Source organism: Elgaria multicarinata, chromosome 12 (assembly GCF_023053635.1).
Source record: "Elgaria multicarinata webbii isolate HBS135686 ecotype San Diego chromosome 12, rElgMul1.1.pri, whole genome shotgun sequence".
In the NCBI taxonomy this organism is placed as follows: domain Eukaryota; kingdom Metazoa; phylum Chordata; class Lepidosauria; order Squamata; family Anguidae; genus Elgaria; species Elgaria multicarinata.
In genome coordinates this window covers 3,263,353-3,507,145 of record NC_086182.1, presented here as the reverse complement: position 1 = coordinate 3,507,145, position 243,793 = coordinate 3,263,353, and the positions used below count along the sequence as shown (strand labels likewise).

At 44.5% G+C, this 243,793-nt stretch overlaps 4 protein-coding genes and 2 pseudogenes across 6 annotated transcripts in view; 5 read left to right on the top strand and 1 right to left on the bottom strand.

Moving 5' to 3' along the window:
* Positions 1–8,457: 8,457 nt before the first annotated feature.
* Positions 8,458–44,107, top strand: ANXA4 (annexin A4). Of its 2 annotated transcripts, none has more exons than XM_063139528.1 (13): positions 8,458–8,600; positions 24,363–24,419; positions 25,486–25,564; positions 30,498–30,592; positions 32,367–32,480; positions 34,207–34,297; positions 34,894–34,973; positions 35,927–35,983; positions 36,521–36,614; positions 37,572–37,667; positions 38,688–38,746; positions 42,002–42,124; positions 42,436–44,107. In XM_063139528.1, exons 2-13 carry the CDS (start codon positions 24,417–24,419, stop codon positions 42,493–42,495), a joined length of 951 nt encoding a protein of 316 aa, XP_062995598.1. In that variant the 5' UTR covers positions 8,458–8,600; positions 24,363–24,416; the 3' UTR covers positions 42,496–44,107. The 2 variants fall into 2 exon arrangements, with proteins under 2 accessions (XP_062995598.1, XP_062995597.1); XM_063139527.1 differs by having other exon boundaries at positions 8,458–8,604.
* A 1,141-nt stretch (positions 44,108–45,248) lies between these two features.
* On the bottom strand, positions 45,249–61,237 carry TSR1 (TSR1 ribosome maturation factor). Its single transcript, XM_063139526.1, has 15 exons — positions 61,098–61,237; positions 56,531–56,634; positions 56,215–56,431; positions 54,904–55,038; positions 53,805–54,226; positions 53,515–53,674; positions 52,605–52,756; positions 51,339–51,538; positions 50,878–51,040; positions 49,727–49,840; positions 49,322–49,454; positions 48,526–48,642; positions 47,054–47,194; positions 46,168–46,242; positions 45,249–45,511 (listed from the first exon to the last, which is right to left on the bottom strand). Exons 1-15 carry the CDS (start codon positions 61,201–61,203, stop codon positions 45,336–45,338), a joined length of 2,415 nt encoding a protein of 804 aa, XP_062995596.1. The 5' UTR covers positions 61,204–61,237; the 3' UTR covers positions 45,249–45,335.
* Positions 61,238–61,773: 536 nt separating this feature from the next.
* GMCL1 (germ cell-less 1, spermatogenesis associated) lies at positions 61,774–89,850 on the top strand. Of its 2 annotated transcripts, XM_063138972.1 has the most exons (14): positions 61,774–61,885; positions 64,149–64,272; positions 71,251–71,347; positions 73,939–74,036; positions 74,580–74,692; positions 76,010–76,075; positions 76,185–76,269; positions 76,474–76,564; positions 76,997–77,137; positions 79,414–79,483; positions 83,639–83,714; positions 83,968–84,113; positions 85,456–85,543; positions 88,155–89,850. In XM_063138972.1, exons 3-14 carry the CDS (start codon positions 71,269–71,271, stop codon positions 88,269–88,271), a joined length of 1,170 nt encoding a protein of 389 aa, XP_062995042.1. In that variant the 5' UTR covers positions 61,774–61,885; positions 64,149–64,272; positions 71,251–71,268; the 3' UTR covers positions 88,272–89,850. The 2 variants fall into 2 exon arrangements, with proteins under 2 accessions (XP_062995042.1, XP_062995041.1); XM_063138971.1 differs by lacking the exon at positions 64,149–64,272 and having other exon boundaries at positions 61,832–61,885.
* Positions 89,851–91,210: 1,360 nt separating this feature from the next.
* Positions 91,211–99,211, top strand: LOC134407579 (pituitary homeobox 3-like; annotated as a pseudogene).
* Positions 99,212–105,726: 6,515 nt separating this feature from the next.
* Positions 105,727–141,082, top strand: LOC134407578 (pituitary homeobox 3-like; annotated as a pseudogene).
* A 102,465-nt stretch (positions 141,083–243,547) lies between these two features.
* C12H2orf78 (chromosome 12 C2orf78 homolog) overlaps positions 243,548–243,793 on the top strand; it is a 6,857-nt gene continuing 6,611 nt past the window's right edge. The window contains exon 1 of the mRNA XM_063139450.1: positions 243,548–243,585. Coding sequence (XP_062995520.1) covers positions 243,548–243,585 — 38 coding nt within the window. The remainder of the gene's footprint in view (positions 243,586–243,793) is intronic.

The window sequence follows — 243,793 nt, the reverse complement described above, 5'->3', positions numbered from 1 at the left end:
GAAAGAATCCTCTGTAAGAGTTTTGTCCAAATTATTCTACGAACAGCTGGTGAAATGCCAATCCTGGAATTTAAGAAATCATAATTTGCTTCAATCCTATTTTACTTCCCACTTTGAATTCAAAAGAGAAGCTTTGTGAAAGTATTTTTGGTCGCAGTGTTTCACTGAACAGACAAGCAACTAACAATTCAAAGTTTTCAAAATGGTACAAAGGCTCTACAAATATGATCACAAAAAACTATTTTACAATTTACATCACCAAAACTCAGGCAAGTGTTCGCAGCACTTCGTTTTCAAACTATGCCAACAGCTGTGATTGATGGGAGATATTCCAAAACTCTTTAATTCAACACTTAGGTATTTGTGGTGTGCCACAAACTTGCCACATTATTTGCTCCTTATATTCTGAACCGAGTTCTAAATTGCTGAGTTCCATAATTTCTTACCTGCGTGGTACTACTGTCCCAGAGAATTTATTTTTATCTTTTATTTGATTTAGATTTTACTGTAATTCATAAGGTCTCTCTTTTTACTTTGGCAGCATCAAGAATTTGGACAAAATTTATCTCTGACAATGCAGTTGATTGTTCTGGGATGTTTTGACTTAATGGTCTCCCTAGCTGTTTTAATTTTCAGACTGTAATTATCCATTTTCAACAATGGGTGTAGTTTAATTTAAATTAATTTTATAGAATGTATTGTGAATCTATTTTAGCTTAAGCATTTTAGATTTTGTTTTATATTGTATTTGTCTTATTTTGTCTTAGCTGTTTTGTATGTGAATGGCCTTTGGCCCAAGCAAGAAATAAAATTACAACTAGTATCCTGTCTGACAAAGCAGCACTCAGTTTTATTGGCAAATCAATGGCATTTCTATGGGTTCTCCAATGGCACCTGAGTTGGCTTGTCTATATATGGGAAAATACGAAGAGGAATATGTATACTCCTCAAATAATCCATTTTGTGATAAGATCAAGTTTTGGTGTTACATTGATGATGTGTTACTTATATGGCAAGGGAACAGAGAAGAGTTGATCCTATTTTGGAAATGGTTAAATAACAGAACAGACAATATTAAATTTGAAATGAACAGTAATGTACAACAAGTTAAATTTTCTAGACATATCTGTAGAAAAAGAAGGTGAGAAATTATGTACCAAACTATATAGAAAACCCACAGATAAAAACAAGCTCTTAAGATATGACAGCTCACACCCCAAACATATTAGGGATAACATTGCATATGGCCAATTGATTAGGTTTAGAAGAAACTGCACTAGCGAATCTGATTATGAAAAGGAATCTTGGACTTTACAACAGCAGTGTTTACAGAGAGGTTACTCAGAAAAGTGCATATCAAGAGCAAAGGAAAAAGTAGACAATATAGATAGAAGCACCCTCTTGAGGTCTAAACCAAAAAAGATTAATAACAGATTGATATGCAGTTTATCATTCAACAATATTAGTATGTCTTTAAGACACTTATAAATTATTTATTTATAAATACTGGTTTTTAGTGAAGGATGTCATGGGTTGTCATGAGAAACCCTATACTGCATACAAAAGAACACAAAGCATAGGGAACCGTATAATTAGAAGTAACACAACTAAAACAATTACAACCTTGAGTACGCAGTCCCTCCTACCAGGATCAGGTCCACCTGCAGGACATTTTCCGTGTGGACATTGTAAATATTGCAGTCATTCTCTCAAATTAAAACACTTTGTTAATCCGACAGATAACATTCTTTGAAAGATTTTACCACGTGCAACGCAGGATTTGTAGTATATGGCATAATCTGTCCCTATAATAAACTATATATTGGCAAAACTACAAGAAGTGTTAAAACCAGGATAGGTGAACATATTAGCAAGATCAAATGTGGAATAGAAGGAGCACCATTAGTTCACCACTGGAAAGAGAAATCACATCGATTAAAAGATTTATCATTCTGGGTTATATTTATCAAGAATAAACCTGATAGGATCCTTTTAGAGAGAGAGGCCAGCTGGATCATCAGGCTTAATAGATCAGCCCCTCTGGCCTCAATGAAACTTTGGAACTATCGGCATTGTTATAAGAAACAGCTGTTTCCAATTAGTTGTCAAGGTCTCTTTTCCCTATATATCTCACTTCTTCCTGTATCATGGTAGCTTAGCAGCTTCTGCAGACAATTGCACTAACGTTGTAAGTAAATACTGGTGTTTATTATTGTAACATAGACGATTTGTTCCTGGTTGTTATACTTTGCATAGATACTCCAGTTGGCTGAATGATGATGTATTACATCTTTTTTGTTTGCAATTTGTATGTCTCGTTATACATATTGTTTTAAATTTTTTCTAACTAGATATTATAAATTTTTAAGGTACAGATACTTGGAAAATGCCTCTAATTATGAATATTATGATACAAAGGATTTCTTTGTTTTTTAGATAAAGCCCTGAGGAAGAATGCAACCGTGTTCGAAATGCGTAGGCACCTGGCATTTTAATAAAACTTTTACTAATAATATTATTGTAGAAGATTACTTGGTTCCACCCTTGCCTTTGGCTATTTTTTACTCCCCTACTGGGTTTTCCTTCCTTTCGCACAAGGGGTGTGCCTTGGTCCACCCCAATGTCTCAAGCAATAATAAAGCCCTATGAAGAGAGACTGAAAGAACTGGGCATGTTTAGCCTGGAGAAGAGAAGATTGAGGGGAGACATGATAGCACTCTTCAAAGACTTCAAAGGTTGCCACACAGAGGAGGGCCAGGATCTCTTCTCGATCCTCCCAGAGTGCAGGACACGGAATAATGGGCTCAAGTTAAAGGAAGCCTGATTCCAGCTGGACATCAGGAAAAACTTCCTGACAGTTAGAGCAGTGCGACGGTGGAATCAGTTACCTAGGGAGGTTGTGGGCTCTCCCACACTAGAGGCCTTCAAGAGGCAGCTGGACAAGCATCTGTCGGAGATGCTTTAGGGTGGATTCCTGCACTTAGCAGGGGGTTGGACTCGATGGCCTTGTAGGCCCCTTCCAACTCTGCTATTCTATGATTCTATGATATGATTCTATGTCTCTCTGCCAGAAGCCATGCTTCAAAGAGGCCAGGAGGAGGGCCCCCCTGAAGGCTAATATTGCCTCGTAAGCCCCTCCTCCAGCCAGTGTCCCTACCAATGCTGGGGCTTGAGGAGGGTCTCCTCATTCCCCCATCCCTCACCTGCAATGGCCCTTCTCTGGTCTGGCAAGCTAAACACTAGGGCAGTAGCCCTTTCTACACCTAAGGCTCCTCCCAGGAAAATGGAGGGATCGTCCCTGCTTGCTCCCGGGATCTCCTGTGTGTCATTTGGATGCACAGGGATGATCCCAGGGGAAAAGGCAGGTGTAGAAATGCCCAGTGTTTACAGTGTTCAATAAATAAATGAATAAATGAATAAAAATAATGTTCTTTATGACATTATAAACGTTCAATATAAACGTTCACTTTTAATAAAGATTTTTTTAAAAAAATCCCTGGATGCACATCCTAATGAAATATGCTGCGCACGCTTATGAGTCCAGCTCATGGAGAGCAATGGCCTTTAGAAAGTCCAACTCCTCCTAGGATAGGGCTACTGGGGGCAAAACACTGCATTCCCACCTTTGAGGATCAGGGCACCACCAGCTTCATACAAAACTGGCTTCTGCTTCCTTTTTCATTAAACTTTCCAGATAGTTCAGCATTTTGTACATGAAAACATGGCAGGTTTGGAGAAGCCTTGTGAACGCCAGGCCAAGACTGTTCAGAAGCGATGATCGATTCTACCTGTGGAGCACTACTGGCCTCTTGTGAGCGATGCCATGAAAACCAAGGCCAGGCACTTCCTCCTTTGGATTGTGGGCTGACACTGCTCTTTGGTGGAAGAAATGGTTGGGCCTGTACAAAACAGCAGGGCCGTTACAGTATGACTTTTCTTTTCCACACACCCACATCGTAGCCTCTCGGGCTTTGCTTATGAACTTTAAAATGTATATCATCCAAATTTTGAAAACTAAGGGGAAGATTAAGGCAGAGAATATATTTTAAAACCCAGCAGTATTCATCTGAGCATACTGCCTCAGATAAGTTGGATTTCCAAAAGGCTTTTTACGAAGTCCCTCACCAAAGACTCCTCCTGAGCAAAACTAGCAGTCGTGGAATGAGACAGTTATGGACTGGTCACTGCTTAAAGGACAGGAAGCAGAGAGCAGGAATAGATGGTCAGTTCTCACAGTGGAGGAATGTAAACAGCAGGGTCCCACAAGGATCTTTATCGGGTGTGCTTTTTCACTTGATCATAGTGATACAGAGTTGGGGTGAGCCGTGAGGTGGTCAGTTTTGCTAATATTGTTTGTTTATTTATTTATTTATTTATTACATTTTTATACCACCCAATAGCCGAAGCTCTCTGGGCGGTTCACAAAAATTAAAACCATGAAGAACATAATAAAACAACCAACAATCTAAAACCACAAATACAAAATACAGTATAAAAAGCACAACCAGGATAAAACCACGCAGCAGAAGTTGATATACGATTAAAATACAGAATTAAAACAGTAAAATTTAAATGTAAGTTGAAATTAGTTGTTAAAATACTGAGAGAATAAAAAGGTGAAAGGAATACAGTGTTGGCATCAGGCGGACCTCTCTGGGGAGCTCATTCCACAGCCAGGGTGCCACAGCGGAGAAAGCCCTCCTCCTGGTAGCCACCTGCCTCACTTCCTTTGGCAGGGGCTCATGGAGAAGGGCTCCTGTGGATGATCTTAAGGTCCGGGCAGGTACATATGGGAGGAGGCGTTCCTTCAAATAATCTGGCCCCAAACCGTTTAGGGCTTTAAATGTTATTATCAGCACTTTGAATCTGGCCCGGACCTGGACTGGCAGCCAATGAAGTTGTAAAAGGACTGGCGTGATGTGGTGTCACCAGCCAGTGATATCAAAATATGGTTAAAGCAAAATGGGATTGTGAAGAACTCCAGAAGGATACTTCCAAATTGGTAGAATGGGCATTAAATGGCAAATGCAGTTCTGTGTCAAGAAGTGCAAAAGTGATGCATGTTGGGGCAAAAAAAAAAATCACATATATGTTGCTGGGATCTGAACAGCACATGACTGACCAGGAAATGGATTTTGGGGTTGGAGTTGATGAAAACATTTACCAGAAAATTCCATGTTGGGTATTGTTAAGAAAGGAATTGAAAATAAAATTGCCCATGCCTTTATAAAAAATCGATGGTGTAACCATTCTTGAAATATTGTGTATAGTTCTGGTCAGCCTACCTCAAAAAGGTTATTGTAGAGCTGGAAAAGGTACAGAAAAGGCCAACAAGCCTACAATATCCTAGTTCCCTTTTTAATAATTTGCTTTACATTAGCCACTTTCTAGTCACCTGGTACAGAGGCCAGTTTTAGGGATATATATGTAAGAAGGTTAGTAACTTCACATTTGGGTGCTTTAAAAATTCTCAGGTGAATGCCATCTGGACCTGGTGATTTGTTTGTTTTTAGTTTATCAATAAGGTCACAACTACATATTTGCCTCAGTTCATCAGACTATAAAAATATCAGTTCAGGCACAGATATCTGACCTACATCTTCTACAGTAAAGACAGATGTAAAGAATGCATTTAGCTTTGCTTCAATCTCCTAATTATTTTTATTTTTATTTTTTTAGAACTCCCTTTAACTTCCTTGTCATCCAATAGTTTAGCCACCTCCATAGCCAGTTTCCTGCTCTGGATGTATTTAGGGTGAAATCTTATGCATTTTTAGATAGTGATAGTCTCCTCAAAATCTTCTTTTATTTCATTTATTTATTACATTTTTATACTGCACAATATCTGAGGCTGTCTAGGCAGTTCACGATTAAAACCATAAAATACAACAGATCAAAACATATAAAGTTTAAAAAAGATTTAAAAATACCATGTAAAACTAAAATGAACCCAGCAGCAATTACAGCACAGGGAAAGACCTGTGTGAAAAGCTGTCTTTTCAGGAGGCGTTTAAAGGATGTTACATTTTGTCCCTTTATTGTCTGCTTGCATTTCTTTTGTGCAAATTTGTGCTAGTATTCATTTGTGTTTGAGCAACATTTCCATTTCTTTGAAGGAAGACTTCTTTTCTCTAATAGGTTCCTTGGTGTTGCTTGCTGATGATCTCTGTGGAGTTTCTTTACCTTTGGTAGACATTCCAGCTGAGCTTGTATTATTTGGGTTTGAGTAATCTTCGAACATTCTGGAGAAATTTGACCCTCCTGACTTTTAAGTTTCTTTTTACCAGTCCATTTTGAAAAAAGCTTCCTCTTTTAAAAACAAATGTGACCGGGTGGAACTTCCTTGGCAATTTCCCACTTAAACATGAATTAAGTATTACATAATCTTTCATCAAGGCTTCCCAGTCTGTTTCAGGCACAGTTCGAAGTACTGCTCTTGACTTTTATTGCCCCTTTTTACAGCTTGAGCCCAGGAGAGCTGAAGGGCAGCCTGTCTTCACATGTACCTGCCCATACTTTGAGGTCTTCATCTGACACCCTTCTCTGTGTTGCCTTGGCATCTGAGGAGTGGCGAATGACTACCGGGGAGAGGGCCTTCTTAGTGGTGGTGCCACAGCTTTGGAATGTAGAGGCTCAGTGAATGACCCCTCTAATGTCTTTGCAGTGCCAGGCATATACCAGGCCTTTTAACCATGTTGATCTGTTTTATTCTGCCTCATATATAATGTTTATGTTTCTTTTATAGATTTGTTGTTTTTATTGTTATGTATGTTATTTAATACTGAAAGGTGTGGTATAAATCTTAGTAATCAGTTAAGTGCATAATCTTATTTGAAATTATACTTTGGCTAAAAGGCTAAAGGATTCGGCAGAAGCCACTGTGATGACAGGAACACTGATGGAACACTTCAGATACACCTGGGCCTGCAGAACACGCCTCTGGTGAAAGTTCATCAACAGAATGGCTGAAATGAGGCAGAGTTTTGGGCAGCAAACAAGAGGATACACATGTTTTCCAACCTGGTGCCCCCCAGATGTTTTGGACTTCGATTCCCATCAGTCTCTGCCTGGCCAACAGTCAGGAATGCTGGATGGTGTAATCCAAAACATCCAAAAGACACCAGGTTGTTGAAGGCTGGCTTAAATCCCCTTCCTATATCCCTTTCTGCTGGTATAGCTGTGGCATATCGCCCACCTCCACCAGTGTAATTCTTTATTTATTTCATACTCTATTCACACAATGGCCAACAGGACCCCAAAAGCAGGACATGGGTACAACAGCACCCTCTCACCCACGTTCCCTAACACCTAGTGCACACAGGCTTACTGCCTCTGATACTGGAGGTAGCACATAGCCATCAGGACCAGTAGTAATTGATAGCCTTCTCCTCCAGGACTTTATCCAACCCCCTTTTAAAGACATCCACATTGGTGGCCATCAATACATCTTGTGGTAGTGAGCTCCATAATTTAACTCTGTGCTGTGTGAAGAAGTCCTTCCTTTTATCTGTCCTGAAGCACCCACCCATCAGCTTCCACTGGGTTCTAGTATTTTGAGAGAGGGGGGAAAGGTCTCCCTCTCCACCACAGGCCAGCACCCAGGGCCGGATTAAGGCTAGCTGATGGCCTAAGCACAGCCCCATAGTGGTGCCCCCTTGGCCCTTCCATTGCTTAGCTGGCAAGACGTTAAGCCTCAATAAGTGCTGAAGGTGAAATAAGACATTAAAAACTCAGTTTTCTTCAAGGCCGCCCCCCATGCCAGAACACACAACTATATTAAAGGATAGGAAGCGAGGCAGGTGGCTACCAGGAGGAGGGCCTTCTCTGCTGTGGCACCCCGGCTGTGGAATGAGCTCCCTAAGGAGGTTCGCTTGGCACCTACATTATATGCTTTTAGACGCCAGGTGAAGACCTTTTTATTCTGCCAGCATTTTAACAGTCTATAAATCAATTTTAACTTGGTGTTTTAAATTTGTAATTTTGCATTGCTGCTGTTTTTATCTGGTTGAACTTTTATATTGTATTTTGTACTATGGTTTTATACTGTTGTTTTATACATTGAATGGTTTTAATTTTTGTGAACCGCCCAGAGAGCTCCGGCTATTGGGCGGTATAGAAATGTAATAAATAAATAAATAAATAAAATATAAACTTTTTTTTGGTTATATTTATTTAACACTACATAGCAGCAAGCATATGTTGAGACAAAGCTTGTGAGAAAGTTATCTCAGATGTCAGATGACGTCAGGTGTAATAAAATAAAGCAGAAATAATAATAATAAATTGTGGCTCTTAGAATACGCCGCAAGGCCCTTTCTGTGACCCTGGAATGCCTCAAATCGAGATGGCTGCGGCTGTGGCGCTCTGTGGGGCCCGCTTGCTGAAAGGCGAATCCCGTGCTGCCCGCCGCCTGTTCCCCAGGCCAGTTTCGCTCCTGCGTTCAAGCCGCCGCCGCCTGCTTCCTGGCAGCTCCGCGCTCGCCGCGCCGCCTCCTGCGTGGGCCGCCCCTTCCAGGGCGGTCTCGGCGCGCCGAAGAGAGAGAGGGGCAGCGGGCGGCGCGCGGCTCATCCTCGGCTTCGTCGGCGGCGCGGACGCAGCAGGCAGGTGAGGGCGCGCGGGCGGACGGGCGCGCGGGCGGCGCTGCCGTTCCCGGAGGTAGAGGCGCACGGTGCGCCCGCCCGGGGCTCCGCGGGAGAGCTTCCCTCCTCGGGGCGCTCCGAGTCAAGGCTCGCCAAAGCTGCTAGGGGGCCCGCCGGGCGGCTCCCGGTGCCCTCGGCTCTTCCGCCGGGCTGCTGGCCTGGCTGCCTCCGCGGGGAGGGCCGGGGGCGGGCTGCAGCCCCGTCGGACGCGCGTACTCGGAGCCACAGCTGGCGCTGCTGCTGCGTCGTCGTCGCCCAGGCGCGTTGGCGCCAGCCCGGGGCTTCCGTGCCGGCGTGGGCAGAGCACGGCAGGGCCCGAGCCTCGCAGGAGCTGCGGGAAGGCTCGCCCTTCTCCCCCAACGCCGAGCGCTTCTGCCCCACCCGAGCCGGGGCTCAGTCACTTGGGAGGGCTGCTTGACTCGACCCCAGCGGGAGACAGCCAAGCGCGCTCCCCAGTGGTTCTGCTGGGCTACAAAACTCCCCTCATCTCCATGCTGATGGGAGCTTTGAGAGTTGTAGCCCCAAACGTTTGGCAGGCACCAGGCCGCCTCCAGTTGCCTTATGTTGCCCCCAGAACTTTAAGCAGTGGTCTTGGCCAGGAGTGCATTTGCACGATTACAAGGGTCCCGGAACTTGAGCTGGTGCAAAATCCAGCACCTAGGCTGCTAAACCTGTGCGTGGTATCAGGACCACGGTACACCCGACTTAAAAGACCTGCACTGGTTGCCAGTTGCTTCCCCGGGCTCAATCCAAAGTGTTGCTTTCGACTTTTAAAGGCCTAAATGGCCTAGGAAGAGGCTGCCTAAGGGGCCGCCTGCCTTGCTATGAACCTGCAGAACTGAGTATTCAGTTCTGCAGGAGGGGCTTTTTTGTGGGCACCTGTACCTGCAGAGGCCCGTTTGCCAGGCACACGTGAATCTGCTCCCTCACGAACTACCGTTGGCCCCATCCTCTTGTTTTTAGAAAGGGTGTGAAGACACCTTTATAATTTAGCCTTTTAAATTACATAGTTGTTTAAAAGCTTTACTGCTTTTAATCTTATTTTATTGTTTTAAATTGTGCACCACTTTGATGGTTGTTTTTGCAAAGAAAGTAGTATATAAATGTTAATAAAAATAAAATGAATAAGTTTCCCTCACTACCAAGAACTTCACTCTTCATATATGGCACCGCGGCAGGAATGGATCCTGGCTCTTTTCAGTGGTGGTGCCCAAATGTCAGCACAGTCTCTAAGAGGACTTTTAGAAGGGCAGTTAAGAAAATATCATTTCAGAAAGCTTGTTAGGTCTGTATTGTTAAAGAGGTTTTTTTAAAATGTTGCTGTGATTTTGAACTTGGTACGCTTTATTGCGCTGTTGTAGTTTGTTTAGTATTGTATTTCTTGTAAAATATGCTTATTCATCTAATCATGTTTATCATGCTATGCTTTTAAAAACTTCATTGTAAGCTGCCTGAAATAGTTTGCAGAAAGCTGGGATATAAATCGATTCATAACAGACATAATAAGTAGGAATTGTGCTTCTTGCCCACCTTCTCCCTGATATGGTTCCCATGGGGACGTGTTCTGTTTGGCATAGAAGCGTATTCTAGGTGAATCGCCCAGAGAGCTTCGGCTATTGGGTGGTATAGAAATGCAATAAATAATAAAAATAGTAATATTCTCCACTGGTCCCATTTAGCTGGGACAGACCACTTTGTCTGGGATCGATATCTGATTGGGTTTTGAGGTGCAAACAGGGATGCCCTATTTAAAAAACGTTGTGAACGTTTTAGCTTCCTTACCCGGTCTCTAGAAACTAAGGCCATAGCTAGACCTAAGGTTTATCCCAGGATTGTCCTGGGGTCAAACCTGTTCATCTAAGTGCCACACAGGGCATCCAGTACTCAGGCAGGGGTGAACCCTGGATGATCCCAGGATAAACCTTAGGTCTAGCTGTGGCCTAAATCTGATTAGGAGGTAGATGTATCGGGACTGTTGTGGTCATGGACACACAATGGCTCTGTGTTTTTTCTAAACCCTTCCTATTGAACTAGCCACCGGATGTGTTGGCTTGAATCTATTCTATAGTGTACAAGCAGTTCCATTGTGAGATTCTGCATTTTATTAAACAACCTTCAGCTCATTAAAAAAGGGAACACTTTTAAGATCCGCTGACTGGTACACCCTGCTTCACAAGCACGTGAGTTTGTTGCAGAGCAAAAGAATCCAGCGTGTGGAGAAGGGTAAGGGTCTTCAGCGACAAATCAGAGTCGAGAAAGTAGCCATCAAGCAGCCAGGCTCAGGCCACTGGGGAGAGACAAAAGGTTAAACTGTGTTATTCACACTTCTTTTTCTAAAGGTCTACTTCCCTCCTCCAATCAGGCGGGGTTACAAAGTTTCCCCAAATGCACTTTATATTGCAGAATTTAAACCGAAATAGACCTACAACGTAGTCCTCCCATGACGTTGTTGGGAACTGTCACATGTACAATGTCCCCAATTTTCAGTCTCTTACCATTTACTGTTTTCTTTCTGGAAACAAAAACATAGCTGGGGCATAAAATATCCCAAGGATCTATTGATTTTGCCATTGGCAACTAATGTACTAGGGTATAAAAATGCCCCAGGGTTTTTCCAAAGTACTGTGGAAAAACCCATGTTTAAGTACTCTGGGCGTCAGTAGGTTGGTACAGGCTCTGGGATTTCTGCAGGGGAACATTTACCTCATGAGAGATAAATTTCTTATGGGGTTAGAAAAACACACCACATGACTACAAACATTAGATTTTAGTAATAATTACATTGTGCCTAAATTTTTATCTTGACAGTTTATTTGTTTTATTTATTTTATTTATTACATTTCTATACCGCCCAATAGCTGGAGCTCTCTGGGCGGTTCACAAAAATTAAAAACATTCAAAGTATAAAACAACAGTATAAAACCATAATATAACATACAATATAAAAGCTCAACCAGATAAAAACAGCAGCAATGCAAAATTACAAATTTAAAACACCAAGTTAAAATTGATTTATAGACTGTTAAAATGCTGGGAGAATGTAAAGGTCTTCACCTGGCGTCTAAAAGCATATAACGTAGGTGCCAAGCGAACCTCCTTAGGGAGCTCATTCCACAGCCGGGGTGCCACAGCAGAGAAGGCCCTCCTCCTGGTAGCCACCTGCCTCACTTCCTTTGGCAGGGGCTCACAGAGAAGGACCCCTGAGGATGACCTTAGGGTCCGGGCAAGTACATATGGGAGGAGGCGGTCCTTCAGATAACCTGGCCCCAAGCCGTTTAGGGCTTTAAATGTTAATACCAGCACTTTGAATCAGGCCCGGACCTGGACTGGCAGCCAACGAAGCTGGAAAAGGACTGGCGTAATGTGGTCTCATCGGCCGGTCCCTGTTAGTAAGCGTGCTGCCCTGTTTTGTACCACTTGAAGCTTCCGGACCGTTTTCAAAGGCAGCCCCACGTATAACGCATTGCAGTAATCCAAACGAGAGGTTATCAGAGCATGGATAACTGTAGCTAGGCTATCTCTGTCCAGATAAGGGCATAGTTGGTATATCAACCTAAGCTGATAAAAGGTGCTCTTTGCCACTGAGTTCACCTGTGCCTCAAGTGACAGTTCTGGATCCAAGAGCACCCCCAAACTACGGACCCGATCCTTCAGGGGGAGTGCAACCCCGTCCAGGACAGGGCAAACATCACCTCGCCGGACAGATGAACCACCCGCTAACAGTACCTCCGTCTTGTCTGGATTGAGTTTCAGTTTATTAGCCCTCATCCAGTCCATTACCGTTCCCATGCACTGGTTCAGAACAGTTTATGATACTTTTCTAATATTTCTAATATTTTGAGTATAAAACACACTTCCTCTGACACGACAGACACATTTGAGGTTGTGGGGCATTTTACCACACCAGGATATATGGGGAAATGGCCTGGGGAAGTAGATTGACCCCTAAACACATTTGTATTTATTTTTTAGGGTTGTTAGAGGAGGGTGGTCACTTTTGTTTTGGGTGTGGGGGAAGGAGCCAAAGAACCATGATCCAAATTGGGCTCTTGTAACAGTTTTGTATGGAAAGCTAGCCCTTCTCTGGTGGCTGCCTGCCCTGAAGGTGGTGCTTACAGCAAACAGAATTTTTTGGGTGGCAAATAACAGCTAGGTTAAAACCAGTGTGGGGCTGGTACATTGGGGATTTGGGGCTGGGTTGGAGCTCTGTAGCTGATTTTTCTTCAAAAGAATAGTGGCCTGTTTAAGTACAATTTAATTTTTTTTTTAAAGTGTGAATAGCATAATGTGCAGTTGGGCCTTACGTCTCACTGTTCTCGCTTGTGAAATGCTGGAGGAGACGTAGATGCCAGCCCTTCCCATATGTGGGAAGTTTGGCCAAAGGTTTGATCTGCTGCACCTCAACGTTTCCCTTGCGTAACCCTACTGATTTTTGGCCTGGATTGGTGCCAAACGTATCAAACCTGGTAAAGTTAATACTGAAACAGTGCCAAAAATATTCATGACAGTTTTCAGGGTAATAAAGTAGTGATATAAAGCAAAACAAATGGAGCTTACAATTGAAATGTTGACAATACAGTGAGGGAGAGATAAGTGTACCAATGGACAACAGCAGACAAATGTGTCGCACAGACACAAGATATAGGATAATGATAACAACAGTGCAATCCTAAACACGCTTACTCAGAAGAAAGTCCCACTGAGTTAAATGGAATCTAGTCCCATTAAAGGTGCAATCCTGTACATGCTCAGACAGGGAAAAAAGCCTACAACTCCCAACATGCCCCATGCTGGCAGCCATGCTGGCTGGGGCAGGCTTGGAGTTGTAGGCCTTTTTTCTGCCTGAACTTGCATAAGGTTTCGCCCAAAGTATGTTTCGATTTGTACCCTTAACAAGTGTATCACTATCAGTGTCTCTATGCTCTAGCTTTGCTTCCCGTTTTAGTTTATGCTGTCCTTTGTCAGACTTGTGCTTCCTGAACTTGTCCTTTCGTTCTACTTCCTTCTCATAAAGGACCAAGCTGGATGTTTAGTAATCATGCGCATCTGTGTGCATGCGTTTGGCTATAGCTAGGGTGTAGGCGTGGTTGGGGTGGGGATTGAACTAAAAAGACAGCAGCAAAACCTGGCACATCTTCTGCTACGCCTCTCTGCGCTCCAGTTTTCGATGTGATTTTTCTCTAGCCTCGATCCGCTATCAGAAGTGAGCTGAGCTTGGGAAAACCAGTTCAAACAGTGGGGAGGTAAGGGGGTATGCTTTGTCCTTGACTCTCCCCTCCCCTGGTCCTTTTAGTCTAGGAAGTAATCCCCCCTCCGCCCTCGATGTATAGCCAGATTGACACACGGTTAATAACAGGTACATGTCTAGTTTTGCCCCAAGAGTTCTGTCCCTTCCAGCATGTGGTTGTCTCCTGGGCGCCCTGAATTTGTAGGGGTTTGTTTAATTTGTTTTGAGTGGTAAGGTGTCTCATGTGTTATGTTATAAAATGTATTGTTTCAGAGCTAGTTTTATGTGTACAGGGGAACAAAGCTTAATAAATATTCCAACTGATGCTGCAAACAAAAACCAGATGCGCCATCCTGACAGCTCCTGCTCCTGGTGTAAGATCCAGGAGCAGAGCATGGTTTTTCCTAAGCTGTTCTAGCCTGTACTTTGCAAATTGCCTGGGCTAAGTGGCCTGTTTCTCTCTGGCTTTTTTCGTATGTCTTCCTTAGCCAGAGTTGTGCGGATTCAGTGCTAAAAACTCAGTGACAAGACAAGCTGCTTTCTCTGATCTATGTAAACTATACAAATTAAGCAAATGTGCATGTTTCCTCAGGGTAGCAGTTCTTATTATTTTGCATAATTCATTTTGTGTCTGGAAATTATAGGAGGGGGTCAGACAGGATATTGTTCCCTCACTAGAAATCTTATTAAGCAGCAACTGGGGCTTCGGAGATTTCACCAGGCAATCATAAGGGCTAAAGAGAGAGGCTCAGTTCAGACATCACGTTTCTCAGCGGTGTTTTTAGAACTCCACGGTGGAGTTTTTACACCACCGTTGAGAAACGTGTTGTGTGGCAGGAAAACTCCACGCAACAGTGGAGTTTGTTTGGAAAACACTCCATGTTTTTTCTATTATTATTATTATTATTATTATTTATATCCCGCCTTTTCCCCAGTACTGGGACTCAAGGTGGTTTACAAGATTAAAACATGTACAATTAAAATATATAACTATAATTACAAAAGTTAAAATGGAATTAAACCTACAGTAAAATTAAAAACGTGTTAATTTTTTTAAAGTGTAACATTAAAAAAGGGGGGGGGAATCCAATACATTAACACAGGTCCAGTATAGTTCCAAAAGTCTGCTGAAACAAAAAAAGGTTTTGCCTGCCTCCAAAATTGTAGCACAGAGGGAGCCAGCCTAGTCTCTCTGGGAAGGGAAATCCAGAGCCTTGGAGCAGCCACCAAGAAGGCCCTCACCCGCGTACCCATCAGGTGTGCCTGGGATGTTGGTGGGACTGAGAGAAAGGCCTCCCCAGAAGATCTCAGAGCATGGGCAGGCTCATATGGGAGAATACGGTCTTTCAGATAACTTGGACCCAAGCTGTAGAGGGCTTTATGGGTGATAACCAGCACTTTGATTTGTGCCTGCTATGCAGAGGAGGGTTGTGTGGTGGGTTGTGTGGTGGGGCTCTGTGGAGTTTTCCGCTGAGTTGACCTTTCCCACTGGCTACAGAGTTTTCCCTGGCAAGAGTGGCAAAAGCAGTGAGCGCTGCTCTAGGAGAGCTACTGGGATTGTTTTTTTGCAGCAGTGGCTGATGGGATACCATCAGGGGGACTGGGGGAGGAGAGATGGTGGAGGAACTGTCAATTTTACTCAATTTTACTCAACTTCATGGTAGCACACAGTCACACAATGGTGGAGTTAGAACATATTGTGTGGGGAGGACCCCCTAGAAAGTCAACCGTTGAGTGGAGTTTTCACACTGCATTGACTAATGTGTTGTCTAAACTGAACCAGAGAGAAAGAATTCTGCAACTAGTGGCTTTTCTGTGGCTTTTCTCCATAGCGTGCATGCTATGGTCCCGATCTTTAAGACCTTTTACAGATAATTTTTTACAATTGTGCTCAGTTGTGGGTTGGTTATTGCTGAGGATCTTTGCTCTAGTTAGTGTCCTTGTTGAGCATTTGTCACATACACAGCATGAGTTAAGAAGAATCACTGCACCAGAATGATCACAGAGATTAGCTCAAGCACTTTAGTCAAGCATGTGCTGCTGTAGAAAGTAAAAAGCTTTCGGTTTACTTAGGATTTGGAAATATTTTTTCCAGCCCTTTGCCAGCACTGGTAGCCAGTATCTTTCCATTTGGCCAAATATGGGGCGAGGCAATGCAAACCAGGTTTTGCTCCACTCATGACTGTAGTTTTGAAATGGAAAGTCATCCGAAGTGCAGAGGGTCTGCATGATTGCATGGCTTCACAAGCACGTCCAGAGCTGGGATACAAAATACGGAGACCTTCACTAAGGAGAGTATAATTGAGAAGGCTTAAAGGATGGAATCGCTGTGATTAACTGGGCATTCTTCTGGTTGTGTTTTGAGCCTTTCAGCTTGTGGAGAACAGGGAACCCCACGTACTGCCATTTTCACAAGGAAGTGACTTGCTGGGAGCTAGGTGTGAGGGGAAGTTCGCTTTCTGATTCACTACAAACTGCTTCATTGAAAGGAAAGATTCCCAGATGTGTCCTGGGCCATTAGTGTAAGGGCAGGTGCCAGACTATTTTGCGCCCTAGGCAAGGTGAGCTACTTTCACACCCACCCACCCAAAACGCCAACTTTGATTTTTAAGAACATATGTTTCCTGGAAAAAATAAGAAGCATAAAACTTGAAACTGCTAAATTTATTTTAAAGTGCAAGAAATACGTCATGCCAATTATAGCAAACAAATTGGAAAGGAACGTCTATGGTTCTAAAATGCATTATTTAATAAGAATATCACCTCCAAATCATCCCCCCCAACTCTCATGCGCGCACACACACACACACTCAGCATCACTCACTCCAAACACACGCATGAACACATGCATTCACTCAAAGACCCCATTCACCCCATTCATCCATACATTCTCTCTCTCTCTCTCTCTCTTCTGGGCGCGTTCCGGAAGTCTGAACATGGAGCCACCCCACCCCCACCCCAGCGTCCCTGGCTTTGCTTTGGCTGGGCGGGCGCCATCTGAATCCTCGGGCCGGGCCAGTTCAGAGTCAACGCGTGTGAGTGCTTGGCGCTCTAGGCGGCCGCCTGAGTGGCCTCTATGGTAGCACCAGCCCTGACTAGTGTGCCTTAAAGAAAATAAGGTGCCATGCATGGCTGGATGCCTCAGAGCTGTGAGGAGGGCATGTAATGCGGATCCCTTCTCTGGATGCCTGCCAGTATATGGGCAATAATATTGATCCAAGGAAATAAGGGATCCTCCATGAAACACCCATTTTAGCTGAAAATCCCAGAAGCGCCACCTTCCCCCAGGAAGCAGTCGCCTGACTGGCTGGGCCAAGAGGGGAATCACATTACCTGGACTTCCCTGCTATTGTGCAGAGGATACCTGCCTATTATTCGTGGAGCTGCTGGAGCAAGAAAACAGGGTGTAAAATGTGCCTCCAAATTTAATCCAGAAAAACAATGTGACCTGGATAATAACATTTGGAAGATCTCTGAAGTAAAAGGGAGAACTCATCACTTGTGGTAACATATAAATGCCATGCAAAGCGCCTGTAAGTGAGGTTCCTAAATGCTTGCTAGAGTTGTGAGCCTGTATCTACTTGTCATTCTGGATTATTTGTGAGGCCTTCCCTCCTACTGCCTTGCTAACAGACCATTTTCTTACTGTCTCTGTTGGAAGAGGTTGTCTTGGATGGGTTCTGAACTGGCTTGGGTGTGTGTGTGAGAGAGAGAAAGACAGAGGGAGAGGGAGAGGGAGAGGGAGAGAGAGTTCACTGGGAAAATCAGCTCCATGTGCAATGGCATGAAATGACCATGTCAGGAGTTTTAGCGAAGGGGATGAATATAAAGTGAAAAGTGTAATAATGCTTTGATATACCTCTTTGGTGTGCACATGGGGAATGCTGTGTACAGTTCTGGAGTAGGGGCAAGAGTGGCTGCATGGCTGCATTCTTAAGCATGCCTAGTTAGGAGGAAGCGGCGGTGGCCCTGGTGGTGGGGTGCATCCCTCCCGCCCCCAGGAATGGGATTGGGTGGCACTACGGAGTCTTCAGTTGAGACACGATGGAGCAGGTGTCTGGAACAGGTCGTCTGCCATTTATGGGTGGGTTGCATGTTCCCTCAGCATTAGCCAGTATATTCAGCAGGTGGTGGGAAAAGCGTCTGCAGGGCTGTAAGTTTCCCATGCGTGTGGTGGTTTATGAAAGTAAAATTGTGAATAGTGAGGGGAGATTCCCCCCTCCCCTCTTCTCGTTACTAGAACATTGCTTTTATCTCTGTTTTTGAATATACCCTGCCTTTATGCCAAAAATGTAATTTAAAAGTTGGAGTAACCCAGTGAAGTTAGTTGAAAGTCCAGGAAGACAGCCAGAAGGAAGGACTTCTTCACCCAACATATATTATGCAACTCACTGCTGCATGGGGCCTTGCCGATTCCTTAGGCAGCTTCCATGGCTAAGCCTTTAATAGCAACTCGATGTGCAAAGGGTTCTTCTGCTGACTTCTGCAGATCAGACTGATGTTAAATGGTTATGACCTATTGTATGGCCTACATAAACCTCATGGCTACCCAGAGGTCTATGAGTGAATGGCTGCTTCTGCTTTTAAGCTAGCAAACTGTTTTTCTGCACTAGTCTGCAACATTCCTTTGGCCATGGGAAAGATGGGTCAAAGAACTGTTACAGTGATCTCACGGAAGTACCAGGTGCCTTATCTACAAGCCTGGTACCGCATCTGGAGGCTGTAACAAGCTGACATTCCAGCGGTGCCCTATCAAGGGGTCATGTCAGAACACCCCATCAGTAAGTGCACCTGTGCAAAAGAGATGTGCTTACATGTGCCAAGGAAATGCCAAGAAGTGCCTTGTTTATCTCTCAGTGGCCCCGTTCAGAAGATACCTTAAACCACGGCTTTAACCACGGTGGTTAAGCCAGAAAGCTGGGCAGTGTTCAGAAGACACCTTAAACCAGGGCTTTAACCATGGTGAAAAAGGCAAAAAGCCTTATTCACCATGGTCAAAGCAATGGTTTAAAGTGTCTTCTGAACAGGGTCCTGCTTTCTGACTTAACCGTCGTGGTTAAAGCCATGGTTTAAGGCAGCCTTCCTCAACCTGGGGTGCTCCAGATGTGTTGGACTACAACTCCCAGAATGCCCAAGCCAGCTCGGCTTGCTGGGGCATTCTGGGAGGTGCAGTCCAACACATCTGGAGCGCCCCAGGTTGAGGAAGGCTGGTTTAAGGTATCTTCTGAACAGTGCCATTATCAACTTATGCTATGAGAAGAACTGCTTTGCTATTAATCCCAGTAATCAATCACTGCTTATCTTGGCAGTGGTGCCAAGTCTAGTTATGCTATAAATTGCTCTTGCGCTCAGGGGTGGGTGTCCCAGACTAGTCGAGCTGTTCTGTGCGGGGCTTTTTCGCAGTCTGGTCCACCTTTATTGGGGTATGCCTGATGTGCTGTAAATTATGCCAAATAAATATAGGCCTTCGCTAGACCTACCGTTTAATCCAGGACGGAGGAGGGAAGATCATAGAATCATAGAATCATAGAATAGCAGAGTTGGAAGGGGCCTACAAGGCCATCGAGTCCAACCCCCTGCTCATGCAGGAATCCACCCTAAAGCATCCCTGACAGATGGTTGTCCAGCTGCCTCTTGGAAGGCCTCTAGGGTGGGAGAGCCCACAACCTCTCTAGGTAACTGATCTCGCGTTGTGTTTAATGTGAGATCCCCCCTCTGTTTACATGTGAAGCACGACAACCTCAGGAAGAGAGGCATCGTGCCCGCCATTTTTTTTTACTTTTAAAGGAGATGGAGCGCACGAACACTCGTGCACTGAAGGTAAGATTTTAATTTTTAAAAACTATTTTCCCCGCTCCCACCCACTCTAGCCCCGATGGGTGCAGCGCTCCTGAGCAGTGCCACGCCCTGTGCACGGCTCCCAGCTCTGCGCAAGTAATTGCACGGAATCGGGTCAAACCGTGGAAACGGGGCCATGCATTCACAGTCTTGGGCTCAGCCCGTGACCACGGAAAAAGCGGGCCCAAAGGGCAGGGCTCTATCCCGGGGCAAGGAAGGGATGATCCCTCCCTGATCCCGGGATCCCCTGTGCGTCATCTGGATGCACAGGGATGATCCCTGGGTTTGCTCTGGGATAAAGCCTGGTCTAGCTAAGGCCATATTCTCCTTGTATGCAAACCTTGAGTCTGGCTGATTTATTCCCTTCGTAACCCTGAAAAACCTGAAAGCTCATGGCCGGAGCAAACACCTATAAAGCCCTATACGGTTTGGGTCCAGGTTATCTGAAAGATCGTGTTCTCCCTTATGAGCTTGCCTGTGCTTTGAGATCTTCTGAGGAAGCTCTTCTTTCAGTCGCACCATCCTCACAGGCGCGCCTTGTGGGAACACGGGAGAGGGCCATCTTGGTGGTTGCTCCAAGGTTCTGGAACTTTCTTCCCAGGGAAGCTAGACTGGCTCCCTCCTTGATGTGCTTTCGGAGGCAGGCAAAAACGTTTTTGTTTCAGGAGGCCTTTGGTGATTAATCTGGGCCTCTGTCTGTGCTAAGGACTTTTAAAATTGTCATGTATTTTGAATGTTTAAATGTTTTAATATTGGAATTTATTTTTAACTTTTGTATATTTTTATTCATGGGTTTTAAAATGTATATGTTTTAAATTTTGTAAGGCTGCCTTGAGGCCCAGTATTGGGCAAAAGGCGGGATACAAATATAATAATAATAATAATAATAATAATAATAATAATAATAATAATAATAGCAGCAGCAGCAGCAGCAGCCACGGAAAGAGATCAGGTCAGGTAACCCTGCTGACATTCTGATGTGGTGGGGGTGGCCTCCAGCTTATATGGTTTTTAAAAGGATTAGGTAAGTCTGTCAAAGGCATCTAGCTATGCTAGTTGAACGGAACCTCCACATCGGCGTCTCTTGTCAACCTGAAAAAGTGGGAAGTAGAGATTTGAATAAATAAAAGCTTGTTATTCTTGCAGCCGGCCAGTGGAAACCAACCAAGGAAATCACTGGTCTTGTTTTTCCAAGGGAGCAGGAGAGAGGAAATAGGGACAGAACAGCAAACAGGAGCTCAGTGTTGTGTTTCTCATCGCTCTGCGTGGTGCTGTTTTAAAGCCCATGCAAAATAGATGGAAAGGATACCAAATGGTGACGGTATTGTAGCTGGAATGGATTTGGATTATTTGAATAAACTGCAAGGCTGAGAAACCAAATTATTACATTTACATCTGAACATAAGAAGAGCTGAGCAGGATCACACCAAAGGCTTAGGTAGTCCAGCATGCTGTTTGCAACATGGCTGGCTAGATGCCTCCAAGCAGGGCATGAGCTAATAGCCCCTTCCCCCTAATGTTCCTCAGCAACTGGTATCCAGAGGCAGCCGATACTGGAGGTAAGATATAGCCATTAGCCATTGATAGCTTTATTGTCCATGAAGTTCTCTGACCCCCTTTTAAAGCCATCCAAATTGCTGTCCCTCACGACCACTTGGTAGCTTTTCCTCATGGGAGAGTTGCTCCAGTCCCTTGATCAATTTTGGTTGCCCTTTTCTTCACCTTTTCTAGTTCTACAGTGGAAAAACACTCACAGGTGAGGAGAAGATTGAATCTCTCCTCCCCACCTTTGCTATGTTCTGTTGCCTTTTGCTCTTTTCTCTAAGGCCAGCTCTGGCGCCCAAAGGAGAGGAATAAAAGTATATGAACTGACGGAGCTGAGGGCAATGGGGTTCAATTCCTCTCACTTATGTGTACAGTGTTTTAGCAAAACTTTTAGACATGAAGCGAGTTCTCTCTTGTAAATTTTCTGTAAATCCTGGTTGTAAATTTAGCTCAAGAATCTCTAAGAGGAAAGAAGGTGTGATGCAATAAATGGAATCACTTGACTTCTTAATTTGTTTATACAATGTTTATACAGCAACCAATAGTGGAAATTCTCTTGGCAATTTAAAGTAAAAAATGAAAAACCATAAGCAGCAATAAGGCACAAATATAAAGTCGAAAACGGAATAAAACCACCAGCAGCACAAAACCAGAGTAAAACCAGCAACAGCAAATAACATTAGTACAAAAGATCTAAAAAGCACTAAAAGTTTTTAAGATTGAAAGGCCTGGAAAAATAGAGAAGTGCTGATGTGATGCTGAAAAGGCCACAGTGTAGGTGCCTGGCAAACCTCTTTTGGGAGGGACTTCCACACCTGGGGTGCCACCACTGAAAAAGGTAGGGTGACCCTATGAAAAGGAGGACAGGGCTCCTGTATCATTAACAGTTGTATTGAAAAAGGATTTTCAGCGGGTGTCATTTTTATATATGGAGAACCTGGTGAAATTTCCTCTTCATCACACCCGTTAAAGCTGCCCTCTTTTAAATCTAGTCACTCTAGTATAGCTCCTGCCCTTTAACTGTTGTGATGAAGAGGAAATTCCACCAGGTTCCCCATATATACAAATGACACCTGCTGAAATTCCCTTTTCTATGCAACTGTTAAAAATACAGGAGCCCTGTCCTCCTTTTCATAGAGTCACCCTAGAAAAAGGCCCTCTTTCTAGTAGCCATCTGCTGCACCTCCTTTAGCGGGTGCAGCTGGAGGAAGGCCTCAGAAGATGTTACTATTAGATGTACCAATAACAAAAGAGGCTGGTCAGTTGAGGAATGGTTCCTGGAAAAGAGCTATTTTCAGGAGGTGCTGGAAGAAGCACAGTGTTGGCGTCTGCCTGACCTCCAGGGACAGGAAGTTCCAAAGAGAAGGGGCTGCTACCACACTAAAGGCTCTTTTCCTGGTGGACTCCAGTTCGGCTGTAAGTCCACCAGGAGCATGCCCTCTGATGACCTTAAGATATTCTTAAGGTCTAGGTAGGTATACATGGGAGGAGGTGGTCCTAAAGGTAACATGGCTCCCATCTGTTTGTAAAGGTTGCAAAGGTAAATACCAGAACTTTGAATTAGGTATGGAAACAGACTAGAAGCCAGTGCAAGTACTGGTGTACTACGAACTGATGATTCTCAGAATTCTACAGCCCTGTTTACGTGTTACTCATGTGAAGGGCCTTACCGAGTGGGACCGTGTTTTTAGCTCCGCCCACGAAGTCATGCGTGCATCCACATCTTGAGTGTGGTTTTCTATAAAGGAGCTTCAAAACGTGCTGCTCATGTGTAGGGACTTCTCAGAATTGGGATTCCCCTGCAATGAGGACTCTCACTCATGCGACGTCCCTACGCATCAGCAACAACTCCTATGTTTAGGCTCCATTGCAAATAACGACCCTCAGTGTGGGGATGAATGTATGAAGTCAGGGCTTAAGGTGTGGCTTCACTCCTCCTTCAGCATGGTAAAGGCCTGCACATGAATTTTTTTCATGTGCTGTTTTGTGAGGATCTATTATCTATGAACAATGCAGGTCAACTACTAAGGAAGAGTTCTAGTGCTGTAGTAAAATCAGTACAGTCTAGCTTTGAAATGTATCTACAGGCTTTAGTGGCTTCTACCATTTCTCATGCCCTTGACTTTGAGGAACAATGGATAATATAGTACTTCCTATGTACATGCTACCATTGGTGTACATGACACTTCAGTATACTAACATAAGCATGAAAAAAACCCACCTCCCTCCAGGAGTTTAGCGTTTAAGCTTCACCAAAGCGAAGAGAGAAATATACAAGAAATTATTGTGAGACAATGCAGTTAGGTAGTACTTGATTTTGGTTTTGACTGGGGATGAAGACAAATGGGTTAGGGGCTTCGCTTAATGAGGTAGGTTTTGAAGCCGACTTTATCTGGGCCCTGTAAGACAGAAAGGTCAGCTCTTTGTCTCTTGGCATCTTGACTTGCTGAAGAAGCAAACAGATGGTCACCTTTTACATAAGGAAAAATTCATATTTTCTTTCATTTGTGAAAAGTGCACTGGGATAGTTGAAATGTAGATACATAGATGGATATTTGCATTTTCAGTTTTGCTGTGTTTTTGTTAAGTGTGTTTGACCTAAGCCTGTTTGACATTGTTCTCATGACACTATGTGGGTGGCGCTGACTCCTCTGGAGAACCCACATGTACACCTGGACAGGAGAAGGATGTGGGATATGGTCCGTGTGTGCGTGCGTGTATCCTTTGGACATACTCCAGGTTCAAGGCAGCTTTTCTTTTCATCTGCAAAATCTCTGGTCCTTGTAAATTACATTCAGTGGTTAGCAGGCTGTACCAAATTGCCCCATGTAGTCTTTAAAATCCTAGAATTGTGTTTTGCTGTTCTTAGTTGTCTGGGGCGGGTGGGGGCTGCAGCTCAATTCATTAGGGCATGTGCTCTGTGGGAGACCGTAACTCCCTGCGGTAAGGGTGTTCATAGATGTTTACTTGTCTTAAAGCATCCAAGATTGTTCAATATTTGGGCAGTATCATGGGAGTTGACTTAACCATTTCTTACTTTTACTAGGTGCACAGTGTCTGTAGTTTGTTAAATATTATCTCAAGTAATTCCCTTCTTCTTTGTTTTATTGCAGAGAACCATTTGCTTGAGGGCTTTGATATCAGAACTTTGGAGAGATACTATTGTCATGGTGAGTGGTTTGCTTGCTGAGCAGGTACCATGTTGTGCCAGGTACAGCCGCAGCCTAATAAACGGGCTCGGTGTTCTGTGATGTTGACTCAGGGGGAAATAAAATAGCAGGAAGAGTTCCTCATACGGGGCAAGTCTTATCTGATATTGCTAGGGGAGGGCTTGATCTTCCAACAGATTGGCACTTGCCGGCAGAAAGATCATGATAAGAGCAAAGAAAGAAACTGTTCCGGGTGCTCGTTTGCCCTCTAAGGCGTAGCATAATGTACGGGCTTTAGTATGAAAAATGGAGCCTAACTTCCTTTGCTCCTGTCAGTACTTTGTTCCCCTGGTGTTGCTATTGCAAGATAGAAATCCCTTGGTGTAACCTCCCCCCCCCCCCGAGTACTTTTGAAGCTCCCTTATCCCAAATTAGGCGATGGGTCCCTAGAGGTGTTCTTTAACCAACAGTGCCTTTCTTAGGATCATTCCCAGCTCTGCTACCTGTGGGCTGAGCTAGAACTTTCTGCATGGAGAGTGTGTGCTCTAGCACTGAGCTATGGGTGACCCCAAATCTAGTGGAACTGGGATGCTCAAAGGGAGTGAACATCACAGCCACCATAGCAGATATTTGGCAAAAATCTAGCTTGCTTGGCAGCAACAAAACTGGCTGATAGTTGAGTCTTTTGGACAAAGAAGTTTCACAAGATAGCCGTTGTTTGGGGACTTACATGGATAATTGTTTGCAAACTGGTGATCAGGTGGGAGGACTTCCTCAGAGTCTAAGTAAGTTTAAACCTGTGCCTGTATCCATGCTTTTTTGCTTTTATGCAATTCCTTGCTTGCAAGCCCCGTTAAATACCCCTGGGGTTCCGGGACTATACATCTTGCTTATGCGCTAGAACAGGATTCCCCAACCTAATGCCCTCCATAGATGTTGGTCTACAATTTCCAGCATGTGGCTGGGGGATGCTGGGAGTTGTAGTCAAACACATCCAGAGGGCACCAGGTTGGGGAAGGCTGCACTAGAAGCGCTGATGTCATTATGTTTGTTACAACATTTGACAGCTGATATTCTATGGCTTTAGGCGGGGACCATTAAGGGAGCTTCCAACTTCAGTGCTGAGGCAGATGCCCAGAAACTCCGCAAGGCCATGAAGGGGCTGGGTAAGTCACCTCTCTCCCCCACCTCACACCCGTTCTGCCTCCGTGCTCCTGCATGCTCTCTGCTAATGACTATGGGATTTTAATACTTCTGCTGTAAGCTGTTGGCGCTGTGGGCAGGGCAGGCCGCTCGTTCCGCATCAAAGGGCCGTTGGAACATTGTGAGCCAGAGGGCCTTGCTTATTTTGCATGTATTTATATGTGAAAGAAGTTAACCACGTGCTTGGACAACATAGATGCCACATACTGAACATAGGAAACTGCCTTATTCTCAGTGGAGGCTGGAGAATCTGCTCCAAGTTTCAGACAGAACCAATCAGAACGCTAAAGGAACTACCTAAGGTGCTTGGCCAGAGCGGATTCGCCACCCCACTGACATAGGAACCACCAGCCTCCACTGCTCATTCTGAGTCAGATCAATGGTCCACTGAACCTGATACTGTCTCCTCTGTCTGGCAGGGGTGGTCCAGGGTTTTAGGCAGCCGTTTTTCCCATTGCATGTTACCCAAATCTTTTAGCTGTTGATGCCTGCATTTCTGCATGCAAAGCGTGCCCTCTACCGCTGAGCTAGGATCCCTCCCACTCACCTCTGTGAATAAGAATTGTAGTGGCAAGACAGAATTTTCCTTCCCATCAGCTTCACGTATTTTGCACAACAGTGTGCTTAAAGCAGAGCTTAGGAGCACTCAAGACACACCACACAAAACTAGGCAACCTACAATAAGTGAGCCATGCTGCACCCTATAGAGGACGGTCTCACTACTTAGATTTGCTAAATTGAAGGTGTCTTTTAAAATAAAACTGCACTCCAGCTTGTGCCTGTGTTTAATGAGGACTCGGAACATGCTTATGCATAGCTCAATAAAAGCAAAATGAGATTTAATTACTATCATTATCCTATCAGGAAATACTCAACAGTGTTAGACTGAATGTAGGATGGCACACAAGAGCAGATGTTGAAAATGAGGAATTCAAAAGAACCAAATGCTATAATGTATGTTTCCAAGCCCGATTCAAGGTGCTGGTTCTAACCTATAAAGCCTTACATAGCTTGAGACCACAATACCTGACGAAACGCCTCTCCTGACACAAACCTCTTAATTTTTGTGAACCGCCCAGAGAGCACCGGCTATTGGGCAGTATAGAAATCCAATAAATAAATAAATAATTGCATAAAATATCCATGCACTATGCTCAACATATTATTAAATAAATAAATTAAATAAATATTATTAAATAAATAAATAATTGCATAAAATATCCACACACTATGCTCAACATCTAAGTTCCTTCTCTGGGTGCCTACTCCAAAGGAAGCTTGGAAGACAGCAATAAGGGAGAGGGCCTTCTCAGTGGTGGCCACCCCATTACGGAATGATCTCCCCAACGATGCCTGCCTGGGTCAAGACTTTCCTCTTTTCGCAGGCATTTAGCAGTATATGTTGAGTTTTCAATCAATCCCAAATCTATTTTTTAGATTTGGCTGGCAGCTCAGAGTTGTTTTTAGATGTATGTTGTCTTTGTGTTTGCTGTTTGTTTTATATTTTTTTAATTTTGTATATCAATTTTTAATGTTTAAATCTTTTGTGAACCACCCAGAGAGCTTCAGCTATGGGCAGTATAGAAATGTTCATCATCACCATCTCTGATCTGTTTTCCCACTTTATTTCCCAATTTATTTATTTATTTATTTCAGCACTTTCATCCTGCCCTTTAGCCATAAAAGGCTCTCAAGGTGTCTTACAAAAATAACAAGAATTTTATTCTTATTATTATTTTTGTAAGACACCTTGAGAGCCTTTTGTGGCTAAAGGGCAGGATGAAAGTGCTGAAATAAATAAATAAATAAACCATGCCCTTAGGAGTCCAGTTCTGGTCTCTTACAATCTAAAAAACATAACATAAAAGGAAAGGGGATTGGGAGGGAGGAGGAAAAAAAAGAAGCAAATTTGGGCACTAGATTCTTAGTTGCAAAGTTCAGCAGGTCAGGGACACAGTGGAAGAGCTCCCACTCCCCCCCCCCCCCTCTCTCTCTCTCTCTCTCTCTCTAATAGCCTCATACGGATCCAGGCACTTTACCTCTGTTGGCCTCAGCTGCGACAGTTGGTAGCAGGAGGGAAGGGGAGCTCTCAGCTGGAGCTAGCTAAAAAAAATACCCACAACTCCCTGCATTCCCCAGCTAGCCATGCTGGATGGGGAATGCGGGGAGTTTTGAGACTTTTTTAAAAAAAATTTTTATTGCTTTTCCACATTACTTAAACATACATCATACAATCAAACAACAACAACAACAACATACTACATACATGTTGAATAAATGTTGATTACAGAATATCATATCATAACATAATCAATCTTAACATATAAGTGCACCCCCCATCTCGAGATCTCATTCCTGATTCCAAAATCTCATACTTTCTTCTGCTGGCGGTTTCCCACTTCCCTTAGAAAACACAAATATTAGGAACTGTTTCCAAATTCCTTCAAAATCATTTGTTTTAGCTATACCTCTTCTCCACTTAATATTACAAGTCAATTTATCATTAATAGCTATATCCCATACTTCTTTATACCATTCTTCAATAGAATATTCCTCTTGAATCTTCCAGTTCCTAGCTACCATCAATCGTGCTGCAGTCAGCAAACTCGATATCAATTCTTTAATTTCTTTTCCACATTTTAAATCTTCAAATAGTGACAGTAATGCAGCTTTTGGTGTTTGTTCTATCTTCATTCCCACTATTTTTTCAATCTCCAAAAATACCATCTTCCACAATCTTTGTACATATTTGCATTCCCACCACGTATGTAAATACGTTCCTTTTTTCCCACAACCTCTCCAACAGTTTGCTGAATGCTGATTATTTATCTTATTCAATCTAATCGGGGTTAGGTACCACCTCCATATAATTTTGAAATAATTCTCTTTTATTCTCACTGACATATTTCTCAACACTCTTTGTTTCCAAAGTCCCTCCCAGCTCTGTTGTCCTATTTGTACATTCAAATCTGTCTCCCATACCATTTTTCCTGAACTATCCATCGACCCTTTCTCCAGCAATATTTTATATATTTCACTCATTAACCCTTTTAACGCTGAACTTTCTCCCTTACATTTTTCTCTTTTAACTATTAGTTCCTCAAACTTCGTCATTTCTCTACAATCTCTATTTTCTCTTACCCACTTTTTAGTCCACTGTTCCAATTGCCTATAATCTAACCAGGTTAATTTTTTATCTTTTAGAACCTCTTCCATATCTTCTCTTGTATTCATACCAATCCTTTAATTTCATTTTATTTTTTTCTATTAATAATTTACTTAATCTGCCCTTCAGTTCCTCTGGGAAATTCTTTAACATTATTACCGGTGACAAAGGGGAGCTGCTCGGAAGCAGCTCCCCTTTTAATTTACTCCAAATTTCCCAGTGAGACCTCAGGAGTGGATTACCTATACTTTCAGCCCATTTTCTCCCTCCTTCCCTAAAAAAAACATTTTCCAACCTCGTCTCTATATTGCTTGTAGTTTTATCCTCCATCCAATCTAAATCTCCTACTCCTATAATTGCTTCTACAATATGTCTTAACCTGTTTGCTACATAATATAGGTTTATATTTGGGAGACCCATTCCTCCCTTCTTTTGACTTAAATACCATTTATTCTTATTTACCCTTGCTTTCTTATCCCCATTACAGTAATTATTTATAATATTCTGCCAACTTTTTATCTCTAATTCTGAAATTTTTATTGGTAACATCCTGAACACAAAATTAATTTTAGCTAAAATCTTCATTTTTATTAATGCTATTCTTCCAAACCAGGATAAATTCAATCTTTTATATTTTTCCAGTTTTACTAAAACCTCTTTTTTTAACCTATTTAAATTCTCCTCTAAATTGTCTACGTTTTTTATAATTTTAATTCCCAAATATCTAATCTGTTCCTTAACTCTCATTTCTATTCCCTTTCGTTCCCATTCCTTTTCTTCCTTTTTAGTATAATTAAATAAAATCATCTCTGATTTGGACCAATTTATTCTTGAGACTTTTTTCTGTTTAAACACACATAAGATTGTGCTCTAAATGGCTTTTACAACGACACATGGTCTACTGGTAGGTCATGCACATCCTTGTATATTTATTCATTTAATTTATTTTTATCTACAATATTTATATACCACTCCATATCAAAAATAGATTCCGGAGTGATGAATACGAGAACTAAAACAGTAAAAAGATTAAAGCAGCATATTAAAATTGTTTATTTTAAAACCGAATACCAATAAAAACTGTGGCTGGTCAGTCAAGGAATGCTACATCAGCTAGCTACCCTATATATGAACCCAGACTTCATCCGCTTCTTTCACTTCTGTCTTATTAGACTACACACTGGGCTGTTCGCACAGTCAAACAGCCCACTGTGGGCTGCAGCGCATGCAGGCGGCCATTTTAGATATTCAGGCCATGACCACAGGTTGTTGTGTCATCCTAACTTGGCGGGGTGGGTTGTATGAAGGTTAAACTTCCCTCACATATCCCATGGCTTGTCCTAGGGTTATGCGAGGCTTGTTTAACCCTCACACAAGCCACCCTTGCCATGTTTGTGCAACACAACCAGCTGCACTCATGGCTTAAATATTCAAAAGCCTCCTAACATGCACTGCGACACGCGGTGGCTGCTGTGTTCATGTGAACCAGGGCAGTGGCAGGGGGATCCTGGGAGCTATGGTGAAATACATCTGGAGAACACCAGGTTGGGAAAAGTTGGCATCTGCAAACTTTTGAAGGACAACATTTAGGCAAATATTAGCCAAAGTGCCTTTTTCGCTTGTCCATGGGTTGTTCTCAAACACGATATATGGATGTTCTTCCTCCCTGCACCTTGTATCCTGCTACTTTAATTTCAAACAACCTCGTCGCTTTTGTTCTCTTGTACCAGGCACAGATGAAGACATCATCATTGAGGTCTTGTGCAACAGGTCTTTGGCCCAACGGCAGGAGATTAAGATGATATACAAAGCCACGATTGGCCGGGTAGGTGGAACTGAATGCTGTTTTCTTGAAGAGGCCAGTGTAGGGTTGATTTCTTCCCCCTCCCCCTCCCCCTCCCCCTCCCTGTTTGGATTCTCCAATCTAAAAGCAGCCTTGGCAAGTAGTTTTTGTTGCCTATCAGCCTACAACATTTCAGCTGTCCAGAAAACATCTCTGTGTCAAGGTCTGAAGAGCAGCTTGCCCAGGAGGAATAGCTACACTAGCTATTGGCTAGAGTTCAGCAGCAGGGCTTCCAGCACCACAGGCTGGCTTTAGCACGATGCACACCTTGCACCTTCCCCCGTAACAGACAGGCAAGGAGAGGGAAGGGGAATATTTAGTCAGGAGAGGCTGCAAGGGAGTAACTCACCCAAAGCCACCCTGGGGCACTCCATGGCCCTAGGAGGACGGGCCGTAGCTCAGTGGTAGAGCACATGCTTTGCATCAAGAAGCGCCCAGGTTCAGCCCCTGGCCATTGCAGATATGGCTGGGAAAGACCCCTGTCTGGGACCCTGCAGAGTTGCTGCCAGTCAGGGCAGACCTGGGGTCCCCAGATCTGTCCCCACGGCAGCAATATACCTGCAGACATGCACCTACAAGCCTCCTGCCCCTACTGATTTTCCATTTTATTTTTGTTAGAATTAAGAAGAAAATGCTACTTTTAGTTGGGAGGCTGGGCATGTTGCAAAGCAAAGTATTGGCTTCCCACCCCATCTTTATTTCCAAGAATGCCTCTGGGTGCCCCGTGGAACTCTTAAGGAGCAAGTATGCTTGTATGGCCACATGACTAGCACAGGTGTATGTGGGCAAGCAGGCTAGTAAAAATGTGTGTGGCCTAGTAGTACTGGGGGAATTATTTGTAAGGGTGGGTCTCATGTTGAATAGCAGAGCGTCTCATTGGCTGTCTCCGGCCCATCTCTGGCGCGTCACTCAACTGCAGATTCAGTTGCCCATTTGGGAAAGGTTGTTGTGAGGCCAAATGGACTGGAGAATTATAAAGCCCATCGCAAGCTGTGGGTGCAGCAGGCCAGGGCTAATATCTGTGGGGACTCATGGCCCCAAGAGCTTTCAAGATAATAAAGAACTACTCCCTTGAACAAGGCTTGTACCTGCGCCGATCCAGCACCAGCAGTCCAATGGATGTCCTGTGATGATAATTTGCTCGTTTGAATTATCCAGAAAAAGTAAGATGTATTGGCCCTCGGAATGGAGAGCTTAGTTAGTGATTGCCAGGAGCGTGAATGTTTACCTCTACGTGAATCTTCTTTGTTTGTAAAGCCAGATTTCCTACATCTATAAAATTCTCTGGAGTAGAATAGAATTCTCTTTTGCCTTGTTTGGGTAATGACAAGCTATGCTTTGAAAGAATTAATAGGTAGCGTGTCTGGGTATTTTTTCTTCCCCTTTCAGTATTTCTTTAAAGCCAAGTACAGGGGTCTCAAACTCTCTCTTGCTGCCTTTGCTTTCTTAGGGTTTATCTTGGTGTGTCTGTGACTAAGAGCCCATTCTCTGAATCACTTCTGTGACCCTGTTCAGATGATATGCTAAGCCACGGTGCTTAAGCATTTTGAGCTAAATGTTATAGCTTAGTAGTGTGTTGTGTGAACCATTCCTGACCATGGTGACTTTATAACCACAGTTTAAAAACCCTCATTAACCATTTTCTGCAAAAGGGTTAAGCAGCCTAATCATGGCCCAGCATGTTGTCTGAACAGGCCCTGTGTATGATAGTTAGCGTGATTTGATCTTCTTATTTAAAGTGTGTCTTTCCCAACAGGATTTGATTAATGATTTGAAATCTGAGTTGAGTGGGAAATTTGAGAAGGTGATCGTTGGACTGATGACCCCCATCACGCTCTATGATGTGGAGGAGCTGAAAAGAGCCCTAAAGGTTTGCAAAAGCTTTAACAGAACCCCACAGAGAACCAGAAAACTCTGTATAGTAAACTTTCATCTTGCAGAATTCTCACAGGGAGTGGTATGGCATGTAAGCAGATTATGCAGCCAGAATACAGAATGTGCACATCCTGCTGGTCAGTTTCAGGTTTCCAAAGTAAATTTGATTAGGACGGCATAGGGTACCTGTGGCGTTACACCCCACAAGTCAATTCCAAATGTATGTCTGCAGTTTGTAAGTCTGTGGTTTTTAGAATGTTGGCCTGAGTGGGCGGAGTTAGAATGTCTTGGGATGGGGGAGGAGTGACATATAAGGGAAGGACGGAGGGGATTGGGAGATCTTTTCAGGAAAACTTTTCAGGGGGACTTGTTAGGTACTCTTCGAGTCTGTAGTGCTCTCTGTGTTTAGGGTACTTAAGTTCTGGGTAATTTGAGGGTCAGTGTAAAGAGTAGTGTCTTTAGAGTGTGGTGTGCACGTAGTGGATGTATATCAATCAATACTGAGAATAAAGAAAGTTCAAGAGTGATTGTGTGAGAAAAAGGAAAGTGCGTATGTGAATGAGTGACAGGATTGTATGAAAGGTTTCAAAAAGGTTTTTAAATGTTGTTAGTTGAAACAAAGCTTGTGAACTTTTAAAAATAAATTTTGATTGTTTTGTTTTTAAACTACCACAAAAATCCCACGTGTCTGTTTGGCATTTATCATCTTAAGTTTACACATTTAACACCCACTCTGACAATCATTCACCTCAGCAGATATAACACAGCACATTATTTTATATATTAAAATCCTTCTCCAATTGTAACCCCTTTCTCCACATAGTTTGGAGGAAGGTGGTTTTTATCCCTTGCCTCAGACGTATCAAGCGGTGGTGCTTGGCTTGAGCAGGGAGCAGCCGCGGCCGGGTCTGGTGTTCAGAGCCTGTGTCGCCCCAGTACCCTCCAGATGTTTTTGGTTTTCAACTCCCATCAGCCCCTACCAGGATGGCCAGTGGTTAGAATGCTAGTAATAGACCTGCAGAACATCTGGAGGCCACCAGGTTTGGGAAGTCTGCCATGGGCAGGGGGAGGGCGAATGACAGAAAGGGGATAGAACTTCTGGGAGCAGGATGGGTGGGGTGGCTGCGTTTGTCTCTTTTGCAGCAAACACAAGCAGTCTTGCAGCGCCTTAAAGACTAACCAACGCACTGTGACATAAGCTTTCATGGAGTAGAGTCCACTTCAGCAGATGCGGAGTTTGGGATTGCATGGTCCGTGGAGCTTGGGAGTTGAGCTGGGAAATGGACATATTACAAGAAGTACATAGTGCTCTCATAGTGCTGCATCGCCCACGATGCCCCTTTCTCAGTCCTCCTCCTGGCGTCAGTCTGCCTGATTTCAAGTTCTTCTCTGCATCCATGAGGACAAGAGACATGCTCAGTTTTGTACAATAAAACTGACGTCTGCATTTGTATATGCAGATCCACCACACACAACTCTTGCTCTGCCTTAAAGGATGTAAATGTGCTGAGAATAGCAAGCACAGAATATTTATTCTGAGCAGAATGAGTCCCAGCGCGTTCTCAACTATTTTGCCGTCCGTAGGCGGCTTTTCTCCATCTTGCTGTTTACGTTAGTTTTCTAAACAAAGAAGGTCAGGGAAGTTCCCTGCAAGCCCCTGTGTTTTGGGATCAGACCGCTTGCTCTCTTTTTGGTAATGCTGCCCTCTCCTTCTTACTTAGGGGGTTGGCACAGATGAGGGCTGCCTGATAGAAATCTTGGCTTCTCGTACCAATGACGAAATCCGAAGGATTAACGAAACCTACAGGCACCGTGAGTATTGAGAGAGGCTTCTGGGCTGGCTTATTTTTTAATTTGGCCGTTTGTCTGAGTTCTGATACCTCTTCTGTATCCCCCTGATTTTGACCCTCCCCCCATCCACTTCAGTGGGTTTTGGGCAGAAAAACTTTGCAGCGGATCATGCCCAGATCTATCTGCCTTTTCTCTAACACAGCCTTCCTCAACCTGGGGCGCTCCAGATGTGTTGGACTACAACTCCCAGAATGGAGAGATTCTGGGAGATGCAGTCCAACACATCTGGAGCGCCCCAGGTTGAGGAAGGCTGCTCTAACGACATCCAGAATTAGCTGCCTGAGGTAGTTCCCTTGTGGTTGGGCTAGGGATATATGGATTTCGTTAAATTTGCTCCATCTATCTTTCACAGATTGTCAGTTGTCTTGCATTCATTGACTGAATTGGTTTTTTTAAGCCAGAATTTTGTTCTACTTGCGCTAATTTGCATTAGATCCACCTTTGGTTCAGTTGTGTCTGTGTGTAATTTCCCAAAGTGTTACCCCCAGCTAATTGGTAAAGCACTTCAGTACACTTCTTAAAAAAGAAAAAGCTGTATGTCTGGGCTCTCTTGACAGAGTATGGAACTAACCTTGAAGAAGACATTGCCTCGGACACCTCCTCCATGTTTCGGAGAATCCTGGTGTCCCTATCAACTGTAAGTAATTGGGATATTTGCCCTGCCTCACACAGCCCTCCATATAATGTCTGTTTCCTCCAGGACCTCTTCCAACTTAACCGATACACACAAACCTACTGGACTCCCTTCCTCCAGTTCTTCTACTTCTGTAATGGTGCTAGACTTTTAAAACCTAGGATTTTCAGAACACTAGAGCCAAAGCACACATTAATTTCAAGTTTAATAGCATATTAAATATATAGTAAACGTTATATATATTTTTCTCTGGAGTAAATGCAGGGGCCCTGATCCACATCAGAACCTTAATGTGGTCCTAATCTTTAAAGGCTGCTGATTTTAAAGGGTTCTGAGCAAGGCTGCTTATAGGCTGGGTGTGAGCTCCCTTGTCTTACATAATATCCACAACCTCAGTGTAAGACTGAAGAAACTTAGGTGCTTGATTCCAATGGCCTTTGTCTCTCTTTTTTCACACACACACCCCTCTCACTCCGCCCTGCAAGGGTATGGGTGGGTGGAATTTCAGGACAAAAACGAAGGGAACTTAAATCCCCAGAATGCCAAGGTCTCAGTCTGAACCAGGGCTTCACCCACATATGGTGAAGTAAATAAGTCAAGTTTGGCTCTGAGTGTCCAATAAATACAAAATAAGAGATCTCTTTGGACTGAGCGACCACAGTGTCAGGTTGGTATTTCAGTATGTCCTGGGGGGGCGGGGGAATCAATTTTCACTGCAAATGGATTTGTCCTTCAAAAATGTTTATTTTTCTGCAATCCCCAATTGATAGGCCCATATTCCTAACAAGATGGCGGTAGGTAGCCAAGTTCCCCCACATGTGTGGGGCCTGCCTTTTCTTACCTACTTCCCTCCTTTTCAGTCCCTATGCTGCTATAATGACTCAACTATAATGTTTGTTGATCTTATTGATATGAATTAGGCCGAATCTAACACATGCCTCCCTCCCCATTACCAGGGCAACAGAGATGAGAGCCACCATGTTGATGAGGGCCTGGTCAAGCAAGATGCCCAGGTTTGTAGCTCTTCGTGCTGCATAAACGGATGCTGCTCTGTGCTCCAGAAAGAGAGCGGCAGCTTGTATCAGTCACCTCTTGTAGAAGAGTTGGTTTACTGGGCCAAGGCTGTTTCTCCACCTGCTGTGATTTAAATGATGTGTGGCTGAACTGTAGCTCCCTGTCTACTGGATCCTACATATATTAGCTTGGAAGTAAGCTCCATTCTGGGCTGGCTTGGATTCAACAGCTAGAGATGTGAGAGCCCGTGCAGTGTATTGGTGGAAGTCCTCACTTGGCCATGAAGCTCAGTGGGTGACTTTGGGCCAGTCAGCATAACCTACCTCACAGGGCTGTAGCGAGGATAAAATGGAGAGGAGGGTCATGTACAGTCTGTCCTTCCCGAACAACAGCCAAGCTCGTTTTGGGTGCTCAGGTCTGAGCTTTGGGCTCACATGCTCCTTCCTCCCCTTGCATGCTCCACTTCCTGCCCCAACTTGCCCTTCTGTCCTGATCTTTTCCAACCGATGCCTCATTATCTGTACCCTTTATTTTAGTGCCTATATGAAGCAGGGGAGAAAAGGTGGGGGACAGATGAGGCCCAGTTCATGACTATCCTGTGTACAAGAAGCAGAAACCACCTATTAAGGGGTAAGATGTGGAACATTGTGGATGATTCTTGTAAAAAGATGCTCTTTGGGGAATCTGGGGTGCTTTAAGAGTGAAAACAAAGGTAGGGTCCTTTCTCCAAATTCATACATACACTGAGACGCCCAATTTCAGGTTAATCTTTACCATGTTGACACGGAGGGCATTTCCTCCTTAAATGTGCGGATTTAACATCCCAAACAGGAATTACAGTGTCAGGATGTTTCTAGCCCCACCCAGGGCAAGCTGGCATGATTCCCAAGGGATCGACCTGCCCTGAGACGGATGCATTTCCAGTTTCCTGTGGGGACCAGTTCCAACCAGTTCTTTCTCCCATGGAGGAAAACACATAAAAATTCATTGTTTGTATTCTGCCATATCCTCATCCTTTCATGCCTGTGGAGTGAGAGAAAGACTTGCACTGAACTAAGACCTCTGAACCACCAGGGAGGAGAACTTGCATGCGCCTAGTCACCTTTTCCCCCCCGGCCACCAGTTCTTACAATGCTAGCTGGATTTCATGTTGTGCGATCACATGAACCCATTGGTACTCGTCCTCCTTTCTGTCCTCTTTTTAACAGCTTCCCAGATGCACGGAAATTGCCGTCCCCTCCCATGTTTGCATGCTGCGAAACTGCGAGTGGTGTCTTTTCTCAGATCATACATTTGAAAATCCTTAGAGCTTTAAAGAACTTCCAGCCTGCACGTATCCTCAAATATAGCAAGCCTACTTACTAGGGCATACGTTGACAACCTTGCATCTGTTCAAGCTTGCTAAATCACTGTGCTGAAATCTGCACTTTTCTAATTGAAAAACAGATCCAAATGTTAGGAGTATGGAAATTGTCCCAGTGGTCTCAGCAGCATCTCTTGCCTGAGTAACAAAAGGCATCGGAGCTTCCAGACATGGCAAACTGTGGCAGCGTTGTTTGCTAGTATAACCTTTCTTCTCCTTTGCAGTGTTTGATGAATACAAGAATATTAGTAACAAGGACATTACAGAGAGCATTAAATCTGAGATGTCTGGAGATCTTGAGGATGCTTTATTAGCAATAGGTGAGTCTGAGTGGTATTAGAAATGCACCCTCTGTCACTGATCTTGTGTGGCAAACTTCAGAGGTGCAGAAGTGCGCTGTAATTGTTGTCTTGGCTCTGCACAACTTTATCCCTCCCTTCTTTCAAGGGCTTCAGCAAAGTGCATATGGGGATTATGTGGTTTTAATGTCCCAATAGCCCTATGAGGTAGGTTAGGCTGAGAATTTGGTCAGGGTCATGGTTCGTGCCCAGGATATTTGAAGCACGGTCTCCCTCCATGTGAGCAGGCCGCACTCCTTAAGATCTGCATGGAAGGGTCTTGCTTGCATCCTGATGGCCGAGGCCTGGGTGGTTGGGACATAGGACACTGCTTCTTGTTTGGCCACACACAATTAGTGGAACCCCCTGCTGTGGGACGCTCATTGTGGGGGGGCTCTCTCTTGACCGCCTGTTGTCCATTTATTCTGTCAGACTCTAGGTCTGGTTGAAGTGTTTAGGGACAAATTGGTGTAAGGTAACCTCCTGCTGTGGGACGCTCATTGTGGGGGGGCTCTCTCTTGACCGCCTGTTGTCCATTTATTCTGTCAGACTCTAGGTCTGGTTGAAGTGTTTAGGGACTAATTGGTGTAAGGTGGCTTTTCATCTGTCTGTGTGTTCTTTTATCCTCCTGTTTTATTGATTTTATCCATTTCTTTTGTAATTTTTTATAAGATGCCTTAAGTATTATAATTGCAATAGGAAGGTGGGATATAAAACATAATAATAAATTCATGGTTGAGCAGGGATTTGAACCCAGGTCCTCCCAGACCAGGTCTGACCTTCTAGCCTTCTGGGTAAGGACTGCGATTGATGTGTGGAGGTAATGGACCTATGCTAGACGCTTCCTCATGGCCATGTGCCGCCTACACTGTATACTTTGTCTTGAACAGTGCACATTCTCGGTGTTGTTTGCACGAGAGATTATATCCTTTGACTGAATTGAAGGAGTCATAGCTGCTAGCTCTGGCTTTGCTAACTCTGCCTCCGGTTTTCTCCTCACAGTAAAATGCATGAGAAGTAAGACTGGCTACTTCGCAGAAAGGCTGTACAAATCCATGAAGGTAAAAAAAGAGAAAGAAATGCAAATGTGTCTGCAGTCTTCTTACATAAAAATGCAAAACCAGATTTTTATGTATCAATCAGTCTATTTCAAGAGCATTCTGTTCTTGAAATTCTTAAATTATGCCTAAATTCTCTTGGAATGACACATTTCATGTATTCCCCTTAGAATGTATTATTCAACTGAAATGTTCATATTTACAATAGAATCTGGGAAACTTAGAAGCACAGTCACAACACTGGCTCATGCAGAACCAGGGTGATTGTAGCTTGCACTGGGAGATGGTAGGTGTATAGAGACAGAAGGTCCAGAACACGGGAAAGGGTGTTTCTTTCTGCAAGGCCTGGCAAGCATCACTTCGGGTGTCTAAGAACTGAACCAAAATTATTTTATGTTTCAAATGTCTTCTGGCTTCATGAGGACTAAAAACTAGGTCTGTGCACCGTCTCGGATCCGAACCCTGAATCTGAAGTGGATCAGGGTGGTTCAGACCCTTCCGAACCGGATCCAAGGTTCGGGCAAAGGCTGAGGTGCTCTGAAGCCAATTGGCTGGCACCAGGTAAGTGGGGAGAGTTTTCTGGGTGCTGGCTGTGCAGCCGGCACCCATAAAACTCCCGAGTCGCCTTGGAGGGTCCGAATTTCACCTCGGCTTCAGTGCTGAGGCGGATTGGGGCTGCTTCAGGGGCTCCGGATCTGGGGTCCGTGCACAGCCCTACTAAAAACTTGCTGCACTCCTTCTTTAGAAAAAAAGAGAGAACCGAAGATTTCATGAGAAGTCAGCCACCAAATCCTGAAAACAGAAAAGAAGACAATTGCACAAGTGTGTAAGTTCCTGACACGTTTTTGGGAACTTCTCTTTATCAAGGGAATTCCTTGCAATTCCAAACTGCTTTGGACGACTTCTCTTTCAGCTCACTCGAGCGCAAGAATATTGAGAACTTACACACTTGTGCAGCTGTTGTACTTCGCTGTTGTTGTTTCGGGTCTTTTCTACCGCTGTTTCCTCTCTAAGCCCTATACTAGAAGATGGACAGCCTTTAGAGTCTGGTGAGCAACCCACGTGGCCCCCACAGAATTTGCTGCCCTGGCAGGGGCAGCAGCAGCAAAGCAATGAAAAGGATTCGATTTAATTTAAAGCCTTGGTTTAAAAGCTAAAGATGGACTTTTTAGGCCACCATCAGAGTTTATCACTGTCGTCCCAGGGGAAAACTGGACGGCAGCGTGTGGCTGCTTTAGGTCTGTCATTTCAAACTCTTTTCTGTCTTGATTAACTGACTCCTCCTTTGTTGCTTCAAAACCAGCTTTAAGCAAACACCCAAAGGGGCAAAAGTCTTCCTTGGATATGCTGGTAATTCTATACCAGCATTCTATACTTCTTTTGCACTCTAAACTCAACATATGATGAGTGAATTTAAAGATGCTAATTTTAGGCCCCAACATGTGGGTGCCTGCCCAGTGCACAGACAGACTCTCCCACAGCACTTTATCACGGAGGCCATGTCTGCCCCTCTTTGTTTTATGGCACACTTAATCTAATCATCACTAGCGCAGCTGCCGTTCTGGAAATCATGAACATGACCTTAGAAAGTTTGCACGGCAAACAAAGAAGCTATTTGGGAGGAAATTGGACTCGCTGCTGTTTCATCCCTGTGAATTTTGTGCCAAAGATACCAAGTTGCACCACTCTAAAACTAATGGCTAACCTTTAATAACTTACATGGATCGGACCTCCCCTTCTACCCCACCCACTTTGTCCACAAACATGCATTTGAAATCCTGTATTAAATAAAAATCCAACCACAGGCCACTCTTTTATCACCCTGCAAAACACATGAAGCTCCCTTATTTTGTGAACCGCCCAGAGAGCTCCAGCTATTGGGCGGTATAGAAATGTAATAAATAAATAAAATAAATTATTCCCAGTCAGAGTGTCTTAGCATTGTCTGCACTAACTTCCAGAAAGAGGTTTTCCCCAGCCTTGGGACTTCCTGTGTGAGTGTGGCCCTGAGCTGTGGCCCTTCCCCAAACTGCATGGTTGAAACACATTCAAGGGTGAACTTGAAATGTGACCTTAAACTTTCATCTATGCTACAACCCTTACATTAAGAACATAAGAGAGCTTCGGCTATGGGGCGGTATATAAATGTAATAAAGAAGAAGAGCAGCAGCCATGCAGGATCAGACCAAGGGTCCATCTAGTCCAGCACTCTGATCACAGTGGCCAACCAGCTGTCGACCAGGGACCCACAAGCAGGACATGAGTACCACAGCACCTTCCCACCCATGTTCCCCAGCAACTGGTGTACACAGGCTTACTGCCTTGGATACCAAAGGTAGTACTTAGCCATCATGGCTAGTAGCCGTTGAGAGCCTTCTCCTCCAGGAATTTATCCAACCCCCTTTCAAAGGCATCCAAATTGGTGGCCATCACTACATCTTGTGGTAGTGAGTTCCATAATTTAACTCTGCGCTGTGTGAAGAAGTCCTTCCTTTGATCTGTCCTGGATCTCCCACCAATCAGCTTCATGGGATGACCCCAGGTTCTAGTATTTTGAGAGAAGGGAGAAAGGTCTCCCTCTCCACATTCTCCATACCATACATAATTTTGTGCACCTCTATCAGGTCTCCCATTGGCCTTCTTTTTTCAAAGCTAAACAATCCCAGTTGATGTGACCTTCCCTAGTAGGGGAGATGCTCCAGCCCTTTCATCATTTTAGTTGCCCTTTTCCCAGCTCTGGAGAAAATGCAGAAAACATTTGGTTTCCTGCCAACTTAGTTCTCACAGTTGTCCCTCCACATTATTCTAGGAATCGTCATTTGGTAGGTACCGAGACTTCTCTTAGTATGAATCTTCACCCGCCCCACTCCCATAACAAAAATTCGCAGGAGTTCCGGACAGGGGCCATAGCTGAATGTCAGAACACATGTCTGCCATCTCCCATTAAAAACACCGTAGAAGAAGTGATGGGAAAGAGCTTCTGGGGAACCCCGGAGAGCGGCTTCCAGTCAGTGTAGAGTCCTGGGCTGGATGGACCTAGGGCCTGACTCAGTATATAAAGCAGCTTCTTCCTATGTTCTTAATGATTGTTAAACTGGTTTTAAGTCTGTTGTATGATATTATTTATTGTTTTGTATTGGTTGTATGGTTTTATCTGCACACCACCCTGAGATCCTTGTGATATAGAGCGGAATACAAATGACTTAATAAATAATATTACCCCAATCTTTCATTTTCTCCCCACCTTCACCACCCCAGGGTTTAGGGACAGATGATGACATCCTCATTCGAGTTGTGGTGTCCCGCTGTGAGATTGACATGATAGACATTAAGGCGGAGTTCAAGCGGATGTATGGAAAATCCCTCTATTCCTTCATTAAGGTGAGCTGGCATTCTTTTATTTTGGCTTTCCTGTGGGACTGCACACGCGGCCGCAGGCCTAAGTGCATTGAACAAGCTGGTTCTGCTGCAACTCCTGTTCATGACCTGTGTGTGTGTGTGCGTGCTGGAGCCTTCCCTGCAGGAGCGTGCCCAAAGAATCCAGTTTTCCAAACTGATGTCGGCAGCCTTAAGTGGTGCTCTAGCAGTAAAAATGTAGGAGATATATATATATATATATACATACACACATATAGTATCTCTTACTAAATAAAATGGGATGTCTAACAATGTTTTTTCTTTCTTTCTTTCAGGATGACACCTCGGGAGACTACAGAAAAGTTCTGCTCCAGCTGTGTGGTGGGGAAGACTAACAGCCGCACAGCTTCCTGCCTTGCTCTACATCCGGGCAGCATTTCTGGCACTACCTGGAGTGGAGGTCCATGCTTTAATTGATGTGCTGGTTTTGCATCATGCTAACAATGAATTTGCCTGCTAGAATAGATATTCAAATAGGATTGGAAAGGAGTTCTCCCCTGCTTGGTAGGTGGTAAAATAGGGCGAATGGTAGATATATATTATATAGGCATCCTTGTACAAAGGCCACAAACGCTATGTCTTGAAGGATATGCTAAGTGCTTTATCATTTTGCATTAAGCAGCCTTTAGAATACTAAAACTTTATGGATGAGCGGTGATCGATTTAACCCTGGGACCTTAGTGCAGCTGGTTTGAATGCCCCATATGTATTTGCTACACCCCAATTCCCACATGAAGAAAACTAGCCCTATGGAGAGGAGAACTATACGCTTAACTGAGGCTGCAATCCTGTGTTGCTGACACAGCTGCGAAGAAATCCCAAGGATGACAGGGGCCGCTTACTTCAGACTTGACATGTTTGGGCTGCTGCATGCATAAATCTTGGGGGAAAGGCTAATTTAGTAAATCCAGATACACCCAGTTCCAACCTGTTTTCAGTTCCAAGAGTGGGTTGGTGCTAGTACTCATTTAGGTATCATAGTTCATAGTGAGTTCAGTAATTCTGCCCTTGCTAAAATGAGCAAGGCCAGTTCCTACCTACTGGACCCTTAGAAACGTAAAGATAATTGTGGCACTTTAAATTTATTCTGGCAAAAGCTTTCATGAACTACATAGCCCACTTCATCCGTTTGAGATGGGCTTTTAGAAAGGGGACTCATTCATCCTAGATGCCTTATCTTCACGGTAGATTCTCTCCTTTAGACATTCTGCGAATTCCAAGCTTTCTTTCAGTCATTTACAAATTGGGAGGGGGATTACACAGAACTACATGTATGTCTAGCATTAAGCATGCAGTTTGAAATATCCTATGAAAAATTGTAGGCTGTGAGAACTTCCTCCACGTGGTGCGGGTAATTCACAAGTTGTAAACAGCTTCATTTGTATATCTGGAGTTGCAAACTGACACCATTTTGTGCCTTTCCTATAACTTGCCAGAAGTTAGTATACTAACAAGTGACCTGGGTGACCTGTGACTGGGTGTCCTTTTTAAAACCATTGATCTAAATCGCCCTTTAATGGTGCCTTGGCTGTCATGGGGGAAACAGTGCAGGTACAAAAGCTGTCCCTGGTGTCAATAACATGAAAGACGGAGATAGCTCCTCTTTTTCTTTGTTTTTAAAGAAAGGTCAGGTAACCTTAGTGCAGATTTGCCATCTCAGGTTGTTTAGACTTAAGTTTCATAATTTATGAGCTCAGGAGGATCAAAACCAGCACACCTTCAGTTGGCCACCGAAACTTCTGTTGAAATAGGACACTTTTTCATCAGCATGAATGTTCAGGAGTTAAATCACTGTAAAGCCGTTACAAATATCTGGTATGTAACAGGAGAACAGTCCTCTGGTACAGCTGGTAAACAAATGCTCTATTCCCCACGGACGTTTAAAATGACACTATGCAGCTTGCTTTGCACTTCAATAAACCAAAGGTCTACTACTTTGTGTTTAAATGGTACAAACAGCCTCCTTCTTTAACTGATGAGTAAAAGGATGACAGACTGGGGCAGAGGGCCAGGCTTGGCTAACTGCTTTACTCTGAAGGCGGGGCCTACCAGTGGTAAGAGAAGGCACATACGCATGTGTGTACGCGCACACACACACACACAATCCCCCAAGCTATCTCAGCCCCTGCAGGCTCCCAGCACGGCTGACCATGTGGAGCAGTTTAATTCTCCACCCAGATAAGACCTCAGCCAGGTTCCCATTCTGTGATGAGATTTTGATCCTCTCGCAAGGATACTATAATGGCAAAGAGGAGTAAAGGAAAGATGAAATTGCCAAAAAGCATTCCTAGATCTGTCCAGCTACTGCTGGTGCTTTGGAGAAAACTCGCCTTTTGGTGTTGGTGTTCCCGCGGCATAATCAACACCCATGTTCTCCGGAAAGCCTCCTTGTAGGTGGGGCTCATCAAGCCCCTGGCCTCAGCCTCCCCTGCTCCTTCCTGTTAGCCCTTGAGCCCCAAGAACTTGAGAGTTCACCCCCTCAAGGCAGGGGTGGGTCCCAGTCTAGCCCTCCTGGGGTCCCCGGATGGCCACAGACTTCCTGGCTTTTGCGCAATCCCCACCCCAGTCCCAATCTAAAAATCCGAAAGCCCCCCCCCCCCCCCCCAGGCTTAGCGACTGGCACTCAGAGCCCTAAACTGGGATATGCTGGCATTTTTGGCCTCGCCCCCTTTGCCTTCAGTCCCGCCCATCACTGCAATGGGGCTCTGGAATTGAACTTCGTCCTAACGCTGAAAAAGTCCCCCCACTTCTGCTCTGAAGATGACGGGAGACTAACCGTTGCCCCCACAACTCTGAACCACCAAGGTGAGTGTGAATTGGGAGCCTCAAGGCAGGAAGCACAACCCTCTTCCAGGATCGAAGGGGAGGTGGGGGAACACACCCACCCAGGGACTTGCATCCAGGCTGGCAAGGCGCTAGGGCCTGACATGTGCGGTGTGCCAAGGCTGACGCGAAGCCCAGGCAACGCCAACGGACTGCCGGCTGCCCCTCTGAAAGGGATCGCCCCCAAGCAGCCCCCCAGCACAGGATGCCCCAGGCTGTTGGGCCATCAAGAAGTAAATAAACAAATCACCCAGAGGGCAAGATCTTTCCTGGAAAGAATATTTCTCTCTGCAATAAATAGATACAAAGGAACGGGGCCATAGGCAATGCTGTAGGCAGCGCTGGGCGGCTGCTAGTCCATGTCTTCCTCCTCCTGGCCAAGCAGGCTGCTTTCGCTCGTCCCACGTGGTTCTGGCACGTGGGGGTCGTACGTCCACTTGGGAAAGACCCGCTTGTAGAGGGTCATCAGCACCGTGTCCTGGGACTTCAGCTGCCCGTCAAACTGGCATTTCATGTGGCCGTGGGTCCCTGGCAGCAGAGAAGGGAAGGGGAGGGGAGTTAAGCCATTTAAACACAAAGAGAGGCCTGCCGGTTCACACATGCCCTCAAGGGCTGGCCCCACCGTAGAGAGTTTGTTGGTGAGCAATAAGGTGGACTTCACAGCATTCCTTTATGCTGTTGGTAGTCACCTAGAGACCTGTGAAGTTTGGCCTAGCCGGCAGTGCTGTAGTTAACTAAGGAGCCTTTTCACATGGTAGTAATTCACGGCTGGAGCCGTTTAAACCAGCTGGATGATGTCAGGTCCTAAAAGATGGAATAAGTTTGGCTTTCCATGGGAAAGAAGCCTCTTCTCTTCCTGTGAGCTCCTGAGCCGAGAGGGAGAAGGGAGCCTATAAAAGCAAGCAGGACCGTTTGGTCTCTGGTCTCGCTCCAAGGGGGAATACGCGCGCCACCAGCCTGCAGGGACTTTGGCCTTGGGAACAACTTCTTGGCTATCTTGGGGGCCCAGATCACGGCTGAAGAAAGCTGTGAGCTTCCTTTGCGTATTTATTCTGCATCTGTTTTCTATCCATGAACGGTCATCCTTTTGCACAAGTGGCTTAGTTTCACCTTGGTAATCAAAAGAATCTAATCTGACTGGGACCTGACAGAGCCAGGACCCCAGATCAAAGACCCCCACTTACCCAGAGGCTCCTTTATGTGCCCTCGCCGGCCCCACTTGCTCCGCAGCTCCACTGGTCTGAACCACAGCACATCCTCTGCAAGGCAAGAACAAGGCGTGAGGGGCTGCCCGGCACCTGCCGCAAGGACGCTTCCCAGCCTGGCGTGCTCATAGGGCTGCTTTGGCAACAGCAACGGCGGCCTGTTTCAACCGTCTACAGGGCTTAACCTCCTTTTCCTCACCCCCACCCCCCACTAGCAGAGTAGAGCTTTAGAACCGTGCTCTGGGAAACGGGAATTCTCAAAACGAGAAGATCCGCGGCAGAATCGCTTCCCCACCGCTATGCACCTCTCCCTGCTTTTTGTGCGCTGCCACAGGCCCAGCCCAAGGCCAAGGACAGCATGTGCATTTCCTCCAGAGTCCTTGGCAAAGGTTCCAATAGGGGAGCACGTTTCAACAGGATCCCACTTCCTGAACCTCCGTCTGGCTTAACTCAGACATCGTGGAGTTTTTGCACGACAGAACAGCCCTCCGTGGGTTAACCCACGCCAAGTCTGTGGAGTGTGTGGTCGCCATTTTGATTATGCAACCCCTACACTGGGGTGGTTGTGCGGTGAACATGGGTCATGTGAGGATTGTTTAACCCTTCCATAACCGATATTCACCAGTTCACTGGATACCCGTGCAAAGGCTGCATATTCAAGTCCAAACCAGGTCATGCATTGGTTTCTGGGAAAGGGATAGGCGGGTGGGGGGGCGTCTGCATTCTGCGCTCTGTCCTCGAGCGGCCAGCTCGCCAGCCCACAGGCAACCCTATCAGAGCAGCGTATGGGCAGGCGCTAGGCATTCCTGCTCCCTGCCCCCGCCAGAAACCGCTCTCCCAGAGACTCTCCCATCAGGCCCCGTACCTCTGTTGAAGAACATGTAGCGCACGACAGCCTGCTTGCTGAGGATCTTGAAAGGGTGGCCGCTCAGCACCACTCGCTTGATGACCAGCCTATTAGGGTTTACGCTGAGTAAGGAGCCTGTGGCCACGAGGCTGTGAGCTCCTGTCGGGAAACACAACGGGGTCAAACGTATTGGGCAGCAGGGCTCAGCTCCCCTCCCCAGGATGTGGGCAGCAACTCGGCGCCTGGCAAACGCAGGGCTCAGGCCGCTGCCCCTGCTTCTATGAGCCACCTTTCAATGGAATTATCCAAAGGGAAAAAGACCATAAAAGTGATACATTGCAAGCTGCAGCAGATGGCTGAAAAAGTAGGGGTGTGCACGGACCCCCCCGATCCGCCCCGCGGGCCGATCCAAAAATTTCAGATCAGGCCCGCTCCACTCCACGCCGCTCCGCCCATAGTCCGCTCCTCTTCGCCGCGGAGCTCCGCTCCAAATCGGAGCTCCACAGCGGAGGGGAGTGGCGCCAGGTAAGGCCCCCCTCCCTCCTTTCCCTTACCTGCAGAGCCCAGTAAGGGACCAAGAGGGAGGGGGGCCTTACCTGCGTCCGTCCGCGGTCCCTCAGCTTCTTCAATTGAGGCCGTGGCTCAACCAGGAAGTCTGGGCCGCAAGTGTGGCCCAGACTTCCTGGTTGTGCCGCGGGCTCAATTGAAGAAGCCGAGGGATCGCGGACGGATGCAGGTAAGGGAGAGGAGGGAGGGGGGGTTACTGGGCCCTGCCGCTGTCGCCGCATGGGCGACAGCGACAGGGCCCGGTAAACCCCACTTACCTTTCTTGCGGAGCTCCGGATCGAGGCGAAGGATCCGCCTTCACCTCAATCCTCTTCGCAACACTCCGCTGGCCCCCCGATCCTCTTCGCCTCCGCTTTAAGGGGAGGCGAAGCACCCCGCTCCGCTTCTAATTCGCCGGTCCGATTAGAAGCGGAGCACATCCCTATGAAAAAGCCCATTCAAGCCCACCTCTACTCTATTTTCAGTTACTCTTGACAAAAACATATCCACATGGCAACCGTGCAGTACCAACACACGCCTGTAAAGGCTTCAGCGTTGCCATCAATAAATGATGTTTTTGCCAAGAGGTGGCAGGCAGGCTATGAAGCCCCCTGGCAGGCGCTCTGGGGAGGCTGCCGCACAAGACCTGCCGCCACGGAAAAGGTTCCGCCTCTGTGCACAGAGACAGGAAGCAGAGCGTGCCGGATGAGCCAATGGGACAGGGCGGCTCAAGCAGGAAAGGTGCTCCCAGCTGCCCACTCCTTCCCCACGTGCAAGAGGCTGGTTTTTCAATCTGCTGTAGAGGAAGGGGAAGGAGGGTCAATGCTACTGGGCAGCAGATGGAAACACCAGCAGAGGGTGCAGCAGGAGCAGCGCATAGCAGGGGGAGGCCAAGCTGGGGCGACCTGCACTCCCTGGAGGGCCCGGCCCACTCCCGGACTCACCGTTGCTCTTCTGCTTGAACAGCAACACGGAAGCAGGCGGGAAAGTGATGGGGGCGTAGATGGTGGCCACCACGGCGGTGTCAGCATGCAAGAACTGCTCCAGCTTGTGCTTGTCCGCTGAAGGAGGGAAGATGCATGTTTAACCTACCCGTCTATCCTGCTCTGTTTTAAAAAAACCAGAACAGGCTATTTATTTAAAGCATTTTTATCTCGCTTTTCAGCCAAACAGGGCTCCCAGGGCGGCTGCCAAAGATCAGAAATATGACAGTCTCTGTCCTCAGGTGTCCCATTCTAAATGACATGAAAGGAAAGGGCATTCAGAGGGAGGAAGAAAAATGCAAACTCAGACACTAGCTCTTAACAGTTTAAACTATTTGTTGCTAAGCTCAAGGGACCTTCCAAAGCAGGGAGGGTGCAGAGGCTTCTCTTCCAGAGATCCTGCGCCTTGAAGGAGCCGCAGGGTTCCTTCAAGGAAAGCTCCGGTCCAAAACTGGCCACCTAAGAGGAAAAGGAGAGTCGGACTGGGAAGGGCCACCTCGTACTGTCCCCGATTTCTGGAGGCATCTGCCAGGAGCTGCCTTGTCCCACGCTCCGTCCGACCATTGGGTCCGCCTGGCTCAGGGCAGCCAACTGGTGGAGGTTCAGGCACGGGCCCTTCTGAGGCCTGCCACACCGAGCGATGCCTGCCAGAATCACACCTGGGAGCGCCGATGGGGTTCAGCACCGAGCCGTTCTCTCCCAGGCAACTGCAGGGGCCCAAGCTCGCGCCTTGGGGCACAGGACAAAACGTGCCCACCTGAACTGTGCTGAGAGTAGAGTGGGGAGGCCCGGAAGCGGCGGAATCCACAATGGACGACCACCTCCTCCTTGGACCGGATGGGCTCGCTGCTCCCCGGGTGGCGTCTCACCAGAAGGTTCAGCACAGACATCTGCAGAGCGGGAGGAAAGAGAACAAGAAGGGAGCCTGAGGCCGAGGCCTTTGCCAGCAGCACAGGCAGGCAGGCAGCACCGGGGGCCCAAACTCATGCCCAGCAAGAGGCACTCCAGAGGGCGCCATAAAGGGTCAGGCGTGGTGGTGCAATGTTGGGGGACAGCCTTTCCACGGGTCCCAAATGGCTCAGCTCCCCGAAATGCTCTTCAGACAGAAAGTAAGCGGCAGCGAGTCCCCTCCGCCCCACTCCTCCGCCCTGCCCCAATTCACCTTCTGTTCGTAGGGAAGCAACGTGAAGAGCACCAGAGGCATCCGCTGCTGCTGGAAACTCTCTATGACAGAGATGGGGACGCTGCAAACGTGAAGAGTAACGTACCATCCGACCTGTGGAAAGGGCGGATCTCGGGGTTACGGGGTGGGTGGGTGGGGGGGATGGCGACACCCCTGGAGGCACCAGCTGCCCTCGGCCGAGAGAGGCGGGGGAGAGAAACACGGCCCATCCGCCTATTTAGATGTGAGGCAAGAAAAGGGCCGCAAACCAACGGAGGAAGAGAACCCTGAAGCCCGTCTCCCACAACGCCAAGCGCAAGCTGGCTTGCTGGATCGAAGGCCCCGAGCAACCCATCACCAGAGTTTGCAGAGTTCTGTTCTGAACACAGACCGCTGCCTTAGAGCAAGCCAGGCCACCGGCCGATCTAGCTCAGCCTTCCTCACGTTGGGGCTCCTCCCAGACTTTTGGGACTTCAACTCCCGTCAGTCCAAAGTATGTGGGAGACACCAGGTTGGGAAAGGCCAGGCTAAAACGGCTGGCCTCAGGTCTTCAGCCAGATTTCCCCCAGCTCTACCGCCCAAGGTGTGTGTAAACAGCCATGGGGAGGAACCCAGAGCAATACTGCCACTGCCGCTCCTCCACCCCTGCCCCCGGCAGGCCTTGCTCTTGCAATTTCAAGCATGTCTTTGAAGCCGTGTGGACTCCTACGCTTAAATCAAAGCTTGATTTTCCAACCAGCTGAAATCTGTGCCCAAATTCTGTGTGTTCCACACACCTAGTATTGTGAAATACACTCACCCCTTCCCAGAGACCCGTGTTAAGCATGGGAAGGAATCTGCTTCTAACTAACCCACTGATGAGGTGGCACACCTAGCACACCACATGGAACCACACAGAGCTCACTCTCTGTCTCTCTCCAGCGCAATGGGCCTTGCTCCCAGCTGTTTGCCCCCAGCTGTATGCTTAGGAGAGGCTGGGGGGCAGGCAATTCCATCTCAATGGGTGGGGGCTGAGCCCCAAATCGCTTCCAAGTCCCTTTGCTGCTGCCCTGCAACTCCACAATCATTTCGCAGAACTCCTGAGAAAGAGCAGCGTTCGGAGCGAACGGCGGCGCTCAACTGACAAATCGAGCCTGGAGGCAAAGACCCACCTCGGCTCCATCGCTCTCCTCTCGCTCCAGCTGCCGGAAGATGTGTTTCCTTGTCCGGGAAAAGTCCTGGAACTGGAAGATCCGGGCATAGTCCCTGGGCAGGTTTTCTTTGGGGTCCCACGGAGATGTCCGAAAGCTTTTCAGGCCTCTGTACTTCTGGAACCTGAAGGCCACAGGGAGTCAGCTCTCCCACCTGCGTTCCAGCAGCGTTGGCCTCCTGCCTTCACCCACACCGCACCCAGCTAAGGAGGCTCTCGCCTGCCAGGCCAGTGAACTAACGGTAGCAGCAGCAGGCGCAGGTGGAAGGAGTCTCCCTTGCCACAGCCCAGCCAAACAGGCTCGCCTGAGCAGCATCAAGACCTGGCCCCACACTGGCAGCTCTAAACGTGGCAAGAAGGGGCAAACTCTGAACCCTCTCACAGCTGTCTATCTTCCTAGGCTACAAGTGGGGAGATGCTTACCGAATCCGGGCTGGCACATCCCGGGGGGTGTCAACCTCATCCGGAAACATCTCCTCCTGGCGCTCCTGCCTGTACTTCTCCAGCATCGCCTCCTCTTCCTCCATCTTCTCATCGTCCTGCTCCGCTTCCAGCAGTGCCATGGTCTCGCACTCGTCCTCCTCCCCCTCTGTGGCCAGTTCCTCCTCGCTGCTGCTCCCATCCTAGTACACAAAAAGCAGCCCAAGTGGGTCTCTAAGTGACAGAGAGCAAGGGAGCTACTGAAAAGCACCGCGCCTACGTACTCTGTTCCATAAGCCAACTTGAAGACCCATTGTTGGGTCTTTGAAGTCAAGCAAAATTCAATTAAAACCCCAAATATAGGGCAACCTAGACTGGCAGACTGAACTGCCAAGCTGGACTGAGGAAAGACAAAGCCTTCCCATCTCTCTGGATCGCAGCCTTGGCCTTTCTAACAGTGGTCATCCGTTTTGCCCTCCTCCAATGCTGCTCTCCATCAACTGGCAGCCAGAAACCCACCTCACCAGCAAAAAGCATCCCTGGTTAATGAAGATGCCAGCAGAACACGCCCCCTCCTGTGCTCTGTGAAGGTAAGAAAACACCAGGTGTCTCTTAAGGTCTCCAAGCCACAAAGTAAGAGAAACCCGACTCAGGACATGCCGGAAGACTTGGAGGGACTGGTGGCAAGCAGAAAGTCTGGCTAGTGAACCGAGCTGATGGATGTGGGCACCAATACTTCAAGCCGCCTCCCCACCCCATCACTTCCTCCACCCACCATTCCATGGACTGCTACACTTCACTTCTGCCATACCTGCACCTTATTCCTTCCCCACCTGCTCATCAGATGTCTGGCTTCTCTTTAATAACATAAGAAATGCCCTGCTGGATCAGACCCAGGGTCCATCCAGTCCAGCACCCTGTTCACACAGTGGCCAACCAGCCATTGGCCAGGGAATAACAAGGCAGGACATGGTGCAACAGCACCCTCCCGCCCATGTTCCCCAGCAACTGGTGCACACAGGCTGACTGCCTCGGATACTGGAAGTAGCACAGTTCCAGCTGCAGAGCCCTTTGGACAGCAATGGTGGCACTTTAACATCCTATACAGCAGCCTTCCCCCAACCTGGTGCCCTCCAGGTGCTTTAGACTACAACTGGGCACGCCGGCGGAGGCGGATGGGAGCTGAAGTCCCAAACACCTGGAGGTTGAGGGAAGACTGCCGTACAGCCTGTAGCCTGGCAACTTCGAAAAGGGCGCCGATTCCCTTACCTGGGAGACGGCCTCGTCCAAAAAATTCTCCTCTTCATCCTCCTCCTCGCTGCCAGTTTCCAAATCTTCCTCGTGCAGGATCCAGGCAGCCTGGTAGGCAGAGGTGCCTTTGGGGACCCTCTTGGACATCTTTCTGCTTTGCTCGAGGGATTCTGTGGGTGGGGGAAGGGATAGTGAATGCCCAGCAGAGAACCCCTCGTCCCCAAAAAGCATCCCCTTGCTCAGGCGGCTGTGGTCATGTCTTCTCTACAGCCCCAAGGAAGTGGAGCCGACCTACTTCGAGCACAGAGTTGGTGCCCACTGGAGTTGGGCTTTTTATGCCCTATTCTTAAAAGATGAGCATTCTAGACCCAAGAAGTTTGACAACTAAGAATGGTTTTATTTTGCAAAATTCATGAGAAACACAAAGTATCTGTTATTTATTTATTTATTTAAATAAATAAATGACAGATACCTACCTATTATAAAATAACAAGAAGCAGGACTGACTAGTTTAAAATGCCCGGGCAAACAAATAGGCAACTAGTGCAGATTCCTTAGGCTTGCTGTAACATGATATGCATCAGGCAACTGTTAAGATCCTAGCAGCTGCATTCTGCACAAGTTGAAGCTTCCAGGGCATCTTTTAAGGGAAGCCCCACCTGTAACGCCTCACAGTAGACCAACTGCGGCGTTACTCGAGCGTGAGCCATGGCAAAGCCAGACTACCCCTTTTGGGAACGATCGTAGCTGGTGAACCACCGCAGAGCGCTGAAGCTCGACTCAGACGATCAAAGTCAGCCCTGGGAGAAAAGCTGAAACAGAAGGCACGGCCTCAGCTTCCCTCCCTGAAAGGGACGTCATTAAAGGTGGCTGGTCCACGTCTGGACGGACCGGACCGGGCTCCTCCTCGCAGCTGTTTTGGACTGACCTTCTGCTTCCCTCAGCTCCTCTTCGGTGGGCCAGGTCTGCTCTCCATCCATGGGATCAGGGACCACTTCTGACTGCAAGGACTGCTGCTTGCTGGGATCAGCTTTGCTTAGCACCCTCGCGCCTGCCTCCATCTCATCCACTCTGCTGACCAGGGCATCCTAGGACCCAGGAGAGAGAGAAGCTGAAATACTGCCCCCTTGGGGCCAGGACAGACTCTTTCTTCCTCCAGCATTCACTGCCCTCCTCCTGCTAGCTTTCAGCCACACCCCACCAGGCAACAGAGCTCACCTGTTCCTCCATGCGCCGCGGCTGCCCTTTTGCGACTCTGGGTTTCAGTGCAAAGGGCTCTCGGGGGGCATCCACCTGACTGATCTGGAAGTCCCCGTGTCCCACAATATGCACCAAGCTGTTCACGTCCAGCCTCCGGCCCCTTACGTAGCCAGACACCTTCAGGGTCCCCACTAAGGCACCGCCTGAACTAGGCACAAATTCGGCAGCATCAGCCAGCAGGTGGGCCCGCCGGTCCCGGAACGCCAGGTGCCGCCGCTTCTGGCTGGCGAGGTGGTGCAGCAACAGTGCAGACTCCTGCGCTGTGTGGAGGGGGAAAAGCTTGGCCTCGGGAAACCGCTTTGCAACGGTTTTGCTCAGCCTTTTCCGGCAGTCAATGTGCTTCTTCAGCGGCTGGTCAGCGAGACCATGAACAGCGAGGCCTGGAGGTGGCAAAGACACGAGAAGGCTCAACAGCTGGCTGGGGCTCGGCGGGGCAGCGGAACGGCCAAGGGGGACCCGGGTGGGCTGGAGACACAAGGCCCCGGCAAGAACACAAGGGCCCTCGTAACACTGACGGCAGGCTCGCTGCCTTCCCTTCGGCCACTCCGCATCCCCTACACGAGATGGTACAAAAGCATAAGGCCACAGGGAGAGCCACGGTGTGTGTTGGGGAATTGGACCCCATGTTCATTGCATCCAGTATCCCATTTCCAAGGAAGGCCACCTACATATCTTTGAGAAGCATGCTGGGAGGGCATGAAGGCAACAGCTCAGTCCCGTTTACCCGTAAGGAACATCTGTTCTTCAGAGGTAGAAAGCCTTTGAACACACAGCACTCATGGGTATGAGCTGATGATAGTCCTCCTTCATAAATGTGTCTAATCTCCCTTTAATAAAAACATGAAGCCATCCGGCTTGTGCTTTTCTCTGTGCAATAACCGGGCTTGCTACTGGCCATCAAAAGCGGTTTATTCTCCGGTGCTTTGTCCTGGTTACGGAGACTGGCCCACCCAGCCCTGTTCCTGCCTTCCGAGTATGGGGCTATTCTGCTATAAGGGATTCAACAAAGCACACACTTTCTGGCTAGCACAGCTGCTGCTCTCTATGGCACACTCACCATAGCTGGGGAGCCCCTGTGCAAAGATGCAGGAGAGGCAGTCATCGCCCGCAGCATCCCAGCCTTCAACAGGATCCAGCACAAACAGGAGGGTGTCCGCAACCTTGGCAAGGTCCAACGCGGTGTGGAGGTTCCCTGGATGGCGAGAATCACGTGGCTGAGCTTGGGGCTGAGCCTTCTGCGAGAGTGGAGCCCGTGCGCAAAGGCATTGCTATGGTTATATTTATTTGTTTGTTCGTATCCCGCCTTTTGCCCAATACTGGGCCTCAAGGCGGCCTTATAAAATTTAAAACATACATATTTTAAAACCTATGAAAAATATATATTCAAAAGTTAAATATATTACGATTTTAAAACACTAAACATTTAAAATACATGACAATTTTAAAGCCCTTAGAACAGATGGAGGCCCAGATTATCTGCCAAAGGCTTGCCAGAACAAAGAAGTTTTTGCCTGCTTCCAAAAGCCCATCAAGGAGGGAGCCTTTATATATATATATATTAACACAAATTAAAATACATCAACATAAACAATCAATCAAAGAAAGAAACAAAACAAAACAAAGCTCAACTGTTAACATTTGTAATTTGTCAATATTCATAATCAAACAATACAATACAGTTGCTCCCCTTCACCCTTTGAGATCTATTCCTGCTTCCAAAATCTCATTACTTCTTCTGGTGGTGATTTTCCACTTCCCTTAGAGAACACATATACCAGGAACTGTTTCCAAGTTCCCTCAAATTCATTCGTATTTGTTATGCCTCTTCTTACTTTAATATTACATGTCAATTTATCATTAATGGCAATATCCCAGATTTCTTTATACCATTCTTCAATACGATAATCTCCCTGAACCTTCCAGTTCCTAAATATGATTAATCTCGCTGCTGTCAGCAAATTTGTTATCAATTCTTTAGTTTCTTTATTACACTTTAAATCTCCATATAGTGATAGTAATGCCACACTGGGTGTCTCATCAATCTTCATTCCAATAATTTCTTTTATCTCATTAAACACCATTTCCCACAATTTTTGTACATATTTGCATTCCCACCACATATGTAAATACATTCCTTTCCCCCCACAACCTCTCCAACAATTTGCTGAATACAGCTTATTTATTTTATTTAATCCCACTGGGGTTAGATACCACCTCCATATAATTTTATAATAATTTTCTTTAATTCTCACCGACATGTTTCTCAACACTCTTTGTCTCCATATTCCCTCCCAACTCTGTTGCCCTATCTGTACCATCAAATCTGTTTCCCAAACCATCTTTCCCATATTCAAGGAGGGAGCCTTACCCGTATCAGCCACGACAAAACGCCACTGCAGTTTGGACCGGGGGCAGAGCAAGGCAAAACCCGGTGGGCCCATCTCAGTTTGGCACACGGTGGAGGCCTCGGCACTCTGAAACAGGCTCAAGGCGCTCTGTACAACGACATTAGCGTGCAGCGGCACGATCGCCACCAGGTGCGGCGGCCCATCCTTGCGCCCCAAGTTCCTCTTCTCTTCCAGCACCTGTGACCACAAAGAGCAAAAATGGCTCCGTGTTTTCCTTGCCTTGCAGCAGCAGCAGGTAGCATAAGCCTCTCCCCACCCAGCTTCACGTGGACTCACCACGTCCTTGTGCTGCCTGCGGAGCTGCAAGGCTCGGTGTTTGCGGTCCAACTTGGCCAAGTTGCGGTGCTTCTGTTGGCTGAGGGTCTTGACAGAGATCCGGCCTGGAGAAAGAAAACGGCCCTTGATGCACGCTGTACCTTATATATGCAGCACGATGCAGGGAACTCCCTTTCAAAGTCATCCTCAGAGTACACACACACATATACAGCATAACCCATCGTTACTATATTCCCATCAACTCAGATAACTAATGCAAGTGTCAATGGATACAGTAACAATGGCTATATATTACTCCCAGTTACACCAGTTGCTGGGGGTCATCAACCAGAGAGTGCTACAGCACTTGTAGGCTTCTCATAAGCATCTGGTTGGCCGCTGTGGGAACAGAACACTGGGCTGGATAGGACTTTGGATAGAACCCTAAATGGCTTTGGGACAGGTTATCTGAAGGATCACCACCTCCCATATGTACCTGCATGAAACCTGGGATCATCTTCAGGGATCCTTCTCCATGAGCCTAGAGATGAGAAGGCCCGGCAAAAATGGAAAAAAAACACCCAGGTTTTTCCTGAAGCCTTTTTTTGTTTGTTTCCCCCCCCAAAAATTGAAAAAATGGATTATGGGATGTTTTACTTTAGCAAGATAAATACAATGTTTAAGACAAGGTGTTCGGATATTTACTTCTCCAAATGATTTCTAAAAACTATGTAAACTATCAGATTATTACATTTCTGTGCACCGAGGACAAGCAAGTCCTAGGTTGCAACCCGAGACTAATGCAAGAGCAAGATGCATTTTTGCCTCTAGGGGGCAGCACTGCCATTGAAGCAGAGACTGGAGGTGACAGGAAATAAGTCTGATTAAATTCCATGCATATTCATTGAGTCTTGGTTTCCCCCTTTTCTCAGTTCTTTTTATGGGAATGGGGGCTTTATGTCCGCTTGACACTGTGGAGGACTAGCAGAGACATAAATAATTTCCTTTGTTACTAACATTGGTGATTTCTTCTGTTGTTGTTTTTAAATTGTTCTTTGCCTGCTCCTCATAAACTGGCAAAACCAAAGAGGTTTCTTACAGTTCAGGTGTTCCTAACAGTTCAGGAGCTTGTAGCTCTATTTGTTACCACATTTTTAAATTTTTTTTTTTAAAAGATTAAATTAAATTTGTAATAATTGTTTGAATACACTGTACTTTTAATATACCAAATGTAATATTTTTATGCCAAACCAACTTGGAAATAATTACATTTTATGTTCCTAAAGTAACAAAGTGACTTTCGATCTGTAAAAAGTGCTAATATTGCATAATTTCTATTTTTCTGAAAAATTCTGTTTTTTTCTGGGAAAAAACATTCCCCCCATGCCCCTGTGGCTTCAAAATTTCCAGACATTTTACATCTCTACATGAGCCCCTGCCAAAGAAAGTATGTCTACCAGGAAGAGGGCCTTTTCTGCTGTGGCACCCTGCCTGTGGATGAACTCCCTACAGAATTATTATTTTATTATTATTTATTGCATTTATTATGTACATTGATGGTGCTATATAAATAATAATAATTTATTATACCACCCCATAGCCAATGCTCTCTGGGCAGTTTACAAAGATTAAAAGATTGGACATTAAAAATAAATATTCAAAGTTCAAAACCATAAAAATATAAAAACAGCTAACATTTAAAACAATTTTAAAACTCTCAGCCAGGCTAAAGACAGTTAACATATATTGTTAAATGCCTGGGAGAAGAGAAAAGTCTTGACCTGGTGCCGAAAAGATAACAACCTTGGCGCCAGGTGAGCCTCGTCGGGGAGATCATTCCATAATTGGGCGGGGGCACCACCGAGAAGGCCCTCTCCCTTGTTGCCATCCTCCGAGCTTCCCTCGGAGTAGGCACCCAGAGGAAGACCTTAGATGCTGAACGTAGCGTTCGGGTAGGTTCGTGTCAGGAGAGGCATTCCATCAGGTGTTACGTTCCCAAGCCATGTAAGGTTTTATAGGTTAAAACCAGCACCTTGAATTGGGCTCTGAAATGTACAGGCAGCCAGTGCAATCAGGCCAGAGTCAGTCTTATATGTTAAAACCTTCTGGTCCTTGTTATCAATCTGGCCTCTGCATTTTGCATCAGCTGCAGCTTCTGAACTGTCTTCAAAGGCAGCCCCATGTAGAGTGCTTTGCAGTAATCTAACTTGGAGGTTACCAGAGCATAGACAACTGAAGCCAGATTATCCCTATCCAGGTTGGGGCGTAGGTGGGCCACCAACTGAAGTTGGTAGAAGGCACTCGGTGTCACCGAGGCCACCTGAGCCTCAAGTGACAGAGATGGTTCTAGCAGAACCCCCAAGTTACGAACTTGCTACTTCATGGGGAGTGTAACCCCATCCAGAACAGGTTGAACGCCCACTATCCGGTCAGCAGAACCACCCACTAACAGCATCTCAGTCTTATCTGAATTGAGTTTCAGTTTATTAGCCCTCATCCAGTCCATTGTCGCAGCCAGGCACAGGTTCAGCCCATCCACAGCCTCACCAGGTGAAGATGGGAAGAAGTAGAGCTGTGTATCATCACCATACTGATGACAGTGCACTCCGGATGACCGCACTCAACGGTTTCATGTAGATGTTGAACAGCATGGGGAACAAGACAGACCTCTGTGGAACCCCATACTGGAGAATCCATGGGGCTGAGCAATGTCCCCTGAGCACCACCTTCTGGGAGCACCAAGTAGGAGCAGAACCACTGCAATGCAATGCCTCCCACTCCCAACTCAGTTGGTCGTCTCAGAAGGATACCATGGTCGATGGTAGTGAAAGCCACTGAGAGATCAAGGAGAATCAACAGAGTCACACTCCCCGTCTTTCTCCCGACATAGGTCATCACGCAGGGCGACCCAGGCTGTTTCCGTACCAAACCCAGGCCTGAAGTTTGCCTGGCACCTACACTGTACTTTTTTCGTTGCCAGGTGAAGACCTTTCTTATTTTCCCAGTATTTTACATCTTTATTCCAACAAGCCTTTCTTTAACATCAGCCTTGGATTTCTGGTTTGTTTGTTTTTGCTTCTTTTTAAATTTTGTTTTAACTGTTTTATTCTGTTTTTATTTTCATTTTACCTTGTACACCGCTCCGAAATTTTTCAATGGGGAGCGGTATATAAATATTCTAAATAAAATAAATAAATAAATATTATCTCGGCTGTTTTAAATCTCTGCATTGCTGCTCAGTTTTATTCTCGTTGTACTTTTATATTGTGGTTTTACGCTTCCGTATTTTATATTTTATTTATTTATTGCATTTTTATACTGCCCAATAGCCAAAGCTCCCTGGGCGGTTCACAAAATTTAAAACCATATTTTATGTTGCACCTTATATGGCTTTAAGTTTTGTGAACCACCAGAGAGCTTCAGCTATTGGGCAGTGTAAAAATGAAATAAATATTTTCTTCTTAAGGTGCCTTCTCCTATCGGAGAAAAAAGCTATGACTCTTGCATTCTTAACTAACAAGAAAAAGGCTTCTCTTTCTCTCTAAAGTAGATTACTGAAACCAGAGGCCTTGTGGGGGGGGGGAGAGACTGGGAGTGGATGAGACAAGGAGGTTAAGGCCAGGGCCGGTGCTACCATAGAGGCCACTCAGGCCTCTAAGAGGGGCGCTGGGCACAGCACTCAGGCGCGTTGGCTGTGAGCAGGGCCAGCCCGAGGATTCAGCTGGGCCTGGGCAGGCGAGATGGCGCCCCGCGCCCGCCCAGCTGAAGTGAAGCCAGGGACACTAGGGTGGGGCGGCTCCACGTTCGGACTTTCAGAACGCGCCTGGATGAGACAGAGAGAGAGAGAGAGAATGTATGGGTGAATGGGGTGCATGGGGTCTTTGAGTGAGTGAATGCATGTGTTCATGCGTGTGTTTGTTTTGAGTCAGTGATGCTGAGTGTGTGCATGTGAGTTGGGTGGGGGGATGATTTGGAGGTGATATTCCTATTAAATAATGCATTTTAGACCCATAGACGTTCTTTTCCAATTTGTTTGCTATAATTGGCATGACGTATTTCTTGCACTTAAAATAATAAATTTAGCAGTTTCAAGTTTTGTGCTTATTTTTTCCAGGAAACATGTTCTTGAAAATCAAAGTTGGCATTTTTTGGGGGGTGGGGGGGTGGCGTGAAAGTAGCTCACCTTGCCTAGGGCGCAAAATAGTCTGGCACCGGCCTTGGTTAAGGCTACTGGTGGCTACTAGTCAAGACGGAGTGTGATTAGCCCCAGATTCAGACGCGGTTTGGCTCTGCAAATCCAGCTGCTGGGGAACACGCGTGCGGCGGCTGCTGCACACGTGTCCTACTTGTGGGCTGAGTTCCGACGACACGCTAATGCTCGGGAAGGGGGGCAATAGGAACAGAACGGGGAACAACCGTTTTTTAGCGTGCCGTCCGACCCCGAGGGCGCGAGGCTGGGGAAGGCCGCCCTGCGCCTTCCTGAAACGGCGAGGAAGGGATCATTCCGGGCGGGGGGATGGGAGGACCAGGGCTCTCCCCATTTGCATGGATCTGCATACGACGCCCCAACATGCCCCGCGGGTCTCACCGCCCTGCCTCCGCTTGCTGTTCCCGCCGTGCCTCCCGGCCTTATGCGGCTTGTTCTGCTGCTTCAGGGCCCCGGGCCGGTGGGCGCCTCCCGCTTCCTTCGCCATGGCCACGCGCGCAGATGCTCCCTACGAGTGCCCGTACGCCTGCTTCCGGGGCGGAAGTGACGCTTCTGCGCTTCCGGGGTATAAGAGAAGGCTAGACGTTCTTGTTTTCCGGGCGGCGTAGGCCACTCTATACCTTCCATCTCTATGGCCAGTCCCTCCGTCTTCCAGCCCGGCACGGCGGCGGCGCATGCGTGTTGAGTCGCTCACCTGCGGCCGGGGGCGGAGGGCAACGGATTATGGCGTGTGTTGCTGCGGCGCATGCGCTTTAGCTGTCTCGCTGGCGGCGGCGATCATGGCGGCGGCCGTTATACGCCGTTGACTGACTGACTGCAGGGTGGCTCCTTCTCTTGGCGTCTGCCGGGCTTTGCAACCCGGCTGAGGCCCCATGAAGAGGACGCGCCGCCACCTCCGCCGCCGCAGGGGACAGCAGCCGAGCGGCCATGGGCCTGTTGAGCAGCCGGGCGTGGGGAGCTCGGGGGGCGGCGGCGGCGGCGGCGGCGGCCTCGGGCAGAGAAGGGCAGGCGGCGGCAGGGGCGGCCGGAGGGCCGAGGGGCGGCCGCGGCGGGGCTGCCAAGAGGAAGCGGGACGGCCTGGGCGAGAGCCCGAGCGACAGCGACACTGAGGAGGAGGAGGAGGAGGAGGAGAGCGAGCGCGAGGAGCGGCTGCTCAACACCCCCAGGAGGTACGGAGCGCGCCGCGCAGCAACTCCCCCCGCCTGGCGCCCGTCAGGCTCGTCGGACGACAACTCCCATCACCCCCAACCCACGCTGAGGGCGCCCGGTGGAGAAAGGCGTTGTTGGCAGGCAGGGAGCGATAAGCCCGAGTTTCCCTAAACGACCCGATTTGGGGCTTAACGGGGTTCACGTCTCCGGCTTGGCCGGGCTGTTCCCTGGCTGACTTCGGGGCACCGCCTGGGCCGGTTTGCAGGACCCTGCTGGCTCATCATGGGTGGCTTGTTTAACCCAGGGTGTGAGCAGCCGCTGCTATGCATCCCCGGAATGTGGCGCTTGGAGGAGGGTGCACTGTGTCCGGCGAACCTGGCCAACGTGTGATTCGAGGATTAGGAAACCTTCGCATCACCCAGCTACTACTTGAGGGTTGTTTAACCCTCGAATAGCCCACCCTAACTGGGTTCGCATGACATAGCCCAAATCCCAATCCAGGATTGCTTATTCAAATTGGCCCGAAGCGGGTGGCTCAGCAGAACCCACAGTTAGGGCTACAATTGAGTGTGTGGGAGATGCTCTTTGGTTTCCTCCCTGATCTCCTCTGCCCTCCATTGTGCTTGGGCTTTTCGGTGTTTCCGCTGCTCTTAAAGCCTTGTCTCAAATTCAGATGACACGTGAAGCAACAGTTGATTACAATGTATCTCCTATTACCTCCACACACACACCCTGTTGATTAGTGTGTCGTCCGAACTCAGCCACATTTTCTCCATGGGTGAAGGGACTTTGATGGGGCTAGATCCTTTTTCGTACAGAGGAGCATTACCCATGTACATATGTATACAGAGCCCTTTCTCACCCTGTCCACATGCACAGATGGCAAGGTGGGGAATCAGTTACCTAGGGAGGTTGTGGGCTCTCCCACACTAGAGGCATTCAAGAGGCAGCTGGACAAGCATCTGTCGGGGATGCTTTAGGGTGGATTCCTGCATTGAGCAGGGGGTTGGACTAGATGGCCTTGTAGGCCCCTTCCAACTCTGCTATTCTATGATTCTATGATTGCACGGCTGGCCCATACAACCCCACAAGCCCCCTCACTCTCACAGTCTCTCAATGTGTGTGCAGCTTTTAAAGGATTACGCATAATTCAGTAGGTGTGGCTGGTCTACAGAATGTCACTTTTGAAAACAGAGTGAGTAATATTTGGCCAGATTTGTTTGGGAGTAGTGGCTACTCCTTGGAGGATTATCATAAGGATAACTCTGATAATGGATGGAAAGTGCTCTGAACTTCAAAAACATTGTGCAAGTGCCTGTTACGGATGGTGTTACAGACTGCTGGAGGGCAGCATGTATGAAGCTCATGGCAAGCAGGGCTGTAAATTTATTTTATTTATTTATTTATTACATTTATATACCGCCCCACAGCCGAAGCTCTCTGGGCGGTTTACCCGCTGTCTCAGGGTAAAAATGAACTTTACCCTGAGACAGCGGAGAGCCGTGCCTCTTAAAGCAGACGCTGACGGTTTAGATGCCTTCCCCAAACTGGTGCCCTCCGGATGTTTTGGATTTCAACTTCCATCAGCTCTAGCCAGCATGGCTTGTGGTCAAAATTGTTGGGAGTTGTAGTCCATAAATGTTTGCATGGCACTGACTGTGCCAGATGTCACTTTTCTGGGGTTTTTTTAGAGGGTCACAAACAGTTTTAGGATTGTTTAAGCCAGGCATGGGGAACTTTTGGCCCGTGGGCTGAATACAACTTGTGGGGGTTCCTGATCTGATCTGCCAAGCTTCTTTCCCAGGCAACTACCCCTTTTCCTTAGGCCCAGCTCTGAGAATGGGAAAGGGCTTATCTACAACATATATCAGGCCGGGGAAGAGCTTATATGCAGTCTGCTGTAGATTGGAGGTCAGCCCTTCTTTTCCCCTGCTCCACGCAAAGAGAAGTTCTCCTCTCAGTCCTGGGACAGAGCTGATTCCCCCTTCAGCTGATCTCCATGGGGTGTGTGTGTGTGTGAAAATGTGTGGCTCCACCCATTGTTGGCATTTGGCATCAGAGCCTAGCGCGAATTTGACCCTCAAGCTGAAAATGGTTCCCAACCCCAGATTTAAACCCATAACGAAGCATGTGGCTGGGACAATTGTGAAATTTGAAAACCAAGTTTGGAACTGTTGAGGTCTAGCAAGAATAGAGGAAAAAGCTGTCAAAGATTTCAGCGAGATGCTTGTCCAACAAACTTTCAAAAGGTTACATTTTTATTTGCTTTTTTTCTTAATCCAGGAAAAAGCTAAAAAGTACTTCCAAATATATTTATCAGACTCTGTTTCTGAATGGTGAAAATAGTGATATTAAGATTTGTGCCCTGGGAGAAGAATGGAACTTGCACAAGATATACTTATGCCAGGTAAGAATAAATTATTTTTTCCAGAGAAATCTTCGGCAACAATTCTAAGCATAAGGGCAGAGTTGGGCAGACTTCATGCTTGCTTGCGCAGTCTCGTTTTTTACTAGAATCCTGAACCTGAGCCTGGTGCAAAATAATAATAATACTTAGAATTAAGTCATTTTGAGCCCAGAATTTTGTTTTGAGTACCAGAACTGAATAAAAGTTATAATCCTTCCACACAGAAATCCTCATCTCATTACTCCAGTCTTTCTTCTTTTCAGCAGTATAAATTAGAAGTCAGAAATCCTTACCAATATACTACAAATCACTAGTAGCTGCAGATTTAACTTTTGCCCATTCCTGTTCTTGGGGGTAGAATCATAGAATCATAGAATAGCAGAGTTGGAAGGGGCCTACAAGGCCATCGAGTCCAACCCCCTGCTCAATGCAGGAATCCACCCTAAAGCATCCCTGACAGATGGTTGTCCAGCTGCCTCTTGAATGCCTCTAGTGTGGGAGAGCCCACAACCTCCCTAGGTAGCTGATTCCACTGTCGCACTGCTCTAACAGTCAGGAAGTTTTTCCTGATGTCCAGCCGGAATCTGGCTTCCTTTAACTTGAGCCCGTTATTCCGTGTCCTGCACTCTGGGAGAATCGAGAAGAGATCCTGGCCCTCCTCTGTGTGACAACCTTTTAAGTATTTGAAGAGTGCTATCATGTCTCCCCTCAATCTTCTCTTCTCCAGGCTAAACATGCCCAGTTCTTTCAGTCTCTCTTCATAGGGCTTTGTTTCTAGACCTCTGATCATCCTGGTTGCCCTCTTCTGAACACGCTCCAGCTTGTCTGCGTCCTTCTTGAATTGTGGAGCCCAGAACTGGACGCAATACTCTAGATGAGGCCTAACCAGGGCCGAATAGAGAGGAACCAGTACCTCACGTGATTTGGAAGCTATACTTCTATTAATGCAGCCCAAAATAGCATTTGCCTTTCTTGCAGCCATATCGCACTGTTGGCTCATATTCAGCTTGTGATCTACAACAATTCCAAGATCTTTCTCATTTGTAGTATTGCTGAGCCAAGTGTCCCCCATCTTGTAACTGTGCATTTGGTTTCTATTCCCTAAATGTAGAACTTGGCATTTATCCCTATTAAATTTCATTCTGTTGTTTTCAGCCCAGCACTCCAGCCTATCAAGATCACTTTGAAGTTTGTTTCTGTCTTCCAGGGTATTAGCTATCCCACCCAATTTGGTGTCATCTGCAAATTTGATCAGCGTTCCCTGCACCTCCTCGTCCAAATCATTAATAAAAATGTTGAAGAGCACTGGGCCCAGGACTGAGCCCTGCGGCACCCCACTCGTTGCCTCTCCCCAGTTTGAGAAGGTTCCATTGATAAGTACTCTTTGAGTCCGATTCTGTAGCCAACTGTGGATCCACCTAATAGTTGTTCCATCTAGCCCACTTTTAGCTAGTTTGTTAATCAGAATGTCATGTGGTACTTTGTCAAAAGCTTTGCTGAAGTCAAGATATATGACATCCACAGCATTCCCACAGTCCACAAGGGAGGTTATCCTATCAAAAAATGAGATCAAATTAGTCTGACAGGATTTGTTCCTGACAAATCCATGTTGGCTTCTAGTAATCACTGCATTGATTTCAAGGTGTTTACAGATTGACTTCTTTATAATCTGCTCCAGAATTTTCCCAGGGATGGATGTCAGGCTGACTGGTCTGTAGTTCCCAGGTTCCTCCTTTTTGCCCTTTTTGAAGATAGGGACAACGTTAGCCCTCCTCCAGTCGTCCGGCACCTCACCTGTCTTCCATGATTTTGCAAAGATAATAGACAAAGGTTCTGAGAGTTCTTCCGCTAGCTCCTTCATTACTCTTGGATGCAGTTCATCGGGCCCTGGGGATTTGAACTCATTCAAGGAAATTAGGTGTTCTTTGACCATTTGTTTATCAATCTCAAACTGCAATCCTGCCCCCTCAACTTCTGCTTCACTTTTTCCAGGGGGGTCATAGATCCGCTTTTGGGAGAAGACAGAGGCAAAGTAGGAATTGAGCACTTCAGCCTTTTGTTTGTCGTCTGTTATCAATTTGCCATCCTCATTAAGCAATAGGGTAAATCCTATTGCACTCTTATGGAACTTATTTCTGAGTGAGCATGCATTGGATTGTGCTGTCAGACAGTTCCTCTTTATTTTTTTGCTTCTAACCGTTTTCAAAATGTTAACACCACTTTTCTTTAAAGAGCAGCAATAAAGAATATACGTACTGCTTTTGATTTAGCATTTAAACTAATTTAAATCATTTGGCATATAAATATGTGAAAAACCCTGCAGTGGTGCCGTTGGAAGATGCGTACACCTAAACAGTATTAATCATAGATGCTTGCACATGATGCACACACAAATGTATGTACATGGCCAAAGACGTGTCTGTAGTTGTCATACTTACCCCAGCCATATGTACCCCAACCTACGAAATGCCCACAAGTCTGTTTCTGTATGATTAAAAGTTGCAAACATCATGTCTCCGGTATGTGCATCTTCTGGTTTGGTACTTAGATGTCTGATTGGCTATCATGTTTTATCATATGCTTGTGGTTGATTTCCTCCCCTTCTACATTTGGGGAATTGGAAACATTTTCATCTTCATCCCCTAGGGATGATTCAGCCCAAGCCACATGATTTCCAGCTTCTGTCAGCATTCACTCATGGTTCAGTTTAAAAGCTTGCTGTGCCGCCAGCAGTCTGGTTCCATTTTGGTTTGTGGACCCATCTCTCTTGTACAGACCTGGCTTTGTCCAAAAATGTTCCCCTGTGCTTTACAAACTCATCCTCCCTAGACTGGTGTTCCCTAGTGCCTAACAAACCCATCCTCCCTAGACAAAGCTGAAGACTGAGACTCTTCAGCTTTGCCTGTCTAGCGGGCCCTGCTTATGGAACAAGTAGCATTCCAGAGAAAGCCACCTTGGTAGTTCTGAATTTCAACTTCCTATTTAGCAACCTAAATTTGGCTTCCAGGACTTCACAACTACATTTCTCAAAAATGATATCGACATGGACTACAACCACTGACTCTACCCCAGCACTATCCACAAAGCTATCTAGACAGTGTGTGATATCCACAACCTTTGTACCAGGCAGGCAACTTACCATGTGGTCTACATGCACATCACAAACCCAGCTACTGATTGAAACTCCCATTACCACAACACATACACCCCTCCTGCCGGAGGCACATCCTTGACGCAAGAGGATATTTGCTCATCTTCCAAGGGATGGGTACCTTCTAAGGGATAATTTCCCTCTTCTTCAGAATGATGCCCTCCTTCCCCAAGACACCCATTCTCTGTGACAGCAGAGAAGCTGTCACCCAAGGAGTGGGACACTTATTGGGTCCCTGTAGGTCTCATCCACAAGCATCTCTTAGCTTCTCCAGGTCAGCAACTTTGGCTTCAAGGGGAAGAATTTGTTCCTTGATAGCCAGGAGCTAATTACACTGAGCACCACCCACGATTTCTATCCAGCTGGTGGACAGTCATAGATCTGGAACTCAGTGCAATACACTGGATAGCTTCCCACCTGCTGGCTTTCTACCTTCATAACTGTGTTTTGTTATTATTGGGTTTGTTTACCTGGAAAACTAAGTTTTCACCGAAACTACGGGAGAAATGTATTGTTATTCATTTATATTTATAGTTAGTTACTATTTATAGTTCGTTACTATGATTGCGTCCAGTTCTGGGCTCTACAATTCAAGAAGGACGCAGACAAGCAGGAGCGTGTTCAGAGGAGGGCCACGAGGATGGTCAGGGGGTCTGGAAACAAAGCCCTATGAAGAGAGACTGAAAGAACTGGGCAGGTTTAGCCTGGAGAAGAGAAGATTGTGGGGAGACATGAAAGCACTCTTCAAATACTTAAAAGGTTGTCACACAGAGGAGGGCCAGGATCTCTTCTCGATCCTCCCAGAGTGCAGGACATGGAATAACGGGCTCAAGTTACAGGAAGCCAGATTCCAGCTGGACACCAGGAAAAACTTCCTGACTGTTAGAGCAGTACGACAATGAAATCAGTTATCTAGAGAGGTTGTAGGCTCTCCCACACTAGAGGCATTCAAGAGGCAGCTGGACAGCCATCTGTCAGGGATGCTTTAGGGTGGATTCCTGCATTGAGCAGGGGGTTGGACTCGATGGCCTTGTAGGCCCCTTCCAACTCTGCTATTCTATGATTCTATGAAAAGGGAGGAAAGAGCCCTGGCTTCTTCACCCTCTTGCTATACTTACATCGGTGCGTTACCAGCTTGTGTGCTGACACTTTTTCACTGGGACATTTTGCCAGTGGGCTCCTCACATTCAAAGAGCTGGCTCCCTCGCAAGCCTCTCTCCTTATATTACTCTTGCTAGCTTGGCCCCACAGCTGCTGCAGTCAATTTGATTGGACGGCCTTGCTTGGAAGGAAAGGGAGGCTGTGCCTGAACTACTGGTCTGTTCTAGTGTACAATGAGTGGAAATATAGGTCAGTGGAGTCCCCTTGGGGGTGGGGCTTTTCTCTTTTGGTGAGAGGACAATAGTTAGTGGGTCATTGGAGGGGACAGAAAACAAAGGGCAGATGATTTGGGATGTGGTTCAGGCTTCCCTGGGGATGCAAGGGGCTGACACTGGGTATCTGATTTAGGAAAGGATGTGGTTTACAAGGGCTGAGACCCTTTTAGTGTGTATTTATTTTAAAACTAAATGATAAGCTGAATTCTCAAACTTGGGATGAGTCTATTTTTGAGTGATAGTTTATGAGACGCTATATAAAGCCTAAAGCCTGAGCCGAAACTGAAGCTAGCCTACCCATTTTTGGTTTATAAGCAGACTCTTCCACTAGCTAGGCCTGCACAGTGGCTTTTGTCAATATAAAGCTATGTATTGTTTTTATTGCTCCTTTCCAAGCTTTTAGTTTAAGTATGTGGTTGAGTTTACACATGTGGATATGAGTTCTTTGGCTCAAATCAGGAGCTCACCATTGCATTATATGGGAATAATAATGGGCTGACATAGTATTGAGAGAACATGTGGGACAACCAAAGAATTCCAAAAATTATCTAATGTATATTTATTTCTCCTGCCAGGCAAGGCCTTGATATCAGATAGGTGGATAGTTAAACCAGACCTTGTTGTGCAAATTAGTAAACTGCAGTGTTATATTGGTCTGTCTTGTGGTTAATCATAGAATAGCAGAGTTGGAAGGGGCCTACAAGGCCATCGAGTCCAACCCCCTACCAGGAGGAAATGTTTTGTGGCTGTTAGAAAATGTTTTGTGGTTGATAGAAAAGGGGAGATCAAGAGGTTAATTTGTATTTTTATCATGGTTAATAGTTCTTCAGAACAGCCATCTTGAACCTTAGTTAAACTTCTTTTTTCATGCTGAACAGTTGGTGTTCTTCACGAGTAATAGCTTGCTCACTAAGTAGTAGTGAAGAAACATGCCATAGGCAAAGAATAAATCTGAAGGTTGTGAATTAAAGTATTGGTTATTCATTAAATAATGAGCCTCGTGTGGCGCAGAGCAGTAAAGCAGCAGTTTCTGCAGCTGAAACTCCCCATGGCCTGAGTTCGATCCCAGCGGAAGCTGGTTTCAGGCAGCCAGCTCGGGTCGACTCAGCCTTCCATCCTCTCGAGGTCGATAAAATGAGTACCCAGTTAGCTGGAGGAAAGATAATAACGGCCGGGGAAGGCAACGGCAAAAACCACCCCGCTATAAGGCCTGCCAAGAAAACGCCCAAGAGTCAGTAATGACTTAGTGCTTGCACGAGAGGTTCCTTTCCTTTCCTATTCATTAAACACAGCCAGACTATGGTGTGGTATAAAAATTACCATTTGTCTGTAATCAGGATACATTCTCATTACAGATTCCACAGCTGCTTCGGTTTAGTTGAATAAATTAGAATTTTTAAATAATAATTTGCCTTTGGGGAAAATTCATTTGGTTAATGGTGCAGGGAATATACTGCTGTACAAATAGACTTTATTTTTTTAATCTCTCAGGTAAACTTCAGTGAGTGATAGTGTCTCATAATGGGGTCACCTGCTGTGATGGAAAGTTCTAGTAAAGCAGTATTTTTCACCTCATTGGATGGAAAACTAGCTTATTCTAGTTTTATATGAATTGCACTTTAATAAAAAGGTATACTTAAATGGTGTATGTGTATGTGTACATTAATTTACGTACACTTAACTGTACGTGTGCATATAGCAATGTATCTGTAGTACAGGACCACGCTTGTAAATTTGTATGTCTTGCATGCAGTTACTTCTCCAGTTCCACTACACATTCATTCCTGCAGGCTTTTTCAGCCATGTTTCAGACAGCATTATATATTCTGGACGCTCGTTAACTTTTCTTTCTTTTTTGTTTTGATTAGTACTGTTTGGATTGGTTCAGACTGTCATCCCAGTTTCATAAACGATGGTTTAAGAAGCCAGGAACAAGCACCAGGCCCATACACACTTCCCTCGCTCTTCCTTTCATGTGCTGACTTTGTCACTTAATTCCTGGTTTAAGTAAACCACAGCATGTCCATAATAGGAAACTGTGGAGTAATGTTGGTTTAGGAACTAGGATCTGAAACCACAGTTTGAATTTGTTTTCTTGAAACAGCACAGTTTCCCATTTCATATGCAAAGTGAAACTGGGGTTTATTTTAACCAGAATTGGAGCCCTGAAGCCAGGGTGCTGCGGAGGAGGGAGGGAACATTGTTCTCAACTTCATAAAGTATAGGTTAAACAAAAATGTGCTTGACATTTTAGTTAAATATTTCCACACCAAGAGTAACTGTGAGAGAAGATCTCTTCCATATATAAGTGGCAATATTTCCTACTATCGGCACTCCTGATCTTGAAATATGGCAAAATTACATTATGCAAAATTAGAATATTGTATAATGTAGTTGCTTTTATCATTAAAAAACAACAACAAAGTAAATGCATGGCCTTTCTTTTTGTAGTCTGGCTACTTTTCGAGTATGTTCAGCGGTTCCTGGAGGGAATCAGGAATGGATACAATAGAATTGGAAATCCCTGATCAGAATATTGATATTGAAGGTAAGCAAAGGATCATTATTGGTATTTTTTTCCAGCAAGTAGTGGGTTGGATTCAGACTTAACCATACTTTGAGTAGGACAATTTAAATCAATGGGACATAAGTTAATCTTAGTTAACTTAGGTCCCGTTGATTTGAGTGGGTCTACGCTGACTATGGATCCAACTCATTGACTCAGTTCTCACATAACATGATTTTGTGAATTAATTAACCCACAATTTGGCTGGCAGGGGCAAGCAAGTGAACGATGTGTGACCACCGCATTCATAGATTGTGAGAACGATATTCAAATCCAGACACTTTGGGTTGTGTAACCCTTAACCTACAGTTTGTTTGGGGGTTAATTGTGGGTTGTTTAATCCCTAAACAGCCCAACATGTCCATGTTTGGACATCACACTCACAACCTTTCCTCTCTTATCTCTCCTCTCTCATCTCACACTATTGCCCCGCTCGTGCTCTTCGCTCCTCTGATGCCATGTTTCTCGCCTGCCCAAGGGTCTCTACTTCCCTTGCTCGGCTTCGTCCCTTCTCTCCTGCTGCCCCTTACGCCTGGAACGCTCTTCCAGAACATTTGAGATCTACAAGCTCAACCGCAACTTTAAAGCTCAGCTAAAAACTTTTCTCTTTCCTAAAGCTTTTAAACTTGATGTTGTTTGGACTTTATACTGTTAGTTTTACCCTACCCAGTGCCTGTTTACCCTACCCTGTGCCTGTTTGCATTCTCTTCCCCTCTTTATTGCTTTACTATGATTTTAGTAGAATGTAAGCCTATGCGGCACGGTCTTGCTATTTACTGTTTTACGCTGTACAACACCATGTACATTGATGGTGCTATATAAATAAATAAATAATAATAATAATAATAATCCATGAAGGAGGTGATTATAGGTTGTTTACAGAAAGCAGGAGTGCGCTCACTCGGTCCTGCTTGTGCCAGGAAATGAGGGCTGAGTAATTGTGTACTAAGTCATCTAAGAATTTTTTTTGTTAAAAAAAATCACCAGTAGAAGTTGCAAATTAAAACATTATTTGGATCATCATAATAGTTGGTCATCTTGGGAGAGGCATTCCAGTGTTTTATCTTATTCCAAAAATGTTACTCTTTAGCAAAACTGATATTTTTAGGAAATTCATTGGAAAATTGATTACTCCATTTAGGGGCAGTATTAAACAAGCTAGGCAGGCACAATTGGAACTCTTCTAGCCTTTAGAAATGGTCAGTGAAGAATAGAAATGTAAAAAGTCTGGAAATTTTGAGGCCATCAGTGGAAAAAACTGTTTTGAGGTCATAGGGGTAAAAACCCTTCCATCCTTGATGGTAGATAAGATCATCCTTATAATTAAGTTGCTGTACTGTTTAAAACATTCAGAAGTAAAATCTCCAGGAGCAGTGTGCAGTGTTTGTGTAAAGTGAAAACTAAGTGTGTCAGTGTGTTTATATTAACTTCACCTAAGGTAGAACAGCGGGATGAAGCCTCATTATTGTTGAATATTTGTATATAACCTTTTCAATTCATTTTGAGACAACCATGATGACAAACATAAATAGCTAAGCAGCTCAAGTTATCAAACTGTTAAAATAAACAGCGGTGGCAAATGATTTTGCTGATTTTAACAGCATAAAAAACCCCAAAATCCTGACTCAAACAATGGACAGGACAAGGGCCTGCAAGAATGAACCTATCTTGAGCTGATGATGAACTATCAGTGGGGGGTGGGGCCAGACAAATATCCAGGAATGTAGAATTTCAAAGACGAGGGGCTGCAGCAGAGGAGGCCCTTTCCCATCGGCTGTGCTTCAGATTGGTTGAATCAAGCAAGGAGACTTCCCAGCTTGCCTTGAGTGGACAGGCAGGATCATTTTGAAGGAGGCGGTCCTTTAAGTACCTTGGGCCCAGGCTACTGACAGCTTGAAAGTTATCAGCTCTTTGAATTGTGTTCATAAGTGGACAAGCAGGCAATATCGTCGGTTTTGGTGATAGACAGTATATCAGTGTTCTAAATAAAAATGTAAGAGTAGGTATGTGCTTAAAAAAACTGGCTTCATTTAAAGCTGTTACATTTTATAGTTGGTGGTTAGACATTAGGATGCACATCTGCCTGGAACTGTGAAAATATTGTGTATAGAAAAAATGGATCCCACCAATTTTCATGGGGCATGTGCCTTCATTTCTAATGCTGTTGCCATGAATAGTGATCTTCACTACATGCTTAAATTTCTGACTTAAACTTCAGTGTTTTTAAGGTAAAGATACAAAATTATAAGAACCAAGAATTGATTGTGCTTTTTTAATATCTGTGGGAGTGTCTGGTTTTTGCTGCTTTATAAGCAAAATCTTTACATTTTTTCCTAATCAGAGCTTGCATTCTATTTTAAACGGTCTCTAGCTGCTGTTTGTATGACTTTTGGTATTCTGCTATGTTTAAACTTGTCTGTCTTAGAGGTTTCTTTATTTTAACATGTTCATATGTCACATTAAGCACCTGTGTAACTCATTAAGACTCATTAAGTTACAAAGCATGCGTTGTCTGTATGCAGTCAACCTTCCTTTTGGTTTTGGCTGCTATGATGGGTTGTTTTTTTCCTTAGCTTTACAGGTAGCATTTGGCTCACTGTATCGAGATGAAGTATTAATAAATCCTAGCCGAGTCATTGCCCTCCTGGCAGCAGCCAGTATGCTGCAGTTGGTAAGTGGAAATGGCTACTGTTATTTTGCAATCCCCCTTCAGTTTGTCAATTCCAGGGCATTCATAAAATATTCAGCTTTGCAGCTATAAAAGGAATCCCGTTTTATAAATGCCATATAGCTCTCCTTTTAAATATCCCCACAATATTCTGCCACTTCTCCGGGCGGATATACAATCCCTTCTAAGGGTTCTTGGGAAAGAGACTCTCTTTATACGTTTGATTGCTGCTGCCAGCCGGAGCACACATCGCTGCTCCTTGTGTGACATTTGGAAATATGTTCCAAAATATGAGGGCAACTGTGACCCTCAAAAGTAAACTCTAGGATTCCAAACCTTTTCCATTTCTTCCTCTAATATGAAAATATTGTCTAACAGTGCAAAGTCTTGCCTTGAAAGTAATTAGTTTGGAGGTATATCTAATCTCACCCAAACAAGCAACTATCTGTAGGTAATTGTCAACTTCTTGCTAGCCTAATTTTGGGGAGTGGATCGCATACAGCATTTAGGCTTCACATTTAAGATTTCTTCAATGTGCATTTACAGGATGGCTTAATACAGCAATGTGGTGAGACAATGAAAGAAACCATTAATGTGAAAACTGTGTGCAGTTACTATAATTCTGCTGGGACATATGGGTTAGATTCTTTGAAGAAAAAGTAAGTATCAGCATTTAGCATATGCCTTGAAATAACCTTTACTGAGGAGACATTTTTAAAATTAGTGAGATTTTTCCTGGGCCTTTACCTAAGGAAGCATCTAACATGGTTTCTTCATAGGCATGTTTACATTTTATTCCTCCATTTCTACTTCACTTTTAAAAGCATCTTATTCAGGATATGTATGTAAATGTAAAAAAACCAAAAACAATTAGCTTTAGAAAAGTAAAGTATTAGAATTGTAGAGTTGAAAAAAGTATTTGAAAGGATAATAGTCTTGAGCTATGGTCATTTCTGCCTGAGGCAGTTGGGATGTTTGATTATTGTGGACATTGGGAATAAAAGAATGGTGGAAGGATGTGGGTTTTCTGGGGGGGGGGAGTCCTGTGCAAATTAGGATGCAATTTCCAACGCAAATGAAATTGCATTGGGTCGTTTGTATGAGAACTTTTTTCAGTTTGCGTCAGAAAATCACTAGAGCATAAATCACTAATTTAGTATGTTTACTAAGTAAACTAAACAAAGCTAAAAAAGTACCCCGTGTTAAAAAAAATTATCTTGAAAAACCACAACTATGTGGCTTGAAATATTTGATGGAAAAAATTAAAGCACATTAATTCACCCTTCTGCATCCTGGTTCCCTCCAGATACATTGGACTATAGCTATCAGTGTCCTTCAGTCAGCATGGAGGGCACCAGGTTGGGGGAAGCTGCAGTAATTTTCACAACCCATGATACACTGAGAACCATTCATCTGTTTCAACAGAATTCAACTTGCTTCCACTATGATGGTTGGGGCACCTTCAGTTTCACTGCCACTACTTATTGGTTCCATTTCTTACTGAAACATATACATAATTCACTCACAAAGCTGCTAGGAATAATCACCTGAGAAACAATTGCATCTTTGAAACTGCCAGATTTGTCTGATATTGTATTTGCAATGCCATCCATTCATTATTACTAATGAACTTACAAAACAGAACATTTTCTCCAGAAAAATAAAGCACTGGAATTTTTTTCCAGCTTGGAACATTTTCTGCCCCACATCACTAGAAGGATGACACAGGAAGCATAAATAATCTCAAAGTGACACTTTATAATGTGGGAATGCAATCCATTATGGGAATGAAGGGTGTCGTAGCAGAGCCGGTAGGCTTTGGCATGTGGGGAGCTGCATAGTATATGGTGATGGCTTAGAGTAATTGGGAGTTAAAAATGGGCTCTACAAGTTGTTTAAAATATCCATTCTTGGATAAAATACAATTACTGCATATTTCTGTGCACTCTGAAAGGACTGATTTGTTTTAAATCAAGGTCCCTTGAATGGCTCTTGAACAACCTGATGACTCACCAGAGTGTGGAACTCTTCAAAGAACTCAGGTATAGAGATTTCAGCTACCGTGCACTACCATGAGATAGTGTAACAGAATACAATGCAAACAATCCCAATGGCTTAAACTCAGTTCATGTACCATTTTTTTTGTTGCAGTATAAACCTCATGAAACAGCTGATCAGTTCCTCTAACCTGTTTGTCATGCAAGTGGAGATGGATGTATATACTGCTCTCAAGAAGGTAATGACTAAGGTGCCCAAAGGGTTGACTTGCACCAAACCAGGTTTAATCAGCTGTTATTATGATGCCTTTATACCCAAATGCATACCAATAGTCTATCTAGTTTCTTCTATTTCTAGTTAAAACAGAATGTGTGTGTTTGCAGTAAAATCCAGCTTTCCCACTGAATAGTTTCAGCTTACAGCAGTTTGTTTTTTTGTCTAGTGGATGTTCCTTCAGCTGGTGCCTTCTTGGAATGGATCACTAAAACAGCTTTTAAGTGAAGCAGATGTCTGGTTTTCCAAGCACAAAAATGGTATTTCTGCAGTTCTTGGGTTTGGGAACAAGTGGCATGTTGAAAATCTAAAGTTCTCTTTTTGTGCAAGCTGGCACTTCATAAATAGATTGTTCCACATAGGCTAAGACGCTTCCATATTTTACTTGTTGTCTTGGTCCATAATTCTATTCTTCCCATACTCCCATTTCTGCTTTCCATTAGTTTGTATCAGAGTAGGTATGACCATGAACACTTAAAAACAAAAAACAAATCAGGACCTAATTGAATTAAAGCACGTTGGTTGAAAATATATCTTCCTTCAAATTGAAACAATTTTGAGATTAGTCAGCTTTGCTTGCAGAATGCAAAGCCCACCACTTACTGAACAACTGATTAACAATATATAGTTTGTCTAATAGATGCATTACCAAAATGTTTATGAACTAGTAATGATTTACTGTGACATTGCAGGTTTTGAAGATGGCATCTCATTCTTGGAATCCGAACAAGGAAGTCCATTTTTGACAGTGTTCAGACATCTCAGGCTGCAGTATATAGTCAGCGATCTGGCATCAGCAAGAATTGTTGAGCGAGATGGTCTGATACCTGCAGGTAGGAATGAAGTAGTTCTCTCCCCCCCCCCCTTGACCTCTCCTCCCCAGTACCAGACACAGAGTGCTGCCAGACTTCACTATAGTGAGGGAACTACTCATGTATTCAGAACCAGTTTGCTAATGTGGAGAGTGTTTGAAGAGCAAGTAGAATTTGGGGTTGGACTGCAGTTGAAAGTCTTGGTGTTACTGCAGGATCTTTGGAACCTCTACTAGATGGATTTGGGAATTTAGTTCCCTCTGTATTGCACCCAGTTAAATGCAGGGACAGGTAATTAAGTAGATAGAGTTCTGGACTTGGGGTCTGAGAGGTTTGGGTTCAGATTTCACATGTATTGACTGTCATAACTGAAATATGTCTTTTTTCACAGTACATTCAATGTATTTTATGTGCATTTGGAATACAGGAATATGTTTGGCACCATAGAGCTCATGGTTCCATTGTGTAAAACTGGCCAATCAGTAGTTTGAAACTAGTTAGTCCAGTTTCAGTTAAAGACCAAACACTCGTTTGTGGTTAGATTGTGTTTGTCCTCTAATGGTTTCTATTTAATTTTATGCTCTGAAAACCAAATTTATCTCTCCCAGCCTTTTCCAATCTGGTGCCCTCCAGATGTTTTGGACTACAACTCCTATCAGCCCCTACCAGCATGCTCAATGGCCAGGGACAGTGAGTTATAGTCCAAAACTTCTGGAGGGCATGAGGCTGGGGAAGGCTAATCTGTCCCTCTTATCACTATTTGAGTCATCCTTGAATCCCAGTTAGAATGGGCTCAAGCTGTAAATCATCACCTTCTCCTTAAACTGAATGTCAGCACCTGCCAGTTCATCCTGTTCTCATCTCTTCATTCAGCCTTCTTCAGTTTGTTGTTGTTTGTTAGTAGAAAGCCTGGCTTGGGAATTGGGATCCACCCTGTTCTGGAAGGGGTAGCACTCCCCAAAAGGATCCGGTCCATAGCTTGGACGTGCTGCTTGTTCTTTAGGTGGCAGCAGTGGCAATGAGTGTGTTTGCATAATTGTGCTTGCTGAATCATCTGCAACCTTTCCTGAGTCTAACTTGGCAACAATTATGCATGCCTTTATTACATCATGCTTTGGCTATTGCAATGTGCTCTACGTGGAGCTAACCTTGAAGAGTATCCCAAAGCTTCAATTGGTGAAAAATGCAGGAGCTAAGCTGCTAACCAATGCATGGCATCAGGATCATATTACATCTGCCTTTAAAGACCTGTACTGATTGCCATCTACTTTCTTGGCTCAATTCAAGGTGTTCATTTTAACTTTTAAAGCCCTAAATGGCTTAGAATCTGCCTCAAGGGTTGAGTGTGGGTTGTCATTGAATCGTGGGTGGTTTTTGAAAAGTGGGTTATCATGTTGTCTGAATCCAGTCACAATAACAAACCATGGGTTCTCTTCATGGGTTGTTCATGGGTAATATACCATGGTTTGTTAGCATGGTTGGGTTCAGGCAACATGATAACCCAGGTTTCATCAAGAATCCATACTCATCAGTATGGGTTGTCGTATTGTCTGAACCCAGCCCCTGTCTCATATGACAGGTCTTAATAACCCTGTTTGGTTATTAAGACCTGCAGAAGAGGCCTTTTTGAGGGCATCATTACCTGCAGAGGCCATTTGGTCAGGCATGTGTCAAAGGACTTTCTCCTGCGTCACTCCCAAACAGTGAAATACACTCCCTCAAGAACTGCAATTGACCCCCATAAAGGGCGTGAGAATGTATCTTTTTAATTTAGCCTTTTGCATTTTGTAGTTTAACTGGTTTAATTTTTTACTGGTTTTAATATTATTGTTTTAGGTTTTATTATTTAACATTGTCAGGCACTGCCTTGATGGTGCTTTAGAAAAAAGGAGGTATATAAATGTTAATAAATAACAAATAATTCTCCGTCAATTTAATTGCATAATTTTCTGTTAAAACGTCTTGCCACACTAAAACACAACACAACTTTCTTTCCCCACAACTTCCTCAAAGTGTCAAACAGTTCACTCAGTTTAAACCACAGTTATTTTGTGTGTGTGTGTGTGTGTGTGTGTGTGTCCTTTAACTGTGACCTCTCAAACAGTGGAACCCTTTCCTTCATTTCACTTTGATACCAGCTGAGTGGTTTAAGATAGAATAGGGTGGTATTAGATTAGATGGTCTGTGATCTAGTCATTACTAATGATGAATATGTATAAATTTGAAGTTAAAGGTTTTAAGTGCTGCTCAACATGCCCCATCCGTAAAAGACCCACTTTGATCTTTTTAAATTTTAGAATGGCTGTCCTCTGTTTACAAACAGCAGTGGTTTGCCATGCTCAGAGCAGAACAAGACAATGATATTGGGTATGTATAGTGCACCCCTTTCCCTATAATGTGTTAGTGCGTCCCCTTTTCTGATACAAGCACTTGGAAGGCAAAAGTAGGAATGAAAGAGGGAAAGTAAGTGTGACTAAATAGCTCTTTACATTCAAGCGTTCCAGCCTTTGGGGGTGTTTGCATGCAGAGGTCCCGAAACTTTGGCTTGGTGCATTAACCACTTTGTGGTCCTCACCATCCTCCTGACTTGTCTGTGCCTATGCGTGGTGGTGTTGGAGAAGGGAGTGGTGAGAGGGGGCTCGGCTGCTTGGTCACTTCTCCAAAAGTTCCAGTGCAAACAATAAGAAAAGACTCTTCCCCTCTCCTTGTGTCTCTGCACGTGCCAGAGACTCAGGAGAAGGGGAGTTTTTTTCAGCATCTCTTGAGCTGCACCTGCCTTCTGCAAAGCCAGAACAGAGTGAAAAAATTAACCCTCCTGCAGGTCATAGAGAACTTAGGTGAGATGGGGCTGACAATTGGCATTGTGGGCGTCAGATTTGTGGAGGGAGCCTTGGTTCTGTGAGTGAATACTTCAGTTGGATATTCATTTAGCAAAACAGGGAAAGGCATTGGAATTGGCTTTTTCAGTGTGATATATATGAACACTTTTTCACTTCCTTAAGATACATGCAGTGGTGAGCATTGCTAAAGACGTTACATAAGTGAAAGCGGAGAACTTTTATTTTTGATACCGATGTGTACACCAGAGATTTTGTTGTAATGTTAAGGACGTTGGGAGCACTTTGTGCTATGCAGGCTACTCTCTACAGCACAGGCTGTAAACTATCAGAGCCTGTTTGGCTACTCAAGTTCATTTTGTGCATTGAGATCTCTCCATCTGTGGGAAAATATGTCATCATTTACAGGGCTGTGCTCCGTTACGGATCCCCGGATCCAAAGTGTAGCGGGCCGATCTGGACCTCCAAAGCCCGATTCTGGAGTGGATCGGGGAAGGTCCAGATTGGCGCGGAGCGGAATGATCCGAAGCGATTTGGACCGTTCCGAAGCTCCGGACCCAGGTAAGGGGAGGGGGAGGGGGGCTTACCTGGCACCACTGCCGCCACAGTCTGTGTGGAGATGGCGGCGGAGCCAGGTAAGGGGGGAGGGGGGCTTCCCTGGCTCCATCGCAGTCTGGGTGGCAGCGTCAACTGAGGCCCAGGCCTGCTTCTGGCTTGAGGCCTGGGCCTCCCTCCCCCCCACTTACCTGGCTCTGTCGCAGTCCGGGCGGCGGCTTCAACTGAGGCCCAGGGTTAGGGTTAGGAGCCAGGTAAGGGGGAGGGGGGCTTCCCTGGCTCCATCGCGGTCTGGGCAGCAGCTTCAACTGAGGCCCAGGCCTGCTTCTGGCTTGAGGCCTGGGCCCCCCTCCCCCCCACTTACCTGGCTCCGTTGGGGTTCAGGCGGCGGCTTCAACTGAGGGTTGTGTATTTTTCCTATTGTGTAGGAAAATCTCTGCCTGAGACTTGAGAGAGCTGTTGGATTTGATGAACCCATGGCCTGACTGAACAAAGATGTTCAATACTGATGCACATGGCATTCCTGAAGTCCAAGCAGATGATTATACTGATTTTAAGTCTTTCAGTTTGGGGAAAAAATCAGGGTAAATGTTTGCCTGCTGGTGCAGATGATATCCCAGAATTCTAACACTTCAGTAGTAAATTTAGAAAGTCCCCAAAAGTAATTTAGTACAGCAGGGCATACTGTTGCTCCCTTGATCCTGTGAGAAAAATCAGGGAGGCAGACAAAGGAAAAAAATGGATGCAATGTGTGACTTCAACTCCTTTGCATGCACTAGATTAATTTATGTGTAGGTCATAATAAAGATAAATTATCGTGGCTTAGAATTGTTAATCATAGCTACAGGACTTAATTCTGAGTGGTGCTGAGGGTAGTGCAACGTGTAAGTTCTGTTGAACTGCTTGGGAGCGGTGACCGAGCACAGGGCCATCAAATTCAACAAATATACAAATTAACATTTGAACTTGAAGCCAAGCATGGTCACATTTAATTTCAGAATTTGAGAATCACCTCAAAAATTAGTGGATATATTAAAAGGAAGGGAAAGAGGGTCAAATAACTTGGAAGTTATTTAAAACTGCACTATCAGATGCTTGGTTATACCAAGATGAGCAAAGGTTCAGATAAGTCCAAGAGAATGTGAGCATGATTAACAAGCAGAACCAAGTAAGCTTAAAAGGCAAGAAAAGTTCCTTTTACAATGTCTTGCCCAAATGAGAACAAAAGATGTGCAAACACTCTGCAAAAGAAATATTAAGTTGTCAAGAAAGCAGAGAGAGGGAGAGAGGAGGGAATTGCGAAGAATTTCGATCAACCCTCAAATAACCTGTCAGGAATCCAGTGAGGGAAGCAGACCATTAGATGACACAGGCATGAACAGGGAGATTGTTGAGAAGCTGAAGGAATTCTTTGCGTCAGTGTTTTCATTTCTGAACCACTTCCGGGAAAGCATCCGAAGGCAATGAGATGAAGTTCATCTCATGAAGTTCATCTCATGAAGTTCATCTCAATCAGCTTTCTTGTGAAAGGTAGTCGATATACCCATGGTTTTTAAAAAGGGATCTAGGGGGTAACCAGGAAGCTAAGCTACAGACCCGTGAAACTACTGTCTGTTCTGGGTAAACTGGTGGAAAAAATAAAAACTAGGTTTGTTAAACTGAAAAAATAAGTGTAACAGATGAAATATACCCAAGGATTCTTTCAGAATTTAAATGTGAATTTGTTGACCTTCCAACACAACTATACAATATGGGAGCAATCCTATGGCTCCTAGACAGTGTCTGAGGGACCATAGGACATTTCAAATGCCCCAGTCCAAGGTTGGAGGCAGCACTTCAACCTCAGAAGGAGGAATTGGAGCTCCACTCCCTTTCTCCGGCTGCCGGTGCAGAAAGGAATACGCCGGCCACTCTCTGAGTTCGGTAAGTTGACCTCAAAGAAGGGGGCGTTTCAGTTACTCTTCATTGCCAAAGAGCCCCCAGCTAAATGGGTGAAAAAGCCCATCTTGGGAGGACAGGGAGGTGAAGGTCTTCCCGCCCTACATAGAATGATTATATAACCTTTGAGTTCAGGGGCTTCCAATCATTGAGGGTACAACCCATAGGACTGCGCCCTTAGTCATTAAAATCAGCTTTCTTGTGAAAGGTAGTTGATATACCCATGGTTTTTAAAAAGGGATCTAGGGGGTAACCAGGAAGCTAAGCTACAGACCCGTGAAACTACTGTCTGTTCTGGGTGAACTGGTGGAAAACATAAAAACTAGGTTTGTTAAACATCTAGATCGGGGTAGGCAAGCTGATGTCCTCCAGATGTTTTGGACTACAACTCCCATTGCCCCAGTCAGCATGGTTTGAGATTAGAGTGATGCAGCTCCCTGGTATGTGTTTCCCCCTGTTGCGTTGGTCTTTGTTTTAATCTGCAAACTCCAGTTCTATTCGCTTTATTTATATTTACAGCCTCAGATTTTCAGTGTATTGGTTGCGTAACATGTAATTTAATTCTAAGTCATCTTGGGGGCGGGCTTGTTAGCCCCCAAAAGTGGGATAATTAAATATGTGTGAACTGGGTTTTCTTGATCAGGTGCTTATACTCCTAGCTCTGTTCTGTGATTGACTACTTACTTAGTTGGACTCTTGTGGCTGGCGGGGCCGGGGAGCATGGGGGAATCAGCATTATGGCTCGGAGTTCTCTGGGGCGCTCCATTGACCACCAGGAGTAGTTTTGCTTTGTGTTTCATTTGTATAATGTTACGCCAGCGTACGAGCCAGAAACGAGCCCTGAGGAAGAGTAGGATGCTGACAAACCCAGCTTTTCAACCGCTGCCCTAACATCGCCTCCACCTCTCCTTTGCAGTAATGGTGTCCTGCAAGAGGCTGCTACGCTGAGTGCATTGTTCGCTCTACACCAGCGCAAGAGCAGCTTGCATAACTCAAGGGTCGGCTCAGACGGATAGTTGAGCAAGGGCTTGTGATGCCACTAGCGAGCAGAAGCCGTCACCCTGTTGGAAACACCTTTATTTTATTTGCAGTTTGGCTTGGGTGTTTTATACACCACATTGAACAAGCTGCTTTGTTTGCTGTTTCTTTTGATAGAATGCCATTTTATAAAAGGTTGTTTTGTATGTTCAAGGCCTCAAGAAATGAACAAGGAGGAACTTGAAGGAAGTAGTATGCGATGTGGCAGAAAACTTGCCAAGGATGGCGATGTAAGCACAAATATTTTTCTAAGTTCTTTTAAAATTGTATAACTAGTTAACAAATGCCAGCACGCCACTGCATTGATAACCCATGTAACTTTTTTAAAGCAATAAAATTAAACTGAAGCTATTAGAATATTACAGGCTTCCTAGGCTGAGCTCACACATTAAAGTGTCAAAATAGGCCCGTGGCAAACTATTCAAGTCCAGAATGAAAAATCCTAAATGTACTTCAGTCAATTGTCACTTTTATTTCTTCAAGTATTGTTGGCGATGGACAGGCTTCAACTTTGGCTTCGACCTGCTGGTCACGTACACCAACCGTTACATCGTCTTCAAGCGCAACACCCTGAACCAGCCGTGCAGTGGCTCAGTCAGTCTGCAACCCCGGAGGAACATTGCTTTCAGGTGTGTGTGGCTGGGCTTTGAAGGCGGCCTAAACATAATTCTAAATAAATGAAAATAAAAGAGCCCTGCCCTGGGTTCTGTTCCTTGGTCATGCCATGCCACGCCACAGTGCAGAACTTCGACAGCTACGCGTATATTTTTTGTAGACCTCATTGCCCACAGACAGCGAAGAAATCACACTGGAGGGGTCTGCAGGGCAGGGGAGCTTCTCTTATCTACTTATGTATTTATTTATTATTGCATTTACAGCCTGCCTTTTTTCCCTCCAAGGAACCCAAGGGAGCATACATAATCCTTCTCTCCATTTTAGCCTCACACATCAACCCTGTGAGGTAGGTTGGGCTGAGAGTCTGCAACTGGCCCAAAGTCACCCAGTGGTTTTCCACGGCTGAGTGGGGACTAGAACCCGGATCTCCCGACTCCCAGTCCGACACTTTAGCCACTACACCACACTGGCTCTCACACCACACTCCTGATGGTAGAGACCAACTACCCTTGCAGAAAAAAAGGAGGGGAGTGTTGAGCTGCCCCCTTCCACTCCTCCTCCAGGCAGGCTTCCCTGGTGCCACAGGAATATTCTTGGGGTGGAGGGACGTGTGCAGGTCCCAGCTGTTGGCTGGGAATTGGCCTCAAAGTCTACTCTTTGGTGCGATTTTGCAGAGTCTCCTTCCTCTTCCCTGAGCAGGGTTAGGTTCTCTCCATTGCAAAACAATTGCTGGAGAATGGGGGAGCTGAACCCACGTACCACTCAAGAAACACCTGGCGAGAGGCGAAGCTGGGCTCAAGGAAACTGTTTCCAAGGCTCCCATCCCAAAAGGATTGGGGAAGGAACAAGAAGAGCAAAGGGTTTGTGCTCCCCACCTTGCCCAGTTCCTTCAGCATTTCAGCTTGTATATAGATGCTGGCAAACTTGCTAAATGATTTGTAGACACAATATTAAGGCTCTTGCCAAAGTCATACAGGCTGAATTCCAGTGTCTGGATGTGCAGAGAACTATGTTTAGAGGCAAAATATATGCCAACAAGTTACCATTAAACATGAAAAGCCAAACAATGTCTTCCAACCACAAATAACGGCCACAGTGTTTACCTGCGTGCAATCTACTTGGGCCCTTTAGAGGGCAATTCAAGTTTTTCATAGCAGCTTTACAGGTTCTGTCACTTTTCCTCCTTTCCCTTCACCCCCAGGCTACTGGGAGAAGCTGTACAGGTTCTGGCAATGGTAGTGGGGGCTACAAAAAATGCCTCTCTATTCCCCCACCACCACCACCACCACCATTTTCCTTCCCAGAAACCCCCTTTTTTTTACAGCTTGCTGAGTGTAACTTCTCTTCTGGTCTTAGATTGCGTCTGGCATCTTTTGACAGCAACGGAAAACTTATTTGTAGTAGAACTGCAGGATATCAGATATTAACCCTGGAAAAAGACCAGGTATGTGTTTTGAAGTGCTTTTGTTCATTTCAAACGCTATTGCATGAAAAGTGAATGTTCTTGCTTTGAAAATTCAGTTTCATTTGTAAGTAGCTGCAAGAATAAAAGCAGGGAAAGGGATTGACTTCCAGCATTGGCTATCCTAAAACTATTTCTTAGGATGCTAAACTGTGTTTCCCATATTTTGCGATGTGCCTATGTGGTAAATCGTGCATGATGCTTCAGTAGTTGGTCTTTCTGGTCCACAGAACTACTCTGAGAACTAGGCCTGGATTTCATTTTAAGAGTGCTCAGGCTTCCCAAGGCAGAGTTCAAGCAGCGTGGTGGAACATTCTTTTTATAAAGGGGAACCGGCAGCTGTTGAATGCTTGTCTCTAAACCTATGTCTGCTGAGGTTGGGAATAGTTGGGTGGGTGGGAGACGTTTGGTGTTTTATGGGCTGAGGAGGAAGAATGACTGCAGAAGGGAAGGACCGAAAGAGCAGGAGCTGGGTGAGCAGCAGAGCAAGGACAAAAGAAGGGGGGGTCTGTAGTGGGGAGACGTAGCTTTCGGCAGCTTTATTCCTGCAAGCATCCCTCTCTCTGTGCATGCTTTTTAAGCATGAGGAACATGGGAGCATTCAGCTTAAGACAGTCTCCAGGTCACTCAGTGTGGATGACACCTGGTGGAGAGGAACTTTTTTTCTTCTTCAAAAAAGACCCCCCCTTGAGTGGGGAGACACGACCCATTCTAGCTGGAAGCCTCCACAGTGATCTCGGCTTCTGTCTTCTGCTATAAGGTAAGCTCATGCAAAGGCCAGCACTCTGCCGCGATTTGTGCTACAGCAGGTGCACTTGCATGTTTCCAGCAGAACATATTGTTTGGACAAACCTAATCCCATAATTACTAGCTAACTTTGTCCTGGAGAAAAAACACCTTTCTGAGCCCAAATAAGGCAGTTGGTCAGCCCCTGTGTATGAACCCCACCCATCAAGGTTAGATTGGTTTAAATCATGGTTTAAATCATGACGTTTCTCATTGATGCTTCATACATTTCCCAAAGAATGGTGCAAATGTTTATACAACTAAATATGGTGGTATTTACACTATGTAGTAGGGCTTTATTTATTTATTTAAAGTATTTCTTGGCCATCTTTCAGAACAGGAGCCCTCCCAAGGCAGAGTACAATAATGAAACATATAATAAAAACTGATGCAGTATTAAAACTGATAAAAACAGCAACGACAGTAAGCACTTCAAGGGAAGACCAGAGTAAAATAGTATGTTTTTAGGGCCTTTTTAAAAGCTCACAATGACAGGGCCTGGCAGATCCCCAGTGGCAAGTTATTCCAGAGTTATGGGGCCACTGCGGAAAAGGCCCATTCGTGCGGTTGCCCACCTAACTGCTTTTACAGGTGGGCCCATGAGAAGGGCCTCTCTTGCTGAACTTAAAGTGCAGTCAGGCTGACGTGGGTAAAGGGGATGCTTCTAGTATTTTCGTTCCAGACCATTTAAGTCTTTAAAGGTCAATATCAGCACTTTGAATTGGGCTCAGAAACACACTGGTACCCAGTGCAGCTGGTACACTATAGATATTATGATCAAATCACCTCTCCCCTATCAACTTTCTGGCAGCTGCATTCTGCACGTGCTGAAGTTTCTGAACCATCTTCAAAGGCAGCAGTATTGCAGTTGGAGGGCAACCAGTATGATCAGGGGTCTGGAAACAAAGCCCTATGAGGAGAGACTGAAAGAACTGGGCATGTTTAGCCTGGAGAAGAGAAGACTGAGGGGAGACATGATAGCACTCTTCCAGTACTTGAAAGGTTGTCACACAGAGGAGGGCCAGGATCTCTTCTCGATCCTCCCAGAGTGCAGGACACGGATGAATGGGCTCAAGTTACAGGAAGCCAGATTCTGGGTGGACATCAGGAAAAACTTCCTGACTGTCAGAGCAGTACAACAATGGAATCAGTTACCTAGGGAGGTGGTGGGCTCTCCCACACTAGAGGCCTTCAAGAGGCAGCTGGACAGCTATCTGTCAGGGATGCTTTAAGGTGGATTCCTGCATTGAGCAGGGGGTTGGACTCAATGTCCTTAGAGGCTCCTTCCAAGTCTACAATTCTATAATTCTATGACTAAGAGCAAAGTTTTGCTGGATATAGTTGCAATAGGCTGCCCAATGCTAAAGCCCTTAAACCAGTTAAAAAATTTCCCATTTGAAGACTAATTGTTGCTATGATTGCAACTGAAATCTGGCAGAGTAATCTTACAAATTCAGTATTTCTTGCTTCATTCCATGTGAGATGTTTGGAAGATCAGTTAAAGATAATTGTCCTTGACAGCATGAAAAGTACAGGTTGCAGTGCAAAGTAGGTGGAGCTTAGAGGAGCAATAACTCTGATTTAAATCTGTTATTTCCCCCTCTACAAATACTTGGAACACAACACTAAAATTCGGAGCAATGCCTTGCTAAGCAGCATCTCCCAAGCTGCACAATGTTGGGCAAAATTAATTGCTTTCAGTATTTCTTGTTTTGTTTCTTCTAGAACTTTAGTAGCCATTCTCAGTTATAAGGGGGAAAGCATTTTTCTCCTCAGCCAAAAATATTTAATTATGTTTCCTTTTCAGGAACAGGTAGTGATGAATTTGGACAGCCGCCTGTTGGTCTTCCCTCTGTATATCTGTTGCAACTTCTTGTATACTTCCCCAGAAAAGAGAAGAGAAAATTATGGACAGCCGGATTAACTGAGAAAACTGAGAGTTTCCTTTTGGAACTTCTTATGATGACTGCTTTAATTCAAATGGTCTTGAGGCACAGAGAGAAAAATAATTAAAAAAAGCCTTATATACCTTTGCAGAGAAAATGCAAATTCCACCCCTTATCTGTACATTCCTATGCATAGCTTAAAAGGTTTCAATCAACTAGTGGCAAACTTGTATTTTTCTGTGGATCTTCAAAGAGCCACAGGGGATGCTAAATCTGAGGATTGTTACCAATTGCCTGCCTGTTACAGACATAATTTAAATACAACTAGCCAAACTTGGACCTTTCAGTTAAATGTGAAGAGCACAAATCTGTAAAATGTTCGGTAATTGTTAACCTAAATGTAACATGTCATTTCTACTTGATGACCTCTAGGTTTTGTTCTTCTGGCTGAACTCCAAAATGTTAAGGGTCAGTTACTGCCTTGACTAAATCCCACTGTCTTCAGTGGTTGTGCACCAGGGTTCAACTTTTTTATTCATGTTTTTTGGTTTTTTTTTTAATTCATTCAGCATTTGGGGCTTGTAACATTTTCCTGATGAGTTGAATCCTTTATATAATGTATCCTATTTTGTTTTCAAGAAATATATTTTTAAACATTGCATGTATTTTTAATTCATTTTGTGGAATACAGAAGTAGAGGTGGGTTGGGTTGCTCTAGTGCAGCAGTTTCCAGTCCACCCACAGGTCACTGTACAAGTAGCCTCAGTATTAGACGATGCATTTGTGTGTGTGTGCATGTCATTAAGTACGGGAACGTTCCCCAGCATTGAGGCGAATGGACAGATATGCTTGTTGGGTTGTCATGTTCAGATCCAAAGAGGGTTCTTGTCTAAGAAGTGAATTGAACAGTTGAATTCTGCAAAACATGGCAGCTTGGATCACTTCAGAGCTGGCGTAGAAAGAGCCATACTTGCTTTTAAAGCAACAGGGTACTTCTCAGGATCTGGGCCTTCACATTCAGTTGGGAGAACTATGTATGTGCTGGAGCTAAAACTGTGTCATGGCCAAAATGCTTGAGAATTCATTCAGAAAAGCTTTGATTATTGAAGCCTGCATGTTGTCCTTGTCTGCAGGTTTCAGCTAGTATTTTCTTGGAGCCAAATATGTCCTAATTACAAGGTTTTAAAAGTATTTTTAGTTTCATTAGCCCATACATATATTTGGGAGTATACATCCTGACTATGCTCAGGAACCTGTGGCCTTTTGAGTGCCTTTTGAGTTGCATGTGTGTTTGAATACTTCTCTCTCACACTTTTTTTTTTTTGACGTAAGATGGTTTGCAGATTCCAAAAGTAGGAACTGAAATCAAAAGATTCATGTCTTGAATCGCTGTTTAAAAAAATTAAAAGTAATCCATTAAAAGTGAGATGTAAACTAAACTATGAATTAGTTTGTACATATCTTTGGGGGTTTTGCTGTTGAATTTCTATCTTTACATTTTGTTGGTAGCTTCTTTTGTAATATTAAAAACATGCCCTTTGTATGCTATAAAGAGAAAATAACCTATTCAGCAAACAAACAACGGCAAACTGTGAATAAATCACCTACAGTTCGGAATTCATAGTCCTGTCTCCTCTTTGGATCCTGTCTTTAGGAATTGTGTTTGAAGAAAGAATTCTCCCAGCCTTGATTTCTTTTATTGCCACAGATCTGTTGAGGGGTGAAAACAACACTTCTCTGAAAGTTTGAAAACACTTTGTCTTTGGGGAGTTATGTCATTTGCAGGGCTGCATATTAGCTCTGATTCTGTGGAAGCAGAGAAAAATGACACAGCATGGTACTGGATATCAAAGTCCATGCTCTAAACTTTTAAAAATGAAATTTCTAGCCAGTATGGCTGCAATTACATGCATTACATTTTTGTAGTGTCAGTTGAAATCCTCAGAGTCAGAGAGTGGACTGAAAAGGTTGTCAAATTCAGTGTCATTTTAATGCAGGCTTCTAAATTTCCATCTTGGGTGTCACAGTCTTGGGCCAATTTTGTTACACTAAATCTGCACATTCTGACATTCTGCTGAATATACCATAAATGCAGACATTCATTCTCACACTAGAGGCCTTCAAGAGGCAGCTGGACAGTCATCTGTCAGGTATGCTTTAAGGTAGATTCCTGCAATGAACAGGGGGTTGGACTCGATGGTCTCATAGCCCCTTCCAACTCTACTATTCTGTAACTCTATGATACAATTCTATGAACTAGAGCCATGATCATGGATGTTGCACACAATTGACTCAGGTGAAGTTCATCTGAGAAATGCTATGAAATTGGAAGCAATATCTATGTGGTGTTCTGTAAGCATTAAAGAGAATTTTGAGAAGGACCAGGTTGCTATTAAATTTTGACAAGTGGGACCTACAACAAACCACAGAACCATAGTTTCAGATTCTCTGTGCTTAGTTAGTGATGTGCACTTCCCTATCTCAGTGCCAAGGTGCTTGGTTCTGTAACTACATTCTAGCACAGTCAGTCCATCTAGAGGGAGAGACCTGAGTCATACATGTCCTAGGGCTCTTGTTAAGGGTGCGATGGCAGGAAGCTACACCAGAGTCCTCAGACTTGTGCTCACAAATAGAAATGGATTGTGGTGTGAGAAATGCCTGATGTGTTTTGACTGGTTGTCGACTCCAGGGGCATTTGAGGAAACACCACCAAGTTAACCATTGAAGAGAACATGAACAAACCCCAAACGGATGGTTAAACAATTCATCAAAATAAAGCATTCTGAAGATACTTAATTTATTTTTTAGCTTTGCTCCTCCTTATTCTTTGGGGGAGGGATTGCTCCTCTTTTCCTTCTGCATTCGAAACATAGTCTTTAAGTAAAAACACATGAGAATTAATAGCTCACATCCCACTGCCATTGGAACCGGGCGCAATCCACCCAACACCTAGTAGAAATGCTTGTGAGCAGTCAGCATGGTGCAGGTTTGCACCACTCCCAAGTTATTTCTAGGAGGGTCCATTAGGAAAAGTTCCTACAGAATTAAGGACAGTACACTGTATGGAATTCAGCTAGATACCAATGCAAGCCTAATACGGTAATATTTTGATTAAGTTATAAGTTATAACTTATAAGTTATAACAAAGTTATAAGAATTTAAACTGGAGGATTTCAAATTATTGAATGGAATAGAAATATCTAACTCAAGACTTAAGGAAAATATGCTGCAGGAGTGTGAAGGGATGGGAATTCAGAAGAAAGTTACCAGCAGTTTGTTGCAAGGCAAGGGAGAGATAAAAATATTGGTCACAGTCCTAATGGCTTTTCCATAATATAGACCAGACCGTTTCCACGAAGGTCCAACAGAAATATGTAGAGCTTGAGTAAAATGATTATGGCATGAAGATGCGGCTTAGGGATGTACACCAAGACTTAGGCCATGAATTCTTGCGTGGACATATTGTGCTCTTGAAGAAGCTTACCAAGATCTTCTGGGGTTACATTTAGCCTCTTTTCCATGGTCTTAATGGTGTATCATGACATCTATAATGTATTGGTTGTCTGAGTAGTGTTCCCATTGTCCAGGATAGTAAATTCCGCAATCAATTAGATTATCTGTCCAGGGTCCTGAAACACAAGGGTCCCCAGATCATGGAGCTCTCCAGGGTCCTGAATGTCTGTGCTGTGTGATCTACCCAGGATGTCTTCCAAAGAATGCATTGTCCACAGGGCTGATGCTCACAACTGTCCGTTTTGATTCTCTTTGCTTCAACGTTCACCTCCGCTGCCATGGAGCAGAGGTTTTTTTTCTGCTCTACCAAGCAAGATGCTTCTGAATTCTGTTTGTCCAGGTCAAATGCAATGCAAAGCTCCCTTTTTAAAGCTTGGGTAAACATTGTCAGCGGGATATATAGCAGGACACTGGGAGATTGTCACAAAGGAGGCGCAACTTTTCTCTCTTGTGCAGCCTGCACTACCACACGTGCAATAGCTGTATGCTTGGAGCACAGCGCGGTCCTTGATAGCTTCAGGTGTTCGCTTTCCTTTTTAAAAAAGAGTCTCACTCCACCCCCCACCCCCACTTAGCATTGTAACGAAACTCTGACCTCTTTTTTGTCCAGAAGCTCTATGGTGAGTAAACTGTAGTCTATTAGACAACAGAGAAAAATTAAAGAATAGGCAACATTTATATAGTAATTCACACTCATCCGCCTCTCCTGCTTTACTGTGTGACACTTTAACAGCTGTACTACAAAAAGAGCTCCTCATAAAATGGGGACAAAACAGAACAAAGCTAACAAAAGATATTTTAAAATGTATTAATAGAATATATCACAGGGTGTAACATATGTCGTGTTGACAAGTAAAAAAGAACTCGAAGCTCTAGAAATAGACAGAATGCAAACCTCCTTAATGTACCTCCAACATAATTTCTACAAATTCAGCAACAAAGTGACAGAAAACAAAAACTCCATAAGCACCACCGCTGCCACATCACCTGACTTGGCAGCAAGAATGATGCATCCCAAATTAATTAAGCCATTGCAAGTTTTATACTGACCTTTACACATGAAAAAAACTCTACCCAAAGTAAACGGACAATTGCAGACACCCGCAGGAACTTGTGAGCCAACCTATATCTGAAGAAGAGATCAGAGAAGCAACCAAAAGGAAAACAAAACTGGTGCAAAATGGTGGTTTTGCAGCATGTGGGGAGATGATGATGATGATGATGATGATGATGATTCCGATTTCTGTAGTTCCGAGGCGGGGAACTACAGTGAATATAAAACACATTAAAAACTGATTTAAAATATAGCATACATGATTAAAACATCCTAAAAACATTCTAAAATTCCACTGGATAGGCCTGCCGGAATAGATCAGTCTTTATTGCTTTTTTAAATGCTAAAAGACTGTCAAGTTGACGAATCTCCTCCAGCAGGCCATTCCACAGTCTGGGAGCAGCAGAAGAGAAGGTCCTCTGGGTAATACCCGTCAGCCTAGTTTGGGTTGACTCTGAAGTAGATTCTTCCCAGAGGACCTGAGTGTGCGGGGCGGATTGTACGGGAGAAGGCGATCCTGCAGGTAGCCTGGACCCAAACCATGTAGGGCTTTAAAGGTGATAACCAACACTTTATACTTCGCCCGGAAACTAATTGGCAGCCAGTGAAGAGATTTTAAAACTGGTGTAATATGGTCACCCTCAGGTGTACCGACCAGCCTCGCTGCTGCCATATTTTGAACTAAGTACAAACATATTTTGGACTAGGTACAAAGGTAGCCCTATGTAGAACGCATTGCAGAAGTCAAGCCTCGAAGTTACCAGCATGTGCACTACTGTCTTTAGGTCTTCCGACTCTAGGAAGGGGCACAGCTGGCGTAACAGCTGAAGCTGATATAGGCACTCCTGGCCATCATATCTATCTGGGTTGTCATTTGGAGCGACAGATGCAGAAGCACCCCCAAGCTGCGAACCCAGTCTTTCAGGGGGAGTGTAACCCCATCCAGAACCGGTTGACACACCCCCAAACCCAGGTTGGGGCCTTTGACAGTAAGCACCTCCGTCTTGTCTGGATTCAGCTTCAGTTTGTTTTTCCTCATCCACCCCTTTACCGCCTCTAAGCATTCATTCAGAGAAGACACACTATCCTTAACTGACGCTGTTGTCGAAGGCATAGAGAAATATATTTGGGTTTCATCAGCATACTGATAGCATCTCGCCCCATGCCTCCAGATGATCTCTCCCAGAGGTTTCATGTAAATATTAAATAGCATTGGGGAAAGGATGGCACCTTGTGGTACGCCACACAGCAGCTCCTTCTTTGAGGAGCAGCTGTCCAAAAGCAGCATCAGGGACACACTCCCCCTGTCAATACTCAGGCGTAGATCATCCGCTAAGGCGACCATAGCTGTCTCAACTCCGTATCCTGCTCTGAAGCCGGTTTGAAATGGGTCTAGAAAATCTGTGTCATCCAAAACTGCTTGGAGTTGGTTTGCAGCCACTCTCTCGATCACCTTGCCCCCAAATGGGAGATTTGATATTGGTCTATAGTTATTAAAATCCAGGGGGTCCAGGGAGGGCTTTTTTAGAAGCGGACGTACCACCGCTTCTTTTAAGCATGATGGAAAACTCCCCTCCCTGAGAGATGCATTAATAATACATTGTAATTGTGATGTAACTGCATCTCCTCCCTGGGCGACCAACCAAGAAGGACAGGGATCAAGAGGGCAAGTCGTTTTTCTCACTCCTCCAAGCAGCTTGTCCACGTCCTTGGTACTCACAAACTGAAACTAGTCCAATGTAACCCTACTTGCGGAGTCGCTGGACATATAAATTTGACTTTAACGAAGAAATAATTGCTTTCAAGGACCTATCTGGCAATTGATTTCTTTCAACTCTGGGGTGTTAGGTTTTCCTCTGTGCCCAAAGTTCCATTCCAAAAGATCTGTCGTATGGGTGCCTGGTTTACATGTATGTAATGCATCCATGTGATTTAGAACCTTTATTTAAAGACAGGTATGGTGGATGGGGATTATGGGAGCTGTAGTCTAACACATCTGGAGGGCACTAAGTTGGGGAAGACTGTCTCATATTTGTGCCAATGGCGCGCTCCTCCCATGCCAAATAGCAACTTCAGGGGTGATTTTCCTCAAAACTGCAGTGCTCAGAAAGGGTTAAAAAGACACACACACACACACACACCCTTTATGCTGTAGTTCTTATGCTATTCTTATAGCAACAAAACTCTCGCCTGACTCTCTACATTCAGGGTTGATTTTTTCTCAAGGGCTCAGATTCAGCTCCTTAGAAGGAAGAATAGAAAAAGTGGCCTTATAGGCCCCTTCCAGCTCTACTATTCTATGATTCTATGAAGTGCCCTGAGCAAGTGCAGAGTGCATCCCGCACTTAGGGTGCAACTACAGAAGAGTTTCTGCACACCAGACATCAGGGGAAGGGTTTCCAAGTAACAGGGGAGTGATTTCCAAGAGATGGACACCCCACGCCACGTTTTTCCCAGAAAGTAAGCACTATCCATGTGTCTTAACTTTAAAGGCCAAAGTGCATGTTAAGTTTGAGCTAGACAGCAGTATGGGCTTCTTTACATTAAAGAAAAATCCTGCAGCCTTACCAGGGCTTTGTCTTCCAGAGTCTTTTCGGATTTACAATGGGCATAATACACGCACTTCCCCCCACCACTGTTCCCCCCCCCGGTTCCTTTGTGGGTATGTCCCACATGTTACATTTATACAGCCAATAGATGGCGCTGCAAGATTTCTAAAATATCATGTGATTCTTCAATTAAACCACCTGTTTCATGGCGGGTTTTGGAGGTGGTGGGTCGCTACTGCATTTTTGACGATTTTTAAAATGGCAGAATAAACCTAAGAAATGACAAGAGAGGCACTGGAGGTTGATGATATCACGAAAAGGACCTACAAATTTCTACAAGTCAATAATTGCAAGTGCACGATAAATGCCTCATGTAAAAATGTCTTATGCTATTGGGCCCGTGCAGTTGTGGGAGCATGAGTTTCGAACGTTAAGAGATGTGTTCAAGTTCCTCTCTCTTCCTTCCAACCATAAAGCCATAAGTTTTGATTATGGCAGTGTAATGCATACGTTCCTCCTGGAACTGCTATTAAGCACAGAGAGGAAAACTTTTTGGATTTGTTAGAAACACGATTTTGAAATGAAAATGCTTGGACAAAGTGGTGAAAGTTTAAACACTCTGCTTTATTGAGCAAACTTGCAAGTTTGGGTGTCTAGGCAGGTAGGCACACCTACCAGTTAGAGCAAAACCATTTTATCCCTTAGCCTGGCCGAAGTGGTCCCTCCCCTATCACTCCATTGGTTAGAGACTCAAGGGGTTACAGCCTATCCCGGTACGCCTGCTGGCCCCTCCCCTGTTTACCTCCCTGCTTCCTTCATTTGATATTCCACCCACTCTTATTTACTTATGCCCATATTTGGTTTTGATTCCTCTGAGCATACTTTCTTAATCACTCTTTATTAATCTCCCCCTCCCATCATGTAACCACAAGGTCATGAGTTTCGAACGTTAAGAGATGTGTTCAAGTTCCTCTCTCTTTCTTCCAACCATAAAGCCATAAGTTCTGAAAACTGACAAGTATGTTTCAGCCTGTGCCTAGTTTATCTAACTCTTCTGACCACAAGCCTGACCACAACTTCTTACTATTTCAACTGAAGCCCTACACCTGCTATGTTTCTTGTTTTTCTTATAATGCTTCAGTTATAGCATTGCTTTAGGCTGACCCTTTTCAGAAGCCCTTATAATAATATTTTAATAACGCATTAGCCATTATATTTTCTCCTTATGATAAACATTGCAATATATGAAAAAGTAACATATTCACCCATTTCTCACAGATTCAACATATAACATAACCATCCCTGGGAAAAGCCACTTACCTGCATTGACGCCGGGCACATTTTGCAGAATATTACTGGCCTTTCTGAAGCAGGAAACCTTCCACTTTTACGGAGTGCTGGTCTCCGCAAGCTGTGGAGACTTGTGCCAGATTGCCTCTCTGGGGAGCCCTGGGAATTCTTGTGACACCTGAGTAGGAAACTATAATGAAATAAGAAATTTGCAACGGCAGATGTCATCAGAATATTCCGTGTAATGCAATCTATAGTATACACAGGACCTGATAGACACTGGAACAGCTGCCTTAAACCATTTCTGACTGGTGTGTAACTATGCCAGGGAACAATATCCACCCAGTCATTAGAGTACAGTATGCAAACTATTTCATATTTCTAAAAACGCCTTTTTATGCTTTTCCCTCCTTGTTGCAATTTAACGGCAACCATCTAATTGAGCATTTGTGTGGCATATTTCCAATGCTTAAAGCATATCACAGGGGTTAGCTCAGTCATTTGTCACTCCCATAGAGCCCCCACTCCAAAGTATAAACAACATAAGCCGATGCACACATACACGCACGTGCACACACTCATAATGCCTGAATTGCATTGCATATGAGGAATGTCTTCATGTTGGAAAATATGTATTTGCTATTTGATTAATACAAACACCGTTGCTGCATGAACTAGAAATATTAATCTGCAGTTTTACAATTTTTGAGCCTAAAGAACAGAGAACCAAGTATTAGTAGAATCCCCCCCCCCCCCGTACCTGTGGCATTCCCCACTGTGCGGTCATTTTATTTATTTATTTATTTATTTATTACATTTATATACTGCCCCATAGCTGAAGCTCTCTGGGCGGTGTACAAAGGTTAAAACCAGTGAACATTAAAACAAATATAAAAATTTAAAACCATCAAAGGCATAAAAACAACAATATCCATTTTAAACAACTATTCTAGGGTCAGTTAAAAACTCAGCATTTGTTGTTAACTGCCTGGGAGAAGAGAAAAGTTTTGACCTGGCGCCGAAAAGATAACAATGTTGGCGACAGGTGAGCCTCGTTGGGGAGATCATTCCATAATTGGGGGGCCACCACTGAGAAGGCCCTCTCCCTTGTTGCCATCCTCCGAGCTTCCCTCAGAGTAGGCACTCGGAGGAGGACCTTAGATGTTGAGCACAGTGCACGTAGTTGTCATGTTTCTTTAAAAACCTCCTACCCAAGGCCGGCACCAGACTATTTTGCACACTAGGCAGGCGTGCCGTACTGAAACCTCCCCCTCTCCCTCCTCTCACACGCTCCTCTCCTTCTACCTCCAAATTAGTGGGAAACCATCTTGGATGATATTGCAGACTATGGCCATAGCTAGACCTAAGGTTTATACCAGGATCATCCCGGGTTCGCCCCTGCCTGAGCACTGGATCCCCTGTGAGTCACCTAGATGAACAAAAGTGGGATGGGATCCCTGAGTGCGTTCAAGCTCAAGCTTTGCTTGTTGACTACAATTTCTCCTACTACCTCCAGATCCTCCTGTTTTGAGTGCTGAGTGATATGCAGAGAAATCCCAGGATAGTCCCTGCCACCCAAGATTAAACCCCCACCCCCGTGTGTCTGGGCATGCTGGGCTGCAGTCCCCCATTTTTATTTTCTAAGAATGCCTGTGGGGTCCACATCAGATTCTTGGGCAAGATGATGCTGGAAGGCTATCTTATTTTGCAGCATGCCAGTCTCCTAGTTTAAAAAAACACCACCTTTCTAAATTAACATATCTTTTTTAATATATATATATATCAGGAAGTGTAGGGAGATTGGCAGGCACCATGTCGTAGACCCCAGTATTAGTGCCTAACCTACATTTCTCCAAGTTATTCTCCTCTTGTGCTGGTCTCACCCAACTCCCATTAAGAGAATGCACACCATCATGTTGGAAGTGGCTTCCTGGCCTCGTCTGTCAGGGGTGCAGATATTGCAGAAAGAATTTAAACACTGCCTTTAAGAGTACAGTTTTCTCCCTCCCTCTCCCTCTCCCTCTCCCCCTCCCTCTCCCTCTCTCTCTCTTTCTCTCTCTAGGTTTGGTTTAAGAACCGGAGAGCCAAGTGGTGGAAGAAGGCGCGCCACCAGCAGACGGAGCTCTGCAAAGGCCCCTTTGGCTCGCAGCTCAGTGGTTTGCCTGGGAGCCCTTCTGAGGACCTCTACCCAAGCTATGCCTACAGCTCCTGGGCCCCCAAGGGACTGCATGCCACCCCCATGCATGGCAAAGGGTTCCAGCTCTTCAACTCCATGAACCTCGATTCCTTTCCACCCCAGGGTGTGTTTCCTGGAGCTGCAGGAGCCTCCGTGCCTGACGTCCCATCTCTGGAGTCCTTCAACAGCCTGGCAAGCCCTCCTGGGCCTGCTGTCTCAAACGTATGGCACTGGTGCTTCTTCCCCGTACATGTACAGGGACCCCTGCAGCGCAAGCCTGGCTGGGTTGAGGCTCAGAGCGAAACAGCCCCAGCTGCCGCCCCTCAACTGTGGCTCTCCTCCAAAGCCAGCCGTCACCCCAGCTCCACCCAGTATAATCTGGACAGGCCAGTGTGACGTTGCGGCCCAAAAGGAGGGCCACTGTTGTGCCCTCTTCAGACTCTTACCATGAGCTCCCCTCTGTAAGTTCAGGGGAGGAGGGAGGGTGGATGGGATCCACCAGTTCTGGTGGAAAGAAGGGCTTCTGTTTCCATGCAGATTTTTCCGAAGGGCTCAGTTTTCTCCAACTGAGAATCAGTATTTTTACCTTTTTAACGTTTTTTTTTTAATTTGTTTTTTAATGTGATGGCAATTTTGGGAAGGTGCAAACTTTTTCTCCAGAACGTGCTCCCATCTGCACTGGGGGTTGCAAACGGGGCAGTCCTTGATCTGGGATGCCTGGGATTCGGGGGCCTCTCGCTTTTCTTCTGAGGAGGACTGTTCCAGTAGGGGCAAGACGTCTCTCGATTGGCAAACGGTGGCCGAAGTAAAAATTACATTATCAAAATACGATATCTGAGGAGAAAAAAAGCAATTTGTCACCAATCATATCAATATAATACAATAAGAAAGAAGCAACCATTCAATAAACATAGATTAGATTCAGTATTACTGGGAAATAGCCAGTACAGAGCAAAGTGAAAATCAACAGACCAAAAAGTAAGCAACAATAAAGGCAATCCACACTACTTATGTTGGTCACATTTTTTTGACTGGAGATGTCCATTGCAAAGTTCAGAAAAGTGCAAATTTCAAAGGATAATGGATTTTCTGTTTGGTTCGTGCATTCGTTTAAAAGTGCAATATTAGGCAAAGTCACATTAAATGAGAACTGGACTAATTTCTCCGCCATCCCTACCAGTAAGTTCACCCTCCGAGAGCGACCTACCATGGGTGTCCACAGATATTTTTCTGGTGGTGGGTTGGGGAAGCTGGTGAGTGATCATAATTCATACACATCCGCCTCGCTTCTCCTCATGTGTCTGCACATGTTTTGTTGCTTAGAATCATATACCATGATCCTACACTCTGTGCAGGACAGTAATTCCTACACAGAGTGTTGGGAAATCCTTGGAATTTGTCAGCATGTAGAAGTATATTCTAGGTAATTTGTACACATCAATGTGAGAGTTGGAGTGCCTGGTTTTAAAGGGCAAGCTAGATATAGTGGGTTTATTGGAAACCTGATGGAATAAGAACATAAGAAGAGCCGTGTTGGATCAGATCAAGGGTCCATCTAGTCCAGCACTCTGTCCACACAGTGGCCAACCAGCTGTTGACCAGGGACCAGCAAAGCAGGACATGGTGCAGCAACACCCTCCCACCCATGTTCCCCAGCAACTGGTGCACACAGGCTTCCTGCCTCGAATACTGGAAGTTGCACATAGCCATCAGAACTAGCCTTCTCCTCCAGGAATTTATCCCGCCCCTTTTAGACCCATCACCACATCTTGTGGTGGCGAATTCCATAGTTTAAATATGCACTGTGTGAAGAAGTACGTCCTTTTATCTGTCCTGAATCTCCTACTAATCATGGGATGATCCCAAGTCCTAGTATTATGGGAGAGGGAGAAAAGTGTCTCCATGTCCACATTCTCTGCACCATGCATAATTTTGTACACTTCTATCATGTCTCCCCCTTCCATTCTTTTTTCCAAGCTAAACAATCCCAGCTGCTTTAATCTTCCCTTGTACGGGAATTGCTCCAGCCCCTTCATCGTTTTAGTTACCATTTCCTGCACTTTTTCCAGGTCTACAATATATATATATATATATATATATATATATATATATGTACAAAATCATGCATGGTCCTATGCATGTCTACTCAGAAATAAGCCCCAGTGCAACAGCTTCCTAGGATGCAACGGGGACACGCTACGAATGAGTCTTCTATGGCAGGAACCAAAGAGCCCGTTCCTAGTGTGCTTTTCCTTTCTGTTTTTTTTCCTGGTGGCGTAGGGACCCCACATTATTTGTGTCCCCACTTTAAGGCTTTCCACTTCATAGGAAGGGGTGTGGTCTGAGAAGAAGGCTCTGGACTAAGGCATAAAAGGCTTCGGTGGATTCACAGATTTTGATGAACCAAATTGCTCACTGGGAGCTGTCCTAGGTGCTGCAATATCCAGCTGACCTTGCTGTCCACTGGTGGGCTCCTGCTTCAGACTAGAAAAGGGTGTTGTGAAAAAGAGGTGCTGAAAAAGTTGCAGACACCAACTCCGAGGAGGGATTGCACTAAAAAGTGGTTACTTCAAATTATATATTTCATCTTTAAGATTCTTTATTTATTACATTTCTGTACTGCCTAATAGCCAAAGCTCTCTGGGTGTTTTACAAAAGATTAAAAATGTAACAATGCAATGTAAAAAAAAAAACATTTACATACAAAAACAATTTAAAACAATCAACCCTAAAAACCACAAGATGGGTTAAAAACCCCGTGGTACTCACAAGAAATGTATGAACCAAAGCGGACATCTCTGCAATCGTCATTTCATCACTATCCATCCAAGATATTACTGCAGGGGTGCTCAACCTACAGCCCCCTCTTTTCCCTGCAGATCAGCTGATCAGCGAGGCTTTGGGGAAAAGACTGCCACTATTAGCAATACTGAGACAGTAATCCAGATTGGTGGGGGAGGAAGCTTTCTTCACCACTAAGCAGGGAAACTTCATTCTTATCTCTGTTCAGAGAACGAAGATAAAAGTGTTTTAAAAGCATTTAAAAAATGGGAAGGCTGAACAAGACCATTTATTTATTTATCACTAGGATCTCAGGGCGGTGTACAAATACAATTATACAACAATATAAAACAGTAAATATACACAGCTAAAAACACATTAAACCATTAATCAAGCTGAAACCAGTATAGAATATAAAAGCAGTAAAACCAATTAAAACAATGTGCAAGTGTGGTGAATTTAGCCATCAAGGCTTTGTTAAAAAGCCATGACTTTACTTGGTGCCGGAATAAAGTCAGCGTCGGTGCCAGTTGGTCCTCCAGGGGGAGGTCATTCCAAAGCCAGGGCACCACAACAGAGAAAGCCCTCTCCCATGTCCCACCATAGCATATGTCTTGTGTTGGTGGGACGTGGAGGAGGGTTCCTCCAACAGATCTCAAGTCTCGGGCGGGCAGGCATACACATACACACACACACACACACACACACACACACACACACACACACACCCTTGTTTGCAAGTACTTTCTCCCTTGCTGCCATTTCTGCCTAGGATTCCCTACTAGAACACCTGCTCCAAGCCACCACTTTCATGGAAACATAATATTGGAAGGAATCTCGGAAGTCACTCAGTCCAGCTCCTTGCTCAGTGAAGGATCTGCTAGTCTTCCATTCAAACAAAAGCCAAAAGGGACTTCAAGTGATTATGTTTGAAAACATCTCAGCATCCCAGATTAGGCCTTTCTCCCACACTAGAGGCCTTCAAGAGGCAGCTGCACAACCATCTGTCAGGGATGCTTTAGGGTGGATTCCTGCATTGAGCAAGGGGTTGGACTCGATGGCCTTGTAGGCCCCTTCCAACTCTGCTATTCTATGATTCTATGATTCTCTAGAGGTCAGGATGGAGAACATTGATTGTGAAGATGTGTTTCCTACCAGGTAGGGTGAACCACTAACTCTTCCCTGCCTAGCTCAGTTCTTGGTGGCAGCCCTTGGTCTGCTCTTCCAGCTTCCACCATGACATCATCTTTCATCATCATATTCCACTTTGAATATTCTCCTTGCCCCCACCTCACAATCCCCAGGATTACCATAGGGACAAACATAAACAATTTTGCATCATCGCAATCCTATTCCTTACTGGACATTTGATCAGTTAGGAGCATTGGAGTTAGTCTCTTCAGAGATTGGCAAATATTTTTGACAGTCGCCTTATCTGGAAATTTGCTTTCGTGATGGCAGGTAGGAAATTGTGCCCTCTTGGCATTTAGAAGGATCCTTCTCTTTTCCAGGGGGCTGATGGAGAGACAACAGCTGTGAGATAACGGATCCATAGTTCATGGGGGATAAAGTTTTGGGGCAGGTTAGAGAAGGTAAAATGTGAGAGCAGCGATAAGAGAAAGTGGAACAAGGAAGAAGCAACTCCACAGCCATAGTCTTGGGCACAATCCAGCAAAATCAGCCATGACCCCCCCCCCCCAGTCCCAGCAATGCCAAGGGGCTTCAGTTAGCCATGCCTAAGGGTAGCACCGGACTTTCAGTGGGAATTAGTCTTGACTAACATTTGCTGTGCCCTCAATGACTTCATTTCATTCTGACGCATTGGTTTACTTATTTCTGTACTACAATAAAGGTACAAAGCACTTTACAGAGTAGAATAAGCAAACTGGACAGATCCCTGCCCCAAGGAGTTGCAATGTAAATTTTGCCAGTGGGAGCAACGACACAGGAAGATGAGGAAATGCACACAGACTATGGCAGGTCCTACTTCGTTTTGGTCAAGGAGGTGCATTTTAAAGCTGACCGAAGTGGTGCCAATTCTGTAGAAAACATTAACGCAATCTGCCCTCTCCTCATGTGGTCCCAGGCTTTCCAACTAGCATTAAGGGATAATTAAAAACAAACAAACAAACATCTCCCACAGGGCTGTGGAACAGGGCAGGAGACTTTGGGGCAGTTCAGAGTGGTAGAGTCAAGAATGGACATGTGGATAAAGTCATCCATGAATGGATTCCTGAAAAGGCTTTAAAAGACAACCCCTCCGGCTGGGGTTTCCCATATCTTTAACTGCACGCCACATGGTAGCTTTCGAGAAAGTGTCCAAGGGAGCTGGGAGCTCTTCCGTTTTAATTATTCCAGAGCAAAAACTTCTGGAAAGACAAAGAATGTTGGGAGAAGAGTAATCTTTAAATAAATAGTGCTCTGTATCAAGAATCGTTCATAGTTTTAATAGGTGAATTTAAAAAGAGAAGTTTATTTAGCTGGTGCCCACGTCTGCACGAAATATTCAGATTAATCCATTCACATTTGGGAGAAGCCTTCAGTGTACACAAATGCATATTTCTCATGCTTGTTGTGGTTTGACTTACTCTTGGGCTCCGCTAACGGACTCCCCGCCCGGCACTTTCCGTTCAGGCCAACTGCCCGTCCCTTTGGACTCCTTTCACATCATAACATTCTGTGGCTTGGTAGAATCTTGGTGTTACCGTGGGGACAGCAGTAATCCAGTCCACAAGATCCCAGTTCCATGGGTCCCTTTTTACTGGAAGCTGGCTTGAGTCAACTCCTCAGAACAGGTTGCTCTGAGGACTTGTCAAAATATTTTTGCCTTGATAATACTGGCAAAGTTGCTTAAAGAGATCAGAACTATCAATTTCATCATCATCATCGTCGTCGTCGTTGTCGTCATTGTTATCATCATCATCAAGAAATCTTTCTCAAAAAGGACTCAATCCAATTTACAAGTTTAAAACACAACATTTAAAGCAATTAACCATTCAAATAACACTGCCCCATAAAAAACTAAAACATTAATGACAACCATAAACAGTTCAATTGACTTATGAAACAGCCCATCCTATTGCCAGCACATGCATATTAAGACAGCAAAGTCTTAATATGGTGCTGACAAGAGTATAATGTTGGTACGAGGTGGACCTTGCTGAGAACGTTCCACTATTGGGACAACCACCAAAAAGGCTTTTTTCCTTGTTGCCATCTCTTGGACTTCCCTTGGAGAAGGTATTCAGAGGGTAAGTTTCTTGAGCATCAACCCCTCACAAAAACACAGAAACCCTTTATGGGAGCCTTGTGAGGAGCACTGAAATGATGTCTGTGAACACTCAAGACCAGCTAAATCTATTCAATTGCCCTAAGGGCTGACAGTTGCTCAGGCTGATCAAGAGGTACAATTGTTAATTCCCCTGCCCATTTCATTTGTGTTATAGATCAAGCCCCAAATCCACAGCCACAGGAAGGCTCAAACCGTCAACCTCAGAGCATCCCAGTGGTGACTGCCAGCTCTACAGTGGGAGGAGGTCCTCACAACATCTATGGAACATCCATGCCATGTCTGAGCTCCGCCTGGCTGCAGCCTTCAATCTCAGCTCTGCCCGTCCGGCTGAACCCAGGGAGTGCCAGCACCTACAGCTCCCTGCCTCCACAAACATCTCACCTGCAGGGAGTTTTGAGGAATCAGAATCAGCTGCAGATTCCCAGCTCAGCAGTTCTTTACCCTCCTGCCCATGGGTGGGGAGCCACTGGCCACCTCCCTGGGCCGTTCTATGGGCCACCGACATCTCAGTACAGAGGCCTTCCCAGTGCCAGCCCCGTGGAGCAGCTGTATGCCCCCTCCCACCTCCATCCTGGGGCCAGTCTTCAGCTAGTGCAGATACAGCCTCCCAGGCAAGGACATGTCCAGCCAGCCTCTTTCCAGCCTCTGTACAACCATGTGACCTTGGCCTCCATACCTTTTAGAGAGAGGAATCCCGTCATTCAGGCGGACAGAGCTGTCCCTGCATCACCAGCCCCAAACAACAAAGTGGTTTTGGTTCTCAAAGAGGTGGAGTCACGAACCGTTGTGACACCTGCTCCAGACAGTGGGTGTTACGCAGCACCATCAAAACCCAGCAATGCCAGAGCAACAGAAGCAGGCTCCACAGGTATGGAGGATCTTTGCAAGGAGTGCATTCACCTTCTGAAGGGTATCTCCTGTTGCTTACGTGCTTCTCCTAGCCGTATAGTTACCAAGGTTTTTCAGAGGGATTTGTCCACACTCTCCTGTTCTTTTCTGGACGTTTTGGGTACATATTGATCTCTGGGTGATAATCCAAACTAGGCCTAGCCAATGTGCCCAGGGACTGGCACATGTACTGTAAGATTCACCTCTGGAGCTTGTGCAATGTGACTGCCTTCTCTAGCAGATGGCATCTGTTGTCTTCTGGACAGTATTGAATGAGTTTCATATTTCATATAACTTTATTGCATATTAGCCACTGGGCCATTCGCAAACAGATAACACAATAACATACCCTCCGCGAGCTTGCCACAAGCCAGCGGAAGTGCTACAAATAAGAGTAACTAGGATAACAATCGTCCAGGTTATATTTACAATGTTAACCAACATATAGTATTGGATATTAAAATTAATCGTTTGAGACAATCAGTAGTTCCCGGGCCTCCATCGCCCGGTGTACAAATTTCGCAGTCCTAAAAGATATATAATAGTCTGTACCAGCCAAAAGAGTAAGGACTACCCCTTTAGAAGTCATGAAATTAAACCTGGGAATTAAAGGCTCAAGGTATTGTTTCCTCAGCTCCGCATACCTTGGGCACTCAGCTAGGAAATGAATTATATCCTCGGCTTTAGGGCAACCTGCTGGGCAATCTACATTGGTGCTAGGGTGCTTTTTAAAGCATGCCTTCACCTCCATCAGCAGGAGGGAATTTAGCCTGCACCGAGTAAATAGCCATCTCAGCTCTTGTGGCATTCCAGAAATTAAATATAGGGGAGCCTTTCCCGGAGCAGTAATGATACTCTTATAGAGCCCATTTGAGCGGCTCACTTCGACCGCTGCCACAGATGACTGAATATCACAGTCTTACAGCCTTCTGGCAATCTCATCCTTGGCCCCGTCAAACCCCCTCGTAAGGAGGAATGCTTGCGAGAAACCCAATTTGGAGATGGAATGTCTCATCCTGTCTGCCCATGAATCCTTCCCCATATCGTCATATGTGGACAGCACCAATGGAGGGGCCAGGTGAAACACTATCTTTAACCAGAAGGATATAGCTGCTTTTAGCATCAATGTATGGATTGAGAGACATGCAGTTTCCAATATCCTTAGATGTAGATCTAGGAACTCCAAGGGTCCTGGATAGAAATTTGTGCTGTGCTACTGCTAATGGTGTGATATCTCCATGGGCCCAAATGGGAGCTCCATACAGAATCTGAGGGAGTAGTTTGCTTTTAAGCAGTTGTAACAGTGGTGCTATCCACTGTCCTTCTGCTCCAGCTGCGAAGCGAAAAATGGCATTAGCTGTTACATTGGCCGCTGAGGCTGCTGCACCCAAATGCTCAGACCAGGATCCGGAGCTTTGAAAAGTTACACCTAAGTATTTATATTTATTCACCTGATCAAGAGGGTGACTGTCTAACTGCCAATGATATACTTTCCTCCTTTTCCCAAAAACTAAAATTTTGGTTTTATCATGATTAACCTGAAGGGCTTCCTTCTTGCAATATACGCTTAGCGCTCTCAACATCCTGCGCATCCCCACTTGCGTATGTGATAGGAGAACAGCGTCGTCTGCATACAATAGCACCGAAATGTTCCTATCCTTTAGGCGGGGTGGGAAGAAGTTATGACTAGTTAGGGTAGGGACAATATTATTTAAATATAGATTGAATAAAAGGGAAGCTAGCAGGCATCCCTGGTGAACTTTATTGGTAGGGATGGGGTCTGATAGATCACCGTCCGCGGAGGACCTCACGCATAAGCTAGAGTTTTGGTGCAGCCCCTGTATTCTCCTGAGTAGCCTCTGGTCAATGTTTAAGAGTGAGAGCCTCTGCCAAAGGCGGGGACGGTGCATAGAGTCAAAAGCCGCTTTGAAATCTACAAATGCTGCGAAAAGTGAGTGATAAGGAGGGGCCGTATATTTCCCAACTAGATGTTTTAGTAAGAAGCAGTGGTCTATTGTAGATCTGCCATTTTTGAAAACCTGCTTGTTCTTCGGCCAGGAGATTTTCATCGGCCACCCACAATTCCAACTTATCAAGAAGATGTCTTGCGTATAGTTTGCTGGAAATATCCAGCAGTCTAATGGGGCAATAATTTTTAGGCTCCCTTTTTTATAAATGGGCACCACTATTGCCACTGACCAATCTTTGGGAAATTTGCCAGATCTGTCGATTGTAGTAAATAGGGCTGCCAACAGTGGTATCCACCAGTGAGGGTAGTCCAACAGGAAGTCTGGTGGGATACTGTTCCTCCCCGGGGCCTTACCCCTCTTTAGCTTTCTTATCAGGGCGGCTACTTCTTCACAGGTGACGGGGGCCCAGCTATTCAACAGCAGATCTTCCTCCTGCAGAGGGGGTAAGCAGGCAGACTCGTCATAAAGGAGCGATCGGAAGTGGAGTTCCCATTCCTGAGTGGTAATAGCGGTATCCATAGTGGGGGTCTTAGAATGTCTTATAGTTGAGATAAGGTGCCAGAATCTGGAGCTGTCGTTGCTCTCAAGTGCTGAAGACAGTTCTGCCCATTTCGTACTAATATATTCCCGCTTCTTATCTCTGACTAGCATTTTGTAGTTCTTACGCAGTGCCAGGTAGGAAGGGGGTAGCGGGACTATATCCATATCTCTTAGAAGTTTATGTTGTTTGTTAATTTCCCTTTTGAGTTGTCTGCAGGCCCCTTCAAACCATGGGTTACCCGCCTTTAGCCTCTGTTTTTTTGGGTAGACTTTCCGTAGTAGCAGTGGCTCAGTTGCCGCTGTGATCTGGGCGTAGGAATCTATTACTATCTCTGAGAAGCGGTGTTTCTCAGGACCTGAAGATTCGCAGAGCGCCATAGGTCTTCCAAGGCTCTTAAGTCCACATTTGCCCATCTTCGACGGCATATTACATAGCTGCCTGAACTTCGGATTGCAGTTTTATTTCCATTGTTTTCCAAATCTTTTTTTACGTATCCCAACTGTACGATCAAAGGCTGATGGTCATTACACGGGTAGGTGTCAACCTTAAAGGACATTATCTCTCCTAATGCTGCTGGCGAGGCTGCAGCATGGTCAATAACACTGGCGCCTAGGTGGTTAATGAACGTGAACTCGCCTTTCCTGTCCTCGGGGCAGGAGCCATTAAGGACTATAAGTCCAGTTTGAAGAATCATTTGAACAAACCTCTTCCCTTGTATATTTATTGTTGAGTCCTTAGAATGTCTATCCTCTATAAATGGAAGGTCGTCCGGTATAAAGTAGAATAGTTGTTTTATTGCGGACCAGTCCGTACCTATCCGAGCACTGAAGTCACCTGCTAAAATCAGAAGAGCTTCAGGAAACTGAATTTGCAAGGACAGTAAATACTCAGAGAGATTCTCCCAAGTGTCCTCGCTATAGTGGGCCGATTTCCAGGGGGGGATATAAACATTTACCAGAATATATGATGTAGAGTTAATTTTTAAAAAGATGGCCAATGCCAGAGATTGTAACTTATTAATAAGGTAACTTTCACAGTTCAGAACTGATGAAATACAACAGGCTAGACCCCCCCATGGTCGCCCTGTGACTTTACCAGGAGTTGCAGGAATTGCATAAGTTTTATAATTGCTCAGGCAAATATCCCCAACACACCAAGTCTCTTGTAGGAGTATTATATCAAAGGATCTGAGGTAGCTGCTGAAGGTGGGATCGGTTTTTTTGTTGGCCCATCCTGAGATATTCCATGAGACACAATTTATTGGGGTTCGGCCAACTTTATTTTGTCAGGAGGGGTAATCAGGTGTTATCCGCTCTATCAAGGGGTCCATTTGTACAGAGCCATTTGAAGAAAGGTGAGCTTTTTGTGGTGGATTTGCCTTATGTTGGAATTCTGACACTGGGATCGCTGGAATGTTGATTTTGGCTACCACTATTTTCTGATTACTTTGTGGTATCTGTTGGACATTTTTATCGTTAGGAAAGGTCTTGGTAGCGCCTAAAGAGATTATGGGATCCAGAATATCATTACCTTTGAGTGAGAGGCTGTAAGGGGCAAGAGGCTTGGGCACTGCTCCCGATGAAGCCTGCTCAGCACCTCCTATGTTGGTGGATGGATAATCCAACACCTGAGACGTTAAGTCAATGAGCATCTCTGAGTTAGATCGGTCTGAAACTTTGCGATGACTAGTTTGAATTGTGGATGGTTGTATGGAAAGTTTCCTTCTGAGCACCTGCCTGATCAGTGGCGTTTGTAGAGTGGTTTTAAAGACTCTTCTTACCCGGACACCGAATTTGGCCAGCCGGTCGTTTGCTGAAAGAATTTCTCTCGCCAGTGCTGAAGAGCTAAAGGTTGCTACGCATCTCCCAAGATGGAAATTACCTGGGAGTGTAATTAGGGCACAGATACTCCTTGGATGAATTTTCATATTTAGCAGTACTGATCCAATTGTTTTGGATCTGAGGAAACAATCTGGTCAGAGGGGCCCTAGGCTGGTGGGTCTGTGCTTTTTTGCTCCTTTGATTTGTTTTGTGAGTTAGATTTACATCTTGCTCTGTTCTGGACCGCAGATCCTTAAGAAGCTGGAGTATCTCATCAAGTTGTTTTACGCCTTTAACGATGGGGGATAATTTATCATCATTATCTCTTAGAGTCCCGAAAATATTAGTAAGAGTTTTGGCAATTAAAAAGCTCTGGTCCACCATTTCGTCAATGATTGATTCCTTTACATTCCTAGGGTGTGAACCAGACGCTATTTGCTCTTCCTCATTTATTCCCAACTCACAATCCTCTTTTTCTCTCCCTTGATGCTCATCATTTTCTTCCGTTGAGGTGGCCAAGACTGCAAACTGATTTGTAGTTAAAATTGGGAATGAGGGGGAGCTAGGATTGTCGGGCAAGAAGTTGTCAATTTTTAATTGCTTTGAGAGAGGGAATGTTGGGGACTCAGGTTGGTCTCTCCTCCTCTTATTCTTGCTTCTCATTTCTAACAGAGTTAGCAGAATCGTTTAACATACAGAGATTGTAAACCTTTGAAAACCTTTACCGGAGAAGAGAACTAGACATAAAATTTAAATACAAACACAAACTAGTAGATTAGCAGCTGTGGTTTCTCAAGACGCCGGTGTTCTATCGGTGGACGTTTGCAATGAGTCAGCTAAATTTGACCTTGAGACGGCCAGCATATGCTACAAAGCATATGTGATAACCGAAGATAAATATAATATGCGATTTAAAAGCTAGAAGGTTGCTAAAACAATTAAAACAGTTAAAATTAGTTACGATAAACAGCAGAAGGAGTCAGATAACCAGCAAGTATGTCCTCTGCCGCAAGGTGGACCTTGCTGAGAACGTTCCACTATTGGGACAACCACCAAAAAGGCTTTTTTCCTTGTTGCCATCTCTTGGACTTCCCTTGGAGAAGGTATTCAGAGGGTAAGTTTCTTGAGCATCAACCCCTCACAAAAACACAGAAACCCTTTATGGGAGCCTTGTGAGGAGCACTGAAATGATGTCTGTGAACACTCAAGACCAGCTAAATCTATTCAATTGCCCTAAGGGCTGACAGTTGCTCAGGCTGATCAAGAGGTACAATTGTTAATTCCCCTGCCCATTTCATTTGTGTTATAGATCAAGCCCCAAATCCACAGCCACAGGAAGGCTCAAACCGTCAACCTCAGAGCATCCCAGTGGTGACTGCCAGCTCTACAGTGGGAGGAGGTCCTCACAACATCTATGGAACATCCATGCCATGTCTGAGCTCCGCCTGGCTGCAGCCTTCAATCTCAGCTCTGCCCGTCCGGCTGAACCCAGGGAGTGCCAGCACCTACAGCTCCCTGCCTCCACAAACATCTCACCTGCAGGGAGTTTTGAGGAATCAGAATCAGCTGCAGATTCCCAGCTCAGCAGTTCTTTACCCTCCTGCCCATGGGTGGGGAGCCACTGGCCACCTCCCTGGGCCGTTCTATGGGCCACCGACATCTCAGTACAGAGGCCTTCCCAGTGCCAGCCCCGTGGAGCAGCTGTATGCCCCCTCCCACCTCCATCCTGGGGCCAGTCTTCAGCTAGTGCAGATACAGCCTCCCAGGCAAGGACATGTCCAGCCAGCCTCTTTCCAGCCTCTGTACAACCATGTGACCTTGGCCTCCATACCTTTTAGAGAGAGGAATCCCGTCATTCAGGAGGACAGAGCTGTCCCTGCATCACCAGCCCCAAACAACAAAGTGGTTTTGGTTCTCAAAGAGGTGGAGCCACGAACCGTTGTGACACCTGCTCCAGACAGTGGGTGTTACGCAGCACCATCAAAACCCAGCAATGCCAGAGCAACAGAAGCAGGCTCCACAGGTATGGATGATCTTTGCAAGGAGTGCATTCACCTTCTGAAGGGTATCTCCTGTTGCTTACGTGCTTCTCCTAGCCATATAGTTACCAAGGTTTTTCAGAGGGATTTGTCCACACACTCCTGTTCTTTTATTTATTTATTTATTTATTACATTTCTATACCGCCCAATAGCCGGAGCTCTCTTTTCTGGAAGTTTTGGGGACATATTGATCTCTGGGGTGATAATCCAAACTAGGCCTAGCCAATGTGCCCAGGGACTGGCACATGTACTCTAAGATTCACCTCTGGAGCTTGTGCAATGTGACTGCCTTCTCTGGCAGATGGCATCTGTTGTCTTCTGGACAGCATTGAATGAGTTTCTGAGTGGCAGAATGCTTGAAAACTGGTATTCTATGGGAATTTCATTCTCTTGTTCCAGGGTTTGAAGCTTCACAAGGAAACGAGGGGACAGCATCAGAAATCATCCGCTTGACAGGTGTTCCGACATCTCAGGCGCCCCAGGAACCAGTTCTATTAAATCAAGCCCGAGTTCAGAACACTGCACTGAATGGTGAGAGTTGAAAATTCAGATGACGAGTCTCTACCCCAGTGTGGTTTGCTGGTTGTATGCCTCTTCAGGGCACAGTCTCACCTAACTTTTCCTAATGTCAGTTTCCTTTGGGCCTTGAGGAATGCAGCTCACTGAGGATCTCTATTAGGGGATGGAAAATGCGCAGATAATTGACAGGGACCTGCTGAACCCAACTAATTTGCAGGATTTCCCTTGCTTTATTTCCTTTCCCAATATTGTGTGTTTCTTTATTTAATGTTGAGATTTTAAAATTGACCCCCACCAGAAAGAGAAACACAAAAGGCATAAATAGGGTAAACTGGCAACAGCTTTATTAACATGACATAGTCGGCAACTAGAGGAAACAGCTTAACCAGCAGCTAACAGCTTTCCAGTCCAGGCCCCTTTATTTCAGGTGAGAGGTGGCAGAACAATTCTCCTGCTTTCCACCTGATCTGGGCGATTCCCCTCTCTTGAAGCCTCAGGGACACTCCCTCCCTGCCTGCACTGGAGCTGCCAGCAATACCGAAAGGAAGATGGCCCATCAGCCACATTAAGGACAGCAAGGCTCCCCCACCTCCCCCACAGCATGAAGTAGGTGAAAAGGGAGCTCACTAGATGCCAGTTGCAAGGCTTCCCAAAAAGTCCTGCTGAGCCCCAGAACCAGTGATTCCTCCCATGGTTCACTGCCTATGGAGGGTTGCGTGAAAAATGGTCTGAGGAGGTTGGAGGCAGATCGTCCCATGTTTCTGAGGGGAGACTCTTCAAGTCCTTGAAAAGTCGTCACACAGAGGAGGGCCAGGATCTCTTCTCGATCATCCCAGAGTACAGGACACGGAATAACAGGCTCAAGTTACAGGAAGCCAAATTGCGGCTGGACATCAGGAAAAACTTCCTGACTGTTAGAGCAGTACGACAGTGGAACCAGTTACCTAGGGAGGTTGTGGGCTCTCCCACACTAGAGGCCTTCAAGAGGCAGCTGGACAACCTCTGTCAGGGATGCTTTAAGATGGATTCCTGCATTGAGCAGGGGGTTAGACTCAATGGCCTTATAGGCCCCTTCCAACTCTACTATTCTATGGCTCTCCTGTACAGGGGGTAGGGGAATCCCATCCCACAGAGGACCAGTGAGCAGGTGGAGCACCTCTCTAAATTATGGGAATGTGAGAGTTGCTGACACTTTCTCTCAGCAAAGTAGATTCTTTCTCTTGTAATCATGGGCTTGTTCTCTCTCTTTCAGTGTTGGACACTCATCCTGGCGCACAGAGGGACCTGCAGCCACCTCCCCCCAGGCCAGAAGGTGCAGGCTCAATGGATGTGAACCAGCTTCTAGAACTGCTTAATGAGCTTCCTGATATTGAGCAGCTGATGGCAACCATTGAGCCTCTCCTTTCGGATTGCCTGTTCCCATCTCTGGGCCGTAAGGAGGAGGCAGAAGAGAAAACCACAGAGTCCTGCCTCCCAGAGGAAGCTGTGGAGATAGCAGAGTCCCAAAGAGTCAGCAGCCAATCCCAGGATCTCTTGGGATTGGCTTTGAGCACTCTGGATAGCACAATACCTGAAGAGACTCATATCTGTCTGCCAACTGGTCAAGAGCTGCACACAACCAATCTCCGTAGCTCAGATGACAAAGATTCAGGGGTGCCAGGATCCCAGCAGTCATGCCTCCGGGCACATGAAATGAATCCTAGAGTGCCCACAGCCTACAAGGGCTCAGCTATTGAGCTAAAGGAGGCCAGAATAGTACTAGTCCCACTATGTCAGCAGGAGAAAAAAATGGACAAGTCCATAGGGACACCCATCCCAGGCCCAATTTACATAGTTGATGATGGCAGCTCTCCAGCTGCAAAGCCAAAAGATAAGGGGAAAAACAAGAGGCTAAAATCTCAGACCAGTAAGTGCAAAAGTCCAGATGATGGAAAACTGAGCCATGAAGGGAGGCCGCATGAGGTTATCAGGAAACGAAAATGTAATGATCCCGGATCGAAAAACGTCAGCAAAATTCCCAGGATCTCTGTGGAGCCAGGAGCCAGTAAATTGAATTCTGATAAAAGCCAGTCCAATCATCTACCTTCAAAGGCACCCCAGACTAAGGGGAAAAGAAAAGTAGTTTCATTTGAAGGAGAATTTTTACAAAAAAGCCCTGGAACATATCGGGAGTCACATATACCTGAAGAGACCCATATCTGTCTGCCAACTGGTGAAGAGCTGCACACAACCAATCTCTGTAGCTCAGATGACAAAGATTCAGGGGTGCCAGGATCCCAGCAGTCATGCCTCCGGGCACATGAAATGAATCCTAGAGTGCCCGCAGCCTACAAGGGCTCAGCTATTGAGCTAAAGGAGGCCAGAATAGTACTAGTCCCACTATTTCAGCAGGAGAAAAAAATGGACAAGTCCATAGGGACACCCTAAGCCGTCCACCGCAACAGCAAGACCTCCGTCTAAACCACTTGCAAGGCCGCCACCGAGCTCACTATCCAAAGCACCACCTGGCTCCTTGCCAAAGGCCCCATCCAGTTCACTGACGAGACAACAACCAGCTTTACTGGCTAAGCAACTGGTACAGCCAGTGAGGAAGCCAGGGCCGAAACTGATGCTTGACCCACCATTCCTGCAACCATATGAGCCAAAGCCATCGTCCTCTCAGGTCTCCCAAGCTAGTGGGCGGAAGAACAACGACCCATCAGAGAAATGATGAAGCGACGAGCTCAGAGGGAGAGGGAGGAGGCAGCGCGCTGGACAATGGTGGGGCGAGTGCAGTTTTTTGTGGCGCGGGAGAAAGAAATGGACATATCCATTCGGTACAGCTACCCTCGGTGGTAATGAGCACAAGCGCCCCGCTTTATTGACCAGGAGGGCGAACAGAAGAGTCACTTCTTCATAATTTCCCTTTTTGCACTAAACAAAATAATTCTTAATTATGAATCTTATTGTTGTTTTTATTTAAGGGCCGGTAAAATGTCCGTATTTGCTTCAGTTCAGTATATTAAAAGCTTGAAAGCAGTATATTAGAAGCATTGGACTGGCTTCTATATTAGGACTTATTGTATGTTTATATCTCCTTTACATATTTCAGTGTTTAAATCTATAGCTGGGCTCCTTAATGTTTAGATCAATTTTCCTACTAGAGATCATAATAGGACATATAAATTAATATTTATATATGCATTTATTATTATTATTATTGTTATTTACCTTGAGTGCTTGCTCTATTGCTTTATTCAATTTGTATCGTTATGCCTTGTTTTTATTTAATAACACTTTTTACATTCTATGAATGAAACTTATTTCTACTACTTTTGAAGATCATTTTATATTATATAATTGTATATGTATATACACATAAAATAATATTAGTATTATAAAAGTATTGTTGAATAAAGTTAATATTATGATCTTTTTATATGCTTTACACTTAATATTTCCTACTAGTTATGTTACTTTAAACAATTTATTATTATTATTATTATTTATTTATATAGCACCATCAATGTACATGGTGCTGTACAGAGTAAAAAAGTAAATAGCAAGACTCTGCCGCATAGGCTTACAATCTAATAAAATCCTAGTAAAACAATAAGGAGGGGAAGAGAATGCAAACAGGCACAGGGTAGGGTAAGCAGGCACAGGGTAGGGTAAAACTAACAGTATAAAGTCTGCACAACATCAAGTTTTAAAAGCTTTAGGAAAAAGAAAAGTTTTTAGTTGAGCTTTAAAAGCTGCGATTGAACTTGTAGTTCTCAAATGTTCTGGAAGAGCGTTCCAGGCGTAAGGGGCAGCAGAAGAAAATGGACGGAGCTGAGCAAGGGAAGTAGAGGCCCTTGGGCAGGTGAGAAACATGGCATCAGAGGAGCGAAGAGCACGAGCGGGGCAATAGTGTGAGATGAGAGAGGAATTGCATTACAGGCATGAAAGTGATTCATATTCTAGGTTATATTTTAATGTATTAAAATCTTTATTTGTGGATTATGTTAAAAATGATAAAAGTAGTTAGATTTCTTTTCTCATGTTTATATTATGTTGGTATTTTATTACAGGGATGGAAGAGGTATTATTTATTAGTTTTATTTTATTAAAGAGCTGCTTGTACATCCCTTTACCTGTGTGTGAGCCATGTTGAATTCAATGGGAGTTACTTCTGAGTAGACAGGTATAGAATTTACCCATCGTTGTGATTTGCCCCCGCTTTGCGATTAGAATTTCAGTTCCTACGTCTACCTGATTAACCTTATTAGCAGGAATAAAAATAAGCTTACCATAGACTTCCAACGAGATAGACGTACTTACCCATCCTAGGATGTCAAGTCTGATTAAAGAAGACTTGCTGAAGTGTGTGTGTGGGTAGGTGGGGTTTGCAATCAATTAATTGATTAATCAGTCAAATCTGCATAATAGCTTATGACTAGGTCAACAGTTTTGAGGGGAAAGGATTCTCTTTATTTCTGATGATGCTATTCTATGACTCTGTTCTGTCAGGGATGCATTAGGGTGGATTCCTGCATTGAGCAGGGGGTTGGACTCGATGGCCTTGTAGGCCCCTTCCAACTCTGCTCTTCTATGATGCTATGATTCTATGATTCTATGCGTTGCAGCAGGTAGCGTTTCACAGGGGCCACAGTTATCTTCATGTTTGTTGCTTCCATACCTTAAAAAAGAATGGTCCTATCCTCATGTGAACACAAGCACCTTTCAATCCCAGTTGTGCTAAATCAGGAGTCCCAGGTTTTTGGGGCCTGTGGGCACATCTGGCCTTTGAAAAATGCTCTCTGTGAGTGGCTAGTTACAAACTGGATGCCGGAGGGGGAAGTGGCCAGTCAAAACACCTTGGGAGTGGAACTTTCTGTCTCATAAGAACATCAGAAGAGCCCTGATGCTGGATCAGACTGAGGGTCCATCTAGTCCAGCACTCTGTTCACACAGTGACCAACCAGCTGTCAGCCAAGAACCAACAAAGCAGGACATGGTGCAACAGCACCCTCCCACCCATGTTCCCCAGCTATGTTCCCAAATATCATTTTTAGGTGCAGTGACCAGAACCGTACACAGTATTCTAAGTGTGGTGACACCATAGATTTGTATAAAGGCAGTATAATACTGGCAGTTTTATTCTCAATCCCTTTTCTTATAATGCCTAACATGGAGTTTGCCTTCTTTACAGCAGCCGCACACTGGGTGGACATTTTCATGGAGCTTTTCCACCACAATCCCAAGATCTCTTTCTTGTTCGGTCACTGCCAGCTCTAATCCCATTGGGTTATACTTGAAGTTGGGTTTTTTTGCCCCAACGTGCATCATCTTACACTTGCTTACATTGAACCGCATCTGCCATTCGGACGCCCACTCTCCCAGCTTGGAGAGATCCCTTTGGAGCTCTTCACAATCCCTTTGTGTTTTAACAACCTAAAATAATTTGGTGTCGTTGACAAACTTGGCCACTTCACTGCTCACTCCTAATTCCAGATCATTGATGAACAAGTTGAAAAGAATTGGTCCCAATCCCAATCCCTATGGGACCCCACTATTTACTTCCCTCCATCGGGAGAATTGACCATTTATTCCTACTCTCTGCTTTCTGTCCTTTTAGCTTCATCACACCAGGGTTATACTGTGCAATCACTGCAAATTGCATGCAAAGGACTCTGAAGTTTTCCAGTTTATAATCTGCTTTGACCGTGAAGTACTCCCATGCATCCTACTTTAATTGTGCTTCATATATTAAAAAATCGGTCTATTTTGCTACCTCTTTAGGAGCGAATCTTTTATTGACTCCGAACGGCCACTGGGGGCGCAGGATGATTTGAAATGTTTAAAGTACAAATTAAACAAAAGCTTACATCTGCGTAAGTTTTAAAGCTAAAGACACCAAAATAGGCACAGTAACAGATATTAAGGAGGGCTTTAAGCATACCAAATTTGAATCAGATTGGGTCATCTGTTGATTTTTTATTATTTTTTTACATTTCTCCTTTCCTGGTATGCAAAGGATCTTAAGAGTGCTGCTGCCCGGGGTGTGATTTAGCTAACAACACCAATGACAGATTTACACTATGGGGGTAATTTGAGGGAAATGGGTACATGGGATGAAGACCTTAAAATACTGGGAGAATAAAAGGGTCTTCACCTGGCATCTAAAAGAATATAGTGAAGGTGCCAGGCGAACCTCCTTAGGGAGCTCATTCCACAGCCGGGGTCCCACAGCAGAGAAGGCCCGACTCCTGGTATCCATCTGCCTCACTTCCGTTGGCAGGGGCACACGGAAAAGGACCCATGAGGATGACATGAGGGTCCGGGCAGGTACGTACATATGGGAGGAGGCATTCCTTCAGATAGCCTGGCCCCAAGCCATTTAGGGCTTTAAATGTTCATACCAGCACTTTGACTCAGGCCCGGACCTGGACTGGCAGCCAGTGAAGCTGGAAAAGGACTGGCGTGATGTGGTCTTGTCGGCCAGTCTCTGTTAGGAACCATGCTGCCCTGTTTTGTACCAGTTGAAGTTTCCGGACTGTTTTCAAAGACTACCCCACGTATAACACGTTGCAGTAATCCAAATGAGAGGTTATGAGAGCATGGATAACTGTAGCTAGGCTATCTCCGTCAAGATAAGGGTGCAGTTGGTATATCAGCCTAAGTAGATAAAAGGTGCTCTTTGCCACTGAGTTCATTTGTGCCTCAAGTGACAGCTCTGGATCCAAGAGCACCCCCAAACAATGAAACCGATCCTTTAGGGAGAGTGCAACCCCCTTCAGAACAGGGTGAACATCACCTAGCAAGACAGGCGAACCACCCGCTAACAGTACCTCCGTCTTGACTGGATTGAGTCTGTTTATTGGCCCGCATCCAGTCCATTCCCGTGCCCAGGCACTGGTTCAGAACATCCACTGCCTCACCTGGGTTTGATGAAAAGGAGAGGTAGAGCTGGGTGTCATCCGCATATTGATGACACCTCAACCCACATCTCCAGATAACCTCCCCCAGCGGTTTCATGTAAATGTTAAACAGCGTAGGGGATAAAATAGAGCCCTGTGGAACCCCATGGCCTAAATGCCATGGCACAGAGCAATAATTCCCCAGCACCACCTTCTGAAATCAGCCATCCAAGTAGGAGTGGAACCACTGCAACACAGTGCCTCCAACTCCTAGCCCAGACAACCTATCCAGAAGGATACCATGGTTGATGGTATCGAAAGCTGCTGAGAGGTCCAAGAGAATCAACAGGGTTGCACTCCCACTGTCCCTCTCCTGGCAAAGGTCATCCCACAGGGCGACCAAGGCAGTTTCCATTCCAAAACCAGGCCTGAAGCCCCATTGAAATGGATCTAGATAATCTGTTTCATTCAAGAGTGCCTGGAGTTGTCCTGTAACCATCCGCTCAAGCACCTTGCCCAGGAAGGGGATATTAGCCACCGGCCTGTAATTGTTAACATCCTCTGGGTCCAGGCTAGGCTTCTTCAGGAGTGGTCTAATTACTGCCTCTTTTATTTATTTACTATACTTGTATACCGCTCCACATCCAAAAGATTTCAGAACAGTGAATGGCAGATGGGATATACTGCAAGACGTCTGAGTTTAGTATCATTCAGAATCTGTCTTTTCTGACGCACAGAAATTCCTTACCGTCTTCCTCACCTTACCTGGATTAGACCGCATCCAGTCCATTCCCAGTTCCAAATATTTCCAGAACTTCACTTGATGCCCATGAAAAAGGAGAAACAGAGCTGTGAGTCCCCAGCAAATGGAGGATGCTGCAGCCTAAATCTCCGAATGACTCCTCATTTGGTAGTTTCATGCAGATGTGGAAAGCACAGGAGACAAGAAGGGAGTTAAATAGCAGCCTCCCAGCTCCACTTTCTCAAACCAACCGTCCAAGTGGGACTGGAACCACTGAATTACAGCCCAACCCATTCCAGGAGAATGTGCAGGTCCACATTCCCGGTCCCTGTCTTGGCATGTGACACCCACCAAGGTGATCCAGGCAGTTACCATGCTGAAAGCAAGTCCTGAAGTGGATCACAATCATCAGTTTCATCCAACAGTGACTGGATTTGCCTGGCAACCTCTATGACCTCACTGACGTGTTAAGCCTGTGCTTGGACTATACCACTGTAGATTGTAGAGGGTTGGGTAAAGGGCATTCTCACTGGCTACAACACTTGCATCAGAGAACTCTGAATTCCATAGGAATTTGAACTATTTTCACATCACATAAGATGAACAACTTATCCAGGGCTAAATCTCTGAATTACCCCTCACTCGGCATGTAAATGTGGGAGACGAAAAGGTCCCCTGTTGTATTGTGACATCACAGGAATGGAGATATGACATCCCATAACCAGGTCTCAAGCCAGATTGAAATGGATCTAGATAATCTGTCTCATCCAGGAATCCCTGGAGTTGAGAGGTTTGTTGGTACCACTTTATTCCAGAAAAGGCTTTTTAACATAAAAAGTTGACAAATTTAAATCAAAGCAAAAGGGACTTTTGCCTGCCTAGCATGACTAGTTACAAAAGAGGGCAGGGCTCTTGCAGCTTTAACAGTTGTGATGAAGAGGGACTTTCACCAGGTGCTGCGTGCATACAAGTGACACTTGCTGGAATTCCCTTTTCAGTGTAACTGTTAAAGATACAGGAGCCCTGTCCTCCTTTCCATATGGTCAACCTAATGTATCCAACCTTTTTATAATTTGGCCAATTTATAGTTCTCACCAGATAGATTCACCATGCAAAGCTTGAGGCAGCTGGGACAAATCATCTTGATTTTGTAGTGACTGAAATGTTCAGCGCATTCTCGTTTGCTACAGTGATTATATTGGGGAACTCAGAATTCCACAGCAATTTTATCTATTTTCACATCAATATCACACGGACATTAAATGAAAATGAAAACACCTGCACCAATATTTATTGGGAGTGGTGGTTTATTCTAGGGCAGAATGAACTCTAAGTTCATGTGGGCTATGAACTCACAACAGGTCCAGCCAGGCTGCCATCCAATGGAGTATTCACCCTACTCACCCTTTATCCTCTGCAATGGCTTCTGTTGCAGAGGTTGCTTAAGTCAATGGAGAACGTGTACCCCAATGGCAGAAAGATTAAAAACTGCTTTTCTACAGCGATTTCAGTCTGCCATGTTGACTTCTTGGATCCTCTCCAGAGCTCCAGTTTCTCACTTATAGAACTATGTTCGTTGATGAGCTTGAAAAGTGCACAACCATGAATAAACTTACCTTGAAAGCGACCCACCACTGAAGTCCACCCCAAACCCCATCCTCCAAATGGATATGCACAATCTGGTGCTTTTGGTTTCTCCCAAGTGTACATGCAGAACAGCCACTGGTGCAAGGGCCTGCCCTACTTTCTCAAACGCTTCTGCCTCTGGGCTGGTCCATCTCAGTTATGATCAGCAGTGTCAACTACCCCACTGGAAGCAACTACACAGGTTTCCTCTGTGATGTGTACACAGAGCAGAATGTGATGTGTACACAGCAGAAAGACACTGGGAAATGGACTTGTGCAAACCTAATTGAAATGAAAGGGGACAGGTGCAGAATTTCCTGATGCACTGGGTTGCAAGGGTCAGACCTGTCTCCTTCCTTATCTGCTGCTCTTGATAGCACCCAAAATTCACCTCCTCGCCTTCCCACATATAGGCTTGGTTCTGAATTGGGTACACCTTAATCCTCCACTCTTCTCCATCTAATTGTAAGATTACTCCTGGGTTTACCACCTTCCGGCAAAGACTGATCACCCCAGAAGTGGAGGCAAATTGACTAGCAGTGTTCAGCCCAAAGATTCTGTATGCTCTCCAACGGCCAAGATACTAACAGAGGTCTAAAAGGATTTGAACAGATCATGATTTCCAGACTTGCTTTACTTTGGAAAACAAACTCATCTGAGGTCATATTAGCTTTCCTACACTTTGGTTCCAGACTTCCCAGGAGCCCTTGCAAGAAGGCAAGAAGTATCTGCTGGCAGGCAGGCTTGACAAGAACACCAGAGCTGCCTCAAACCTATTTGCTCATCCTTCACTTACCCTTCATCTCTTTTCCAGTACGGCCTTCTCCTTTCTTTTTTCATGCCTGCTTGGCTTTACAACTTTCCTGGCATTCCTGACCCTGGTAAAGATCATATTAACTCTCCAAATTATAGGCCAATTTAATCAATGAGGATGCTAAAATATTAAATGCCAATTCTTGCTAATGGACTTCAGCATGTGATGCACACATTGGCCCTGTTCAGAAGACACCTTAAACCACGGCTTTAACCACAGTGAATAAGGCTTTTTGTCTTATGAACAGGGCCATCAGGGCAATCCTGATCAAGTAGGATTTATTCACCAAAGGCAGGATGCAGATAATTTAAGGCTTGTAGTAAATATGACAGATAATAATAATAATAATAATAATAATAATAATAATAATAATAATAATAATAATATGGAATTGGCAACAGTTATTTCACTTGATGCTGAGACTTTGGGCGGAAAATGGCTTCCTGAAGGAATTTTTGAAATGGATTAGAATTTTATCTCTCTGTCCTGCATTATGAGTTATGACAAATGGAATTCTTTCAAGTTTTTTTCTGTTTAGAAAAAGGCAACAGGCAGGCTGTCCATATATATATATATATATATATATATATATATATATAATGATCTCTTCCACACTAGAGGCCTTCAAGAGGCAGCTGGACAACCATCTGTCAGGTATGCTTTAAGGTGGATTCCTGCATTGAGCAGGGGGTTGGACTCGATGGCCTTATAGTCCCCTTCCAACTCTACTATTCTATGATTCTATGATATCCAAGAAATAAACTCAATTTAAATCAATTAAAAGATTTAAAGCCATTTTAATAACACCCACACGTTGTCATTATTAAAAGGTCAGTCTCTGCTCATCCTGCCCTCTTCATCTCCACCATATGAAGGGGCAACACTCATCCCACAGAGAGCAATCTCTGATGACCTTGAAGTCTCATATCCTATAACAGAAGAGCCATGATCAATCAAGGATGGAGGAGGCAACGCACTAGAGACTTCTGGAGCGGAACAACAAGAACAACGAAAAGGGTCTCCGTTACTGAGAGACTAGTGTCTCACTCTATTGAATAGGGAAGGCCTGAGGCTATCTAAAGTCACCTGGTAGGATCTAGCAAGGTCATTTCCACTTTGGGTCAGCTGTCCTCACTGATGCACAGAAAGAAAAAGGAGGAGCCCTCCCAAAAGAAGAACAAGCAAGCGGAGAGGACCTAAAAATGTGACGAAATGTAACATAATTACAGGAATCACGACTGTAGTTAAGGGCCGTCAGTAAAACGAGCATTCCACCATGTTAAATGGAATTGCTGGGGGGTGGGTTAACCTAGCAGCCTAAAATAAAAAATATTTCAGGAATCTTTCTGAAACGCGGGTACTGCCAGAAAGAAATGCTGGCTTTACATTCCCTGCGCGTTTCAGGGAGATTCCTGCAATATTGAGGGCTGGGTGGGAGTTTAAAGCAGAAAATGGGGGGGGGCAGTATGTCTGTCCAGATCTGCTTTGTTTTACTTCCTGGTTGGCAACCTTTTTTTGCTCACTTATATCGCCAAATTGGGACCCTTACCTTCCAATCCATTGATGGGATTGTGTTCCCCTGTCCTCCTCATTGATGGAATGGCCTTTCTTTTTAAAATATCTGCTTCCATTGATTTTTTATTAATTTATTTGCGTCCAATGTTAGCCTATGGGACTCCGATAAGCTCACGCATGCGCCTCAGGTTCCAAGGAGGGAGGGAGGGAGTGGGAGAGAGTCTGGGAGCAAGCAAGTCCATCCTCTGGGGGGGCAGGGCCTCCTTCTAGCACCCGGGCCTGCAGCCGCGCAAGAAGTTCACCTCAGCTGGGCCCAGGCTTCCTCCCAGCGTCTCCGTCCCCTCCCTGCCTCAACGAGGCCTTGTACTTTGCCTGCAAGATCGTGCAGAGCAAGTACAAGGCCCCATCAACGCTGAGGGAGGGGGCTGTGGGACACATTCTGGGACTTCCTGGAAGCGTTCCCCCCCCCACTCCTTGCCTAGGCCGAGGGGAGGAGGAGGAAGAAGAAGAAGAAGAAGAAGAAGAAGAAGAAGAAGAAGAAGAAGAAGAAAGCTGCAAGCAAGCAGGAAAAGAAGCAATTAGAAGGTGAAACTGAGGCGGCTCGGTGGGGGGGATGGTGGCTAGGTGAATGTAGGGGGATGGCTGCTTAAGAGCTTTATTGCACCAGCGCTATACCTTGCAATCACTGCAAATTGCATGCAAAGGACTCAGAAGTTTTCCACCTTAAAATCAGCTTTTATTGTGAAGTACTCTCATGCATCCTGCTTTAATTGTGCTTAATTTGCAAAAAAAATTGCAATTTCCCCCTTAAACTCACATGGTGGTTTGCAAAGGATTGCTGCAAAACAACAATGTCTAAAGCTGGTAGCTCTGTGCTGCAGCAGCAGTAGCAAGACAACTGCAAGAGCAGGTACATGGGTGCTGGTGTGAACTGTATTTAGCTTGCACGCTTGAAAATTGTACAGATTCCAGCCTTTGCAGTGTTAATCTCGAAGTCTTACTGGGGGAGTTTGGGTGTGTGTATGGATAAAACTCTGTAAAAATATTTCTCTTAAGACATTGTCAGGGATGTCTGTCAGGGATGCTTTAGGGTGGATTCCTGCATTGAGCGGGGGGGGGGGGGTTGGACTCAGTGGCCTTGTAGGCCCCTTCCAACTCTGCTATTCTATGGTTCTGTGTGTCTAGATATTAATTTTAAACAGTTTTAGGCTATTTGCAGTTCCATCCTTTTCTATTATAAGTAAAATGATTCAGACTTTCTTTTTAAAACAAACAAAAGCAGGCATTAGTTTGCAGCAGAAATGTCAGTATTTAGAATCATAGAATAGCAGAGTTGGAAGGGGCCTACAAGGCCATCGAGTCCAACCCCCTGCTCAAGGCAGGAATATAGTGGCAATTTCTTTCTTTTCCACTGGAGATTGTATTAGAACCTCATCTTTGCTTAGGTGAAGGAAAAGCAATTAAGTTAAAATAATGTATTTATTTATTTAAGAACTTCAATTTTAACTGTGGCAATATTCGTCCTTCAGGAAACATTACTTCATAGACCACCGTGATCCTTCTAGACTCCCTTTGCAGCCTTTTTTATTTTAAAGATTAAAAAAAAAGGCTGTTTCTCTAAGGTTTGAGAAGGCTTTCTTTAAAATACAGTCTTTCTTTAAAAATAGGACACTTTAGACATGTTTGAGCTCTGTAGAGGAACCATACTTGTCCATAGGAATCCATGGCAAAGCGCTCTTTGTGATCTGAGGAACTGAGTAAGGGAACCCTGGAGACAATTTAAACTGACCAAAACCCTATTCCCCCTTCTGAAGAGGTCTGGATCACATCTCTAGAAGCTGGCTTATCCGCTTCCTAGAATTTGGGATTGTAAAGATTACCCCCTGATTAATTTATTTGTTTATTTATTGCATTTACATACTGCCCCATGGCCAAAGCTCTCTGGGCTAGGGTGACCATATTTTGGAAACCAAAAAGGAGGACAACATGGCCGCCCCATGGGGGTGTGCCCACCAACATGTCCAGCCCCCAAGGGGGCGTGCCCACCAACATATCCAGCCCCCAAGGGGGCGTGCTCACCAGCATGTCCAGCCCCCAAAGGGGCGTGCCCACCCAAACATGGCCTTGGTCACAGGTCTGATTTCACAGCACACAATTAAGACAGACCTGTTCTACATTACATCTTAATGTTAAAATCATAGAATAGCAGAGTTGGAAGGGGCCTACAAGGCCATCGAATCCAACCCCCTGCTCAATGCAGGAATCCACCCAAAAGCATCCCTGACAGATGGTTGTGCAGCTGCCTCTTGAAGGCCTCTAGTGTGAGAGAGCCCACAACCTCACCAGGCAACTGATTCCATTGTCGTACTGCTCTAACAGTCAGAAAGTTTTTCCTGATGTCCAGATGGAATCTAGCTTCCTTTAACTTGAGCCCGTTATTCTGTGTCCTGCACTCTGGGAGGATCGAGAAGAGATCCTGGCCCTCCACTGTGTGACAACCTTTGAAGTATTTGAAGGGTGCTTACATGTCTCCCCTCAATCTTCTCTTCTCCAGGCTAAACATGCCCAGTTCTTTCAGTCTCTCTTCATAGGGCTTTGTTTCCAGACCCCTGATCATCCTAGTTGCCCTCCTCTGAACACGCTCCAGCTTGTCTGCATCCTTCTTGAATTGTGGAGCCCAGAACTGGACGCAATACTCTAGATGAGGCCTAACCAGGGCCGAATGTAGAGGAAACAGTACCTCACGTGATTTGGAAGCTATACTTCTATTAATGCAGGCCAAAATAGTATTTGCCTTTCTTGCAGCCATATCGCACTGTTGGCTCATATTCAGCTTGCGATCTACAACAATTTCAAGATCCTTCTCATTTGTAGTATTGCTGAGCCAAGTATCCCCCATTTTGTAACTGTGCCTGGAATAAATCACAGGAATAAAGTATAAGTGAGACATTCAATGTATCTGAAATTAAGTTCACTCATTCCTACTTCTGTAGCTTTTGCTGTACGTTGAAGCTTTTGCTATACTGTGTGCTCAGCTACACCAAGAAGGGTATTCCACTATGAAAGCAGTATATAAAAGTCAGGAGCCACACTATTACTTTATAGAGGTATTCAACTAGAATAGAAACCATATGCACAGTTACAAGATGGGGGACACTTGGCTCAGCAATACTACAAACGAGTAGAATGTTAAAGAATGCTACATAAAACAACATAAATCTGAACTATTATTATTATTATTATTATTATTATTTATATAGCACCATCACTGTACATGGTGCTGTACAGAGTACACAGTAAATAACTAGTAGCAAAGTCTAATAAAGACTTTGGTGTTTGCAAACCAGCTGTTGCTTCCTGATAAGCAACCTGTTCATACCAGAAAAACTTCAAAAATAGAGCCTCCAACGGCAAGAAGAGTCTACCTCAAACCTGAATTAAATTTAAAAATTAACCTAGTTTTCTCTCTAATCTATTAAATAGTCTCAAAGTGCAGCCACCAGAGAGTAGACAAAATTACACGCACTGGGTAGACCCTTGTAAGGCACAAGGAGAGCCCCTGCAAGACAGAGCATAGCATTTGCCTAACTAAAGCTGAGAGTGTCCTTTGCTTGCAGTCCAAAGAATGGACTGTAAAGCCCCCTGACTATTAGCTTTTTTCAATTGCAATTACTCAGTCAAGCTTTGCACAAAGAGCACCAGTAACTTTCAGAGTAATTGCTTTAGTTTTCTTTATTCTAGCCAGCCATGCAAGTATGTTTAAAGAATAAGAAATGCTGCCACCCCCAAAGCCCCCTGATTGAAAGTTTCACTCAGCTTTAACTAGCCCTTGGCAGCCTAGCCGGACTTTATACTGTTAGTTTTACCCTACCTTGTGCCTGTTTGCATTCTCTTCCCCTCCTTATTGTTTTACTATGATTTTATTAGAATATAAGCCTATGCGGCAGGGTCTTGCTATTTACTGTGTACAGCACCATGTACATTGATGGTGCTTTATAAATTAATAATAATAATAATAATAATAATGATAATAGCCAAGAACATGTGCAGAGTAAAAATTTAGCCTCTAAATCTTAAGGAGAAAAAAAAAGATGCAGATTCATATACATAGTTATTGATTTGTTATTGCTCTTCATCCAGCGATCCACGCCTCTTTGTAGTTAATTTCCTATGCAGGTTTTTGCAAACACCATCATAACCCTAAAGAGATGCAAGAAGTCTTCTCAGAAAAGTAATAATGAAAGATGGAACCCAGATGAACTGCAGTACAGAAGACCAGAGTCCAGATGACACCAGTTGCAAGAAAACTTGCTTTTGAAGAAGCTCTAGAAATTTCAGTCCCATCAAGAACTGATATCTCAGCTGAATAAAAATAGAACTTTGAGTGAAATTGTTTTACTCCTGTATAAAGAAAGATGTGCTCTCTTCCAATTGTTGTTTTCCCAAAACATTTATAGTGTTAATATTGTGAAGTTTACCCCATGCTTCCCTCCTTAATAGCAAGTTTCTTTGTCTATCCTAGTACATTCAACTCTTCTTCCATTCCCTCCACCAGCTAATCACCATACATAGGCAGTCACACATAAGCAATAAGCAAGAATGAAAGAATCATATAAAATGTGTTCCCCCACCTCAGAAAGAATATGTTTAAGTTCCACAGTTTTTATACTGTCAGTAGTATTGTGTATTGCCAGATTATCACTTTTGTGTTTTCAGCATGAACATGTTTTTGCAATACTGTATCCTGTTTTAAGGATAAATTCTAATTGGCTATAAAGTCTAATTAGAAAGAGTAGTGACTATGATTCTAGGCCAGTGAAATAAGTCTCCAGTTCCAACCTGTATAATTGTTGTGAAGATGCCACCAATAAGATTGGTTTGTCATCAGTGGGGGGAGTGGTTACGAGGCAGCTCCTGTGAGCAGGATGGACTTTTTTGTACACGGGTCTAAAACGCATCACGTAACAGCCTGCAAATGTTAGCCATGGAACAAAATGGATTAAAGCTTGTCTTAGCTTGTTTCAACTTCAACCAGACATAACAGTCAAAAACAACCAAGAAAAACACACCTACATTGAAATTGCAATACCTATTCTGAATCATTAAAAGACAACATGACTTGGCAAAGCCCATCATGTTCATCTAGAAAAACTACCACAAGCAAGAAAAGAGAGATAGATGATGATGATGGTGGTGGTGGTGGTGATGATAATAACAACCCTGTTAATTTTTTAAAAGTTTCTTTAAGAAGGATGAACAATTGTCAGCCACTGTTACAAAATATACGTCATGCCAATTATAGTAAACAAATTGGAAAGGAAGGTCTATGGGTCTAAAATGCATTATTTAATTGGAACTCACAGAAAACTACAGCCACCCCCACTGCAAATATGCACATGCATTCATTTAGTCAAACAACCAGGCATCCCATTCAGACATCAATACACTCACACTGCCAGCACACGTGCATGCACACACACACTCAGCATCACTCACTCAAAAAATATGCATACATGCATTCACTCAAAGACCCCATGCACTCACACACAAACTTCAGTCTCTTACCTCCTCCTGTTGCTGCTCCTGCTTGCTGCTGCTTCTGCACGGGGGGGGGGGGGGCTGGAGGCTGCGTTGCTGGAAGTTCCTGCACGCAGCCCCCAAGCACTCACTACCCACCCCACGCGGCGGCCATCTTGAATCTCACCCAAACTCACGCGAGATCTCGGCTGCTGGCTGGGTCCCAGCCAGCTGCCGAGATCTCGCATGATTTCAGGCGAGATTCAAGATGGCCACCACCACTCACTAGGGAAATTTAGGCCTGGTAAGTTGGGGTTTATTAAGGCTCCCCCGGCTTCCGTTGGGGCCGGACAAAAGGGGGGGGGAAGGTATTTCCAGCCGGACGCAGATTCCCCCACCCCCGTTTCCCGGGCGTATCCGGACGAATCCGGACCTTTAGTCACCGTACTCTGGGCAGTTTACAAAAGTTAATGAGCTCTTCATTCTGAAACATGTTGGGCATAATAATAATTAAAATAATACATTGAAAATATTTTCTCTTTTTGCATCCTGTTACTGGAAGCATCACTGGGGTAGATGAAGAAATAAGGGTGTAATCTTATGCATGTTGAGAGGGGGTGAGGCCTACAACTGCCAGCATGCCCCAACCCGCAAGACTGGCTGAGGAATGCTGGGAGTTGTAGGATTTTTCTTTTCTGTCTAAAAATGCATAGGATTGCGCCATTGGGCCAGGTTCAGATATTATTTAAACCTTATATTCAAGTAATGAGGTAAATGTATTGTAAACCACCCAGAGAGCTTTGTCTATGGGGAGGTATATAAATGTAATAATAAATAATGATTTATTGCTAGTTTTGCAAAAAATATTTCATGCCAACTTTTTATCATGGGATGTCTGGATCACATTGTCAATGGAATAAGTTTCTAGGTGTTCAGCTATACATTGGGGCACTGAATAGCTGCTGAGAATAAGTTTGATACAATTCTGAAAGTTACTGTACCGTTTCCACCCTTATAAATAAATGAACAAAACTGTCATAGCCCCCTGAATCACAGCAATTCATTTTTAATCATAGAATAGCAGAGTTGGAAGGGGCCTATAAGGCCATCGAGTCCAACCCCTGCTCAATGCAGGAATCCACCCTAAAGCATACGTTACAGATGGTTCTCCAGCTGCCTGTTGAAGGCCTCTAGTGTGGGAGAGGCCACAACCTCCCTAAGTAACTGGTTCCATCAATCTTCTCTTCTCCAGGCTAAACATGCCCAGTTGTTTCAGTCTCTTCATGGAGTTTCGTTTCCAAACCCCTGATCATCCTGGGTGCCCTCCTCTGAACCTCTCCAGCTTGTCTCCATCAGTCTTACTATATCAGCTATATTGGAACATTGAGAGAAAATGGCTGCCTCCTCTAGCAAATATTGTCAGTGTCTTTTCGCGGGTGGGTTACTCTAAAGCCTCCGCCTCCAACCCCAGCGTCCTGGCTTCGAAGCCTGGAGCGGGCGGTGAGTGAAGGGAGGTAAGTGAGCGCGCGGCGGGCGAGGGAGTGCAAGCTGCAGAAGCCCTGACCTCTTTTGTATCTGATTACTCTAGTATAGCTCCTGCAGCTTGCACTGTTGTGATGAAAAGGGAATTTCAGCAGGTGTCATTTGTATATATGGAGAACCTGGTGAAATTCCCTTTTCATCACAACAGTGCAAGCTGCAGAAGCCCTGACCTCTTTTGTATCTGATTACTCTAGTATAGCTCTTGCAGCTTGCACTGTTGTGATGAAAAGGGAATTTCACCAGGTGTCATTTGTATATATGGAGAACCTGGTGAAATCTCCTCTTCATCACAACAGTGAAAGCTGCAGGAGCTATACTACAGTGACCGCATTTAAAAGAGGGCAGCGGTCTCGTCATTCTTTACAAAAATCCATGCAATTCAATGAACAAAAAACAACGTTAAGGACGTACACTTTTCCACCAAGCACCAAAAAGCGGGGAAATTGGGAGTTAAGGCTCGCCAGCCTAGGGTGACCATATGAAAAGGAGGACAGGGCTCCTGTATCTTTAACAGTTGTATTGAAAAGGAAACTTCAGCAGGTATCATTTGTATATATGGAGAACCTGGGGAAATTTCCTCTTCATCACAACAATTAAAGGTGTAGGTGCCCTGCCCTCTTTTAGATATGGTCACTCTAGTATAGCTCCTGCACCTTTAACTGTTGTGATAAAGAGGGAATTGCACCAGATTCTCCATATATACGAATGACACCTGCTGAAATTCCCTTTTCTATGCAACTGTTAAAGATACAGGAGCCCTGTCCTCCTTTTCATATGGTCACCCTACGCCAGCCTTAACGCCACATCCTCCCTAAGGAGGCAGAAAGTACCAGTGAAATTCTCATTGTGCCAAAGCAGATAAACCATGAGGACAGGATAGAGAATAGGATATGCAGAGGTGACTGTGGGGTTGTGGAAAACTGATGACGAACAACTTAGAGCCACCTACTTCTTGTTTTATAAACCGTAGGTTTTTTGTTCATTGAATACATATATACAATAGAACAATAATGTTTAATATGCAAAAATAAAATAAAGGTTAACAATAATATTGCATTAAAAGTGCAACCTCAAATTGCACAAGAACAAATATCTAACAGGAACAACGTGAAGTAAAAAGGCCAAACGTGTTTCAACACAAGGTCTTCATCAGTGGTCAATGCTAAAATGCAATATACAGAAAAGACATGTTCTATAATATTCAAGCAGGGTCAAAAGGACTAAACACAGTTTACTGATTCTTGTTTGGAATTAAGACAAAAGGGTGTGAGTATCAGACAGAGCAGTTAACATCTGTAAGTAAACTTTTTGATGTACTGCTCTAGAGTGAGACCTACAATGGATTTTCCATTAATAACACGGGACTGCCATATGTATGACTGCGTAAATATTCTATCATTTTCCTTAGGAAGCCCTACATTTTTTCAAATGGGAGTGACATCTTCTACCACATAACTGTGGGAATTATAAAGTCAGGCCAATTAAGTCTCCAGGAAGCATACAGCAGCCCGGTAAGTTAACTGCTCTGTTTTCCAGTTTATAATCTGCTTTGACTGTGAAGTACTCCCATGCATCCTACTTGAATTGTGCTTCTTAGACAAAAGAAGCGTCGTAGTTTACTACCCCTTTAAGAGTGAATCATTTGTTGTTCTCTGACCACCTCTCACTGTAGAGCTAGCAGGCCATCTAGTCCAACCCTCTGCTCAATGCAGGAATCCACTCTAAAGCATCCCTGACAGATGCTTGTCCAGCTGCCTCTTGAAGGCCTCTAGTGTGGGAGAGCCCACAACCTCCCTAGGTAACTGATTCCACCGTCGCACTGCTCTAAGAGTCAGGAAGTTTTTCCGGATGTCCAGCCGGAATCTGGCTTCCTTTAACTTGAGCCCGTTATTCCATGTCCTGCACTCTGGGAGGATCGAGAAGAGATCCTGGCCCTCCTCTGTGTGACAACCTTTGAAGTATTTGAAGAGTGCTTACATGTCTCCCCTCAATCTTCTCTTCTCCAGGCTAAACATGCCCAGTTCTTTCAGTCTCTCTTCATAGGGCTTTGCTTCTAGACCCCTGATCATCCTGGTTGCCCTCTTCTGAACACGCTCCAGCTTGTCTGCGTCCTTCTTGAATTGTGGAGCCCAGAACTGGACACAATACTCTAGGCCTAACCAGGGCCGAATAGAGAGGAACCAGTACCTCACGTGATTTGGAAGCTATACTTCTATTAATGCAGCCCAAAATAGCATTTGCCTTTCTTGTAGCCATATCGCACTGTTGGCTCATATTCAGCTTGTGATCTACAACAATTCCAAGATCTTTCTCGTTTGTAGTATTGCTGAGCCAAGTGTCCCCCATCTTGTAACTGTGCATTTGGTTTCTATTCCCTAAATGTAGAACTTGGCATTTATCCCTATTAAATTTCATTCTGTTGTTTTCAGCCCAGCACTCCAGCCTATCAAGATCACTTTGAAGTTTGTTTCTGTCTTCCAGGGTATTAGCTATCCCACCCAATTTTGTGTCATCTGCAAATTTGATCAGCGTTCCCTGCACCTCCTCGTCCAAATCATTAATAAAAATATTGAAGAGCACTGGGCCCAGGACTGAGCCCTGCGGCACCCCACTCATTGCCTCTCCCCAGTTTGAGAAGGTTCCATTGATAAGTACTCTTTGAGTCCGATTCTGTAGCCAACTGTGGATCCACCTAATAGTTGTTCCATCCAGCCCACTTTTAGCTAGTTTGTTAATCAGAATGTCATGTGGTACTTTGTCAAAAGCTTTGCTGAAGTCAAGATATATGACGTCCACAGCATTCCCACAGTCCACAAGGGAGGTTATCCTATCAAAAAATGAGATCAAATTAGTCTGACAGGATTTGTTCCTGACAAATCCATGTTGGCTTCTAGTAATCACTGCATTGATTTCAAGGTGTTTACAGATTGACTTCTTTATAATCTGCTCCAGAATTTTCCCAGGGATGCATGTCAGACTGACTGGTCTGTAGTTCCCAGGTTCCTCCTTTTTGCCCTTTTTGAAGATAGGGACAACGTTAGCCCTCCTCCAGTCGTCTGGCACCTCACCCGTCTTCCATGATTTTGCAAAGATAATAGACAAAGGTTCTGAGAGTTCTTCCGCTAGCTCCTTCATTACTCTTGGATGCAGTTCATCGGGCCCTGGAGATTTGAACTCATTCAAGGAAATTAGGTGTTCTTTGACCATTTGTTTATCAATCTCAAACTGCAATCCTGCCCCCTCAACTTCTGCTTCACTTTTTCCAGGGGGGTCATAGACCCGCTTTTGGGAGAAGACCGAGGCAAAGTAGGAATTGAGCACTTCAGCCTTTTCTTTGTTGTCTGTTATCAATTTGCCATCCTCATTAAGCAGTTGAACCACCATTTCTTTCCTCTGTCTTTTACTACTCACGTATCTGAAGAAAGCCTTTTTATTGCTTTTAGCATCCCTCGCTAATCTCAGCTCATTCACAGCTTTAGCCTTCCTGACGCCATTTCGGCACTTCTGCGCCACTTGTCTGTACTCTTCTTTTGCAGCCTGGCCTTCCTTCCACTTCCTATATGTATCCCTTTTTGTTTTCAGGTCATCTCTAAGCTTTTTGTGGAGCCACATTGGTTTCCTCTGTTGTCTTCTATCTTTTCTCCTTGTTGGAATTGTTTGTAACTGTGCCTTTAAAATTTCCTTTTTTAAATACTCCCACCCATCCTGCACTCCTTTTCTCATTAGGCTCTCTTGCCATGGGACCTTACTTATTATAGTTCTGAGTTTATTAAAATCAGCTTTCCTAAAATCCAGAGTACGTGTATGGCTACGCTCGACTTTTGTCTCCTTCATAATCAAGAATTCAAGTATGATGTGGTCACTTTCCCCCAGAGTTCCCGTAACTGCCACTTTATCCACTAAGTCATCCCTATTGTTCAATAACAAGTCAAGGATTGCCGATCCTCTAGTTCCTTCCACCACTTTCTGTAGGAGAAAGTTATCACCCATACATGTCAGGAATTTCTTGGAAGGGCCGCTTTTGGCAGTAATGGTCTCCCAACAGATATCAGGGTAATTGAAGTCCCCCATCACTACTACATCACACTTCCTTGAAACACTGGCAATTTGTTTCTCAAAAGTTTCGTCCTCGTCTTCTCCTTGATTGGGTGGTCGGTAGTAGACTCCGATTATCATATTCTTTTTATTCCTTGCCCCATTTATTTTAATCCAGATGCTCTCGACGGGGCTCCCAGTCTCATCCGCCTGTACAGGGATAGGTATTATTAACATATAGTGCAACTCCACCTCCCTTTCTATTTCTTCTGTTCTTTTTGAACAAGTTATATCCTTCAATTGCTATATTCCAGTCATGGGAGTCATCCCACCAAGTTTCAGTTATACCTATCAAGTCGTATTTGCCTTCATGTAATAAGAGTTCAAGTTCATTCTGTTTGTTTCCCATGCTCTGGGCATTAGTATATAGACATCGAAGACCATGTGTTTTATAGTCTGGCTTTGTTCCTACCTTGTTGCAGACACTATTTTGGGACACTGTTGGAGCTGTTCTCTGTACTGTGGTGCATTGGCCTTCATCCATTGTTGCCTCAAAATTTACGTCTCCCACCCCCGTAAGATTCAGTTTAAAGCCCTCCTGATAAAGTTCTTCATGCTGTGGCCGAACTCATTCTTTCCAGCCCTTGTGAGGTGCAACCCATCCCTTGCCAGCAGTCCATGTTCCAAGTAGCATAGCCCGTGGTCCCAGAATCCAAAACTCTCACGACAGCACCACTTTCGAAGCCAGTCGTTCATCCGGAGTATTTTTCTTTCCCTTTCTAATCCTCTTCCAAGAACCGGGAGGATGGATGAGAAAACTACCTGGGCCCCAAAGTTCTTCAGTTTCCTTCCCAGAACTTCAAAGTCTGAAATGATTTCTTCATAGCTCTGCTTGGCGACATCATTTGTTCCCACATGGATGAGAAGAAAGGGGTATGTGTCCGTGGGCTTTATGAGCTTCGGTAACCCTTCAGTCACATCTCTAATCTGTGCTCCAGGGAGACAGCACACCTGGCGAGTCCATGGGTCTTCACGACATACTTGGGTTTCAATCCCACGCAGCAGGGAGTCTCCCACAACGACTACTCTTCTCTTCTTCTTGGTTGACCTACCTTCTGCCTCTTGGTCACTGTTGCGTGGTGTCTCCTGTACGTCTTCCTCTGCAAACTGTCCTTCAGTCTCATTCTCCAGAAGCTGAAAGCGGTTGCTTAACTCCAATGGCTCCACCGGTGCAGAACGCCCTCTAATTCCTCCCCTCCTAACTGTCACTCTTTTCCAGGGAGTTTCCTCTTCATTGGCTTTCCTCCCCTCAGCATACTCCACTTCTGCTTCAGCTGGCTGTTGTTGTTCAATCTCGTGTGCTTCTTGTTGCTGTTGCAGTTCCACCGTTCGGTCTAAGAACTCCTCGACTTCTCTTATTCCTTGGAGGGTGGACACTCGCTGCTCAAGTCCTCTCACTTTTTCTTCCAAAAGTGCCACCAGCTTGCACTTGTTGCAGGTATATGCCATGTTGAGCTCAGGCAGAAACACAAACATTGCACACCCTTTGCAGGTCACCACCTCTAGGGACTCCTTTCCATCCATATTGTCGATTTCTGCTTTGGTTTTTTTCCTTTTTGATTATAGTAGAATTGCCTTTGCTATGTTGTGTCCTCTCTGAAGGTACACAACTATATGAGGATGTCTTAAGGGAAAGTAAGATCTTTGGGGGGTTTTGTTTTTTGTTTGTTTTGATGGTGGCTTTGTGGTTTTTTTTTCCTCTTTTTGTTTTTCTTTGTTTTTCCCACCTCTTTTATTTATTTATTTATTTTTAGAGGCCTCCCCTGCCGAACTCCCCCTGTCAAACTCCTGTTTGCTCGCTCCCTGTTCGCTCGCTCCCTGGGAATCTGGCTTACTTTTCTAGCTCCTACTTGAGCTAGGCCAGCTGCTCTTCCCTGCTTCTGCTCCGCTCCAAGTCAGGAACCGGAATGAGGTCACTGAAAGGCCAACAACAATCAAGAGGAACCAGATAGGGAGGAACCAGTACCTCACGTGATTTGGAAGCTATACTTCTATTAATGCAGCCCAAAATAGCATTTGCTATTGGTTTATAAAACCAGTCACCTCCACTCCTGTGCCATCTTCACTGCCAGCCAAGAAACACGCTGTCAGGCAGGAATCTACAAGTGGTCGATGCCTTGAATTTCTTTCGAGAGACCCTTTCCCAGCTGTTTTAACAAACTGGTGCAAAACGAGTCACGAAGAAGCCACGCAGTCAATCCTGTGTCTACACACAGCAGGAGAGCGCATCAGGGTCAGCAGCACCGCTAGTCCAACCGGGGTGGGGTGGGGCTCTGCCAGGGCAATTGGAATATTAATGGTAAACTGCTTAATGGAGTTATACTACTAAAAGCACAACATGGGATTTAGAAGAAATCTCAGTTGTCTGAAGGAATGGTAGAGGCTCGATAGGCGAGGGATTCCCCGCCCACTGTGCAAACAAACAACCCCTGCTTTAGTAGTGAATGAGAGATGAACAGAAAAAAAGGGGGAATCATTTGCCCTTATCTTTTCTTCCTTAGAGGCTTCCATAGAGTGCATCGGTTGACATGAGGGGAGAGTGCCTCTGAGCATGCACTATCCCTCACCAGGGAGCCACTTTGGCTGGCTCCACCTTATAATCTGCTTTGACTGTGAAGTACTCCCATGCATCCTGCTTTGATTGTGCAATAAAGGGAAAAGCCTCACTGTATTTAGCCACTAGTTTTCGAGCGTATCTTCCGAGCGGCCACTGGGGCACAGGAGCAGGATTTGAAAAAAATTAAAACAAATGCTTACATCTGCGTAAGCTTTAAAGATAGAAACATCAAAATTGGCACAGTAATAGATATTAAGGAGAGCTTTAAGCATACCAAATTTGAATCGGATTGGGTCATCCGTTGATTTTTTATGATTTTTTTTACATTTCCTCCATTAAACCCTCTTCCTGGTATGCAAAGCGCTGCTGCCTGGGGTACAACAACAACAACGAAAGCTAAATGCCGTAGGGGATAATTTGAAGGAAACAGATACGTGGGATGAAACTCATAGAAATGCAATAAATAAATAAATAAGATGCGGGATTAGCATCTCTATTGGGAACAGCCTGAAATGGGGCTTCCCTAAAGCTGTGTGGGCCTTTACTGGGGGAGGGGGGGCTGATATCAAGAGGAAATGAAGGGGAGTGGTGGAGAAAGACCCATCTCTGCCCTTTCCTTCCACTTTGCATTTTCATGAAAAAAATTAAGCAAGTGGAGGGACAGGAATGAGAATTGTGAGTCATATTTAAACATGTCTGAAATGCATTGTGGAGATGTGTTGTGGAAGATAGCTCCATCCCCACATGTTTTAACCTGATGTGAAAAATTATATTCATTGTAACAAATTCCCAAAGGTGCATCGTGATCCCAGCACAATCCTGCACACAAGCTGGTAAGAAAACCTCACCTGGAGGGGATCTACACTACTGCTTTTAAAGCGCTTTAAAGCACTTTGAAAACGTTTTGAAACCTGTATATGCAGTGTGTCCTGGGCCTCAACAGTTGTCAAAACTGTTATAAAGCGCTTTAAAGCAGTAGTGTAGATCCTGCACTAGAAAAGCTCTGTGTCTTCAAGTTGTCTTAATTAACTGCCAAAGCAATAAACAGACTTGCTCTGTGTTAATCCTGCAATATATACTCTTTTCTGGCCAATGATTTCAGCAGATGTGCTGAAAAGGTGAAAACAGTAGGCAAAAAGCTTACCTTATCTCAGGCCACAGCTAGACCTAAGGTTTATCCCTGGATCATCCAGGGGTCAAACCTGTTCACCTAGGTGACACACAAGGGATCCAGTGCTCAGGCAGGGGTGAACCCTGGATGATCCCAGGATAAACCTTAGGTCTAGCTGTGGCCTCAGTATTCCTTTGATCATGGCAAGTGAGGAATTATACCGTCTCAGTGTACAATCACATATTGCATAAAGGTATCTTCTCATTTGTAGCAGAGGGTCATCAGAGAAATTGGAAGTACATTTGCAAACCCCTGTCTTCTGCTTAAAACAGTTGGAGGGTACAGAGAGTACACCTGAAGGGGAGAAATGGCAAGCAGGCAGCTCCCATTTCTTTCTGCTTTCTCCCCGACCAAGTTTCTTTCTGGTCTCTGAGTTCTGCTTGGGGGGGGGGGGCGTCCTCTTGGGTAGTTGTACAAACATAGAAGCTTCCACCATAACAAACATCTGATTCAGGAAGCAAATGAATAAGCCTTGTGCTCAGCCACTTCCTCCCCCTCTCCCTCCTCTCACACGCTCCTCTCCTTCTACCTCCAAATTAGTGGGAAACCATCTTGCCTGACTTGGATGATATTGCAGACTATGGCTGTAGCTAGACCTAAGGTTTATACCAAGATCATCCCGGGTTCGCCCCTGCCTGAGCACTGGATCCCCTGTGAGTCACCTAGATGAACAGGTCTGACCCCTGGACGATCCAGGGATAAACTTTAGGTCTAGCTATGGCCTATGGCTTGCCGCTAACCTAGATGTAAAGGAGGAAGCAGAATCACAATGAGAGCAAGGAAGAACCAAACACTCTTATCCGCTTTCAACTGTCTCAAAGTATACCGAAGAGCCACAATACAAACTCCAAAAGTGGGATGGGATCCCTGAGTGCGTTCAAGCTCAAGCTTTGCTTGTTGACTACAATTTCTCCTACTACCTCCAGATCCTCCTGTTTTGAGTGCTGAGTGATATGCAGAGATATCCCAGGATAGTCCCTGCCACCCAAGATTAAACCACCACCCCCGTGTGTCTGGGCATGCTGGGCTACAGTCCCCCATTTTTATTTTCTAAGAATGCCTGTGGGGTCCACATCGGATTCTTGGGCAAGATGATGCTGGAAGGCTATCTTATTTTGCAGCATGCCAGTCTCCTAGTTTAAAAAAACACCACCTTTCTAAATTAACATATCTTTTTTAAAATATATATATATCAGGAAGTGTAGGGAGATTGGCAGGCACCATGTCGTAGACCCCAGTATTAGTGCCTAACCTACATTTCTCCAAGTTATTCTCCTCTTGTGCTGGTCTTACCCAACTCCCATTAAGAGAATGCACACCATCATGTTGGAAGTGGCTTCCTGGCCTCGTCTGTCGGGTGCAGATATTGCAGAAAGAATTTAAACACTGCCTTTAAGAGTACAGTTTTCTCCCTCCCTCCCTCCCTCCCTCTCTCTCTCTCTCTAGGTTTGGTTTAAGAACCGGAAAGCCAAGTGGCGGAAGAAGGCGCTCCACCAGCAGACGGAGCTCTGCAAAGGCCCCTTTGGCTCGCAGCTCAGTGGTTTGCCTGGGAGCCCTTCTGAGGACCTCTACCCAAGCTATGCCTACAGCTCCTGGGCCCCCAAGGGACTGCATGCCACCCCCATGCATGGCAAAGGGTTCCAGCTCTTCAACTCCGTGAACCTCGATTCCTTTCCACCCCAGGGTGTGTTTCCTGGAGCTGCAGGAGCCTCCGTGCCTGGCGTCCCCTCTCTGGAGTCCTTCAACAGCCTGGCAAGCCCTCCTGGGCCTGCTGTCTCAAACGTATGGCACTGGTGCTTCTTCCCCGTACATGTACAGGGACCCCTGCAGCGCAAGCCTGGCTGGGTTGAGGCTCAGAGCGAAACAGCCCCAGCTGCCGCCCCTCAACTGTGGCTCTCCTCCAAAGCCAGCCGTCACCCCAGCTCCAGCCAGTATAATCTGGACAGGCCAGTGTGACGTTTTGGCCCAAATGAAGGGCCACTGTGGTGCCCTCTTCAGACTCTTACCATGAGCTCCCCTCTGTAAGTTCAGGGGAGGAGGGAGGGCGGATGGGATCCACCAGTTCTGGAAAGAAGGGCTTCTATTTCCATGCAGATTTTTCAGAAGGGCTCAGTTTTCTCCAACTGACTAAAGCATCAAAATGAGTGAGAATCAGTATTTTTACCTTTTTAACGTTTTTTGTTTTTTTAATTTGTTTTTTAATGTGATGGCAATTTTGGGAAGGTGCAAACTTTTTCTCCAAAACGTGCTCCCATCTGCACTGGGGGTTGCAAACGGGGCAGTCCTTGATCTGGGATGCCTGGGATTCGGGGGCCTCTCGCTTTTCTTCTGAGGAGGACTGTTCCAGTAGGGGCAAGACGTCTCTCGATTGGCAAACGGTGGCCGAAGTAAAAATTACATTATCCAAAACCGATATCTGGGGAGAAAAAAAGCAATTTGTCACCAATCATATCAATATAATAAAATAAGAAAGAAGCAACCATTCAATAAACATAGATTAGATTCAGTATTACTGGGAAATAGCCAGTACAGAGCAAAGTGAAAATCAACAGACCAAAAAGTAAGCAACAATAAAGGCAATCCACACTACTTATGTTGGTCACATTTTTTTGACTGGAGATGTCCATTGCAAAGTTCAGAAAAGTGCGAATTTCAAAGTACAATGGATTTTCGGTTTGGTTCGTGCATTCGTTTAAAAGTGCAATATTAGGCAAAGTCACATTAAATGAGAACTGGACTAATTTCTCCGCCATCCCTACCAGTACGTTCACCCTCCGAGAGCGACCTACCATGGGTGTCCACAGATATTTTTCTGGTGGTGGGTTGGGGAAGCTGGTGAGTGATCATAATTCATACACATCAGCCTCGCTTCTCCTCATGTGTCTGCACATGTTTTGTTGCTTTGAATCATATACCATGATCCTACACTCTGTGTAGGACAGTAATTCCTACACAGAGTGTTGGGAAATCCTTGGAATTTGTCAGCATGTAGAAGTATATTCTAGGTAACTTGTACACATCAATGTGAGAGTTGGAGTGCCTGGTTTTAAAGGGCAAGCTAGATATAGTGGATTTATTGGAAACCTGATGGAATAAGAACATAAGAAGAGCCGTGTTGGATCAGATCAAGGGTCCATCTAGTCCAGCACTCTGTCCACACAGTGGCCAACCAGCTGTTGACCAGGGACCAACAAAGCAGGACATGGTGCAGCAGCACCCTCCCGCCCATGTTCCCCAGCAACTGGTGCACGCAAGCTTCCTGCCTCAAATACTGGAAGTTGCACTTAGCCTTCAGAACTAGCCTTCTCCTCCAGGAATTTATCCCGCCCCTTTTAGACCCATCACCACATCTTGTGGTGGCGAATTCCATAGTTTAAATATGCACTGTGTGAAGAAGTACGTCCTTTTATCTGTCCTGAATCTCCTACTAATCATGGGATGATCCCAAGTCCTAGTATTATGGGAGAGGGAGAAAAGTGTCTCCATGTCCACATTCTCTGCACCATGCATAATTTTGTACACTTCTATCATGTCTCCCCCTTCCATTCTTTTTTCCAAGCTAAACAATCCCAGCTGCTTTAATCTTCCCTCGTAGGGGAATTGCTCCAGCCCCTTCATCGTTTTAGTTACCATTTCCTGCACTTTTTCCAGGTCTACAATATATATATATATATATATATATATATAGGTGTACAAAATCATGCATGGTCCTATGCATGTCTACTCAGAAATAAGCCCCAGTGCAACAGCTTCCTAGGATGCAACGGGGACACGCTACGAATGAGTCTTCTATGGCAGGAACCAAAGAGCCCGTTCCTAGTGTGCTTTTCCTTTCTGATTTTTTTTTCTGGTGGCGTAGGGACCCCACATTTTTGTGTCCCCACTTTAAAGCTTTCCACTTCATAGGAAGGGGTGTGGTCTGAGAAGAAGGCTCTGGACTAAGGCATAGAAGGCTTCGGTCGGTTCTCAGATTGTGAGGAAACAAATTGCTCACTGGGAGCTGTCCTAGGTGCTGCAACATCCATCTGACCTTGCTGTCCACATGTGGGCTTCTGCTTCAGACTAGAAAAGGGTGTTGTGAAAAAGAGGTGCTGAAAAAGTTGCAGACACCAACTCCGAGGAGGGATTGCACTAAAAAGTGGTTACTTCAAATTATATATTTCATCTTTAAGATTCTTTATTTATTACATTTCTGTACTGCCTAATAGCCAAAGCTCTCTGGGTGTTTTACAAAAGATTAAAAATGTAACAATGCAATGTAAAATAAAAAATAAAAACATTTACATACAAAAACAATTTAAAACAATCAACCCTAAAAACCACAAGATGGGTTAAAAACCCCGTGGTACTCACAAGAAATGTATGAACTAAAGCGGACATCTGTGCAATCATCATTTCATCACTATCCATCCAAGATATTACTGCAGGGGTGCTCAACCTACAGCCCCCTCTTTTCCCTGCAGATCAGCTGATCAGCGAGGCTTTGGGGAAAAGACTGCCACTATTAGCAATACTGAGAAATAATCCAGATTGGTGGGGGAGGAAGCTTTCTTCACCACTAAGCAGGGAAACTTCATTCTTATCTCTGATCAGAGAACGAAGATAAAAGTGTTTTAAAAGCATTTAAAAAACGGGAAGGCTGAACAAGACCATTTATTTATTTATCACTAGGATCTCAGGGCGGTGTACAAATACAATTATACAACAATATAAAACAGTAAATATACACAGCTAAAAACACATTAAACCATTAATCAAGCTGAAACCAGTATAGAATATAAAAGCAGTAAAACCAATTAAAACCATGTGCAAGCTTGGTGAATTTAGGCATCAAGGCTTTGTTAAAAAGCCATGACTTTACTTGGTGCCGGAATAAAGTCAGCGTCGGTGCCAGTTGGGCCTCCAGGGGGAGGTCATTCCATAGCCGGGACGCCACAACAGAGAAAGCCCTCTCCCATGTCCCACCATAGCATATGTCTTGTGTTGGTGGGACGTGGAGGAGGGTTCCTCCAACAGATCTCAAGTCTCGGGCAGGCATACATACACATACACATACTCACACACACACACACACCCTTGTTTGCAAGTACTTTCTCCCTTGCTGCCATTTCTGCCTAGGATTCCCTACTAGAACACCTGCTCCAAGCCACCACTTTCATGGAAACATAATGTTGGAAGGAATCTCGGAAGTCACTCAGTCCAGCCCCTTGCTCAGTGAAGGATCTGCTAGTCTTCCATTCAAACAAAAGCCAAAAGGGACTTCAAGTGATTATGTTTGAAAACATCTCAGCATCCCAGATTAGGCCTTTCTCTCTAGAGGTCAGGATGGAGAACATTGATTGTGAAGATGTGTTTCCTACCAGGTAGGGTGAACCACTAACTCTTCCCTGCCTAGCTCAGTTCTTGGTGGCAGCCCTTGGTCTGCTCTTCCAGCTTCCACCATGACATCATCTTTCATCATCATATTCCACTTTGAATATTCTCCTTGCCCCCACCTCACAATCCCCAGGGTTACCATAGGGACGGACATAAACAATTTTGCATCATCGCAATCCTATTCCTTACTGGACATTTGATCAGTTAGGAGCGTTGGAGTTAGTCTCTTCAGAGATTGGCAAATATTTTTGACAGTCGCCTTATCTGGAAATTTGCTTTCGTGATGGCAGGTAGGAAATTGTGCCCTCTTGGCATTTAGAAGGATCCTTCTCTTTTCCAGGGGGCTGATGGAGAGACAACAGCTGTGAGATAACGGATCCATAGTTCATGGTGGATAAAGTTTTGGGGCAGGTTAGAGAAGGTAAAATGTGAGAGCAGCGATAAGAGAAAGTGGAACAAGGAAGAAGCAACTCCACAGCCATAGTCTTGGGCACAATCCAGCAAAATCAGCCAATACCCCCCCCCAGTCCCAGCAATGCCAAGGGGCTTCAGTTAGCCATGCCTAAGGGTAGCACCGGACTTTCAGTGGGAATTAGTCTTGACTAACATTTGCTGTGCCCTCAATGACTTCATTTCATTCTGACGCATTGGTTTACTTATTTCTGTACTACAATAAAGGTACAAAGCACTTTACAGAGTAGAATAAGCAAACTGGACAGATCCCTGCCCCAAGGAGTTGCAATGTAAATTTTGCCAGTGGGAGCAACGACACAGGAAGATGAGGAAATGCACACAGACAATGGCAGGTCCTACTTCGTTTTGGTCAAGGAGGTGCGTTTTAAAGCTGACCGAAGTGGTGCCAATTCTGTAGAAAACATTAACGCAATCTGCCCTCTCCTCATGTGGTCCCAGGCTTTCCAACTAGCATTAAGGGATAATTAAAAACAAACAAACAAACATCTCCCACAGGGCTGTGGAACAGGGCAGGAGACTTTGGGGCAGTTCAGAGTGGTAGAGTCAAGAATGGACATGTGAATAAAGTCATCCATGAATGGATTCCTGAAAAGGCTTTAAAAGACAACCCCTCCGGCTGGGGTTTCCCATGTCTGTAACTGCACGCCACATGGTAGCTTTCGAGAAAGTGTCCAAGGGAGCTGGGAGCTCTTCCGTTTTAATTATTCCAGAGCAAAAACTTCTGGAAAGACAAAGAATGTTGGGAGAAGAGTAATCTTTAAATAAATAGTGCTCTGTAACAAGAATCGTTCATAGTTTTAATAGGTGAATTTAAAAAGAGAGGTTTATTTAGCTGGTGCCCACGTCTGCACGAAATATTCAGATTAATCCATTCACATTTGGGAGAAGCCTTCAGTGTACACAAATGCATATTTCTCATGCTTGTTGTGGTTTGACTTACTCTTGGGCTCCGCTAACGGACTCCCCTCCCGGCACTTTCCGTTCAGGCCAACTGCCCATCCCTTTGGACTCCTTTCACATCATAACATTCTGTGGCTTGGTAGAATCTTGGGGTTACCGTGGGGATAGCAGTAATCCAGTCCATAAGGTCCCAGTTCCATGGGTCCCTTTTTACTGGAAGCTGGCTTGAGTCAACTCCTCAGAACAGGTTGCTCTGAGGACTTGTCAAAATATTTTTGCCTTGATAATACAGAACTATCAATTTCATCATCATCATCGTCGTCGTCGTCGTCATTGTTATCATCATCATCAAGAAATCTTTCTCAAAAAGGACTCAATCCAATTTACAAGTTTAAAACACAACATTTAAAGCAATTAACCATTCAAATAACACTGCCCCATAAAAAACTAAAACATTAATGACAACCATAAACAGTTCAATTGACTTATGAAACAGCCCATCCTATTGCCAGCACATGCATATTAAGACAGCAAAGTCTTAATATGGTGCTGACAAGACGACAATGTTGGTACGAGGTGGACCTTGCTGAGAACGTTCCACTATTGGGACAACCACCAAAAAGGCTATTTTCCTTGTTGCCATCTCTTGGACTTCCCTTGGAGAAGGTATTCAGAGGGTAAGTTTCTTGAGTATCAACCCCTCACAAAAACACAGAAACCCTTTATGGGAGCCTTGTGAGGAGCACTGAAATGATGTCTGTGAACACTCAAGACCAGCTAAATCTATTCAATTGCCCTAAGGGCTGACAGTTGCTCAGGCTGATCAAGAGGTACAATTGTTAATTCCCCTGCCCATTTCATTTGTGTTATAGATCAAGCCCCAAATCCACAGCCACAGGAAGGCTCAAACCGTCAACCTCAGAGCATCCCAGTGGTGACTGCCAGCTCTACAGTGGGAGGAGGTCCTCACAACATCTATGGAACATCCATGCCATGTCTGAGCTCCGCCTGGCTGCAGCCTTCAATCTCAGCTCTGCCCGTCCGGCTGAACCCAGGGAGTGCCAGCACCTACAGCTCCCTGCCTCCACAAACATCTCACCTGCAGGGAGTTTTGAGGAATCAGAATCAGCTGCAGATTCCCAGCTCAGCAGTTCTTTACCCTCCTGCCCATGGGTGGGGAGCCACTGGCCACCTCCCTGGGCCGTTCTATGGGCCACCGACATCTCAGTACAGAGGCCTTCCCAGTGCCAGCCCCGTGGAGCAGCTGTATGCCCCCTCCCACCTCCATCCTGGGGCCAGTCTTCAGCTAGTGCAGATACAGCCTCCCAGGCAAGGACATGTCCAGCCAGCCTCTTTCCAGCCTCTGTACAACCATGTGACCTTGGCCTCCATACCTTTTAGAGAGAGGAATCCCGTCGTTCAGGCGGACAGAGCTGTCCCTGCATCACCAGCCCCAAACAACAAAGTGGTTTTGGTTCTCAAAGAGGTGGAGCCACGAACCGTTGTGACACCTGCTCCAGACAGTGGGTGTTACGCAGCACCATCAAAACCCAGCAATGCCAGAGCAACAGAAGCAGGCTCCACAGGTATGCATTGGCGTGCGCACAGGGGGTGCAGAGGGTTCCATTGAACCCCCTAATGTGCTGTGGTCCAGGCCTGAGGAGGCAAACTTCCAAGCGACGCCACTCTGAAAATCGTTGGCTTTCAGTTTAGTGCCGGAGCTGGCTCTCCTCTCTTCACTTTTTACCTCTTTATCCCCATTTCGGATTGAGGCAGTTGCCGTGGCGAAGCCACACGGTGTAGGTTAATAGCAGGTGGGAGCCAATTGCCGAGCAGCCATGGCGTGGAGTGAGTGAGTGACTGTCCCCGCCCCGCCCGGGGAGGCGAGGCTTCTTGACCCGGTGGTCTGCGTGGGGGAAACAGGGCGCCAAGTGAGCGCTGCTGCTGCTGCCCTTGTGCAGGAGCTCATCACCAGCGTCAAGTTCGACCTGCAGGCTGGAGAAGCAACAGCGGTGAAGCAACAGCTCAGGGTACAGCCGCTGCCCTTCCCGGCCATGGACAGTATGGTCATAAGGGGACGAGGGAAGGAGGGAGGGAAGGGAGAACCAAGGCACAGACTGACCCATGCGCCAATCCACTACCCTACCAGGCTTGGGAACCACTTTCCTTGCCTTTTAATGATTAATGTTATGATTCTCTTCCTTTCGTTCATTTAGGGCGCGATCCTATGTCGGTTTAGACAGGAAAGAAAGCCCTACTACAGCTCCCAGCATGCCCCAGCCAGCATGTTTACTTCTGAGTAGACATGCATAGGGCTGCACTGGAGGTGGCCCTTTGGTCTCATGCAGCAGGGCTCTTTTTAGGGTTAAGGTTAGAACTAGGCCCAAGAGCTTGTGCTTTTGTGAAGTCAGCTGGAGTTAGGGTGCAATCCTATAGAAAGAAAAAAGTCCTACAGCTCCCAGCATGTCCCAGCCAGCATAGATGCCTGGGGCATGCTGGAAGTATTAGGACTTTTATAGGATTGAATAAAAGAGGATGTATTAAAAAGGGGAAGAGTGAATGAAGAGTGGCATGAAGATTGCAACCCTAGTCATAATTTACTGTTACTTAATGTATATATTTATATGGCCTATATAGTTTGGTCTCAAGGTGTCTTAAATCTGCACAAAAATGAAACATAGAATATCAAAGGGTAATTGGCACCAAATTTACAACAACAAAAAACACCAAAATACAGAATCCAGAGAGGGGATAAAGTCTCATTGAACTTGGTTGGGCTTTCTTCTGAGGAAGCAGGTGTAGGATCACTCTATAAATCTTTGCAGTGAAATCCTGGAGTTGTCTAGTAATCTCCAATGATTTCAATGAAACTTAATCCCAGGTAAATGTGCATAGGGTGTTCCATGTTGCCATCATGACTAGTAGCTGTTCACAGATGTCTTCTCTTCCATAAATAAACCCTAGGCCGGCCAGCGGTGGGGCTTACAGTCAGGGGCCTACACTGTTCCTAGCTCTACAATATTTATTTTTCAAGCCATTCTTTTGGTAAATATGGTATGTGTGTCTCTTGTGTCACTTTAAAACAGAGCTGCAGCACAATCCTATGTATGTCTACTCAGAAGTAAGCCCCACTGAGATCAATCAAACTTACTCTGAGGTAAATGTGCACCGGATGCAGCCTGAAAATGAAGAGAGGATGAAGAAAGGACAGGAGAAAAAGAATTGTAGAAATAGAATAGCAAGGTAACTGTGGGATATTTAACCATATTTAAAGACAATAAGTACATCCCACACTGGGATATTTAACCATATTTAAAGACAATAAGTACAGCAAAATTAGTGCCCCTCTACTTCAGTCCCAATCAAATAATTACAACAGTGAACCAGCCAGGTCTTCCATAGGAAAACTCTGTACCAGGTGATAGTTATTTTTAAATTTTAATTAAAAATATATTATCCTTTCCTATAACAAAATGGTACTTACTCCTAAGTAAGTGTGTCCCACTGAAGAAGGAAATCCTATTTGATTCCTGTATTCCTGTTAGTGTGACATGATAAGTTAAAGGCACAATTTTATGCATGTTTAGACAGAAAAACGTCCTTCAACTCCTAGAATCCCCTAGCCAGCATGGCTGGCTGGGGTATGCTGAGAATTGTAGGACTTCTTATACAGTATGTGGTGTGGTTTGGCTTGAATTGCTTGTGTCTGGATTTCCTTTCTGGACTGGACTTGCTGGTTACATGACCCACAAGGCCAGGTTGTGGCATAGTCCTCTTCTTCTTTTGTGTTCAAAAGCTGTAAAGTATCCTGTGAGATCTGGAAGACTCACAACTTTATTATGGCATAATAAGCTGTTGTCCACTGGCCTCAAGTGCCAAAATGACTTTACTGGCTTGGCACTGTGAGTTTGGGGGTGGGGTGGGGGGTCATGTCATTTGCTATTCCGCTTTGGGCAGCAAAATGTCTTGGACCAGCCCTGGCAAGAGCTGGCTATAATTTAGATACTGAACAACATGCATTGGGTTTCCTAGGTGTACAAGGGCCCAGGTGTCTCAGGCAGTATCTACACTACTGTTTTCATAGAATCATAGAATCATAGAGTTGGAAGAGGTCTATAAGGCCATCAAGTCCTGCTCAATGCAGGAATCCACCTTAAAGCATCTCTGACAGGTGGTTGTCCAGCTGCTTCTTGAATGCCTCTAGTGTGGGAGAGCCCACAACCTTCCTAGGTAACTGGTTCTACTGTCATACTGCTCTAACAGTCAGGAGGTTTTTCCTGATGTCCAGCTGGAATCTGACTTCCTGTAACTTGAGCCCATTATTCCGTGTCCTGCACTCTGGGATGATCGAGAAGAGATCCTGGCCCTCCTGTGTGTGTCAATCTTTCAAGTATTTGAGGAGTGTTATCATGTCTCCCCTCAGGCTTCTCCTCAAGGCTAAACATTGCCTCTGTTTCCTCTCCCCTCTGGGACACTCATACCTCTCCTGTCTGCACCCTTTCTCCCTCTTCTACCCCACACATAGGGGCATTTCTCTCTCTTCTTTCCCCAGGGCTCCCCCTACGCCAATCCTCTTCTTTTGCCCTTATTTTATTTTTATTTAGAGTATTTTTATCCCGCACCTCAGCCTAAAAGTCTCCCGGAGCGGCTTACAATTGATCAGTAAAGAAGAGTGATGTGCCCTTGTGACGGTTTCCCATCCTCTCTTTTCTCCTTCATCTCCTGTCTTCTGCCAATAGCCCCTTCGCGGCCTTCCAGAGATGCCCCTAGTTCCAGATCTCCTACACTCCCCCAAGTTCTCCAAATCTTGCTAGCTAGCCCTCTCTTATGCTAGGCTCGCAGCCACCCCTCGTCCTCACTATATTCACCCCAGAAGTCTCTCTCCTGGACCTCATTCCAAATTCTTTGCTCAGCAGCACACAGGGCAATCTTTTAAAATCATTATTAGGGCATTTTATGTATGGTGTATTCTCTGTATGGTGCTGGAACTTAAGATGACACTCATTGTTGTTAATGTGATAGAATCTGTTTTAAATGTGAATCTGTTTTAGTAAGTTTGGATTAGGTCATTATCTGATTAAATTTAAAGATGGTGAAAATTGACTGTATCTTTATATATGCCTGGTTATTACTACAGCAAAAAAAAGTATTCAGAGTCTCTGTTTCAAAATGTGTATTTTTAAAGTACAGATTACTTGTAAATAACAAAAATACAGTTTACTTCAGTTTTCGTTTATTTCGTTTGTTTGATGAGTGGAAAAAGTCCTTTATTACTGTATATTCAATCAATGTTTACCTTAAAAAAAACAACCCCTGGCTGAACCCCCTAATGAAATGTGCTGCGCACGCCTATGCAGGTATGAATGATCTTTGCAAGGAATGCATTCACCTTCTGAAGGGTATCTCCTGTTGCTTACGTGCTTCTCCTAGCCGTATAGTTACCAAGGTTTTTCAGAGGGATTTGTCCACACTCTCCTGTTCTTTTCTGGACGTTTTGGGTACATATTGATCTCTGGGGTGATAATCCAAACTAGGCCTAGCCAATGTGCCCAGGGACTGGCACATGTACTCTAAGATTCACCTCTGGAGCTTGTGCAATGTGACTGCCTTCTCTGGCAGATGGCATCTGTTGTCTTCTGGACAGTATTGAATGAGTTTCTGAGTGGCAGAATGCTTGAAAACTGGTATTCTATGGGAATTTCATTCTCTTGTTCCAGGGTTTGAAGCTTCACAAGGAAACGGGACAGCATCAGAAATCATCCACTTGACAGGTGTTCCGACATCTCAGGCACCCCAGGAACCAGTTCTATTAAATCAAGCCCTAGTACAGAACACTGCGCTGAATGGTGAGCGTTGAAAATTCAGATGACGAGTCTCTACCCCAGTGTGGTTTGCTGGTTGTATGCCTCTTCAGGGCACAGTCTCACCTAACTTTTCCTAATGTCAGTTTCCTTTGGGCCTTGAGGAATGCAGCTCACTGAGGATCTCTATTAGGGGATGGAAAATGTGCAGATAATTGACAGGGACCTGCTGGACCCAACTAATTTGCAGGATTTCCCCTGCTTTATTTCTTTTCCCAATATTGTGTGTTTCTTTATTTAATGTTGAGATTTTAAAATTGCCCCCCACCAGAAAGAGAAACACGAAAGGCATAAATAGGGTAAACTGGCAACAGCTTTATTAACATAACATAGTCGGCAACTAGAGGAAACAGCTTAACCAACAGCTAACGGCTTTCCAGTACAGGCCCCTTTATTTCAGGTGAGAGGTGGCAGAACAATTCTCCTGCTTTCCACCTGATCTGGGCGATTCCCCTCTCTTGAAGCCTCAGGGACACTCCCTCCCTGCCTACACTGGAACTGCCAGCAATACCGAAAGGAAGATGGCCCATCAGCCACATTAAGGACAGCAAGGCTCCCCCACCTCCCCCACAGCATGAAGTAGGTGAAAAGGGAGCTCACTAGATGCCAGTTGCAAGGCTTCCCAAAAAGTCCTGCTGAGCCCCAGAACCAGTGATTCCTCCCATGGCGCACTGCCTATGGAGGGTTGCGTGAGAAATGGTCTGAGGAGTTTCGAGGCAGATTGTCCCATGTTTCTGAGGGGAGACTCTTCAAGTCCTTGAAAAGTCGTCACACAGAGGAGGGCCAGGATCTCTTCTCGATCATCCCAGAGTACAGGACACGGAATAACGGGCTCAAGTTACAGGAAGCCAAATTGCGGCTGGACAGCAGGAAAAACTTCCTGACTGTTAGAGCAGTACGACAGTGGAACCAGTTACCTAGGGAGGTTGTGGGCTCTCCCACACTAGAGGCCTTCAAGAGGCAGCTGGACAACCCTCTGTCAGGGATGCTTTAAGATGGATTCCTGCATTGAGCAGGGGGTTAGACTCAATGGCCTTATAGGCCCCTTCCAACTCTACTATTCTATGGCTCTCCTGTACAGGGGGTAGGGGAATCCCATCCCACAGAGGACCAGTGAGCAGGTGGAGCACCTCTCTAAATTATGGGAATGTGAGAGTTGCTGACACTTTCTCCCAGCAAAGTAGATTCTTTCTCTTGTAATCATGGGCTTGTTCTCTCTCTTTCAGTGTTGGACACTCATCCTGGCGCACAGAGGGACCTGCAGCCAACTCCCCTCAGGCCAGAAGGTGCAGGCTCAATGGATGTGATCCAGCTTCCAGATCTGCTTAATGAGCTTCCTGACATTAAGCAGCTGATGGCAACCATTGAGCCTCTCCTTTCGGATTGCCTGTTCCCATCTCTGGGCCGTAAGGAGGAGGCAGAAGAGAAAACCACAGAGTCCTGCCTCCCAGAGGAAGCTGTGGAGATAGCAGAGTCCCAAAGAGTCAGCAGCCAATCCCAGGATCTCTTGGGATTGGCTTTGGGCACTCTGGATAGCACAATACCTGAAGAGACTCATATCTGTCTGCCAACTGGTCAAGAGCTGCACATGGACAAGTCCATAGGGACACCCATCCCAGGCCCAATTTACATAGTTGATGATGGCAGCTCTCCAGCTGCAAAGCCAGATAAGGGGGATAAGGGGAAAAACAAGAGGCCAAAATCTCAGACCCGTAAGTGCAAAAGTCCAGATGATGGAAAACTGAGCCATGAGATTATCAGGAAACGAAAATGTAATGATCCCGGATCGAAAAACGTCAGCAAAATCCCCAGGATCTCTGTGGAGCCAGGAGCCAGTAAATTGAATTCTGATAAAAGCCAGTCCAATCATCTACCTTCAAAGGCACCCCAGACTAAGTGGAAAAGAAAAGTGGTTTCATTTGAAGGAGAACTTTTACAAAAAAGCCCTGGAACAAATCAGGAGTCACATATATCTAAACGCTCAAAATATGAGGGAACAGAAAGCACTCTGGGATGTGAGAAAAAATGGACCAGCCACAAGCATGAGAACAAGACACCACAGAACGTGCTATCTGAGGCGAAGGGAGGGAAAAAGCTTCCCCAGAAGAGAGACCAAACATTGCCAAAGACGGGGAAAATAGAAGTCTCCGTATCCGGACCTGATCTTCTGAGAAAACTACAGAAAAGTCTTGAGGTAGACCTGAGCAGTTCCCAATCCAACAATTTGCAGACAGGTAAGAATGATTCAAAATACGGGGGAAATCAGTCACAAGGCAAAGACAAGGCAAAGGTAGACGTGAATCTCCCTGCGGTTAAAGGGGTGAAAAAAGATGCCCAAATGGAACGGGAAAAGGCTTTGAAGCAAATGCCTAGGAGCAATCTAGCTTTGCGCATGATGGACTCTGTGCAGGTCTTCTACCCCCTGGGGAAGAACAAAGCTCCATCCACCCATATTAAGAAGATTCCTCCAATTAGTGCTTCCAGCACAATCCCCGAAAAGCCGTCCACCGCAACAGCAAGACCTCCGTCTAAACCACTTGCAAGGCCGCCACCTAGCTCACTATCCAAAGCACCACCTGGCTCCTTGCCAAAGGCCCCATCCAGTTCACTGACGAGACAACAACCAGCTTTACTGGCTAAGCCACTGGTACAGCCAGTGAGGAAGCCAGGGCCGAAACTGATGCTTGACCCATCATTCCTGCAACCATATGAGCCAAAGCCATCGTCCTCTCAGGTCTCCCAAGCCAGCGGGCGGAGAGCGCAGGCCAGAGGGGCTGGGAAAACAGCTGGTCTCTCTTCCAGGCCAGCTGTTGTTGTAGCAGGATGCGGGTGGACACCCATCAGCGCGTGCTCCTCGACGCTCGTGAAACGTCAGCCTCCGGGTGACGGCCCTTCTGCATCCCCACCGTACGAAGGGGCGACATTCATCCCGTGGAGAACGCCCCCTGATGACCTGGAAATCTCAGAACCTATAACAGAAGAACAACGACCCATCAGAGAAATGATGAAGCGACAAGCTCAGAAGGAGAGGGAGGAGGCAGCGCGCTGGACATCGGTGGGGCGAGTGCAGTTTTTTGTGGCGCGGGAGAAAGAAATGGACATATCCATTCGGTACGGCTACCCTCGGCGGTAATGAGCACAAGCGCCCCGCTTTATTGACCAGGAGGGCGAACAGAAGAGTCACTTCTTCATAATTTCCCTTTTTGCACTAAACTGTCATCTTAATTATGAATCTTATTGTTGTTTTTATATAAGGGCCGGTAAAATGTCCGTATCTGCTTCAGTTCAGTATATTAAAAGCTTGAAAGCAGTATATTAGAAGCATTGGACTGGCTTCTATATTAGGACTTATTGTATGTTTATATCTCCTTTACATATTTCAGTGTTTAAATCTATAGCTGGGCTCCTTAATGTTTAGATCAATTTCCCTACTAGAGATCATAATGGGACATATAAATTAATATTTATATATCTATTTATTATTATTATTTACCTTGAGTGCTTGCTCTATTGCTTTATTCAATTTATATTGTTATGCCTAGTTTTTATTTAATAACACTTTTTACATTCTATGAATGAAACTTATTTCTACTTCTTTTGAAGATCATTTTATATTATATAATTGTATATTTATATACACATAAAATAATATTAGTATTATAAAAGTATTGTTGAATAAAGTTAATATTATGATCTTTTTATATGCTTTACACTTAATATTTCCTACTAGTTATATTACTTTAAACAATTTCATATGAATTGCATTACAGGCATGAAAGTGATTCATATTCTAGGTTATATTTTAATGTATTAAAATCTTTATTTGTGGATTATGTTATTTAAAAATGATAAAAGTAGTTAGATTTCTTTTCTCATGTTTATAATATGTTGGTATTTTATTACAGGGATGGAAGAGGTATTATTTATTAGTTTTATTTTATTAAAGAGCTGCTTGTACATTCCTTACCTGTGTGTGAGCCATGTTGAATTCAATGGGAGTTATTATTATTTATTTATTTATTTATTTATATAGCACCATCTATGTACATGATGCTGTACAGAGTAAAACAGTAAATAGCAAGACCCTGCCGCATAGGCTTACATTCTATTAAAATCATAGTAAAGCAATAAGGAGGGGAAGAGAATGCAAACAGGCACTGGGTAGGGTAAACAAGCAGAGGGTAGGGTAAAACTAACAGTATAAAGTCCAAACAGCATCAGGTTTTAAAAGCTTTAGGAAAAAGAAAAGTTTTTAGCTGAGCTTTAAAAGCTGCGATTGAACTTGTGGATCTCAGATGTTCTGGAAGAGCGTTCCAGGCGTAAGGGGCAGCAGAAGAAAATGGACGAAGCCGAGCAAGGGAAGTAGAGACCCTTGGGCAGGCGAGAAACATGGCATCAGAGGAGTGAAAAGCACGAGCGGGGCAATAGTGTGAGATGAGAGAGGAGAGATAGGAAGGAGCTAGACCGTGAAAAGCTTTGAAGGTCAACAGGAGAAGTTTATATTGGATTCTGAAGTGAATTGGAAGCCAATGAAGAGATTTCAGAAGTGGAGTAACATGGTCAGAGCGGCGGGATTAGAATTTCAGTTCCTACTTCTACCTGATTAACCTTATTAGCAGGAATAAAAATAAGCTTACCATAGACTTCCAACGAGATAGACGTACTTACCCATCCTAGGATGTCAAGATTAAAGAAGTCTTGCTGAAGTGTGTGTGTGTGGGGGGGGGTTGCAATCAATTAATTGATTAATCAGTCAAATCTGCATAATAGCTTATGACTAGGTCAACAGTTTTGAGGGGAAAGGATTCTCTTTATTTCTGATGATGCTATTCTATGACTCTATTCTGTCAGGGATGCTTTAGGGTGGATTCCTGCATTGAGCAGGGGGTTGGACTCGATGGCCTTGTAGGCCCCTTCCAACTCTGCTCTTCTATGATGCTATGATTCTATGATTCTATGCGTTGCAGCAGGTAGCGTTTCACAGGGGCCACAGTTATCTTCATGTTTGTTGCTTCCATACCTTAAAAAAGAATGGTCCTATCCTCATGCGAACACAAGCACCTTTCAATCCCAGTTGTGCTAAATCAGGAGTCCCAGGTTTTTGGGGCCTGTGGGCACATCTGGCCTTTGAAAAATGCTCTCTGTGAGTGGCTAGTTACAAACTGGATGCTGGAGGGGGAAGTGGCCAGTCAAAACACCTTGGGAGTGGAACTTTCTGTCTCATAAGAACATCAGAAGAGCCCTCATGTTGGATCAGGCTGAGGGTCCATCTAGTCCAGCATTCTGTTCACACAGTGGCCAACCAGCTGTCAGCCAAGAACCAACAAAGCAGGACATGGTGCAACAGCACCCTCCCACCCATGTTCCCCAGCAACTGGTGCACACAGGCTTACTGCCTCGGATACTGGTAGTACATAGCCATCAGTACTAATAGCCACTGAAAGCCTTCTCCTTCAGGAATTTATCCAACCCCCTTTTAAAGCCATCCAAATTGGTGGCCATCATTACATCTTGTGGTGGTGAATTCCATAGTTTTAACTATGCACTGCGTGAAGTCTTTTTATTTATCCTGAATCTCCCACCAATCAGCTTCACGGGGTGACCCCATTGGGTTCTAGTATTTTGAGAGAGGAAGAAAAATGTCTCCCTCTCCACATTCTCCACACCATGCATCATTTTGTACACCTCTGTCACGTCTCTTCTTAGCCTCCTTTTTGCCAAGCTAAACAATCCCAGTTGTTGTAAACTTCCATCATAGGGCAGATGGTCCAGCTCCTTGAGCATTTTAGTTGCCCCTTTCTGCGCTTTTTCCAGCTCTATAATATCTTTTTTAGGTGCAGTGACCAGAACCGTACACAGTATTCTAAGTGTGGTGACACCATAGATTTGTATAAAGGCAGTATAATACTGGCAGTTTTATTCTCAATCCCTTTTCTTATAATGCCTAACATGGAGTTTGCCTTCTTTACAGCAGCCGCACACTGGGTAGATATTTTCATCGAGCTTTTCCACCACAATCCCAAGATCTCTTTCTTGTTCGGTCATTGCCAGCTCTAATCCCATTGGGTTATACTTGAAGTTGGGTATTTTTGCCCCAACGTGCATCACCTTACACTTGCTTACATTGAACCGCATCTGCCATTCGGACGCCCACTCTCCCAGCTTGGAGAGATCCCTTTGGAGCTCTTCACAATCCCTTTGTGTTTTAACAACCTAAAATAATTTGGTGTCGTTGACAAACTTGGCCACTTCACTGCTCACTCCTAATTCCAGATCATTGATGAACAAGTTGAAAAGAATTGGTCCCAATCCCAATCCCTATGGGACCCCACTATTTACTTCCCTCCATCGGGAGAATTGACCATTTATTCCTACTCTCTGCTTTCTGTCCTTTTAGCTTCATCACACCAGGGTTCTACTGTGCAATCACTGCGAATTGCGTGCAAAGGACTCTGAAGTTTTCCAGTTTATAATCTGCTTTGACCGTGAAGTACTCCCATGCATCCTACTTTAATTGTGCTTCATATATTAAAAAATCGGCCTATTTTGCTACCTCTTTAGGAGCGAATCTTTTATTGTTCTCCGAACGGCCACTGGGGGCGCAGGATGATTTGAAATGTTTAAAGTACAAATTAAACAAAAATTTACATCTGCGTAAGTTTTAAAGCTAAAGACACCAAAATAGGCACAGTAACAGATATTAAGGAGGGCTTTAAGCATACCAAATTTGAATCAGATTGGGTCATCTGTTGATTTTTTATTATTTTTTTACATTTCTCCTTTCCTGGTATGCAAAGGATCTTAAGAGTGCTGCTGCCCGGGGTGTGATTTAGCTAACAACACCAATGACAGATTTACACTATGGGGATAATTTGAGGGAAATGGGTACATGGGATGAAGACCTTAAAATACTGGGAGAATAAAAGGGTCTTCACCTTGCATCTAAAAGAATATAGTGAAGGTGCCAGGCGAACCTCCTTAGGGAGCTCATTCCACAGCCGGGGTCCCACAGCAGAGAAGGCCCGACTCCTGGTATCCATCTGCCTCACTTCCGTTGGCAGGGGCACACGGAAAAGGACCCCTGAGGATGACATTGGGGTCCGGGCAGGTACATACATATGGGAGGAGGCATTCCTTCAGATAGCCTGGCCCCAAGCCATTTAGGGCTTTAAATGTTAATACCAGCACTTTGAATCAGGCCCGGACCTGGACTGGCAGCCAGTGAAGCTGGAAAAGGACTGGCATGATGTGGTCTTGTCGGCCAGTCTCTGTTAGGAACCATGCTGCCCTGTTTTGTACCAGTTGAAGTTTCCGGACTGTTTTCAAAGACTACCCCACGTATAACACGTTGCAGAAATCCAAATGAGAGGTTATGAGAGCATGGATAACTGTAGCTAGGCTATCTCCGTCAAGATAAGGGTGCAGTTGGTATATCAGCCTAAGTAGATAAAAGGTGCTCTTTGCCACTGAGTTCATTTGTGCCTCAAGTGACAGCTCTGGATCCAAGAGCACCCCCAAAGAATGAAACCGATCCTTTAGGGAGAGTGCAACCCCCTTCAGAACAGGGTGAACATCACCTAGCAAGACAGGCGAACCACCCGCTAACAGTACCTCCGTCTTGACTGGATGGAGTCTGTTTATTGGCCCGCATCCAGTCCATTCCCGTGCCCAGGCACTGGTTCAGAACATCCACTGCCTCACCTGGGTTTGATGAAAAGGAGAGGTAGAGCTGGGTGTCATCCGCATATTGATGACACCTCAACCCACATCTCCAGATAACCTCCCCCAGCGGTTTCATGTAAATGTTAAACAGCGTAGGGGATAAAATAGAGCCCTGTGGAACCCCATGGCCTAAATGCCATGGCACAGAGCAATAATTCCCCAGCACCACCTTCTGAAATCAGCCATCCAAGTAGGAGTGGAACCACTGCAACACAGTGCCTCCAACTCCTAGCCCAGACAACCTATCCAGAAGGATACCATGGTTGATGGTATCGAAAGCTGCTGAGAGGTCCAAGAGAATCAACAGGATTGCACTCCCACTGTCCCTCTCCTGGCAAAGGTCATCCCACAGGGCGACCAAGGCAGTTTCCATTCCAAAACCAGGCCTGAAGCCCCATTGAAATGGATCTAGATAATCTGTTTCATTCAAGAGTGCCTGGAGTTGTCCTGTAACCACCCGCTCAAGCACCTTGCCCAGGAAGGGGATATTAGCCACCGGCCTGTAATTGTTAACATCCTCTGGGTCCAGGCTAGGCTTCTTCAGGAGTGGTCTAATTACTGCCTCTTTTATTTATTTACTATACTTGTATACCGCTCCACATCCAAAAGATTTCAGAACAGTGAATGGCAGATGGGATATACTGCAAGACGTCTGAGTTTAGTATCATTCAGAATCTGTCTTTTCTGATGCACAGAAATTCCTTACCGTCTTCCTCACCTTACCTGGATTAGACCGCATCCAGTCCATTCCCAGTTCCAAATATTTCCAGAACTTCACTTGATGCCCATGAAAAAGGAGAAACAGAGCTGTGAGTCCCCAGCAAATGGAGGATGCTGCAGCCTAAATCTCCGAATGACTCCTCATTTGGTAGTTTCATGCAGATGTGGAAAGCACAGGAGACAAGAAGGGAGTTAAATAGCAGCCTCCCAGCTCCACTTTCTCAAACCAACCGTCCAAGTGGGACTGGAACCACTGAATTACAGCCCAACCCATTCCAGGAGAATGTGCAGGTCCACATTCCCGGTCCCTGTCTTGGCATGTGACACCCACCAAGGTGATCCAGGCAGTTACCATGCTGAAAGCAAGTCCTGAAGTGGATCATAATCATCAGTTTCATCCAACAGTGACTGGATTTGCCTGGCAATCTCTATGACCTCACTGACGTGTTAAGCCTGTGCTTGGACTATACCACTGTAGAGTGTAGAGGGTTGTGTAATGGGCATTCTCACTGGCTACAACACTTGCGTCAGAGAACTCTGAATTCCATAGGAATTTGAACTATTTTCACATCACATAAGATGAACGACTTATCCAGGGCTAAATCTCTGAATTACCCCTCACTCGGCATGTAAATGTGGGAGACGAAAAGGTCCCCTGTTGTATTGTGACATCACAGGAATGGAGATATGACATCCCATAACCAGGTCTCAAGCCAGATTGAAATGGATCTAGATAATCTGTCTCATCCAGGAATCCCTGGAGTTGAGAGGTTTGTTGGTACCACTTTATTCCAGAAAAGGCTTTTTAACATAAAAAAGTTGACAAATTTAAATCAAAGCAAAAGGGACTTTTGCCTGCCTGGCATGACTAGATACAAAAGAGGGCAGGGCTCTTGCAGCTTTAACAGTTGTGATGAAGAGGGAATTTCACCAGGTGCTGCGTGCATACAAGTGACACTTGCTGGAATTCCCTTTTCAGTGTAACTGTTAAAGATACAGGAGCCCTGTCCTCCTTTCCATATGGTCAACCTAATGTATCCAACCTTTTTATAATTTGGCCAATTTATAGTTCTCACCAGATAGATTCACCATGCAAAGCTTGAGGCAGCTGGGACAAATCATCTTGATTTTGTAGTGACTGAAATGTTCAGCGCATTCTCGTTTGCTACAGTGATTATATTGGGGAACTCAGAATTCCACAGCAATTTTATCTATTTTCACATCAATATCACACGGACATTAAATGAAAATGAAAACACCTGCACCAATATTTATTGGGAGTGGTGGTTTATTCTAGGGCAGAATGAACTCTAAGTTCATGTGGGCTATGAACTCACAACAGGTCCAGCCAGGCTGCCATCCAATGGAGTAGTCACCCTACTCACCCTTTATTCTCTGCAACGGCTTCTGTTGCAGAGGTTGCTTAAGTCAATGGAGAACGTGTACCCCAATGGCAGAAAGATTAAAAACTGCTTTTCTACAGCGATTTTGGTCTGCCATGTTGACTTCTTGGATCCTCTCCAGAGCTCCAGTTTCTCACTTATAGAACTATGTTCGTTGATGAGCTTGAAAAGTGCACAACCATGAATAAACTTACCTTGAAAGCGACCCACCACTGAAGTCCACCCCAAACCCCATCCTCCAAATGGATATGCACAATCTGGTGCTTTTGGTTTCTCCCAAGTGTACATGCAGAACACCCACTGGTGCAAGGGCCTGCCCTACTTTCTCAAACGCTTCTGCCTCTGGGCTGGTCCATCTCAGTTATGATCAGCAGTGTCAACTACCCCACTGGAAGCAACTACACAGGTTTCCTCTGTGATGTGTACACAGAGCAGAATGTGATGTGTACACACCAGAAAGACACTGGGAAATGGACTTGTGCAAACCTAATTGAAATGAAAGGGGACAGGTGCAGAATTTCCTGATGGACTGGGTTGCAAGGGTCAGACCTGTCTCCTTCCTTCTCTGCTGCTCTTGATAGCACCCAAAATTCACCTCCTCACCTTCCCACATATAGGCTTGGTTCTGAATTGGGTACACCTTAATCCTCCACTCTTCTCCATCCAATTGTAAGATTACTCCTGGGTTTACCACCTTCCGGCGAAGACTGATCACCCCAGAAGTGGAGGCAAATTGACTAGCAGTGTTCAGCCCAAAGATTCTGTATGCTCTCCAACGGCCAAGATACTAACAGAGGTCTAAAAGGATTTGAACAGATCATGATTTCCAGACTTGCTTTACTTTGGAAAACAAACTCATCTGAGGTCATATTAGCTTTCCTACACTTTGGTTCCAAACTTCCCAGGAGCCCTTGCAAGAAGGCAAGAAGTATCTGCTGGCAGACAGGCTTGATAAGAACACCAGAGCTGCCTCAAACCTATTTGCTCATCCTTCACTTACCCTTCATCTCTTTTCCAGTACGGCCTTCTCCTTTCTTTTTTCATGCTTTACAACTTTCCTGGCATTCCTGACCCTGGTAAAGATCATATTAACTCTCCAAATTATAGGCCAATTTAATCAAAGAGGATGCTAAAATATTAAATGCCAATTCTTGCTAATGGACTTCAGCATGTGATGCACACATCGGCCCTGTTCAGAAGACACCTTAAACCACAGCTTTAACCACAGTGAATAAGGCTTTTTGTCTTATGAACAGGGCCATCAGGGCAATCCTGATCAAGTAGGATTTATTCACCAAAGGCAGGATGCAGATAATTTAAGGCTTGTAGTAAATCTGACAGATAATAATAATAATAATAATAATAATAATAATAATAATAATAAGGAATTGGCAACAGTTATTTCACTTGATGCTGAGACTTTGGGCGGAAAATGGCTTCCTGCAGGAATTTTTGAAATGGATTAGAATTTTATCTCTCTGTCCTGCATTATGATTTATGACAAATGGAATTCTTTCAAGTTTTTTTCTGTTTAGAAAAAGGCAACAGGCAGGCTGTCCTCATATATATATATATATATATATATATATATATATATATATTTCAATGAACTCTTCCACACTAGAGGCCTTCAAGAGGCAGCTGGACAATAATCTGTCAGGTATGCTTTAAGGTGGATTCCTGCATTGAGCAGGGGGTTGGACTAGATGGCCTTATAGTCCCCTTCCAACTCTACTATTCTATGATTCTATGATATCCAAGAAATGAACTCTATTTAAATCAATTAAAAGATTTAAAACCATTTTAATAACACCCACACGTTGTCATTATTAAAAGGTCAGTCTCTGCTCATCCTGCCCTCTTCATCTCCACCATATGAAGGGGCAACACTCATCCCACGGAGAGCAATCTCTGATGACCTTGAAGTCTCATATCCTATAACAGAAGAGCCATGAGCAATCTCTGATGACCTTGAAGTCTCATATCCTATAACAGAAGAGCCATGAGCAATCTCTGATGACCTTGAAGTCTCATATCCTATAACAGAAGAGCCATGAGCAATCTCTGATGACCTTGAAGTCTCATATCCTATAACAGAAGAGCCATGAGCAATCTCTGATGACCTTGAAGTCTCATATCCTATAACAGAAGAGTGGAACAACAACAACAATGAAAAGGGTTTCCATTACTGAGAGACTAGTGAATGAATGAATACCTTTATTGAATAAGTCTACTGACCATTTTAAAAAATCACATATTATTAAAAACAAACAAATACTTAAAATTTATGATTTAAAATTCTAAAACAATATACAGTTCATAATTAATACATTATATATGACTAACAGTTAATAAACCCCACATATATTGCAACATTTGATAAAAACTTATTAATTAATCCATTTTTTCTAATTCTTTTTTCCTTATACTGGCTGCTTTAAGAGCGAAGAGAGCAACCCTCTGGGTCACAAAATAGTTAGAACCACGTAGGAGAAAGTCCAATTTATCCTTGGCTGACCAGTCTCTCATGCGTATTAAAAACATAGATAGATAATGTTCTCTACATTTTGAATATAAACAACATTCAAGTAAATAGTGGGTTAAATCTTCAATTTCAGCATTGCCACATATACATAGTCTATCTTTCGATGGAATACCTTGGAATCTACCCTGTAACATCATTGTGTCCATCAGCTCGAATCGAAGCCGGGTAAAGGCTACTCGATGGGCCCGTTTCATAACAAAAAACAAATATTTTTCTTCTTTGAAATGGAATTTTGTTTTGGCTAGCCATTTCATGGCCCTTGATTTTGACACTGCCGCTATATCAGACTGCCTTCTAATATCTGAAATCCTGAGTTTAACGGCATTTCTTATATTGGTGTTTGAAATGAAGTGCCTGCAAACTAAAGCCATAGTTTGGTAGCATCTTACTAAATTTATAAAGCCAGGAAGTTTTTAAAGGTTTGGCCATCTGCTCGAGAAGACACATCTTTGGAAGCCTGGCCTCATTCATTGAAACTAGCTTAAACCAATAATTAAATAGCCTGCAATGTATTTGGTCTAAAACAGCCAAGATACCTAATTCCGATCTAAGCACGTATGCTGGACAGGCAAATGCAACCCCTAGAATCATACGAAAGAAACGGTTTTGGACCCTTTCTATTTCCCTACTTTTAGAAAAGCCCCAGATTTCAGCCCCATAAATTATTATCGGCAACACTTTAGCCTTGTACACATTAATTACTGGCAAAAGAGAACCAGGATGTCTATAATTCAAGAGCTTGTTCAAGGATTTTGCACACACCGTTGCCTTTAGTTCGTTTCTTTTTAACTGCGGTGCCCAAGAACCTGAGGAAGTAAACTCTAAGCCAAGATAGATAAATGAATCCACCTGGTCAATTTCATTAGAATCCAAAACCCACTTATATCGCTTCTTTTTCTTTCCAAAGACTAACACTTTTGATTTCTTACCATTAATCGTTAAATCATTTTCCCTGCAATATAAACTAAATTTTCTCAGAAGCCTCCGCAAACCAACCTGTGTGGTAGAAAACAAAATCATATCATCCGCATAAAGGAGGATATTCAACGATTTATCCAGTATCCTTGGCATATGAAGCTCTTGACTATGTAGTGCGGAAACTACATCATTAACATAGAAATTGAAGAGGAATGGCGCAAGAATACAACCCTGACGAACTCCTTTACTTGTGGGAATGTCGTTTGTTAAAGCTTGGTTTACCCCGGTTCTAACCTTTAAACGGGTATCTGTATAGAGGATCTTTATAAGAAAAAGGAGTCTCTGATCAATGTTTGTTTTAGCCAACTTATCCCAGAGAAGACTTCTATTAATTGAATCAAAGGCTGCAGTTAAATCGATGAATGCTGTGAAGAGCTGTCCACCCTTTGAGGTATATTTAGATATCAAATGAGATAGTGTGAAACAATTATCAATAACAGACCTTCCTTGCCTAAAACCTGCCTGCTCTTCTACCAAAATAGCATTTTGTTCCGCCCACTCCTCTAATTTTTGGTATAAGAATCTAGCATAGATTTTTGCAGGGATATCTATTAAACTGATAGGTCTATAGTTACTGGGGTCTCTGCGATCACCTTTTTTAAATAAGGGAATTACTATGCTAAGTTTCCATCCATTAGGTATACGACCAGTATTACTTATATGAGTGTAGAGGCCTGCAAGAACAGAAGCCCACCAGTCAACATTGTCTTTAAAAAGTTCTGGCGGCAAAAAATCTTCTCCAGGAGCCTTATTATTCTTTAACATGAGAATGAGAGGCTTTATTTCTTGTTTTAAAATTGGAGGCCATTTGGGAATGGCATCAATGTCTTCTGCAACATTTATTCCTTCCCCGTTTGCCTTATCCCTAAATAGTTTGAAATAAAAGTCTTCCCATACTTTAGCAGATACAGGAATCTCTACACTATAATTGTCTGTTCTAAATCTGGCAGATACCATACACCAAAAACTTGCTGAATTTTTGTTTCTGGCCACCTGTTCCAACTCTGACCAACTTTTTGCATAATAATTAATTTTCTTATCTATGAGTAATTTCTTATAATTTTGCCTAAACTTAAGCATAAGTACATGTGCTTCATTGTCCAAGGTATCACGAGCAATCCTCATTTGTTTTCTCAGTCTATTCCTTGAAACTCTACAATCTGCATCAAACCAAGTACTATTTATATTCCTCAGACCATTTCTACTGTCCCTTTTTAGTAACCAGGGTTTAATTTGTGAACAAATTGTTTGGTATGCAGACAGCACAGACTCAATGTTTGTATCCAGAGCACATATCAGATTTCCCAGGGCTATTCCCGCATTTGATTTCAGACAGGATTTGAGATTCTGGGTATTCACATGCTCCCATCTTATTCTTTTCTCACTAACAATGTCTAGCCTACTTGACACATACTTGTCTAACTGAGTCACTAATCTACGATCTGATTCTAAAATTAAGTGAGTTGAAATGGGTTGATGGTCACTCTCTTCTCTTGTAGTTACCCTAATTCCTGGGAACAGATGAACATTCTGTCTAGGGACACAAATGTAATCTATAACACTGCCAGCTGAATGTGTAAAATATGTATATGGATAAAGAAGCCCGGTATCACTGGAACCTAAAATTTGAAGCCCTAATTTATAGGTTAACTCCAACAAATTCCGACCCGCTTTATTTACTTTCTTATCTCTGGAGGACCAGTAATAGATCTCCTGGAGGATCAATCAAGGATGGAGGAGGCAACGCACTAGAGACTTCTGGAGCGGAACAACAAGAACAACGAAAAGGGTCTCCGTTACTGAGAGACTAGTGTCTCACTCTATTGAATAGGGAAGGCCTGAGGCTATCTAAAGTCACCTGGTAGGATCTATCAAGGTCATTTCCACTTTGGGTCAGCTGTCCTCACTGATGCACAGAAAGAAAAAGGAGGAGCCCTCCCAAAAGAAGAACAAGCAAGCGGAGAGGACCTAAAAATGTGACGAAATGTAACATAATTAATGTTATAATAGGTGAGAGCACACATTGTCCTGAGAATCCATTGCAGCATAGACTCATCTTATACAACATAAAAATCCTATTTAGGAAGGTAACAATTTTAATTTACCTTACAATTTTTTAAAAACTTTTTTTTTTTAGATTTCTCAGTAACTTTACAGGAATGTTGATTTGCCTTCTACTTTTTGCTTTAGTGCTTATTCTCCCACGGGTGTCAGATTGCCAAGCGTCTGCTATTATCCTTCATATAACATGCTTCTTATTGATGAGGTTAGGAAATGGATAGCACATTCCGGAGTTTCCGTCTAATTGTTTACTGTTATCAAATGGTCGCTGTCATTTTTGCCTATTACTGTAATGGAATTTGAGCATTTCAATGTTGTTCTTTGTTTACTGCCATTCATTGTTTGCTGTCTTATTTGCCTGTTACTGCAGCTGAATCTGAACATTTTAATTTTGTTGTTACATTTGCCTGTCATTCCAGCTGAATTTGCGGATATATAGAACTAATTTTGCTCATTGTTATTTTTGCCTGTTATTGAAGCTGAAACTACGTATTCATTTTGTTGTTTATGGTGACCATATGACCGGATTTGCCTGGATTTGCCCGGGTTTTTGTTGGCCAATCCGGGAGGGGAAATCCGGATTCCCCCCCCCCCAAAGAGCAGCTCTAATAGGAATTAACAAAAGTGCTTATAACTCCGTCATCTTTTAAGATAAAGCCATGAAACTTGGCACAATGGTAGCTCTTAGGAAGGGCTTTAGTCATACCAAATTTGAAACAGATCCGTTCATCCATTGGTTTTTTAGGAATTTTTTAAAAATTGAGGTTTTAAAATTATTATTTTTAAAATCGTCATTTTTAAAGATAAAGAGATGAAACTTTGTACCAAGATAGGATTTAGGTAGAGCTTTAGCCACACCAAATTTGAAACAGATCTGTTCATCCATTGATTTTTTAGGATTTTTTTAAAAAATGAGGTTTTAAAATTATTATTTTTTAAACTGTCATTTTTAAAGATAAAGAGCTGAAAGTTGGCACCATGATAGCTTTTAGGTAGAGCTTTAGCCATACCAAATTTGAAACAGATCTGGGGCCAGTAGCAAACCCTGTTAACAACAACAGCAGCTTGCAATGAGTGAAGATACAGTCAGAAAAGATATTTGAGGGAAGGAGAGAATGTAACACACAGAGTATAGCAAAAGCTTCAAAGTATAGCAAAACCTACAAAAGTAGGAGTGAGTGAAGTTAATTTCAGATACATTGAATCTCTCACTTGTTCTTTATTTCAGCGATTTTAACATTAAGATGTTACGTAGAACAGATTTGTCTTAAATGTGTGCTGTAAAATCAGACCTGTGACCAAGGCTATGTTCGGGTGGGCACGCCCCCTTGGTACTGGACACGCCCCCTTGGGAGGCGACCATGTTGTCCTCCTTTTTGGTTTCCAAAATATGGTCACCCTATTGTTGTTATATCTGCCTGTGATTGAAGCTGCTTTTGAGTACTTGTTGGAAGTTTAAACAATTTATAATTGTTCCATTTGCATTGATCGTTGGTTCTTTTCATGCATTTTACAGCTCTTTCGTCACATTTTAGGTTCTTTCCCCTTGCTTGCTTCAGCCCCTATATTCGCCAGGTATGGGTGTTCTGGTTTTTGATTGTTTGTTTGTTTTATCTCTCCGTGGAAGGCTAAATGGGACTATTAGGAAAAGGCTGTCCTGGAGGAAGAGGCGGCCCACGTTATGCTTTCCATGGGTAAAGAGAAATTGCTGCGAGGGGGCTATTAACTTGTACGCAGTTGTGAGGTGTGGGCTAAAGGTAAAAAGTCGGAATGAGTCCCATGGAGAGGCAAATGGATTAACCAGGATTGTGTGTGTGTGCAAGGCCGGTGCTACCATAGAGGCCACTCAGGCGGCCGCCGAGAGCGCCAAGCTAAGAAGGGTGCTGCGTTGTTGGCTGTGAGCTGGGCCGGCCCAGCCTGAGGATTCAGCCGGGGCTGGACGGGCGAGATGGCACCCCGCGCCCTCCCAGCTGAAGTGAAGCCAGGGACGCTGGGGTGGGGTGGGCGGCTCCACGTTCGGACTTCCACCCAGAAGCCGCCCTCCCAGAGCCACTCTAGCCACCCAGAAGCCACTCTCCCAGAGCCAGGAGGCCACCGCCGCCAGAAGAAGAAAAAGCATGTGGCGAGCTCGACCCTGGCCCAAGCCAGCCTCTGCAAAAGCAAGGAAAACCCCGTGGGGGAGTAAAAAATAGCCAAAGGCAAGGGTGAAACCAAGTAATCTTCAAAAATAAATATTTGCAAAAGTTTTATTAAAGTGCCAAGGTGCCTATGCGTTTCGAACGCAGCTGCGTTCTGCACCATTAGTTCACCATTGGAAAGAGAAATCACATCAATTAAAAGATTTATCATTCTGGGTTATAGAAATAATCAAGAATAAATCTGATAGGATCCTTTTAGAGAGAGAGGCCAGATGTATTATCAGGCTTAAAACGATCAGCCCCTCTGGCCTCAATGAGTCTTTGGAACTGTCGGCATTGTTATAAGAAACATCGGGGAGGATTCTACACGCCGTACTGAGGGCGTTTCCATGTGCCCCCACTGCGGCCCCCAAGCGATCGTGTAACTTGCCTGGAGAAGAGACGAGGAAGAGGCGTCCTTGCCGCCGCTGCCGCCGCCACCCACCTACTTCCTCGCCGGGCGGGACGGAGAGCTTCTGCCGAGCTCTCTGACCCGGCCGAGTTGGAGGTAGGTGGGTGGCGGCAGCGGCGGCGGCAGCAAGGACGCCTCTTCCTCGTCTCTTCTCCAGGCAAGTTACACGATCGCTTGGGGGCCACACTGGGGGTGCATGGAAGCGCCCTCAGTACGGCGTGTAGAATCCCCCGTTTCCAACTAGTTGTCAAGGTCTCTTTTCCCTCTCTCTCTATCTCACTTCTTCCTGGATCCTGCTAGTCTAGCAGCTTTCTGTAGACAACTTAACGAATGCTGTAAGTAAATACTGTTGTTTGTTATTGTAACATAGATAATTTATTCCTTATTGGTATATTTGGTATATATACTCTAATTAGCTGAACGATGATGTATTACACCTTTTTGATTGCAATTTGTATGTCTGGTTATACATAGGGTTTCAAAGTTTTTTAAATTATATATTAGATATTTTTACAGGTACAGATACTTGTAAAATGCCTCTAATTGTAAATATTATGATACAAAGGACTTCCTTGTTTTTTAAATAACAGCCCTGAGGAAGAATGCAGCTGCGTTCGAAACGCGTAGGCACCTAGGCACTTCAATAAAACTTTTGCAAATATTTATTTTTGAAGATTACTTGGTTCCACCCTTGCCTTTGGCTATTTTTTACTCTACCAAGCCAGCCTCTGCCTTCCTCCTGAGGAAAGGGCACCGGGTCGCCTCACCTCTCTCCTCAAACAGGTCACGATGTCCAGGTGGGTGGGCAAGCAGGACTCCCTCTCCCTTCCCCCAGGAAAGCTTGTGGACTCCTCACAAGGCAAACTCTCCTGCTTCCCGATCCTGCGCGCGTGGATCAATGGGACTTGCATCCGAGAAAGCATTATTTATTTATTTATTTATTTATTACATTTTTATACCGTCCAATAGCCGAAGCTCTCTGGGTGGTTCACAAAAATTAAAACCATCATAAAACAACCGACAGGTTAAAAGCACAAATACAAAATACAGTATCAAAAGCACAACCAGGATAAAAACCATGCAGCAAAATTGATATAAAATTAAAATACAGAGTTAAAACAGTAAGATTTAAATTTAAGTTAAAATTAAGTGTTAAAATACTGAGAGAATAAAAAGGTCTTCAGCTCGCAATGAAAGGAGTACAGTGTAGGCGCCGGGCGGACCTCTCTGGGGTCCAGGGGGCACCAGTGCGGCCTGATCTACCTATGCCTCCCCACTCGGAAGCCTTATTCCCCTGAGTAAACGTGTGGGGGGGATCGGGACGCCAGGCTGTATAGCGGGTTGCGTTTGCACGGAAGTAAGTCCAGGTGAATTCTAATAAATAAAAAAATGTAATAAATAAATAAATAGACGGCTCGGTCCCAAATCGAAGTGAGCCAGTCCCAGCTCTGCTCACTGGCACACACGTTCGGACTTCCACGCAATTTGGGGTGTGTGTGTGCAAGTAGCTTGCCTTGCCTAGGGCGCAAAATAGTCTGGCACCGGCCCTGTGTGTGTGCGAGTGTGCGTGTGTGCGTGGAGCAGAGCAGCCCATTGCCAGCGAGTGCAGCAGCCACAGGACTCCAGAAGGCAGCAGTAGATTTATCCTTGGAGAAGCGTACCTGGAAGGGCTTGCTGGGCTGAAGGAGTGAAGAAACTCGCCCTCCCTTTGGTGAATGGGGTTAAGCCCCCTGCTGCCCCACTCTTAGAAACAAAACAAAATAACAGGTTAGAAGGGAGCTATATTCAGCAGGCCTTGGGAGAAGGACGTGTGTGCATGTGTGCGCGCACACACTTTTCCATCAGAAGAGTTATGAGACGTGTTCTTTTCCTTTTAATTATGCATATTATAGTTTGGCCACGTGCACGTTCTTTCCTTCCTCAGACATTTGTCCTCTGCCCAGCGCAGTTTATCTGTTCTCCTTTACACCAATTTCTCCAATATGTGATTTGAATTCAAATAATAATAATAATAATAATAATAATAATAATAATAATACATTTATTTCTTGCCCGCATCTCCATTTTGATCGAGGTGGGGAACAACAGTAAACAATAAAATACATACTAACATAATATACATTGTTAAAAACATCCTAAAAACATCCTAAAAACATTTTTAAAACATCTTAAAATTCCACTGGATAGACCTGCTGGAAGAGATCAGTTTTTATTGCTTTTTTATAGAAAAAAAGAAAGACTTTTGAGTTGGCGGATCTCTCCTTGCAGGCCATTCCACAGTCTGGGAGCATGCAGAAGAGAAGGTCCTCTGGGTAACAGTTGTTAATCTAGTTTTTGCTAGCTCTCCACCGTGCCTGGGTCCAGCTCCAGCTGAGAGCCCCCTCCCTCCTGCTACCAACTGTAACTGCTGAACTTTCCAACTAAGATTGTAGTGCCTGAGTTTGCTTTCCTTTTCCCCCTCTTCCTCCTCCCTCCCAATCCCCTTTCCTTTTGTGTCATGTCTTTTAGATTGTAAGCCTGTGGGCAGGGACTGTCAAGAAATACTTTTGTAAGCCACCGTGAGGGCCTTTTTTGGCTGAATGGCGGCATAAAAATCCTTAAATAAATAAATAAATAAAATAAAATAAAAAATCTAGTTTTTGCTAGCTGAAGTAGATTCTTCCCAGAGGACCTGAGTGTGCGGGGCGGATTGTACGGGAGAAGGTGATCTCGCAGGTAGCCTGGACCCAAACCATGTAGGGCTTTAAAGGTGATAACCAACACTAATTGGCAGCCAGTGAAGAGATTTTAAAACTGGTGTAATGTGGTCACCCCTAGGTGTACCAGTGACCAGCCCGGCTGCCGTATGTTGAACTAGTTGAAGTTTCCGGACTAGGCACAAAGGTAGCCCTTTGTAGAGCACATTGCAGAAGTCGAGCCTCGAAGTTACCAACTCCTGCACTACTGTCTTTCGGTCTTCTAACTTTAGGAAGGGGTGCAGCTGGCATAACAGCTGAAGCTGATATAGGCACTCCTGGCCATCGTATCTATCTGGGTTGTCATTTGGAGCAACGGATCCAGAAGCACCCCCAAGCTGCAAACACAGTCTTTCAGGGGGAGTGTAACCCCGTCCAGAACCGGTTGACACACCTCCAAACCCAGGTTGCAGCCTTTGACAGTAAGCACCTCCATCTTGTCTGGATTCAGCTTCAGTTTGTTTTTCCTCATCCACCCCTTTACCGCCTCTAAGCATTCATTCAGAGAAGACACACTATCCTTAACTGACGCTGTTGTCGAAGGCATAGAGAAATATATTTGGGTTTCATCAGCATACTGATAGCATCTCGCCCCATGCCTCCAGATGATCTCTCCCAGAGGTTTCATGTAAATATTAAATAGCATTGGGGAAAGGATGGCACCTTGTGGTACGCCACACAGCAGCTCCTTCTTTGAGGAGCAGCTGTCCCCAAGCATCACCATCTGGAACCTGCCCGAGAGGTAGGACCGGAACCACCGGAGCACAGTGCCCCCGATTCCCAATCTTCTCAGGCGATCCAGAAGGATACCATGGTCGATGGTATCGAAAGTTGCTGAGAGGTCCAAAAGCACCATCAGGGACACACTCCCCCTGTCAATACTCAGGCGTAGATCATCCGCTAAGGCGACCATAGCTGTCTCAACTCTGTATCCTGCTCTGAAGCCGGTTTGAAATGGGTCTAGAAAACCTGTGTCATCCAAAACTGCTTGGAGTTGGTTTGCAGCCGCTCTCTCGATCACCTTGCCCCAAAATGGGAGATTTGATATTGGTCTATAGTTATTAAAATCCAGGGGGTCCAGGGAGGGCTTTTTTAGAAGCGGACGTACCACCGCTTCTTTTAAGCATGATGGAAAACTCCCCTCCCTGAGAGATGCATTAATAATACATTGTAATTGTGATGTAACTGCATCTCCTCCCTGGGCGACCAACCAAGAAGGACAGGGATCGAGAGGGCAAGTCGTTTTTCTCACTCGTCCAAGCAGCTTGTCCACGTCCTTGGTACTCACTAACTGAAACTGATCCAGTGTAACCCTACTTGCGGAGTCGCTGGACATATAAATTTGACTTTAACGAAGAAATAATTGCTTTCAAGGACCTATCTGGCAATTGATTTCTTTCAACTCTGGGGTGTTAGGTTTTCCTCTGTGCCCAAAGTTCCGTTCCAAAAGATCTGTCGTATGGGTGCCTGGTTTACATGTATGTAATGCATCCATGTGATTTAGAACCTTTATTTAAAGACAGGTATGGTGGATGGGGATAATTGGAGCTGTAGTCTAACACATCTGGAGGGCACTAAGTTGGGGAAGACTGTCTCATATTTGTGCCAATGGCGCTCTCCTCCCATACCAAATAGCAACTTCAGGGGTGATTTTCCTCAAAACTGCAGTGCTCAGAAAGGGTTAAAAAGACACACACACACACACACACACACACCCCCTTCATGCTGTAGTTCTTATGCTATTTTTATAGCAACAAAACTCTCGCCTGACTCTCTACATTCAGGGTTGATTTTTTCTCAAGGGCTCAGATTCAGCTCCTTAGAAGGAAGAATAGAAAAAGTGGCCTTATAGGCCCCTTCCAGCTCTACTATTCTATGATTCTATGAAGTGCCCTGAGCAAGTGCAGAGTGCATCCCCCCCACTCAGGGTGCAACTACAGAAGAGTTTCTGCACACCAGGCATCAGGGGAAGGGTTTCCAAGTAACAGGGGAGTGATTTCCAAGAGATGGACACCCCACGCCACGTTTTTCCCAGAAAGTAAGCACTATCCATGTGTCTTAACTTTAAAGGCCAAAGTGCATGTTAAGTTTGAGCTAGACAGCAGTATGGGCTTCTTTACATTAAAGAAAAATCCTGCAGCCTTACCAGGGCTTTGTCTTCCAGAGTCTTTTCGGATTTACAATGGGCATAATACATGCACTTCCCCCCCCCACTGTTCCCCCCCCCCCGGTTCCTTTGTGGGTATGTCCCACATGTTACATTTATACAGCCAATAGATGGCGCTGCAAGATTTCTAAAATATCATGTGATTCTTCAATTAAACCACCTGTTTCATGGCGGGTTTTGGAGGTGGTGGGTCGCTACTGCATTTTTGACGATTTTTAAAATGGCAGAATAAACCTAAGAAATGACAAGAGAGGCACTGGAGGTTGATGATATCACGAAAAGGACCTACAAATTTCTACAAGTCAATAATTGCAAGTGCACGATAAATGCCTCATGTAAAAATGTCTTATGCTATTGGGCCCGTGCAGTTGTGGGAGCATGAGTTTCGAACGTTAAGAGATGTGTTCAAGTTCCTCTCTCTTTCTTCCAACCATAAAGCCATAAGTTCTGATTATGGCAGTGTAATGCATACGTTCCTCCTGGAACTGCTATTAAGCACAGAGAGGAAAACTTTTTGGATTTGTTAGAAACACGATTTTGAAATGAAAATGCTTGGACAAAGTGGTGAAAGTTTAAACACTCTGCTTTATTGAGCAAACTTGCAAGTTTGGGTGTCTAGGCAGGTAGGCACACCTACCAGTTAGAGCAAAACCATTTTATCCCTTAGCCCGGCCGAAGTGGTCTCTCCCCTATCACTCCGTTGGTTAGAGACTCAAGGGGTTACAGCCTATCCCGGTACGCCTGCTGGCCCCTCCCCTGTTTACCTCCCTGCTTCCTTCATTTGATATTCCACCCACTCTTATTTACTTATGCCCATATTTGGTTTTGATTCCTCTGAGCATACTTTCTTAATCACTCTTTATTAATCTCCCCCTCCCATCATGTAACCACAAGGTCATGAGTTTCGAACGTTAAGAGATGTGTTCAAGTTCCTCTCTCTTTCTTCCAACCATAAAGCCATAAGTTCTGAAAACTGACAAGTATGTTTCAGCCTGTGCCTAGTTTATCTAACTCTTCTGACCACAAGCCTGACCACAACTTCTTACTATTTCAACTGAAGCCCTATCTTCCGAGTATCTTCCAAGCGGCCACTGGGGCACAGGAGCAGGATTTGAAAAAAATTAAAACAAATGCTTACATCTGCGTAAGCTTTAATAGAAACATCAAAATTGGCACAGTAATAGATTCTGGGATTCGGGGGCCTCTCGCTTTTCTTCTGAGGAGGACTGTTCCAGTAGGGGCAAGACATCTGTCGATTTGCAAACGGTGGCCGAAGTAAAAATTACATTATCAAAATGCAATATCTGGGGAGAAAAAAAGCAATTTGTCACCAATCATATCAATATAATAAAATAAGAAAGAAGCAACCATTCAATAAACATAGATTAGATTCAGTATTACTGGGAAATAGCCAGTACAGAGCAAAGTGAAAATCAACAGACCAAAAAGTAAACAACAATAAAGGCAATCCACACTACTTATGTTGGTCACATTTTTTTGACTGGAGATGTCCATTGCAAAGTTCAGAAAAGTGCGAATTTCAAAGGATAATGGATTTTCGGTTTGGTTCGTGCATTCGTTTAAAAGTGCAATATTAGGCAAAGTCACATTAAATGAGAACTGGACTAATTTCTCCGCCATTCCTACCAGTAAGTTCACCCTCCGAGAGCGACCTACCATGGGTGTCCACAGAAATTTTTCTGGTGGTGGGTTGGGGAGGCTGGTGAGTGATCATAATTCATACACATCAGCCTCACTTCTCCTCATGTGTCTGCACTTGTTTTGTTGCTTAGAATCATATACCATGATACTACACTCTGTGCAGGACAATAATTCCTACACAGAGTGTTGGGAAATCCTCGGAATTTGTCAGCATGTAGAAATATATTCTAGGTAATTTGTACACATCAATGTGAGAGTTGGAGTGCCTGGTTTTAAAGGGCAAGCTAGATATAGTGGGTTTATTGGAAACCTGATGGAATAAGAACATAAGAAGAGCCGTGTTGGATCAGATCAAGGGTCCATCTAGTCCAGCACTCTGTCCACACAGTGGCCAACCAGCTGTTGACCAGGGACCAGCAAAGCAGGACATGGTGCAGCAGCACCCTCCCACCCATGTTCCCCAGCAACTGGTGCACACAGGCTTCCTGCCTCGAATACTGGAAGTTGCACATAGCCATCAGAACTAGCCTTCTCCTCCAGGAATTTATCCTGCCCCTTTTAGACCCTTCATCACATATATATGGTCTAATATATATATATATATATATATATATATATATATATATATATATATATATGTGTGTGTGTGTGTGTGTGTGTGTGTGTGTGTGTGTGTGTACAAAATCATGCATGGTTCTATGCATGTCTACTCAGAAATAAGCCCCAGTGCAACAGCTTCCTAGTATGCAATGGGGACACGCTACGAATGAGTCTTCTATTGCAGGAACCAAAGAGCCCATTCCTAGTGTGCTTTTCCTTTCTGTTTTTTTTTTTCCTGGAGGCGTAGGGACCCCACATTTTTTGTGTCCCCACTTTAAGGCTTTCCACTTCATAGGAAGGGGTGTGGTCTGAGAAGAAGGCTCTGGACTAAGGCATAAAAGGCTTCGGTCGATTCACAGATTTTGATGAACCAAATTGCTCACTGGGAGCTGTCCTAGGTGCTGCAACATCCAGCTGACCTTGCTGTCCACTGGTGGGCTCCTGCTTCAGACTAGAAAAGGGTGTTGTGAAAAAGAGGTGCTGAAAAAGTTGCAGACACCAACTCCAAGGAGGGATTCCACTAAAAAGTGGTTACTTCAAATTATATATTTCATCTTTAAGATTATTTATTACATTTCTGTACTGCCTAATAGCCAAAGCTCTCTGGGTGTTTTACAAAAGATTAAAAATGTAACAATGCAATGTAAAATAAAAAAATAAAAACATTTACATACAAAAACAATTTAAAACAATCAACCCTAAAAACCACAAGATGGGTTAAAAACCCCGTGGTACTCACAAGAAATGTATGAACCAAAGCGGACATCTCTGCAATCGTCATTTCATCACTATCCATCCAAGATATTACTGCAGGGGTGCTCAACCTACAGCCCCCTCTTTTCCCTGCAGATCAGCTGATCAGCGAGGCTTTGGGGAAAAGACTGCCACTATTAGCAATACTGAGAAATAATCCAGATTGGTGGGGGAGGAAGCTTTCTTCACCACTAAGCAGGGAAACTTCATTCTTATCTCTGGTCAGAGAATGAAGATAAGGGAGGGCGGAGCTTGGCAGCCATGAAGCTGGTGAGGTTTTTCTAATTCTCTAACCAGCCTTGCCAGGAAAATCAATTATCTCTTTTTTAAAGGGCATAAATCTCTAAGCAACATGTTGGAAAAGGACTATGAATGCTAAGTGTTTAAGTTGTTGCTGATGTCGGAGCAAGCTGAAAACAGATGAGGTGAGATTTTTGGAATGTTTTGTGTGCGTCTGTGAAAACAAAACCGACTGCAGCATCCGGCCGTCGCTGGCGATAGTTACAGCAGTTAAGGGTTTGTTTTTGTTAGAGATGCGGACTTGATTTATTGTGAATCTCACCTTCTATTGCAAAGCGGAGAAGAGTTTATAACTGGCTCCATAAAGACGAAAGCAGTTTATCGTTGGCTGGTGTGCGAAGGGGGGAGGCGATTGGTAGTGGAGTGATAGCAACGTTCAGTGAGGAGACAAAGTGTTTACGGGACTTGTGGACTGTGTTTATGGTTTGTTCGGTCTCCTCTAGTGAATGTTGTTTTGATATATGATGTAAATTCCCCCCCTGAGAAGAAAGAGTGATTAACACACAGAAGATAAACAAATAAATAAACTGCCAAGAAAGGGAGCCGGAGTTAAAGATTTATGCCCTATGTCTAACATCAAAAGGAGGATTAAAAAAGAATTTCAAAAGTTAAGTGATCAGAAAAAACGACCAAGTAATCATAACCTCTCCCATCTGGAGAATCAGTTTCAGAAGGAGAACAGGAAGACACAGACCCAGCTCTTTTAGACACAGACCCAGTTAGAGAAGAAAACATGGCTGAAGGGGGAAAAGGAACTGGCAGTCAGCCAGCCTCCATAGCTGAAATTCAAGCTTTTGTTGCAGGAAATAACGCAGTCATTTTTTAAAAAATGGATCAGCAAATGGAGAGTCTTAAATAACAGATGTGTGTGCTGGCTGATAAAATTTTGCAGAATGTTAATGCCATTAAGGATTTGGAGGCAGGAGCAGACCTGACCCAGAAGAAACAAGAGGCTTTTGAAAAATCAACAAATGTGCAGTTCAGAGACCACGAATTAAGGCTGATAGCTTTAGAAGATCAATCTTGTCGTTCATCGATTCAAATAAAACATTTAAAGCAAACACAAGGAGAGGATTTGAGAGAAATAATCCTGAATTGGTTCAAAGAGTTGATGCCTGATTTGCAAATAGACGGATCTGAAATTGATAGAGTTCACAGAGTGGGGGGGGGGCAAAATTACAAAGGGGCTATTAGAGACATTTTGGTGAAATTTGGTAATTATTATAAAAAAGAGCAAGTCATGAAGAAACTGAGGTCTATGGCCCAGCTACAGTATAAAGGCAAATCAGTGCAAATTTACAATGATCTTTCTCAGCATACATTGAATTGGAGGCGCAGCGTCAAGCCAATAACTGAAATATTAGTGAAGAAAAAAATCACATATTCGTGGAGTTATCCTGTTTTTCTAGGATTTACATATGGTAGGGGGGGAGCACAAAGTAACCTCTCTGGATCAGGGTAAAGAGTTGTTGAAGAGCTTGGGTCTGTTTGGGGAAGCAAGTGTGATTGGAACAGGTGGGGGGATGAGGCTGGGGCATCTGGGATGTAACAGAATTGTTAATTGTATTATGAGATAATTGTAGTCAGAAATGTTAAGCATAGAAACCTTACCGGCCAGGCGCAGCACTGCCTCCCCCCTCCCCCTAAAGTAGATGGCTGGAGTATTAGACTCACGGGGATGTGGGGGGGGAAGAGTTGGGGGGAGGGGAGGGGGGAAGGGAGGATGGTAGGGGTTAGAGTAAGGGGACCGGGGTTATATTATGGTGTTTGTGTTTTTTGTTTGTATGTAAATTTGAGTTCCAGAGCACAAGGGATCGAAAGAGACTCCAAAAGGGTGAATATGGATAAAAAGATAAAAGTATCAACACTCAATGTTAAAGGTTTGGGGGCAGTCGTGAAAAGGAGGAGAATAGAACAAATGTTTAATAAAGAAGGATCTGATATCATAATGATGCAAGAAACACATCAAGGCTTTGATAATGTAAATAAGATAAAATTAAAGTGGCTAGCTTATTATGAAAAGTCATTGGGGACTTCAAAAAAAATGGAGTGGCCACTTTGATTTCAAAAAAGAGTGGATTCATATTAGAAGACATAAAAAAGGACGATAGTGGTAGATATCTTATGATAAAAGGTAAAATTGAAGGAAAGATATATACATTAATTAATGTTTATGCCCCAAATGAGAGACATAGAGAGTTTTTTTATAAAATTATTTAAAGAAATAGAAGATTTTAAGGAGGGGTATGCTATCTTAGCTGGGGATTTTAATATGGTTATGGATAACAGATGGGACAGGTCAAACCCCACTAATGTTGAAAAGAGGAATAATATAACTATATTGAATAAATTAGTAAAAGAAAATGATTATTTGGATTCTTGGCATTTACTCAACGGGGTTAAGCCTGGGTTTTCATATTTTTCCCCAGTTCATCATACATACTCCAGGATAGATCATATCTTTGTCTCAAAAGATTTGGCAACGAAGATTTGTAAAATGGAAATGGGGATAATAAAGGTAACTGATCACGCTTTGTTAAGTTTAGAATTTGCAGTCAAGAAGAATTACAAAGAGGCGTACAGATGGAAATTGAATACAAAAATATTGAAATATAATAAAGTGGTAGAAAAAATTCAGAAGGAATTGTCAGAGTCATGGGAAATTAATGAAAAGGGAGGAACAGCTGGGTCAGTCGTTTGGGACACCATGAAGGCTGTAGTAAGAGGAATTTGTATTAGAGAAATGTGTAGTTTAAAAAGACAACAACATGCAGAGCAGGAGAAGCTAGAGATAGAAATTAGAAGTTTGGAGGAAGAATATTGGCAAGGTAAAAATAAATATAAATTAGTAGAAATACAAGCTAAGAAGAAGCAATTAGAAAATTTAAATTTAGAGGAGGTTCAAAAAAAATTAATATATATGAAAAGGGAGTATTTTGAAAATAGCAATAGGAATTCTAGATTGCTTGCCAGGCTCACACAAAAAGAAAAAGGGAGAAATGGGATAGAAGCATTGAAGGATAATAAAGGGAATTATTGTTATACAATGAAAGATAAAATAAAAAATTTTCAGAAATTTTATCAGGAATTATATAAGGGTAAAGAAATTCAACAAGAGAAGGTGGAGGAATATATTGGAAGGTATATAAAGAAGGGAATAAAAACAGTACATAAAGAGCAAATGGAGAAGGTAATAACTCAAAGAGAAGTTGAAGATGTAATTGATAATTTGAAAGTGGGTAAATCACCGGGAGCAGATGGTTTAGGATCAGAATATTATAAAGTTTTTAAAGAGTTTTTAGCTCCGAAATTAGTGAAACTTTATAATGCTATATTATTAGGAGAGAAGATACCAGAATCATGGGAACATTCATTGATAATATTAATTCCAAAACCAGATAAAGATTTGACTATCCCTGATTCATATAGACCTATCTCATTAATAAATCAGGATGCCAATTTTTTTTTCATCTATTATGGCTAAACGGTTAAATAAATTTATATCAGAATATATAGGAGAGGATCAATGCGGATTTGTGGCAGGAAGGCAGATGCATAGTTTAGTGGGGAGAGTTTTAAACGCAATAAATGCAATAAAAAAGTCAAATACTAAGGCAGGAATTTTGGCATTGGATATTTTTAAGGCTTTTGATTGTGTGAGCTGGCAGGCAATAAAGATTATTGTAGATAAAATGGGATTTGGAAATAAATTTAAAAATATAATAGAACAGTTATATTCCCAAAATACAGCTGTAGTGGTGGTAAATGACGGACTCACTGAAAAGATACGACTAGCCAGAGGTACAAGACAAGGATCTCCGCTCTCGCCGGTCCTGTTTGTAATGGTTATGGAAGTATTGGCGAATGCATTAAGGGATGATGGAGAGATAGAAGGAATTGGAGAGGTAAGGGAAATAAAGTTGAATATGTTTGCGGATGATACCTTATTGACTATTAAGAACCCAATAAGAAAAATAGATAGAATTAAATCTCAACTGAGAGAATTTGAAGAAGCTACAGGGTTAAGAATAAATTGGTCTAAATCAGAGATGATGTTGTTTAATTATACTAAGAAGGAAGAAAAGGAATGGGAACAAAAGGGAATAGAAATGAGAGTTAAGGAGGAGATTAAATATTTGGGAATTAAACTTATAAAAAACCTAGAGAATTTAGAAAAGGAGAATTTAATGAGGTTAAAGAAAGAGGTATTAGAAAAATTGGAAAAATATAAAAGATTAAATTTATCCTGGTTTGGAAGAATAGCACTAATAAAAATGAAGATTTTAGCTAAACTTAATTTTGTGTTTAGGATGTTACCAATAAAAATTTCAGAAATTGAGATAAAAAGTTGGCAAAATATTATTAATAAATATTGTAACGGAGAAAAGAAAGCGAGGGTAAATAAGAATAATTGGTATTTAAGCCAAAAAAAGGGTGGATTGGGTCTCCCAAATATAAAATTATACTATGTAGCAAATAGATTAAGACATATTGTAGAAGCTATTATAGGAGTAGGAGATTTACATTGGATGGAGGATAAAATTACAAGTAATGTAGAATGAGTTTGGAAAATGTCTTTTTTAAGGAAGGAGGGAGAAAGTGGGTTGGAAGTATAGATAATCCACTCCTGAGGACTCAATGGGAAATTTGGAGTAAATTTAAAGGGAAGCTGCTTCCGAGCAACTCTCCCTTATCACCGGTAATAATGTTAAAGAATTTCCCAGAGGATCTGAAGGGTAGATTATGTAAAATATTAAAAGAGAAAAATAAAATGAAATTAAAGGATTGGTTAAGAGATATAAAAACAAGAGAAGATATGGAAAATTTGTTAAAGGAGAAAAAATTATCTTGGTTAGAGTATGGGCAATTAGAACAATGGAATAAAAAGTGGATTAAAGATAATAGAGTTTGTAGAGAGATGAGGAAGTTTGAAGAGTTAATAGTAAATAAGGAAAAAGGTAAAGGAGAAGTATAGTTTTAAAAGGGTTAATGAGCGAAATATATAAAATATTGTTAGAAAAGGAGTTAAGGGATAGTTCAGGGAAAATGGTATGGGAGACAGATTTGAAGGTACAAATAGGGCGACAGAGCTGGGAGGGACTGTGGAAACAGAGAATGTTGAGAAGTATGTCAGTGAGAATAAAGGAGAATTATTTTAAAATTTTGTGGAGGTGGTACCTAACCCCGATTAGATTGAATAAGATAAATGAGCAATACTCAGCAAACTGTTGGAGAGGTTGTGGGGAAATAGGAACGTATTTACATATGTGGTGGGAATGCAAATATGTACAAAGATTATGGAAGATGGTGTTTTTTGAAATTGAAGAAATAGTGGGAATGAAAATAGAACAAACACCAAAGATTGCATTACTGTCACTATTTGAAGATATAAAATGTGGAAAAGAAACTAAAGAGTTGATATCGAGTTTGCTGACTGCAGCACGATTGATGGTAGCTAGGAACTGGAAGATTCAAGGGGAATACTCTATTGAAGAATGGTATAAAGAAGTATGGGATATAGCTATTAATGATAAACTGACTTGTAATATTAAGTGGAGAAAAGGTATAACTAAAATAAATGAGTTTGAAGGAATCTGGAAACAGTTCCTAATATTTGTGTTTATTAAGGGAAGTGGGAAACTGCCAGCAGAAGAAACGATAAGATTTTGGAATCAGGAATAGATCCCGAGGTGGAGGGTGCACTTTTATATTAAGAATGATTATGTTATGGTATAATATTTTATAGTTAATATCTATTCAATACATATGTACTCAACATTTACTCAACATGTATGTAGTATGTAAAAAAAAAAGAGAATGAAGATAAAAGTGTTTTAAAAGCATTTTAAAAAATGGGAAGGCTGAACAAGACCATTTATTTATTTATCACTAGGATCTCAGGGCGGTGTACAAATACAATTATACAAAGATGTGTTTCCTACCAGGTAGGGTGAGCCACTAACTCTTCCCTGCCTAGCTCAGTTCTTGGTGGCAGCCCTTGGTCTGCTCTTCCAGCTTCCACCATGACATCATCTTTCTTCATCATATTCCACTTTGAATATTCTCCTTGCCCCTACCTCACAATCCCCAGGGTTACCATAGGGACGGACATAAACAATTTTGCATCATCGCAATCCTATTCCTTACTGGACATTTGATCAGTTAGGAGCGTTGGAGTTAGTCTCTTCAGAGATTGGCAAATATTTTTGACAGTCGCCTTATCTGGAAATTTGCTTTCGTGATGGCAGGTAGGAAATTGTGCCCTCTTGGCATTTAGAAGGATCCTTCTCTTTTCCAGGGGGCTGATGGAGAGACAACAGCTGTGAGATTACGGATCTATAGTTCATGGGGGATAAAGTTTTGGGGCAAGTTAGAGTAGGTAAAATGTGAGAGCAGCGATAAGAGAAAGTGGAACAAGGAAGAAGCAACTCCACAGCCATAGTCTTGGGCACAATCCAGCAAAATCAGCCATGACCTCCCCAGTCCCAGCAATGCCAAGGGGCTTCAGTTAGCCATGCCTAAGGGTAGCACTGGACTTTCAGTGGGAATTAGTCTTGACTAACATTTGCTGTGCCCTCAATGACTTCATTTCATTCTGACGCATCCCCTCCGGCTGGGGTTTCCCATGTCTGTAACTGCACGCCACATGGTAGCTTTCGAGAAAGTGTCCAAGGGAGCTGGGAGCTCTTCCGTTTTAATTATTCCAGAGCAAAAACTTCTAGAAAGACAAAGAATGTTGGGAGAAGAGTAATCTTTAAATAAATAGTGCTCTGTAACAAGAATCGTTCATAGTTTTAATAGGTGAATTTAAAAAGAGAGGTTTATTTAGCTGGTACCCACATCTGCACGAAATATTCAGATTAATCCATTCACATTTGGGAGAAGCCTTCAGTGTACACAAATGCATATTTCTCATGCTTGTTGTGGTTTGACTTACTCTTGGACTCCCCTCCCGGCACTTTCCGTTCAGGCCAACTGCCCGTCCCTTTGGACTCCTTTCACATCATAACATTCTGTGGCTTGGTAGAATCTTGGGGTTACCGTGGGGATAGCAGTAATCCAGTCCATAAGGTCCCAGTTCCATGGGTCCCTTTTTACTGGAAGCTGGCTTGAGTCAACTCCTCAGAACAGGTTGCTCTGAGGACTTGTCAAAATATTTTTGCCTTGATAATACTGGCAAAGTTGCTTAAAGAGATCAGAACTATCAATTTCATCATCGTCATCATCATCATTGTCGTCATTGTTATCATCATCATCAAGAAATCTTTCTCAAAAAGGACTCAATCCAATTTACAAGTTTAAAACACAACATTTAAAGCAATTAACCATTCAAATAACACTGCCCCATAAAAAACTAAAACATTAATGACAACCATAAACAGTTCAATTGACTTATGAAACAGCCCATCCTATTGCCAGCACATGCATATTAAGACAGCAAAGTCTTAATATGGTGCTGACAAGACGACAATGTTGGTATGAGGTGGACCTTGCTGAGAATGTTCCACTATTGGGACAACCACCAAAAAGGCTTTTTTCCTTGTTGCCATCTCTTGGACTTCCCTTGGAGAAGGTATTCAGAGGGTAAGTTTCTTGAGTATCAACGACTTACAAAAACACAAAAACCCTTTATGGGAGCCTTGTGAGGAGCACTGAAATGATGTCTGTGAACACTCAAGACCAGCTAAATCTATTCAATTGCCCTAAGGGCTGACAGTTGCTCAGGCTGATCAAGAGGTACAATTGTTAATTCCCCTGCCCATTTCATTTGTGTTATAGATCAAGCCCCAAATCCACAGCCACAGGAAGGCTCAAACCGTCAACCTCAGAGCATCCCAGTGGTGACTGCCAGCTCTACAGTGGGAGGAGGTCCTCACAACATCTATGGAACATCCATGCCATGTCTGAGCTCCGCCTGGCTGCAGCCTTCAATCTCAGCTCTGCCCGTCCGGCTGAACCCAGGGAGTGCCAGCACCTACAGCTCCCTGCCTCCACAAACATCTCACCTGCAGGGAGTTTTGAGGAATCAGAATCAGCTGCAGATTCCCAGCTCAGCAGTTCTTTACCCTCCTGCCCATGGGTGGGGAGCCACTGGCCACCTCCCTGGGCCGTTCTATGGGCCACCGACATCTCAGTACAGAGGCCTTCCCAGTGCCAGCCCCGTGGAGCAGCTGTATGCCCCCTCCCACCTCCATCCTGGGGCCAGTCTTCAGCTAGTGCAGATACAGCCTCCCAGGCAAGGACATGTCCAGCCAGCCTCTTTCCAGCCTCTGTACAACCATGTGACCTTGGCCTCCATACCTTTTAGAGAGAGGAATCCCGTCGTTCAGGCGGACAGAGCTGTCCCTGCATCACCAGCCCCAAACAACAAAGTGGTTTTGGTTCTCAAAGAGGTGGAGCCACGAACCGTTGTGACACCTGCTCCAGACAGTGGGTGTTACGCAGCACCATCAAAACCCAGCAGTGCCAGAGCAACAGAAGCAGGCTCCACAGGTATGGAGGATCTTTGCAAGGAGTGCATTCACCTTCTGAAGGGTATCTCCTGTTGCTTACGTGCTTCTCCTAGCCGTATAGTTACCAAGGTTTTTCAGAGGGATTTGTCCACACTCTCCTGTTCTTTTCTGGACGTTTTGGGTACATATTGATCTCTGGGGTGATAATCCAAACTAGGCCTAGCCAATGTGCCCAGGGACTGGCACATGTACTGTAAGATTCACTTCTGGAGCTTGTGCAATGTGACTACCTTCTCTAGCAGATGGCATCTGTTGTCTTCTGGACAGTATTGAATGAGTTTCATATTTCATATAACTTTATTGCATATTAGCCACTGGGCCATTCGCAAACAGATAACACAATAACATACCCACCGCGAGCTTGCCACAAGCCAGCGGAAGTGCTACAAATAAGAGTAACTAGGATAACAATCGTCCAGGTTATATTTACAATGTTAACCAACATATAGTATTGGATATTAAAATTAATCGTTTGAGACAATCAGTAGTTCCCGGGCCTCCATAGCCCGGTGTACAAATTTCGCAGTCCTAAAAGATATATAATAGTCTGTACCAGCCAAAAGAGTAAGGACTACCCCTTTAGAAGTCATGAAATTAAACCTGGGAATTAAAGGCTCAAGGTATTGTTTCCTCAGCTCCGCATACCTTGGGCACTCAGCTAGGAAATGAATTATATCCTTGGCTTTAGGGCAACCTGCTGGGCAATCTACATTGGTGCTGGGGTGCTTTTTAAAGCTTGCCTTCACCTCCATCAGCAGGAGGGAATTTAGCCTGCACCGAGTAAATAGCCATCTCAGCTCTTGTGGCATTCCAGAAGTTAAATATAGGGGAGCCTTTCCCGGAGCAGTAATGATACTCTTATAGAGCCCATTTGAGCGGCTCACTTCGACCGCTGCCATAGATGACTGAATATCACAGTCATACAGCCTTCTGGCAATCTCATCCTTGGCCCCGTCAAACCCCCTCGTAAAGAGGAATGCTTGCGAGAAACCCAATTTGGAGATGGGGTGTCTCATCCTGTCTGCCCATGAATCCTTCCCCATATCGTCATATGTGGACAGCACCAATGGAGGGGCCAGGTGAAACACTATCTTTAACCAGAAGGATATAGCTGCTTTTAGCATCAATGTATGGATTGAGAGACATGCAGTTTCCAATATCCTTAGATGTAGATCTAGGAACTCCAAGGGTCCTGGATAGAAATTTGTGCTGTGCTACTGCTAATGGTGTGATATCTCCATGGGCCCAAATGGGAGCTCCATACAGAATCTGAGGGAGTAGTTTGCTTTTAAGCAGTTGTAACAGTGGTGCTATCCACTGTCCTCCTGCTCCAGCTGCGAAGCGAAAAATGGCATTAGCTGTTACATTGGCCGCTGAGGCTGCTGCACCCAAATGCTCAGACCAGGATCCGGAGCTTTGAAAAGTTACACCTAAGTATTTATATTTATTCACCTGATCAAGAGGGTGACTGTCTAACTGCCAATGATATACTTTCCTCCTTTTCCAAAAAACTAAAATTTTGGTTTTATCATGATTAACCTGAAGGGCTTCCTTCAGGTAATATACACTTAGCGCTCTCAACATCCTGCGCATCCCCACTTGCGTATGTGATAGGAGAACAGCGTCGTCTGCATACAATAGCACCGAAATGTTCCTATCCTTTAGGCGGGGTGGGAAGAAGTTATGACTAGTTAGGGTAGGGACAATATTATTTAAATATAGATTGAATAAAAGGGGAGCTAGCAGGCATCCCTGGTGAACTTTATTGGTAGGGATGGGGTCTGATAGATCACCGTCCGCGGAGGACCTCACGCATAAGCTAGAGTTTTAGTGCAGCCCCTGTATTCTCCTGAGTAGCCTCTGGTCAATGTTTAAGAGTGAGAGCCTCTGCCAAAGGCGGGGACGGTGTATAGAGTCAAAAGCCGCTTTGAAATCTACAAATGCTGCGAAAAGTGAGTGATAAGGAGGGGCTGTATATTTCCCAACTAGATGTTTTAGTAAGAAGCAGTGGTCTATTGTAGATCTGCCACTTTGAAAACCTGCTTGTTCTTCGGCCAGGAGGTTTTCATCGGCCACCCACAATTCCAACTTATCAAGAAGATGTCTTGTGTATAGTTTGCTGGAAATATTCAGCAGGCTAATGGGGCGATAATTTTTAGGCTCTGACCTGCTCCCTTTTTTATAAATGGGCACCACTATTGCCACTGACCAATCTTTGGGAAATTTGCCAGATCTGTCAATTGTAGTAAATAGGGCTGCCAACACTGGTATCCACCAGTGAGGGTAGTCCAACAGGAAGTCTGGTGGGATACTGTTCCTCCCCGGGGCCTTACCCCTCTTTAGCTTTCTTATCAGGGCGGCTACTTCTTCACAGGTGACGGGGGCCCAGCTATTCGACAGCAGATCTTCCTCCTGCAGAGGGGGTAAGCAGGCGGACTCGTCATAAAGGAGCGATCGGAAGTGGAGTTCCCATTCCTGAGTGGTAATAGCGGTATCCATAGTGGGGGTCTTAGAATGTCTTATAGTTGAGATAAGGTGCCAGAATCTGGAGCTGTCGTTGCTCTCAAGTGCTGAAGACAGTTCTGCCCATTTCGTACTAATATATTCCCGCTTCTTATCTCTGACTAGCATTTTGTAGTTCTTACGCAGTGCCAGGTAGGAAGGGGGTAGCGGGACTATATCCATATCTCTTAGAAGTTTATGTTGTTTGTTAATTTCCCTTTTGAGTTGTCTGCAGGCCCCGTCAAACCATGGGTTACCCGCCTTTAGCCTCTGTTTTTTTGGGTAGACTTTCCGTAGTAGCAGTGGCTCAGTTGCCGCTGTGATCTGGGCGTAGGAATCTATTACTATCTCTGGGTCATTAGAACTGAGCAGCGTGTTTCTCAGGACCTGAAGATTCGCAAAGCGCCATAGGTCTTCCAAGGCTCTTAAGTCCACATTTGCCCATCTTCGACGGCATATTACATAGCTGCCTGAACTTCGGATTGCAGTTTTATTTCCATTGTTTTCCAAATCTTTTTTTACGTATCCCAACTGTACGATCAAAGGCTGATGGTCATTACACGGGTAGGTGTCAACCTTAAAGGACATTATCTCTCCTAATGCTGCTGACGAGGCTGCAACGTGGTCAGTAACACTGGCGCCTAGGTGGTTAATGAACGTGAACTCGCCTTTCCTGTCCTCGGGGCAGGAGCCATTAAGGACTATAAGTCCAGTTTGAAGAATCATTTGAACAAACCTCTTCCCTTGTATATTTATTGTTGAGTCCTTAGAATGTCTATCCTCTATAAATGGAAGGTCGTCCGGTATAAAGTAGAATAGTTGTTTTATTGCGGACCAGTCCGTACCTATCCGAGCATTGAAGTCACCTGCTAAAATCAGAAGAGCTTCAGGAAACTGAATTTGCAGGGACAGTAAATACTCAGGGAGATTCTCCCAAGTGTCCTCGCTATAGTGGGCCGATTTCCAGGGGGGGATATAAACATTTACCAGAATATATGATGTAGAGTTAATTTTTAAAAAGATGGCCAATGCCAGAGATTGTAACTTATTAATAAGGTAACTTTCACAGTTCAGAACTGATGAAATACAACAGGCTAGACCCCCCCATGGTCGCCCTGTGACTTTACCAGGAGTTGCAGGAATTGCATAAGTTTTATAATTGCTCAGGCAAATATCCCCAACACACCAAGTCTCTTGTAGGAGTATTATATCAAAGGATCTGAGGTAGCTGCTGAAGGTGGGATCGGTTTTTTTGTTGGCCCATCCTGAGATATTCCATGAGACACAATTTATTGGGGTTCGGCCAACTTTATTTTGTCAGGAGGGGTAATCAGGTGTTATCCGCTCTATCAAGGGGTCCATTTGTACAGAGCCATTTGAAGAAAGGTGAGCTTTTTGTGGTGGATTTGCCTTATGTTGGAATTCTGACACTGGGATCGCTGGAATGTTGATTTTGGCTACCACTATTTTCTGATTACTTTGTGGTATCTGTTGGACATTTTTATCGTTAGGAAAGGTCTTGGTAGCGCCTAAAGAGATTATGGGATCCAGAATATCATTACCTTTGAGTGAGAGGCTGTAAGGGGCAAGAGGCTTGGGCACTGCTCCCGATGAAGCCTGCTCAGCACCTCCTATGTTGGTGGATGGATAATCCAACACCTGAGACGTTAAGTCAATGAGCATCTCTGAGTTAGATCAGTCTGAAACTTTGCGATGACTAGTTTGAATTGTGGATGGTTGTATGGAAAGTTTCCTTCTGAGCACCTGCCTGATCAGTGGCGTTTGTAGAGTGGTTTTAAAGACTCTTCTTACCCGGACACCGAATTTGGCCAGCCGGTCGTTTGCTGAAAGAATTTCTCTCGCCAGTGCTGAAGAGCTAAAGGTTGCTACGCATCTCCCAAGATGGAAATTACCTGGGAGTGTAATTAGGGCACAGATACTCCTTGGATGAATTTTCATATTTAGCAGTACGTTTAAATTATTCGCCACCCTGATTTTCCCTTGCCAGCTTGGAGGCACACCATTTGGGAACGGAGAGATCTCAAAGGCCACCTGGTTTGGCACTAGCATTAAATTCCACCTAGGTTTCAGATTTTTTGATTCTCTTGATTCTCTGCCTTCTGCTGGGCTCAAATTGTTTTGGATCTGAGGAAATAATCTGATCAGAGGGGCCCTAGGCTGGTGGGCCTGTGCTTTTTTGCTCCTTTGATTTGTTTCTTGAGTTAGATTTACATCTTGCTCTGTTCTGGACCGCAGATCCTTAAGAAGCTGGAGAATCTCATCAAGTTGTTTTACGCCTTTAACGATGGGGGATAATTTATCATCATTATCTCTTAGAGTCCCGAAAATATTAGTGAGAGTTTTGGCAATTTAAAAGCTCTGGTCCACCATTTCGTCAATGATTGATCCCTTTACATTCCTAGGGTGTGAACCAGACGCTATTTGCTCTTCCTCATTTATTCCCAACTCACAATCCTCTTTTTCTCTCCCTTGATGCTCATCATTTTCTTCCGTTGAGGTGGCCAAGACTGCAAACTGATTTGTAGTTAAAATTGGGAATGAGGGGGAGCTAGGATTGTTGGGCAAGAAGTTGTCAATTTTTAATTGCTTTGAGAGAGGGAATGTTGGAGACTCAGGTTGGTCTCTCCTCCTCTTATTCTTGCTTCTCATTTCTAACAGAGTTAGCAGAATCGTTTAACATACAGAGATTGTAAACCTTTGAAAACCTTTACCGGAGAAGAGAACTAGACATAAAATTTAAATACAAACACAAACTAGTAGATTAGCAGCTGTGGTTTCTCAAGACGCCGGTGTTCTATCGGTGGACGTTTGCAATGAGTCAGCTAAATTTGACCTTGAGACGGCCAGCATTCCGCTACAAAGCATATGTGATAGCCGAAGATAAATATAATATGAGATTTAAAAGCTTGAAGGTTGATAAAACAAGGTTGATTTAAAAGCTAGAAGGTTGCTAAAACAATTAAAACAGTTAAAATTAGTTACGATAAACAGCAGAAGGAGTCAGATAACCAGCAAGTACGTCCTCTGCCGCAAGGTGGACCTTGCTGAGAACGTTCCACTATTGGGACAACCACCAAAAAGGCTTTTTTCCTTGTTGCCATCTCTTGGACTTCCCTTGGAGAAGGTATTCAGAGGGTAAGTTTCTTGAGTATCAACCCCTCACAAAAACACAAAAACCCTTTATGGGAGCCTTGTGAGGAGCACTGAAATGATGTCTGTGAACACTCAAGACCAGCTAAATCTATTCAATTGCCCTAAGGGCTGACAGTTGCTCAGGCTGATCAAGAGGTACAATTGTTAATTCCCCTGCCCATTTCATTTGTGTTATATATCAAGCCCCAAGTACACAGCCACAGGAAGGCTCAAACCGTCAACCTCAGAGCATCCCAGTGGTGACTGCCAGCTCTACAGTGGGAGGAGGTCCTCACAACATCTATGGAACATCCATGCCATGTCTGAGCTCCGCCTGGCTGCAGCCTTCAATCTCAGCTCTGCCCGTCCGGCTGAACCCAGGGAGTGCCAGCACCTACAGCTCCCTGCCTCCACAAACATCTCACCTGCAGGGAGTTTTGAGGAATCAGAATCAGCTGCAGATTCCCAGCTCAGCAGTTCTTTACCCTCCTGCCCATGGGTGGGGAGCCACTGGCCACCTCCCTGGGCCGTTCTATGGGCCACCAACATCTCAGTACAGAGGCCTTCCCAGTGCCAGCCCCGTGGAGCAGCTGTATGCCCCCTCCCACCTCCATCCTGGGGCTAGTCTTCAGCTAGTGCAGATACAGCCTCCCAGGCAAGGACATGTCCAGCCAGCCTCTTTCCAGCCTCTGTACAACCATGTGACCTTGGCCTCCATACCTTTTAGAGAGAGGAATCCCGTCGTTCAGGCGGACAGAGCTGTCCCTGCATCACCAGCTCCAAACAACAAAGTGGTTTTGGTTCTCAAAGAGGTGGAGCCACGAACCGTTGTGACACCTGCTCCAGACAGTGGGTGTTACGCAGCACCATCAAAACCCAGCAATGCCAGAGCAACAGAAGCAGGCTCCACAGGTATGGATGATCTTTGCAAGGAGTGCATTCACCTTCTGAAGGGTATCTCCTGTTGCTTACGTGCTTCTCCTAGCCGTATAGTTACCAAGGTTTTTCAGAGGGATTTGTCCACACTCTCCTGTTCTTTTCTGGACGTTTTGGGTACATATTGATCTCTGGGGTGATAATCCAAACTAGGCCTAGCCAATGTGCCCAGGGACTGGCACATGTACTCTAAGATTCACCTCTGGAGCTTGTGCAATGTGACTGCCTTCTCTGGCAGATGGCATCTGTTGTCTTCTGGACAGCATTGAATGAGTTTCTGAGTGTCAGAATGCTTGAAAACTGGTATTCTATGGGAATTTCATTCTCTTGTTCCAGGGTTTGAAGCTTCACAAGGAAATGAGGGGACAGCATCAGAAATCATCCACTTGACAGGTGTTCCGACATCTCAGGGCCCCCAGGAACCAGTTCTATTAAATCAAGCCCGAGTTCAGAACACTGCACTGAATGGTGAGCGTTGAAAATTCAGATGACGAGTCTCTACCCCAGTGTGGTTTGCTGGTTGTATGCCTCTTCAGGGCACAGTCTCACCTAACTTTTCCTAATATCAGTTTCCTTTGGGCCTTGAGGAATGCAGCTCACTGAGGATCTCTATTAGGGGATGGAAAATGCGCAGATAATTGACAGGGACCTGCTGGACCCAACTAATTTGCAGGATTTCCCCTGCTTTATTTCCTTTCCCAATATTGTGTGTTTCTTTATTTAATGTTGAAATTTTAAAATTGCCCCCCACCAGAAATAGAAACACGAAAGGCATAAATAGGGTAAACTGGCAACAGCTTTATTAACATGACATAGTCGGCAACTAGAGGAAACAGCTTAACCAGCAGCTAACAGCTTTCCAGTCCAGGCCCCTTTATTTCAGGTGAGAGGTGGCAGAACAATTCTCCTGCTTTCCACCTGATCTGGGTGATTCCCCTCTCTTGAAGCCTCAGGGACACTCCCTCCCTGCCTACATTGGAACTGCCAGCAATACCGAAAGGAAGATGGCCCATCAGCCACATTAAGGACAGCAAGGCTCCCCCACCTCCCCCACAGCATGAAGTAGGTGAAAAGGGAGCTCACTAGATGCCAGTTGCAAGGCTTCCCAAAAAGTCCTGCTGAGCCCCAGAACCAGTGATTCCTCCCATGGCGCACTGCCTATGGAGGGTTGCGTGAGAAATGGTCTGAGGAGGTTGGAGGCAGATCGTCCCATGTTTCTGAGGGGAGACTCTTCAAGTCCTTGAAAAGTCGTCACACAGAGGAGGGCCAGGATCTCTTCTCGATCATCCCAGAGTACAGGACACGGAATAACGGGCTCAAGTTACAGGAAGCCAAATTGCGGCTGGACAGCAGGAAAAACTTCCTGGCTGTTAGAGCAGTACGACAGTGGAACCAGTTACCTAGGGAGGTTGTGGGCTCTCCCACACTGGAGGCCTTCAAGAGGCAGCTGGACAACCCTCTGTCAGGGATGCTTTAAGGTGGATTCCTGCATTGAGCAGGGGGTTAGACTCAATGGCCTTATAGGCCCCTTCCAACTCTGTTATTCTATGGCTCTCCTGTACAGGGGGTAGGGGAATCCCATCCCACAGAAGACCAGTGAGCAGGTGGAGCACCTCTCTAAATTATGGGAATGTGAGAGTTGCTGTCACTTTCTCCCAGCAAAGTAGATTCTTTCTCTTGTAATCATGGGCTTGTTCTCTCTCTTTCAGTGTTGGACACTCATCCTGGCGCACAGAGGGACCTGCAGCCACCTCCCCCCAGGCCAGAAGGTGAAGGCTCAATGGATGTGAACCAGCTTCTAGAACTGCTTAATGAGCTTCCTGACATTGAGCAGCTGATGGCAACCATTGAGCCTCTCCTTTCGGATTGCCTGTTCCCATCTCTGGGCCGTAAGGAGGAGGCAGAAGAGAAAACCACAGAGTCCTGCCTCCCAGAGGAAGCTGTGGAGATAGCAGAGTCCCAAAGAGTCAGCAGCCAATCCCAGGATCTCTTGGGATTGGCTTTGAGCACTCTGGATAGCACAATACCTGAAGAGACTCATATCTGTCTGCCAACTGGTCAAGAGCTGCACATAACCAATCTCCGTAGCTCAGATGACAAAGATTCAGGGGTGCCAGGATCCCAGCAGTCATGCCTCCGGGCACATAAAATGAATCCTAGAGTGCCCGCAGCCTACAAGGGCTCAGCAATTAAGCTAAAGGAGGCCAGAATAGTACTAGTCCCACTATTTCAACAGGAGAAAAAAATGGACAAGTCCATAGGGACACCCATCCCAGGCCCAATTTACATAGTTGATGATGGCAGCTCTCCAGCTGCAAAGCCAAAGGATAAGGGGAAAAACAAGAGGCGAAAATCTCAGACCAGTAAGTGCAAAAGTCCAGATGATGGAAAACTGAGCCATGAAGGGAGGCCGCATGAGATTATCAGGAAACGAAAATGTAATGATCCCGGATCGAAAAACGTCAGCAAAATCCCCAGGACCTCTGTGAAGCCAGGAGCCAGTAAACTGAATTCTGATAAAAGCCAGTCCAATCATCTACCTTCAAAGGCACCCCAGACTAAGGGGAAAAGAAAAGTAGTTTCATTTGAAGGAGAACTTTTACAAAAAAGCCCTGGAACATATCGGGAGTCACATATACCTGAAGAGACTCATATCTGTCTGCCAACTGGTGAAGAGCTGTACACAACCAATCTCCGTAGCTCAGATGACAAAGATTCAGGGGTGCCAGGATCCCAGCAGTCATGCCTCCGGGCACATGAAATGAATCCTAGAGTGCCCGCAGCCTACAAGGGCTCAGCTATTGAGCTAAAGGAGGCCAGAATAGTACTAGTCCCACTATTTCAGCAGGAGAAAAAAATGGACAAGTCCATAGGGACACCCTAAGCCGTCCACTGCAACAGCAAGACCTCCGTCTAAACCACTTGCAAGGCCGCCACCGAGCTCACTATCCAAAGCACTACCTGGCTCCTTGCCAAAGGCCCCATCCAGTTCACTGACGAGACAACAACCAGCTTTACTGGCTAAGCCACTGGTACAGCCAGTGAGGAAGCCAGGGCCGAAACTGATGCTTGACCCATCATTCCTGCAACCATATGAGCCAAAGCCATCGTCCTCTCAGGTCTCCCAAGCCAGCGGGCGGAGAGCGCAGGCCAGAGGGGCTGGGAAAACTGCTGGTCTCTCTTCCAGGCCAGCTGTTGTTGTAGCAGGATGCGGGTGGACACCCATCAGCGCGTGCTCCTCGACGCTCGTGAAACGTCAGCCTCCGAGTGACGACCCTTCTGCATCTCCACCGTACGAAGGGGCGACATTCATCCCGTGGAGAACGCCCCCTGATGACCTGGAAATCTCGGAACCTATAACAGAAGAACAACGACCCATCAGAGAAATGATGAAGCGACGAGCTCAGAGGGAGAGGGAGGAGGCAGCGCGCTGGACATCGGTGGGGCGAGTGCAGTTTTTTGTGGCGCGGGAGAAAGAAATGGACATATCCATTCGGTACGGCTACCCTCGGTGGTAATGAGCACAAGCGCCCCGCTTTATTGACCAGGAGGGCGAATAGAAGAGTCACTTCTTCATAATTTCCCTTTTTGCACTAAACTGTCATCTTAATTATGAATCTTATTGTTGTTTTTATATAAGGGCTGGTAAAATGTCCGTATCTGCTTCAGTTCAGTATATTAAAAGCTTGAAAGCAGTATATTAGAAGCATTGGACTGGCTTTTATATTAGGACTTATTGTATGTTTATATCTCCTTTACATATTTCAGTGTTTAAATCTATAGCTGGGCTCCTTAATGTTTAGATCAATTTTCCTACTAGAGATCATAATGGGACATATAAATTAATATTTATATATGCATTTATTATTATTATTTACCTTGAGTGCTTGCTCTATTGCTTTATTCAATTTATATCGTTATGCCTAGTTTTTATTTAATAACACTTTTTACATTCTATGAATGAAACTTATTTCTACTACTTTTGAAGATCATTTTATATTATATAATTGTATATTTATATACACATAAAATAATATTAGTATTATAAAAGTATTGTTGAATAAAGTTAATATTATGATCTTTTTATATGCTTTATACTTAATATTTCTTACTAGTTATGTTACTTTAAACAATTTCATATGAATTGCATTACAGGCATGAAAGTGATTCATATTCTAGGTTATATTTTAATGTATTAAAATCTTTATTTGTGGATTATGTTATTTAAAAATGATAAAAGTAGTTAGATTTATTTTCTCATGTTTATAATATGTTGGTATTTTATTACAGGGATGGAAGAGGTATTATTTATTAGTTTTATTTTATTAAAGAGCTGCTTGTACATCCCTTTACCTGTGTGTGAGCCATGTTGAATTCAATGGGAGTTACTTCTGAGTAGACAGGTATAGAATTTACCCATCGTTGTGATTTGCCCCCGCTTTGCGATTAGAATTTCAGTTCCTACTTCTACCTGATTAACCTTATTAGCAGGAATAAAAATAAGCTTACCATAGACTTCCAACGAGATAGACGTATTTACCCATCCTAGGATGTCAAGTCTGATTAAAGAAGTCTTGCTGAAGTGTGTGTGGGGGGGGGTTGCAATCAATTAATTGATTAATCAGTCAAATCTGCATAATAGCTTATGACTAGGTCAACAGTTTTGAGGGGAAAGGATTCTCTTTATTTCTGATGATGCTATTCTATGACTCTATTCTGTCAGGGATGCTTTAGGGTGGATTCCTGCATTGAGCAGGGGGGTTGGACTCGATGGCGTTGTAGGCCCCTTCCAACTCTGCTATTCTATGATGCTATGATTCTATGATTCTATGCGTTGCAGCAGGTAGCATTTCACAGGGGCCACAGTTATCTTCATGTTTGTTGCTTCCATACCTTAAAAAAGAATGGTCCTATCCTCATGCGAACACAAGCACCTTTCAATCCCAGTTGTGCTAAATCAGGAGTCCCAGGTTTTTGGGGCCTGTGGGCACATCTGGCCTTTGAAAAATGCTCTCTGTGAGTGGCTAGTTACAAACTGGATGCCGGAGGGGGAAGTGGCCAGTCAAAACACCTTGGGAGTGGAACTTTCTGTCTCATAAGAACATCAGAAGAGCCCTGATGCTGGATCAGACTGAGGGTCCATCTAGTCCAGCATTCTGTTCACACAGTGGCCAACCAGCTGTCAGCCAAGAACCAACAAAGCAGGACATGGTGCAACAGCACCCTCCCACCCATGTTCCCCAGCAACTGGTGCACACAGGCTTACTGCCTCGGATACTGGTAGTACATAGCCATCAGTACTAGTAGCCACTGAAAGCTTTCTCCTTCAGGAATTTATCCAACCCCCTTTTAAAGCCATCCAAATTGGTGGCCATCATTACATCTTGTGGTGGTGAATTCCATAGTTTTAACTATGCACTGCGTGAAGTCTTTTTATTTATCCTGAATCTCCCACCAATCAGCTTCATGGGGTGACCCCATTGGGTTCTAGTATTTTGAGAGAGGAAGAAAAATGTCTCCCTCTCCACGTTCTCCACACCATGCATCATTTTGTACACCTCTGTCACGTCTCTTCTTAGCCTCCTTTTTGCCAAGCTAAACAATCCCAGTTGTTGTAAACTTCCATCATAGGGCAGATGGTCCAGCTCCTTGAGCATTTTAGTTGCCCCTTTCTGCGCTTTTTCCAGCTCTATAATATCTTTTTTAGGTGCAGTGACCAGAACCGTACACAGTATTCTAAGTGTGGTGACACCATAGATTTGTATAAAGGCAGTATAATACTGGCAGTTTTATTCTCAATCCCTTTTCTTATAATGCCTAACATGGAGTTTGCGTTCTTTACAGCAGCCGCACACTGGGTAGATATTTTCATTGAGCTTTTCCACCACAATCCCAAGATCTCTTTCTTGTTCGGTCACTGCCAGCTCTAATCCCATTGGGTTATACTTGAAGTTGGGGTTTTTTGCCCCAACGTGCATCACCTTACACTTGCTTACATTGAACCGCATCTGCCATTCGGACGCCCACTCTCCCAGCTTGGAGAGATCCCTTTGGAGCTCTTCACAATCCCTTTGTGTTTTAACAACCTAAAATAATTTGGTGTCGTTGACAAACTTGGCCACTTCACTGCTCACTCCTAATTCCAGATCATTGATGAACAAGTTGAAAAGAATTGGTCCCAATCCCAATCCCTATGGGACCCCACTATTTACTTCCCTCCATCGGGAGAATTGACCATTTATTCCTACTCTCTGCTTTCTGTCCTTTTAGCTTCATCACACCAGGGTTCTACTGTGCAATCACTGCGAATTGCGTGCAAAGGACTCTGAAGTTTTCCAGTTTATAATCTGCTTTGACCGTGAAGTACTCCCATGCATCCTACTTTAATTGTGCTTCATATATAAAAGAATCGTCCTATTTTGCTACCTCTTTAGGAGCAAATCTTTTATTGTTCTCCGAACGGGGCGCAGGATGATTTGAAATGTTTAAAGTACAAATTAAAGAAAAGCTTACATCTGCGTAAGTTTTAAAGCTAAAGACACCAAAATAGGCACAGTAACAGATATTAAGGAGGGCTTTAAGCATACCAAATTTGAATCAGATTGGGTCATCTGTTGATTTTTTATTATTTTTTTACATTTCTCCTTTCCTGGTATGCAAAGGATCTTAAGAGTGCTGCTGCCCGGGGTGTGATTTAGCTAACAACACCAATGACAGATTTACACTATGGGGATAATTTGAGGGAAATGGGTACATGGGATGAAGACCTTAAAATACTGGGAGAATAAAAGGGTCTTCACCTGGCATCTAAAAGAATATAGTGAAGGTGCCAGGCGAACCTCCTTAGGGAGCTCATTCCACAGCCGGGGTCCCACAGCAGAGAAGGCCCGACTCCTGGTATCCATCTGCCTCACTTCCGTTGGCAGGGGCACACGGAAAAGGACCCATGAGGATGACATGAGGGTCCGGGCAGGTACGTACATATGGGAGGAGGCATTCCTTCAGATAGCCTGGCCCCAAGCCATTTAGGGCTTTAAATGTTCATACCAGCACTTTGAATCAGGCCCGGACCTGGACTGGCAGCCAGTGAAGCTGGAAAAGGACTGGCGTGATGTGGTCTTGTCGGCCAGTCTCTGTTAGGAACCATGCTGCCCTGTTTTGTACCAGTTGAAGTTTCCGGACTGTTTTCAAAGACTACCCCACGTATAACACGTTGCAGGAATCCAAATGAGAGGTTATGAGAGCATGGATAACTGTAGCTAGGCTATCTCCGTCAAGATAAGGGTGCAGTTGGTATATCAGCCTAAGTAGATAAAAGGTGCTCTTTGCCACTGAGTTCACTTGTGCCTCAAGTGACAGCTCTGGATCCAAGAGCACCCCCAAACAATGAAACCGATCCTTTAGGGAGAGTGCAACCCCCTTCAGAACAGGGTGAACATCACCTAGCAAGAATGGCGAACTACCCGCTAACAGTACCTCCGTCTTGACTGGATGGAGTCTCAGTTTATTGGCCCCATTCCAGTCCATTCCCGTGCCCAGGCACTGGTTCAGAACATCCACTGCCTCACCTGGGTTTGATGAAAAGGAGAGGTAGAGCTGGGTGTCATCCGCATATTGATGACACCTCAACCCACATCTCCAGATAACCTCCCCCAGCGGTTTCATGTAAATGTTAAACAGCGTAGGGGATAAAATAGAGCCCTGTGGAACCCCATGGCCTAAATGCCATGGCACAGAGCAATAATTCCCCAGCACCACCTTCTGAAATCAGCCATCCAAGTAGGAGTGGAACCACTGCAACACAGTGCCTCCAACTCCTAGCCCAGACAACCTATCCAGAAGGATACCATGGTTGATGGTATCGAAAGCTGCTGAGAGGTCCAAGAGAATCAACAGGGTTGCACTCCCACTGTCCCTCTCCTGGCAAAGGTCATCCCACAGGGCGACCAAGGCAGTTTCCATTCCAAAACCAGGCCTGAAGCCCCATTGAAATGGATCTAGATAATCTGTTTCATTCAAGAGTGCCTGGAGTTGTCCTGTAACCACCCGCTCAAGCACCTTGCCCAGGAAGGGGATATTAGCCACCGGCCTGTAATTGTTAACATCCTCTGGGTCCAGGCTAGGCTTCTTCAGGAGTGGTCTAATTACTGCCTCTTTTATTTATTTACTATACTTGTATACCGCTCCACATCCAAAAGATTTCAGAACAGTGAATGGCAGATGGGATATACTGCAAGACGTCTGAGTTTAGTATCATTCAGAATCTGTCTTTTCTGACGCACAGAAATTCCTTACCGTCTTCCTCACCTTACCTGGATTAGACCGCATCCAGTCCATTCCCAGTTCCAAATATTTCCAGAACTTCACTTGATGCCCATGAAAAAGGAGAAACAGAGCTGTGAGTCCCCAGCAAATGGAGGATGCTGCAGCCTAAATCTCCGAATGACTCCTCATTTGGTAGTTTCATGCAGATGTGGAAAGCACAGGAGACAAGAAGGGAGTTAAATAGCAGCCTCCCAGCTCCACTTTCTCAAACCAACCGTCCAAGTGGGACTGGAACCACTGAAGTACAGCCCATCCCATTCCAGGAGAATGTGCAGGTCCACATTCCCGGTCCCTGTCTTGGCATGTGACACCCACCAAGGTGATCCAGGCAGTTACCATGCTGAAAGCAAGTCCTGAAGTGGATCACAATCATCAGTTTCATCCAACAGTGACTGGATTTGCCTGGCAACCTCTATGACCTCACTGACGTGTTAAGCCTGTGCTTGGACTATACCACTGTAGATTGTAGAGGGTTGGGTAAAGGGCATTCTCACTGGCTACAACACTTGCATCAGAGAACTCTGAATTCCATAGGAATTTGAACTATTTTCACATCACATAAGATGAACAACTTATCCAGGGCTAAATCTCTGAATTACCCCTCACTCGGCATGTAAATGTGGGAGACGAAAAGGTCCCCTGTTGTATTGTGACATCACAGGAATGGAGATATGACATCCCATAACCAGGTCTCAAGCCAGATTGAAATGGATCTAGATAATCTGTCTCATCCAGGAATCCCTGGAGTTGAGAGGTTTGTTGGTACCACTTTATTCCAGAAAAGGCTTTTTAACATAAAAAAGTTGACAAATTTAAATTAAAGCAAAAGGGACTTTTGCCTGCCTAGCATGACTAGATACAAAAGAGGGCAGGGCTCTTGCAGCTTTAACAGTTGTGATGAAGAGGGAATTTCACCAGGTGCTGCGTGCATACAAGTGACACTTGCTGGAATTCCCTTTTCAGTGTAACTGTTAAAGATACAGGAGCCCTGTCCTCCTTTCCATATGGTCAACCTAATGTATCCAACCTTTTTATAATTTGGCCAATTTATAGTTCTCACCAGATAGATTCACCATGCAAAGCTTGAGGCAGCTGGGACAAATCATCTTGATTTTGTAGTGACTGAAATGTTCAGCGCATTCTCGTTTGCTACAGCAATTATATTGGGGAACTCAGAATTCCACAGCAATTTTATCTATTTTCACAACAATATCACACGGACATTAAATGAAAGTGAAAACACCTGCACCAATATTTATTGGGAGTGGTGGTTTATTCTAGGGCAGAATGAACTCTAAGTTCATGTGGGCTATGAACTCACAACAGGTCCAGCCAGGCTGCCATCCAATGGAGTATTCACCCTACTCACCCTTTATTCTCTGCAATGGCTTCTGTTGCAGAGGTTGCTTAAGTCAATGGAGAACGTGTACCCCAATGGCAGAAAGATTAAAAACTGCTTTTCTACAGCGATTTTGGTCTGCCATGTTGACTTCTTGGATCCTCTCCAGAGCTCCAGTTTCTCACTTATAGAACTATGTTCGTTGATGAGCTTGAAAAGTGCACAACCATGAATAAACTTACCTTGAAAGCAACCCACCACTGAAGTCCACCCCAAACCCCATCCTCCAAATGGATATGCACAATCTGGTGCTTTTGGTTTCTCCCAAGTGTACATGCAGAACACCCACTGGTGCAAGGGCCTGCCCTACTTTCTCAAACTCTTCTGCCTCTGGGCTGGTCCATCTCAGTTATAATCAGCAGTGTCAACTACCCCACTGGAAGCAACTACACAGGTTTCCTCTGTGATGTGTACACAGAGCAGAATGTGATGTGTACACAGCAGAAAGACACTGGGAAATGGACTTGTGCAAACCTAATTGAAATGAAAGGGGACAGGTGCAGAATTTCCTGATGGACTGGGTTGCAAGGGTCAGACCTGTCTCCTTCCTTCTCTGCTGCTCTTGATAACACCCAAAATTCACCTCCTCACCTTCCCACATATAGGCTTGGTTCTGAATTGGGTACACCTTAATCCTCCACTCTTCTCCATCCAATTGTAAGATTACTCCTGGGTTTACCACCTTCCGGCAAAGACTGATCACCCCAGAAGTGGAGGCAAACTGACTAGCAGTGTTCAGCCCAAAGATTCTGTATGCTCTCCAACGGCCAAGATACTAACAGAGGTCTAAAAGGATTTGAACAGATCATGATTTCCAGACTTGCTTTACTTTGGAAAACAAACTCATCTGAGGTCATATTAGCTTTCCTACACTTTGGTTCCAAACTTCCCAGGAGCCCTTGCAAGAAGGCAAGAAGTATCTGCTGGCAGGCAGGCTTGACAAGAACACCAGAGCTGCCTCAAACCTATTTGCTCATCCTTCACTTACCCTTCATCTCTTTTCCAGTACGGCCTTCTCCTTTCTTTTTTCATGCCTGCTTGGCTTTACAACTTTCCTGGCATTCCTGACCCTGGTAAAGATCATATTAACTCTCCAAATTATAGGCCAATTTAATCAATGAGGATGCTAAAATATTAAATGCCAATTCTTGCTAATGGACTTCAGCATGTGATGCACACATCGGCCCTGTTCAGAAGACACCTTAAACCACGGCTTTAACCACAGTGAATAAGGCTTTTTGTCTTATGAACAGGGCCATCAGGGCAATCCTGATCAAGTAGGATTTATTCACCAAAGGCAGGATGCAGATAATTTAAGGCTTGTAGTAAATATGACAGATAATAATAATAATAATAATAATAATAATAATAATAATAATAATAATATGGAATTGGCAACAGTTATTTCACTTGATGCTGAGACTTTGGGCGGAAAATGGCTTCCTGCAGGAATTTTTGAAATGGATTAGAATTTTATCTCTCTGTCCTGCATTATGAGTTATGACAAATAGAATTCTTTCAAGTTTTTTTCTGTTTAGAAAAAGGCAACAGGCAGGCTGTCCTCACATATATATATATATATATATATATATATATATATATATAATGATCTCTTCCACACTAGAGGCCTTCAAGAGGCAGCTGGACAACCATCTGTCAGGTATGCTTTAAGGTGGATTCCTGCATTGAGCGTTGGGTTGGAATCGATGGCCTTATAGTCCCCTTCCAACTCTACTATTCTATGATTCTATGATATCCAAGAAATGAACTCAATTTAAATCAATTAAAAGATTTAAAGCCATTTTAATAACACCCACACGTTGTCATTATTAAAAGGTCAGTCTCTGCTCATCCTGCCCTCTTCATCTCCACCATATGAAGGGGCAACACTCATCCCATGGAGAGCAATCTCTGATGACCTTGAAGTCTCATATCCTATAACAGAAGAGCCATGATCAATCAAGGATGGAGGAGGCAACGCACTAGAGACTTCTGGAGCGGAACAACAAGAACAACGAAAAGGGTCTCCGTTACTGAGAGACTAGTGTCTCACTCTATTGAATAGGGAAGGCCTGAGGCTATCTAAAGTCACCTGGTAGGATCTAGCAAGGTCATTTCCACTTTAGGTCAGCTGTCCTCACTGATGCACAGAAAGAAAAAGGAGGAGCCCTCCCAAAAGAAGAACGAGCAAGCGGAGAGGACCTAAAAATGTGACGAAATGTAACATAATTACAGGAATCACAGTCGTGATTCCTGTAGTTAAGGGCCGTCAGTAAAACGAGCATTCCACCATGTTAAATGGAATTGCTGGGGGGTGGGTTAACCTAGCAGCCTAAAATAAAAAATATTTCAGGAATCTTTCTGAAACGCGGTACTGCCAGAAAGAAATGCTGGCTTTACATTCCCTGCGCGTTTCAGGGAGATTCCTGCAATATTGAGGGCTGGGTGGGAGTTTAAAGCAGAAAATGGGGGGGGGGCAGTATGTCTGTCCAGATCTGCTTTGTTTTACTTCCTGGTTGGCAACCTTTTTTTGCTCACTTATAGCGCCAAATTGGGACCCTTACCTTCCAATCCATTGATGGGATTGTGTTCCCCTGTCCTCCTCATTGATGGAATGGCCTTTCTTTTTAAAATATCTGCTTCCGTTGATTTTTTATTAATTTATTTGCGTCCAATGTTAGCCTATGGGACTCCGATAAGCTCACGCATGCGCCTCAGGTTCCAAGGAGGGAGGGAGGGAGTGGGAGAGAGTCTGGGAGCAAGCAAGGCCATCCTCTGGGGGGGCAGGGCCTCCTTCTAGCACCCGGGCCTCTCAGCTGGGCCCAGGCTTCCTCCCAGCGTCTCCGCCCTCTCACTGCCTCAATGAGGCCTTGTACTTTGCCTGCAAGATCGTGCAGAGCAAGTAGAAGGCCCCATCGACGCTGAGGGAGGGGGCTGTGGGACGCATTCTGGGACTTCCTGGAAGCATCCCCCCCCCACTCCTTGCCTAGGCCGAGGGGAGGAAGAAGAAGAAGAAGAAGAAGAAGAAGAAGAAGAAGAAGAAGAAGAAGAAGAAGAAGAAGAAGAAGAAGAAGAAAGCTGCAAGCAAGCAGGAGAAGAAGCAATTAGAAGGTAGGACTGAGGGGGGTCAGTGGGGGGGATGGTGGCTAGGTGAATGTAGGGGGCTGGCTGCTTAAGAGCTTTATTGCACCAGCACTATACCTTGCAATCACTGCAAATTGCATGCAAAGTTCTCAGAAGTTTTCCACCTTAAAATCAGCTTTTATTGTGAAGTACTCTCATGCATCCTGCTTTAATTGTGCTTAATTTGCAAAAAAAATTGCAATTTCCCCCTTAAACTCACATGGTGGTTTGCAAAGGATTGCTGCAAAACAACAATGTCTAAAGCTGGTAGCTCTGTGCTGCAGCAGCAGTAGCAAGACAACTGCAAAAGCAGGTACATGGGTGCTGGTGTGAACTGTATTTAGCTTGCACGCTTGAAAATTGTACAGATTCCAGCCTTTGCAGTGTTAATCTCGAAGTCTTACTGGGGGAGTTTGGGTGTGTGTATGGATAAAACTCTGTAAAAAATATTTCTCTTAAGACATTGTCAGGGATGTCTGTCAGGGATGCTTTAGGGTGGATTCCTGCATTGAGTGGGGGCGGGGGGGTGGGTTTGGACTCAATGGCCTTGTAGGCCCCTTCCAACTCTGCTATTCTATGGTTCTGTGTGTCTAGATATTAATTTTAAACAGTTTTAGGTTATTTGCAGTTCCATCCTTTTCTATTATAAGTAAAATGATTCAGACTTTCTTTTTAAAACAAACAAAAGCAGGCATTAGTTTGCAGCAGAAGTGTCAGTATTTAGAATCATAGAATAGCAGAGTTGGAAGGGGCCTACAAGGCCATCGAGTCCAACCCCCTGCTCAATGCAGGAATATAGTGGCAGTTTCTTTCTTTTCCACTGGAGATTGTATTAGAACCTCATCTTTGCTTAGGTGAAGGAAAAGCAATTAAGTTAAAATAATTTATTTATTTATTTAAGAACTTCAATTTTAACTGTGGCAATATTCTTCCTTCAGGAAACATTACTTCATAGACCACTGTGATCCTTCTAGACTCCCTTTGCAGCCTTTTTTATTTTAAAGATTAAAAAAAGGCTGTTTCTCTAAGGTTTGAGAAGGCTTTCTTTAAAATATAGTCTTTCTTTAAAAATAGGACACTTTAGACATGTTTGAGCTCTGTAGAGGAACCATACTTGTCCATAGGAATCCATGGCAAAACGCTCTTTGTGATCTGAGGAACTGAGTAAGGGAACCCTGGAGACAATTTAAACCTATTCCCCCTTCTGAAGAGGTCTGGATTAACACTATTCCCCCTTCTGAAGAGGTCTGGATCACATCTCTAGAAGCTGGCTTATCCACTTCCTAGAATTTGGGATTGTAAAGATTACCCCCTGATTAATTTATTTGTTTATTTATTGCATTTACATACTGCCCCATGTCCAAAGCTCTCTGGGCAGTTTACAAAAGTTAATGAGCTCTTCATTCTGAAACATGTTGGGCATAATAATAATTAAAATAATACATTGAAAATATTTTCTCTTTTTGCATCCTGTTACTGGAAGCATCACTGGGGTAGATGAAGAAATACTCTTAAGTCCATAAGGGTGTAATCTTATGCATGTTGAGAGGGGGTGAGGCCTACAACTGCCAGCATGCCCCAACCCGCAAGACTGGCTGAGGAATGCTGGGAGTTGTAGGATTTTTACTTTTCTGTCTAAAAATACATAGGATTGCGCCATTGGGCCAGGTTCAGATATTATTTAAACCTTATATTCAAGTAATGAGGTAAATGTATTGTAAACCACCCAGAGAGCTTTGTCTATGGGGAGGTATATAAATGTAATAATAAATAATGATTTATTGCTAGTTTTGCAAAAAATATTTCATGCCAACTTTTTATCATGGGATGTCTGGATCACATTGTCAATGGAATAAGTTTCTAGGTGTTCAGCTATACATTGGGGCACTGAATAACTGCTGAGAATAAGTTTGATACAATTCTGAAAGTTACTGTACCGTTTCCACCCTTATAAATAAACGAACAAAACTGTCTTAGCCCCCTGAATCACAGCAATTCATTTTTAATCATAGAATAGTAGAGCTGGAAGGGACCTATAAGGCCATCGAGTCCAACCCCTGCTCAATGCAGGAATCCACCCTAAAGCATACGTTACAGATGGTTCTCCAGCTGCCTGTTGAAGGCCTCTAGTGTGGGAGAGGCCACAACCTCCCTAAGTAACTGGTTCCATCAATCTTCTCTTCTCCAGGCTAAACATGCCCAGTTGTTTCAGTCTCTTCATGGAGTTTCGTTTCCAAACCCCTGATCATCCTGGGTGCCCTCCTCTGAACCTCTCCAGCTTGTCTCCATCAGTCTTACTATATCAGCTATATTGGAACATTGAGAGAAAATGGCTGCCTCCTCTAGCAAATATTGTCAGTGTCTTTTCGCGGGTGGGTTACTCTAAAGCCTCCGCCTCCAACCCCAGCGTCCTGGCTTCGAAGCCTGGAGCGGGCGGTGAGTGAAGGGAGGTAAGTGAGCGCGCGGCGGGCGAGGGAGTGCAAGCTGCAGAATCCCTGACCTCTTTTGTATCTGATTACTCTAGTATAGCTCCTGCAACTTGCACTGTTGTGATGAAAAGGGAATTTCACCAGGTGTCATTTGTATATATGGAGAACCTGGTGAAATCCCCTCTTCATCACAACAGTGCAAGCTGCAGAAGCCCTGACCTCTTTTGTATCTAATTACTCTAGTATAGCTCTTGCAGCTTGCACTGTTGTGATGAAAAGGGAATTTCACCAGGTGTCATTTGTATATATGGAGAACCTGGTGAAATCTCCTCTTCATCACAACAGTGAAAGCTGCAGGAGCCATACTACAGTGACCGCATTTAAAAGAGGGCAGGGCTTTCGTCATCCTTTACAAAAAGCCATGAAATTCAATGAACAAAAAACCTACGGTTTATAAAACAATGTTAAGGACGTACACTTTTCCACCAAGCACCAAAAAGCGGGGAAATTGGGAGTTAAGGCTCGCCAGCCTTAACGCCACATCCTCCCTAAGGAGGCAGAAAGTACCAGTGAAATTCTCATTCTGCCAAAGCAGATAAACCATGAGGACAGGATGGAGAATAGGATATGCAGAGGTGACTGTGAGGTTGTGGAAAACTGATGACGAACAACTTAGAGCCACCTACTTCTTTTTTTGTTTAGAGCAGCCCTTCCCCAACCTGGTGCCCTCCAAAGGTGTTGGACTGCGACGACGGAGCAGGTAAGAAACCCCACCCCCTCCTGCCTGGCCCTGCTGCCAGGTAAGCCCCAACCCACTTACGTGTTCCATCGTCACTGGGCCCGGGCTTGAACTGAGCACCCTGGTCCATCCGGAAGCTCAATTCAAGCCTGGGCCCGGGGACGACGGAGCAGGTAAGCAACCCCCTCCTGCCTGGGCCCTTACCTAGACCCACTGCCACTGCTGTGCAAACTGCAGCAACGGCTCCAGGCAAGGCCCCACCCCAGCCCATCCTACTTACCTGCTCCGTTGTCGCTGGGCCCCGGCTTGAATCGAGTGCCCTGGTCCACCCGGAAGCAAGTCCGCACCTGCAGCCTTGCTTCTGGGTGGACTCAGGGGCTCGATTCAAGCACGAGTCAGGCCATGACAGAGAAGGCAAGTGGTGGGGTGCGGGGGGGGGGGCTTGCCTGGAGCTGCCACCGCAACAGTTTGTGCAGTGGCGGCTCCAGGTAAGGGGCCAGGCAGGAGGGGGGTTGGCTGGAGCTGCCGCACTTTGTGCAGCGGTGGCAGCAGGTCCAGGTGTGTGTGGGGGGGTGTTCTTACCTGCTCCGTCGTCGCCCGGCCCAGGCTTGAATTGAGCCCCTGGGTCCACCCAGAAGCAAGGCTGCAAGTGTGGCCTTGCTTCCAGGTGCACCAGGGCGCTCAGTTCAAGCCCGGGCCCAACGACGACAGAGCAGGTAAGCGGGGTGGGGTGGGGGGGCTTGCCTGGAGGCGCCCCCTACGTTCCCCATCCTGCTGTCCCAGCATTCCTGACCATGGGACATACTGACTTGCAATGATGGATCGTCGTAGTCCAACACCTTTGGAGGGCACCAGGTTGGGGAAGGGCTGCTCTAAACAAAAAAAGAAGTAGGTGGCTCTAAGTTGTTCGTCATCAGTTTTCCACCACCCCACAGTCACCTCTGCATATCCTATTCTCCATCCTGTCCTCATGGTATATCTGCTTTGGCAGAATGAGAATTTCACTGGTACTTTCTGCCTCCTTAGGGAGGATGTGGCGTTAAGGCTGGCGAACCTTAACTCCCAATTTCCCTGCTTTTTGGTGCTTGGTGGAAAAGTGTACGTCCTTAACGTTGTTTTATTAACCGTAGGTTTTTTGTTCATTGAATAAGTTTCTAGGTGTTCAGCTATACATTGGGGCACTGAATAGCTGCTGAGAATAAGTTTGATACAATTCTGAAAGTTACTGTACCGTTTCCACCCTTATAAATAAACGAACAAAACTATCATAGCCCCCTGAATCACAGCAATTCATTTTTAATCATAGAATAGTAGAGCTGGAAGGGACCTATAAGGCCATCGAGTCCAACCCCTGCTCAATGCAGGAATCCACCCTAAAGCATACGTTACAGATGGTTCTCCAGCTGCCTGTTGAAGGCCTCTAGTGTGGGAGAGGCCACAACCTCCCTAAGTAACTGGTTCCATCAATCTTCTCTTCTCCAGGCTAAACATGCCCAGTTGTTTCAGTCTCTTCATGGAGTTTCGTTTCCAAACCCCTGATCATCCTGGGTGCCCTCCTCTGAACCTCTCCAGCTTGTCTCCATCAGTCTTACTATATCAGCTATATTGGAACATTGAGAGAAAATGGCTGCCTCCTCTAGCAAATATTGTCAGTGTCTTTTCGCGGGTGGGTTACTCTAAAGCCTCCGCCTCCAACCCCAGCGTCCTGGCTTCGAAGCCTGGAGCGGGCGGTGAGTGAAGGGAGGTAAGTGAGCGCGTGGCGGGCGGGGGAGTGCAAGCTGCAGAAGCCCTGACCTCTTTTGTATCTGATTACTCTAGTATAGCTCTTGCAGCTTGCACTGTTGTGATGAAAAGGGAATTTCACCAGGTGTCATTTGTATATATGGAGAACCTGGTGAAATCCCCTCTTCATCACAACAGTGCAAGCTGCAGAAGCCCTGACCTCTTTTGTATCTAATTACTCTAGTATAGCTCTTGCAGCTTGCACTGTTGTGATGAAAAGGGAATTTCACCAGGTGTCATTTGTATATATGGAGAACCTGGTGAAATCCCCTCTTCATCACAACAGTGCAAGCTGCAGAAGCCCTGACCTCTTTTGTATCTGATTACTCTAGTATAGCTCCTGCAGCTTGCACTGTTGTGATGAAAAGGGAATTTCAGAAGGTGTCATTTGTATATATGGAGAACCTGGTGAAATTCCCTTTTCATCACAACAGTGCAAGCTGCAGAAGCCCTGACCTCTTTTGTATCTGATTACTCTAGTATAGCTCCTGCAGCTTGCACTGTTGTGATGAAAAGGGAATTTCACCAGGTGTCATTTGTATATATGGAGAACCTGGTGAAATCTCCTCTTCATCACAACAGTGAAAGCTGCAGGAGCTATACTACAGTAACCGCATTTAAAAGAGGGCAGGGGTCTCGTCATTCTTTACAAAAAGCCATGAAATTCAATGAACAAAAAACCTACGGTTTATAAAACAACGTTAAGGACGTACACTTTTCCACCAAGCACCAAAAAGCGGGGAAATTGGGAGTTAAGGCTCGCCAGCCTTAACGCCACATCCTCCCTAAGGAGGCAGAAAGTACCAGTGAAATTCTCATTCTGCCAAAGCAGATAAACCAGGAGGACAGGATGGAGAATAGGATATGCAGAGGTGACTGTGGGGTGGTGGAAAACTGATGACGAACAACTTAGAGCCACCTACTTCTTGTTTTATAAACCGTAGGTTTTTTGTTCATTGAATACATATATACAATAGAACAATAATGTTTACTATACAAAAATAAAATAAAGGTTAACAATAATATTGCATTAAAAGTGCAACCTCAAATTGCACAAGAACAAATAACAACAACAACAACAGTTTATTGCGGTCAATAGACCATTCCAGCAGATAAAAATTTTACATACAGCAAACTGAACATACCATTAACTATTAACTATTAAAAGTCAGGCGATCATAGAAGATCTAAAAGAAATGGCCAGGTTCAAAAACTTGGCCACTTGCTCAGTTTTTGATTTGTCTATATTACAAAGTAAAAGAGACATTAAGAATTCAGTTGGGTTACCTGGATAAAATTGTAAAATAGGGTTTAGAAGATCATTTCTAGCCCCTAGATAAAATCTGCAAAACAGTAAAACATGAGATACAGTTTCCACTTCACTATTGTTGCAGGGGCAGCATCTGTTGAGCACTGGAATTTTATTAAATCTGCCCTCCAAAAGTTTGGAGGGAAGAACATTAAGTCTGGCTAATGAGAATGCTCTCCTCTATTTAGGAATAGACAACCAGCGTAGATAAGGCATCCCATCTTTACAAAAGGAGGCTGGTAGTCCTAGGGACAGGGGGGAGCATGGGCCCCGTGCAGCACTCTGAAGGACTTGCATATCTATATCAAGCAGTCTCTCTTTCACTGCTGATTTGGCACTAGCTAAACCCCTTGATAGTAGCTTTTGGGGGGATAGGCCTACTGACTTGATTTTACTAGTCATGGCCTTTGCCCAAGGGGATTCAAAATGGTCTAACAGAATCTTAGATACTAGAGAATTAGATGGAGGTGCCATGTTACAGCGAAGCCAAAAATGGATAACATGAATCCAGGCCAGGCAATTAACAGAATTCAGACCGACTTCTAGTTTAAGAGCAGCTCCAGAAACACACTTGGGAACACCAAATAACATTCTAAGAAAAGAAGACTGAATACCCTCAAGGGAGGATTTAAAGCATGGGAACCAAATTGGAGCCCCATATAAAATCTGAGGGATGATTTTGGCTTTGAAAACCTGGACAGCTGCCGGAATGAATTGCCCGCCCCTTGTAAAAAAGAAGCGAGTAGTTGCACCTAGGTGTCGTTCAGCTTTAGTCTTAGAGAGTTTTCCCTGTTCTTTCCAAGAGATGGTTTCATGGAACCATATACCCAAGTATTTATAGGAGCCCACTTGCTCAATCGTGGAATTCTCCATGGCCCAAGAAAATCTAACCTTGCGTTTGGAAAACACCAAAACCTTAGATTTAGTATAATTAATAGAAAGCAAGTTTTCTGAGCAATAGTTTACAAAGCCGCACAGCAATCTCTTGAGGCCCACCCTAGTCTGAGAGATCAGAACTGCATCGTCTGCATACAGAAGCAGAGAAACTTTAGTGTTCAGTATCTTAGGTGGGTGGGACGGGAAGGGCTCCAATGCGTGGGGGAGGTCTGACAAATACAGATTAAATAATAGAGGTGCGAGCACACAGCCTTGTCTAACCCCACATGAAGCAGCAATCTCTTTTGTGTAGTGACCTGATGGGCTGCACCGAACCTGAGCAGTGGTGTTATAGTAAAGAGAGTGAATCAAAAACAGGAGTCTCTTATCCATAGAAAGCTGTTGCAATTTGTTCCACAGACGCGGGCGTGATATAGAATCAAAAGCCGATTTTAAATCAATAAAGGCTGCAAAAAGTTTGCCGCCTTTAGGGGCAGAATATTTGTGGGCCAGGTGAGTCAAGACCAGACAGTGGTCAAGGGTTGAGCAGCCGGGTTTAAAACCGATCTGCTCAACACCCAGTATGTCATGCTCAATGGTCCATGCCTTTAGTTTGAGGCCTAAATAACTGGCATAGATCTTCCCCACTATCGATAACAAACTAATAGGGCGATAATTAGATGGATCATCTTTGCGGCGTTTTTTATATATTGGAATTATAAAAGCTTTCAGCCAATTAAAGAGAATAAAGAGGCCAACAAGGGGGCCCACCAGCTGATGTTACTTTGAATCAGCTCCGATGGTATACCATCAGGGCCGGGAGCCTTACCAGGCTTAAGCTGATGGATTAAGTCTTCCACAGTGGCAGAGTCAACTGGGGGTCATTCTGGGGCAGCGGAAGATAGATAGGGGTGGGGTAATGTATCACTGCTGTCACTAAAAACAGTACGAAAGTGGTTTTCCCAGATACTAGCTGGAATGTAACATTCTGGACTATCACCTCTGTTACTTAGGGCGCCTGATACAAGCTGCCAAAAGGTTTTACAGCTACGGGTTACAGAAGCAGCCAACAACATTTGCCATACCTCTCGGGTTGCTTCAGTCTTTTTGCGGTGTAACAGTTTCTTATACTCTCTCCTAAGCACAAAATACGAGTGTGGGAGTTGGCCAACATTACTCATGCGATAAGCAGAGTAAGCTGCTTGAATACAACTCCGGAGATTAATACACTCCCGGTCGAACCAATTATTCCTACTGGTTCTTGGGCATGTCACTGTGGTGACAGAATTTTGAAGGGAGGAACTCAGAACCTGTATGACCTTTTCAAAAGCTAGAATGCCCTGTTTAGGAGGGGCGGTTATGGAAATTAAATCAATAGCATTCAAAAGACAGGGAAATTTGATTAGCCTATTAAAAACCATACCGGTTTTATGAGACCATTTAATCCTGTTAGAATTTACTTTTAGAGGACCAGGGGAAGGATAGGGATGAATGGACAGTTTTGAGGAGCCTAAGTTGTCAAGAGAAAGCTCCAGTGGGAGGTGATCACTGTCAGAACGAACTGCTACTTTTAGATTACATCCCCATGATTTAAGCTGTGGGTGCACTAAAATGTAGTCCACTGTGCTTGCTCCCCTAGAAGAAATGTAGGTAAATTCACCCCTGACGTCATCAGCACTGGAACCATTCAGGATACATAAGTTGTTTCTGGAGACAAACTGAAGCAAACAGACTCCAGCAGAATTGACAAAGGAGTCTTTGGAGTTACGCTGGCCAGCTCTGAGTTTGTTGTTGCCCAGCGTGTAAAGACTACCGCTCCTGGAAGTGTCCAGGAGATGAGTCCCAGTTCTTGCATTAAAATCACCTGCAATTATGGAATAGGCTGAAGGGAATTTAGCTGACTGCTCTAAGAAAAAGCCTTCGGCTCACAAGAACAACGTGAAGTAAAAAGGCCAAACGCGTTTCAACACAAGGTCTTCATCAGTGGTCAATGCTAAAATGCAATATACAGAAAAGACATGTTATATAATATTCAAGCAGGGACAAAAGGACTAAACACAGTTTACTGATTCTTGTTTGGAATTAAGACAAAAGGGTGAGTATCAGACAGAGCAGTTAACATCTGTAAGTAAACTTTTTGATGTACTGCTCTAGAGTGAGACGTACAATGGATTTTCCATTAATAACACGGGACTGCCATATGTATGACTGCATAAATATTCTATCATTTTCCTTAGGAAGCCCTACATTTTTTCAAATGGGAGTGACATCTTCTACCACATAACTGTGGGAATTATAAAGTCAGGCCAATTAAGTCTCCAGGAAGCATACAACAGCCCGGTAAGTTAACTGCTCTGTTTTCCAGTTTATAATCTGCTTTGACTGTGAAGTACTCCCATGCATCCTACTTGAATTGTGCTTCTTAGACAAAAGAAGCGTCGTAGTTTACTACCCCTTTAAGAGCGAATCATTTGTTGTTCTCTGACCACCTCTCACTGTAGAGCTAGCAGGCCATCTAGTCCAACCCTCTGCTCAATGCAGGAATCCACCCTAAAGCATCCCTGACAGATGCTTGTCCAGCTGCCTCTTGAAGGCCTCTAGTGTGGGAGAGCCCACAACCTCCCTAGGTAACTGATTCCACCGTCGCACTGCTCTAAGAGTCAGGAAGTTTTTCCTGATGTCCAGCCGGAATCTGGCTTCCTTTAACTTGAGCCCTCTTTGAGTCCGATTCTGTAGCCAACTGTGGATCCACCTAATAGTTGTTCCATCCAGCCCACTTTTAGCTAGTTTGTTAATCAGAATGTCATGTGGTACTTTGTCAAAAGCTTTGCTGAAGTCAAGATATATGACGTCCACAGCATTCCCACAGTCCACAAGGGAGGTTATCCTATCAAAAAATGAGATCAAATTAGTCTGACAGGATTTGTTCCTGACAAATCCATGTTGGCTTCTAGTTATCACTGCATTGATTTCAAGGTGTTTACAGATTGACTTCTTTATAATCTGCTCCAGAATTTTCCCAGGGATGCATGTCAGACTGACTGGTCTGTAGTTCCCAGGTTCCTCCTTTTTGCCCTTTTTGAAGATAGGGACAACGTTAGCCCTCCTCCAGTCGTCTGGCACCTCACCCGTCTTCCATGATTTTGCAAAGATAATAGACAAAGGTTCTGAGAGTTCTTCCGCTAGCTCCTTCATTACTCTTGGATGCAGTTCATCGGGCCCTGGAGATTTGAACTCATTCAAGGAAATTAGGTGTTCTTTGACCATTTGTTTATCAATCTCAAACTGCAATCCTGCCCCCTCAACTTCTGCTTCACTTTTTCCAGGGGGGTCATAGACCCGCTTTTGGGAGAAGACCGAGGCAAAGTAGGAATTGAGCACTTCAGCCTTTTCTTTGTTGTCTGTTATCAATTTGCCATCCTCATTAAGCAGTTGAACCACCATTTCTTTCCTCTGTCTTTTACTACTCACGTATCTGAAGAAAGCCTTTTTATTGCTTTTAGCATCCCTCGCTAATCTCAGCTCATTCACAGCTTTAGCCTTCCTGACGCCATTTCGGCACTTCTGCGCCACTTGTCTGTACTCTTCTTTTGCAGCCTGGCCTTCCTTCCACTTCCTATATGTATCCCTTTTTGTTTTCAGGTCATCTCTAAGCTTTTTGTGGAGCCACATTGGTTTCCTCTGTTGTCTTCTATCTTTTCTCCTTGTTGGAATTGTTTGTAACTGTGCCTTTAAAATTTCATTTTTTAGATACTCCCACCCATCCTGCACTCCTTTTCTTTTTAGGCTCCCTTGCCACGGGACCTTACTTGTTATAGTTCTGAGTTTATTAAAATCAGCTTTCCTAAAATCCAGAGTACGTGTATGGCTACGCTCGACTTTTGTCTCCTTCATAATCAAGAATTCAAGTATGACGTGGTCACTTTCCCCCAGAGTTCCCGTAACTGCCACTTTATCCACTAAGTCATCCCTATTGTTCAATAACAAGTCAAGGATTGCCGATCCTCTAGTTCCTTCCACCACTTTCTGTAGGAGAAAGTTATCACCCATACATGTCAGGAATTTCTTGGAAGGGCCGCTTTTGGCAGTAATGGTCTCCCAACAGATATCAGGGTAATTGAAGTCCCCCATCACTACTACATCACACTTCCTTGAAACACTGGCAATTTGTTTCTCAAAAGTTTCGTCCTCGTCTTCTCCTTGATTGGGTGGTCGGTAGTAGACTCCGATTATCATATTCTTTTTATTCCTAGCCATTGGCGTGCGCACAGGGGGTGCAGAGGGTTCCATTGAACCCCCTAATGTGCCGCCGCCGCCATGTTTGCCCCGTCCTTGCTGAACCCCCTCTGAGGCCGCTGCGGGCCGAGCCAGGCGCCGTCACTCCGGAGACGGGTCAGAGGGAAATGTGCAGCGCCGCCCGTCAGAAGCCTCCAGTGGCTGCGCCCGCCCCACTCCGGTTCCTGCTCCTCCTCCGGCTCCGCGCCTCGTTGTGGCCGCAGCTGCGGTTCCTGCTGCTGGGCCTGGTGGGGGCGGGGCCTGGCTAGGTGTATGGCGGGGCCAGTAAGTGCCGTTTGGGCTTCCCTGCGGAGCGGAGACCTTTGTGGGTGCATTTCTCCGCTGCTTTCCCCAGTTACCTCCTTCCGCCTTTCTCTTTCCCCGCGAAGGGCCAGAGCAGGGAGAGTGGCCGGCGGGCGGGCGGGCGGGCGAGGGGCTGCCGTGCTTCCCGCAATTCACTCGTCAGGTGCGTTCCTTCAGGGGCAAAGACAGATGTTCGAGGAGAAGGGCTGCTCTCCCATTTCCAATTCACAGAGACCACTGGAAGAGACCTGCTGCCAGCTCTCCTCACAGAGGAGAGCTGGCAGCAGCAACGAGGAGGAAGAGAAGAGCACCATGTGCGAAGGAGGTGAGGGGGAGAAGGCCGGCCAGCAGTGGGGCTTACAGTCAGGGGCCTACACTGTTCCTAGCTCTACAATATTTATTTTTCAAGCCATTCTTTTGGTAAATATGGTATGTGTGTCTCTTGTGTCACTTTAAACCAGAGCTGCAGCACAATCCTATGTATGTCTACTCAGAAGTAAGCCCCACTGAGATCAATCAAACTTACTCTGAGGTAAATGTGCACCAGATGCAGCCTGAAAATGAAGAGAGGATGAAGAAAGGACAGGAGAAAAAGAATTGTAGAAATAGAATAGCAAGGTAACTGTGGGATATTTAACCATATTTAAAGACAATAAGTACATCCCACACTGGGATATTTAACCATATTTAAAGACAATAAGTACAGCAAAATTAGTGCCCTTCTACTTCAGTCCCAATCAAATAATTACAACAGTGAACCAGCCAGGTCTTCCATAGGAAAACTCTGTACCAGGTGATAGTTATTTTTAAATTTTAATTAAAAATATATTATCCTTTCCTATAACAAAATGGTACTTACTCCTAAGTAAGTGTGTCCCACTGAAGAAGGAAATCCTATTTGATTCCTGTATTCCTGTTAGTGTGACATGATAAGTTAAAGGCACAATTTTATGCATGTTTAGACAGAAAAAAGTCCTTCAACTCCTAGAATCCCCTAGCCAGCATGGCTGGCTGGGGTATGCTGAGAATTGTAGGACTTCTTATACAGTATGTGGGTATGTGGTGTGGTTTGGCTTGAATTGCTTGTGTCTGGATTTCCTTTCTGGACTGGACTTGCTGGTTACATGACCCACAAGGCCAGGTTGTGGCATAGTCCTCTTCTTCTTTTGTGTTTAAAAGCTGTAAAGTATCCTGTGAGATCTGGAAGACTCACAACTTTATTATGGCATAATAAGCTGTTGTCCACTGGCCTCAAGTGCCAAAATGACTTTACTGGCTTGGCACTGTGAGTTTGGGGGTGGGGTGGGGGGTCATGTCATTTGCTATTCCGCTTTGGGCAGCAAAATGTCTTGGACCAACCCTGGCAAGAGCTGGCTATAATTTAGATACTGAACAACATGCATTGGGTTTCCTAGGTGTACAGGGCCCAGGTGTCTCAAGCAGGATCTACACTACTGTTTTCATAGAATCATAGAATAAAGGAGTTGGAAGAGGTCTATAAGGCCATCAAGTCGAACCCCCTGCTCAATGCAGGAATCCACCTTAAAGCATCTCTGACAGGTGGTTGTCCAGCTGCTTCTTGAATGTCTCTAGTGTGGGAGAGCCCACAACCTTCTACTGTCATACTGCTCTAACAGTCAGGAGGTTTTTCCTGATGTCCAGCTGGAATCTGACTTCCTGTAACTTGAGCCCATTATTCCGTGTCCTGCACTCTGGGATGATCGAGAAGAGATCCTGGCCCTCCTGTGTGTGTCAATCTTTCAAGTATTTGAGGAGTGTTATCATGTCTCCCCTCAGGCTTCTCCTCAAGGCTAAACATTACCTCTGTTTCCTTTCCCCTCCGGGACACTCATACCTCTCCTGTCTGCACCCTCTCTCCCTCTTCTACCCCACACATAGGGGCATTTCTCTCTCTTCTTTCCCCAGGGCTCCCCCTACGCCAATCCTCTTCTTTTGCCCTTATTTTATTTAGAGTATTTTTATTTAGAGTATTTTTATCCCGTACCTCAGCCTAAAAGTCTCCCGGAGCGGCTTACAATTGATCAGTAAAGAAGACTGATGTGCCCTTTTGACGGTTTCCCATCCTCTCTTTTCTCCTTCATCTCCTGTCTTCTGCCAATAGCCCCTTCGCGGCCTTCCAGAGATGCCCCTAGTTCCAGATCTCCTACACTCCCCCAAGTTTTCCAAATCTTGCCAGCCAGACCTCTCTTACGCTAGGCTCGCAGCCACCCCTCGTCCTCACTATATTCACCCCAGAAGTCTCTCTCCTGGACCTCATTCCAAATTCTTTGCTCAGCAGCACACAGGGCAATCTTTTAAAATCATTATTAGGGCATGTGATGTATGGTGTATTCTCTGTATGGTGCTGGAACTTAAGATGACACTCATTGTTGTTAATGTGATAGAATCTGTTTTAAATGTGAATCTGTTTTAGTAAGTTTGGATTAGGTCATTATCTGATTAAATTTAAAGATGGTGAAAATTGACTGTATCTTTATATATGCCTGGTTATCACTACAGCAAAAAATAGTATTCAGAGTCTCCATTTTAAAATGTGTATTTTTAAAGTACAGATTACTTGTTAATTAAAAAAAATACAGTTTACTTCAGTTTTCGTTTATTTTGTTTGTTTGATGAATGGAAAAAAGTCCTTTATTACTATATATTTAATCAATGTTTACCTTAAAAAAAACAACCCCTGGCTGAACCCCCTAATGAAATGTGCTGCGCACGCCTATGTTCCTAGCTCCATTTATTTTAATCCAGACGCTCTCGACGGGGCTCCCAGTCTCATCCGCCTGTATTTCTGTGCAGGGATAGGTATTTTTAACATATAGTGCAACTCCACCTCCCTTTCTATTTCTTTTGTTCTTTTTGAACAAGTTATATCCTTCAATTGCTATATTCCAGTCATGGGAGTCATCCCACCAAGTTTCAGTTATACCTATCAAGTCGTATATGCCTTCATGTTCAAGTTCATTCTGTTTGTTTCCCATGCTCTGGGCATTAGTATATAGACATCGAAGACCATGTGTTTTATAGTCTGGCTTTGTTCCTACCTTGTTGCAGACACTATTTTGGGACACTGTTGGAGCTGTTCTCTGTACTGTGGTGCATTGGCCTTCATCCATTGTTGCCTCAAAATTTACATCTCCCACCCCGGTAAGATTCAGTTTAAAGCCCTCCTGATGAAGTTCTTCATGCTGTGGCCGAACTCATTCTTTCCAGCCCTTGTGAGGTGCAACCCATCCCTTGCCAGCAGTCCATGTTCCAAGTAGCATAGCCCGTGGACCCAGAATCCAAAACTCTCACGACGGCACCACTTTCGAAGCCAGTCGTTCATCCGGAGTATTTTTCTTTCCCTTTCTAATCCTCTTCCAAGAACCGGGAGGATGGATGAGAAAACTACCTGGGCCCCAAAGTTCTTCAGTTTCCTTCCCAGAACTTCAAAGTCTGAAATAATTTCTTCGTAGCTCTGCTTGGCGACATCATTTGTTCCCACATGGATGAGAAGAAAGGGGTATGTGTCCGTGGGCTTTATGAGCTTCGGTAACCCTTCAGTCACATCTCTAATCTGTGCTCCAGGGAGACAGCACACCTGGCGAGTCCATGGGTCTTCACGACATACTTGGGTTTCAATCCCACGCAGCAGGGAGTCTCCCACAACGACTACTCTTCTCTTCTTCTTGGTTGACCTACCTTCTGCCTCTTGGTCACTGTTGCATGGTGTCTCCTGTACTTCTTCCTCTGCAAACTGTCCTTCAGTCTCATTCTCCAGAAGCTGAAAGCGGTTGCTTAACTCCAATGGCTCCACCGGTGCAGAACGCCCTCTAATTCCTCCTCTCCTAACTGTCACTCTTTTCCAGGGAGTTTCCTCTTCATTGGCTTTCCTCCCCTCAGCATACTCCACTTCTGCTTCAGCTGGCTGTTGTTGTTCAATCTCGTGTGCTTCTTGTTGCTGTTGCAGTTCCACCGTTCGGTCTAAGAACTCCTCGACTTCTCTTATTCCTTGGAGGGTGGACACTCGCTGCTCAAGTCCTCTCACTTTTTCTTCCAAAAGTGCCACCAGCTTGCACTTGTTGCAGGTATATGCCATGTTGAGCTCAGGCAGAAACACGAACATTGCACACCCTTTGCAAGTCACCACCTCTAGGGACTCCTTTCCATCCATATTGTCGATTTCTGCTTTGGTTTTTTTCCTTTTTGATTATAGTAGAATTGCCTTTGCTTTGTTGTGTCCTCTCTGAAGGTACACAAATGCAGGTTGCTTACCTGTAACTGTAGTTCTTCGAGTGGTCATCTATGCATTCACACATATGGGCTTTGCGCCTGCGCAGAGACCAGACCGGAACCTTCTATAGCTGAGTGGAACGTTTTTGGCGGGAACCCCTCCCCCACGCTACCGCGCACGTCCATGGGGTTCCCGCCCTTACCTCAGTTTACAGGAGTCCGACATTGTGCCCCCATAAACATGAGTGTAATTTCAATAAAGTACATTCCACGTATAACTGTGTCATTTGTAAGTCTCACACCACCAAGTGGGGATGGTGGGTGGGTTGTGTGAATGCATAGATGACCACTCGAAGAACTACAGTTACAGGTAAGCAACCTGCATTTCTTCTTCGTGGTCTCTATGCATCACACATATGGGCGAGTAACAAGCTGACATATCTTTGGAGGTGGGTTGGTGCATCATCTGAAGATCTCCGAGAGCACTGTCCTTCCAAACGAGCAGTCGTGCCTCGCACGGGTGTCCAAACTGTAGTGCCTAACAAACGTGGATGGAGTGGATCACGTTGCAGCTCTACAGACTTCTGTCAAGGGAACACCTCTGCTGAAGGCAACAGATGTTGCGACAGCTCTGGTAGAATGAGCTGTCACAGGTTTCACAAGCTCTAGTTTAGAGATAGAGTAAGCAAGTTCAATTGTCTCTACAATCCAGCGTGACAGCTGCTGGCATTAAACAGGGAGTCCCTTATAAGGCTCACCATAACAAATAAACAATTTGTTTTCCTAAAACTCTCTGTCCTAGCCTTGTAAAAGGCAAGAGCTCTCCTTACATCAAGTTTATGTAAAGAAAACTCAACAGGTGTTGTTGGATTCGGAAAGAAAGCTGGTAGAGTGATATATTGGGACAGATGAAAGGTTGACACTACCTTAGGCAAGAAGGCAGGGTCTGTGCGTAACACAACCTTATCTTTGTGAAAGATAGTGTAAGGAGCATCTATCCTGAGAGCTCTAAGCTCACTTGCATGTCTAGCAGAAGTGATGGCTACTAAAAAGACAGTCTTGAATGTTAGAAGCCTAAGGTCAGATAAGGCCATGGGCTCGAAGGGTTTCTTTGTCAATGCCTGTAACACCACTGATAGGCTCCATGGTGGAACGATACTCTTTACTGTCGGTATCATATTTTTAAGCCCCTTTAAAAATTTCCTCGATGTTGGATGTACAAAAGGTGTAAAACCATCCATGCCTCGATGAAAAGACGTAATAGCCGCTAAGTGAACTCTGATGGAAGTGAGTTCGAGTCCCTGCTGATAAAGTGCCAATAGGTATTTGAGAATCAATGACAAAGGGCAAGATTCAGGTGCTTGATCGTTTTCCAAGGCAAAAGTTTGAAATCTCTGCCACTTTGCCGCGTAAGATTTTCTCGTTGAAGGCTTTAGTGATGCCAACAATATATGGTCTACAGTTAAATCCTTGGTACGAGAGGAGGAATGGATGATATTCTCCATGCTGTCATCTTGAGGGTCGACAGGTTTGCGTGTCGAACCCTGCCCTGGTGTCGAGACAACAGTGTCGGTATCGGCGGGAGTCTGATGTAATTCCCGTCCGACAGTCGAAGGGCGTGGGAGAACCACGTCTGTCGAGGCCACCACGGTGTGATAAGGATGCAGTCCGACCTGTCCGACTGGATTTTGGCCAGCACCTTCGTCAACAGTGGAAACAGAGGAAAGATGTAAAGAAGATTTCCTTTCCAGGTTCTGGTGAAAGCATCTCCTAGCGAGTGCTTTCCTCTTCCTGCTCTGCTGCAGAACCTGGAACAAGCTGCGTTTTCTTCAGTAGCGAAGACATCGACAGCAGGGAGGCTCCAGTACCGAAAGAGAACGTCTCTTACTTCGGTATCGAGCTCCCATTCGTGGTTGACGTGGAAAGACCTGCTGAGGGCGTCCGCGATGATGTTTTCCTTGCCCGCTACATGGATCGCCGTCAGGTGAGTATTTCTCTTTATGCACCAGTTCCAAATCCTGAGTGCTGATCGATTCAGAGGATGAGACCTTGTCCCACCTTGTCTGTTGATGTACGCCACTACCGTGGTGTTGTCCGTCGCGATCAGGACGTTTCGGCCCTCGATCATTTGTGAAAAAGTTTTTATTGCATTCTCCACCGCTAGCAGTTCTAGGTGGTTGATATGATGTTCCCTCTGGGAAGGAGGCCAACGGCCCTGAGCTGTGAGGGAGTCGCAGTGTGCTCCCCATCCGATCAACGATGCGTCCGTCATGATCGTTACCGAAGGAGTTTCTTGCTGGAAGGGAACTCCTTCTAGGAGCGTCGACATCGAAAACCACCATTTCAGAGATGCCCTTACTTGCGTCGGGATCGACAGGTAAGTTCGCCGGGCATCGTGTCGAAGATCGAAAGTTCTTAAAAACCAGGCCTGCAATATTCTCATTCTGAGTCTTGCAAACCTGATGACTGCAGTTGTAGCTGCCATCAAGCCTAATAGCCTCTGAATTGTCCATGCCGAGACCTTTCGGCGGCTCTCAGTAGCGATGGCTAACTCTTGAAGGGTGCTTGCTCTGGTCGAGGGCAGGTATGCTCTCCCGTCCCGAGACGATAGGGTTACCCCTATGAAGTCCAGCTTCTGCTGTGGGGTCAAGATGGATTTCTCCTCGTTGACCCACAGACCCAATGAGACCAACAGGTTGAGGGTGGTTGAAATGTCCGCTACCAGATCTTTTTTCGAGACCGTGAAGTATCGGGAGAAAAACCCCTGGTTGAGTTCCTCTGCGGGTACTGGAGAGATGGCTCCTTTCACTAGGAGGGTCTGTACCTCGAGAAGCAGAGGAGGGGATGGCGCCGTTACTTTCACCCCCGAAGAAGGAGGAAGGACATCGAGCTCGATGGCATACCCCGAGTTGATGATAGTGAGCACCCAGGAGTCCGATGTTATTGACTCCCATTGATGGTAATGTGGTGCTAGGCGGTTCGCAAAGGGAGGTGGATCTGGGATAAAGAAGTCAAACCCGCTGCTTCTTAGAGAAGTCGGGCTGACGTTTGCTTTGGAGCTGTTGTTGCTGCTGCCTCTGCTGACCTTTCGCTGTCGACAATTGTTGCCTGGCTATGGCTGAAGCTTCACTCTGGAAAACTCGTGCCAGCTCTTTTTTGTCCTCTGGGAGATGTTCACATAGTGATCCTATTTTCTCCCAGAGGAAGAGCTGGTATCATGCCATGGTAGCCTCGTAGGCTGATGCCCTGATGCCCAAAGAGGCAGAGGAGTAAATCCTCCTGCCCGTATGGTCCAACTTTCTGCCTTCTCTGTCCACGGGTGCAGAATGTGCCTTCTGTGAGTGGCCTTGAGCCGACTCCACTACGATCGAATTAGGTTTGGGATGTTGGACCAGAAACTGTACATCTTCCTCTTGGACTTGATAGAGGGTCTCTAGCCTTTTCGATGTGGCTTGAGTCATAGCCGGTGTTTTCCAAGATAATTGAGCCGTTTGCTTTAAAGCATGTGGTATAGGGATGGCAAGTCGTTGGTTGGTTGTGGACTGGAAACCGTCGTAGATTGGATCGACGACCGATTCATCCATTTGCTGGATCTCCAGTCCTAATGCCTGAGCCATTCTAAGCATATGGTCAAAAAATCTGACCATATCGTCGGAAGGGGAAGAAGGGTCCTTGTCATGAACCTCATCTTCTGGTGAAGGCATCGATGGAGTAGCCGACAACCCTGACTCAGAATCCGATGGGTAATTATCCTCAGGCAAGGATACTGTAACCACCTGGAGGTCTACATGCTCCGTCGGTACCGTGGTAACCGCGGCAGTCGATGCCGATGGCTGCGTACGGTGTCGAGGCGTCGACACCGTGGACATTTGGTGGGCGGGCGGTGGAGGCAGCGATAGATGACACATCCTCGTAGGTGGAGGGTGCGCATAATATTCTTCTTGAGGGTACTGGTGGTCACCCTGGAAGTATCGTTGTGGGCGATATCGATCCCATACATAGTCGCCACATACTGATTGGGGATAAGAGTATTGAAAAGCTCCTTCCCATTGACACCTTAGAGTGTGCCTTGGTGAAGGCGGTAGAGGGATTAGTCCCTGAACTTATTGCAGCCTGGCAGGCTCTCGGAAAGAGGCCGCTGAAGCCGAATCCCGCAACTCGCCCTCCGATAGACTGGGAGGATGTGTCGGTACCATAGCCATCGGTACCGACTGGGATCTCGATACCGAGGGAGGCCTCGGTATCGAAGCGGTCGGTATGGCAGGAGGAGTAGAGTGACTCCTAGCCAGTTCCGCCATGCGGGATGACCCTAACGAGGGTTTTTCCGCGTCTCGCTTCTTCTTCTTCTTCTTTTTCTCCATTTCAGAAGAAGATTTGGGAGTCCGGGCCTTTTTGGAGATTTTCCTGGCCGCGGAACTCACCAGTGACCGTCCAGGCGTTAGGGGTATCTGAGCCCTATTAGCCGCTCTGGAATGTTCAGGCACCTCAGTGCAACGGTCATCAACGGACTTACTGGCTGCCGTTTGTCCAGGCGTTAGGGGTATCTGAGCCCTATTAACCGCTCTGGAATGTTTAGGCACCTCAGTGCAACGGTCATCAACGGACTTACTGGCTGTCGTTTGTCCAGGCGTTAGGGGTATCTGAGCCCTGTTAGCCGCTCTGGAATGTTCAGGCACCTCAGTGCAACGGTCATCAACGGACTTACTGGCTGTCGTTTGTCCAGGCGTTAGGGGTATCTGAGCCCTGTTGCCGCTCTGGAATGTTCAGGCACCTCAGTGCAACGGTCATCAACGGACTTACTGGCTGCCGTTTTGTGCATCCTCGAAGAGTCAGCCAAGACTCAACTTTATGGCCTTCACCTAGGCACAGGACGCACAGGGAGTGCCCGTCAGTTGGAGGGAGCTTAGCTCCACATTTCACACACTTGCGAAATGGGGCCTTAACTGCCATACGGCTAAGCGCTGCGATCGAAATCGCTGAGGAAAATCTAACTACTAAAAAAAAATTATTATTTTTTAGATAGAATAGAAGAAAAGATGTTAAGAAGTGAGAAATAAGCGAAAAGAGGAAAGATTTGAAGTAAAAAAGGATTTTAAAGAGAAAACGCTAAGAGGTTTGGTTCTATGGTCTAAGCACAATGGCGGACGACGAAGAACTGAGGTAAGGGCGGGAACCCCATGGACGTGCGTGGTAGCGTGGGGGAGGGGTTCCCGCCAAAAACGTTCCACTCAGCTATAGAAGGTTCCGGTCTGGTCTCTGCGCAGGCGCAAAGCCCATATGTGTGATGCATAGAGACCACGAAGAAGAACTATATAAGTATGTCTTAAGGGAAAGTAATCTTTTGGGGTTTTTTTTTTGCTTTTGTTTTTGGTAGTGGTTTTGTGGGGTTTTTTTTTCTCTTTTTGTTTTTCTTAGTTTTTCCCACCTCTTTTATTTATTTATTTATTTATTTTTAGAGGCCTCCCCTTTGGCCTCCCCTACCGAACTCCCCCTGTCAAACTCCTGTTTGCTCGCTCCCTGTTCGCTCGCTCCCTGGGAATCTGGCTTACTTTTCTAGCTCCTACTTTTGCTGGGCCAGCTGCTCTTCCCTGCTTCTGCTCCGCTCCAAGTCAGGAACCGGAATGAGGTCACTGAAAGGCCAACAACAATCAAGAGGAACCAGATAGAGAGGAACCAGTACCTCACGTGATTTGGAAGCTATACTTCTATTAATGCAGCCCCAAATAGCATTTGCTATTGGTTTATAAAACCAGTCACCTCCACTCCTGTGCCATCTTCACTGCCAGCCAAGAAACACGCTGTCAGGCAGGAATCTACAAGTGGTTGATGCCTTGAATTTCTTTCGAGAGACCCTTTCCCAGCTGTTTTAACAAACTGGTGCAAAACGAGTCACGAAGAAGCCACGCAGTCAATCCTGTGTCTACACACAGCAGGAGAGTGCAGGAGGGTCAGCAGCACTGCTAGTCCAACCGGGGTGGGGTGGGGCTCTGCCAGGGCAATTGGAATATTAATGGTAAACTGCTTAATAGAGTTATACTACTAAAAACACAACATGGGATTTAGAAGAAATCTCAGTTGTCTGAAGGAATGGTAGAGGCTCGATAGGCGAGGGATTCCCCGCCCACTGTGCAAACAAACAACCCCTGCTTTAGTAGTGAATGAGAGATGAACAGAAAAAAAGGGGGAATCATTTGCCCTTATCTCTTCTTCCTTAGAGGCTTCCATAGAGTGCATCGGTTGACATGAGGGGAGAGTGCCTCTGAGCATGCACTATCCCTCACCAGGGAGCCACTTTGGCTGGCTCCACCTTATAATCTGCTTTGACTGTGAAGTACTCCCATGCATCCTGCTTTGATTGTGCAATAAAGGGAAAAGCCTCACTGTATTTAGCCACTAGTTTTCGAGCGTATCTTCCGAGCGGCCACTGGGGCACAGGAGCAGGATTTGAAAAAAATTAAAACAAATGCTTACATCTGTGTAAGCTTTAAAGATAGAAACATCAAAATTGGCACAGTAATAGATATTAAGGAGAGCTTTAAGCATACCAAATTTGAATCAGATTGGGTCATCCGTTGATTTTTTATGATTTTTTTACATTTCCTCCCTTAAACCCTCTTCCTGGTATGCAAAGCGCTGCTGCCTGGGGTACAACAACAACAACGAAAGCTAAATGCCATAGGGGATAATTTGAAGGAAACAGATACGTGGGATGAAACTCATAGAAATGCAATAAATAAATAAATAAGATGCGGGACTAGCATCTCTATTGGGAACAGCCTGAAATGGGGCTTCCCTAAAGCTGTGTGGGCCTTTACTGGGGGAGGGGGGGCTGATATCAAGAGGAAATGAAGGGGAGTGGTGGAGAAAGACCCATCTCTGCCCTTTCCTTCCACTTTGCATTTTCATGAAAAAAATTAAGCAAGTGGAGGGACAGGAATGAGAATTGTGAGTCATATTTAAACATGTCTGAAATGCATTGTGGAGATGTGTTGTGGAAGATAGCTCCATCCCCACATGTTTTAACTTGATGTGAAAAATTATATTCATTGTAACAAATTCCCAAAGGTGCATCGTGATCCCAGCACAATCCTGCACACAAGCTGGTAAAAAAGCCTCACCTGGAGGGGATCTACACTACTGCTTTTAAAGCGCTTTAAAGCAGTTTGAAAACGTTTTGAAACCTGTATATGCAGTGTGTCCTGGGCCCCAACAGTTGTCAAAACTGTTATAAAGCGCTATAAAGCAGTAGTGTAGATCCTGCCCTAGAAAAGCTCTGTGTCTTCAAGTTGTCTTAATTAACTGCCAGAGCAATAAACAGACTTGCTCTGTGTTAATCCTGCAATATATACTCTTTTCTGGCCAATGATTTCAGCAGATGTGCTGAAAAGGTGAAAACAGTAGGCAAAAAGCTTACCTTATCTCAGGCCACAGCTAGACCTAAGGTTTATCCCTGGATCATCCAGGGGTCAAACCTGTTCACCTAGGTGACACACAAGGGATCCAGTGCTCAGGCAGGGGTGAACCCTGGATGATCCCAGGATAAACCTTAGGTCTAGCTGTGGCCTCAGTATTCCTTTGATCATGGCAAGTGAGGAATTATACCGTCTCAGTGTACAATCGCATATTGCATAAAGGTATCTTCTCATTTGTAGCAGAGGGTCATCAGAGAAGTTGGAAGTACATTTGCAAACCCCTGTCTTCTGCTTAAAACAGTTGGAGGGTACAGAGAGTACACCTGAAGGGGAGAAATGGCAAGCAGGCAGCTCCCATTTCTTTCTGCTTTCTCCCCGACCAAGTTTCTTTCTGGTCTCTGAGTTCTGCTTTGGGCGGGGGGGGGGCGTCCTCTTGGGTAGTTGTACAAACTTAGAAGCTTCCACCATAACAAACTTCTGATTCAGGAAGCAAATGAATAAGCCTTGTGCTCAGCCACTTCCTCCCCCCTCTCCCTCCTCTCACACGCTCCTCTCCTTCTACCTCCAAATTAGTGGGAAACCATCTTGCCTGACTTGGATGATATTGCAGACTATGGCTATAGCTAGACCTAAGGTTTATACCAGGATCATCCCGGGTTCGCCCCTGCCTGAGCACTGGATCCCCTGTGAGTCACCTAGATGAACAGGTCTGACCCCTGGACGATCCAGGGATAAACTTTAGGTCTAGCTATGGCCTATGGCTTGCCGCTAACCTAGATGTAAAGGAGGAAGCAGAATCACAATGAGAGCAAGGAAGAACCAAACACTCTTATCCGCTTTCAACTGTCTCAAAGCACACCGAAGAGCCAACAATACAAAAGTCTCCAAAAGTGGGATGGGATCCCTGAGTGCGTTCAAGCTCAAGCTTTGCTTGTTGACTAGAATTTCTCCTACTACCTCCAGATCCTCCTGTTTTGAGTGCTGAGTGATATGCAGAGATATCCCAGGATAGTCCCTGCCACCCAAGATTAAACCCCCACCCCCGTGTGTCTGGGCATGCTGGGCTGCAGTCCCCCATTTTTATTTTCTAAGAATGCCTTTGGGGTCCATATCGGATTCTTGGGCAAGATTATGTTGGAAGGCTATCTTATTTTGCAGCATATCAGTCTCCTAGTTTAAAAAAACACCACCTTTCTAAATTAACATATCTTTTTTAAAATATATATATATCAGGAAGTGTAGGGAGATTGGCAGGCACCATGTCGTAGACCCCAGTATTAGTGCCTAACCTACATTTCTCCAAGTTATTCTCCTCTTGTGCTGGTCTCACCCAACTCCCATTAAGAGAATGCACACCATCATGTTGGAAGTGGCTTCCTGGCCTCGTCTGTCAGGGGTGCAGATATTGCAGAAAGAATTTAAACACTGCCTTTAAGAGTACAGTTTTCTCCCTCCCTCTCCCTCCCTCTCTCTCCCTCTCTCTCTCTCTCTAGGTTTGGTTTAAGAACCGGAGAGCCAAGTGGCGGAAGAAGGCGCGCCACCAGCAGACGGAGCTCTGCAAAGGCCCCTTCGGCTCACAGCTCAGCGGTTTGCCTGGGAGCCCTTCTGAGGACCTCTACCCAAGCTATGCCTACAGCTCCTGGGCCCCCAAGGGACTGCATGCCACCCCCATGCATGGCAAAGGGTTCCAGCTCTTCAACTCCATGAACCTCAATTCCTTTCCACCCCAGGGTGTGTTTCCTGGAGCTGCAGGAGCCTCTGTGCCTGACGTCCCCTCTCTGGAGTCCTTCAACAGCCTGGAAAGCCCTCCTGGGCCTCCTGTCTCAACGTATGGAGCCGGTGCTTCTTCCCCGTACATGTACAGGGACCCCTGCAGCACAAGCCTGGCTGGGTTGGGGCTCAGAGCGAAACAGCCCCAGCTGCTGCCCCTCAACTGTGGCTCTCCTCCAAAGCCAGCCATCACCCCAGCTCCAGCCAGTATAATCTGGACAGGCCAGTGTGACGTTGCGGCCCAAAAGGAGGGCCACTGGTGTGCCCTCTTCAGACTCTTACCATGAGCTCCCCTCTGTAAGTTCAGGGGAGGAGGGAGGGTGGATGGGATCCACCAGTTCTGGTGGAAAGAAGGGCTTCTATTTCCATGCAGATTTTTCAGAAGGGCTCAGTTTTCTCCAACTGACTAAAGCATCAAAATGAGTGAGAATCAGTATTTTTACCTTTTTAAAGTTTTTTTTTAATTTGTTTTTTAATGTGATGGCAATTTTGGGAAGGTGCAAACTTTTTCTCCAAAATGTGCTCCCATCTGCACTGGGGGTTGCGAACGGGGCAGTCCTTGATCTGGGATGCCTGGGATTCGGGGGCCTCTCGCTTTTCTTCTGAGGGGGACTGTTCCAGTAGGGGCAAGACATCTCTCGATTTGCAAACGGTGGCTGAAGTAAAAATTACATTATCAAAACACAATATCTGGGGAGAAAAAAAGCAATTTGTCACCAATCATATCAATATAATACAATAAGAAAGAAGCAACCATTCAATAAACATAGATTAGATTCAGTATTACTGGGAAATAGCCAGTACAGAGCAAAGTGAAAATCAACAGACCAAAAAGTAAGCAACAATAAAGGCAATCCACACTACTTATGTTGGTCACATTTTTTTGACTGGAGATGTCCATTGCAAAGTTCAGAAAAGTGCGAATTTCAAAGGATAATGGATTTTCGGTTCGGTTCGTGCATTCGTTTAAAAGTGCAATATTAGGCAAAGTCACATTAAATGAGAACTGGACTAATTTCTCCGCCATCCCTACAAGTAAGTTCACCCTCCGAGAGCGACTTACCATGAGTGTCCACAGAATTTTTTCTGATGGTGGGTTGGGGAAGCTGGTGAGTGATTATAATTCATCCACATCAGCCTCGCTTCTCCTCATGTGTCTGCACATGTTTTGTTGCTTAGAATCATATACCATGATCCTACACTCTGTGTAGGACAGTAATTCCTACACAGAGTGTTGGGAAATCCTCGGAATTTGTCAGCATGTAGAAGTATAATATATTCGGGGGCGGAGCTTGGCGGCCACGGAGATGGCGGGTTTCTTTTGAGGCTCTGATCGGCTTTGCCGGGAAAAGCAATTATCTCTCTTTTAATGGGCATAAATCTTTGAGCAAATGACAGAAAAAAAGACTATAAAGGCTTCTGATGCTGGGAAGAACTGAAGAGATAAGGTGAGATGAACGGAATGTTTGTTCAAGCCGCGGCGTCAAAAGCGAAAGTAACTGGACTGTATGTGACGCAGTTTGAAAAGAAGGAATTTGTGTTTGTCAGACGCTGACTTGATTTATAGCGATTCTCACCTTTCATCCTTTATCTTAAATGGGAAAGACTGAAAGACTGGCCTTGTAAAGTAGAAGTTGCTTATTGAAATTATCGGTGTGGCGAGAAGGGGGGGTGTAGGGGTGGAAGAAAACAGCATTCTGTGAGGGAGATGTGGGATATGGATAGACTGTGAATGATTAGTTCTGATCCCCTCTAGTGAATGCTGTAGTGAATCGGATATATCCCCCCCCCCTTGGGAAGAAGGAAGAGTGTTTAACATACAGAAGAGAAGCTAATAAAAGTTGCCAAGAAAGTGAGCTGGACTCTAAGATTTATGCCCTGCCCAGAAGTTTCGTATGTCTAACGTTAAAAGCAGAATTAGGAAGAAGTGGCAAAAGCTAAATATACAAAAAAAGAAACCTTCAAATCATAATCTCTCCCACCTGGAAGATACAGCCCCTGGAGCAGAACAGGAAGACGAAGATATAGACCCAGTTCTCTTAGATACAGTACCAAATAAAGAAAAAAACATGGCTGAAGGGGGAGAAGCAATTGGCAGTCACCCTCCCTCTTTAGTGGAAATTAAAGCTGCAATAGCAGAGAATAATGTTATTATTTTCAAAAAAATGGATCAGCAAATGGAAGTGTTTAGACAACAAATGCGTGTTCTGGCTGATAAGACTGCTCAAAATTCAGATAAGATCAAAGATTTAGAGGCAAAAGCGGATTTGGACCAGAAGAAGCAAGAGGCTTTTGAAAAATCAACTAATATTCAATTTAAAGATTGTGAATTAAGATTGATAGCCTTGGAGGACCAATCTCGTAGATCTTCGATTCGAATAAAACAGCTGAAGCAGACACAAGAAGATCTTAGAGAAATCATTCTGAATTGGTTCAAGGAGCTGATGCCTGATATACCAATTGATGGATCGGATTTGGATCGAGTCCACCGTGTGGGGGGGCAAAATTACAAAGGGACTAGAGACATTTTGGTGAAATTTGGTAACTATTACAAAAAAGAGCAAGTTATGAAAGAATTGAGATCTATGGCTCAGTTGCAGTACAAAGGCAAAGCAGTGCAAATTTATAATGATCTTTATCAACACACATTAAATTGGAGACGCAGTATCAAACCAATAACTGAAGCATTAATGAAGAATAAAATTCCTTATGCATGGGGTTACCCAGTTTTTCTAAGATTTACATATGGGAGGGGGGAACACAGAGTAACCTCATTGGATCAAGGTAAAGAGTTGCTGAAGAGGCTGGGTCTGTATGGGGAAGCAAGTGGGACTGGACTGGGTGGGGGAGGGAACGAGGCTGGGACATCTGGGGAGTAATAGAATTGTTAACTATGTCTTGAGATAATTGCGTAATAGAATTGTTAACTATGTTTTGAGATAATTGCAAATAGAAATGCCAATATAGAAACTTGCCGGCCAGGCGCAGCACTGCCTCCCCCCCCCCTTTAAAGTAGATGGCTGGAGTATTAGACTCACGGGGATATGGGGGGGGATCAGAGTGGGGGGGTGGGGAGGGGGGAAGGTAGGAGGGGAGGGGCTGAGGTAGGAGGGTGGGGGATTGTTGTATGGAATTTGTGTTTTTATGTAAGTAAATGTGAGTTGCAAAGCACAAGGGATCGGAAGAGATTTCAAAAGGGTGATTATGGATAAAAAGATAAAAGTATCAACACTCAATGTTAAAGGTTTGGGGGCAGTCGTGAAAAGGAAGAGAATAGAAAAAATGTTTAACAAAGAAGGATGGGATATTATAATGGTCCAAGAAACACACCAAGGCTCCGAGAATTCGAATATGATAAAATTAAAGTGGTTAGCCTATTATGAAAAGTCATTAGGGACATCAAAAAAAAATGGAGTGGCCACTTTGATTTAAAAAAAAAGTGGGTTTATATTAGAAGAAATAAAAAAGGATGATAAAGGCAGATATCTTATGTTAAAAGGTAAAATTGAAGGAAAAGTATATACGCTAATTAATGTGTATGCCCCAAATGAGAGACATAGAGAGTTTTTTATAAAGTTATTTAAAGAAATAGAAGAATTCAAGGAGGGGTATGTTATGTTAGCTGGGGACTTTAATATGGTTATGGATAATAGATGGGACAGGTCAAATCCCACTAATGTTGAAAAAAGGAATAATATAACTATATTGAATAAATTAGTAAAAGAAAATGATTATTCAGATTCGTGGCGTTTACTCAATGGGATTGAGCCTGGATTCTCATATTTTTCCCCAGTTCATCATACGTACTCCAGGATAGATTATATATTTGTCTCAAAAGATTTAGCAACGAAGATTTGTAAAATGGAAAGGGGGGTAATAAAAGTAACTGATCATGCCTTGTTAAGCTTAGAATTTACATTTAAGAAGAATTATAAAGAGGCTTATAGATGGAAGTTAAACACAAAAATATTGAAATATAATAAAGTGGTAGAGAAAATTCAGAAGGAACTGTCGGAGTCATGGGAAATTAACGAAAAGGGAGGAACAGTTGGGTCAGTCGTTTGGGACACCATGAAGGCTGTAGTAAGAGGAATTTGTATTAGAGAAACGTGTAGTTTAAAAAGACAACAACGTGCAGAGCAGGAAAAGTTAGAGATAGAAATTACAAATTTGGAGGAAGAATATTGGCGAGTTAAAGATAAATATAAATTAGTGGAAATACAAGCTAAGAAGAAACAATTAGAAAATTTAAATATAGAGGAGGTTCAAAAGAATTTAATGTATATGAAAAGGGAATATTTTGAAAACAGCAATAAGAATTCTAGATTGCTTGCCAAGCTCACACAAAAAGAAAAAGGGAGGAATGGGATAGAAACATTGAAAGATAATCGAGGGAAATATTGTCATATAATGAAAGATAAAATAAAAAATTTTCAGGAATTTTATCAGGAATTATATAAGGGTAAAGAAACTCAACGAGAAAAGGTGGAGGAGTATATTGGAAGGTTTATAAAGAATGGAATAAAATCAGAATATAAGGAGTTAATGGAGGAAGTAATAACTCTTCAACTTTTTACATCTATTATGGCTAAACGGCTAAATAAATTTATATCAGAATATATAGGAGTAGATCAATGTGGGTTTGTGGCAGGAAGGCAGATGCATAATTTAGTGGGAAGAGTTTTAAATGTAATAAATGTAATAAAAAAAGCAAATATTAAGGCAGGAATTATGGCATTGGATATTTTTAAAGCTTTTGATTGTGTGAGCTGGCAGGCATTAAAGATTATTATAGATAAATTGGGATTTGGAAATAAATTTAAAAGCGTAATAGAACAGTTATATTCCCAAAATACAGCGGTAGTGGTGGTAAATGACGGACTCACTGAAAAGATTCGACTAGCCAGAGGAACAAGACAAGGATGTCCGCTCTCGCCGGTCCTGTTTGTAATGGTTATGGAAGTTTTGGCGAAGGCACTAAGGGAGGATGAAGAGTTAGAAGGAATTGGAGAGGTAAGGGAAATAAAGTTAAACATGTTTGCAGATGATACTTTATTGACCATTAAGAACCCATTAAGAAAATTAGAAAGAATTAAATATCAGTTGAGGGAATTTGAGGAAATTACAGGGTTAAGAATAAATTGGTCTAAATCAGAGATGATGTTGTTTAATTACACTAAGAAGGAAGAAAAGGATTGGGAACATAAGGGAATAGAAATGAAAGTTAAGGAGGAGATTAAATATTTGGGAATTAAAATTACAAAAAACTTAGAGAATCTTGAAAGGGAAAATTTAACGAGGTTAAAGAAGGAGGTATTAGAGAAATTGGAGAAATATAAAAGATTAAATTTATCTTGGTTTGGAAGAATAGCTTTAATAAAAATGAAGATATTAGCTAAAATTAATTTTGTGTTTAGGATGTTACCAATAAAAATATCAGAAACTGAGATAAAGAGTTGGCAAAATATTATTAATAAATATTGTAACGGAGAAAAGAGAGCAAGAGTGAATAAAAATAATTGGTATCTAAGCCAAAAAAAGGGTGGATTGGGTCTCCCAAATATAAAATTATACTACATGGCAAATAGATTAAGACATATTGTAGAAGCAATTTTAGGAGTAGGAGATTTATATTGGATGGAAGAAAAAACTATAAATAATGTAGAGATGAATTTGGATAATGTTTTCTTTAAAGATGGAGGGAGAAAGTGGGTTGAAAGTATAGTTAATCCACTCCTGAGGACTCAATGGGAAATCTGGAGTAAATTTAAAGGGAAGTTGCTTCCGAGCAACTCTCCCTTAGCACCGATAATAATGTTAAAGAATTTCCCAGAGGATCTGAAGGGTAGATTATGTAAAATATTAAAAGAGAAAAGTAAAATGAAATTAAAGGATTGGCTAAGAGATATAAAAACAAGAGAGGATATGGAAAATTTGTTAAAAGAGAAAAAATTATCTTGGTTAGAATATGGGCAATTAGAACAATGGAATAAAAAGTGGATTAAAGAAAATGGAGTTTGTAGAAAGATGACGAAGTTTGAAGAGTTAATAGTAAGTAAGAAAAAAGGGAAAGGAGGTAGTATAGTTTTAAAAGGGTTAATGAGTGAAATATATAAATTATTGTTAGAGAAGGAGTTTAGAGAGAACCCAGAGAAAATGGTATGGGAATCAGATTTGAAGGTACAAATAGGGCGACAGAGCTGGGAGGGACTATGGAAACAAAGAGTGTTGAGAAGTTTATCAGTGAGAATAAAGGAGAACTATTTTAAAATTTTATGGAAGTGGTACCTAACCCCGATTAGATTGAATAAGATAAATGATCAGCATTCAGCAAATTGTTGGAGAGGTTGTGGGGAAAAAGGAACGTATTTACATATGTGGTGGCAATGCAAATATGTACAAAGATTATGGAAGATGGTGTTTTCAGAAATTGAAGAAATAGTGGGAATGAAAATAGAACAAACACCAAAGATTGCATTGCTGTCACTATTTGAAGATATAAAGTGTGGAAAAGAAACTATAGAGCTGATATCGAGTTTGCTGGTTGCAGCGCGATTGATAGTAGCTAGGAACTGGAAGATTCAAGGGGAATATTCTATTGAAGAATGGTACAAAGAAGTATGGGATATAGCCATTAATGATAAACTGACATGTAATATTAAGTGGAGAAAAGGCGTAACTAAAATAAATGAGTTTGAAGGAATCTGGAAACAGTTCCTAATATTTGTGTTTATTAAGGGAAGTGGGAAACCGCCAGCAGAAGAAACGATTAGGTTTTGGACTCAGGAATGATCCCGAGGTGGGGGGTGCACTTTTATGTTAAGAATGATGATGTTGTAGTATGATAAGGTATAGGTTATTATTATTATTTATTATTTATTTATTTATATAGCACCATCAATGTACATGGTGCTGTACAGAGTAAAACAGTAAATAGCAAGACCCTGCCGCATAGGCTTACAATCTAATAAAATCATAGTAAAACAATAAGGAGGGGAAGAGAATGCAAACAGGTACAGGGTAGGGTAAGCAGGCACAGGGTAGGGAAAAACTAACAGTAGAAAGTAACAGTAGAAGTCTGCACAACATCAAGTTTTAAAAGCTTTAGGAAAAAGAAAAGTTTTTAGTTGAGCTTTAAAAGCTGTGGTTGAACTTGTAGTTCTCAGATGTTCTGGAAGAGCGTTCCAGGCATAAGGGGCAGCAGACGAAAATGGATGAAGCCGAGCAAGGGAAGTAGAGGCCCTTGGGCAGGCGAGAAACATGGCATCAGAGGAGCGAAGAGCACGAGCGGGGCAATAGTGTGAGATGAGAGAGGAGAGATAGGAAGGAGCTAGACCGTGAAAAGCTTTGAAGGTTAACAGGAGAAGTTTATATTGGATTCTGAAGTGAATTGGAAGCCAATGAAGAGATTTCAGAAGCGGAGTAACATGGTCGGAGCGGCGAGCCAAGAAGATGATCTTTGCGGCAGAGTGGTGAACAGAAACCAACGGACTGATGTGAGAAGAAGGAAGGCCAGAGAGAAGAAGGTTGCAGTAGTCCAACCGTGAAATAACCAGTGCATGAACAAGCGTCTTGGCAGAAGAGACAGACAAAAATGATCGAATCCTGGCAATATTATACAGGAAAAATCGACAAGATTTAGCTACTGCCTCAATATGAGGAATAAAGGAGAGTGAGGAGTCGAAGATAAAGCCAAGGCTACGAGCTTCCTTGACCGGAGTAAGCGTAACATCATTGACAGTAAGAGAGAATGAGAGATGAGGAGAAGGTTTAGGAGGAAAAACAAGCAATTCAGTCTTTGCCATGTTAAGCTTCAAGCGACGATGAAGCAGCCAAGCTGAGATATCTGAAAGACATGCCGAGATACGATCGTGAACATCAGGAGAAAGTTCCGGAGATGACAGATATAGTTGTGTATCATCGGCGTACAGATGATATTGGAGGCCATGAGATTGAATAAGCTTGCCCAAGGGCAACATGTATAAGGAAAACAACAACGGGCCAAGCACCGAGCCTTGCGGAACCCCTACTGAAAGGGGAAAGGAGGAAGACGAGCTGCCATTAGCCAACACGCTGAAAGAGCGACCCGCTAGATAGGAGGCAAACCAGTTATAGACAGAGCCACAAAATCCAAGGTCATGAAGGGAATCTAAGAGAAGATCATGATCAACCGTGTCAAAGGCTGCAGTTAGATCAAGGAGAATAAGAATGGAATAATGGCCTTTAGACTTGGCAGTAAGGAGATCATTGGTGATCTTAGTAAGGGCTGTTTCGGTGGAATGCAGAGGACGGAATCCAGATTGAAATGGATCCAAAGCAGAGTTACTAGAAAGAAAGTCAAGACAGCGAGAGTAGACCGCACGCTCCAGGATCTTTGAAACAAACGGCAACAAAGAGACAGGTCGGTAGTTAGATAGAGATAGCCTATCAAGAGTAGGTTTCTTGAGAATGGGAGAGACTGTAGCATGTTTAAAAGCAGAAGGAAATGAACCAGAGGACAGAGAAAGATTAATAATATGTAGCAAGGAAGGGAGGATAGCAGGAATAAGATTAATAAAGACGCAAGAAGGAATCGGATCACGAGAACAAGTGGAAGGCTTCGAAGAGCGCAGTATTGTAGACAGTTCATCCGCAGAGACCGAAGGAAACGCAGAGAAATTTGCAGGAGGAGCTGACAGATGAGGAACAGGAACTGGAAGAGGAGCAGAGCTGGCCAGATCAGAGCGGATAGTTTGGATTTTAGCATTGAAAAAAGAGGCAAAGTTATTAGCAGACAGAGAGGCGGGGAGAGATGGCGGATTAGGCTTCAGAAGAGAATTGAAGGACGCAAAGAGCCGCTGAGGATGCCTAGCATTTGATTGGATCAGCGTTGAGTAGTACTGCTGTTTGGCCAGTGAGATGGCAGAAGAGAAAGAGGAGAGTACAAATTTGTAATGGACAAAGTCTGCCCGGTCCCTGGTCTTACGCCAAAGGCGTTCAGCTGCCCGGGAACAAGAGCGAAGGTAGCGGAGGGAAGAGGTGAGCCACGGTTGGGGTTGAGAAGGGCGAGCTATCCGAGTTGTAGATGGAGCAAGATTATCAAGAGTTGAAGATAAGGAGGAATTAAAGAAGGAGACAGCTGAGTCCAAGGAGACAGCCGAACAGACAGAAGGAAGGGAGGAGGCTAGAGACTGGGAAAAAGCCTCATAATTGATAGATTGCAAGTCACGACAAGAGCGAGAAGCGGGACGTGAAGGAGGAGGATTATGAGTAATATTGAAAGAAACTAGGTGATGATCTGACAGCGGAAAGTGAGCAGTAGAAAAGTCCAACACAGAGCAATTCCGAGTGAGAACAAGATCCAGACAGTGTCCAAGGGAATGTGTGGGTGCATCAGACCAAAGCTTAAGATCATAAGAGGAAGATAATGAGCGAAATCGTAGAGCTGCAGCATCTTGAGGGTCATCCACATGAATGTTGAAATCACCCAGGATAAGAGTAGGACAGTTGTCAGAGAGGAAAAAGGACAGCCACGAATCAAAATCAGAGATAAATTTTGAGGACGAGCCTGGGGGGCGGTACAGAACTGCAACCCGCAGTCGCAGTGGAGCGAAGAGCCTCACCACATGTACCTCAAAGGAGGAGAAGCAATGTGAAGGTGGAATGGAAAGAGGCTGGAACTGGCACAAACTAGATAATAAAAGACCCACACCACCACCCCGACCCTCTGGGCGACTAGTGTGAGAGAAAGAGAGTCCTCCAAGAGAGAGGGCAGCAGAGATGGCAGTATCATGGGCAGGAAGCCAGGTTTCAGTAAGAGCAAGGAGGTGGAGAGACCTAGAGATAAACAAGTCCTGGATGACAGGGGCCTTAGAAGCAAGAGAGCGACAGTTCCATAAGGAACACGAAAAAGGCAGCTGAGAAGAGGGGAGACACCGGATAGGAACTAAGTTAGGAGAGACGAGATTGGAACGAGCCATAAGGAACAGATATGAGGAGGTAATAGTTATGCAACATATGTACTCAACATTTATTCAATATGTATGCAGCAGTTGTTTGATGTTTTTCTGTTTTTCTTTCTGTTATTATTATTATTATGGTAATGTTTTATGTATGTTATACAGTGTAGAAAATAAATAAAAATTATATATATAAAAAAAAGAAGTATAATATATTCTAGGTAATTTGTACACATCAATGTGAGAGTTGGAGTGCCTGGTTTTAAAGGGCAAGCTAGATATAGTGGGTTTATTGGAAACCTGATGGAATAAGAACATAAGAAGAGCCGTGTTGGATCAGATCAAGGGTCCATCTAGTCCAGCACTCTGTCCACACAGTAGCCAACCAGCTGTTGACCAGGGACCAACAAAGCAGGACATGGTGCAGCAGCACCCTCCCGCCCATGTTCCCCAGCAACTGGTGCACACAGGCTTCCTGCCTCGAATACTGGAAGTTGCACATAGCCATCAGAACTAGCCTTCTCCTCCAGGAATTTATCCCGCCCCTTTTAGACCCATCACCACATCTTGTGGTGGCGAATTCCATAGTTTCAATATGCACTGTGTGAAGAAGTACGTCCTTTTATCTGTCCTGAATCTCCTACTAATCATGGGATGATCCCAGGTCCTAGTATTATGGGAGAGGGAGAAAAGTGTCTCCATGTCCACTTTCTCTGCATCATGCATAATTTTGTACACTTCTATCATGCCTCCCCCTTCCATTCTTTTTTCAAAGCTAAACAATCCCAGCTGCTTTAATCTTCCCTTGTACAGGAATTGCTCCAGCCCCTTCATCGTTTTAGTTACCATTTCCTGCACTTTTTCCAGGTCTACAATATATATATATGTGTGTGTGTGTGTGTGTGTGTGTGTGTGTGTGTACAAAATCATGCATGGATCTATGCATGTCTACTCAGAAATAAGCCCCAGTGCAACAGCTTCCTAGGATGCAACAGGGACACGCTACGAATGAGTCTTCTATGGCAGAACCAAAGAGCCCGTTCCTAGTATGCTTTTCCTTTCTGTTTTTCTTTCCTGGAGGCGTAGGGACCCCACATTTTTTGTGTCCCCACTTTAAAGCTTTCCACTTCATAGGAAGGGGTGTGGTCTGAGAAGAAGGCTCTGGACTAAGGCATAGAAGGCTTCGGTGGGTTCTCAGATTGTGAGGAAACAAATTGCTCACTGGGAGCTGTCCTAGGTGCTGCAACATCCATCTGACCTTGCTGTCCACATGTGGGCTCCTGCTTCAGACTAGAAAAGGGTGTTGTGAAAAAGAGGTGCTGAAAAAGTTGCAGACACCAACTCCAAGGAGGGATTGCACTAAAAAGTGGTTACTTCAAATTATAGATTTCATCTTTAAGATTCTTTATTTATTACATTTCTGTACTGCCTAATAGCCAAAGCTCTCTGGGTGTTTTACAAAAGATTAAAAATGTAACAATGCAATGTAAAATAAAAAATAAAAACATTTACATACAAAAACAATTTAAATCAACCCTAAAAACCACAAGATGGGTTAAAAACCCCGTGGTACTCACAAGAAACGTATGAACCAAAGCTGACATCTCTGCAATCGTCATTTCATCACTATCCATCCAAGATATTACTGCAGGGGTGCTCAACCTACAGCCCCCTCTTTTCCCTGCAGATCAGCTGATCAGCGAGGCTTTGGGGAAAAGACTGCCACTATTAGCAATACTGAGAAATAATCCAGATTGGTGGGGGAGGAAGCTTTCTTCACCATTAAGCAGGGAAACTTCATTCTTATCTCTGATCAGAGAATGAAGATAAAAGTGTTTTAAAAGCATTTAAAAAACGGGAAGGCTGAACAAGACCATTTATTTATTTATCACTAGGATCTCAGGGCGGTGAACAAATACAATTATACAACAATATAAAACAGTAAATATACACAGCTAAAACACATTAAACCCTTAATCAAGCTGAAACCAGTATAGAATATAAAAGCAGTAAAACCAATTAACACCATGTGCAAGCTTGGTGAATTAACCATCAAGGCTTTGTTAAAAAGCCATGACTTTACTTGGTGCCGGAATAAAGTCAGCGTCGGTGCCAGTTGGGCCTCTAAGGGGAGGTCATTCCATAGCCGGGGCGCCACAACAGAGAAAGCCCTCTCCCATGTCCCACCATAGCATATGTCTTGTGTTGGTGGGACGTGGAGGAGGGTTCCTCCAACAGATCTCAAGTCTCAGGCAGGCATACACACACACACGCAAACACACACACACACACACACACACACACACATACCCTTGTTTGCAAGTACTTTCTCCCTTGCTGCCATTTCTGCCTAGGATTCCCTACTAGAACACCTGCTCCAAGCCACCACTTTCATGGAAACATAATGTTGGAAGGAATCTCGGAAGTCACTCAGTCCAGCCCCTTGCTCAGTGAAGGATCTGCTAGTCTTCCATTCAAACAAAAGCCAAAAGGGACTTCAAGTGATTATGTTTGAAAACATCTCAGCATCCCAGATTAGGCCTTTCTCTCTAGAGGTCAGGATGGAGAACATTGATTGTGAAGATGTGTTTCCTACCAGGTAGGGTGAACCACTAACTCTTCCCTGCCTAGCTCAGTTCTTGGTGGCAGCCCTTGGTCTGCTCTTCCAGCTTCCACCATGACATCATCTTTCATCATCATATTCCACTTTGAATATTCTCCTTGCCCCCACCTCACAATCCCCAGGGTTACCATAGGGACGGACATAAACAATTTTGCATCATCGCAATCCTATTCCTTACTGGACA

Coding starts and splice junctions, on each gene's coding strand:
- TSR1 (XM_063139526.1), bottom strand. CDS start 61,203: ATGGCGAAGGAAGCGGGAGGCGCCCACCGGCCCGGGGCCCTGAAGCAG. Junction 56,432..56,530: donor GCAGGCAGCACAAGGACGTG/GTGAGTCCACGT, acceptor TTGTGGTCACAG/GTGCTGGAAGAGAAGAGGAA. Junction 45,512..46,167: donor GCACATAAAGGAGCCTCTGG/GTAAGTGGGGGT, acceptor CTCTGCTGCCAG/GGACCCACGGCCACATGAAA.
- ANXA4 (XM_063139528.1), top strand. Junction 34,298..34,893: donor TAACGAAACCTACAGGCACC/GTGAGTATTGAG, acceptor CTCTCTTGACAG/AGTATGGAACTAACCTTGAA. Junction 36,615..37,571: donor CAGAAACCACCTATTAAGGG/GTAAGATGTGGA, acceptor TCTCCTTTGCAG/TGTTTGATGAATACAAGAAT.
- GMCL1 (XM_063138972.1), top strand. CDS start 71,269: ATGTTCAGCGGTTCCTGGAGGGAATCAGGAATGGATACAATAGAATTG. Junction 76,076..76,184: donor GAACTCTTCAAAGAACTCAG/GTATAGAGATTT, acceptor TTTTTGTTGCAG/TATAAACCTCATGAAACAGC. Junction 85,544..88,154: donor TAACCCTGGAAAAAGACCAG/GTATGTGTTTTG, acceptor TTTCCTTTTCAG/GAACAGGTAGTGATGAATTT.